The sequence below is a fragment of the Microtus pennsylvanicus genome, chromosome 8, assembly GCF_037038515.1.
Source record: "Microtus pennsylvanicus isolate mMicPen1 chromosome 8, mMicPen1.hap1, whole genome shotgun sequence".
In the NCBI taxonomy this organism is placed as follows: Eukaryota; Metazoa; Chordata; class Mammalia; order Rodentia; family Cricetidae; genus Microtus; species Microtus pennsylvanicus.
The window spans coordinates 49,442,751-49,686,543 of record NC_134586.1 but is presented as its reverse complement, the minus strand read 5'-3'; the positions used below and the strand labels follow the sequence as shown (position 1 = coordinate 49,686,543).

General features: G+C 42.9%; 1 protein-coding gene across 1 annotated transcript; it reads right to left on the bottom strand.

The window, feature by feature from the left end:
* Nucleotides 1-6,069: 6,069 nt before the first annotated feature.
* Nucleotides 6,070-218,250, bottom strand: Tafa4 (TAFA chemokine like family member 4). The gene is made up of 6 exons (XM_075982001.1): nt 217,888-218,250; nt 169,900-170,032; nt 164,291-164,409; nt 37,756-37,911; nt 18,254-18,378; nt 6,070-7,418 (listed from the first exon to the last, which is right to left on the bottom strand). The coding sequence occupies exons 3-6, from the start codon at nt 164,406-164,408 to the stop codon at nt 7,407-7,409; spliced, it is 411 nt and encodes a 136-aa protein (XP_075838116.1). The 5' UTR covers nt 164,409; nt 169,900-170,032; nt 217,888-218,250; the 3' UTR covers nt 6,070-7,406.
* Between the last annotated feature and the right edge of the window lie 25,543 nt (nt 218,251-243,793).

Here is a 243,793-nt window from a genome sequence, read left to right as displayed (position 1 = left end):
TGCTATATGTGAGGAGCATATGTGCTCCAGAAAACAGTCTTGGCTGTCTGTTTAGGAACCACCCAGTTTTGGGTTGTATGTCTGTGTGCACGTATCTGTGTGTGGTCCACGTGGCCCTGTATATGTGTGAAGAAGCCAGAGACTGACATCAGATGTCATTTTCTCTGCCTTGTTTTTTGAGGCAGGATCTATCACTGAACCTAGATCTCACAATTAGGCTAGACAGGTTAGCTAGTGAGATTCAGGATCCACTGTCTCCAAACACCTCCCCAGCTCAGTGGTTATAAGTACCTGTCTTAGGGCCTGGTTTTCATGTAGGTGCTGAGGTCCAAACTCATATTCTTATGCTTATCAGGACAGCAATTTACCACTGAGCAATCTCTCCTGTCCGCGTTTTGTTTGTTTGTTTGGTTAGTTTTGGTTTTATTTAATTTCTTTGAGGCAGATGTGTCTATTTTTAGCTGAGGCTCACTGAATAGGCTATACTGACTGGCCAGTGAGACCCAGGGATCTGTCTGTCTGTTTCCACCTCCCTGGTACTGGGATTACAAGTGCACACCGTTGCATCCTGCTTTTTAAATGTGGGTCCTGGGGATCAAACTCAAGTCTTTATGCCTTTAGGTACTTTACAGGATGAGCTAGATCCCTATCCCACTCCATATGAAATTTATGGAACGTGTGTGTGTGTGTGTGTGTGTGTGTGTGTGTGTGTTCTAAGTGGTCATATCAATTTTATACATACTTTTTCCTTGGAAATCTCTGTCTTCTAAGTCCCACTCTGGGTTTGAACAGTCCTCTTCTACACTGGTTGCCTGTATACATCTGCTGTATCAGAGATGAGCAGAGGAACCATCATGGTCACTGTCTCTCTGAGCCAAAGAAAGATGAATGGAGTTACAGATGGGGGAAGGGGTTCTCTGACGAGTCTGTACCTAAGGAGGAAGGAACGCCCTCCCCAAACCTATGCAATCCCTGTCTTCTTCAGTCTGTCTGACCACAGCCAAGATGCCACCACCACTGACTTCAGCAAAGCCACCTGCACACTTGAACTGGCTTTCTGTGGGGAAACTTACTTCCCTTGGGAAATCTGGGCACAGCAGTTTAGCACCCTCACTGCTGGTTTCCCTCGTCTGTGCTTCAGCACTCAATCAGGAGAGACAGTGATAGAAACAGTACATGCCAGTATCAGATGCTGACTTTCCTAACTTTGACAGTTTTGATCGCTGTCGGTACGTTTTTCACAAGCTGAGACTTGGTGACTTGGTGGCTTTGTCCCAGTTTACTTTACTGTGACATAAAGATGAGTTTCTGTCTTCTGTCAGACACATGACATTCATAAATATTTAATACAGCAAATCATGGTCCTGATTCTTGTTTCAATCCTGGGACCACTAAGGCAACCTGGCCACTGCCCTTTATTGTGTGAGAAACAAGAAGTGATCTCTGTGTCCATATGTGTGCACATTCGTGTGTATATGTACGCACACACATGTGCATATGCACAGTGCTGCTTTTCACATGTGTTCTGGGGATTCAAACTCAGTTCCTCAGGCTTAGAAGAAAAGCTAACCTAGCCGACCAACTGACCTAACTCTATAGGTCAGTTTTTTTATTTTAAAATTATCTCTTTTCTTTATTTTACATACCAATCACAGTTTCCCCTTCCTCCTCTCTTCCTGTTCCCTCCATATACCTGCCTTCTACTCACCTACCCACCCCACATCCCCTTCTCTGTCTCCATTCAGATGGGATAAGGTCTCCCAGGGGGATCAACGAAGCTTGACATTTTAAGTTGAAACAGACCTCCCCATTGCATCAAGGCTGAACAAGGCATCCCACCACAGGGACTAGGTTCCAAATAGCCAGCTCAAGCATCAGGGACAGGTCTTGGTCTTACTGATAGTGACCCCAAGATGAAGTAACACAGCTGTCATCTATGGGCAATCTTTTTAAATAATTTCTTTTCAGTTATTAGTGTGTGGTGTGGCATGTGTGGTGTGTGTGTGGATATATACATATATATATATATATATATATATCTCATAAAATTTGAAGAAGGCGGATTTTAAAAATCAAAACTGTATGATTGAAAGTATTTCAGACCATTGAAGTTCATTTGCTCACTTCCATTTGCTGGTGACTAATTACAGTTATTAAATCAATAATTTAGTGTCTTGAACTATTTTGATAACTCCTCATTAAGAGAATCATGGGTGATCATTAGAGGATGGGTCAGAGGCCTGATCTGCAGAGCGCAAAGGCCCCTACGCACCAGGCAAAGACTGCCTTGTTTATTCCTAACACGTGAGTGGGCTGTGAATATTGATGGGCCAGAGCACACAAGGAAGAGACTGTAGGAAGAGCTTGAGGAGCCTGTTTTGTTCACAGCCTGGAATCGATACTGTGAGGACTGCCCAACACACTTCAGTAAGTGCTCATCCATTATTTACAGGACTCTTTGTTCAAAGTTTCTGTTTACAAGATTACTTGGTAACTTGAAATGACTGTTTCTTTTCCCAGGGAAGCAGGACCCAAGTGGAGGTTTTAGAGGGTGAATTTGAAAGAAGGAGTGGGTCCTTATTTTATTCCTCACATCCCCAGTCCAGACTCAAGTCAGGATAATTTGTGTCTCTCCTACCTTCCTGCTGGATTGGTAGCCAAGATCACAGGAAGCTTTACTACCTGAGCTCAGTCCCTCTAACTCAGTGGTTCTCAGCCTTCCCAGTGCTGCAACTCTTTAATACAGTTCTTCAGGTTGTGGTGACCCCCAACTATAAAATTATTTTCAGTGCTACTTCATAACTGTAATTTTCTACTATTATGAATAATAATACAAGTGTCTGTGTTTTCCTGTGGTCTTAGGGGACCTCTATGGAAAGGCCTTTCAAGCCACCAAGGGGTTGCAAACCACAGGTTGAGAACTACTGCTCTAGCTTGCCCTTCTTCACTGTCTCAAAGTTTGGACTGTCTTTGGCAGAAGGAGAAAATGCTGAAGTGTCTCATCTTGTCCATGCCCAGGCTTCTGTGAGCTGTAAGCCTTTAGATTGGTGGCCTCAGTTTAAAGGAAGGGCTGTTTGGTTTGGTGTTTGTAGGAAGTATCTTGGACAAGTTAATAGTGTAAGGGTAAGTTTTTTAAACTACCGTGTTGGGTTATGGTACCATTTTTTAAAAATAACTATAAGTTGCTATGGTTTAAATATGGTTTGTCCCCTTCTAACCCATGTTGATTGATCCTCAACCTTTTGGCTAAAAATCAAGTAGAAATGCATCTTGAGATTCGTTTGCCATTTTGTTGTCAGATGGGGGGGGGGGGGGTCTTTGGGAGGCAACTAGGTTGTTAGCAGGAATAGTGGATTGCTTTCCTGACACATGAGGGCTTTAGACATAAGACCTAATACCTCCGCACAAATCAGGGATCCAGGCCTTTTCTGTGAGAACCAGGCCTTGCTCTCACAGGCTAAAGTAGTTATTTTAAGAGTATGTTATCTAAAAGTAGGAGCTGTCGCATCTTAGGGGCCTGGTTTTCAAGCACCTGAGCTTCTTACACCCTACACTGTGTTGAAGCTCTTGCAGATACCACCACCGTGGCCTCGGACCCCCCCCCCCCTCCGATATTTCTTTCCCATCTCAACCATTCACTAAGACAGAGAGGTGATAAGTAGATGATAAGTAGTTCCTGTTTGAAAAAATTGAAACTTAGGAAGTATAAAGCCTTAGGAATAAAGAGTAGAAACATTGTTCAAGACATCTTGTTTGCCCACAGCCTTTGCTATTCTCCTGCACTGTTTCAGGGAACTTGATTTGAAGGGTCATGCCTTCCTATTACATAAAACAAGGATTGGAAAACTCCTTCTGCAATGAGCCGGAGAGTGAATATTTTAGGCCTTGCATGTCATAAAATATTTGCCACAGCCAGTTAATTCTCATTTTGTAGGGCAGCAGTAGCCAGGGATAATATATAAAAGATTGATATGATTGGTTCTGATAATTTTGTATTTACACAAATAAGCCAGCCAGACTTAGCTTGCTGGGTTTTAGTGTCTAACAGTCCAAATCCTTGACCTATAGCTCTGAAAAGTGCTTTGCTAATTTCAGCGAGGTGCTACATCTTAGAAGTAGTCATGAACATGGCATTGACTTTGTCCTTGTTCACAAGCCCCCCATAGCTCACATTTACATGCAGAATTAGCTCCCAGTCCTGGAGAGGCCATGTGGGAATTAGTCACTGGTGCTAAGCTTTTTCCTACTGCCATTTCCAGGGCTGGGGCCTCAGTCTTACATAGCAGCAGTTTCTTCTGGAAACAAATGCAAGAGGGTTAGCAAAAACTGCAACTGGGGAGCACTAGCTATGTGATGGCAAAGCTGTGCGATGACGGAGCTGTGTGATGATGGAGCCGTGTGATGCTGAAGCTATGTGATGCTGAAGCTGTGTGATGACAGAGCTGTGTGATAACGGAACTGTGTGATGATGAAGTTGTGGGATGTTGAAAGCAGGTGGGGGAGGACATGTAACGTTTATGCCACCACTATATGCGAGCTTCTCTCCAAAGCTCCTTGCGACCAGACAGCGGTCACAGCAGGCTGTGTAATCTTATAGGCAGCTTATCGGCCAAGCCCAACCACATGATAGTTCAGTATGTAACACTCTCCCAAACTAACACTCTCCTTTAAATAACAAGGAACAGTGACTTCAACTCACGCGGGAAACCAGCTATGCATACTCGTCCCACTTGTTAAATCTTAGCAGTTTGCTCTCCGTCAGCTTATTGGCGCTTATTAATGGTAGCAATGCATGTAGGCATCGATTGTAAGCATATCTAACCCAGGTACAAACATGACAGCCAGAGGCTAAGGCTAGCCCATTCCTGTGACAGTTGCAGTGAGAAACACCACACCATGTGATAATTTAAAAGAGCTCAAAGAAAACTAAGTCTACAATTTGCTGTATTTTTATCACGGCCACTCACTTTTGATACGAGCTAGCTGTGTGACTTTGAACAAGTTCAATATTGCCAATTCCAAAATCCTCCTCAATGGAATGGAGATATTCTTAAAGATCTCCCAGGAATAATTTCTATGTGGATAAAAATAATGTCACAGTAAGTCAGGGCAATCACAGAAAGGTTAGGTTTCTCGAACTTAATGTTCTTTCTTTTCCAAGTGCTGGACTATTCTCATGAAACAGCACATCTGCCCATGAGGGCAAGCTGTGAATTCACCTGGTCGCTGGTTTTGTTAGGCTGAGGCTACAGCTGTATCACTAGATGGGCAGCAGGGTGTTTTAAGATTCTAAAAAAAGAAAAACAAAGAAAAAAAGAAAGGAAGAAGGAAGGAAGGAAGGAAGAAAGGAAGGAAGAAAGAAAGAAAGAAAGAAAGAAAGAAAGAAAGAAAGAAAGAAAGAAAGAAAGAAAACACTTAAGATCTACCTGAAGGGTACTTGATTGAAAGCTGCATTACTCCCTAGGAACCTGATTTTCACTTCTGTGAAAATACAGAAATGTCCCCTACCTACTTTCCTACAGAGAGGGAATGATAACATAGGATGAGCCTCAGAGCCCCAGCCCAGGGCTTACTTTAGAACTACATAAAAAGCACATATTGAAGTAATAATGGATAGTATAGCACTTTCTGGTCCTTCCATTTCCCCTAATAGAACATTTACTCCCTGGAAATAGTTTAGTTCCTAAAAGAATTCCCCAAGGTAAAGTAGTATCCACCTCAACTGTTCTGCTTTCTGATTCAAGATCAAATGTGAGGGTTACAAACTAACATGGTACTTCATCCACTGCAAATATATCCTTACATTTTTAAAACCCTTTAACAATAGAAGAGCCAAGAGAGGACACACAGGATGTCATGAATGTGTCCAAGCCTTACTGATATTCACTGGATTCTCCAAGCTCCTTTTCTAAGCTGTACACACTAGAGACAAAATAGTCACCTAAATTAGTCATATCCCCAAAGTTAAATTTAAAGTAACCCAATTTCATGTTTATGTGAAAAGGAACACTTGTAAGCATCTGTCATGAACACAAAATCTTAAGGCACCAAATAATCACAACATCTTATATGCCATCAACAGAGTGATAGTTTACTTATTCATATGAGATTTACTATTCTGGTAGGCACCCAGGCAGTCAAATTCAAACTGAAGTTTAACCAATAAATAGGTAGCACCCATTTCTTCTGCGAGAACAAAATCAAATAATTGATAGTACTATAGACAACATAATAAAATCGATTTCTCCTTGTAATTATGAAAGGACAGGGACAGCACAGCAAGTATCTTTTTGACATTTCATAATATATACAATCAGTCCCACATTACAGAAGCACATACACAAATAACATCGCTGTCCAAACTTGGACCAATTTCTCTTTGTTTCTTACATTTCTGAATGATAGCATCTACAAAATCATTGAAACCAGAGGAAAGATGGCTGAGATTTTATTTACATTTAAAGAAGTAAGAAAGCTGGCAAATGGGTATAGAAAGACTCGTGTTAGGCTAGCATCACCTGTAATGTAAATATTTAGCCTTTAAAGACGCCTAGGAGATAACAAAAATATTTCCATAGAATTGGCATATAGTGGATCTAAGAAATCACCCTTACCCTAAACAGAAATTGTCCTATATTTTAAATGGTTTTCCTATTTGATTATACCCAAGTCATAAAAACCCCATGTTTATGTTCCTTTATGAATATCATGATAAAGCTTTGGTTATAAAACTCTGGTGTTAGTTTGTTTCCCTCCGAACTCAGCCAATGGTGCACCAAGGTTAAGATGCTTCTGCTGTGTCTCTGCTACTAAGAATGGAACTAAAAGGGTAAACATGTTAAATTATCAAAAGTAAAAAATACAAATGCTCACACAGTAACCCAACGAGTCCTTCCATTCTCCAAGGTTCATAAAATAAATTTTCTGCACCAGATAATTTGAGTTCTTTAATCTAGAACACATATACGTTAGCCAAATCTTCTGTCATTTAGACTTTCTTCACACCTTCCCCATAATGGCTAAAGGACACATTTGAAAGAAGGGCAGACAGGGTCCCGTTGTAGTTCCTGTTCCTTGGGAAAGTCAGAAAGCTAAGAGGCAGGTTCCCCAGTGCTGCTCGGCGCTGACACTTCCGATCACCTCCGATGTTCCCCTCCGGCATTTCTCCTGTTGTATTCCTTTTGGGATCGGAACATGTCAGTTGAGTGGCTGTCTGTAGATATGGTTCCATGTGATAAGATCGCAGAGCAGAGAAGCAGGGGCAGCCAGGGAAATGCCACTTTTCATGATGCATGAATTGTAATTGTGGAGGTCTGAGATCAGAGGTGAGTTCTCACTAGACTGGCAATCCACACAGCACAGCTCTGTGTCCTGATGCCCCTCAGGGTCAAAACACTCTGTGTCTGCTACCGCGTCACCTAAAACAAATGAAACTAGGTGAGCCTTTGACCTTACACCACCAAAGAGAATCCTTGCTGCCAGAGAACCAGAGAGACTGGTTTATCAGTTGGAACCTGTGTCTGTAACCGACCTGAACCCAACAGACTCTTTACATCCAGCTCGGCTTCCCTGCTCTCGCTTTCAGTATGCAAAGAAAGCATGGAAGAAGGCTTCTATGATGGAGAAGTATGTGCGCTTGCTTTTTTATTTTCCGAGGTTATAAAATGCCATGAGATTAGGTACACCCACTGCCCACGAATTCCTGCATGTTAATTAAGCATGCTTTGTTAATGGCACTGAATAGCTTTTCAAATGAATGCTGATTAAAATCACTGCTTGTCAAAATCAAAATTTAACCTCTGTTACATTTTTAAATGCAGTTAACCTGTTTTTAAAAAATTGTTTGACAGTAATGATCGGTTTAATGGAAACATATAACCATTAAGAAACATTATTGTGTTCTTCATTTTTAAACACATGGACTCATTATTTAAGACCCTTCAAAAAGTTTGTAAGTTACACAGTCAACACACCAGCTCGGGGGAAAGTCGCATAACCCTTTAATACATTTATACTGTGCAAATATTTTCAGAAGAGGCTGGGTTATTTGGTAACACAGTCATCATGCCTGGACCTAACAGACCTTATATTCTTAAACTGGAACTGGAAAGCTTTCTCTGCAAAGAATTAAGTCTGGGTCATACTTTGAGCTCTGTGTGCTGGACATTGGCTACATTCAAATGTAACTCACAGCTACAGTCAGAGACTACAGGTAAACTCACAGGCATTGATTAGTTCCAACAAAGTATCGATGGGGATTTCACGTAATTCCCAATTCTCCTGTTATAAAATAGTTTTTTGATGCACAAAAAAAAAAACAGGGTTTCACTATGTAACCCTGGCTGACTTCAAACTCCCTATATGAAGACAGGTTGGCCTTACCATCCTCCTGCCTCTGCATATTGAGTGCTGCGATTAAAGTCATGCACCAATACACGTAGGCTACTGAAGCCCATTCTTAATTCATAATTAAAGTAATATAAAAAGCAAGCAAAGGACTGGATTTGGGTCACAAGTGACTGAATCAAGGGGAGGAACCTGGGGAAGAGGCCCAACAACCCCAGGAACACATGTGAAGGGCGGTGTGCAAAAAGGAAAGAGAAAGTGGGGTACTCGAGAAAAGAGGTGCAGGGATAGGAGTGTGAAGGATTTTCAGCAAAGGGGAAACATAGACAGCACTTGATGAAAGTGGGGGCCCATTAGAAGGAAGAACTTTCCAGAAAGAGGGAAACACAGAACAGCACAAGTCATTCAAGCACCCTAGCCTTTCTTTGATGAGGTAAAGAAAAGCGTGGCCAGACTATGAACTTACAGGGGTCACTTTGAACCAAGCAGTGAAAAGGAAAACACAAGAATTTAGGATAAGGATGAGAGTGTGATAAGGAAAATCAAGATAATCCCAAGGTCGTTGGTGGAGCACATGGGTGCCAACTTCAGACCTGGTTGTAGGTGAGGTTAAAGGTGCCTGAAGGAAATTTGTGAACTGCATTGTTCAATGGTTATCACGTAGCACTTGAGAAGTAATGGGATTAAAGCCACCGGACACCACTACACCCAGCCTAATAAAATCCACTCTTAATGCACGTGTAATAGAAAAACAATCAAAGGGCTGGATTTGGGTCACAGTTGTTGACACTTCTATATGTACCCTGCCTTCTCTTTGCAAGCTAAAGGCATGCACAGGCAAATATCAACCTGACCTAGAAAGTAATCTTCTAAAGTTTCTTACTTGAGGTGACTCAATTAAATCAGGAATATTCTGATTTATTTTCATCTTAAATCGCTATTATACTTACTACATATAGAATTTTTATTACTGATTTTAAATTTCAATGGATGTGAAGTTACTAACATGCTAATACTGGCTTCACTTCCATGTATCAGCCCCCAAAACCCACACATCTGAAGCCTTCACTATAGAGGTAAAGGGATATCAGACTTCAAGGCGAGAGAGACAACTCCTCAGTTCAGGTAGCTAGCCCCTTAGGAGGTGCTTTATGGTTTCTATTGCTGTGATAAAACACCATGACCAAAAGCAACTTGGAGAGGAAAGGGTTTCATTTATCTTACACTCCCAGGTATCAGTCCATCACTGAGGGAAGCCAGGACAAGAACTCAAGCAGGGGAGAAGCTGAAACAGAAATCTTGTAGGAATGTTGCTTACTGGCCTGTTTCTCATGGCTTCGTCAACCTATTTTCCTACAGCACCCAGGACCACCAGGTCAGAGGTGGCACCAGTGGTCTAGGCCCATCACCATTAATAAAGTAAATGCACTACAGACTTGCCTACATAAAAATCTGTTATGGATATTTTCTCAGTTGAGGTTCCCTCTTCCAAATGACTCTAGCTTATGCCTAGTGTTTGTGTATATACTGTGTGACTCCTTGGTGTGCCCAGAGGCCAGGAGAGGGCACTAGATTCACTGAAACTGAAGTTAATAGATGTTTGTGAGCCTTTATGTATGGGAGATGGGAACCAAACCAGAGCTTCTGCACAAGCAACAAGTGTTCTTAACTGCTGAGCCATCTCTGCAGCCCTAGGACAATGGTTTTATTTTTGCTGTTGTTCTATAATTGAGACCTTTCTACATGACCACTCTGTCTGCATTATCTCCTTAAAACCCCTTCCAATCCCATAATTCATGGTCTCTTTAGTATTGTTACATGTATATAAATGTGTATAAACACACACACACACACACACACACATCTACAGCCCAAGTCCATTGATCTTAAGTACATATGTCCAGGATTGGAGAGTATATGTGAGCACTTATCTCTACAAGAAACTAAATCTCCTCTCTCAGCAGCCATTGACCATCTCTGGAATTCCTCTGGAAGTCAGATCATATGGAATTCCCCTGTCCACAATGGCATGTCAACTGGGATTGTCATTACGTTATTCTTGTTCAAGCAATCACATTGTTGAGATTTCATGGATGCATTATTCCTTGAATGTTAGGCGTCATTATTTAGCAAGAGACATTCAAATAGTCTAGCTTTTACCACCTTCCATGATTTTCTCTGAACATTAGGTTATAGGGATTGCATTGCTGATGTAAAAATTTGGGATGGGCAACCCACATCCCATTTCCCATTATCTCTTGCATTTTGACCAACTGTGAATCTTTATAGTGGTCACTATCTGTTGAAAAAAAAAGAAGAAGAAAAAGTTTATTTGATGAGGGGTGAGAGCCACACTTATCTGTGGGTATCAAGATAAGATTTTGAATATAGTTATAAATTCTATTAGTTTAGAAAAATGCAAGTAGTAGATTCTCTTCTCAGGTCTATACTACCAGCGATAGGTACTTGGCTAGGTTTATAGTACAAGGCATGGATTTCTTCCTAATGAGTGGATCTGAAGTCAAATTAGACAGCTGTTGGTCATTCCGAGATAAATGTGTGACTATCACACTATGCCAGATATTTTACTAGGCTGATCATTGTTGGGGTTTGTAGGCTTTCCAGCTGGGTTAGAGTACTACAGATTGCTCCCCGGCACCTTTGGATACTATAGAGCCAGCCCTCTGGGAGGAGGCATCCAGGTCAATTCCAGGTCAAGTATTACATGTGCTCTGACTGAGTGTGTGGTACCTTCAGTAACAGGGTCTTACATTCAAGTTCTGGAAGGCAACCAAGAGTAATGGCAATTGCCAATAGCCAATGTGATTTTGAAAGACTTGATTAAGAAGCTTCCCATTTTTGGAACTAGCTTTTGTTAGATAGTACATGATTCTTTGGGCATAGCACTACCCCAAAACTCCATTTAAAACTCACATATGGGGGCTGGAGAGATGGCTCAGTGGTTAAGAGCACTGACTGCTCTTCCAGAGGTCCTGAGTTCAATTCCCAGCAACCACAATTCTCACAACCATCTGTAATGAGATCTGGCACCCTCTTCTGATGTGTGCGCATACATGGAGGCAGAATGTTGTATACTTAATAAATAAATCTTTAAAAAAACTCACATATACACTTTAAGTACGAAAATAATATGCTGCTGTATGGTCTTATCCAACATCCTAATGCTCTCTCCTCCCCGCTCCTCCTCTATTGCTCTCCCTCCCCTTCTCCAGTTGAAGTCTGACCCAGCCCCCATTTTCCCACCACCCCCACCCATAGCACCTGTTTCCTACTGTTCCACTCCCCGGAGCTCCATCTCTCACTTTTCCACCATGGTCCCTTGTTGAAAGGAGGCTGCATGTTGGCTCCCAGCTGCTCAGCCCCAAAATAATCATACAGAAACTGTATCAATTAAAATACTGTGTGGCCCATTAGCTCTAGCTTCTTATTGGGTAACTCTTATGTCTTAATTTATCCCATCTCCATTAATCTGTGTATCAGCATGAGGTCATGGCCTACCTGTAACATGAGGGCCTACTTGTTGCGGTTTCTGTCCTACCAAGTTCTACAGCTGTTTAGCCCCCAAAGAATGACACAGAAATCTACATTAGATATAAACTGATTGGCTCACTAGCTCAGGCTTCATATTAGCTCTTATAAGTTAAGTTAATAACAGGAGTATTCTAGGAAGAAGGAAGCTTCCTCCACAGTCCTGCTCAGATTACGGAAGAAGCAAGATATGACCTGCCCTGCTGAGAAAGGTACCAAGCCATGTGGTTAACATAGACTAGAATAATGGGTTAATATAAGTCATAAGAGCTAATAAAAAGCCTGAACTAATGGGCCAATCAATTTATAACTAACGGAGACCTCTGTGTGACTTTCTTTGGGACTTGCCAGTGTGGGAACTGGGGAGGACAGAGACCCCCAATGAGCAGGCCTTCATGTTACACCCACCAGCTAAAGTTCTGGCATCTGTCTCCAGCGGGGCTACATGGCTTCTCCATGAATCTGCTTTTTTTCTCCCAGCATTCGGTTCTGTCTTCCCCACCTATATAAGTTCTGCCCTGCTATAGGTCCCTCCCTATTTTCCTGGCTTCTTCTGAAACAATGGGCTAGCTACTCAAACCTAAAGAAACAGAGCTAGAGACCACAAATAAGAAGGATGATAACAACATTTATGTATCTGGATCTGGGTTACTTTACTCAGCACAATTTCCAGCTCCACTTACCTGCAAGTTTCATGCTTTTATTTTTTTTTACCAGCTGAATAGAATTTCAATATGTATATATACCACATTTTCATTGTCCACTCATCAGCTGAAAGACATTTATGTTGATTCTGTTTCCTAGCTACTGTGATTAGAGCAGGAATGAACATGGCTGAGCACATATCTTTAGGGTAGGATACTGAGTCCTTTGAGTATATATCAAAGAATGGCATAGCTGGGTCATTTGGTAGATTCAGTTCCTACTTTTTAAACAATCTCCACACTAATTTCCAGAGTGACTAGACCATTTTGTAAGCCCAAAGTGAATGTGGGATCCTTTTCCCCCATAATCTTGTCAATATTTGCTGTCAAAGGTTTTCATGATCTTAGCCATCCTGATTGGGAAGAGAAAATCTGAGTGCAGTTTTAATTTGCATTTCTCTTACTGCTGAAAATTTTGAATACTTGGGTAGTAGCCACTTTTATTTCTTCTTTTGAAAACTTTGTTCAGATTCATAGCCCATATTGTTAATGGAGTCATTTATTGACTCTGGTTTTTACATTCCTTGTATATTCTGGATATTTAATCCTCTTATTATATGTATATCTATCAAAAATTCTTTCTCACTCTCTTCTCAATTATTTCCTTTGCAGGAGAAGCAATTTAGTTTTATGAGGCCCCATTTGTCAATTGTTGCCCTCAATTTCTGAGCAAATGGAGTTCTGTTTAGAAACGTCTTGTATCTTGTTCTGATTTTTACTACTTCTTACCATCTACTGGATTTCAGTTTGTTCTTGTTTCTGCAAATTATTGGGTTGCATCTTTAAGTTGTTAATTTATGTAATTTCTGGTTTTTAAATATAGATACTTAGAGCTATACATTTTCTTTTTGAGACTATTGTTAATGTGTCCTATAGGTTTTGTTGCATTGTCTTGTCATATTTCATTCTAAGATTTTTTTATGTATGTCTTGATTTTTGACCCATTCATCATTCAGTAAAGTGTTAATACCTATTAGTTATTATGGTTTTTATAGATTATTTTATGACTATAAGTTTTACTGAACAACAGTTAGGTAGCATACTTGGAGTTACTTGTGTCAATTCTTTTGTGTTTGTAGGAATTTGTTTCATGCCTCAGTATGTGGTCTGTTTTGGAGAAACTTCTATGGGTGGCTAAGTAGAATGTATATTCTTTGGTGTTTGGTTGGAATATTCTATAGATATCTCCTAAGTCTATTTGACATATAATTACTTAATTCTAATGTATCTCTGTTTATTTTTGTCCAAATGACATATCTCCTGGGGAGAGGAGATATTGAAATCACCAACTATTATTGAATTGTGCTTAGATTATATCTTGAAGTCTAGTAATATGCTCTTTATGAAATGGGGTATGCTAGAGTTTAATACATTTATGTTTGGGATTGTAAAGTCTTCTGGGTTAATTTTTGCCTTGATTAAAATGAAGTATCCTTCCTTATCTCTTTGGATAAATTTTAGTTTCAACTCTGGTTTTCTGATATTAGAGTGGAAACTCCTGCTTGCTTTCTGGTCCCATTTGCTGGGAATATTTTGTTCCTGTCATTTCACCCTAAGATGGTTCCTATCCTCAAAGCAAACCAACATCGAAGTCTGTGTTCTAAGTCCAGCCCTAGGCTTAATATGCGAAGTAGGCTAGAGGTGAGGTCTAAGACTGCATTTTTAACAAGCCCCTTGGTGAATAATTCTACAGTCATGAAACGATGAAATAATTATGGAGGTGACCCAAGAGACAGAGAAAGGCCACAACTAAGGTGTCACTTGAGGAAGGTACTGGGCAAGGACTAGAGCATGGGAAACACTAATATGAAGGAAGCTTCTGAAGCCAACACTGCCATTTCTGTTATCTTATAAATTTCTGCATATTTCAGATGATTAAAATTTAATTTTTATTCCTGATCCTACAAATGTCAGTTTCATAGGCATGATCATCCTAAAGACTGAAGTCTCTTGGGGTTTAAACAAATATCCATGAGACACTTTTCTTCTTGACTCGTTCCTCTTTGCATTTCCAATGAAACCCTGGAAACTTTTAGACACTTAATAGAAAATTTGAAAAAAAAATTGAATAACGTCCACACCTACTAGATTGGACATTCAAGACATGAAAGTTTATCTCAAAATTTTAAAAGTAGAGGTAAGGCTAGGGATGTAACTCAGCTGAAGTTGCCAAGAATGTGTAGGTCCCTTAATTCAAAATCAAGTTCTTTGGGGTAGAGAAATAACCAAGTGAATTTCAAGAATTGAGTAGGGAGGTTACAAAAAGCTCCTGAGAAAATGTATCATTCTCTAGAACAGTGCCTGGGCCTAAGCACCATTGACTGTGGGGACTACACCATCCTTTGTAGGATGCCTACCATTGTCCATGGTGTTGACTCACAGATGCCTGTAGCATCTCCACCTCAACATCTGGCAACCCAAACATATCCTCACATATTGTCCAGTGTCCCAAAGGGGAAGAAAGCACCCAGTAAAGCTCTTCCTTATTCACAGTTTCAAAATAAGAAGCTTAAATACCACAGACTTTCACAAGACCAAAGTTGTCTTCATCTACTGACAAATTATTCAAATGCCCTGACACACCCTTACTGTTGATGCTACAAAGTCACTGGGTCCTTGGAAGAAACTTTAGCACTGACAGTTTGAAAGAGGGAAGTGCCAATCAAAAACTCTGAAGAGAGGAAAAGGAGCCTTGAGGCATGAGAACAGCATGACTTCTTTTCCCACAGGAAGTAGTTCCTGAGCCTTCTCAGGAGAATGAAGAGGATGTCAGTCTTTCCTATGTGGGGCTGATGGCTAAGTAAGAACAAGGACATGTCTGCCTCTCTTATTTTCATCTCTGAGACAGAGCCCATTAGTATCTCAAACCAATGGCTAACTCTTTCTGTATTTGCATTTAAATGAGAAGTAGAATCCTAGCATAGGTGGCTTACTACTCAAGACCTGACACTCTGAGCTGTGTGTTCCCATGCTGCTGTGCACAGATTCTTTAAGGAAAATGGAAACTGTTCTGATGTTTACTTAATACCCCTTCCAGGGAGGCAACTGCTTTGCCATCACAGGATGGCTGTCCCTCCAGAGATATAAGGTCAGTACCATTGCAAGCAAGAGCTACAGTTTCTATAATGTCAAGTTCAGCATGGGAGGCAGTCAGAGCTCCCCAAATGAACTTCTGTGTGCATGCAAGCCATAACAGACATAAAGTGTTTTAAGAAGTTCAAGGCATGCTGACTTGGATTAATAAAGGAAACAAAGTTTTATACCTTCCAGATTATTCTCAAATGGCATATCACTGGGAAAACAGGCAGCCCAAGTATTACAGTGGCTTTGGGAACTGTATTATGTCTCTACATCCTTCCAGGAGATAAATGAAATGTCACTACCATTGAGAATTGAGCTAGAGCAAACTCATATTCCCCACACACAGAGGCAAAATGCCCCTAAAGGTTTACTTCCTGCTAATGCTCTCACTAACTGCACATAAAGAGAGAGAGCCACTCTACCAAGTGAACTACTTACACACATTCTTTTTCCAGAATTCACTTGGCTTCCATTCAATCTTGTTTTACATTTATATCTAAAAATCAATACAAATTTAATCTTCTAAAGTGTTATTTCTTAGTCTACAAGAAATGCAATGAAAGTTTATTTTAATCACTGATAGATAGAAGATTATTTTTTTAACCTCATAGGAGACTTCAATACTTTTTATTTAGAGAGTACTTATGGGAACAGCTGAAAGGAGTCGGGAGCAGGAAATAGAAGTTGCTTAGCAAGTGCAATGGCCTTAGGTGGCTGGGAGTTTACTGGGCGTGGCCTAGAGGGATTAGTTGGGCAGTGGGACAGTTAACCTCCTTGGTGCTTCAACAAATACCTCCATGGATTTCCTCTAACATGGATGTAAAAATAGAGTTGTGACTTGAGGTCTATGGAGGATTGCCTCAAAGAGCACCCAGAGATACCAAAATCTGTACATGCGGAAAACCTACCTAGAATGGTATGCCACTTACGTGTAGTGTATACAGACTTTTTGATATTTTTAATAATTTCTAGATTGCTTATAACAACTACAACACAAATGCAAATATATATATATATATATATATATATATATATATATCTTTTTTTACTTGTCTGCATGTATATCTAAGCATCACATGGGTGAAGTGTCTATAAAGGCCTGAAGAAGCACTTGATCCCCTGGAAAAGGAGTTACAAATGGTTGTGAGCTTCCATGTAGGTGCTGGGAACTGGACCCAAGTCCTCTTCAAAACCAGAAGGTGCTCTTAACTGTCAAGACATCTCTTCAGCCAGAAATGGTTTTTATACTCTATTATTTAGGGAATAATGACAAAAAAGAAAACTGTACTGGTTTAGTTGAGATGCGATTACCTTTTAATGTTTTAGTCTGTGACTGGTGGAATCTACACAGGTCCTGTCAACACAAATGTTGCTGAAATCACACATTACCAGTAAGCACAAGTTATGTTCTAATGGGAAACAACTTTAAATGGACATCATTGCAACCTGTCTAACTCCGGTAACCTCAGAAAGACTTGTCGTTAACTGGTATTCAAGAAACAGCTATGGTGACATCAGCTGGATCTGGGCCTACCATGATAGGCAAACATAGACAAGGACCTGACTTCACAGTTCCCACACTAGATAGGAAGTAATGTAGGGAACAAAGGAATACAGCTATCCATGGAAAATGTAACCTAGTGGACACTTAGTCACCAAACTCATATGCAACCTAGGATAGATTCACTGAAGAAGAAGAATAGTTGACTAGAAAGGAAGGGAAGACATCCCATCATATGAGAAGGAAGGACCACCTCAAAGGCATCATGGCAGAGACCAACAGAAGGCCAGGAGGTTTGGGGCAGAAAGAAGGGAACCTGTCTTGCATGATTGTCTCTGAAGGACCAATAGGATGACTGAAGCTGCTCAGAGGTTTTAGGATGGCCTGGTTGAGAGCTGACATCTCACAAACACTGTTTGCTGTAGTCAATAAATGGAGTTTCTGCCGGAAGGAAGTCATTAGTCACTGGACATGATGGTGGATTAGGTGGGAGCCAGGAAAGCAGTCATGAAAGGATTTGGCAGTAAAAATTTCTAAAATCCAAGTAATTGAGAGGACACAAAAAGACAAAGAAGTTTGCTTTCTCGCTGAAGAACTGAAGCACTTGTGTTTTCCTTCAGGAGCAAGAAATTCAGAATGGGGAACCACTAGGGAGAAGCTATAGAAGACTTGAGTGAGAATCTCACCTGGCCTGTCTCCAATCTCAGTGGCAGCATATTTTCCCATCTGCGTAAATCATCTCGAAGTGGATTCTTGCCATGTCGCTTTGATACACTGCTCTGTCAACTGGAAAACCTTTACTTTAAATTGAGCTCCTGAAGGAGCAGAAGGGAATTTAGGGGCCCTGCTGAAAGTAAGAGTTCACCCACCAAATCACTGCCCCAACACGCAGCAGCAACACTGGCAAATGGACTTCCTGAAAGGCAAAAGCCACAGTGTAGCACAGCCCTGGCAGGTTTATCAACACAAAACAATGTTGTTCTCTTGCTGGCGAGATCCAGGCACAGCAGGAACCCCCTGAGTTAGCAGCTCCCACAGCTATAAATTACAGTTACCTTTTGTTCGTACTTGCCTTAGTGGTTTTGACTTTATTGCCACTGCTACAGGACCAACCCGAGGAGTCCGGAAGGACTCGGCAGTCCTCTCCTTCCAAGCAGGGATCCATGTGGCACCACCACTTCTCAATCACAATGGAAGCTGGAAAACAAAAGATGCATTGTATTTGTGACATGCTTTCTTCCTCCACGTGTGGGTGGCAAAGCGGAACACAGGTTAGCACACTCACGCAAACGCTGCTCTGGGACCATTGCATAAGTGTGTTTAAAGAGTTCAGTTGGACCTCCATGTACTCTGGAAAATGCAGTTTTGGAGTTGGCTACCAAACGTAATAGAATTGGTAAGAGCCGATGCCTTGTGGGCACCTGTCTTGATTTGAATCTCAATGTGTTCTTTTCTCCTTTGCTTTATGGCCTTACATTTGTCATATAATTTCTCTTAGCCTCGGTTTTTCCAAAAAGGCAGGCATAAAAATTTGGCCAAAGATGCAAAAGGTTATAGTAACTTCAGGGGAAACTTTGAGCCAGTCCTTTGGTCCAGGAAAGGCTAGATACTGTAACAGACAATCTCTTTGGTTGCAGGCTCCAGTGGCAGGCAGGTGTTGTTCAATGTTATTCATGGCTATGAACACTAAAACTTAAACACTTCATTCTGCATGGATACCATCCCTGTAGTCCACTGTAGCAACTAGCTGAATGGTGAGTCACAATTTGTCATGTAGTGAAAATCAGCTACAGTGTCAGGACCCAGCCTTGCCTCACAGTCCATGTGAGATTATTCCAGGATGTTCATTTCACCTGTGAATTCATTATTCCCCAACTCCTGCCATCTGCACACACACAGAAGTTTGCCCATAATACTGTGTTTTATGTTAATAAAACAGAAAATAAGTAGTTTTAAAAATGCTGCAAGATCCCCCGGCGGTCCTTCAGAGCAGCTTGTCCCAGGCAGAAACAGATGCCGGACCCCCAGAGCAGTTGCTGGTCCCAGCGAGGCAAGCGGCTGGGTAGGCAACAGTAAGAAGGGACATGGGCAGACACATCGTACAGAATAGAATTGAATATTTATTACTTAAAGGAGGGAGGAGAAAAAAGAGAAAGAGAGAGAGAAAGGGAAGAGAGAAAAGAGGAGGAGAGAAACAAAGAAGGGCATGAGAGAGAGACACGCACACGCACCTAGAGGGGACAGAGAGAATCTAAGATGGTGGGAGGAGGGCAGGGGTCACCGGGAGTGAGTGTAGCTTATCTCTTAAAGAGTCGAAAACCATAACAAGTAGCATACTAGATTCTGGAATTGAACACCAACAGAAGTAGGGGAATCTCCGTTCTATAGGATGGTTCACAGGGTGGCTGAATTGCAGAGGTTAATTCAGCCAATTAGCTGTTACAGAACTGAGCTGGAGTTTTGAGGCATTGGTGAGTCAAGAAAGCCTGACCTGTTTTCTTGTTGAAACAGCAATATTTACATAGAAAACACCTCCAAGTAGATGTTACAATTCTCCCCCTTGGGATGATCATTGTTTCCCACAGTTTCTGAGCTGCAGAGATGTGGGACCCATAGATTACTTTTGTGTTTTTAAATAAAGACTTTAATAAATGGAAACAGGGTAAACATGTCAGTTTGCTATGTGTGAACAGTGTGTTGTTGTAAGAGGTGCGGGCCCTTTGTTGCGTTCTGCCATCCAGCTAGCTTAAGCCCTGAAATAACCACATAGAAATTGTATTAATTAAATTACTGCCTGGCCATTAGCTCTAGCCTCTTATTGGCTAACTCTCACATCTTGATTCAACCCATTTCTAATAATCTGTATGTCGCCACAAGGTCATGGCTTGCCAGGAGAGATTCTAACCTATGTCGGTCTCAGGCTGGAGATTCATGGCATCTGCCACACTTCCCTTCTTCCCAGCATTCTGTTCTATCTACTTCGCCCATCTAAGTTTCTGCCCTATCAAAAGGCCAAGGCAGTCCCTTAATTCAACCAGTGAATGCAACACATCCTACACCAGTGTGTGATGATTACCAGAATCAAATAAATTAACTCATCCATAGTTACTCATCATTGATCATTAATCCCCAAATCCTGTGCACCTTATAATGGAAGATCCGCACCCTTTGATCAACCCGTTTCATCTCCCATCCTACCAAACCCTCCAGCTCTGGAAATGACAATTTTTCTCTGTACTAACAGGAATTCTACTTTCTGAAAAATTATATATACAACAGACCATGGGAACTTTAACCCTTTGGTTCCTAGCTTATTCCTTTAGCATAAAGCCCTCCTGGTTCATGCATGTTTTCACAGATATCAGGATCTCTTTGTGTGAACAAATACTGGTCTACTGTGAACATAGCCTGGGTGTGGCATTGTTTGTGACTTACGCCTTCATTTGGCGCCCAACGTGGGGCTCGAACCCACGACCCTGAGATTAAGAGTCTCATGCTCTACCGACTGAGCTAGTCGGGCAGGTGGCTTGGGTTTGGGGGACGCAATCCTGCCGCTCCCCTTATTACTACAATAGCCCACATTTTTCTTCTCTCCCCAGCAGTGAAGTTACTGGGTTGTTCTCACCCAGCTATGTCAGTGAAAATGGTGGTACAGATGCCTTATAGGTAGTGAGTTCGAGGATGGGAATGTGGCTTGAAGCATCTGCTTACCTGTGTAACACTCTGGGTTGGAGCTCCAGCACCACACACAAAGGAAGGGCCGATTTTATGTCCTGTGTATTATGTCTAACAGGAAGTTTACTGCATATGTAATCTTATTTTCTGAGGAACTTCTATATTGCTTTCCATGGTTGTCTGTACCAATTCACTTTCCTGTCAACAATACATGAGTGTTCCCATTTCTCTGTGTCCTCACATCCCCCTGTGGTTTAGATAACAGTCATTCTAATGAGAGCAAGATAATACAGTGATGTAAAACACTGCCTTGGATGCCTGTTTGATATTTCTGTTCTCTCTGAGAAAATAGATATCAGGTCCTTCGCTCGCTGGTTTTGGTTTGGGGATTTCAAGTTCTTCAAGCCCTTTATGGGTTGGATGTGAACCCCTTACAGAAATGTGATTCATGGGACTGGTGAGATTCCTCGGTTAAAGCACACGTACTGTTCTTTCAGAGGACTGCTGCTCAGTTCCCATCACCCACGTAGGGCAGCTCGCAACTACAGGGAACTCCAGTTCCGGGAGATTGATGGCTGCTTCTAGCCTCCAGGGGCACCTGTGCTAAAGTGCACACATACCCATGGGGGCCGGGGTGGTGGAGATCTTAGAAAAAGAGAAATAAGTTCTGAAACAAGTTCTCACATTCTCTGGGCTGTCCTTTCCTTCTGTTCTTTGTTGCCTTTAAGGGATTTTGGTTTGACGGGTGTTCACTTGTTTGAATTGCTTTTGTTGCCTGTGTTTTTAGTATCTATACCTAAAAGTCCATTGCTAGTGTCAAGGGTTTCCTGCATTGACTTCTCAGCTTCATAGTTTCTGGTGTCATGGTAGTCTGTGGTGCACTGTGAGTTATTCTTGTCTATGGAATAAAGCCATCTTTTACTTGCAGGCAGCCACTTTTGACATAATCTATAGTGAGTATATCCAGAGCCTTAATCACATGTATGTAAGTTTATCACTGGCTTTCTACCTTGTTCCATTGTTCTGTTTGTCTGCTTTTATAGCACACCTATGCTGTCATGAGATTACTGTAGCTCTGAGTACATGAATTAGGATGTATGATGTTTCTAGACTTCCCTTCTTCTTACAAACTCTTGATCTATTTGTGCTCTTTGTGACTTCACGTAACTTTTAGGGCTATTTTCTGTTTCTGTGAAAATGCTACTTAGTTTTTGATAGGAATCTGCAGGTCATTTGGGACACTTGGCAACAATATTCACTTTTATGTTGTGTGATTTCCTTCTGCAGCATAAGAGAGCTTTCAGTACATGGATCTTTTGCCTCCCTGGTTAAATTATTTTTTTCTAAGCATTTTGTTTTATCACATGATCATAAACAGGATCTTTTCAAAATTCTTTATCACTCTATGAAAATGCAAGTCATTTTTTTTTACAATTCATTCTTTTAAAAATTTTCTAGCTGCCGACTTTACTGAATTCAATGTCAATGGTTTTTTAGCCTCTTAAAAGAAGTGAAGCAGAAACAACATTACAAACACATTTTGTAAAGCCAGCATTAGCCTCTTACCAATGTCAGGTCAGACATCTACAAGAAAAGAAAATTACAGGCCAACATATTTCATAAAGATGAATACAAAAAACCCTCAAAAACACTAAAAAGCCAAATTTAGCAGGATGTTGAATAAATTACTCAACATGACCAGGAGGGAGTTGCCTCTCAAGTGCAAAGAGGATTAAGTATTAATCAATGTGATCCACTACATTCTGAGAATAAATGATAAAAATCATATCATCACTTTGATAGATGTATAAAAGCATTTTGAAAATTCCACACCCTTTCATGATAATAACCATCGACAAATTAGGTAAAGAAGGAATGTATCTCGACAGAAAGAGGGCCAGAAATGCCAAACCGCAGCGGGTGTCACGCCAGAGTGCAAGGCTGCATGTCTCTTAAAGGTCCAGAAGAAGGATGTTTCACTCTCTCCATTTCTTAGCACAGCAAAGGAGAGCAGTTAGGTATAAAAAGGAAGAAAAAGCATGCAAGATGACAGGGGGCAGTCAACTGTCCATCTAGATTACATGACATTTTATAGAGAAAACAGGACAGACTCAGTGTTATAAGAAAGACCATCAATGGCAAGTAAATAAAAATATAAAGTTCCGGCTCCATAAATGTTAATGGTAACTTCCCTCATTGAGTTTCAGGTTCCTTGCTAATTGCTTATCCTGTACTATCTCATTTAAATTTTCCTCCAAAGCTGAGGTTGCTGTTTTGTTTTGTTTTTTTCCTCCTAGCTTGAAAACTCTAGTGTTTAGAAGCAGAAAGGACCTGGGGCAACAGTCTAACATCAGAGCCCACATGCTGACCTTTAAATAAATATATACCTCTTCCTTGATGCAAGAGATGTCCACCAGAAACAAAACCTTATTTTAAAAAAAAGTAGCAATATACAGAACATCAGTGTATTAAAACACTGTCCAGTTGGGCTAAGGCAATACAATGGGATGAGAACATGGAATTATTCCACAACTTTCTAAAAGAGTCAGATTTTCTCCTTTCCTTATGTAGCCACTGCTTCTGGGCTACCAGCTGATAGCCCCAATTAATAGCAATTATACCTGAGTCATATAGATTTGTCATCTAGATTAATCATTCCATGTTTAAATTAGTGTGTGCCAAGACAGAAAGTAGTATGTTGTCGTACAGGTTGTTTATCGTAGGCGGAGACTGCTCGTTTGTTTCCCAGCTGTCCAGACCCTAAATAAACACACAGAAAGTATATTAATTGCAATACTGTTTGGCCAATAGTTTAAGCGTATTTTTAGCTAGCTTTTACAACTTAAATTAACCCATTTTTTATCAATCTGTGTATTGCCATGTGGTTGTGGCCTACCACCAAGGTTTCATGCAATGTCCGGCATCTGTCTCCTGCGGTAGCTATATGACTTTTTCCTGACTCCACATTTTTTTCTCTTTTATCTGTTTGGAATTTTTGTCTTGCTTATTTGGTTAAGCTACTGGCCAAAACAGCTTTAATTATTAACCAGTAAAAGCAAAACATATACAGAAGGACTTCCCACACCATTTCCTCTTCTCTGTCTAAATAAAAAGGAAGGTTTTAACTTGAACAAAGTAAAACTGCATAAAACAAAGCAGGTATTAAGTAAGATTATAGTTACAGTATTATATTATTATACTAATAATACTATACTAATATAGTATACTATAGTATACTATAGTATATTATACTAATAATATAATAATACAGTATTATTATAACTAAGGAAAATTATAATTATAACTATTTAATTTTAATTTCATTAAAGACTCCAGAACAATATAATATTACATAAGTAAACAGGAAGTGCATTGTAAGCAACTTTTAAAACTTTACAATTGACAGAGATGTCTCCCTGCCTGGACACTTTCCTGAAGCTCTTTTGTATTGTTAGAGCATCCATCTTTAGCCTACAGGCCCATAGTATCTGGCAGATTTTTCCATGAAGCAAGAAATTTTAAAGACAGTTCCACATATATTGGCAGTTTGTTAGTCACCTTTTTTGTGTGTCCTGTAGAATGTTTTGCAGACTCTTTTATGAAGCAGGAACCCTGGAGGATTGTCTCACCTTTAGGCAAGTTTAGCAGTCATTTTTCTGTGGATCCTGCATGTCTAGTTTATATAGCATAATATCAAGCAGTCCAGACAAGAGCAGTTTTTTGCCCAAATGGCTAGCAAACTCCATAAGGAACCTCTTCAATGCCCATCATTCTCCTGAAGTAGATTGGTGCTGCCAGAGGCAGATGAGTCTCATTGTCATGAAAAGTTCTAAGTTCTTAAACATTTTAAATGCTATATTTTGTTAGTCTTTGAAAGGTTTGAAGAATATATATCCCTCTGAAATATATCTTTATATATCTAGAAAACCTAACTAACATGACCGTAAACTTGACTATTATAGATGACTATCTATTAACCTATATTTTAAAATTATACATTACATTTTAAATGAGATGCACAAACAAAATACCTTAATCAAGATTGATCTTAAATTTGTATCAATAAAACAAGATCCATACCAATGAAAATCTCTATAGCATATATAGATTTTACATGGATGTAGTTAACCACATTGGATGCCAATTTGTAGGTAGAGACCACTAGTTTGTTTCCTGACTGCCCAAACCCAAAATAAACACTCAAAAACTATATTAACTGCAATACTGTTTGGCCAATAGCATAAGTGTATTTTTAGCTAGTGTTTACAACTTAAATTAACCAATTTTTATTAATCTGTGCATTGCCATGTGGTTGTGGTCTACTGACAAGGTTTCATCCGGTGTCCCGGTATCCACCATCTGTCTCCTGCAGTGGCTATATGGTTTTTTTCCTGACTCTGCCTTTTTTCTTTTCTATCTGTTTAAAATTTTTGCCTTGCTCTCTTTTGCTAAGCCACTGGCCAAAACAGCATTATTTATTAACCAATAAAAATAACACAGTACTATAGACCTTCCCACATGAGTTCATGATGTCAGAGAGACTGCTACTAAACTAGGTGGATGGACATGAAGCTCAAAAAAATATTTTCTAGCTCCAAATATCATAATGATCTCACCCTGCAGATGCAGGGAGCTTCTTCACCTTTACCCACTTATTCTCTTTTGATTGTCTGGGGCACTGTCAGAAGCAGCAAAGGGTAGATGGAACCAGAAACAAAAACCAGGTTCTTTTCTAAGTCGGTAAATTAATGGTGAGGGTACCAAACTTGAAGATGTGTGGCAAAATCTGTACCTAGCAGTCTCCCAGAATGTACAGTAATATGTTTATAATTTTAATTGTAGCCATGGGGGGGTGTTGACTTGATACATGCATACAATATTCAAGCAAAGAGGGTGACATTTGCATCTCCTTATATATTTTAAAGGTTTTATGTCGGTGTCTGGTTCCAAGCTCCAACATAAACTATCTCTCTGGACTAGCATGGAGGCATGGGAATAAAAACACAACTCACATGGTTTTATCGGGAGGGAGAGTCTCAGTGATCCCTCATGAAATCCCAAGTTCATATCCTGAAAAATTCCTCTCGTTTATTCTCCAAACAGCCTTTATACCATAATATAAGCTGAGGGAAAAATACATTAGCATTCTGTTTCCTAGGTAACCAGGTGAGTGTCTCTAGTCACACCCACATCTACCTATGCCTGTTCTGTCACGTCTTCCTAGTCTGTATGCTAGCTCTGTCACGTAGGCTTGAATTAGCATCTCTATTCAGGCATCCTCCAAATTACAGAGAAGAAGCAAAACAACATCCTGACCCTATGTTAGGGTAACAACAGCCTGTCTGGAAGGTTATGTGACTCTTTCAGGTACAAACTATAGCTTAAGAGTCTGGCTGTCATATCATGTAGAAATATGGGTCTACAGTTTTCATGGGTCTATGTCAGAGCCTCTGCATATGTATTCTAGCTATTAGTGTAGTATTTTTATGGGACTCCTGATGGAGGAGGGTCATCTTTCTATCTGTTGATTTCATTGGTTAAGCAATAAAGAAACTGCTTGGCTGGCCCTCATAGGTAGGCGGAGTAAACAGAACAGAATGCTGGGAGAAAGAAACTGAGTCAAGGAGTTGCCATGATTCCAGGCAGACGCAGGTTAAGATCATTCCTGGTAAGCCAGCTCGTGGGCTACAGCAGATTATTAGAAATGGGCTAGTCCAGGTGCGAGAGCTACCCTAGAAGAGGCTAGATAGAAATGGGCCAAACGGTGTTTAAAAGAATACAGTTTCCATGTAATTATTTCGGGTAAAGCTAGCCGTGAGGGCAGCCAGGTGCCAGGGACGCAGCCCGCCGCTCCAATTTCAACAGACTCCTGACTGTTAGAAAAAGTGGGTGTCTGACTCTTATGCCTGCTCTTAGAACTCTTGTCTTCCTGTTGGATTGTCATTCCAACCTCGATATGATAGTTTTTGCTTTATCTTATTTTATTTTGTCATCTTTGGTTGTTGTCTCTTAGAAACCTGTTCTTTTCTAATGAGAGACAGGAAAGTAGTGGGTTCAGAGAAGAGGGGAAGGAACAGGGAGGAGTAGAAGAAGAGAAAACTATAATCAGGATATATCATGTGCAAAAAGAATCTTTTCAGTAAAAAGAAAAAAGTGGGGAAAGATAAATGTTTCAACATAGAGAGTAGTTCAGTGAATGTGTACTACAGTGACCAAATCCAAGTCCTTCTTATTCTCTGCCTTTTTCATTCCTTGGGCCTAGAAGCCTTCAAACTCTTCTGTTGTGGTAAAATAGTATGGTAGATTAGTAAGAACTGAGTTGGCATGACATATCATCAGGTAAAAGTGCTTTCTACATGAGACAGGCAACTTGAGTTCAATCCCCGGATGATTTGTTGGTCATCTGTTTTCTTCACTGAGTACTGTATAATCAAACCATTTAACATGTTTTAATTAGCCTGCTGCTTCTTGAGGACTTTCTTTTTCAGTTCTTCACAGTTTCTGTATATTGGCCCAATCAGACATACAGCTGGCAATGGCTCCCTGATGTTCTGTATGCTGTCTCTACTCTGTTGACAGTTCCCTTTGCCACTGTTAGTTTTTGTCTCTACTTCCTGTGCTTTGAGAATATTATCCAGAAAGCCATGGCCTGAGCAAATGTCCTCAAGTGTTGCCTCTGTGTTTCTTCCAGTAGTTTCTAAAATTTGTGTGTTACGATAAATTATTTGATCCATTAGAGTTGACCTTTTAAAATATTGATTTATTATTATGTGTATGATGGAGGGTGTGCTTTGGCATGTGTGTAGATTTCAGAGGCCAATTCTGTGGCCTTGGCTCTCTCCTTTCCCCTTTATATAGGATTGAATTGAGTGTTGGGTTTGTGTGACAAATCTCCTTACACAGAGACATCTCATTGAACTGAGCTGTTTGTTTCTTCTAATAGAAAAAAATTAATAAAAGTGATGCATTTGAATATTCTGTATGTATATATCTATTACATTATTCTAATTTTTAAAAATATGTGCTTTAAAGCTTTAGATAAAAAAATACAATATCAAGTTTTAGAAATTTTTTAAACCAGTTTTCTTTGTTTGCTTAAAAAGTGTTGCTCGTTAAAATAACAAGCTACTCTTGAGTTTTAAATTGCCACATTCGCAAAAACAAAATCCTGTTTATATCTAACACACAGTAAGGGGTCGTAGTGACAGATTATCTCGATGGAGATTCTCGATGAAAGGGCTAACAGCAAATGTTCCTGAAGACAGGAAAGAGAAAGGGGCAAGTACAGAAAAGGAAGCGGCAGTTTTGGAAGCCCATCCACACTGAGGATTGCCTATGATTCCTGCAGCAAAGATGAGAACTGGCCGGGTGGTGGTGGTGCACATCTTTAATTCCAGCACTAGAGAGGCAAAGGCAGGCGAATCTCTGTGAGTTCAAGGCCAGTCTGGTCTACAGAGCTGGTTCCAGAACAGGCTCCAAAACTACAGAGAAACCCTGTCTCGAAAAACAAACAAAACAAAACAAACACAAGTTGAGAACTGACTGGGGCCAGGCCTCAGAAGGAGCATGGAGAAAGAAAAGCCGCTCAAACAGTTGGAGCCTTGCTCTGAACTGAAGAAAGACCAGGAGTTGGATTCTATTAAAACAACTGTCAATGACATCTGCCCATTTTCCTGGGCCATTTCTCCACAGGAGAATGCCTTGTGGGAGGTATGCATGCCACTCCTGCTAGAGAACATCAAAATCTACTCTAAACAAGAAAATGCCCCATTATGTCTATTTTCTATTTTCAAAGTAAAATTCCTTCAAAAGTCTCATTCATGCCTTCCTGGCTAAGGAAAACACATAATAAATGTCCCTTATCTTTAAGTTGTAAGGGACTTCCGGTTTTAACAGAAAGGAAAAATCATAATAGTGGCACCCCCTGGTTTTTTTATGACGTTTTCTAGATCTAAGTGTCAAATAACTAGAGATTTTGCATGACACAAAGAAGAAACTGCCTTCTCAAGAGTTGGTCTCTCATTTGTTGACTTAGTTTAGTTGTATTTACAGAGTTAAGGCCATTAGGTTTGTTTGGCCGTTGAAATAATGTTTTATGTATTCTTTAAGAATTTTATACCAGATACATTAAGTTCATCACCTCTACCCAGATCTTCTCTCTCTCTCTCTCTCTCTCTCTCTCTCTCTCTCTCTCTCTCTCTCTCTCTCTCCTATCATGTTCAGTTTATGTTGTCAAAATACTCTGGGCACAAGACCTGCCCTGGAGTGTGGTAAAGACACCAGGTGTCAAACCATTAATGAAAACTGACTTTCTCTCAACAGCCACCAAGTACCAATGGCCCCTCAGCTAGACTCAGGCATCATACCTGCCTCCATTCCTCCATGTTGGAATTTTGTTTGCCTTCAGTTTGTGTAACTCTTGGTATTTTTGTTTTTAATGATATGAGTGATTCCTCCTTGCCAAACACAGACTCACCAATACATGTGAAACAATGGAACTTCAAAGTCAGGGTTTCTCAACCTTGCCATTTGAGACCTGGTAATTCGTTCCTGTACAGTCTCCTACCCTATGCACTGTGAACTGTTTGGCTACAGCTGTACCTCTGTAGCCTCTACATAACAGGTACCATAACAGGTACCAATAAACGCTTTCCCAGTTTGCCTAATTCCCTGCAGGGGGCACAAAATCCATGTTTCTCAGTCATAGATATTTAATACTTTGTAGACAAACTCAAAAAAAAAAGGGAGACTTTTGGTTGGTGGAAGAAATCCTAATCCACAGTAAAGGGCACAGCAACTCTATCCCATGTCTCCCTACCTGCCTCAACCATGGACAATGCAGCCCTTCTGAAATGTGTATGTACTCACTTGCTCTCACTCATAGACACACAAATTCAGGGCTCTCCATGTAGCCTGAGCTGAGGAGGGGGCCTATCGAATGTGGGGTCCACACCTTCCCTTTCAGCAGTCCCAGGGAGCTCTATAGGAACTTGGTCCACAGCAATTCCCGTTTTTCTACTGGCACACAATCTGCTTCCTCTACTCTCCTGAAATGTGAACTCCCACCCCAATTTCCAGGGCTCTGTGTTCCTCCAGTCTTTGGAGGAACGTGCTTGCCCAGTCACTCACTTACTCTTTGTGCTGCCTCTTTCCCTTCTCCTCCTTTGTCAACTCCCCCCCTAGGCAGTTAAGACCCACTGTTTCTCATGGGGTCCTCGGGTGGCCTTCTCTGTTTGCCATACAATTCTGCATTTATGAGAGCTTATCTGTCCCTCTTTCCTTGTATACTGTGGGCTTCTTGGAAGTGGTATTAGAGTTCACTATTACCCTATCCCCAGCATATAGGGTAAGGCCAACATCAAGGAGCTCAATTAAAAGTTGATAAATGATCCAAGAGACTCAAGATGTAGATCCTGCCAACCCCCAAGATACTCGTGTGAAGTAAGCTTCACTGCCATTGTCCTGACTGCCCCTGACAGCAACTCAATGGCAAGGAGAATAAATCCAACCAAAACACTAAACCCAGCGAGAACACATCATAAAGAGAGATCCTGTCTCATCATACAGCCTCCATTGCCATGGAACTGTTGATCCAAAGAGTACACTCTTCCATAACTAAACCAGTCCTCACAAGTGAGAAAGGCAGAAAAATTTTATCAAAATACTTTAAAATACCTTTAAAAGTAACTATCTTTCATCCCAAGGCTTTTGTCTTATTAATCTGTTTTAATTCCGATATTTACAAAGCATTCGTTTTGACAAAATAAATTAAGGTTTCTTGTAGTGCGTATTTATCTCATGTTATTATAAGGCCAGTCAGCATTACCGCCATAGGGCTGCGTTTTGATAAATGTATGAGCATTGCTCCCATCAGAGAATGGCCTTGTATATGCCAGTACAGGGTTTTAAATTAAGAGTTCTTACCCACAGAACAACTGTCTGCTTCAGGACACAAAGAACCATGGCTCAAAATTAGCCCCCTTTCTCCTTCAATATCCCCAATGTGTGTTGAAGATGAATTTAAGTAATCCAGAGCTAATTGTAATTTTAAAACCAGGGTGATTGGATAAAAATATCAGAGTTTTGTATTTAAGTAACGAAGTCTAAGCTTTTACAGAAAAGCAATGAAAGCGCCAGATAAGTATCTGTGGTGTGGATTAACAATAATGCAAAAGGATATTCCAATTTCTATGTCAACATTAATTAGTACCCTGCTCCAACATCTCCGTGCCTTTGTTTTAATTTAAATGTAAATTCTAGTGAATTTTATGTTTTATATCCTCTCTATTCTTATTTACAAATAAGATAAGAAGGACGTATCAGCAGAGAATGGGTCTAACCACACGCCAATTAACATGATACTGCATAATTAATATGGGATAAAGATCAAGCAGGTAAAGCTAAAAAAGCCCTAATGAAAACATTCAGATAAGGAATAGATGGCAGGGTAGAAAGGAAACAGATGTACATCCTAACTAAAGCTTAAAATATCTGTGCTCCCTCAGTGACTTCGAGACAATAAACATTCCTTGATCACGGCTGCTTACCAAAGAAAGCTAGGTATGAGAGAAGAAAACAAGAAGACTCAGACTCTTTGGGATACTGCTTGGTAGTCTCTGGCCATAAATGTTATATGGAAGTTACATATTACATAAACAAAATGGTGTCCTACCCAATATGAAGCTTTATGGCAGACATACCCATTTCAATTCATACTAGTCACATGCGGATCACCGTTTCTCTTGAGAGAGAGAACATTTGTATCAAAAAAGAAAGTCCTGAGAAAGCGCCACACTGATTACCAAAGTAGTTGCACAAGTTTGCATTCCCACCAGCAATGGATGAGGTACCCCTTCCTCCACAACCTCTCCAGCAAAGGCTATCATTGGTGTTTTTGATTTTAGCCATTCTGACAGGTGTAAGATGGTATCTCAAAGTTGTTTTAATTTGCATTTCCCTCATCGCTAAGGAGGTTGAGCATGACCTTAAGTGGCTTTTGGCCATTTGAATTTTTTCTGCTGAGAATTCTCTGTTCAGTTCAGTGCCCCATTTTTTAATTGGGTTAATTAGCATTTTAGTGTCTAGTTTCTTGAGTTCTTTATATATTTTGGAGATCAGACCTTTGTCTGTTGCAGGGTTGGTGAAGATCTTCTCCCAGTCACTGGGTTGCCTTTTTGTCTTAGTGACAGTGTCCTTTGCTTTATAGAAGCTTCTCAGTTTCATGAGGTTTCATTTATTCAATGTTGTCCTTAATGTCTGTGCTGCTGGGGATATGCATAGGAAGTGATCTCCTGTGCCCATATGTTGTAGAGTACTTCCCAGGAAATTCGGGATCAACCTACCCCAAGATCCAGTAATACCACTCTTGGGAATATACCCAAGAGATGCCCTATCATATGACAAAAGCATTTGTTCAACTATGTTCATAGCAGCATTATTTGTAATATCCAGAACCTGGAAACAACCTAGATGTCCTTCAATGGAAGAATGGATGAAGAAAGTGTGGAATATATACATATTAGAGTACTACTCAGCGGTAAAAAAACAATGACTTTGAGAATTTTGCATGCACATGGAGGGAAATAGAAAACACTATCCTGAGTGAGGTATCCCAGACCCAAAACGATGAACATGGGATGTGCTCACTCATAATTGGTTTCTAGCCATAAATAAAGGACATTGAGCATATAATTTGTGATCCTAGAGAAGCTAAATAAGAAAAACATATAGTCATCCGCCTGGATATGGGAAGTAGACAAGATTGCAGGGCAAAACCTGGGAACTTGGGGGTGAGGTGGCATGGGGCTAAGGGGAAATGGGGTGAGAAATGTGAGAAGGGAAGAATGGGGGAAGCTCGGGGGAATGGGGTGGTTGGGATAATGGAAGGGTGGACACGGGAGCAGAGAAATATATATCTTAATTAATGGAGCCATCTTAGGATTGGCAAAAGACTTGACTCTAGAGGGGCTCGCAGGTGTCCAGGGAGATGTCCCCAGCTAGTACCTTGAGCAACTGAGGAGAGGGAACCTGAAATGACCCTATCCTATAGCCATACTGATGAATATCTTGCATATCACCTTAGAACCTTCATCTGGCGATGGATCGAGATAGAGACAGAGACCCACACTGGAGCACCAGACTGAGCTCTTAAGATCCAAATGAGGAGAAGGAGAAGGGAGAGCATGAGCAAGGAAGTCAGGACCACGAGGGGTGCACCCACCCACTGTGACAGTGGAACTGATCTATTGGGAGCTCACCAAGGCCAGCGGGACTGGGACTGAATAAGCATGGGATGAAACCGGACTTTCTGAACGTGGCGGACAATGAAGGCTGATGAGAAGCCAAGGACAATGGCACCAGGTTTCGATCCTAATACATGAACTGGCTTTGTGGGAGCCTAGCCTGTTTGGATGCTCACCTTCCTGGTCCTGGATAGAAGTGAGAGGACCTTGGACTTCCCACAGGGCAGGGAATCTGGACTGCTCTTCATTCTTGAGAGGGAGGGGGAATGGAGTGGGGGGAGGGGGGAGGGGTAGGGGAGTGGGGGAGGTGACGATGTGTGCGAGGAGGGGGAGGGAAATGGGAAATGGGAAGGAGGCAGAAATATTTTTGCAACAACAAAAAAAATAAAAGAAAAGGAAGAAAGAAAGAAAGAAAGGAAGGAAGGAAGGAAGGAAGGAAGGAAGGAAGGAAGTCCTGCCCAACAGAACTGCATAGAGGGCCATCAAGTACCAAATAAATGATTGTCAGTCATCACTTACTGATCCTAAATGCTTGAAAGATCAGTCGTAGCTAGTCCGTGAATGTGTTGGATTTACCATAGACACAGCCAAAATACCCATCAACAGAGGAATAGCTTAGTTACAGTCAATCCCTTCAATAGAATTCTGTGGGATTGATTTAAAAAAAAAAACAAGTCAGATCAACACATATACCTATGATCCAATACTGATAGAAGAAATTGGGTGGACATAAGAAACCATACAAAACATACATTGATAATTGCAATCTAGACCCTATCTCTAAAATGTATAGATACACCAAAAATATACTAAATATTATAGCTATTCCCAGGGTGAAAGACAAAGATGGGGTTTGGGTATTTTTATTATTTTTTACAGATGGGGAGAGATCTAGAGTATTCACATTTTCTCTTTGTGGGGGAGACTTGGGTGTTCATATATTTCCTTCACTAAGATGAAGGTGGCAACAGAAATCACCATCATGTCAGTAGTTTGCGAGTTCCAATACAAGTGCTGACTACTGCAAAATACTACATGTAAAACTTTCTCTCCGAAGATGCTAGGCTAGACGGATATAAAAATAGTCCACATTATGATTCATCACTTCCTTAGAAGAGGTTTCAAGCCCACAGAGAAAAAGGTAGCTGTTACCATCAACGATTAGTTAGGATGAGTCAGTTCTCTGTCAGGCTAAAACTAGTCCACGGCCAGCCTGTGCTGGAAGGGGAAAAGACTGCTTGCAGACTATCAGGAGGGTGTGCACACAGCAGGGAGTGCACACAGCAGGGAGTGCACACAGCAGGGTATCCACACAGCAGGGTTTTGCTGAAAAATGGTATGGAAAGAAACAAAACAATACAGGAGATTTGAAAGTACAGAGGCATTCAGTAAACCACATGTATGTCCTGGAGCAGAGGTGGTGGAAAGCAACATGCTCTGGGGTGGCCGAGGCAGAGGAATTGAGAGTGGAAATGGAGATGCAGTAAGAGCTTGGAAATGTTCTCGAGTGTGGAACAGAATCTGAAGCTCATCTTACAGACTGGTTGCCTACGTGTGTTTTAGCGCAAGAGTAACAGGCCCAGTCTGTTTTTACAGATCATTCTAGATGTGGGATGGAAACCAGAAGGCGAGGACTCATGAGAGCAAAATGTACGTTGGCCTTTGGAGTAAGGAGTTAGCAGGTGTGGGGATAGGGAAAGTGAGCTGATGTGAGAGACAGAGGAGACAGAACACAGGACTTGGAATAGCAGATGGAAAAAATTAATAGTCCCTGTGGTCCTACCTGAGGATAGAGTAACTTGGGGAGTTTAAGTATCATTTTTAATATTTTTTGTTCATGCTTTGAAAATGTCATATTGATTTTATTCACCAATACTCCTCGCCCTCACTCATTCTGGGTCCATGCCCAACCTTCTTACCTCTCCCAACTGTTTATACTCTTGTTGCTGTTTTTTAAACTTCACTGGTTTCTGATTGTATTACCCATACAGTCATCATTTTGAGGTCATCCACTGGAACATGGTAGACCAGGGACACTCTACTTACAAACACTGATGCTTCCACCCCCAGAAACCATCAAATGTAACTGGAGGTTTTTCTCCCATCCACCAGTTCACGAAGAACCACTCAGAGGCTTAGTATTAATTAATTACAAACTGTTTAACCAATGTCTCGGGCTTTTTACTAGCTAGCTCTACGTATAAATTAACCCATTTCTAATAATCTGCATATTGTCACATGCCCTGTGGCTTACCAGTAATGCTCTGTCATCTTATGCCTTCAGTGACTGCTGGCATCTCTCCTGACTCCTCCTTCTTTCTCTCTCTATTTCTCCTTGGATTTCCTACCTAGCTATATTTTGCCCTACCATAGGCCAATGGAGCTTCCATATTAACCAATGGTAATAAAACACATTCACAGCACACAGGGGGACATTCCACATCAATCAACTGTTAAATGTTCCTTCTCAGGTAGAGGTGGGGGTACCTGAGTCCATGCCAGAATGCCGACTGACTTGATCTTATGGGTTTGAGTGCAGTGGTCCTGTCATATCCAGAGGACACTCTTTGGCTCCTGTCCTCCCTGACCTCCGACTCTTACAATCTTCCCATCCCCTCTTTTGTGATGTCACTGAGTCTTGGGGTTTGAGGAGGGTTGATATAAATGTTCCGCTGGTGGCGCACTCCCCAGACAGACAAAGGGCAGTGACTGAGTGTCCGTGTTAAATGTCTACTCTGAAGTGTCAGGTTGTTCTGTTTTTTAAATGTTAAAGCTCCTTAGCCCTTTCACAGGTCTGTAATCCTTTGTCAATAGTCTACAGAGTTCTGAAGAGGCAAAGGTTTCTGTAGATGATAGTGAAAGCTCCTTGCCTTAACATAAGGTTATTCCCCTTGGCATATGTCATATTACATGAAGATTCACAATTTTCACTGCAGAAATTGTGCTGTCTATGGTTTTCACATGTAGATTAAAGTGTGTCTGTTAGGTTATAGATGGTATGGTAGTTTGAATGTTATTGGACCCCATAAACTAATAGGGAGTGGCGTTAGCAGGAGGTTTGGCTTTGTTGGCTTAGATATGGTCTTGTAGGAAGAAGTGTACCACTGATGTTTTCCTTTATAAGAGCACCATGGTCATGGTGTCTCCTAACTAAGACGGATGGAGTATGCTCCATGCTATCCTTATAAGGTCTGAATGCAGCAAGACAATCAAGCCCAAGGCTTCTGATAGGAAGTGCAAAGTTTCCCTTTGCACTTTCCCCTTGAAAGGAAGTTGAGAGGTTCATTGTAAAACTGTAACCACCCAGTGCACAAATGTGGGCGTGGCTCTGTGTTTGGGGGAGTGGAGTCAGTTATTATCACTGACTGTGCAATAAGATGCAGCATTAAGAATCTGGTTGTTTGTGTCTTTGCTACTGACCTTCCAACAGGTATCTCAAAGACTCCTGAGATCGTGATGCCAGATTCAAGAAGCCTCCAGACAACTGCAGATCAAGTTGTCTTCTCGTGAGGACAGAAATGTGTTTCCAACAAGGTGTCTGCTATAAGAGCCATGGGACTCAGAATCAATCCCAGGCCTGGTCATTTATTTTATATGTATTCTTTCTCACACACAAGCTATTGGTATAATACTCTGCTAGGGGACTTGGAGACTATCAATGAATAATGCATAATCCCAAACTTTTATCAGGAAAATTGCTCCAGTGATGTTTTATAAATGTGTGTTAACACAATAAAGTAGGTCCTGCAAAGGTGGCTCCATGGTTAAAAGCACTTGCTGATCTTGCAGAGGACCCAGGTTCAGTTCCCATCACCCACATAAAGCTCCAATTGTGGGGACTCTGACGCCCTCTTCTGGCCTCCACTGCCACTGCATGCACACGGTGCACATGCATACATGCCAGCAAAACATTCACACACATAAAATTTTTAAAAAATAAATTTTAAAACATGAAAAACTAGACGTGATAAAAGGATATTAGTAACAAGGTGGACATTGCTGTGCACCACTAAGCAGGAAGTAAAAGGCCACACTACCAGTTCTAAGTATAGTCACCTCTCCATGTACATTGATCAAACACCTTCAGGCTTAAGTGATCACAGATAGAAATTACTTTGTTTTTAGTATATGTGTACTGAAAACATACAGAATTTTGTCTCCATAAAATATAAAATAATCACATAGCATTTACATCGTTTTAGACATTATAGGTTAGATGACTGCAAGTATACAAGAGGATGCACACAGCTGGTAAACACCATCCATCGCTTTCAAATGATGCTCTTGAGCCTCCATGGATATTTGGGTATTTATAGAGAATCCCAGAACCAGTTCCATGAAAACAGTAGGGGACATATATACAAAGGGAGACGGAAGAAAGAAGTGCTTGGTCTAAGTGGCATTTGGAGATAGGTGAGCAAAGTAGCTTTAAACTACTACCCAACTATCCCATAATGAAACACACACACACACACACACACACACACACACAGAGAGAGAGAGAGAGAGAATAAGGCTTGCCTTATTCATCAAGAGATTCTTGAAGCTCAGATTTCTGTTAACTTTTGGACAGATGCTTCCCTCAAAGCACCATGGATTTCAAAAGGATTTTCAGTCCTTTTGAAGTCCTAGAGAGACTGACCAGAAAGGCCCTTACCTTCAACACAAGAAGGCTGTGCTCGAGTTGTGCCGGCCACCTGGCCTGGGAAGCAGGAACATTTGACGGTTTGAGAGCGTTCCTCTATGCGGTTCTTATTGCAGCAGCGATGCACAGCAACTACCTCACAGGTACCCTGCTTGATGACGTGGTGGCCTGGGAAGTAATGAGAGAATAGAGACCAGCTCTTAGAATGGGACAAGATCAGTAAAAACTTAGAGATGCTTTGACTACCTGTTCCCCCCCGCAACTATGCTATTATCTTGGTAGTATTTCCATTTGATGACATCTCAAATTAACATAAAATTAATAAGAAAGATGCAGAATACTTCAGAACTCTTGTGGTTATTTTACATTCATAATATGGCCTGAGAGATGTTGTTGAAGTAATTAAGACTGCTGATTGGTTGATTTTAAAGAAGCAGATCCCGGATTATCCAGATAGACACAATATAATCCCTTCAGCCCTTAAAAGTGGAAAGACTGAAAGCATGCATGGGCTTAACAACTGTTGTGAGCTTGCAGATGGAGGAAGCCATGTGTGGATGAACTTGAGACTTCTGTCTCATTAGACACAAATTCCTCAAATAGCCTGAATGAGGCTGAAGTTGATTCATCGCTACAGCATCCGTAACGGACAGCTGCTCTATTGATATCACGACTGTTGACATCTCAGACACAAGAGTCTAGGGGACAATCAGCCAAACCCAGACTTCTCCTCTTCTGGGATGAGGTGCTGCCTTGATGACAACTTGTTAGAACAGCAATAGGAAATAACCGTTCACCCAGATTTACCAGTGTGCTTGCGACCACACCTGATGTATCATTCATGATCTGTCTCACCTGCTAGAATAGACATGCACAGTTACAGGCTTCAGGACATCAGTGAATGTCTTCTAAAAATGACTCCTCATACAATTAGTTAGAACATTTTCTGGTGTGTGCTGTTGTGCAATATCTATACATGCAGGTTGTCCCAACAATGTCCTCGTCTCCCCTGCCCAGACGCTACTGAAGTAGCACACCTCACATCCAGCTGTTACATGCCATTCGCTTCCTTTAATCAGAATCTATTCCTCAAACTGACAAATCTTCCTTGACCTTGGCATTCTTAAGGAACACATGGCAGTCACTTTACATTTTTTCCTCTTTGATTTTTTTTAATAAGCTTTCTTCTTAGTCTCAAATCATTCGCTTTTAACCAAGTACCCTGACAGCGGCTCCATGTTCTCCTCACACCAGGGGACACATGATGCCCTATTATCCCATTCTTACAATGTTAGCTTTAATCACCAGGTAACTGTCAGGCTTCTTTGTTGTGAAATTCTATTTTCTCTCATTTCTATATCATTATTCCATATATTATTATTTGTATATTAATTTATGAATTCTGAGAAGCGAAACATTGAAACTATATACATTTATTTGCCAGTCTCCAATCCTCTGATTTTAGAACCCATTGATAATTTATACCTGAATCAATCATTAATTTGATGGTTATAAGAATGATTCTCTATTAGTATTCAAATTGTCCCAGATCCGCACAGGAGGACAACCTTTACACGACTGCTGTATTATTTTGACATGGATCTTATTTTAAACAATTTACTAAGCTTCTGGCCCACAAGAACATTCTAGGCATATCCCATATTTTCCCAGCTCTCCTCATTCCTCTATCCTTGATGACTTTTAGGAAATAGTCAGATGTAGAAACTATGTCCTTCATATATAGGCTTAGTCACTACTCCGATTGAGTGATTTGGACTCTGTTGGTGTACATATATACACATCCATGGACTGCATTTACACAGACATCATCAAGTACTAGTCACGTGTCACAAGTTCATACTACCCCCTCCTATACTGTTCCATTACGAACAGTTAACAAACATGACTTTCACAGTCCATAGATACTGGAGTAGAATGGATACCATGCTTGTCTTCATCACCAAGAATATGCAGCAGAAACAATGGCCTGGCAGGTCAAAGTTCAGGAAACTTCCATCCCTGATGGTCACATCCCTTACTTGGGGATGACTGTGGTATGAGCTCCTAAATTCCATTGCCAAGATCCATACATGAGCTTGCAAGCAAAGCCGTTCTAATGACCCCTCCCAAGAAGACTCCAGAGCTGATTTGTGTGACAACGGTATACCACACTGAACTAAAGATAGCCATTTTCTCTGCAACATAAAAATGCAAATGAGATTGGAGATATTATAGCCCTACCTCCAAATGCAACCACACTCAAGGTTAGGGATTCAACACATACACTGGACAAGGGCATCAGCATTCCAGCCGCAACAAGCAGAAAGTCCTACTAGATTATTAAATGATCCTAGAGAGGCTATAATGAAGGCAGCTCTATGCTTCATTTAGAAAATGGAAGAAATATGCTTTAATAACTTCTTAGAAAAGTTAACAAGTAATTTGGACCTCCACTAATAATATGGTTGGCTTGGTGCTCTGTTGCTGTTTGGATTACTATGCACAAACACAAGTGGATTATCTTCTGTTCAAACTTAGAATTGTTTCAGGCCTCCCTGAATGATCATTTTGCATGACTCTAGATTGCCTTTACTTATATGAACCAATCCATTGTACTTCCTTGGTTTAAAGACTTAATTTTTTCTTCTTCTAACCTAAGAGAAAATAGTACAACATTGATATTGCTTAAAATCCTTAGGAGTACCTACACTGTGGTATGTCAGAGAAGTGATAACATCTCAGACTTGATTAAATATGGCAGGCACTGTTGGGAGCATTTTACAAATATCCTGTGTGAACTAATAAAAATGCTGTGAGATAGGAATTATTTTTAGCCCAGTTTTACTTCTTAACAAACTATAAAAAAATTGTTTCACCTAAAGGTCACATAAATACACGACTTGCATTTGAATCTCATCAATCTGTGTAGGATGGGAGAAAATGGTGTTTCTACCACAACCATCCGCACAGCACATGTCAGCATCCTGCTGAAACTTACTCTCACTCTCAATGACAGTGTTTTTATGGCTCTAGATACACATGGTTTTTGGGAATGTGTGTACTGGTGAGACTAGACCTTAATCTGTGGTAAAAACTGTTCCATTCCTCTGCGGTCTCCCAGTATAGAAGATAAACACTCCAGAGCAAGGGTCAACATGAGAACTGCACACAACATGCATTGCACGCAAAATCACTAATTACAGTTGTTTGCCCTCCTCATGTTAGCACACTACATTGGGCAAGGTCTCTGGAGAAGACAGAAAGTTTTATGGTAAAAATAAAATGCCACAGGTCCCCGTGTGGTGGCAGTGGGCAGCAGGCAAGAGCACATGGAGGGCCACAAAGGCAGCTGAGTCCCAGGCAGGAATGCACATGGCAGATGAGAGAGAGAGAGAGAGACAAACCTATTAAGCCCACCATGCAGAGAAAGTGAGTATTTATTTAGTGGGTTATGGAGGGGAAAGGGAAAGCAGAAAAGGGGAGAAGGGAGAGAAGCAGAGAGAGAGAGAGAGAGAGAGAGAGAGAGAGAGAGAGAGAGAGAGAGAGAGGAGGGAGAAGTGGGGAAAAGTGGGGAGAAGGGAGAGAGACAGAGGCTGCGTTTTCTGGATAGAGAAATGAAAAGGAAAGACTTGCAGTCTGGAAGCAGAAGAAAGACCTGGTTGCCTCAGCAGATGGGGGAGGGAGTGGGGGGGGCTTGTTTCTTAAAGGGACAGGACAGACCATTATATTCCCATCTCTTTTTTATAATAAAAACGCGGGAGGTTAGGCACAACAGGTTAAAGGAATTGGGGCAGTTGATTCTCAAGACTGCTTCCTGCTTATTTGTGGGCATTATCTTGGGGGAGAGCCTGAGAAAGCTGGGTGCTGGTCATATCCTAAAGTAGCTGGTCTCTATGCTCCTGTCTGGTGTTTGTGGTATGAAAATGCCTGGTGTCTCTTACACCTGTTTAAGTATTGCCAAAATAGAGGACAAAGTTAAGTTTAGGGGGAAAAATTTTTAGAACCAAGGAATTGAGAAGGGTATATCTGACCTGTTTAAAGTGGATCCTTGAATTCAGCTCCCTGGAACTCATAAGAATTCTTTGGGTTTGTGAAAACATAAGTTTTAGAAATATACATTGTATAAACAGTAGCATATTTATATCAGAATGACTGTGACAGATATTTTTGCATAATGAAAAGTATCTTTAAGACTATGAAAGGCAGCATGAGAGAGATATTTGATAGTGTGCACTTGTCCTCACACCTTTATAACTTGTATTTGTATTTTACAAATATTTGATTGGTGAGGTTGTCCTTTTAAACCAGCAAAACCTCTCAGCTGTCAAACTGCATAAGAAATCTTTGAGAAAGATAAAATTTTATTTGAGTTATTGATTAAAAAAACAAAAGAGAATTCACTTGGTTGGCACCTAGAGCCAACCTCAAGATTCTCCATGGTCGCTGAGGGTCATGTTTTTCTTTTGATCTTTAGCCCAGGGCCTGCCAGGCTCCAAAAGATCCTGTGGGCTCAGAAATCTGTAGGAAGAGAAGCCTACCTTGACCTGAGCAGCTAGGCTGTCGATTCCAATGAATCTGTTCACTGCCGGGAGATCTTCAGTTTAGATGAAAGGCAGTTTTGCCCAGTGGTCAGCACTTGGCAGTTGAAATGAACTGTGGAAGGACACTGTTCTGTGCCCATTTGTCTTCTGTCTTCTTTAGAGGAAGTAGAGTGCTACTGCTAGGAGCCAACCAGTCTCTTTTTGTTATGAAAAGTCTTTTAATAATCAAATATTTAAATGCCATATTCCCTAGATCTCTGAGCAGTTGAGGACTGTTTACTTGATATAGATAAGTTATAAAATCTGCCTGGAGAGTCCAAGCTTGACTGTACTGGCTCTCAACAGATGATATTTACACTCATAAAAAGACAAAAAGAATTCAAAAGCTGCTTGCAACAGAAGGTTAATGGCAGAACTGACAATAGTAGAGAACAGCTGAATATGATTTAAATCAGAGATGGATTAAATATACTGTAGTTTTGTAAAAGACTTAAAAGTACATAGCAAATTAAAACATGAGACTTATTATTTTGTAGTCTGGAATGAGATACAATGAACAGAAAATTATAACATTTAACAGTAAACATAGTTGTATTTAAGTTACATGTATGTACACACACACACAGTGAACAGGAATTGGGTGAAGTAGATGCTTTGGTGGGCCCTACCAAAGGTATGCCACTGCACAAAACACACATGCAACAAAGTCAGTAAGAGGAAATCAGAGACAAAAACATAAGTAAACCCGGGGACCAGGCAGGTTATACCTTTGTAAAGATGTCGGGACTTGGTCACCTGACCTGACTTTCAGTTAAGATGGTGATAAAGTCATCTGACCTCAGTTAAGATGGTGGTAAGGTCACCTGACCTCAGTCAAAGTGGCAGCAGTCACATGTTGTATAGAGAAACTACTTTTATTTTTAGCCGGCGGAAATTTAAACATAATAACAAGAGAGACCTAGAGTCATGATCCCCTCTGTTGCCAAGCCACCATGCCTCAAGCTGCAGCAGGGAGCAAAGGCTGAAACTGAAAACAGCTGCCTCATGGATCTGACCAATCTTGTCGGGAACTGAAGCAGGAACAGTTTGAGGAAAAGCAGAGCTGGTGGGACACAAGCAGAGCATAGTTTAAGGTTTATACCATAGCTAAAAATGTGAAAACCTGCACAAAAATCCCCACAGGGCCTAGAGAAGAGCATCCTCTCTCTATAGGTGGAGTGTTAAAGTCTGACCAGCTCTAGTCTGGGCAACTCGGAAGCCAGAGAGGCATGAGGCTGCTCTGAGTGGTCTCTGCATATGATGAATGTGACTTTCGAGAGGCCCAGTTACTACTTCTGGAGCTGGCCTGTGTAGCTGAGCTTTTCCGATTCTGTAACCACCCAGGGTTGTCCAGTCATGTTTTTCACTACAGAAAGCAACCAGAGATGGATGTTAGCAAAGGGCTCAACCGTAGCCATGAAGGCTGTGGTTGGGGGCTGGAAGGGGAAAACTCACCACCGAAGCTGTTGGTGTGCACGGAGTTTGACGTTCAGACAGATAGAATTCAGAGCTATTGTAAAGAAACCTGGTTTTTAAGCCCAGGGTTCCATGTGTCATCAGCCAGCTCACCAGCAGGTAGGAGGGAACATGAAGAGCCTGGCCGAGTCACAAGCACCAATGTAATGATAAAAATAAAATGCCTCAGGTCCCCGAGTGATGGCAGTGGGCAGAGGGCACAAGACCACAGTGGGCCACAAAAGCAGCCGGGTCCTAGGCAGGCAGCCACACGGCAGGTGAGAGACAGAGACCGGTTAGGCACACCATGCAAAGAAAGTAGGTATTTATTTAGTGGGTTATAGATGGGAAAGGGAAATGGGAGAAGGGGAGAAGAGGGATAAAGGAGAGAGGCAGAAGCTGCCTCTTCGAGAAAGAAAGACAAAATTGAAAGACTCGCAGGATGGAAGCAGATAGAAGATCTGCTTGCCTCAGTGAACAGGGGAGGGAATAGGCAGGGCTTGTCTCTTAAAGGGACAGGACAGACCATTACAGAAAGGACATACACAAAGGAAAACTGTGAGAAGTTGACCATCTAGATACTCAGCCAGAGCAATTCTTCAGTTCAAGACAAAGGGCAGAAAAAGACTTCTAGGCTCAAAAGTAAATCAGTAAGGAAATGGTTATTTTTCCCATAGGAGAGTACCAGCCATTTTATTCCATCTGGGACTTTACTGGGGCCTGCACACACCGGGAAAGAAAAACTAGTTAGACTACAAACTCAAATGCTAACCTCATCCAGGAACATGCTCATCACCTGGAACAATCCTGAGCCAAGTATCTAAACAGCCCCTGGGGAAGTCAAGCTACCACAGAAAACTCATCGCCATGGACGTAAGACAACTATGTGTGATATATGGTATTGTAAGATGAAGAAAAGCATGAAGGTTGATACAAACTAGTGTCTTTTGTAGTAAATTACCTCTAAAAATGCACAGGACCAATGCCTGATATGTAACCCCACTAGGAAGACTCTATCAAGCAAGCTCTCTTCCCACAGAGTGAAGTTTCCTCTTCCAATAAAAGGGGAATATTCTCATGAGTGGAGCCCACCTGAAAACTGCAGCCAGTGTTAATAATGTAATAATGAGGGACAGGCTGCCTCTTCAAGAAAGAAAGACAAAATTTCTCTTAGGGGACTGAAGGGTTTGAGCATGGGTTAGGGAAAGAGAAAACTAATTCAGAAGTGGGGATTTTTCTAGAGGGACACTGGACAAAAAGAAAGTAAAGCCCACACCCTTGGCATAAAACCATGTCAATTGCTAGATAGTTTCCCTTCATGCTTTGTCTGCATGGGCAGAGGAATGGGTAGATATAGGGATTTCTAGTGCTTTTCATTTCACCCACACCTATGCACTATATACAGTGATCTGCAAGACTGTAGAATAGGTGGCTCTTTTTATGTATTTATTTAAGATTTCTGTCTCTTCCCCGCCACCGCCTCCCATTTCCCTCCCCCTCCCCCAATCAAGTCCCCCTCCCTCATCAGCCCAAAGAGCAATCAGGGTTCCCTGCCCTGTGGGAAGTCCAAGGACCACCCACCTCCATCCGGGTCTAGTAAGGTGAGCATCCAAACTGCCTAGGCTCCCACAAAGCCAGTACGTGCAGTGGGATCAAAAACCCATTGCTATTGATCTTGAGTTATCAGTAGTCCTCATTGTCTGCTATGTTCAGCAAATCCGGTTTTATCCCAGGCTTTTTCAGACCCAGGCCAGCTGGCCTTGGTGAGTTCCCGATAGAACATCCCCATTGTCTCAGTGTGTGGGTGCACCCCTCGCGGTCCTGAGTTCCTTGCTCATGCTCTCTCTCCTTCTGCTCCTGATTTGTACCATGAGATTTATGTCCGGTGCTCCAATGTGGATCTCTGTCTCTGTCTCCTTTCATCGCCTGATGAAGGTTAATATTCAGGAGGATGCCTATATGTTTTTCTTTGCATTCTCTTTATTTAGCTTCTCTAGTATCATTAATTATAGGCTCAATGTCCTTGGTTTATGGCTAGAAACCAAATATGAGTGAGTACATCCCATGTTCCTCTTTCTGGGTCTGGCTTACCTCACTCAGGATAGTGTTTTCTATTTCCATCCATTTGCATGCAAAATTCAAGAAGTCCTTGTTTTTTACTGCTGAGTAGTACTCTAATATGTATATATTCCATACTTTCTTCATCCATTCTTCCATTGAAGGGCATCTAGGTTGTTTCCAGGTTCTGCCTATTACAAACAATGCTGCTATGAACATAGTTGAACATATACTTTTGTTGTATGATAGGGCCTCTCTTGGGTATATTCCCAAGAGTGGTATTGCTGGGTCCAGGGGTAGGTTGATTCCGAATTTCCTGAGAAACCACCACACTGCTTTCCAGAGTGGTTGCACAAGTTTGCTTTCTCACCAGCAATGGATGAGTGTACCCCTTTCTCCACAACCTCTCCAGCAAAGGCTATCATTGGTGTTTTTTATTTTAGCCATTCTGACAGGTGTAAGATGGTATCTTAAAGTTGTCTTGATTTGCATTTCCCTGATCGCTAAGGAAGTTGAGCATGACCTTAAGTGTCTTTTGGCCATTTGAAGTTCTTCTGTTGAGAATTCTCTGTTCATCTCAGTGCCCCATTTTATAATTGGGTTGATTAGCCTTTTACGGTCTAGTTTCCTGAGTTCTTTATATATTTTGGAGATCAGACCTTTGTCAGTTGTGGGGTTGGTGAAGATCTTCTCCCAGTCAGTGGGTTGCCTTTCTGTCTTAGTGACAGTGTCCTTTGCTTTACAGAAGCTTCTCAGTCTCAGGAGGTCCCATTTATTCCATGAGGCCCTTAATGTCTGTGCTGCCTAAGTTATACGTAGGAAGTGGTCTCCTGTGCCCATGTGTCGTAGAGTTCTTCCCACTTTCTCTTCTATCAGGTTCAGTGTGTTCGGACTGATGTTGAGGTCTTTAATCCATTTGGACTTGAGTTTTGTGCATGGTGATAGGTATGGATCTATTTTTATTCTTCTACAGGTTGACATCCAGTTTTGCCAGCACAATTTGTTGAAGATGCTCTCTTCTTTCCATTGTATACTTTTAGCTCCTTTATCGAAAATCAGGTGTTCATAGGTTTGTGGGTTAATGTCAGGATCTTCTATTCGATTCCATTGGTCAACTTCTCTGTTTTTATGGAAGAGGTGACTCTTGATGCTCTGTAAGACATCTTATTAAAATGAGGATGCTTAAAACTGTTTAAGTCATTCTTCTCCACACCTCTGAACGTTCATTCAAGGGTTGCATATTTTCTTTTCAAACAGGAAGACTTAAAATATTGACAAGGCTGTAAACTGCAAGAAGCCTTTTCTCACACTTTCCAGAATAGTTAATGTGTACAGCATTATTAAAGGGGTTTTGGTAATCCTTGCAATAAAAATTGATTGCTTCAGGATTGCTAGAGAGGGTGGATTAACTTTATCTGAAGAATAAATAGCTTAAATACATATCAGGATTTTTTATTATTAATATGCCTTTTAGAAAAATTTCAAACAGGGGAAATATTCATTTGTGCCAGTCAAAAAAGGCTCTTCTGTTGTGAAATGGCTAGACTACAAAGCCATGTGCACAACAGAAGAACTTCTTGGGGAGCATACTAGAAAGTCAGGACAGAGAGAGACCATGGACTGAAAAGGCTTCCTCATGCTAGTGTTTCCCCAGGATATTTTCCTGTTGAATCCCTTCTCCTCTTCCTCCTGCCCACCACTAGAAAATATACCCTCAAAGAGAAGTCTCATGCCCAGGCCATTTCCTCAGAAGATACTGATTTGATGCAGTCCTGGTCGCTGGGATTTCTCTCCATGGAAGCAGAACAGAGGAGAGAGACAGTGAATACAAGATTCAGGACATGAAAGCAGAAGCAAGCAGTGCTTCACCAGGGCTCACCGCAAAACCATGGCCAGCATTCCAATGTAGCTTCCTTAGTCTTAAATTGTTTACCCTAAGCCTATCCCAAAGTGAAGTGTTTATTCAAGAAAGGAAAGAAAGATCACAGCACAGAAGCAAAGACTCCAGTAGTCATTAGCTGGGTCTGGTCAATACTTAGGGAGACAAGTATCTCCCCCAGTCCCTCCAGATTCTCTGCTAGCCCTCCAGGGCAGAGAAATAAAGAAGGAAGTGACTTCATGTGGTAGTAGCAAATGGAAATACCTTACAAATGGTGGGGGTAGGCATAACATCTCACATACAAAAAGAAACAGAGGAGGACTTACAGAATCGGAAAAGCTCAGCTACACAGGCCAGCTCCAGAAGTAGTAACTGGGCCTCTCGAAAGTCACGTTCATCATATGCAGTTACTTATGTAGTAAGTGATACATAAGTAACTTAAACTATTTGATGAATATCATGAGATACTTCAGTCACCGTCATTTATCTTTTTAGCTATATTTACCTAATAAATAATTTTTAGAATTTCCTGTGTGCTAGCACATGAAAATACAGTGTCAAAGCAGACCACAAAAGAAAAGGTTAACTTCCTGTGGACCTTTTATATTTTAATGATGAAAGAAACAAAAACCAGAAGAGAGACAATTTAAACTAGGAAGGGCATAACAAGTTAACACCAGAGTGTTATGTGAGAATTCAAGGCAGTGAGAAAAGCTTCTCCCTTGTGACGTAAGCTGCATGAGAAGGGGAAGTGAGTGGGCAGTAATGAAGGCAGAATAGGAAGATTACATGGGGCTTCGTGGCTCATTTTTCTTTAAGAGGGATAGGCCACCACTTGAAATACTGAGCTGAGAATCACCTAAGATCACATACATGTGTAAGCACATGTGAGCTTATACACACACACATGCACACTCACACAGATACACACTACTGAGGAATATCAAATATACCTTTGGATGTTCGTGTGTGGAGCAGGGGAGAGGGAAGGTTTGACATTAAGACAAACATGTACTCCTATGGGGTGTTGAAAACATGAAACGAGGTATAATTTCCAAAGGGAAAATTACAGTTAGTAAATAAAGAAAAGAATCATTTCTATGTTAAGAGGCTCAATGAAAGCATTGCCTAGAAAAAGAAGCAAGATCGAGTGCTTGACGTGCAGGAAGGAAGCCCCAAGAACAGGGCTATAAGGATGAGAGGGTAATCATGTCAAAGTTTTTGGGAATCCAAAAGAGACAAAGATTACCAGGTAAAGGTCATTGATGACCTTGAGAGAAGTGGCAAGAAAGCAGAGATAGGTCTTGATTAGAATGGGTTTGAGAGCAAGCAGGAAGTGGAAAATTGCGTGCAGTCATGGCAATTTGAGAAATGGTATAATAAAAGAAAGGAGAATGGAATTCATCTGATAGTGTATAGAGATACTACCAACTGGGAGTGGCAGCTGTGTGTCTGCAGAAGGAGGGGGCCCTCACAGAGATGCTCGAGTAGCTAGAATGAACAGGCCGTCAAAGCAGAAGCACACCTGTGATATGAAGATAGGCAGCTCCCCCTCCCCAATTTTCTAGATATTGTCCTTCTGGAGAATAATCTATATGGGATGGGTCACTCTTGCTGTGTATTTACTAAAGATCATTAAAAGAGAAATATGCATACCAAGAAAAAAACCCCAACCAACAACAGAGACTATCCAGATAAAACTGTCAGTACCACACTATCTATGACATTCTATGATGCAAAGATTACATAAGGTGAGGAATGTATAAAGGCAATGAAAGTTATATTGAAGAATTATTTGAATACCATGCAGAACTATGGATTGTGTGGAAGATATAAGTCAAGAATTGGAAAGAACATCAACTAAATAGTTGATAGAGATTTGTTTAGGTGGAAAGGGGCTGCCCTGGGGAAAATAAAGGGTGTTGAGCATTACAGACATCTATGATCATAACAAAATTAATGTAAAAGGAAGGGCATATTGGTTTTATTACATGTCTCTCCCTGAGAAGCCATGCAGCAAAATTTAGTTAATGAATTAGACACCTGTGTTCCATTTCCACTGAGAACCTCCATCCTCTGTTCAAAAAGTACACTCTACTTCCCAACCTTTCTCAAAGAAAATGATGCCATTTACCTGGAGCACTCTGCAAGAATAACTATTACTGTTCTCTCATAGATTGGCAAGTAAATGTTTTTCATAACTTTCAAGAAAACTGTAGTAAGTATTTTCTATCATACATCTGTTTATTGCCTTAGTTTTATAAGTTAACTAAGCATTTCCCAAAGTTTACTATTTTTAATAAGTTATTTTTTCTTCTTCCATAATTCAAAATACTACCTAATTTTAAAGGCTTTCCTCCCATCATTTTTCTTAAGCCTATTGTTTCTACTATATTTTGCCCAGAATGCCATCACTTAAAAGACTGATTACTAGCCAGGTAGTGGTGGCACACACCTTTAATCCCAGCACTTGGAAGGCAGAGACAGATGGGTCTCTGTGAGTTCAAGGCCAACCTGGTCTCCAAAGTAGTTCCAGGGCAGGCTCCAAAGCTACAGAGAAACCAAAAAACGTGGATTATTTTTAAGATAATAAAGCTAATGAGATGACTAGATGCTCAGTGCCTATCAAGGAACACTAGACCTTAGGATGCATGGCAGGGATGGTTGTATACACATAAGCGGACTTTGTACTGAGTCTCCCTGCATTTGACAAGTACCCTACACTACCCACATGCAGTGAACTGTGTCACCCTAAAATCTATGTGTCAAAAACTCCCATGTGGCCATGCTTAAAGGACTTTGTAAAATGAATGCAGTTAATGTTGAGGCCCTAAGGGTAAGGTCCCAACTCAGCATCCTTGTGTTCTTGTCATATGACCCACTGAAGAACTCACACTATGTTCACAGAAACTTAAGGTCATATGAGCTTTCAGAAAAAAAAATGATGATTGCCAACAAGTGAGAACAGAGCCCTCGCTAGAAATCAAACTGTTACAAGTCCAAGATCCAAGGTCAAAAGTTGTCAATAAAAGTGACAAGACAACTCTAGTTCTGCAGAACTGTGATGAAGTAAGTTCCTATTCTTTGTGCCAAGCAGTTGAGGACATTTTGTTAAGGCAATTTCAGATACCTGTCACTTAGCAATTATCACTTCACAGGCTGAAAAGAGACAAAATGCTTCCTGTTAAAAGGTATCACGCTAGACACACAATTGAGCAAATCAAATCTCTTGGGATCACTAAGGTTCCTGAGAAATCTTTCACACTTGTTCCTATGCATGGTAAATTGGCTTTTTAGATGCTATGCAGTACACTGGGAAATACTGATTCTGAGTTAACATCTTTGTCCTAAACTGTTGGTAGTTCAGCCACTGTCTGCCATTGACCTTATATCAATATAGATTACTACAATACCGAACTGTATTAGAGAATGGCTTATACTTGAGAAACACATGTGCTCTGTCCCTCACTTTCAACCTCAGAAAAAAAGAATAGATGATTAGGGAAATACTCAGTAAACTCATACTTCTAATATGGTAGCCGGCCAAAGGGTTATAAATCTAGTACATGATATAAAGATATCTGTTTTTGATTTATTGAAATCTGAAAGCCTTCCCAATACAAATGTGTATGGCAGAGGGTGTTAACCATACAGAATTAACTAGAACCCACTATGAGGGTAAAGTCCCCAGTACTCCCATGCCCTCACGCTCCTGTTTTCACTGCTTGGCCACCTCCTAGCTCCTGTGAGGCTTTCAGCAAATGATTTCAATTTTTTTCACCTTGCCTTTCTTGTCTGAAAAATACTAAGCCAGGGAGTTGATGTGAGAATCCATGGTGACATGGATTAAAGGCTGACAGTGGTACCTGACATGAAGGAGGGACAGAGCTTAATAACAGAATGCTCATAAGTAGTGTTATTACTACACCCATAAGCCGGCTGAAGTCATCACGGACTTGGGCAGATTTTGAGATGAATAAAATAATAGGATTCGCCTTGTTCATTTTAAAATCCAAAATGGTTGAGTAGAAGTGTGGAGTGCTTGCTTCATCTACCACAAAGACATACAACAACAGGTTCGTAGCTCATCTTGAGGTAGACAGCCATAGAAGATGCTGGCAATCAGCAAGGGAGAGACTAGATCTTTGTAAGACTCAGGGTGTCAGGGAGCGGGCTCGAGAAAGGAATTTAAATTCCCCCAAAACTGTTACTTCACATCCACAGCTGAACACCAAAGGAAAGTGAGCATGAGAAAATCCCAACCCACTCTGTTAGTACAGACTCTGGCCTCTGAGCTTTGGGAAGTTTTCCCAGTCATCACCGTCTTGTAGCCCAGTTGATGGAACAACCTAGGACCTGCAGAGTAGTTTTGCTTTGAAGAATCTCACAGGGTCTTCCTGTGAACTCCAGTCTAGGTGTCATATATGATGAAAACTACAGCCCAAATTCATATCCTCTAGAGGCCAGATTCCCGCATATTCCCTCACAGATACCCTCTGTTGTATGGCCATTTCCTTCAAATTAAATCACCCCCCCCCCTGCATGGAGGAACACAAATAAAGCAAGAGTTGCAAACCCCATCCCCAAAGTTACAAAAGCAGTAAGTGACCCCTGGGGAGGGTACACCCCAAGTGGTCATGCTGTTTGACATCTGTTCAGGAGACTCCAGGGACTTGAGTTGTCTCCCTTCCTGGGCTACAGTTTTCAAGGATGCAGGCAGTCTTTGAGCCAGCCACTCTGGAAGTAACCCAAATACAATAAGGAGCTCCAATAAAATCACAGGATCGTGGAACTGGAGTTGATGAGAACTGTCATTTAGTCTGTCAGTGTCCAGTCTGGGATGAGTAGACATGGGTTTGTGCCTTCACAGGAAAAGTCACATGGTAAGACTGGTACCCAACCAGAGACCAAGAGAACCAAAGATGAGAAAAGGAGGGTGATGACAACTGTGGCTAAGCTTTCTAAGAATAGAACATCTGCAGGGCAAACTTTCCCAGTGTGGTATGGAATGGTGTGGCTTTCTTGGGCAGGGTTGGACTCCCTGAGGTGGGTGACAGGACACAACAAAAACTGTGCTGTCTGACCATGGAACACACCTGCGAGGAATCCAAAGAAGATAATCTTCTGTTTGGTGATGTAGAAGTGTCATATATCAATCTGTTGATTTCATTGGTTAAGTAATAAAGAAACTGCTTGGCCCTGATAGGTTAAAACATAGGTGGGAGGAATAAACAGAACAGAATGCTGGGAGGAAGAGGAAGTGAGCTTAGAGGCTATGCTTCCCACTCCAGGGCAGATACGATGAACTAAGCCGCCAGGTCAGACGTGCTGAATCTTTCCCGGTAAGACAGGTGCTACACAGCTTATTAGAGATGGGTTGATCTGGATATCAGACTTAGCCAGTAAGGGCTACAGCTAGTGGGCCAAGCAGTGTTTAAATGAATACAGTTTGTATGTTGTTATTTCTGGTGTAAAGCTAGCCATGCGGGAGCCAGGCGGGATGAAAAGCAGGCCCTCAGCTCCCACTACAGTTTGGTATGAAGGATGACAAGCATTCTTCATAAATGGAGCCGCCATTTGAGTATGGGGCTGTTCCTACAACCCCTGGTGTTCTAGAGAATGCGGTGTGACTCCTGAAAGGACTGTATTTGAGATAGAATCAGAAGCCTACTCTGGTGCCAACTGTGTGGCCTTTGTTATAAGAGGCAGCTAAGGCTCTCTGTCTTCTCAAAGGGAACATGCCTGCATAAAAGAGAAAGCACAATGGTAACATGGTATGTGGATATCACCGACTGCATTTGCCTCTGATTTACCAGATGTTGGAAAGAAGGGTATTAAATGGAGCTGTTGGCTTGCAGTTCTTCATAGCTTGGCAGGATGGAAAGGAAAATTAGATCTGAGCTAAGAATCCCTTCTTAGAATCTAAAAAATTCTCTTTGGAACTCATGGAAAAAATCAGAGTGGAGAGGAAGAGAATATAGTGGAAGGGATGGAATATGCCTCTCAGATCCAACCTGTAGTAGAAATGAATGGGGAAAGCCATGATTCTTCCTGCAGACAGGGGTCTTAATAAGGGCCTAATGCAAGAACCTAGGGCAATCAGCATCAGCTTTGGGAATGGAGAAACTTTTAAGCAACTACAAGAACTGAGAAAGATTTTTAGGCAAACAGTGAAACAGTCCCTCAGAGTCTGGCCCTTGAGGCTGTGGAGCATGGTGATGAATGAGACATTCTGAGTGCTGTGGAAGCAGGCAAACTGAGGGATTTAATTACCCATAGTCCTTGAGCAAAGGGGCTTATGAGCCATTAGGGACATCTGGCTATGGCCAGAATGATAACCCTGAATACCAAGGGTTAAAAGGTAACAAAGAAAGGACAGGGATTACCTAGACAAGCAGGCATGAGAGAGATGGTTTTTGACGACCAGTTCATCAGGCCCAATAGGACAGTGGTCACAGATGGATTAAGACACTGACTTAGCAGACACCTTGAGACTTGTTTGAAACTTTAGAAAGTTTGCTGAGCTCCATGGTAGGATATGATCTTGATGAGGTAGAGAGAGACTCTGGAAAATCTGAATGAATTAGGCTGGCATAAAAGTCTGGTTTGAAAAGTGCAAAAGAAAGAAAAAGAAACGAAGGAAGGAAGAAAGAAAGTGAAGAGTCTGTCCAAGTATAGAGTTTGAATGAAAATGTACCCCAAAGGCTCATATATTTGAATGCTTAGTCACCAGGGAGGAGCACTATTTGAAAGGATTAGGAGTGTGGTCTTGTTGGAGGAAGTGTATGACTTGGGATGGGCTTTGAGGTTTCAAAAGCCCATGCCAGGCCTAGTATCTCCCTCTCCATCTGCAGATCAGGATGTAGCTCTCAACTACTTCTTCAGCACCAACCTGCTGTGCTTCGGCCATGCTCCTGCCATGCTCCCACCGTCCTCTCCTCCATAATAGCAATGAACTAAACCTCTGAAACTGTAACGAATCCCCCAATGAAATGATTTCTTTTCTAAGAGTTGCCTTGGTCCTGGTTTCTCTTCACAGCAATAGAATAGTGGCTAAGACACCAAACTACTCAAAAGCAAAATGTCAAGATTTGTATTGAGTCACAGTTTTAAGGAAAACACAGAAACCAATTGCTGTGGGTTTCTAGAAGGTCTTAAAGCCTGGGTAACAGTTTTAAAAATTAAAATAATGATAAAATAGTATAAGTGAGAAAGACTAAGCATGTCTGAAGTATGAGCAACAATCTCCCAAAATGTGTTGTGTACATTTCTCACAGGAAAGGGATCATTTCAACAAGGTAAAGCAATTTAAATATATAGTCAACTGACATCAGAGAATTTTTAAAAACCAAATACAATTAGCCTTAAAGACAGAGGTCAGAGATAATCAAGTAATAGTTGGTCACTGGGATATCTGACTCTCACCAGTGTATATATCCTCCATAGCAAAAAGTAAGTTTAAAAAACCAAAAAGGTCAACCAAAGAGCATCAGACTCAAGTTACACTATAGATCACATGTGTTCAATTTACATTCCCTCATATCTGAACACATACACACCTACACGTTGGTAAAACGAAACCATGGAGATATAGAAACCCAAAAAGACTGATAAGTAGTGGCAAAATAGAATTAGTAATTTTAAAAAAGGAAACCTTGTAACAAAGAAAAGGTAGGTATCATTCACTGATGAGTTCTACCAAGATTTTAAAAGAGAAACTAACACTGATTTTTTTCAAATTATTCTGAAGAATTTGAAAAGAAAGAATTCTTCCAACTACATTCTATAAGGTCAGAATTGAACACACAAAAAATAAAAACACAATAAAAATTATAAAATATAAATTATTATTACTGATGAATATATGTACAAAAATACTCAACAAATGGCTGTCAATCAAATTCAACAATGGTATATCAAAAATATAATTCACTATAATCAAGTGGAACTTTATTTCAGGAATACAAGGATGGTTCAACATATGACCTCACGAATGTATCACATCAACATCTGACTGTCTCAGAAGATGAAGGAAAATTATTTGATCAAAGCCACTACACAATAAGAAAAAATATTTAAGCAAATTAAAGATGTAAATATCATGTTCTAACCTATTTTAGGCTATATCTGAAAAAACCATAACCAACATAACAGTGTGTAGGAAAAGCTGAAAATGATTCCTCTAGTATCTGAAACAAGAATAGGTTGTAAATGGGCTCACTGCTGTTACTGAATCTAATAATAGAAGGTTTAGCCTGGACAATAAGGCAAGAAAAAAAAAACAAGCCAATGTATACATACAAGAAAGAAAAAAATCAAAATCAAAATACCCTCTTTTGCACAAGTTATGATTCTCCACATAGAAAAATCTTAAGAATCCACTAGAAGATACTTAAACTGATAAATTAATTCATTAAACTTTGAGAATATAAAATCAACAAAACAAAAACAGCAGCATATGAACAAGTTATAGACTAATAAGAAAGAAATCATTAAATGAATTACATCCCAAATAGTGACAAAATAAGTAGGAATTGGTTTAACCAAAAGGGCAAAAATCATTACAATAAATATTTGTAGTGGGGAGGCAGAGGCAGGCAGATCTCTGGGAGTTTGAGGCCAGCCTGGTCTAAAAGAGCTAGTTATGGGATGGGCACCAAAGCTACAGAGAAACCCTGTCTCGAAAAACCATATATATATATATATATATATATATATATATATATATATATATATATATATTTGTAGTAGCATTGCAACTATATTTTAATAAATAAAGCTTGTCTGAAGATCTGAGAGTAAAACTGCTCCACTGGTCAGTCTTACAGACCAGGTGATGGTAACACACACATTAATCCCAGTAGCCACAATGGCATACACCTTTAATCCCAGTAGCCACACTAGTTGCTATAGAAACCAGGCAGTGCATGTATTTAATCCAGTAGTGCACACCTTTAATCCCAACCCTAGAAAGGAATATAAGATGGGAGGAGACAGCTGTCAGACACAGTCTCATTATGAGATTCCTGGAGGCAGGATCACCATTTCTGACTAAGGTAAAGGCAAGAAGTCAGTGGTTAGCTGTTTGGCTGTTTAAATCTTCAGGTTGAACCCCAGTTTCTGAGTTTATATTAATTTTCTTCAAATATTAGGAAGCACTAATAGAATTAACTGAAGAGCACATTAAAAATGGGAGGCTTTCTGTTTATAAACTAGAACACTTTTCAAATCCCAACACGATTTATAGATCCAGTGCAACATCTATCATAATACCAACAACATTCTTCCTAGAACTAGGCAGGAAACCTAAATTCAACCCAGATACTGAGCAGAAAGAACAAAGCTAAAGGCATCACAATACCTCACTCCAAGACACATGACAGAGTCACAGTAGCCAAGACAGCATGAACCTGGCGTGGAAACAGACCAGTCGAACTGAATGCAGATCTCAAAAATAAACTACAGCCTGGTAATTTAAAGGTTTTAGGCTTAGCAGTACCATATAGGAAAAGGAAATCAAGTGAAATGAGTCCCTGGGCTCTGCCAGGGACCTTCTGTACCATGCTTCTAAGGACATCATCACTGAGACATGGAAGAAACATGCACATGGTAGGAGGACCAACCAGTGAAGCAGACAAGTGACTCCTCCTGCACAGTGGATGGATGGACACTCCTTGTCCCAGCCCCCATGACCTCTCCTTTCCCCAACTGCAAGGTTTGTCAGTGATGAAGGAGATGGATGCAGAAGCAAAATTGCTTGGTCTAGTTATAAAACTCTCTATATTAAATTCATAATAAACTCAAACACAGCTAAAAGATACCACTTAGGCAAAAAGAGCTGCTGAAGGCCTCTCCGGATTCTCACAGTATATACGCTTGTGATCCTGGCATCTTGTGCACAGTTGGGTGGATTTCTTATTTGGTTTTCTATTTCATTTGTATGCAGAACCCTCTCAGTGGACAAAATATCTAAATCTCTGTGCGTGTATCTTAGAAACCAATGGTGAGCTTGCACTTGTATGTTTAAAATATACAAAGCTTGTTTATACTTTTAACATTTCCCCTTAAGAAATTTTATTCTATTTTATTTCTAAGTTAAAAAAAAGAGACTCCCACAATGAACTACATAATGTGCTAGATAACCTAAACAGTATTTTAGATGTGATTTAAACTCTTTTTTTGTAAATGTTATTTTTTTGACACATTTATATATATCCTTGAGGCTCTAAGCTTAGAATTAAAATACTAGGGCATTATACCCTGCTGTGGCACCATAGGTCTCTCCTTAACAACAGCAAGCAGATACCAGTTTCTACACAGGTTTTACTCAATCTTGGGGAAAGATTACAGTGCCATATTTAACAAACAGCTATGCTGACTTTTTTCCCCTTTCTTTTAAAAGATCCTACTAAAACCAAAGTACAGGAGGATAAAAGATCCACTCCTGTTCAGAATAGGAAAGAAGTGAGGAAGAATGATTGTAGGCAGAGCACATTTAGTGGACATTTGGAAGATGGGAAGCAGGGGTGTGACAGTAAAGGCAGGCGCAATACACTCTAAAGAGCAAGTCACCTCTAAGGAACTTAACCCAAGCTTCAAGGAAAGGGCTATCAGCTAGAAGCCCGGCCACTGATCAAGTCCTCTTCATACCATGAGATGTCATGCTTTCATTAAGAACTGCCATCTTTGGACAAATCTCCTCTTTAAAAAAAAAGTAGAAGTGGGCATGGGGAGGCTAGAGACCAAAGGAAACAACAAATAAAGGAAGAGGGCATCCTAGAGTGTGAAAGTCTAAGGACCTAATATTACCAATGTTAATGGGAACATTTCTGATCCCAAAACCCAAAATAATTTCAGATTCAAAGCATTGTAGGAAATGAGTTAGGGGTATTTCATTTCTTCTGTTTGTTTGTTTTATCTTGTTATTAAAAGTGGTCAAACTCTTATAAAATCCATAAACTTCTAAATTTCGCACACTTCTGGTCGCCAGCATTCTCCTAAGTCATCTTCAGGCTATAACAGTACTCACTCTTCATGATGAAGAGGAAGAAGAGGTTAGGACTGTCACCAAAGGGCCAGGGATTCTAGGTCTATTGCTTCTCCTCATTAGAAAGATTATGTGCCAACAGTGTGGTGTCACACACCTTTAATCCCAGCACTCAGGAGACAGAGGCAGGTGATCTCTATGAGTTCAAGGCCAGGTTGGTCTACAAGAGCTAGTTCCAGGACAGCTAGGGTTATTACACAGAGAAACCCTGTCTTGGAAAACCCAAAATAAATAAATAAATAAATAAATAAAATGTAAAAAGTTTAAAAAAAGAAAGAAAGAAAATAGAAAGATTATGTGCAACAAGGAAAGTGTTGGCGCACAAGCATGGGAACTGCATTAGGTCTTTCATTGTGTTAGGTCCCTTAAAGTAAGGGAACAAAAAACAATTTACAGGCAGATACACCAGATTACTCAACAAAAGCTAAACAAAACTGGACAGAACAAACCCCAGTTAAAGAACTAACACAATGCCGGTAACTTTCCCACCAAGCTACTTCCCGGAGAAAGGTGTGTGTAGAAGCTGAAAACTGATGCAAACCAGGCAGTGTAACAGCATGCCTGGGGACTATTTCACAGTCGAAATACATTCCAAGAAAAGAAAAGAGAGGAGAGGGGAGGGAAGGGGAGGGGAGGTGAAAAGAAGGGAGGGGTGGGGAAGGGAAGGGAAGGGGAGGGGGAGGGGAGAAGAGAAGAGAAGAGAAGAGAAGAGAAGAGAAGAGAAGAGAAGAGAAGAGAAGAGAAGAGAAGAGAAGAGAAGAGAAGAGAAGAGAAGAGAAGAGAAAATAATAAAGATAAGAATATGGAAATTAGAATTAGGAATGTTGACTGAAAAGACTAAGAGACACAATCCAGCTGGTTCACTCTATTTTCAGCATAGACAATAACAACTACAAATAGCACAGTAAAAATCAAAGAAATAATACATGTTCCTGCTTAGAAGAATGTAAACTCTAACTCCCCAGTCTGCAGAATGAAGGGTGGAATCACACCCATGCTGACATCCTGAGCTTTAAAATCCTCACTTACTGGTGCAGCAGCAGTTATGACAGCAAAGCCAAATGACAGGAATTGTGGAAGGCAGGGGAACACTAACGTGAATGAACAGGAAGGAAGCAATGTGATTAGACTCACACAAAAGCAATACTCTATAAAAGCCAGTAGCGTCTGACTTCAAAAAAGATTGAAGTCAGACATTCCCAGCCCAACGGTCCAAGTCTAAGACAAACTGTTCATATTCCATACTGAAACCGTTACTTTCATAAGCACAGCAGTTTAGACATTATCTGGGGGGGGGGTACTCTAAAAAATAACTGTAAAGCATGGCGTTCGGGTCCGTTTCTCAACCAGAGACACCAAAAGAGGAGGCCAGAGTGTGAAGATCTTTGAAAGCAAAGGGACATCTGACAGGGAATGAGCTAAAGCATTTTCATGTGCAAATAAACAAGGCAATTATAATGGGAAAGTTAAGAAAGAAGACATGTTTTAAAAGTGCTAACACAGAAGACTTAAGACTGACATTTATCTAAATTATAGGACAGGTACATATTTTAATTACACGTTTTGCATATTCTGCCTGTGTGTTGGTGTGGGGTCATGCATGTGGAGGTCAAAGGGCAACTTGAGGGAGTTAGTTCTCTCCTTCTACTATATGAGTACAAGGAACTGAATTCCGCTTGCTGGCTTGGTGGCAAGTGCCTTTACATGCCAAAACATCTCTCCAGCTCATTCGTGTATATTTTCAAAAATAGGCTGTTAATACACAATACAAAGATTTAAAGAAAATGGTTGGAACTGGAGGATGCACGATAAAGAAAGTTAATGCAACGACTTTTCAGCTCTATGATCTTGAGAAATTTCAGTGTATATGTTAATATCTTGAACACACAAGTGTTTCCAAACCCACAAAACTTTACTTCACAACCCTCGCAGCTTCATATATAAACATGCGCATATGAATCCACAAACAACACATGAAAGCATATATCACAATTTCTCTTGTCTTTTTCGCATAGGCAGTGGCTTGCATCATGCTGCTACTGACCAATACTATAGGATGCTAAAAGCCACCAGCCCAGAAAAAGATCAAAATTAAGGTATAGTCTTTACTGAATGAGTATTACCTTTACACCATTGCCCACTATTTCAAAATCATAAATGATCATCATTATCTCAGCTCTGAATAGATATACATAAGAATTGTGCATTAATAATTATGTGAAAGTTTCTACACATTTCTGACTTTTCCCCTATAAATCTAACGTTATTTTCAAGTTAACGGAAGCATCTAGAAATACCCTTTGTCAGATCTACTAAAGAACCCACACAGCACACAGAGACTCAACTCCTGCCAAAAACAAACAACTGAAAATCGCCAAGACAAAATGGAAATTGCATAGAACTGCCATCTTGGTATCTAATTGCTATTAGGAATCCTACCTGTGCACTGTCTACGGCAGTATACACCAGTATAGGGAACATAACCCCCTATGCATACATGTATCCCTATAGAAAACAGTCTCTAAGTTCTTGGATGAGGGACTAAACTCCTCTGCACCTATTTTTCATATATGGCTTACACTAAGGCAAGAAAGCGACTGTTAGCTAAAAACTGCCCTGGAGGCTGACCAACCTGTCAAATAAACCTTTCTCTCACGAAAACCCAGGGAAGATAGCCCGCAAAGGTTCCTATCCTATAGGATAGATGCAGAACCACACTTTTTCAAAGCTGGGGGTAGCCAGATGGCTCAGCAGGCAAAGGTTCTTGCTGCCAACTCTGGGGTCCAGAATTTGATTCCCAGGACCTGCATTTTAATACATGACAGCTTTAGCAACAATTTCCAACAGCAGTTACAATTAGAACTTGACAGCCACCTGAGACCATGTTGGTATCCAAAGGCTATGGTGATCTCAGTACCCTGTGCTGGCACTGGGGCCATGATGACATCCAGCCTGAATTGCTGCCTAGGGCCATATCTGGCTCTGCAGCAGCAAGGATCTGAATTGAATCTGTGGTTCTTGTTACAACTGAGGGCTGTGCAGATGCCTGGTGTCTGATCATCCACCTGAGAACATGTTGGTATCCAAGGATCATGCTGCTGCCAGGATCACACTGCTCTTCTGGGTGACCTGCATTATCAACAGGGCCACAGTGATATCAAGGCCCAAGCTACTCCAAGGGCCATGTCTGGGTCCATGGTCCTGCTGCAGCTGGGGTCTTGTTGATGTCCATGGCCGGTGTTACCACAAGGCGCCATAGAAACCATGCATGTTGAAATCCGAGAGCTGTGCTGAGCCAATCCTTCCCTTCACCAGCCCTGAGATAGTTAGCTTTACCCCACACTAGTTACTACAGCAGGAGAGTTGTCCCAACCCTCCATGGGAGAGCTGGCCCACATACTAGGGGGAGGAAAACCCACCCCCATCTGAATGGGGTGGTCCCTGTATCCCAGCCTGACCAGCTCAGCTACTAACCAGGCCCACCTCCTGGACCTTGGCTTGGCCCACCCTAACATCTAGCCCATCTTTGACCTGCTAGAGAGTGGAAAAGAATTGGTCCTGTGGAACCATGCATAGCCACAGGATCTCCATGACTCAGGGCAACAGCAGGATATCTGAGAGGAGTTTTGATGAGGGTCCAGTGATGATGGTGTGCCAAAGAACTTGACCCAAACTAACAACTCATTGCAATGAGCATTTGCAGGAGGGGCTGGTTGGACAAAAGGGTAGACTGCGTGACATTCCATAGTTCTCAGCACAACTGGGATAAAGGAAGAGAGGTGCCGGAGTGGTGAGAAGGATCTAGGAGCAAGGTGGGTTTTTGTTTGTTTTGTTCTGTTTTTAATTAATTTCGGGGGTGGGAAGATGCTGCAAGAATGAGAGGCGGATACATAGGGACTGGAAGGTGAGCAGGATTGGGGTGCATGGTGTGAAGTTCCCAAAGAATTGATAAAGAATTATGTTATAAAAAAAATTAAGACCAGAAGGGTCCTACTTAATGTGGTAAAAGTAGGAAAAAAAATTGACAGCATCTTCTAAGATGGCCAGAGTCAAGTAGACTGTAGAGGGGGTGACACTCCTGGCAAAAGTTCCTTTGAGGAATGGGACAAAAAAAGACAATGTTTCATCAAGTACTGTATAAGCAAAGGGAACTGAGTGAGGCCTTGGTGGTCTCATGGTCCCTGAATGATTCAACCCAGGAGGACTCTGCCTTGGTTAGCTCGTGATAAAGAATCATATGGGGCAAGGGTTGAGTCTTTCTCACCCTCTCTCTTGGATGTGGTGTTCAATGTTCTCCTTTAGCACCTAAGGAACTCAGGTAACTTCAGTGCCCACCATTTTGTTGAAATCTCCTGAAACATGGGTCACTGGTGGAGAGGTGGAATTGTCTCTCTGGCTCTCTCCAGCCTACCTGAGTGTAGGAATTCCAACCCTCTCACCCTCTGTTTATTCATTGCTACCTAGCTCCAGACTGAGATCAGAAAGTGACCCAACTTCAGTCTATGTAGTTACATGGGGGGGGGCTGCATTCTAGAACTTTCAGGATTTTTATTTGGGTTTTTTAAAATTGTTCTGTTTTGTTTATCTTTGGACGAGGAAGCAGGGACAAAGACCAGATGCACTCTTTGTTGAATCACACCAAATAAACTAAAATGGCAGAATGGGGGCAATTTAACTTTAATTCAAAGCTTAGTGAACTGTTGAGAGTTCCTACTAGAGGAGCTTGTGGAGAGGAACCTGGGACAGAAAAACATGAGCAAGTAAGAAGCTGACAAAAGAAGGGCCTGAGAGCACAACTAGGTTGTCACCATGATGTCACCAAAAAGCCTCTAAGTAAGGAAAGACTTCACTGGCTCGTTCCATAACATGGATTGTAACAGTCATCCTATCCCTGTGACAGGGATAAAAGAGGTCTGAAATAAACACTAGAGCCCACACCCTGTCTTCAATCATAGAGCAGGTGAAAATGCTGAAAGCCCCTGATTATAATGGTTCAACTTCTTACAACTTCGGGATAGCACACACTGTGAAGGTGATTTTTCAGTCAGTGGAAAGTCTGTTTGGAATTTTCCGTGATGATCTTTCCCTGAACTAAAAAGATATCTAGTACAATTCTCCTTCCTGATGCTGGCTGGGTATCATTAACTCCCAGTCATCCACAGGAGCATGAGAGGAAACAACCAAACAACCAGGACTCAGTCAGACATGGTGCTCAGCGGGGATGGTCAGCAGCTGTGCTATCTGATTTGTGAGCTGTAGCTTCTCGGGGTTGTTTGGGAGGATACTGAGGAGTGAACCCAAGAATCTCCACCCTGCCAAGTATGTGTTCAGCTGACAATACTGTTATCTGACAATGAGTAGATAAGACATAACCCTAGCATGGACAGAGCAATCCCTGGCAAGTGTGAAACGTTGGGTTTGAACCCTAGTATCAGACAGAAAAGACAATGCCAGATGTAACTTAAAGAACATTTGTACTAAAAAGGAGGCCTCTTAGAAGACATACAGAACACTGGAAGGCACAGACTGGGGGAAACCATTTCCACATGTTGCCCACTTGAGCAGTAAATAACTGGAAAAGGCACACTCCCACAGCTCAAGACTGTGCATGGGACTTGCTCTGCCTTTTACCCAGGACTGTCCACATTTGAGAAGTCATACAGCAAAGGTGACTTATCCAACAAATGGGTCGACTAGATAGTTTCCTGGAGGGAAATCCATGTGAATTAACATATCATGTTGCACGGGTGGATTAAATTTTTGAATTGTAAAATAACAAAGTGTAAACGTGATATGAAGGAACATGGTTCTTTTCTGTTTGTTTATACTAGAGAAGCCCTAATCAAAACATCAAATCAAAGCATAAAGAGAGAAAATTATATATGTGTGTGAAAAAATTACATAGCTTTAACTAGCAAAAAGAAAAATCAAAATGCAGACAGGAACTCCACACTGGTGCTTAAAAATATAGAAAGCTGCAAAAAGAAAAGCTCCCACCAAAGCAACAATGAACAAAGCTAGAAAAACTGGCAAAACTGTAACTCCTGTGAGCCCATCAGAGGATCACAAGGAAGTTGAGGGAAGTCCATTCCAAAGGATGCTGAAGGCCTCTGAGGGCATGAGTTGCTTTTTGTGGAAGTGAGACTGCAGTAAAAGTCAGTCATAAGAAAGCAGCGAAATTTTTAACTACTTCCTAAAGACAAAAGGTAGACTGAGAAAGTCCTCCCCTCCACTGCCCTACTCACATGGGACTGGGGAGGCAGGATGTGCACTTATTCTTTAACAAGGTCCTAGATGTGGTACACCGGGGAACAGGCATAAAGCATGGTCGTTCTGGAATCTTCTCACACACTCTGCAAGAGTCACAGCAAAGACAGGGGCCAGAAAGTGCCTATGGGGGGGGGGGTGACCGTCCTTCCCACCACACACCCTGAGAAGAAAGACCCCTCATTTGCAGGACCTCACAGTGATGAAAACAGAAGTCAGCTACCATGGTGTGGAGCAACTGGTTCCCACTCCAAACCTAACTCTCTCTGCATACAAGGGAAAGTCCAGCTAGCAATGAAGCAAGAGCAGAAGCATTAAAAAAAAAAGCACAATTTTGGGCCTGCCTGCAATGAGGCTAGAGAAAAGCCAAGAAATAGCACTGTTTCTAAGGCTGGGGTTGTGCACAGTAACAAGTAGCTCCCATTGATGAATGGGGAAGGACAGGCACAAGAAGGAAGGACATCTTTGTGATACAGGTGGCAGATGGACCTTTCAAGCTGGGAATATCGTAGAAGCTCTGAAGAGAGTGCTCGCAGGTAAAGCACTGACCAAGGCAGCAACCCAGCAACCTTCGGCTAAAGACATGGGAAGTTGTGGGAGACAGAGGTGATGAGGGCCACAGCAAACCACAAACACAGCTCACCTTCAGGTGAGACTAGCTGAAGTCAACAGCTAAAAGGAAAATGTGGCCTGTTTCTGAGCATCAATGTTCAGCTCAGTCTTCTATTGTGCACACACACCTGGATATCCATGCAAAGTGATGAAATTCACATGAGAAAATGCTCTGGGCATGGCAATGCATGTGCTTAGTCCCAGCACTTAGCACTTGGAAGACAGAGACAGGAAGATGTCTGTGACTTCAAGGCCAGTCTGGTCTCCATTGCAAGTTCTAGTCTAAGAAGGGAAGAGGGGAGAGGAGAAGGGAGGGAGAATGGACTGACCCAGAGATGCTGGAGCAACAGTAAAAGCAAACCTAGAATCTATTTTGTGTGTGTGCAGGTATGTGAGTGTGTGTTGGGGGGGGGGTGCACATGTTTGGCCATGATACTAGTGTGGAAGTCAGAGGACAACTTCCGGCATCACTCCTTGCCTTCTACTTTGTCTAAGATGTGATCTCTTGCTGTTCTCTAAGACTGTGTGTTGACAGAGGTTTCTGTCCTGCCTGGTCCAGCACCCATTCAGGCCCAAAGAAATACACTGAGGTCTAGATTAATTACAAACTTGTTGGCGTATTACATCAGGCTTCATATTTACTCTTACATCTTAAATTAACCCATAATTCTTGTCTGTGTTAGGCACGTAGCTTGGTACCTTTTATCAGTGAATCATTCTCCTCTTAGTCCTGTGTGGCTGGGTGACTTCAGACTCAGCCTTTCCTCTTTCCAGAATTCTCTTGTTCTGGTTGCCCTGCCTATCCCTCCTGCCTGGTTACTGGCCAATCAGCATTTTATTAAAGCAAGACAAGTGACAAATCTTTACAGGGTACAAGGCCACTGTCCCATAGCACTCTCCCCCTTTTTTCAAAACAAGAACTCTGAATCTAAGATCCTTTGTTATTATCCTTTTTTCCAGACCATTATCCATAACAACTTGTAACCAAAACTCTAAACAAAGATAAACATCCATAATCTATTTTTTAGGAATGTGGACATAGTTTTCTAGACTACTTCCTGCTGATTGGGGGCACTGACAATCTTATGGGAAAATAGAAAATTTAGGATTGTGGCCAACTCCTGACTGGAATATTCTCTGAGGCTTGATCATCTCAGCCAGCAGTCTTGAGGCTGTTCTGGATGTAGAACTCAGAGGAAACTCCAACAGAGGTCCTCTGAAATGTTGGATCATCCAGGCCATCCATTTCTATCAGAGATTTCTCAGGGCGTCTTCCTTGACCAAACTTGATTTTTTGTAATCCAGAATCAATCCACAACCTCTCATTTTCAGTGGAAATAAAAGCAAAACCTCTTCTCCAAAGTATATCTTTTGACATAAATTTTTAAATCAAGGCATTTTCAAAATATATATGTTGGATTAATCCAACAACATCTATAATTAAATATCTTTGGAGCAGCTGTTTATCCTTCCTCAGCCATCAAACAGTTCAAAGACAACACAATCACATACAGAATCAGATTCTGTGTATTTTTCATCTTTACATGGCTTTATTTTAAACTCTATTTCTTTTATTTTTATTTTTAATTTTTGACTTTGTGAGATAGGGTTTCACTGTATATCTTTGGCTGTCCTGGAACTCACTCTGTAGATCAGGCTGTCCTTGAAACCACAGAGATCCACCTGCTTCTGCCTCCCACATGCTGGGGTTAAAGGTGTGTGCCACCATATCCAACTATTCTCTTTCTTTTGTATTTTAAGGACTTTATCATTTTTCTTTTCTCTCCCAAGCCTTCATATATTTTTAAACACACTGCAAAACATTTAGAAGTTGTTTTTTTATCTGAATCTATCTTTACTGTATTATCTCTCTTTTTCTGATCACATGAGTCTTTAATTTGCTAAGTGATATGGCTGCAATTAAAGCCGTGGCTTTGACGGCTGGATCCACCCCATTCCTTAGCCTTCTGAGAGTCTAGCTTCATGGTAGAGGTACTGGCAGGAGCTATGTTTATTACCACAACTCTATGGAGTCCCAAGGTCCCTGCCACCACCAAGAAGCATACCATCGGCTATTCATAAACACCATTTAAGTGTTTGGTGGTGGGGCCTCTCAAAAGAGCTGCAAGGTTTTTGCAGCTAAAGCTAAGTCAGGAACCTCTCTTAAATGTGATGCGCTTGTCTTAAGCAAACAGACCCCACCAGAGAAAAGTGCTGCTACCAAGAAGCCATGCTTAACTCTGTTCTTTTGTGTCTACAATTACTTCCCAAAGGTTTTATGTGGATGTAGTTGTTCAGGTTGGCACCATTTTGTAGCTGAAGATTGTTTTAAGAACCTAAATTTTAGCTGGGTGGTAGTGGCGCACACCTTTAATCCCACCACTCGGGTGGCAGAGACAAGTGGATCTCTGTGAGTTCAAGGTCAGTCTGGTCTACAAGAGCTAGTTCCAGGACAGGCTCCAAAGCTACTGAGAAACCCTGTCTCGAAAATAAGAGAGAGAGAGAGAGAGAGAGAGAGAGAGAGAGAGAGAGAAGAAAAACTTAGACTTTTCATGACAATGAGACACATCTGCTCCTGGCTGCACCAAGTACTTCAACAGGAAGATGGGCATTGAAGAGGCTCCTTATGAGTTTGTTAACCATTTGGGTAAGAAACTGCTCTTGCCTGGACTGCTTGATGTTATGCTGTATGGACTGGACTTCCAGGACCCTCAGAAAAATGACTGCTGAAGCTGCCTAAAGAAGATGAGACAGTCCTTCAGGGTTCCTGCTTCATGAAAGAGTCTGCAAGACATTCTACAGGATAGAGAAGAAAGTGACTGACAAACTGCCAATATAGATGGAACTGTCTTTGAAATTTCCTACTTCATGGAAAAGTCTGCCAGAGACCATGGGCCAGTAGGCTGAAAATGGGTACTGAAATGTTACAGAACTCTGGGTGACTGTCCAGGCAAGGAGATGTCTCTGTCAATTCTAGAATTTTGAAAGTTGCTTACAATGTACTTCCTGTTTACTTAAGTAACATTATATCCTTTTGGAGTCATTGATGGAGTTGAAGAATAGAGAGTTATAATTATAGTTAATTTTAGTTACGATAAAAGATAAAGTAGATATAAATATTATAACTGTAATTCTTGGTTCTTAATTACATTTAACTATTTTGTTAAATGTAATTTTACTATGTTAAACTTAAAATTTCCTTTTTATTCAAACAGAAAAGGGGAATGGTATGGGAAGCCCTCATGTCTATGTGTTGCTTTTATTGGTTAATAAATAAGGGTGTTTCAGCCAGTGGCCTAACAGAACATAGCCAGGCTGGAAAATACATAGAGAGAGAGTAGGTAGAGTCAAAGAGAAGCCATGTAGCTGCCCACAGGAGACAGACACCTCTGCTGGAGCCTACCCAAACCTTTCCGGTAAGCCACAGCCACATAGCAATACACAGATTAATAAAAATGAGTTAATTTAAGACATAAGAGTTAGCCAGAAATACGCTTAAGCTATTGTCCAAACAGTATTGCAATTAATACAGATTTCTGTGTGATTATTTCAGGAGTCTGGGTGGCTGGGAAATGAACAAGCAGCCTCCCCCAACAGCTATGTGTGCCAGGCTGGCTAGCCCATACCTCCCGGGATTCTCCTTTCTCTGCCCCCAATCTTGTCATAGGAATGCTGTGTTTGCAGATGTGCACTACTCCATCTTGATTTACACAGGTTGTGGGGATGCAAATTCACATCCTCATGCCTGTACAGCAAGCACTTGACCCACATATCCATCTCCCAAACCCACAATTCAGAATCTTATTCTCAAAAGTGCAGATGAAATACAGAAGCAAAATAAAACAGAACTCCAAAAATTCTACCAAAAAAATTGGGCAAGAACCAGGGAATAAAAGAACAGAAAAGGAATAGCAGCAAACAGTAAAACAAACCTAGACTCAAAGCAAAGCATATTAGAAGTTACAGTCTGCAGTAAAGGTCTACAGGGTGAATTAAAGGTAGCCATTAAATAGCAGATATGTTATCTACTGTAGCTGTACTTCTCGTTGGGATCATCAGCCCACAAACAATGGCGCAGAGACTTATTATTAATTATAAAAGCTTAGCCTTAGCTTAGGCTTGTCCTCAACTTGGTCTTATAACTTAAATTAACCCATTTATATTAATCTACATTCTGCCATGTGGCGTTACCTTTCTTCCATATCGTATCTGTTGCTTCCTCTTCATCTCTCTCTGGTTAATCCTGCTTTTCTCTCTCCCCAGAAATACCGCCTATTCTCTTCCTGCCTAGCTATTGGCCATTTAGTTCTTTATTAAGCCAATCAGAAGGCTCCTTGGCAAAGACACAGCTTCACAGTGTAAACAAATATTCTGCAACAATCTACAAGTTAATACAAGAAAGTTAAGAATAAATTGATTTTTTTTAAAAAAAAAAAGATCTCTCATGCATACAAGATTGTAGAACATTTAAAAGTAAATGAAGCAAGCCAGGCAGTTGTGGCACATGTTTTTAATCCCAACACTCAGGAGGCAGAGTCAGGAAGGTTTCTGCAAATTTAAGGCCAGCCTGGTCTACAGAGCAAAGGCTACACAGAGAAACCCTGACCCCAAAAAATTCAAAACAAAACAAAATAAAACAAAAGGTAAATGAAGAGAAAGAGAAAATTTTACAACTACCGCTGGAGATTTTAACTCTGCTGTCTTAGCAACTAGTAGAGCCATGATACAAAATCAACAAAGGTAATGTATAAGGCAGCAGTATTGACCAGTTGAACTGCGGATGGTTGGAGCACGGCCCAGGAATGTCCAAGCACACATCACTGTAAGCTATCTGAATATAGCATATTGTAGCCATAAATTGTCTTAATAAATTCAAAGGCATTAAGATTATGAAGAATATGATACCAAAATAACAATTTAATTAATTTAGAAGCCAATAATACTGAGAAAACCAGTGGGGAAACTATAAATTAAACAACATACTGCTAAATAATCATTGAATCAAAGAAGTTACAATATACATGACCTGTGTGATAATCCTTTGAGAGGAAAATGAAAAGTTTTTTAGACAAACAGAAGTCAAGGAAAATTATTATGAGCTTGACAGGAAATAACAAAGGATCTTCAGACAGAACACAAGAAAAATGACACTACATGGAAACTCGCGTTTATACAAGGAAATAAAAGAAAATGTTGAGAACTTGGGCTGAAGCGATAGGTCAGCAATTAGAAATGCTCACTGCTCTTCAGAGAACCTGGGTTCAGCACCCAGCACCAATGCCATCTCACAGTTGCCTGTCACTCCAGTTCCAGAAGTGATGGAGAGCTGATACTTTATTGCTTCTATGGGCTTCTATAGGCGTGATGAATACAAACTCAGGGTGACACACGTGCGCACACACACACACACACACAAATAAATAAATAAATAAATAAATAAATAAATAAATAAAACAAATCTTTCTTTAATTTTTTTACCAAAAAGTACAGCCTCTTTCTGGAGAGGTAGAAAAATGGACAAATATGAGTTTACTCTTATTCTTAATCTCTGCATAGTACACCAGTCTAAAGTCAACATGGCAATTCACTTGTGGGTTAAAGAATGACTCAGGAAGCAGAAGCCTAAAGAAAGGCACACTACAGTGAGACACTCACACTGTGTGTAAGAGGGCATACTGTTTGAAAGGACACCAGGCATGACTGTTACATATGTTAATCTTTCACCCATGACTCCATAAAAAAATTCCCTCTTGAAAATGTGGAATTTATTTTTTATGAGACAGACTCTTTCTCATTTCCCCAAACCCAGACTTGAAACAAACTTTCTCTTTCACTAATCTCTGTTGTGGTAGAGATGGAGGTAGTAGGTCCACCAGGACCCAATAACACTAGACCAATCAAAAAAATCAAATTCGAAGTTTAAAGCCATTTCATGAGGAAAAGCAGAAGCAGAGCTTACTGCTAAAATGTTCCAAAGAAATACGAATTCATACCAATTTAGCATGAATCATTCTAATGCAAAAATGATAGAATATTTGCAATCTAATAGTACATGAATGTTGCTACTGTGGTACCAAATCCAAAGGCATCAAAATACACAGAATTACAAATCAGTAACTTACAAATAAATGCAAACACTCACTTATATATAAGGGCATCAATAAGAACTAAAACTACAAAATTATGGGAGAATGACTCATGAGAGGAAAATCATTTTTGAGGCAGGACAGGAAGGGGAACTTTGGGGGACATGAGGAGGTACTCCTCATAATGGAATCTGGTCGTAGCCTTTGTTGGCAGAGAAGAAAAAATTCCAGCCCAATTACCAACTGCTGATGGCTTCCTCCATCTAGCTATGAAGCTGCAGTTTCCTAGGAATCTCATGTGACACCCCATATTTACCAGGAAAGGATGTGTACCAAACACCTGTGGGGCCCTGGGTGGCTCCTGGTTTTACCTCGTCAGATTATAATCACACCCAAATTGGTTCCCCATAAGAAATATGGACAAGGGCCCATGGTGAATTCTGAGCTGGTCACGTAGCCTAGGACTAATGGGTTTGATTCAAAGTAAACCACAATGAGAAAGAAAGTGGACAAAAGGTGCCCATCATGTAAGACCACCCTCCTGATTAGATGAGCAGCACTTGATGAACTCTGCTGTTGGGCCAAGAGCAATGGGTAACACATGTCCTTTTAGTGTGATGAGAATATTCCAGAACTTAGTCATGATAGTTTTACAATCCTATGAATGTGCCAAATACCAATGAGTTATATGCTTGAAATTATCCATTTTATAATGATAATTTTAAAATTAGTCAAAATCAGGTCCCACAGTACATGAAAATAATGTACCATGACCAAGTGTGATTTAACCAAGAAATGAAAAGTCTGTACAACATGAGGAACTAGATCACCAGGAGCTGGAAAAATGACTCACCAGCCAAAAGCATTTGTTGTGCAATCATGAGAACCCAAGTTCAGATCCCAGCACCCACATAACGAGCTGAGTGTCCTGCAAATGCTCATAACTCCAGCTCCAAGGGATCCAGCACCCTATTGTGGCCAACACACACAGGCACCTGTATGCACACGCACATGCACCTAAATTGGAACAAATATAAATGATTAATTTTTTTTAAAAAAAAATAGGTCAAAGTAATTCATAAAGAGGAACACAGAGAGAGAGAAAGCCACAGAAGTACCTCACTGAATGCATAAAAAAGTGTTAACAGGAGCCAGACCTGTTAAAGTACACCTTTAGTCCCAGCACTTGGGAAGCAGGGGCAGGCTCTGTGAGTTTGAGGCCAGCCTTGTCTATAAAGTGAGTCCCATGGCAATATAGAGAGTCCTTGTCAGAGAGAGAGAGAAAGAGAGAGAGAGAGAGAGAGAGAGAGAGAGAGAGAGAGAGAGAGAGAGAGAGAGAGCAAGATAATAATAATAGTTAACAAAACTCAAAATCCATTCAGTAAATAAAAAGCCTGTTAGTGCAGGTGTGGGTAAGATATCCCTGAAGACGTGAGCACAGGAGGGTTGTCCCCATTTCTCATCTGTCTTGTGAAAGCATGGGAAGGGGAAAGAAGCCACCCCACCATAGAAGAGCTATCCTGATCCCCTCCAGCTACAACACTTGGCAGAGCAGGCCCTGCACCCCGCCAGAGCAACCCAACAGAGCCAACCCTGCTAGCAGAGGTGTGGGAGGGCCAGGCTTAAAATCATGAGCATGGAACAGCTGTTCATTTCCCATCTGGCAGGCCACCCTATAGCTGCCCAGACCCAGAGCTGCTGTGAGCTTTGCTCCAACCTGGGATGGATGTATGACGTCGGCACAATGCAGAAACTGCCACCACCTGTATCAAACATGTAGCCCCCCACATAGCTTGGGCTGTTTTTATTTATACAATTTCAATGGTTTGCACAAACAGTTTTACTATCAAATTTGTTTCCTTGAGTTTCTAAACATGGTTACAATAACTGCCAGTTTGTTCCTTTATTTCTTTCCTCTTCTGTCTCCCAGCTTTCCCACCAAGAGGCAACCATTACCTATTGGATCTATTGCTCTAATGTTAGAAGAATAAGCACTATTCCAAGAGACAAAGGAAGTTGCTTACTAGACATACCTACGGGTAGGACAGTGTGCCCGGTTGGCAGCATTTGTGTTCAGTGTCATGCAGGATGAGGGACAGCTTTGTCGCTGGTGGTTAATATTTACATCTGGTATGGTTAATATTTACATCTGGGTTCTCACAATCAACTCACCAGCTGAAGCTGGATCAATTCATTCTATATTCTGTATACATTATGTCCTATGGGGATATGCCAGGTTTTTTTCTATCATTCTATAAGCATAACTTAGAAACTTGCTCTTAATAGTTGGCACTGTTTATCCCTTGTTCTCATGTCCTTCTCCTCTGAACTTCCTACAGTTTTGGCATAGCTCTTAGAAATGGGAGCATTAAGGGTTTCTGTGATTCTGCTTCATTCCCTCTTCCTAAACTGTCCCCATTAACTCTTGATATCATTTATTTATTAGCATTTCTCCAAGACTCTTGTGGTTAAAATTCATTCTCTCCAGAATAGTTATGCAAATATGTAATATTAAACTTCATGAGCTATTGTGATTCTTCCAGTATAGTCATGGAGTGTGACATCCTGTCTTGAGAGGTCTGAACTTGTGGTCAAACCTGAATATCAGGTCCACTGTATATTTTTAACAACTCTCCCTCTAGCTCACTCAGAAGATGGTCATCAGGGGAACATTTTCCTTTTGTAATAGCTATTTTATCTCTGATTGAGAAAATGAGAGGAAAGGCAGCCAGCAATATGGTTTGTATAGCAAAAGTAAGGAGACCACATGAAAAATATGTTCTTGGGTGATGCCCAGAATTATGAAGCGAATTGTCCACAGGCTTTGCCAATGGATTGGGGTCTCTCTAGGGCCTTGTCACAAGGAGAGCGTGTTCATGCTATTGTCACGCCTCATCCCCTAAAGAATCCACATGGCTCCGGCCATAGACCCAGGTTAATGACTTGGCCTGCCCCAGCATCCATCCCATCTATGATCCACTGAAGCATGTGAAGGTACCTGACCTGCAGACCCAAAGCTGCAGAATCTCTGCAACACAAAGTACAAGCACAATGGCCAGGAAGAGTACTAGTGGGGGCCTAGCATCAAACATGTTGTGGAGACAAGTGCAGACTAGGGGTGTCAAACCAGGCCAATGACTCTTTGCAACAAACACTTGCAAGTAGAAATGTATGGACCAAGGGACTTGTTGGGTCACACTGCAGCTTCCATGATGATATTTTTACTTCCTTTCCTTTTTTCTCATTTTATTGTCTGCATAACTCTGTTCTTTTGTGTCTAAAATTACTTCCCAAGCTCTCTCAGGTTTTAAGTGGATTTAGTTGTCCACATTGGTGCCATTTGTTGACAGAGGTTTCTGTCCTGCCTGGTCCTGCAGACATTCATCCCAAAGACAAACACAAAGGCTTATATTAACTATAAAATTATTGACCTATTAACTAAGGCTTCTTATTAACTCTGATATATTACCTTAACCCATAATTATTGTCTGTGTTAGCCACATGGCTTGGTACCTTTTATCAGTGAGGCAGTCTCATCTTGCTTTCTCTGCATCTGGGTGAGGACTGCAGACTGAGCTTTTCTTCTTCCCAGAATTCTCTTGTTCTGGTGGCCCAAACTAATACTTCCTGCCTGGTCACCCCACCTTTACTTCCTGCCTGGCTACTAGTCAATCAACATTTTATTAAACCAATACAAGTGGCAAATCTTTACAGGGTACAAGACCATTGTCCCACAGCACTTTACCCTGTAAAGACAGCACAGAGAAGGACACAGCCCACGGCAGCTTCCCAAGAAGGAATTTAGCAAGAAAAAGACATTCAAAAACACTGGGTTTTTTAATCCATGAAAATGGAAAGAGGCAGTGATATGTCAACAAATGGATATGTTCCAGGGATTTCCACACTTGTTTCTGACAACTAAGATGACCTAGAATTTGCAGAAGATAAAGACAGTAATAGGAGGATATTACATAGACATACAACGTACATGAGTAGATAGTCCACATAACAAAATAACAATTGTGGTCCTCATTAATAAATAGCAGTGTTAGGGCTTAAAGTTGCTTCTTTTTGGCTTTTCAAATTTATCATGTATAATTTTGTGGTAACTGTTTACTTTTGTGGAAAATTTTATTTTTAAATGGGAGAAAGACCAAAATATATACATGACTAATTGGAAATAAATATTTGTAGCAGAGCATATAGAGATGTGTTCTTCAACATATAAGGACTTTAGAAATCAATTAAGGAATGCATATGTATACACATATATGTATGCAACAAAAATTAATGAAAACAAAAAGGCTATATAATAGAAAAAGAGCCAGGGGAAGTATATTGAACACTTTGAAGGAAGAAAGGAAAGGGAGAAATTATATAATTATATTATAATCTCAAATTTTAAAAGTTTTTAAATCAATTAAGAAAAAAAATATTGTTGAGAACCCAAGAAAAGCATAAACAAACAAAAACAAGATATGAAATGTAAACCCCTTATAACCATTTGCAAAGCTGCTCCATCTCACTAAGAACCAAAGAAAAGCAAATGAAACGCCCAGATTGGCAGTCAGGAGAGCTTCAAGATGCAAGCGGTAGGAGAAGCCATGAGGGGAAGGTGCAATCATTCACATTACTTTTGTTTTCTACAAATACTATGATAAAATGCTACGGTGATTTTAAAATATGCGTTAGAATTTTAAATAACCCTTAACTCAGAAATTCTACTCCCAGAAATTTGTTCTTTAGGCATATGTATAAAATGTTACACAGAGATCATAGGCATGGCTATTCGGAATTATTCAGAACATTCTCCAAAACACAAAACCAACTAAATAAAGAAGAGGTGACCTCATTGGTTAAATAAATTACAAAAAAATCCCCCCAAGTCAAAAGGGGGACCTCCATGGTTCTTGCCACATCTATTCTACTTCAGCCCCACAGAAATAGCTTAAATAAGTTGTAGGCTTCTGTGCAGAATAGTCTCTATGTTTAAAAATAAAAACTACATAGGTCTGAATGTGTGTTAAGGAAACTGCTGTCCTTGGGAACTTGGGACTTCATCACCCTTGACACTGTCTCAGGTCTAACCATGCCTATATGTCGGCACCGACTGCCACTTAACCTGGACTAATAACGTAGGGCTCCTTGGCTGTCCACTTTGTAAACTGGCAGGAGCATTTGTGCAGCTGCTCTCAGAAGGTAGCTCCGAATTGCAGATGAGAAAATACGGATGCGTGAGCTGCAAGCTTTACATGGTGATCCACAAACTGCAGTAAAGATGTTGTTGCTAATCGTGGTAATTTTTCTTTTCAGCAAAAGAACTTGTGTGCTGCTCAGGATTTAAAATGAATAGGTCTGAGGAAATTTAAATTCGGGCGAGGAAGATAAATAGGAACTGGAAGCTAAGACCGCTGCCAGAACCTGGATTAGTGGCGGGTGAAGGCCGCTGTCTTGTTTTGCCCTTAAGGCTGTAGCAGAAACCTGAAACAGGTCAAAAAATATATACGGACGCTCAGGCTAGAAGCCGTTTCTGTGGCATGGAACGTTTCTGACGTCCTTTACAAAGGGAGACATAAAACCTCCCGCGAAGTTGCATGGCAGCAACTCATAATTAAAGGGGAGTCAGCTGAGGCCAAGGTGATCCAATGAGAAATATGTCTGCTCCATGCTGGGTGAATCTCAAGCAGGTGTTTGCAGGTATCAATAAAGCTAACGTTCAAGGGAAATAGGGAAACAACGAGACCTCGGAGTGTTCAGCGGAGACAGCAACTGCAACCAACTAGCCCCCCACACTCACTATTAAAACCTCATTAACTCCCAGCTGTTCATCCATTAGGCAGCAAAGAAGAAAAAGCACGTGCCCTCGTTGTCACATAATTCTACCAGGGGTTTTCATCTCCTAAACGGGAGAGTGCGGGAAGATAAGGAGAGGATAACCATCATAATTATATCACCAGGCTGTGGAGAATGCTGGGCTAAGTATAATAAACCTCTCAGGCAATAAAGCCCAGATGGATGTCCAAAGGCTGCCATGTCAAGAGGAAGGGGAAGGGAGGGCCACTACCCACTGGCACCACGGGACGCGTCCTTGAGCCACTTGCACACGGTAGCCCCGTGATTCACCTCGCCAGGTCACATCTAATCACTCCAGTGACGCTTGCAGATGAAATGTGTTCACCTGACTGTCCACGGAGGTGCAGCAGTCCCGACTTTGGCTTTAAATGGTAGAAGGCATAAAGAACGCAATCCTGATCTGAAGCAGCCTATGCCCAAACAACTGTTCTCCCTGAGAATGGGTGGGTCTTTTGCTGTGTGATTTAAAAAGGCGAGGGGGCGGGGGGCTCAAATGCAGGCTGACTGCAGTCTAATATTAGCCTGCCGTTGTTTCACTGCCCTCCAGGCTCCTGAGGCAGTGTCGGGAAGATGGAGCAGACAGTAAAGCCCTTGCCTTTTGAATGTGAGGACCTAGGTTCAAGGCCCCAGGACCCGTGTTTAAGAAATTAAACATTGAAGTTAGGCTTTATGGTACATTTGTAGAGAAGTTCTGGGGAAGCAGAGACAGGCTTGTTGCCTGGGATTTGCAGGCCAGCCAACTTAATCTGTGTCACTGGGACCGAGGAGGGAAAGCAAAAAGTGGGTGAGGATGGCCCCTGAGGATGATAGCCAAGGCCTTACATATGTGCACATACACCAACACACAAGCACACATCCATGTGCACACACACACACACACACAAAATATAATTCAATGATCCATTCAGCCAATCTTGCAAAATTAGAAAAGTGGCTAGCACATGTTTCTGTAAGACAGGACTCATGCTGTTCAGGTTGCTTTCTTTCCTATCTGTTATAACCTTGGAAGAGAGGACATGCAAGCAAAGCATTCCGACATTAGTCTCAATGGCACACAACAGTAGCCATTTTTTACAGTGCCTTCTCTAGTACTCAGGCTCCCGTGGTGGCTGCATTCCTCCCCACCACACCCTCACTAGCCACAATGGACTTTGCACTGGCCCTCATACACACCACTGTCTCAGCAGATCAACACTACCTCTTCCCTTCCCTAGAACATGCTCTCCAAATAGCATGATCTGACACCCCACATCCTTTGAGTCTTCACACCAGCATTCCCTTCTTGGGGGAGGAGGAATCTTGTTTGGATACCCTATTTAAAGAACGAGCCTTTGTTTTGAACCAACTTTTTAATTTGGTGTCATATTGCTTTCCATTTTAAAAAAGACATATATGACCATGAAAGCAAGAATTCCAACATCTTCTAGTGGGATTTCTTCAACACATAAAAAAGCAATATATATGGAAATTATTGCATAAAAGGAAGAAAAAATAAAAGGGTCTATATGCTTGTATTTATATTGCTGGAAGATCAAAATATTAACTTCTTAGTAGACTTGAATAACAAGATATGTACAGTCAAATAGTAACCACTAAAAATCCAATCGTACTAAGGTCAATTCCTAAAAAATACTCAGAGATACATCAAAATAACCATTAAAATAAAATGTTATAAATTATTCAAATAAGTCAGATGAAGGATTGGAACAGGAACAAAGAAGCAAGGAGCAGAAGTGACAACCAGAGAATTAGTACAATCAGAAACATAAACCTAAGTTCATTACAATAAATGTAAATGGTCAAAATATATTAAGTAAAAGGTGTACAACCAGAGGAGATAAAAATAAAATACTTAAGTTTAACAAATAAGAGCCTTTTTACAACATTTATTTATTTACTGTGCATGTGTATGCTGTGTGCATACATGTTATGGTTTACATAAAAAAGTCAGAGGACAACTTTCAGAAGTAATTTCTTTCCATGTCAAACCAAGTTGTCAAGCTTGATTGCAGGTGCCTTAAGCGTTGAGTCATCTCTCTAATCCCAAGAACACTTCTTTTCTTTTTTTAGTTGAAGAACCGTGTTTTATACATTAAGTGACTTTAGTTATACAGTAAATTCTCAGAAAGGTCAGTTCTCATACAGAGGTAGGACTCACTTGAATTAGCAATACAAATGCTTAAAATCTGATGTGTTCAGACATGGTCAAGCCATGAGATAGTTTTGTGTAGCACGGTGATGATCACAAAGTGGCTAACATAGGAGGAGCATGGTCCACATCACTGCCCAGTGATGATAACAAAGTGGCTAATGTGGAAGGCACACGGCACAGCATCACCGAGGAACTGAAAGAACCCCTTCTCTCCTAGCAGCATGGTAGCGCTAATGTAAATCAGAAAGTATACTTTGGCAATTCTGGTATCTATACTCATTTCCTAAACACACTGATTTTCTTTAGAAGTTTCTATGACAAGCTCCAAGGTATGTAAAAGCTTTCAGGGAGAACAAGGTAGAAATATATAAACAGATATTCATAGAGATATGATAATATGGGGAATGTGCATAATAAAAAAGTAAAACAAGACCACTGTGGGTGGATATCAGTCCATCTGTCCACCACCCTACCTTCATCCCACATAGAATTCTAGGACACAGGTCACACCAGTCAGACTGCACGTGAGTGTGGAATTATAACCAAATAGATGTGTGTGTACATAGATATGATTATATAATTGTAACCAAATTACATATATATGCTGCTGTGCTTGTCTCCCATTTGGAAATAAGATCATGGTAGACTTAAGTGAGATGTGGTCTACTAAACCCAGTCTTCTTATAAGAAGATATGCTACATAAGGCAGAGGTACAGAACATATGAAAGAGGAGGCACGGACAGAAGTGCTGTGGTTGTGAGCCATGGAATGCATGAGGCTACTAGAAGTTGAATGATCCAAGAAGAATTCTCCCCTAGAAGTTTCAGAGAACCCAGGCATTGTTCTATTACCATAAGCTTCTTATTCTTTAAGGAAATTCTAGGAAACCAACATAGTAAAGGATCTTATTTCTTTGTTAAATATACTGCAATTTGAAAAGAACAACAACAATAATTTCCTTTGTTTCTATCAGAAGGACTAAGAGGCACATCTAGCCTTGCAGCATTGTGAAGTACCAATAGCATCTACAGAGTTCGCATTGTGAATCAGGCAGTTAAGTCACCAAAAGAAAAAAACTGTAAAATATCTGATGTTTAAATTTACAATCTTGTTTTAAGTTGCATTCATAGCTATTCTGGGCTGTATGTGGTCAAAGGTGAAATACCTTGTCTTCATTTGTTGTCATGAAGAAATAAGTTCAGCTCTCAAAGACAACAAAGTAAATGATAAGGGAAGCTATATATCCTGGGGGATGTGGAAGCAAAGGGCTCCCCAAGAGGAGTCACAGCCTTTCAGCTCTAGAGATTCAAAACTGCATATTATAACACAGATGTAATAAACCCAGATATAGAAATACAGGTCTTGGCCAAGATTGGGCAACCTTAATTACATTCACCAGTTTATAGTCTCTGCTATGGGAGCTGGCAAAAAGACTCAATAGTTAAGAGCATGCTTTGGAACTCAGAGGACCAGGGTTCCAAACAGCCACACTGGGTGACTTACAACTGTCTGTGATTTAGTTCCAGAAGATTAGACACCCTCTGGCCTCATCGAGCATCAGGAACACACATAGTGCACATAAATTCACACAGTCACACACATATACATATAAAGGAAGAGGAAAAGAAAGAGAGGGAGAGAAAGAGAGAGAGGAAGGGGGAGAGAGAGAGGGGGGGAGGAAGGAAGGAAGGAAGGAAGGAAGGAAGGAAGGAAGGAAGGAAGGAAGGAAGGAAAAGAAAAGAAAAGAAAGAGCAAGAGAAGGGAGGGAAGGAAGGAAGGAAAGAAGAAAGGAAGGAAGGAAGGAAGAAAGGAAGGAAGGAAGGAAGGAAGGAAGGAAGGAAGGAAGGAAGGAAAAGAAAAGAAAGAGCAAGAGAAAGGAGGGAAGGAAGGAAGGAAAGAAGGAAGGAAGGAAGGAAGGGAGGAAGGGAGGGAGGGAGGGAGGGAGGGAGGGAGGGAGGGAGGGAGGGAGGAAGGAAGGAAGGAAGGAAGGAATGACCATTACAGTCTCTGTCATGAGGCACACCTCTGTTCTCAGGGCAGATGTTCCATTTTTAATGAAACCTGGGAGCTGTCAGAAACATCCCCCAGACTTTGCATATTTAGTGGCTTATCAGTCTTACTAGTCTCAAAACTTTCTGGGGGTAATAAGCAATCTGATGGTTCTCCCCTAGAGACACTCATTCACAGTCATCCTTGCCAGCTCATTCCACTCATCTACAGAATAAAATTCCAGTTAACATGCTATTCAATAGGTCTTATCAGGGACAAGAAGTTGGCAGACCAAAATAGCAGCATGTCATTAGTGGAGGGAAACTATAAACTGCTGCTCTCAGCCTTATATCCTGGTCGAGAACATTGATTACGATTACATGTGTGGGCTCACACGCTGACAACAATCGTTCTCTACTTCAAAAGCCAATGAAAGTTTTGGGGAGAGACAGAGTTGAACTGTCAAACCTGGTGGTGCATCTCCCAATCTTCTGCCCTGGAACACAGCCAGGCATCCAAGTTTGGAAAAGCTTTCTCGGTACCTTGGTACACAGCCAAGCTTGGAATCTCTACCACAGACAGTATAAAAACGAACTCTTGCCAGCACTATGAAAACATTCTTTGTCTATCTCAAATTCAAAATACAGCATGCTCATCCCACACAGATTTCAGAGTTGTGGAACAGCCCGATGTCTGCTGTCTCCTGCCCTGATTTGAGCTGGTATAAACCTTCCAGGATCCTAAACCAACCTAAAGTTACCCGGGCCATTTGGTAATCACTGTTCTTCATGTGGCAATAATTTTCATCTGAGCTGTTTCAAATTAACTAGATTAAAAGAATGCTACTCAGGATGAACAGAATCTGAATCCAAAAATAGCAACAGTTGAGCTCCCATTCGTAATGAATCTCTAAGCTTTCATCTTCAATTGAAGTAGAATCTCAAGCACTCAAATGGAATGAGCTTGACGCTCTCGTATTTCTATTAAGCAGACGGCCATCTACACACAGGTGAAAAGCCTCCCTGTTCCCTTCATTATCTTTGTACAGCTGCACACTGCTTCCATGACATCAAGGGCTGAGATTGTCAGTAATGGCAGGATTACATTTCCCCTGTATTCCTGCTTTCATTATTCTTGTCTTTGCAAAGCATCTCAGATTTATGTCAGACAAATACAGAAAGTTAATCCTGCTCTGATTTCAGGAACAAAGGAAGATACCCAAATCTTACCCTGGAGATAGATCATCAGCTGTGACTACCTGGTCAAATTCAGGAAGATGTGTGTGTGTGTGTGTGTGTGTGTGTGTGTGTGTGTGTGTGTGTGTGTGTGTATGTGTGTGTGTGTGTATGTTCCTGAAAAAATATATATACATATATACATATATATATTTCACACACACACACACGAGGGTCTACTGGCTTGCCCCAGCATTCACCAAGGAGAACAGGAGAACAGACTCTTGTCTGTAAGTTTCACCAAGCAGACTGTGTAATTAAGAGAATATACAGTCAGTAAGAAGGCTGAAAACACCCAATTTCAATTGCTTGTTTGCAATTCGTCTCAGGGCTTGGTTTTGCAGTAAACTTTCAGATAAGCAATCCTATTTTGTGGTTCACAGTGAAACCGCCCAACGAAGAAATCCAATTGCCACTTAGGCAATAATTAGTCATAAAGCTAAATGGCAAAAATGGCATTTTAATTTCCAGCTTATATCTGAGCAAGAGAACATTGAAAACACTTAGTATGAGCCACTGCGCTCTCCTGTAACGTTAGCTGAACTTCATGGAGAGTAACAATCACAATCTTCGTGAAGGGAATGAATGAGATGCTGAGCCTTTTTTTTTTTAAGGGCTGCTGTTTTTATTACTGTGCTTGGAATTTAGATCTTAAGAACCATGTCACCCACGAAGGTTTAATTTTCTCTGTAACAATGAATCAAACGTAGGTGTAGGAAGAAGGAATCCAAACCAGGTATAGTGAAATTCTGAGAATGCTCCCCCTTTGCCGGCCAATCTACACAATAACTCAAAGACACACCCTTACTGTGTTTGAAAGTGTCATTGAAACATGTGTCATCTAAGACACTAGAATTGCACCCCGCCCTGATGGCTCATTTAAAAATGGGCCAGTTGTCAGAATTAATGGATATAAACACCTTTCATTCCCGGAGAAGCTTCAAGGATCCTGACATACATAACCCCTTATTTTTTTTTAAACTTTTCTTTCCATAATAAAAGGCAGTCATAAAAATCCTAGCATCTCAGGGTAAACCTTGGTAGGCACAGAGGATTTGTTTGCTACTGATAGAAGCATGGATCTCTCGCCTTAAGTAGCCACTTTCATGAACACGAACTAAGAGAAGAGAATACCAAACAATCTGGGTTATCCTTCCTCTGTGTACCCATCCTGGAGAATTATGGAGTGCATATGAGGTTTGCTTTCATTTCTTTCCTTGTAGTTTGAGAAGCCGTAGGGAGCGTCAAGACCAAAGAACCATAACCATGCTAGCTACACGCAGCCCTTTACAAAGTAACCCAACCTCCGCCTTCAAGACATTCACTTCCATGGATAAAAAGTACCTTAGAAACAAACACTCAGGTTTAGAGGCTTAGTTGCCAGCTAATGGACTTGTGGTTGGATGAAAAAGATTTTATTTGCCAATTACTTGGGTACAAAGGAAAACCACATACATGTACTTGAACACACACATATTCACACACACAGTCTTAGTTGGCTTTCTATTTCTGTGATAAACATCATGACCAAAAGCAACTTAGAGATGAAATGATTATTTTTTTGGCTTAGATATCAAGGCTTATATTCCATTGAGGAAAACTAAGGCAGGCCCTTGAGTCAGGAACTGGAAAAAAGGCTATGGAGGAATGCTGCTTACTGGCTTGCTCTGAGTTTGCTTTTTTAAACACCCCAGTACCACCTAACCAAGAATAATACCACACACAGAAGTCTGGACCTTTCATATCAATCATTAATAAATAAAATGCCCCACACACTTCCCTAGAAGCCAGTGGTTCTCAGCCTTCTTAATGCTGAAACCCTTTAATACAGTCCTCATGTTGTGGTGACCTCCAACCACAAATTACTTCGCTGTAATTTTGCTACTGTTATGAATCGTCATGTAAATATCTGATATGCAGGATATCTGATATGCAACCCCCATGAAAGGATCATTTGACCCCCATGGGGTTGCAACCCACAGGTCAAGAGCCTGTTCCTATAGACCAATCTGAGAAAGGCATTTTCTCAAGTGAAGCTCCCTCTTGGATCATGCTGACAAAATACTAACCATCACATGTATGTGTATCTGTAAGTCCACATTTTAGAAAGAAAGCATGATACAAACCCATAAATTAACATGGCCCAATAATTCTACTTCACTCTCACACACATGAATCCCTTGACAGATTCATAACTTAGTGGCATTACTAGGAAATGGTAGAAACTAGGGGCCTTGCTGGAGGAAGTTAGTTGTGCACCAGGGTGGTGCCCTGGAAAGATCTTTCTTGTCCTCAGAAATTTTGCTGTTTCTTTTGCCTCCTGGATGCTGTGAGGTAAGCAGCCTCCTTTGTAACATGCTGGACCAACATGGTGCTCCACCTAACCAGAGCTCCAGAACAGAAAGAATAACCCTAAAGCACATGTTTCAGGCAAATGTAGAGTGTATTTTAAAATTAGGTCAATGTGGTTAAACACAAAATGGAGTGTAGATGTCTGGTGTACTTCTGGATATCTTGTTGGCTTGTTTTCTGCAAAGTTTTTAGACAAAGTCTCACTACATAGCCTAGGCTGTCCTTGAACTTGTGACAATCTTCTTTCCTCCATCTCCCAGGTGCTAGGATTACAGGATTGCACCTCCATGCCTTGTTTGGATAGTTTCTTAGAGAAAAAAAAGTCAAAAATCCAAAGAACTACCAAATAAATTCTAAATCCTTCCACTTTCAAGAAAATATGTAATTAAAGCTGCTTCCTGTGACATCTGTGCTGAGGGCAAGCCATGGAGTCCTGGTCCCCAGCCTCATTCGTGGAGGATGCTGTCCTCCTCTAGCTGTGTAATCCGCTATTCTTTGTGTCAACAACTCATAAAAAACGACATGGAAACTTATACTAATTATGAAAGTGTGGCCTTAGCTTAGGCTTCTTTCTAACTAAATTAACCCATTTCTACTAATTTACTTTCTGCATCGTGGTTTTATTACCACATCTCTGTACTGCCCATCCCACTTGCTCTGCATCTCCTGGTATCTCTGCCTTCTGCTTCACAGGGGCCTCTCTACCCAGATATCTTGCCTAGCTATTGGCTGGTCAGCTTTTTATTGTCAATTACAGTGACACATACTCACAGTGTACAAAAAGATTATTCCACACAATGCTGCCTACTGGGTGAACCTGAGATTGTCAGAAGACTCCATCTTCTGAGAGCTACAAACCATTTTGGTCTATTTATGAGTAAACAAAGGTCTCAAATGAAAATGTAAGTTTCAAAATATAAATGCATCAAATGTATCCTGACAGGAAGAGCATTGGTTTACAGATTTTCATCTTTTAGGTGGACTTCCTGGAATGGAAATAACTGAAACAAGGTTCAGTTGGAAGGAGATGAAGAACGTGAGCTAGCAAGGCCGTTCCTACTCCAAGGGCGGACAAACAGGGCCCAACTGCATCATACCCAGGCAGTAGCAAAAGCTACATGCCATGACTTATTTACAGAGTAAAGATGTGCTTCAGAGGTATGAATCTTTCTGCTGGGTGTTGGGCAACAATTCTTGTATTTCATCATAATGCTATCTTATGTTTGTTTGTATTCGGGCTGAAAACAAATACACATTGCATAACCCCAGCCCAAGCTTTCTGCATTTTCATCTCCAGCATTCTGCCAAACATCAAAGTCTTGACATGAGTGTCTCAAAAATTCATCATAGTGGATTATAAGATCCAAGACTTTCCTCCCTCTTTGTTTGTACAATGTGATATATAGTTCCTATCAAGAGGTGGTCTTTGTTCTATTTCCTTGAAACAGCGCTGGCCTGCTGACTACCTCTGGCCACAGAGACAGTAGCAGACATACGGAAAGTTCTCACATACTGTGGCTTGCCTTCTGGCTAGATGGAGAAACTCGTGACCACATCAACCAGCTCAGGCTACATGAGAAGGGCATGTTAAGGTCACCCTATCACCCAGCCAACAGCCAACTGACCTTAGACATGTAAGTGAAACAATCCCAAATAACCAGGCCTAGGATGACTGCTACCTACATATAAGCAAGCAGACTCAGATGAACAACTGAACTGGTTACAGATCAGGAAACTACCTGAGTGTGCATCCACTCCCTCAGCCCCTTCTGACACCGCCATGTGACGTCATGCATGCATCTGTCAAACACGGGCACACATTATGAGTCACTTCGGGGGAATGTTCAACCTGTTCTCAGTACACAGGACTCTGAATGTTTGTCATATAATTATTCAGATGCACTAGAGACTAGTTTGAGCAGAGAATACAATAGGAATAAACTCAAAAAGACAAAGAGAGAGATGGTTCAGATGCTAAAGCTTGCCTCAGTTCAAACCTCTAGAACCCACATTAAAAATATCTGGACACAGTAGCACATATGTCCCTGTTCTCATCAGGACTCTGAGAGGTGGAAAGACAGGTAGGCCAGCGAGCCTAGCATTCAAAATAGTAGTGAAGGGCAAGACTGTGTCAAAGGCAGATGGAAAGTGAGGACTGACACTTGAAGTTGTCTCAGACCTCCACACATAAATCATTCACACACACGCAGGCACACATGCACACACACACACACATGTGCACACACATGTACACACACGTGCACACACACATTACATAAATTACTTAATAAGAATAAAAGATAAAGACTTTAGCTAGACTCTTAAAAACAAATTCTAGATTATAGTCTAGATGAGAAAAGTTTTGAAAACTGATTTGGGGGCACCAGCATCCATTACCATCAATGCCAGTAACAAACCAAATCTCCACTTTACACAGTGCCCTTTCCCCCAGTCTCAGTCTTGGAGACCTACATGGGCTGAAACTGAAATAGTCACTCCAAACAGGGTTGATCTCAGGACTCAACCCTACCTCAGAGTCCTGGCTAGAGTTAAGTTGAAGTCTGAGACCCAGACTAGGTTTGGTGTTCGACCCCACTGAACAGACACTCAAGGCATCCAAGAAAACTGGAACTGTTGTCAACTATCTTGTCACCACATGGAATCTAAGTATAAAAATACAAACCAGAGAAAAGAGAAGACAAAAAAATAGGGAGAGAGAAATGCATCCTAGAGCTATTCTTTGATGCTCAAGCTGTAACCAGAGTGGGTTCTGCAATCACAAGGCTCATTACTTCTTCCCCTTGCTTAAGACAAACTAAATGTGTCTCTGCTAATTGGAAAGAGACATAAGTAAAATAAGGGGCTATGGAAACAAGTTTATAAAAATCCAGGCAATGTCCCATGAGCCTTAAATATACCCCATGCTGCCTGAATTTGGGTGTATATGTCAGTGGCAAGGAGATGAAACTGGAGGAGGAAAATTGGTAACAAACTACAGAGAACAAATGCCTTGCTGCAGGGTTCTGAGGTAAAGGAACTATACATTGATTTACTGTGTATGTTTATGAGTAGTATGTGCCTGAAAGAATATGGCAAGGTTTTTAAATTTATATATACTGTAACTCAAAAGGGACCTAAACATAGCATCTAAAACTATATAGATTTCTTAGATTGAAATAACATAAGAAACTTGGATGAAATTGGATTGTACAATGAAGTTTTGGCTGATATGACACCAAAGGAGAGGCAATAAAAGAAAAACAATAAATTAAACTCCATCAGAATTTAAGCATTTGTGCTATTGTGGCTTGAATGAGAAACGTACCACATAGGCTCATGTATTTGAATACTTGATTCCCATATGATAATGTTATTTGGAAAAGTAATGAAGTTTTTAGGAAGTAGCACCTTGCTGGAAGAAATGCAGCCCTGGAAGTAAGCACTGAGCTCAACTCTACTTCCTGTTCACTCTCAGCTTCCTGAGTAGGAGACAGTTATGGCAACCCAGCCTCCTGATCTTCCAATCATGCCCTATCTGTCTGCTGCCATATCTTCATCACCATGATAGACTGTAGTTCCCTGGACCTGTAAGCCAAAAAATGTCCTTTCTCCCTCATCTTGCTTTTATCAGAGAATTTTATTATAGCAACAAGAAAACAAGCAGACACGCACATTTTAAAAAGACTCAATTTTAAAAAGACAGAGTGAAAAGACAACTTATATAGATTGGGAGAAAATATTTGACAATCATCTATGAAGCAAGGATAATATCCAAACATATGACACTCATTACTCAACAACAAAAACAATTTTTAAACATGCAAAGGACTTGAACATGTGTTTTTTTCTGTAAATACCCAAATAGCCAAGACACACATGCAGATCTGGTCAACATCAATCACAAGGAAAATTAATCTAAAGGCAGAATAAGATACACCTCACATTCATTAGGATACTGTGATGGTTTGAATGAAAACAGAGCCCACAGGCTCATAGAGTGACACTATTAGAAGGTGTGGCCTTATTACAGTGGATGTGACCTTGTTGGAGAAAGTGTCTCACTGTGGGGGTGGGCTTTGAGGTTTCAGAGGCTCAGCCTAAACCCAGTGTCTCACTCTTCTTTCTTGCCGCCTGCTGATTCAGGTATAGAACACCAAGCTCCTTCTCCAGCACCATGACTGCCTTACACCACCATGTTTCCCACCATGATACTAATGGGCTAAACCTCTGAAACTGTAAGTGCCAATTAAATGTTTCCTTACTAAGAGGTTCCATGGATGTGGGGTCTCTTCACAGCAATAGAAACTCTAACGAAGACAAATACTGAGCACCCAAAAGAGAAAGACAGAAGAAAACAACATTGACTGAGGAGATGAAAAAGGCAGAACCTTGTTCACTGTAAATAGGAATGTAAAATTTCCAACCACTATGGCACTTCCTCAAATAGTTTTAAATGAGGTAGCAATTAAAACCAAAGTCTTATAAACATACATGTAATCTACAAGTACTATTCCAAAAGTTAAACATTAGATGCATACCATGGTTTTTGGAGATGGGAGACCGCTTGTTTATTCCCAGCCTCCCAAAACCGAAATAATCACACAGAAACTGTATTAATTAAATCACTGCTTGGCCCAATAGCTCTAGCTTCTTATTGGCTAACTTTTATATTAGTTTAACCCATTTCTATTCATCTGTATATTGCTACATGGCTGTAGCTTACTGGGTAAAGTTCCCAGCATCTATCTCCTGAGGCTCCATGGCTTCTCTCTAACTCTACCCTCTACCTTCCTCCTCCCATGCTATAGACCAAGCCAGTGTCTTTATTCATTAATCAATAAAAGCAACACATACACAGAAGGACCTCCCACGCCACATGGCTCAGCGGCAGGTGAGAAGATACATAACGCATACATACATACAATGGAATGTATTGGGATGCACGCTTCAAAGTGAATAAACCTTGAGGTCATTATCTAATGAAACAAACCGCTCCCACAAAAGACAGCCACTGTATAATTCTACCAGGAAGAAGTGCCTAGAACAGGCACATCTAGAGTGATGGAGAGCAAAGGATGAGTGAACCTGACTCCCGGGAACAAAATGCACTTGATCCCACTAATGAGTGGAGCTGCGCTTGACAGCAATTACACATACAAAAGGGAGAGGATGGGAACTGATAGATGCAAAAGTAAAAGAGTCACTGGATTGGTCATCCTAATAGGTGCTTATCAATCTAAACGGGAAGTGTTTTGTAATTACAGAGCAAATTGCTTTTTCTCTTCAACAGAATTATGAACCACCACATTTTTCTCAACCACAGCGTTTTTGACAATGCAAATGTGAAAGAGACAAAACCCACCAGGACTGATGGCTGGAAGCTATTAGACAGGCATGAGAAATCTGTGATTAGTTGTGGCGAGAGAGACGGCATCAGCTGTGCCACTCAGGTGATGAGCACTGAGTAACCATCATGGGAAAATGCTCATCCGGGGTATTGGGGAGTAGAAAGTATGAGCAAGAGGATCATGAAAGTAAAAATAATCAGACGATAGACATGTATGATTAATATATACTAATAAGAAGGAAAGAAAGAAAGGGAGAGAGAACAAGGGAGAGAGGGATGGAAAGAGAGGGGAGGACAGAGGGAGGGGCTGGAAAGTGTGCCCAAGGTTTAAGAATTCTTCTTGCCCTTCCTGGGGACCTGAGTTCAGTTCCCAGCACCCATATCAGGTAGCTCACCACAGCTTGTAAATACAGCACCAGACAATCTGACTCCCTCTTCTGGCCTCCTTGATCACCTGCACTTACATGCACAACCTAAATTCATTCATACACACACACACACACTCATACACAAATTAAAAAATAATTTTTTAAGAACAGAATGAAACAACTGTGTGTATGTGTGCGTATGTGCACATATACACACATAGGTATATGTTGTTTCAAGAGCATGGCATAGAACTCATATACCATAAAACCCAACCATTTCAAGTACAATTTAGTGGCTGAAGATATATTCACTTTTGAGCAATAGTTGAATTGTTGCTAGAACTCAAGATTTTGGCTGCACATATTGCACAGTGTTAGAGCACTCAGCGAGCATGGATGGAATCTTGGCACTGATTGTTAGCACTGAACAAAGTAAATGAGCAAATAAAGCCAGGCATGGTGTACATGCTTGTAATCGATCCTAGTACTCCAGAAGCAGAGGCTAAAGGATGACAACTCAAGATCACTCTCAGCCACATAATCAATTCAGAGCCATCCTAGGCTACATAGGACTCTATATTACAAACAAAAAATATATTAACCAACAATAAAACAAAAATAAAATAAAATGATAAAATATAAAATTACTTTCATACATACACATACACACACAAACTATATACCAAATAAAATCTTTGACTGAGTTCCTCAGGGAAGCAAAACTAGTAAAATCAAATCTTACAATGTCTTAAAACGATTCAAGAAAAGAATAACACTTTCAATCTTAAATTTCAGCACAATCGCTATAATTAAAGCTTCACTCTATCACACAGCTTCCTGGTAACCAAGGTGAAAATGAAATTGTGATTTGTTTTATTATAGACCCTGTTTGAATTTGGAAGAAAAATGGTTTGCACTCTACACAACAAGAAAGCATCAAACACTCTGTTTATGTGAGTACACATGTTGATGGTACACCCATGGGTGTATGTGAGTACGTGTATTGAAGTGGTACGTCTATGTGGGTGTGGGAGTACATGTGTTGATGGTACACCCGTGTGTGTATGTGAGTACGCGTATTGAAGTGGTACATCTATGTGGGTGTGAGAGTGCACAAAACCATGCCTTTTGTGTCTTCTGGCCAGAGTAAGATGGTGTTTTCAGACAAGGTCTCTGAATTGGAAGTTCACTTTTCAGACTGGCCAGGTAGATAGCAAAATCCTCCTGTCCCTGCCCACAAATGCTGAAGTGACAGGCATATACAGTCACAGGTATTAGGGGTTCAAACTCAGGCCCTCAGGCCCTCATGCTTGTATGGCGAGCCCACTCACCCACTGAGCCATCTCCCCAGGACTGCAATCAAAAATGATATAAAATAAAAGTGATGGGCATATGTGGTAAGCAGAATAAGGTACCCTTCTTCTTCGACTCGAGATAATTCCCGAACCTGTGAGCTTGTTGGCTCACATGCCAACAAAATTCAAGTCACTATAATAAAACACCCTACACTGGGTATCTTGTAAATGACATTCTTTCTTTTTGCAGTACTAGAAGGCACCAAGTCAAAGATCAAGGCACTAAGTATCTGGTGGGAGCTGGATTCCAAGATGAAAATGTGCCTTCTCGGTGTCCCCACTAAGTGGAAAAGGTGAGTAGTTCTCCATGGCTCCTTCCTTAAGTGCATTCCCCTCAGAGACCCACCTCCCAATGCCATCACCTTGGCACCTCCATGTACCCATGTGGGTTCCAGGAGACACAATGATCAACACACAGCCCCTGGTAAAAACAGTAGGTGGGGGAAGTTCAGGATCTTTGAAAGACAGTCCTGGATTCCAGGGTCCTTACAAGAAGGTTGCAAGAAAGAGTCAGAGAGAAGGCAACATCACACCAAGAACAGAAGGAAAAATGCCAAGAGAGGGACAAGGAGTTGGCTGGTCCTGTTGTTGGGTAGCCAGTTAAGGAAAAGGAGCATTCTGGGCTACTTAAGCTAGAGCCCCAAGGTCGTGCCCCACCCCCACATGTCCTAAGATGGCTAAGATAGTGCCCAACTTCTTGGTTCTTCCCTGAGAACAAAAGGTAGAAGTTCTTTTTCTAGGGTCCTACCTCCCACTCCACCATGGTTCCAGACATGTATAGTCTGCTGGCTTGCCCTAGACATGTGCTGTCCTGTAGCTGCCATCCCATCAACCCTTCCATCTTTGAGTAAAACCAAGCAGGAAGAGGCATAAGAAAAGTTCACCCATCTGATTAGGCCCTCATGCAAATAGATGATGAAGATCTAGGAAAAAGAAAAAAAATGGATCCCCAGTTTCTGGATTTGGATTTGCTTTCTTGTTTTTTGTTTGTTTGTTTGTTGTGTTTTGTTTTAAGACAGGATCTCACTATGTAACCCCAGACTGGCCTGAAATTTAAATTTGCACTGGAGACCAACCTGCCTTCAAGCTCACTGAGATCCTGCTGCCTGTCTCCCAAGTGTTGAGATTAAAGCTATGTGCCACACCACACGGGGCTTTTCTCATTTACTTTTGCTTTAAAGTTTGACTTAGCAAACCTTGTGTTTCACCTCGGAGTTTAGTCCTTGGGGGGAAAAAAAAACTCTTCCTGTGATCCTAGAAGGCATCCTAAGGAAGGAAAAAGCCTGGCAAGCACTAGAAAAGGCGGGAAGAAGGGCTGTGCCCCACAGCAGCCTGGTATATCAACTCCCGGACTCAAGGACTTAAAGAAACACAGAACTAGAATATGGCAACTGGTGATGTTTTAAGCTACTGAGCTCTTGCTCACTTGTTAGAGCTGCAGTGGGACAGGAACCCGGAATCACTGCTCATGGGGAGCAGAACACCCTGAGCAGCAAACAGATGCTCTTAGTGCCCACCATCCCACTACCCCAGAATCAGACTTGCAAAATGACGGAGGCATGGCGCCGATCTTGACTAGCCCCTTAAGTTTACTTATGTGGGTAAAAAATAAACAAATAAACCTTAGTCCCAGGGTGTGGAGGAAAATGTCCCACGTTAGAAAGCCAGCCTCTCTGCCTCCCTGGTCCACAGTCACAGCTCTACTAGACCTGCTTTGAGCCTGCTTCTCAGCCCAAAAAGCCTCGCACTAGAATGGGGAAGCTGCTCTTGCCAATGTTCATCAGGGTACATTTGAAGGTTTGACAGACTTAACGGAAGACGGAGAAGCAAGTCTGCCAGGTGAATATTTGACAAATTAAAATGAGAAGCCAAGCACTGAGGACAAGAATTATTATTAAGGCAACTTGTGAATGAGAATGAGGCTAAGGAAAAGGCAGGTTGACAACACAACCTAAACACTGGGATATCTGATTTGTTACTGCAGTCATGACAAGAGGCAAGCATCTACGAGGAAGAGAGGAGATGCCTTCCCTTCAGCAACAGCAAGGCTAGTTGGGTTTTCAAGGGTCAAATAGACGACCACTGCCTGGTAGCTCAGAGGTCCCTATTAACTATTAACTCACATGACCATCTATCTCATCAAGATCACAGACACAGGCAAACTCCAGCATTCAGCCCCGAAATCAGTAGCCCTCCTGTATACAAATAACAAACAAACTGGAAAAGGAATCAGGGAAACAATACCTTTCACAAGGGTCTCAAATGATATAAAATATTTTCAGACAGCTCTAGCCAAGCAGGTGAAACCCTTGTATGATAAAAACTTTAAGATATTGAAGAAAGAAATTGAAGATATCATTAGCTGGAAGGAACTCCCGTGTTCGTGAATCAATAGGATTAACAGTAAAAAAAAAAAAAATGGCCATCCCACCAAATGCAATCTAGAGATTCAATGCAATCCTCATCAAAATTTCCGAACAATTTTTCACAGATCTTGAAAGAACAATTTGCAACTTAATATGGAAACATAAACACCCAGGACAGCTTTTTTAAAAAAAATCCTAAATAATAAAAGAACTGCTGGAGATATCATCATCCCTGAGCTCCATTGTACTACAGAGATGTAGTAATAAAAACAGCATGGTATTGGCACAAAAACAGACATGCAGATCAGTGGAATTTGATTGAAGACCAGCTATAAATCCACACCCCTATGGACACCTGATTTTTGATGAAGTCAGGAAAAGACCACACTGGAAAAAGTACAGCGTCTTCAACAAATGGTGCTGTCAAATTGGATGCTGCATGCAGAAGAATTGAAATAGATTCACCCTTGTCACGCTGTACAAAACTCAGCTCCAAATGAACCCAAAACCTCAGCATAAAACCAGGTGTCCTGAACCTGGTAGAAGAGAAAAGTAGGGACCAGCCTTGAACTCATTGGCACAGGAAAAGATTTTCTGAACAGAGCATCTATAATACAGGCACTAAGATCAACAATTGATAAGAGGCGCCTCATGAAATTGAAAAGCTTCGTAAGACAAAGCACACCATCATTCAGCTAAAGCAGCAGCCTACAGAATGAGAAAAGGTGTTTTTTTTTTACCAACTACGCATCTAAAAGAGGGATAATATACAAAATAGGTAAAGAACTAGAGATCAAAAAAACAAACGATCCGAATAAAAATGAGGTACAGATCCAAACAGAGAATTCTCAAAAGAGGAAGCTCAAATGGCTGAGAAACACTTAAAGAAACGTTTAACATACTCAGACATCATGGAAATGCACATCAAAACTATGAAATTTCTTCTTATACCTGTCAGAATACCTAGGATCAATAAAACAAGTGGCAGCTCTTGCTGGCAAGGATGTAGAACAAGGGGACATATGTCCATTGCTGGATGAGGCCATGGCTAGTAGGAGTACAAACTGTACAGCCACTATGGAAATCAGTGTATCAGTTCCTCAGAAAGCCGGGAACCAAACCACCTCAGGATCCAACTATATAGCTCTTGGGCATAAAACCCAAAGGATGCTTCATCCTACCACAGAGACACTTGCTCGACCATGTTCATTGCTGCTCTATTCATAATAGCCAGAAATTGAAAACAACCTAGATGTCTCTCAACAGGAAAAAAAATGGATAAAGAAAATGTGGAACATTTATAAAATGGAGTACTACTTAGCTGTTACCAAAAAAAAAAAAAAAAGGAAATCATAAAGTTCGCAGGCAAATGAATAGAACAAGAAAAGATTATCCTGAGTGAGGTACCCCAGATCCAGAAAGACAAATATGATATGCATTTGCTTACAGTTGAAATTAGCTGTTAAACCAATGATATCCAAGGCACAATCTATAGAACCACAGAGGTTAGGAATCGACAAAGGGTCTGGGGGCAAGAAGCAGTGAGTACTCATTAGGAAAGGGAAATAGAATAGATAGTAATGGGGGCTGTAGGGGCTAGAGTGGGAGAATAAAGTAGAGAGAAAGGGACAAGGAGAGAATACAGGGAGAGAGCTAAAATTAAAGGTCATTAGAGTGTTAGAATGGAAACCTAATATAGTAGAAGCTTCCTAAAATATACACATATCTGAAGGTGATCTAAACGAAATCACCAAATAATGAGGATACAGAGTCCTCATTAGCTGTCTCTTGTCACCAAATGAAGCTTCTAGCATTTGGATTAGATCATATCTAATTGAATTGTTGACCAAAGGGTCCCATGGGAGTACCTAACAACCCGGTATGTTGCCAAGACTATAGGTTGTTTTCTACAAGCTGACAGCAAGACCCCATTACTGAAGATAACACCTACACAAGTCGTTGAACAAGAAAAAGCCAAACTGGTGCCTACATACAACCTTCACCCCTGCTTTCCAGCATCTTTAGTATAGAATGGTACTTTGTATGCTTCCGAAAGAGAAACATAAACACCAACCCAACTACAAAACCCTTTAGTCTACAATGGTGTCCTGCCTGCAAGATTCGCTCGTGCCGTGGTGGGACAAAGCTTGTTGGAGTAACCAACCAAATCTGCATTGACATAAGATGGAACCCATACTTGATACTGGTTGGGTGACCAAGAATCAAAGATTAGATATCTCAAGTGCCTAGGGTAAACCAAATATTACTGTTCTATGAAAAACATGTAACAACAAACTACTATTTGTAGTATAGTATCCTGTTGTGACTCATAGGTCAGTACCTTGCCCATTATCAGAGAAGGTTCCTCCTTGAGCAGATGGGAACAAATACAGAGATGCACGGGCATTAAAAAGAGAGTGAGAGACTCAGCCCTAACAGAGATGTCTCCATCAAATCTCTCCCCTTGAGGGCTCAGGGAACCCTGCATAAGAGGAGACATAGAGTGCAAAAGCCAGAGAGGGTGGAGGACACCAAGTAAACAAGGCCTCTAAATCAACACAGTCAATGCACATATGCACTCACAAAGACTGGGGCAGCATGCACAGGACCTGCAGAAGTCTGCACCAGGTTCTTCGCATACATGTAACGGCTTCCAGTATAGGGTTTTCATAGGATTCCTGAGTGCATGAAGGAGTGGGTTTCTGTTTCTCCTGTCTCCTCTGGGGCTCTTTTCCTTCTGTTGGTTTTGTCCAACTCCATGTGTTGGTTTTTCTTTTATCTTATTAAATTATGTTTTATTATTACCCCCTAGAAACCTGTTTGTTTTCAAATAAGAGACAGAAAGGGAGTAGACTTGGATGGGTTGGGAGGTGGGGAGGAAGCCGGAGGAGTACAGAGAAGGGAATCTGTAATAAAGATATATTATGTGAGAAAAAAACTATTTTCAATAAAAGGAAGGAGACAAAAGCCTACTCAGGGCTGGAAGTCAGCTCACCGAGGAAAGGGTTCCCTTGCAAGCAAAAGGACATGGATTTGAGCCTTTAGAACCCAATTTTTATTTATTTATTTGTTTTTTCAAGACAGGGTTCCTCCATGTAGCTTTGGTGTCTGTCCTGAAACTAGCTCTTGTAAACCAGGTTGGCCTCGAACTCACAGAGATCCCTCTGCCTCTGCCTCTGCCTCTGCCTCTGCCTCTGCCTCTGCCTCCCGAGTGCTGGGATTAAAGGTGTGTGCCACCACCGCCCAGCTCCCTTGAACCCATATTTTAACTAGCAGGTATGGTGGCATGCACGTGTAATCTCAGCCCTGGGGAGGCAAACAGGTAGATCTTTGGGGATTGCTGGCAGTCGGTGAGTTTTGTTCAGTTTAGTGAGAAAAAAAATTACTCTACTTTAAGAATGGAACTTGAGCTTGTCCTCTTGCCTACACACACAGGTAAAACACACAGAAACACACAGTCTACTCACAGATCGGATGAAATAGCCACAGTTTTAGTTTTAAAGTAGTTCTGTAATTATTCAAATCCATCACAAAAAAAATCATGTAGTTTTCCCCTCCCTTTCATGATTCAAAAATCTATGGTTTGGTACAAGATAGAAATTGGCCACTAGCATCAGCAGTTTTTCCCCACCCAGGGGAAATGAAATGCATGTATGTTCATGAACTTTTCAGAATAACAGACCAGAATGTAGTGAAAGACTATTCCTAGAGAGATGAAGAACAAGCGTTTCCTCATCCCAGACAGGGAACTGACAACACATCAAAGTCCAGTTTAGTGAGCCAGTGAATTTTCTGGAGGCTACTTCTGGAAATATGGGTGAACAGGAATAACTCAAAGATGGCTGCATCACCAAAGCCCACCCAAGCATGAGTGACAGCTTACAAAATCTGAGAACCTAAGCACACTGCACAGCCTGCAGAAAGTTCTAAAGGTTGGAGAGTGTCCTTTCCAGGTGGCTCAGTTTGTCTGAGGCTCTTCCAGACAGCTCAGCTAGCCTTTGTTTCTTATAGGCAGTGTGTGGGTGGTGGATGTCTGTGCTTAGTCAAGGCCATTGGACTTGTCTGGGTCTTCTTTGCAGCGTTGCTCATCTGAGAGTGACCCTTGGCAGTCTTTACTCTTGAGAAGGGAGGGCCCTAGTGAATCTGCTCAGTTTCCTGGAGTTCTGACGTTATCTTGAGTTGTTTTCTTCCTGTGTTAATGCCATGCTTCGTAGTATGAAGTTTTCACCACCCCTAGAACACCCTTCTGTTTTGCCTCCCTGCAAACGTCCTTTTCTAAGCATCCTGTTTTTACTTTCCCTTTGTAGCCTATGGCTTAAGAAGTTTCCCTCCAACATGGAAGGTTTTAACACCAGAGGAAATTGCTACACAACACAGGGGAGGCATTGTGTTTTCCTTGAGTGATAATGGTGGGTCTCAAGAAAGTCTTCTAAAAGATACAACCACTTTAACCAACTTAGACATGTAGCTTTGCCTTCTCTAATTGACATTTTATAAATGGTATCTGTGTCTAAGTGTTCCATTTTGATTCATACCAATCTGTTGGCATTCCACACAAACTGGAAGAAAATATGGAGCCTTCTGCTTCATATATCCTAACTTTCACGCTAAATCTGAAGGTCAAAATGAGTCGCTGTCATGTTTAGAACCCGGAGCAGTGACCTAAAAATAAAAGGCAGCCTGGTTGGTTTTGCTAATTATTTGTGGGTGGCAAGAAAGATTATTCTAAAAGGAGGTGGTCCTGATTGACACCGCAATGTGAGTTTAGAACTACAAATTTGAATACAACGAAAATAAATCCTTCAGGAAGTGTATTGGTGGGCTGAGTCTGACTTGGTTTAAGTTGACAATTGTTCTCCATTCTCCAACTGCAGCAAGCAGCAGACAGCCTGACGGTGTCATAAACATGTAAGCCTTATAAACACACTACACTGGAGGACATCACAGCATATGAGTGTTGAACAACACACAGCACATGCAGAGAAATGATGGTCCTCCACTAGACAGCAGGAGTTCGCACCCTAGAGCAACAGCTGAGCCTTGACCTAGATTTTCTGCACAGCACTGATACATGTGGCAACCCCACTTTTTAAAGGTTACAGGATGAAGCCAGCTTTTAAATTAAATTACACTTGCACAATACCGAGCTTAAGATGGAGCACTACACACCTTCACCTTTCAAAATGGCTGCCAAAGCCCCAGCTTGCTATTGGGACGAGGAGCTGAACAATTCAGTGGAGCACACTGGTGGGGAAGCTGGCTTTAGTGTGTCTGTCCCCATTTACTAGGCACTGTGCTGCGTCTCCTTTCCCCCTTCATCTTCACTATCCCAAGTGCTATCCGAAATGATCTTTACTAAACATGTCTTGCACAGGCAGGAGAGTTGTCTCAGTGGAGCATGGCTGATCTTCTAGAAGATCTGGACTCAATTTCCAGTGCCTAGATGATGGCTCATGACCATCTGTAACTCCAGTACCATGGGATAAGAAGCCATCTTCTGGCCTGTGCAGGTACTGGTACAGATAGCGTACACAGACAGACAAACAATCAAAACACCCATACCTAATACAATGTTTAAAATAATAAGAAATGAAAAGAAAACATCCTTCACTATCTACTGAAGTACCCAATCTCCTCTAATTTGGAAGCTAAGCAGATTGTCGTCTGGTTAATAATTAGATGGGGAAATTACCTTCACTGAAAAATTACAAGCAGCACATTTTATGCCTTTTGAAGATGTAGTAACTTTTTTAGTTACTAGGTTTCAATAAATAAATGCATGTGAGATTCACCCACCTATCTTAATGTCAATGCTATTCTAGTTAAGTCACTATAAATAAAAAGATGAGTAAATTAAAAGGCCACTCCTGCACTCTCAGTGATACTATACAATTGCCGTGATACTCTTTCCTGCTTGCACTGACTCTTCTACATTGGAATAGAACTTGATTTGAGTGGCACAGTAACAAGCGTGCCATATATTTGTCCATAACTCTGCCCTGTACAAGACTGACTTTTACATTGTTCTAGCTTTCCCTTCTGTTGCTGTGATAAATAGCATGACCAAAATCAGCTTGAGGGAAGAAAGGGTTTAGCAGGCTTGTGAGTAACAGTCCTTCATCAGTGGAGCCGGGGCGGGAACTCAAAGCCGGAGCCTGAAGCATCAACAAACAGTGGACCACAGTTTCCTGGTTTGCTCCCCTAGGCCTACTTAGCTACCTTTCTTACACCGCCCAGGCCTACCTGCCTAGGGATAGCTTCAGTTTTTGGTCCAGTTTTACCCTGTGCAAAATTGACGTCTTGGTTTCTCTGTGACTCCCGTGTTAACTCTCTATCAGGTTCAGTAGTGAAAATGAAGGTTATGGCTCATGGATCCTCAAGTCCCATTTTCAAAAATAGTATCTATCCCCCACAAAGGGGTCTTGGAATCTTCCAAGATATGGAATTCTCTAATTTTGTTCTGAAATGTTACTTGCATAATTAAACCATTAATAGAAAACAATGTCTAGCCCATTACTTTACGGAGCATCAGGAACTAAATTGAACCCCTTGGGGGACTCTTAAAGTGAACTGATTCTCTATGCACCATCCAAGACCATTGCCTTTGAGTCAGTTGTTACATGAAAGGAATTAATTATATAGAAAATGCCATACCGTGATGTGGGGGGTTCCTTCTGTATATGTGTTGCTTTTATTGGTTAATGAATAAAGCTGCTTTGACCTATGCCAGGGCAAAATATAGCCAGGCTGGAAGAGATATAGAGAAAGAGTAGGCAGAGTCAAAGAGATGCCATGTAACTGCTAAAGGTGACAGACGCTGGCTTGCCAGTAAGCCACAGTCTCACAGCGATATACAGATTAATAGAAATAGATTAATTTAAGATGTAAGGGCTAGCTAGAAATACGCTTAAACTATTGGTCAAATAGTGTTGTAATTAATATAGTTTCTGTGTGATTATTCCAGTCTGGGTGGCCTGGAAATGAACAAGCAGTCTCTGTTTACAATACCACATCACAATAAGTAATTCCAAAGCAATACTTGAAATACCAAAGTCCTTGATGTGGGTGATTTGAACTCTGTAGAAAAGCAATATGCCAGTGACTTAAGCAGTATTTCATCTTATAGTTCATGCCCTGGTAATCAGAAAGGAAAAAAATTCAAAGTTTCTCACTTCAGTCTGTGACATGTATATATGTTATTTTTGCATAAGGAAAATGGCTTTCTCAAATTCACTAACAAGTAGAAGATTGCTCTTGTATCGGTTTCCAGACATCATAACTGTCTGCTTTAAAAACAGCAAATAAGAAATACAAACTATCCCTTAGTTCCCAGTACTCAGAAGTCTGAGCCTGGTGGAATTCTGTGAGTCTGAGATAAGCTTAGTCTACATAGTAATTTCAGGCCAGCCAGAACTGTGTAGTGAGACCCTGTCTCAAAAAGGAAAAAGAAAAGAAAGAAAGGAAGGAAGGGAGGGAGGGAGGGAGGGAGGGAGGGAGGGAGGGAGGGAGGGAGGGAGGGAGGGAGGGAGGAAGGGAGGAAGGAAGGAAGGAAATACAATGCCTTTATGTCCTAAGGAAGAGCAAGAAATGTCTAGCCTTTCAGCTCACCAACCTTTCAGACATCTACACTGTACATTACACACTCTCTTGATTGTCTAGTTATAAGTGAACTTTTCACTACAATTGTTTCACACAGAGGCCTCAACCAAGAGCACAGAAGACACTAGAAATAATTTTGTTTGTCAGTGGTACCTTCTAGGTTTTTCCTATTTGTTTCTTTATTTACTGTGTGTATGTGTGTGGATTTGCAGGGTGTGGTGTATGTGTGGAGATCAGAGGACAACTTTCCCAGAATCCAAATCTCTCCTTCCACCATGTGTGTCCTGGGGATTGAACTCAGGTTGTCAGGCTTAGCACCAAGCACCTTACCTGACGAGCTGTAGGGGCAGAATTATACAGGCCCATATTCCTACACTGTCTGCCCCTCGACCGAAGAATGGATAAGGAAAATGTAGTGCATTTACACAATGGAGTACTACACAGCAGAAAAAATAATGACATCTTGAATTTTGCAGGAAAATGGATGGAGCTAAAAAACATTATTTTGAGTGAGGTAACCCAGACACAGAAAGACAATTATCACATGTACTCACTCATAGGCGGTTTTTAAACATAAAGCAAAGAAACCCAGCCTACAAACCACAATCCCAGAGAACTTAGACAACAATGAAGACACTAAGAGTAACTTACATAGATCTAATCTACATGGGAAGTAGAAACAGACAAAATCTCCTGAGTAAATTGGGAGCATGGGGGCCTTGGGGGAGGGATGAAGGGGAAGGAGAGAGGCATGAAGGGGAGCAGAGAAAAATGTAGAGCTCAATAAAAATCAATTTTAAAAAAGATTTCTGAGCTACCTATATTACAGGATTACAGGAAGAGGGCCAACTTGTTCATCCCAGCCACCCTGATAGCTTAGCCCTGAAATAACCATGCAGAAACAGTATTAATTAAATTACTGCTTGGTCCATTAGCTCTAGGTTCTTATTGGCTACTTCTTACATCTTAATTTAACATTTTACATTTCTATTAATCTGTGTATTGCCACATGGCGGTGGCTTACTGGGTAAAATTCCTAGCTCCATGGCAGCTCCCTTTCTGCTTTCTTCCTCCCATCATTCAGTTCTGTTTTCCCCACCTACCTAAGTTCTGCTTTATCAAAAGGCCAAGGCAGTTTCTTTATTCATTAACCAATGAAAGCAACACATAAACAGAAGGACCTCCTACACACCAGACCTACAAGGCACAATCTGCACCTGCCACACAGAAGGTGGTTGCCTAGCCTTTGATAGTGAGACAAACTGATGCCATCCTAAACAAGTGGTCAGCATATACTAATGTCATTCCGCTCCTATTGTAATTTAGGAGGTTACCTGGGGAAGAGGTGTTTTTCAGTCTATGTGACAAAATGGGCATGGGCAGATAGTACAGACTTACAGAATGCTAATGAATTTCCTCCTCGGTTTATGTTTTGAGAGCTTGTTTCCCCTCAAGGTTTTGGCATGTAAAGATACAGAGGAAAGTTGTCTGGAGGTAACCTGGATGAAGGCCTTCACCTGAACCCAACCACAGTAACACCCTTGTCTCAGAACCTCCAACCTCCCAGATTAGGGCAGACAAATTTCTATTGTTCAACTACCACTGTCTATAGTGTTTCTTTGGTTCTTAAATTGTGTGTATTTCTTTATATCAGTGTGTTTGTGCCTGTGCACATGTGTGTGTATGTTTGTGTGTGTGCATACGTGCATATATGTGTATATGCTTGTGTGTATATGTGTGTATGTGTGCATACGTGTGTATGTGTGTATATGCTTGTGTGTATATGTGTGTATGTGTGTGTATGTGTGCATACGTGTGTATGTGTGTATATGCTTGTGTGTATATGTGTGTATGTGTGTGTATGTGTGCATACGTGTGTATGTGTGTATATGCTTGTGTGTATATGTGTGTATGTGTGTGTGTGTGTATGTGTGTGTGTACACGCACATGCAACGTGGCACACATGGTGGTTAGAAGACAACTTTCAGGATAAAATTTCTTCTTCCACCGCCTGGGTTCTGGAAATCAACCTCAAGCAGCCATTTTACCCATTGAGCCATCTCATAAGCCCTTTGTTTTTGCTTTTGTTTTCTTTCACTTTGCTTTTGAAACAGGGTCTTACTAGGAAGCCCATCCTCACCTCAAACTCAAATCCTTTGCTTCAGCTACCAGAATACTAGAATTACAAGTCATGGTCACAAAATGAAAAAAAAATGATATCCTATTACAAACAACCCAAATAAAGAACATTTACTAAATAATGAAAGGGATCAAAAACTGTTCTGGAAGCTATAAATAGGCGAGGGAGCCAAATTAATGTCTGCATTTAGTGTTCTTCCTCAGCTGACACAGATCAAGTGCCGAGCCTATCACACCTGTCCACAGTGAAGCAACTCATGCTATCTCTGTATGTTTCCTTGCTACAGTTGATGGTTTTAGGGCAGCTAATCCACAGGCAAGCCTGTGCAGATCATCCACAGGAATAGGAACTAACATTTTGAACACACACACATCACCACCACCATCAATTATCACCTCCACCTGCACCAAGCAGGTTTATCTTCTTCTTTTCCTTAAAATTCGAATAAGATGCAAGCAAAAGACAAAAGCATCAGAAAGTCAAGCTGCAGCTGGGTGTCCACAACATCTGTTCTAAGGAGGGTAGCGAGGCTTTGTGACATCATAGACATGTTGATGGTACCTGACACTAGCAGAATAATCATTTCAAAATGTTGGTTAGAGTCACCACAACGTACAATTGGAAATCTGGAAACACACAGGTCAGCAAGTGGTATGGACAGTGAAGATCACATCTTGCAATTTGGAGTTCCAAAGTGAAGGTTTACCTAAAGGTCCACATGATTCTTAATGCCCTGTAGGACAGTCCATGAAAGACAACTGTAATTACCAGAGCTTTGAGCCTGCATCCACTTTGAACACAAGCAAAAGGTGTGTTTATAATCACTTTCTATTGAAGATAGGAGTACAGTTACCATGTAAATGAGCATCAAGCTCTTACGTTCACTAGTGTTGTCTCAGCTGAAAATTTACATATCGAACCACAGATTATTCTATTTTGCTGTTTCTCCTTAACATTACAGTAGGACATTATGCTAGAGGGGTTTTTAATTGTGTGTCTGTGTTGATTATAATATGTATGAGTCAGAGGCTAGACTGGCAAAGGGATTGCAATATTAGAAAGAATAGGACTGTGTTTGGTTTGGTTTGCTTGAAAATGACTGACACAGAAAAGACAGGGACTAAAGAGCTCAAATGCAGAAGGGATGGGTAGGGAAGCCCAGCATCCAACAAAGACTCTCAATGTACAAGAGCAAGTCTCTAAAAGTAGCCTTCCTTGACAGCTTCCAGCTGTTGGAGATCTTCAGTCCTTTCTGCCGGCTCAGAATATTGAAAAAAAGCCTCTTGTCTCCTCTCTCATTTCTAATCTGTCTTTCTGATATTCCGTTGTTCATACCACCCTAAGCACATCCACATTTGGCTGATCTAGGAAGCTAAGCAGGAATATGTGTAGTTAGTACTTGAATGGGAGACACTGTCCTAAGAAATATGACTAGTGTCTTCATCTTATTCAAAACCTTTCCAATTTGTTATCTGAGTAGTCATTAGACCCAACCTACCTCCTCCAAATAATTTACTGCCTTCCCAAGCCTGCTGAGTCACTCATTATAGCTTACTTTGTGTGTTAAGTATGTCATGGATCGTCCCAAATCCCACCTTTACTCCCCTACCTCCTCTGACTTTTCTATAACAAAGCCCATTGTCACTACCAATAGAAATTTCTCTGTTCCCTTATGATTCAAATCAACTTCTGCAAGTCTGTTCTCCTCAACAACTATCTCTCCCTTTAAAAACCTAGGGACAGTAATAAAGGGTGGCACAATCATTACTTTGGGGTAACTTACTAGGTGGTAACGAACAGCTTCCAAAGCTCAGAGGGTGGAAGCAGCACTTTCCTTCTCACTTAGACCAAGTGTCCACCACAGGTGAACAACACCCCCTGGCTCTAGGCCATACTCGTTTTAGGGCACACATGACAAGAAGGGGACTTGGTTTGTACATTGCCATTCAACATGATAAAAGAAAGGGAACAAGCAGCAACATCCACCAGCCTCCAAACAGGAAGTACAGGTGCCACTTACACTCAACAGTGTCCGGGTAATGCAAGTCATATGACCGTGCACACGTGACGTCAACAAGCAAACGCAACTCGTGACATTAATATCTATGGTGATCGACTCGCCTTAGTCAGTGATTATTTCCTATGAATTCAATCACACTCTACAGTTTGGTGCAAGGTTCACTTGCAGGTGAACCCTTACAAGCGCTCTCTAATGCCTGTAACAGTGCATGTGCCATGTGTCTGGTGGTACGGCAGTCATTGACAGAAAGTATAATAAGTCAAAGTGCTACATGCCCAGGATGGCTCAGAACAAATGATGGGATTGTTCTGGCAAGTTTGGAAACTTCTTCCCAAGGCAACAAAATTCCAGAATAAGAGAGGAATTCGGCCTGAATCTTAAGTTTCATTCTAACAGTATGTGGCTTTGAAGCTATGTGTCCCCAAATACAACTTTTACCAATGGGATTGGATTGCATTCTGCTTCTGCACATTGCAAATGGCGAGATGAGATGTTGCTGTACCGAGGCTTGTGTTCTATCTAATCCCATTTGTCTGGTTTTGATTTTGTTGCCTAAGCTTTTAGGGTCATTGCCAAAAAAGAAAAAAGAAAAACTACTGCCCATACCAGTATCACAGAGATTTCCCCCTCTGTTTTCCCTTCTGGTTTATAATTTGAGAGTCTTAAATATTTAAGACTTAATCCATTTCTAGTGGTGGGAGATGAGGGTTTTATTTCAATCTTTTCCACATAGATATTTAACTTTGCACTACTTTTACTGAAAAACTACCAGCCTTTCTCCATTACATGCTGTAAGCATCTTTGTCAAAACTCAGTTGACCACGAATAGCTAGTTTATTTCCAAACTCTGTTTCACTGCTGTGCTTGTTTGACAGTATCCACCCACTGGTTTTTACATGTCGATTTTCATTCTACAAACTTACAAAATTCATTCATCATTTTCAACTGGTTTTGGATGACATCTTTAAGGTCCTCTATGCATAATACCATGTGACCGGAAAATGAAGAAAAAAACACTTATGACTTAGCTGCCCTTCCATGCTTCTTCTTTTCTAATCCCTTCTGGCTAGAACTTCCAGTGTTACATTGATAAAGGGAGGAAGTGGGCATCTTTATCTTGCCCAACAATCTCAGGGAGAAAGTTCTCAGTTTTCACCACTAAATATATACTTCCTACTGAAAACCTCTAGTTTTTTGAGTGAGTATACCTTCATGATGGTATTTCCAAGCCAAATGTATTGTTGTAATATCCAGACTATACAAGGAACAACTCAATAGCAAAAAAAAACAAACAATCTGATTTTAGAATGAACAAAGGAAATGAATAGACATTCCCCAGAAGAAATACCAGTGACAAATATACAAATGAATACAAACAAAATCTCAGCATTAGTAGTCACCAGAGAAATGAAAAGTAAAATCCCAAATGAGATGACGCTGGAAACCTATTAGACTAGCACTATGGGGAAGATGAGGGATACTATGTCCTGGCAATGCGGCAGGGGAGAGGGACCGCTTGCAAAGGCATGGTGAGATGTGAATTAATATAGCTGCTATGGAAAACTACAGACGCTCATTAGAGAAATTAAAAATAGGACCGTCAGATTCAGAAATCCTACCCCTGCATACATAACCCAAGAAAGTGAAATCTCTCTCAAAGACACATTCCTGAGGCTGGAGTGATCAGTGGTTAAGAACACTGGCTGCTCTTCCAGAGGACTTGAGTTCAATTCCCAACAACCACATGATGGTTCACAACTGTAACTCCAGTCTGGCAGGATCTGATGCCCCCACACACACTTAAGGCCACCATGGGGAATGCACACATGTGGTGCACATAGGCATACATGAAATCAGAACACCTATACTTACAAAATAAAAATAAAGGAGGAAAAAGAGATATCTCTTTGTTCCTTGCAACATCATTCATAATTTTCAACACAAAGAACCAACCTAAGGATGAAAAGAGGCTAGTCCCAAAAATATGCAATAGAATGTGATTTGGCCTTCAAAAGGGAATTTCTGTCATTATGTAATTGCATGGATAAATCTAAGAGTTATCATGCTAAGTCAGTGATTCTCAACCTGTGGGTAATGGCAACTTGGAAGTGGGGGACAAATGACCCTTTCACAGGAGTTGCCTAAGACCATCTGTATGTCAGATATGTACACTATGATTCATAACAGTAGCAAAATTACAGCTATTAAGTAACAACAGAAATAATTTTATGCGTAGGGGTCACCCCAACATAAGGAACTGTATTAGGGGATCACAGCATTAAGAAGGTTGACAGTCACTGTGCTAAGTGACATATGCCAGGTACATAAGTCAAATACTGAGTGACCTCATTAATACGTTGAATCAAAAACAGTTGAGGTCATAGAGACAGCAACCATAGAGTTTACCAGAGGCTGGGAGGGACTGAGGAGAAACTGGTCAAGAACATACAATTTCAGCTCAACTGTAACACATTCAGGCAATCTACCGCAGCCAGCAATGACTACAGCTAATCACATAATTATCCTTGAAATTCCTCAGAGAGATGTTAAATGCTCTCTGCAATAATAAAATAATGGTAATTATGTAAAATAATGTGTATGTTAAATAGCTCAGTGTAGTCATTCCATGATGGATGTACATAGCAAAATACCCACTGTACACTATAATTATACACAATTTTTCTCTAATAAGTAAATAATATATTATTAGTCTTTCTATACATATAAAATTCTAAACAATGTAAAAACTTCACCTCATGGTAGGGGTGGGGTGATGGATTCCATTTCAAAGCTGGTGAGCCCTGGGAATAACAAATTCTTCTATGCTACCCCATTTAACGGCGCCAATTTAGAGTCGTGCACTTTGTTAGACTGTGGAAATGGATTCTGTAAATAATTTTCCTCACTACTGTTGTTTTAAAGGTCAATACCCACAATTTAAAATCGTTTTAAAATTCCATAATAATGTCATCCATACATTCAGTGATGCTGAAAAACATGGCCCAAAATCAATACCTTTTGAGCTACGACCAAAACACACTGTGTTGTTAATGTGAGCAGGGACATGGAGCTAGCAAAGCAAATGCTAGGAACAGACAGACACAGCCCCAAAGCAAGAGGTGATGGTTGAAGATGGGGGAGCCAGGAGACACCCAAACACCCTTCCCCCTCTTTTATCTTCTTTCTTTGAAGAAAACAGGACCAGAATGATGTGCACCATGGATTTGGGGAGCCCCTCAAAACAGCAAGCGCCACTGTCACCTTAAATTTCCACCTTGATACAAAGACTGCAGCCAAGAAGAAGCATTCTCCAGTGACCAAACTTCCTTCGAGTGTTTTACCCATAACTTTCTAGTCAAGAGAAAAATGGGAAAATATCGACACATTTAAGCCAGAGTACAAACTTAACAGTTCTCTGTCTTCCATTAAAAGACAATGCTGTCAAATCCATCACTTAAAAAGATATTTGTGAAAACTTTGTCAATAATTCTAGGGTGGGACATACCTGCAGAAAACCTCAGCCTAATTTTGCAATCCTAGAGAGCCCATGGTAACAATACAAAGATGTATCAGGCTTCTGGTCTCCACGTAGTGGGAGGGGGCAGATTGCATAGCAACCAGTGCTCTAACTTGCTTTCTGAATCACCTAAAGAAAACCAAGACTGGTGTTATTTCAAACAATTCAAACAATCAACATAATATAAAATGTTGCTGAGTCTAAATAAAAAGTATTTGAAGGCCTGCTGTGTACAAAACAATAAGCCACATTTAAGCCTGAAATGTGTGCCAAAGGAACCTTATGATACCCAATTCAACAAACTGTCATAAACTCTGATTGAAGCACACTGCTGATAATAGTCACTTCCTTCAACCATTTACACATTGTTATTCAGTACGAGTTTCCAAACCATTGTTAGTTATTAAAAATGGCCTACAAGGACAGGCAGGATGACACAGGCCTCTAGCCCCAGAACTTGGGAGATGGGTTATGACAAGTTCAAAACCAGCCTTGGCTACAAAATAAGCTTGAGAACAGATTGGACTACATGAGACTCTATCTAAAATAATAAATAATATTAATAAAAACCTCCAAGAGGCAACTTTGATAAAATTCTTATATCACTTTCCTCTTTATTTTGGAACTTTGCTATGGTAGAATTAATTTTACATTTATCTTCATAGCCTACTCCACAGTTGCTTTTTGTTTTGATTTTTATCACTTTTCTTCATTGTTAGCTGTTCTCTACGGGTAAGTGATTTTACAAATAACTGTGAGACCCAAATAAACTCAGTAAATTCCTAAGAAAGGTTTGGGTTTCCCAAATGAATCACAATAATCCTTTCCTATTCTCAACTAATACATCATGGCCTATGCAAGCCTTAAGAATTATACATTACAAACACCACCTCTTTCTATTTTATTTTTGAGACAAGATCTCACTGTGCACCTCGCCTGGCCTATAACTTGCTAAATAGGACAATCTGGTATTCAACTCACAAATCCATATCCTACTGCTTTTGCCTTCTGAGTGCTGGGATTAAGGCACAATGCCTCCACAGCAAGCATTTTTTTTTTTTGAGAAGGTATCTCGTGGTGATTTAAATGAGAATGCGCTCCCCACCCTGGCTCATAGATTTAAATGCTTGGTCACCAGGGAGTAGCACTATTTGAAAGAATTAGGAGGTGTGGCCTCATCAGAGGAGTCTGAGGTTTCAAAAGCACATGCCAAGCCAGGAGTCTCTCACTTAGTCAGGGGACCCAGATGTAAAACTGGTCTATTTCTCCAGCACCAGGTCTGCCTATGTGCCACCATGCTTCCTGCCATGATAGTGGACTAAACCTCTGAACCTGCAATCAAGTCCTCAATTAAATGCTTTCTTTTATAAGAGTTCCCATGGTCATGGTGTCCCTTCACAGCAGAACACTAACCCAGACAGGTCTCTAACCCAGTTTGTCTTCTGTAGGAGGCGAGGCTAAGAGCTAGCTTGTGGTTAGTAGAGCATGAGCATTAATAACTTCCCTATGAGCCAACCGAAATCTGCTGTGAAGCCTGGAAACAGATGACATCATGAGACCTGGGCCAATGAGAGAGATACAACACAGCATTGCAGATTAGCACCACCCCTGAGTCCCAGGAGAGGGTATAAGAGGCCTGCCCATACCCTCAATAAAGGAGTTGGCTTTTGCGTTTTACCTGGCTCCCTGAGTCTGGGCCATTCTTGCCCCATCCCACAGGAGACTACCCACTTGGACTCGTCCTTTGTAACACCTGGCCGTCCAATGTGGGGCTCCCATGATGGCATGGGCTTCAATTCCCCTTAGATCAGGGCATATTTTTGTCTTGTTTTTGTTTTGTTTTGAGACAGGGTTTCTCGAGTTCCAGGCTGTCCTAGAACTTGCTCTGTAGATCAGGCTGGCCTTGAACTTACAGAGGCCGGCCTATCTCTGCCTTCTGAGTGCTGGGATTAAAGGTGTATGCCACCATTGCCTGACTTCAGGGTGTATTTTTAAATTTTGCTTTAGTTTCACTGCTGACACCCTAGCAATTGGTCCAGAACTCCCTTCCTATAGATTATTTGGTAAATTGGCTCCTACACGTTTCATGGCCTTCACCCCCTCCTTTAGGTAAGCAAGGGGAGGCCCTCTTCTCTTTCTTCATCTGTCTGTACATCAGTTAGGGAGGCATACATCTTGTTTTTTATTTGCCCATGCCACCTCCCAGAAGGTAGAACATAGAACAGTTCCTGATAGTTGCTCTTAGTCCAGAGACACCATATAGGCGTACAGCCATGGCTAACAAACTGCAGAATTAATCCCCGACTAAGCACAAGACTCTTAGGTCTGAACACTTTTGTCCTTTTTGTCCATCTGTATTTATCTTTGTCTAAACCTAAAGGAAGCCTAGCATCCCAGCATAAGGAGCCCCAGATAAGAGCCCTTAAGTCACTCCTTGTAACCAGCAACCTGAAAGTTAGGTCTACTGAACTGAGGGACTTCTGGAGTTAGTCAGCAATTCTGGCAGCATTGATCTCCTCAGAGAGCATGTGGGAACCAAACTTATGAGTGAGGATTCTTTTCCTTGCTAGGAAGTGCAAGGTGAACTTGGGGGTTATTACCCACCCTGCCAACCCCTCTTTAATGCCTACTCTATTCACTGACTCCCCTACTCCTTTAAACTCCTGTTGGGGGCGCTCTAGCCTTGCCAGTTAGAAGGAGACCTTCCAATTCAAAAATTTTCTGGACCCTGCTCTTATTTCCTCATTCCCCTCATGATGACTGTTTACCTAAATGAAAAACCAGTTAAAGGACTGATAAACATGGATGTGGATGTCACCATCCTCACGGATCGAGGCCATTCCCTTCCTCCATTGGAAGTTTTGGCCTGGCCCCTACATAAGTGGAGTGGGCAGCCAGAAAGACTTATAGAATACTGCTCAGTTTGTCCACTGGAAGAACCTAGATGATAATCGGGGTCCTTCTCTCCCATAGGACCCAAGGCACCTCATAATCTTTGGGGTAGAGATATTCTAGAAGACATGAGCGTGGCTTTGACCACAGACCATGGGGCATTCTTTGATGAAATCATGATCCACAATAAACTGGGCTTTTCAGGGTTCCCCTCCCCCACTGATCACCCAGAGGCACACCCCCAACTTTAAAGGTTTATGCCCACCACAAGCCCTCAGAGATTGAGTCCCTAACCCTAATGCCCTGTCTCAACTCTCCGATAATGACATCTGAATAGAGCAGTGGCCTATAATAAAACCCAAATTAACAGCCTTAAAAGAACTAGTCAATGAACAACTCGGACTAGGACACCTAGAACCTTCCACCAACAGATACAATACCCCCATATTTGTCATCTACAAGAGATGCATCCATTACTCTAGGACCTGCAAGCTGTTAATGAACAAATGAAAAAACAGGTACCATACAACCTGGCCTGCCCCATCCCAATGCCATCCCCCTTCTCACCATATCTTTATCTTACACATCAAGGACTGTTTTTTTTTTTCAGATCCCATTGGCACCAGCAGATAAATGCCACTTTGCCTTCACTTCACAGTCTGGGAGCCTACCATGCAGCAACCTAGCCAAAGATACCAATGGATGATCTTGCCCCAAGGATGAAAACTAGTCCTACTATCTGCCAGCTCTGTTTCCCAGGCATTTCACAATGTTCTTAAGGATATCCTTCTGGACCATTACATGGATGGCATCCTCCTGGTACATCTTCACACTCAATATCTAAAAAGGGTATCCTTGACACTGCTAGAAGATTTTATGGCCCTCAATCTCCAGGCAGCCCCTGAAAAGCTACAGTCTTTTTCTCCCTAGGCTTTTCTAGAATTCTCCACAGCTCAATAATTAGGTCCTTTGTCTTTCATCCTGATGTCCAAGGACCAATATACCTTGGCAGAACTCCAACAATTCTGCAGCTCTACTAATTGGTTTAAGCCATTTTTGCCGATTCTGGAGAAAGAGATGCATTCCTTGTTTTCTCTTCTTGAGGGCCCTACCTGCCCCGTAGCAAAGATCAGACTCACACAAAAAGACAAAGACCTCCTTTGTAGGGTGGCCTCCCCCTAACTGTCACCTCCTTAGGCCACTCCTGGCAATCATGCTTTGGATTACCACAGGTATTTTGAGAGTCTTTTGGTAATCAGGCCCATTAATGTGGATACACAAAGCATTCTCAGACCTACGAAAAATTACCTCAAAATGTGAAATGTCCTTCTGCCTCACCCTTAAAGCATGGGTGCTGGCCCAAAGGACTTATGGTTGGGAGCCAGACAAAACTTCCCATTTCCCTGTGGCATTCTCAGCCCCTATTGACAGACTATCAGCTTCCAAGCAAGAATCATGGGCTTCCCTGGGATGCTGGATAACCACCTACCCCAAGATAAAACACTTGCCTCACTGTCTCTACTCCCCTTGGAAGTCAGGCCCCACAGTGCTCTTCCATCTTCTCCTATTCTGAAAATACCCTGTCAGTCTTAGATGCCAACAAAAATAGGTTCAGGGACTTAATTCAGTATCTGGGAGTGAAATACCTGACCCACATATTGTCCAACCCTTGCTCTGTACAACTGGAAGAACTGCTAGGTACCCTGAAGGTCCTCATGGAATGTTAGTCTGAGTATGTCAATGTTTTCTCTGACAGACAGTATGTGGTCCGGGCCATTCGTGCTCTGTCCTTTTCCCAAGGGCAAGCCTTTAATCTCAGCACTCAGGGAGGCAGAGGCAGGTGGATCGCTATGAGCTCAAAGCCAGCCTTGTCTATAAAGCAATTTCCAGGACAGGCTCCAAAGCTACAGAGAAACCCTGTCTCAAAAAATAGGAAAAAAAAAGATAAAAGAATGAATAAACACATTATGTGACCATGCTGTCCATAAAAGATACACAGAGCCTACCCTGGTATATTTCTCACATCCAGTCACACACTAGACTCCCAGGCATTCTGACCAAAGGCAATGCTTAAATTGACACCATGATTATAACGCTAACTTTAACCTCCTTGAACAAGCAAGAGCACTTTACCAACAATTCCTGTTCTCCCACCCCCAGAGCCTACACAAGCTCCTTTCAGAACTTGCCAGTTCTCAATATAAACAGTTATATCCTGAGCTCCCCATGCTCCTCTTGTGCCTCTGGGCCCCCTCTTTTAGGGGGCATGAACTCCCAAGGGCTCCGGACCAATGCAATCTGGCAAATGAATGTCACTCGCCACCCTCCCCCATTTGGTAGTCTCCACTATGTTCATGTCATGATAGATACCTGCTCCTCCATGTATGCTGTGGCCCTCTCAGGGGAAAAAGTCTCCCATGTTATTAAGGTCCTTGAATCGGCCATGCTGGTCATGGGGGTGCCATGGGCCATAAAGACTGATAATGGCCCTGATTATGGTTCCCAGCAACTCAACAAGTTCCTCTGATCCTGGAGGATAAGCCATACCTTTGGCATACCCTACAAGCCAGGCCGTTGTGGGGAGAACCCATAGAACTCTCAAGGATATCCTAGCAAAACTGCTTTGCCTGAGACCACATTCCCCACCATTTGTCCCTGCTGACTCCTGAGGTTTTAATATATGAAAGTTCACACATGAAGGAGAATTTGTAGGCTCTAACCTCAGGTTTCATGGCCACACAGCCAGCATGGGCAGAAGCAGAATCATTCCTCTCGCCAACTGGACTCTATCAGCACCTACCTCACATGCCCACTGCAGCTGTGACTTTTCACATGTATCACCTTTCCCTGTCCTTTGGCCTCTGAACTTGTTTTCCTTAGCAATCAACAGACTGAAGCATTACTTCCGCCTCTGTTTCAGTATTACCATTGGAATAACCAGACATGAGACCAAACGAGTCCTACATACTTTCTAAAGATTTCCGTTTCTGAAAAAAGTCTATTCATCCATAGACCAAAAATAGCTCTACTCAAGCCCATGGAACCAAACCACCGTAAGATGAATTTGTGAACCAAAATACATCTTTTTTTCCTATTTTGCAGGGATATGGAGGAAAGGCCATAGGCTAATATCCAATAAAATAAATACAGCTTTTTTATTTAAATAGTAGAAAATTATTAATTTAAAAAGAGAAACTATTTTCTTTAATCCTATTGTTTCCTTTAGCTGGTAATCACCATTTAAAAAACTACACACACACACACACACACACACACACATACACACATACACACACCTGTTTATGGTGACAAATAAATAAATAGATAGATAAAAAGCACCCTTTGGCAGTTCATAGCTTATAAAACAACAGGAAAACATGAAACAAGTTTCAAGTGTAGACTGTGATATATGATCTTGAAAAAATTGGCCTTGTAAATGTCACTGCCATGACCATGAAGTGGTAATAAAATACGAAAGTTAAATGAAAGAATTAATGTAAAGCATTGAACACTCAGAAGAGGACTGGGGGGGGGCTCCTAAGCCTTCATACTCTTGTTAGCCAGAGTTAATGCTCACCCTGGTTTCTCCCCATGGGCCTCAATGGCCCCCTCCCTAACTGGGAGAATGATATATAGATGACTGGGAGGTATATTTAGAAAGGAGAAACTAAACCCTGGACACTTAGCCTCTGGAAAGCTCTCAAGATCTACCTGCCTAAGATCCATCCAATTCCACCACTGTTTAGGACACCTGAGGAATATCCTCCCAGCTGCACCTGATAGGATGCCCAACTAAATCAAGTCCCCCTTGCCAAAGATGCAAAGCCACATTATCTAATGGCTGTTAACAACATGGACAGTAACTTCAGTTTTCTGCCTGAATGGCTGTGAGGTTGTCCACTGGCTTTAAATTCAGTCACCAGTAAAAGGAGGTTTTATTTATTGTGCTCGCACAACCCCAACAGAAAGTGTACAGCACTGATGGATAGTGCTGTTATCATTATTCTCAGCCTGGTCTTTGTCCACACATCCTTCCTGACATGTCCATTTGGGTTAGCTAATAGGCATCCAGATGCATTACATCCCAAAATCAAAGCCCGAGTTTCCACTTCTATTCTCAAAACACACATATAAAGAGGAGAGAAAGGGGGAGGGGTGTTGTAGGAAGGCCACTTGTTGGTTCCTGGCTGCTCAGTAGCTCAGACCCGAGATAATCACACAGAAACCATATTATTTAAATCACTGCTTGGCCCATTAGCTCTAGCCTCTTATTTGCTAACTCTTACATGTTAATTTAACCTATCTCCATTAATCAGTGTATCACCACGAGGTCGTGGCCTACCAATAAAGTTTCAGCATGTCTGTCTCCAGTGGCACCTCTATGGCTTCTCCTTAACTACTCCTTCTTTCTCCCAGCATTCAGTTTATTTTTCCCTGCTTACCTCTAGTCCCTGCACAGGCCCAAGTTAGTTTTATTATTAACCAATGGTAGTCACAGCATACAGAGGGGAATCCCACATCAGAGGGGGGAAAAGAAAAGGGGAAGAAAGGAGGGGAGTGGAGATGGGAAGAGAGCAGAGGAAAGGAAAGGAGAGGAGAGGAGGGGAGGGAAGGAGAGGGATGAGGAGAGGAGAAGAGAAGAGAGGAGAGGAGATTTTCTCCCATATACCTCCCTATTTCAGACACAACAGTCCTTTCTTTTATGGATGCTCAAACAAGATTACTTATATCCCTTCTTTCTCTTACAGTCTACTTCCATCTGTCAAACAAAACTACTACCAACTCAATCCCCACAACACTGTTTAGCTCTTACTTCATCTATTGCTACTTCCATGTCCAAGCCATCCTGTTGCTCTCCCTGCTAATTCTCCCCAAGCCAGTCTCTTGCCACCCACTGGAGAAGGCAAAACACCTCGGGGTGGGATGTAGCGTCGGCACCCTTAACCTTCACATTCCCCCTTACCACCTCTTTTCTTCCCTTCTCCCTAGAGTCTGAAGAGGCTACTATCTGGAATTCATCTTCTGGCATCCTCAGAACTTCATACAAATGACCTCTGCTTGGCAAGGCCTTCCTTGGTGAGCTTATTTGAAAAGACTGCTTCTCCAAACCCATCCTAGACCACCAAGCCTTGGTTTGGTTGTTTTTCTTCTTACTCTACCTGAAGTTCCTTTTTGTGTCTATTCACTCTCTCTCCACTGAGAACAGTGCCAGATATACAGCCAGTATTTGACTCTTTGTTGAATGGGTAGATTGATGAGGTACAAGTAAACCATAGAAATAAATGCTTTTCTTCCCTTCTGGCAGGCTTCTAAGAAGCATGATGACTAATAATGAAAATATAAACCTCAGAACTGTGTAGTTACATTATCTCCACTTGACATAGACTGGGCAAGTTAGCTGCTCCACTAGAACAGAAAAACAGCGTGATGTGAAGTCACTACAAAGCACAGACGCCATGTAACAGTCTCACCTGGGTACCAAGATAAGCAGCTTATGACATAATTATGTCACTAGGGGGCAAGAGTGCTTAGAAATGCTAAAGAAATCTACCTGACTGCTCAGGTTACCTGTTGCTGCAGGTGCTGCCTCTGAGCATCATCTCGGTCAAAGCCAGCTTCCACCATCCTGCAACATCAGCACCTCAGGAAATTTCACTACAGGCCTGCCATCCCGACCTCTATTCAGAATTGGTTGTGATGCTTTCAACACAGCCACTGAATTGACCTTTCACTTGGTATCAGAAGATGTCCATCCAAATCACAGCTCACTTTCTCTCATCGTGAGGGAGTTTTACCAAGAATTCTGAGGATTGCCTTTTATAATCTGCATCAAATGTTCTAAATAAGAAGCTACAGAGAAAAAAGAAGGGCACACATGCATACATACACACACACATAACTAACCACTCATTTCCTGTGGTTAATAGAATGCAAATTGACTGATAATTGTGTTTAGGAATATTTCTCCATTACACCACAGGGGTTGTGTCATGGGTGCTCGCTATAGGCATTGTCCCTATTCCACAGACCACCAGGATGGCACTGTCCCTATTCCACAGACCACCAGTGATGTGGGAATGTCATATATCAATCTGTTGATTTCATTGGTTAAGCAATAAAGAAACTGCTAGGCCCATTTGATAGGCCCACCCTTAGGTGGGTGGAGTAAACAGAACAGAAGGCTGGGAGAAAGAAGCTGAGTTGAGGAGTCGCCATGATTCTTCCACTCCAGGCAGATGCAGGTTAAGATCATTCCTGGTAAGCCAGCTCGTGGGCTATATAGATTATAAGAAATGGGCTAGTCCAGGTGCGAGAGTTAGCCAAGAAAAGGCTAGATATAATGGGCCAAGCGGTATTTAAAAGAATACAGTTTCCGTGTAATTATTTCGGGTAATGCTAGCCGTGCGGGCAGCGGGGTGCTGGGGACACAGCCCCGCCGCACCTATTTCAACAGGGTGCTGGGGACGCAGCCCCGCCGCACCTATTTCAACACACCAGGATGTCACTGTCCTTATTCCACAAACCACCAGGATGGTTTGGCAAACTATGACTATTTTCAATTCTGGGAAGGCTCAAAGTAACTAGGAAGGAATCCTTTGAGTCAAACATTTGGATCCCTGCAAATGGGCTTCTCAAACATGTCAATAAACTGCTGAGTGTGGAGAAGCTTGTGTGTAGAGAAGCCTGGGTTCAAGACTTTGTATAACTGGATGTCTTTGTTGAAGGAGCAGCGGGTTGTGTTCCACCGCCCGGCTCCCAGCCACCTGGCTAGCTTATGCCCCAAATAACAACACACAAACTGTATTCTTTTAAACACTGCTTGGCCCATTAGCTCTAGCCTCTTACTGGCTAACTCTCACATCTTGATTAACCCATATCTAATAATCTGTGTAGCACCACAAAGTGGTGGCTTACCAGGAAGATTCTAGTGTATGTCCATCTTGGGCTGGAGCTTCATCACATCTGACTCAGAGAGGAGAAGCATGGCGATTGCCTCACTTCCTCCCAGCATTCTGTTCTGTTTACTCCATCTACCTAATTTTTCTGACCTATCAGACCAAGCAGTTTTTTTTATTGATTAACCCATGAAACAACAGATTGACAAATGACTTTCCCATATCATGTCTTGTTGATTGTATGCTTTGCTTCTCGAATCTTGTCATATAAAATCACTGGCATCAAAAATGAAATACCTCCTTGGACTTCTCACAGGTCAGGGAACCCTGATTGTTCTTTGAGCTGATGAGGGAGGGCGACTTGATCGGGGGAGGGAAATGGGAGGCGGTGGCGGGGAGGAGGCAGAAATCCTTAATAAATAAATAAATTTAATAAAAAAAAGAAAGAAAAAACAAAAATAAAATACCATGAAATGCCCATTGTACATAAGTAACCATGAACTAACCATTTGTTCAATAATTATTTATTCATATATTACCTAAGCAAATAATTATTTATTCATGCATGACACCTATGCTCAAGCTTCCACCACCAAATTTTTTTTTAATTTTACTAAGCACCTACATTCCAGGAATTCTCCAGGCAGTGTAGAGAGGACTAAGCAAAATTCTCTGGAGGCTCTAGCCTATTGACCATTCCAAAGCAAGGCTATGCCCAAAGAAAGATCTATACTGTAACAAAATACCTGATGAAAGCAACTTAAGGAAGCGAACATTTATTCTAGCTCACAGTTCAAGGGGATACAGTCCATCATGGTGGGGAGGAAATGGCAGCAGGCAATGACATCAGGGAAATATGAGCAGAAGCTCTGCTGGTCAAACGCACCAACAGTAAGCAGAGAGAAATGAATGCTCACGTTCAGCTGACTTTCTGTTTCTTAAGCACTCCAGGACCCCTGGTCATGGAATGGACCCACACAGAGTTGGTATTCCACCTTAATTCATCTAAATTAGAAATATCCCTCACAGGTATTCCCAGAGATATGTCTCCAGGATAATTCTGGATCCTGTCAAGTTAACAGTCAACTCTGTTACCATATAGTCTGCCTTGTGTGAAAAAGAAAACACTCCAATTGCAGCTCTGAGGTCAACGTTCCTGACTCTGCCACCAGAGTGTGTGTCTCTTAGAAGGTCTTCAGCCATCTAAATCTTCAGTCTTGGGTATTACACAAGAACGCAAACAAACACAGAAATAAAGCAAGCCACCTGTCACATGGAAAGTGCTGAGTACCTGAAGAACAGTGATGACATTCACCGTGGTCACATAACCTCCAGGAATCAGCAAATTATAATCAACAACAACAACAAAAAAAAGATGTCTGGCTAAATCTAGCTGGATGTCTGTTTTTATAAAGTTTTATTGGAACACCTATTTATCCATTCATGTACGTATTAGGTATGGCTGCTTTCTCACCACTATGGCAGAGTTAAAGCATAACTTCAGAGGCTGAGCGGCCCACAAAGCCAAAAATTCTACTATTTGATCCTTTGAGCAACAGGTAAATTCCTGTTTCAATCCCTTCTGTGCTAAGGGAGGTCTCAAAAAAGCACCTATCGGATTCACCCAGCAGCCTGTTAGGAATGGGCAGTCTGAGAACTACTCCTGATTGGATATTTTAGGGTGTGGTTGAAGTGACATGGGTGCTAGAGAAACACTAGACTAGAATGTGTCCACGGTGGCATCACACACAGTGTCCCACAATGCACAGATATGGTCAGTTTTCCCCTTACTTCCTTTTTCTCGGTCAGTAAGTGAATTCAGAGCAGTGATTTCTCCATCTCAGGAGATATTGCAATATCAGGTGGAACTTCAAAAAACATGAACTCCTGGGGTCTCCCTGTGGCAACTCTGACCAAATGAGTATGAGCTCGAAAGTCAGAAAGTCTGCACTTTTCACACAAATACCTCAAAGAGGTTTAAACTTCAAGGGCACTAAGACACCATCTTAAAAACAAAATTTTGCAAGGTACACTATATATTCTGTAGAGTTGAGGCAAAAATCAATAAACACTATTCATGTCCACACTACTAATTATGTTCGTTGTTTGTAAGATGAGGTCTCGTGTATCTCAGGCTGGCCCTCACAACACAATCAAGAAGAATCTTGAACTTTTGAGCCTCCTGCTTCCACCGCATAAGTGCTGGGATAGTGGGCATTCACCACCAAATCCAGTTTTAGTTGGTGCTAGAGGTCAAACCCAAGGCTTCGTGCATGTGGCAGCTGAACACCCTACCAACTGTGCTGTATCCAAGGCCCAGTTATTTTCTTCTGAACTTTTGAATTGCCACCAAAAGATGAATCAGCAATGCTTAAAATGATTAATTTTGATTGAGAAACCCCTGGGAAATTAGTAACACAGACCTCTGAACATGTATTTCCAGAAACGATCAGCTCATGGGGGCTGTAACCTAATGAAATGCTTAAACCCTGAACAATTCATAATATGATGGCATTATTGAGTGGTGGAGAAATTCAGGAGGAGGGACCGTGTGGCAGGAAGTAGGTCACTGGGGATGTCTCTGTGGGGCTGTATCTTACCCTGGCTCCTTCGTGTTTTGCTCTACTTTCTGGCCACCACGCATGAGCTGTTCTGTCACACTTTCCCCTCTATAATGGACTGATGACTCAGAACCTGTGAGGCTGGATAAGGAATTTCTCCCTTGCTTAAACTGATTAATGTCAGACGTTTTGGTCTCAGACATAGTAAGTAACAAGTACAGTGATCTTTTATAGAGTAACCGTCTCTTACTTTATTTGTGGTGGATCCAGATTCCATTTGGGGTTTTATCATTGAGGGGGAGCACATATGTATGTATGCATTCATGCATGCATGTGTGAATGGATGTACACACCTATATATGGATCCAAGATGTTAAGATCAGGTGTTTTTCTCAATCACTCACCATGCTGTCTGACACAGGGTCTATTACTAAATTGGAGGTCACTAATTCATGTAGGTTGGCTGGCCCGTCAGACCCAGGCATCCTCCTGCCTCTAAGTCCCTAGGGCTGCAATTACAGATTCCTGCTGCTGTAGCTACTGGCTTTTTTATGTGTGCGCTGGGGATGAAGGGCTGTGATTACAGATGCCCGCCGCTATAACTGGCTTTTTTACATGGGTGCTGGGGATGAAACTCAGATCCCTTACTGAACCGTCTCTCTGCCTCCTTTGAATTGTTTTCTAATTTGCAGAAAGAAATTGTATATACTTACGGTCTGTCACCTGATGCTTTCCCATAATTACACATTGTGGAATGACTAAGAAACTTAATGTCTATTACTACACACAATTACCATATTTCTGTGGTAGAGAAACAGATATTCATCCTCTTAGGAAATTTTAGAGAGGCAATAAAGCTCTCTTATCCAGAGCCACCACGTTGCTCTCTAGATCTCCCGCACTTCCTCCTCCTGCCTCGTTTTGTGAAGTGATGGCCCTAGGTGCCTCCGTGGGCATGGACAGGTTAAGTGCTTCTCATCTTGACGATGAGAAGATACTTTACCACTACTGTGTTCAGTGTTGAGAATGGATTTTTATGGTTTGGGGGCCTTACTCAAGAAAGTTTATTGAACACCAAATGTTTACAGGACATTATTCTAGGTTAGAGCAAGGACCTAAGAAATGAAAAATAACCCTTATAGAATCTAAAACGGAGTGGCCCAAGGAGCATTAACTCATGGAAAGGCCCTGACTGATGGCCAGCCACTGTTCCAGGTCGAGTACGGGCAGATGGTTAACTTAAGGAGCCAAGAGGTGAAATATTTGGCATTTCATGGCTCATGTAGTTTTTATCACGTTTTTACTTTGGGAATTTTTTTAAAACAGGATTTCTAGTGCAAGCAGGCCTCACACTCCCCATATGCCCGAGAAGGGTTTGAACATCTGATCTTTTAGCCTCCACCTCGACCTCCCATGTGCGTGTGACTCCATGGCTTACATGGTATTGGGGACCAAACCCAGGACCTTAATGCGTACGAGGCAAGCACTCTACCAGCTCAGTTGTGTCCCAGATGGATTTCAGAGGAGTTTTTTCAACCTCTTTATTTTAATATTTTAATATGTGTTTTCTTTGTGAATTACCAAAACATAATTCAAGTATGAATTTTTGATTTTTTTAAAAAAAAAACTATGTATTGACTTTCTTCATCCATTTGTAGATTTTTAAGGTTCTTATGTGTATTTAGGGGGTGGGGTGATGAATTATGAATTATATTCAAGCCTGAGTGGAGACCTATCTGATTGGATTTTTGGTGAAGCACAAAATGCCTGTATATAATAAAATTGTATCCCCCTGCTCCCCCCCCCCAAAAAAAGAGGCGGAAATTCTCATACTTCATTCTCGGGTAAGATGAGAAAAACATCACCCATCAGATCTTGTCTTTGGGCCGTAGTCTGCCAACCTCTATTTTAGATGACATGGTTCCAGCAGTATAAACAAACAAACAAAGCCTTGGCCACAGCCTGGCACAAGTGGCACAGGCCTGGAATCCCAGCATTTCTAAGGCCTGAGGCCAAAGTATCATAGTGCCTGAGAGTTCAAAGCCAGCCGGGGAAATGCAGCTATACTCCATCTTACAGTAGACTGTGTTCTTACAGAGCACAGCTGCTAGCAGAGGGAAACATGGAGTAAACAAATAGATGTAGAAGATACAGGCCGCAATTAAGCCCTGCGGAAAAAATAATGCCATAAGAAAGACAAGAGGGGTTGGGGATATATCAGTGGGCAGAGTAGACAAGGCCCTGACTTCAATCCCTGGCACCACATCAACTAGGCACTGTAGCAAATCTTTGTCATCACAATACTCAGAGGTACAGAAAGGACGAATGGAAGTCCAAGAGCATCCTAAGCACCGCAGTACAAATTCAAACCTGAGATACAGGAATCCCTGCTTCAAAAACACAACAAAACTGTTTTAAGTGACAGGAGAGAAGGATGGGGCAGGCACCGAGCTCAAGTTCAAGGAGAGGCCTGAGTGGAGGCTAAACACGTATTCTCTCTGGAGATGGCAAGACTCTCAGGAACACAGGGAGCCATCCTTAACATACAAAAGGAATTAGTGAGGAAGTGGGAGCAAAGGCTCCAATTTTGTAGTGGGGAAACAGGTACCTAAGAATGTACAACACAGCTCAATGCAAATGCTTCCTTCCCAAGTGCAGGTCCTGGAAATGCCGGCAGCTCTGCAAGTTCATTAACCCCCCGGGGCAGGCTTGGCAACTTTTTCACATGGAGAATATTCCCTTGCCTCTTGTCTGACCCATGAGTCCATGATGTGTAACCAGTAGTTCTGCTCCCCCACCTCCATTTATCCTGCAGCTGAGCTGGCTTTGAAATCCACCGATTCTCACTACAGAAGTCTGTTGCAAAGGTGGTTCGGGTCTTTGAAGAACCGTCAGAGGGGGAAGTCTCAAGAGAGAGACTACAGGAGGTGAGAAAAAGCCCCAAAGTTCACCGACCATCAGCTACAGTAAATACAAGACATTGGGTTGGGGGCGTGGGGTGACAGATCCTCCTCAGAGCCACCATGGAAGTGGAGAACAGCCACAGAGAGATTTCCTATCTAAGCGGATAGCTGCACGGAGGAGCAGAATCACCTGAGGCGTTCTTCAAAAGCCTCTATGGCTTTCAGGGAACTATTATGAGTCAAGCTTTTTCCACTTAAGGCTTCCCTTTGTTCCTGCTAACTAAGAGTCTCAAGGAAAGATAGGGATGGTGAGGAAGAAGGAAGCTCTTGAGGCTGAGATGCTAAGCTTCAAAAGCGTGAGGATCAGAGTTTGATCTCTCCTATAAAAAGGCAGGCATAGTGAAACATGCTCGCAGGCTGAGCTATGCTGAAACGGGAAGCCAGGCAGGCCCATCACTGGAGCTGGCTGGCCAGCTAGTTGAGCCTTCTTGGTGAAGTTGTGGGCCAATGAAAGACCCTGTCTCAAATTTCAAGAACTGGAAGGCAACTGAAGATCATCTAGGGTTGGCCTTGTACCTTCACACACATATGCATTCACATCAAGAGGAGGACAACTATGACAACCATGACAAGGAGGACACACCTCTTAAAAGCATGCTGAATAAGTGAGAATTCCTCAGCCACCTAATAAGGGTCTTGACACTCACTGGGTTTAGAATACATATTTACAAGTCTAAATTAGCAGTTAATACAAAATGCATGCTACATCTATGCCTTTACAAAACAAATTATGACTTCCCCCTCACTGTATCCATCAAAATCTAGACACAGATGACAATCATATGTATGTGATATGGGGACAGAAAGGAGGAAATCAGGCCCTGGGAATTATTCATATAGAAAAGTTCCGGTAAGTGGCCAAGTTGGTTTTGGTTTACTCCCAGGGGATGTGCCTGTATATAGCCAATGAGGACCCTTTGTGATTTACCCTTGGGGGTCACTGGGCCTGCCAAGTACCACACTGAGCCTTTTATCTCATCATGACTAAACAGACCAACAACCTAAACTTTTGCAGCCTGGAACTTGCTGTGCCTCATGCATTCTGCCTCTGCTGCCAACCTAATAGAATAGTAATCTGCATTAAGATCCAAGCACTGCATGGTCTCCATCTCTCAACACAGACGATGGTCCTAAAGGAGACACACATTAAGGCCCGGGACTTTGGGGGCTCTCTTTTGTGTGTCCTATCTCTGTTGTGTGTGTGTGTGTTGTCTTTGTTCTCTCCGTCTCTCTGATTCTGCTTCTATCTCTGACTCTGACTGTCTTTCTTCCCCCCTCCGTGTGTGTGTGTGCGTGTGCGTGTGTGTGTGTGTGTGTGTGTGTGTGTGTGTGTGTGTGTGTACATCCCATTGGCCCGCAGGACTTAAGAATGTGTATGAGGACGCTGCAGTTTCGCTGCTGTCTGTCAATGTTCTTACCCTCTTCTTCCCTGACAACACAAGGCCACCTGCCCCAGAGCTAAATTACAAACACCTAACTATCCCCTTCCACAACGCACGCCATGTCACCTCCAGATGATTTACTAGGAGAGTCTGAATACAACTGGGCACCTCAAAGGCCACCAGCTCCAAAATGGGAGCTCTGAACACACCACAGAGAAAAGTCTCCTGCTCACGAATGCCTCGTTCATTCCCCGGGTGTCCTGTAGGTTTTGGAAACACTCGCTACCTGTGTGAGCAGCGGCCTGCTTTCGAATGGGCCTCCAAAGGTTAAGGGAAATCCATGCAGAAGCCATTTACCCAACTCTCTTCCTGCTTCCTGTGAAGAGGGAATGGCCCCAAGGACATAAACTCGGAGGCTGCCAACTGCTGTCAGCCTGCAGCACTTGCTGAATCTCACCACACACAATATGCACTTCACGCTCGTGACACTACGCTGTGAGAGCTTGCTCTTCCTACCTCCGTGGCACAGTCGAGATGTCTCCACAGCTAGCAAGCAGCAGAGCCAAGATTTCCACACACAGATTTTGACTCCATTGCCTGTGCCATTAGCTGCCACACTGCCGCTGGCTGCAGCTGTTGAAATCCATCCTTTCCCTATTGAACTAGCTCTTGCCTGCTCTGAAGGCCTGATCCACACACTGGTCTAATGCTAACCATGGGTTAGGAGGAAACACCAGGCAGTGCCTTCTCTCTGCTCCCAGACAAGACCATCTCAGCCACTACAAGACAATGGTCTCACTCCTACTTTCTCAGGCCTTTAGAAGCAAGTGGCTGGAGTCCTCCGTGGCCTACATGCCTGTCTCCAGCAGGTATCTTGAATGGGTAACGCAGACACATGCAGGGGTCTTTTTGCTCTGGACCTTGGCAGGTCAACACGCCTTCCTATCAGTGATACAGCACATGGGTTAGAAGTCAAAATAGACGAGCATATTTAATATTTACTTGACATCCTCCTCTTTTTCTTCCTACACACACACACACACACACACACACACAGAGAGAGAGAGAGAGAGAGAGAGAGAGAGCGAGAGAGAGAGAGAGAGAGAGAGAGAGAGAGAGAGAGAGAGAGAGAGATCAGGCCACATTCCCTGTGCCCTCTAACATTTCCTAAATCTAGCATCAGTGGCTGGGACAATAACTGTGTTACCATCCCTAAAGGAAGTGAAGGTCACGCTGTGTCACACCCTGGCCATAAAGCAGGTCCCAGTCCCTCTACCTTGTCCTGAGTCATGACAGATTTGGGATAGGAACCTTCATAGCTCATGAAGCAGGGAGGGAGGCAGACTGCCCCCTTTCCACCTCATTAACTCGCCCAACAAAAATCAACATGATTCATGGGAAAGGTTCACCAAGGAGAATATCAATTTAAAAAAAAAATACCCAGGAAGAAAATAAAAACAAACTTTCTCCCTTAAATAAGCAGGCTCCCCAGCCCTAGTGTAAGCTCTCCTTCCATGGAAATAGGATCGTGGGTATTTCTGCTGGTAAGTGGAGCTCACATATAGTTTCTGCTGCATGTCTTTCTTCAGTCTTTATGGGAAGGGAGTTTTTGCTTAAAACCCATGTTTCCTTCTCAGATCTCACAAATTCTTTTTGATCCATACATTGATCTGAAGGATGTTAATTCCCTGTGGCAGACCAAAGATGGTCACACAAGCTTTGACACTTCTCTGGTGGCACAGGGGGGGTCTAATGTCCCCTCCCTTTGGATCTGGACTGGCGCTGTGACAGCTTTAAATAATTTAATATGGCCATGTGACACTGTGCTGATTCCCAGGCCTCGAAGGTCTGATGGCTCCCATGCCTCCTTTTCTTTCTTACTAGAACTGACCTTTTTAAAAGTAATTAGTTCAGAGAGAAGCAGAAATGAACCTGCCTGGTTGCAGAGCCAACGGACCTTTTCCTAGGACCCAAGCTGATCCACACCTTTCCTCTCAAGGGTCCCTGGGGCTGCTCCCTTCACAGCTGGAATAAGGACTATAACTTACCAAGCCCCCAGGACCTCAGTTTAAGGTTTGGAATTGGCCTGATAACTTTGGATTGCCATTAAAATCAGTATATATCCATGATCTGTAGTGATGGGGCGAGCAGGCCTGCTTTTCATCCCACCTAGCTCCCGCATGGTTAGCTTAGCCCCGGAAATAATTACATGGAAACTGTATTCATTCAAACACTGCTTGGCCCATTAGCTCTAGCCTCTTATTGGCTAATTCTCACATCTTGCTTTAACCCATATTTAATAATCTGTGTAGCACCACGAGGTAGTGGCTTACCGGGAAAGATTCAGCATGTCTGACCTGGCAGCTGGCTCCATGGCATCTGCCTCACTTCCCTCCTTCCCAGCATTCTGTTCTGACTACTCCACCCACCTATGTTCTGACCTATCAGGCCAAGCAGTTTTCTTTATTAATTAACCAATGAAATAACAGATAGATAAAAGACCCACCTACATCAATGATCAATTTTTCAGGTTTCCTAACCTTGACTCCTTAGTCATTTAAGTTCATTCACTAGCTTATGAGCATTATTTTGCATTCTGACCTTCACATCAACATGTATTAAAAGGGGAAACAGAGCTAAGGGGACAGATCAGTGAAGTACTTGCCTTACAAGGTGAAGACTTGAGTTCAATCCCCAGAGCATACTTAAACAAGCCAGGAGTCATAGTATCCATTTTTAACCCCAGCACTGGGGAGGCAGAGACAGGTAGATCACTGGAACTCTGCTGGCCAACTTAGCCTAATCAGTGAGTACCACGCCAGTGAGAGGCCCTGGGATGATGGAGGGGTAGGCTTGGATAATTTCTGAGGAGCGAAAGTAAGGTTGTCCAGTGTCCCCACACACACACACATATAGATATATATGTATGTACCTACATGTGAGTGGCTTCATACACACAAACACCAACACAAAGACAGAAAGAGAGAAAGAGAAGAGAGAGAGAGAGAGAGAGAGAGAGAGAGAGAGAGAGAGAGAGAGAGAACAAACCAGTGATCCTGAGACTTTAGGTTCCTGTGAACACTAGGAAGAGGGAAAAGAGAATAAAAGAAAAAACAAAAAGCACCCGACTTCAGCTCATATTCAAGATGAGCCTAGTTAAGCCTTTTGGATCTAAGACTCCCCTTGCTTCCCAGTAGTATTCTGAAATAATTCCTCCTTAATGAACTCTGCTCCCTTCTCAGGAAAACCAAGGGTTCTTCAAGGGAAATGCAAAGGTTCAATTGTGATTCATGTGAGACCTTTGTGAGAACGTGGTAATAATAGACACGGTAAGGCAATTTTCGAGTGAGTAATACTCTAATTTACAATGTCAAACAGATATGAAGCTGGAGTGTCACAATGTTTTTATCTCCATTAGTTTTAATTATTATTATTATCTACTACAGAATTAAGCAAAAAGAAGAAGAAGAAAGCTCTCAGCCTGTTAGCATCCTAAAAATAAATCTTCGGAAGTCAACAGACATGAGCCTCTACTGTTTTGACTCAAGAAGGTGCAGCCATGATGTTGTTCCTCCTCCCTTCACCTACAGGTCTATCTAAAGAGGTCCTTGAAACACACGACTTATCATGTTTTGTTCAATCCACGGATGCCCCCCTTTTCCCTCCTCCCTGCCTACTGGAAGGAACTATTCTAAAACTATAGATAAATTCCAACTCTCTTTTTACATGGGACTTTGAGGATGGGAAAACCTCACCTTTCCCTCCCCTGAGGTCATTCAGACTTCTAATTCTTATCCTACTTCAAATTAATGGAACATGATGAGCACCCTCCATTCTTTTGCTATTTTTCTCAATACAGATACATGTGCACAGGTTTGTGTTTGCAGGCATACATGCATACAGAGCCCAGGGATCAGTACTGGGCATCGTCCCTAATCACTCGCCATATTATTTTTTCAGACAAATTCTCTCATTAAACCTGAGGCTTTCTTCCTCTACTGGCCTGGCTGTCCAGCCTTAGGAATCCTCTCTTCTCTGCCTCCCCAGTACTGGGATTGCAGGTGCATGTCTTCTTATCTAGTTTTCTCTTGTTTTTTGTTGGTTTGTGTGTTTGGGTGATTGGTTGGGTAGGTGGGTGCTGGGTGGGTCCTCATACTTCTATAGCAAATACATAATAAACTCAGAACCTCCCCAGCCCGACTCTATGGTCTTTTATGAATTATTCACGTTATTGGGAAAGTGTTTACTGACTTCCCAACTGGAGGCAAAGAGGAGCTGTGATAGAGTGGTTAAGGACACAGCCAGGCAGTGGTGGCGCACACCTTTAATCCCAGCATTCGGGAGGCAGAGGCAAGTGGATTTCTGTGAGTTTGAGGTCAGCCTGGTTTACAGAACAAGTTCCAGGACAGTCAGGGCTACAAATCGAAACCCCATCTCACAAAAAGAAAATAAAAAGTGTAAAGAAATACAGCTGAGGCATTCTGGTTCTTCAACTCTCTACTTACAAGTCATTGAGCTAGCCACCCAATCATGTGACTCCATTTTCTTGCTTCTGAACAGAGAATATAACAGCACCTATACCTCAACAACTCCCTAAATAATAAATTAATCCTGGAAAGGCACTTGGAATAAGGCCTGGTGTGTAACATGTATCAGTTGATATCAGGTTTGCCTGTCATTATCACTGCACACTGAAGTCCTGCCTGGCAATACAAAACTAATAGGCACTGATCCTCATCTCATATGTAGATTCTATTCACTGGTTAAACAAATATTCTCTAAATATGTACTGTGCATGAGCATCATTATCACTCAAGGGCTATAACTGTGAGAGTGCTCAGTATGAAACAATATAAAAACATAACCAAAACGCAGATAATTTTGAGGTAGAATGGTAAGAGCAGGTGGGAAGGGCAAAGCAGTCTGTGGGAGAGAGTGGAATGCAGCAGGAGAGAGCTGGAAAAAGAGACACTGCAGCAACAGGAAAGTTACACAAAGAAAGAGTGTCCCAGAGAGAGGGGACAAAGACTGGGGTGGGAATGTTCCTTGAGGATCAGCAAGGATGCTAATGTGGCCAAACATAGCGAGAAGGGAGTATGTTAGGAGATGATGCCATGTACCAGGGAGGATACAGCCCTGGAGTCCTGGAGATGGCTGGTAACTTTATTATATGGACCACGGGAAGCCACCAGAAGGAGGTGAGCAGGGTGTGCCCTGACCTGTGACACTGAGTAGGCACTATGTGGAAGGACGTTGTTCACGGGTGTCAAACTGGGTGCCGCCTAGTTGCTCTTGTGAACTTTCTGAGTCCTTGTGTGCAAGTGCTGGGTTCTATGACTCTTAGAGTCTCACAGGTACATGAGGGATGAAGAGCAAACACATGACGAAAGCCTCACCAACCAGACAAATGACCTTGGGCTCTGTGGTGATTCCCTCTCTTTTAAAGCAGTCAGTACCTATTGCCTAATAACTACTCTGCTTTTGTTTGAATGCTACGGTTATGTTGGTTTCTCTAATTCTCAAAAAAAGATGGCCAACGAGTCCATTTTTTGCCAACATCCATTTCCAACAACCTGAAGCCTCTGTTCTTGAAAAAGGAGCAAAACACACTCAGCTGAGCACTCCAAGGATGAGTCATGGCTTCCCAACGTAAAGCCGCCACATTCTCCTTGTAACTGTCTGGCTGCACATCAGTTCACTCTTAGTTAAGATACAGTTCTAAGACCCTTGGGTCCCAAATGGACAGTGCAGTTCAAATCATTACAGGGCATAGCTGAGTGCTTGGCAGCCAGAACTCTGATGGTGACAGATAACAAAGGTTTGAGTGAGAGCCACATGAGAAACAGAAGGATCTAAGTCACAACAGGAATAAGTCGCTACAACGCTCAAAGGCAGCCACGCCAGACAATTCAATTAGGTTCTCCATCTTCTGCTTTATTAACAAAAGAAACAGTGTAACATGGATTGTTTTCCGTGCAAAACAGTTAAAAATCAGCAAAGTTTTGGTATTATAACAGGAACATGTTATCTTATTATGCTCCAGAAGGGGGAAGAAATGGGTTTCCACAATGAAACTCCATCAACTGCTCACATAGAACATGACCTCTGTTCTGAAAACCAACTTTTCACTTCATTACATAAGCATTGCAATAGTGTGCATTTGAATATCTGACGTCAGAGTGAAAATACATTACCTAAATGCCTAATGTGCCAAGAAAAGAGGGTTTAATGTTGCAGGACCCACAAGCCATAGGAAAACAGACAGGAACTAAGCTGAGTAAATCCACAAACATATAGCTGACAGGAAACATAATTACCAGGTCAAACTGATGAAAAGAAACTGCTAACCAATATCTAGAGTTCTGATGGCTGATATTAATTGTCAGCATGGCTGAACTGAGAGCATGCTGCCAAGGAGAAGAGGAAATGGCCTATCCAAGTGCATCTGTGAGGGGTCTCCAGAGACGATCGGATCCTGGAGGGCTCTGAACTAACAAATGGATTAGTCCCTTAATGGATTAATAATATGATGGCATTGTTGGGAGGTGGGAAAAGGTAGAGTTAGAACCTGGTAGGAGAAAGTATAAAACAGGGAGCATCTTGACTAACCCCTTCCTACATTGCCCTCTCCTCTTCTTGTCCACCAAGCCTCTACCACACACTCCTGTCACCATCATGCTCTGCCCCGCATGGCATGAACCCTCTAGAACAGTGATACAAAAGAAGTCTTTCTTTTCTAAGTTGTTTCTGTCAAGTATGTTACCACGGTGACACAAAGTAACTAACATAAATATATGCTTCATTTCTGTTGAAAAATATTGAAATCCCCTTATGTGCTGATAAATGTATGGAAATTTATTTGGTTGGTTGGTTGGTTGATTGGTTTTTCAAGACAGGGTTTCTCTGTGTAACAGCCCTAGCTGTCCTGGAACTAGCTCTTGTAGATCAGGCTGGCCTCAAACTCACAGAGATCCACTTACGTCTGCCTTCTCCCAAGTCCTGGGATTAAAGGCGTGTTCCATACATATGTTTCCACACATCTGTATGGAAATTTAAGGAGAAATACTGAGTTGATAGCCACACACTGGAAAATGCCTACTCAAAATCCCTTCTCCCCATCTGTCTTACTGTCAGAAATAAGACTTTTGTGACCCCATTTAAAACCAAACAATATAAATTGTTGTTAGTGAGCACAGCTTCCAGAACACTGTTGTTTTCTTGACACAAAGGGCCAGGCTCACCTAATATGCCCTCCTTTCCCTCTGCCTGTGTCCAACCTTCTGGCCTAGAGAGCAGATAAAATATCTAGAGCTAGAACAGCCACTCTGCCACCAGGAGAACACAGGTCTTCAACGAAGATGGTAAGGTAGAAAGAAACCAAGATGTGGATCTTGGACAGTTGTGCCTCTTCTGGAATACACTCCTCCCAACTTCTTGTTCTGAGAGAAAAATAGGCTACCCTGTTAAACAAATTAACATATATCAGAAAATGAAACAAATCATAACTAATTAATGTACCAGACTAGGAGCTCTGGGGATGCCTGGGGAGAAAGTCAAGTGAGTGTAGATTTAAGATCTATCTGTCCTTAAAATGTGTTTTAACTACGAATGTTTTATAATAATTTGTCATACTTTAATTCATAAAAGGGGGGCCAATGTCTAACATAGCATTGGATCAGCTACTGTTCTTATCACTTTGACAAAATACCTCCCAGAAGTAACATAAAGGCTGACGGATTCGTTTTGCCTCACGGTTTCAGAGAACTTCAGTCCATCACGGTGGTGAAGGCATGCTGGTAAGACACAGCTAAATGAGAGAAAGCGCTGCGGTGGGCCTTCACAATGCCATTCTCCAAATGTTAAGCTGTTTCTAAACACCATATGTACCTAACTAACTGCTTCCTCTTAAAAAATAAAATAAAATTCCTGGTGTCTTCCAGAATCTTCTCTTGGCCTATATGTGGACTACTGCCTCAAGCTGTGTTTTCAACCCATTAGGCAGCCTCTTCAAACAGTGGTACTTAGGGGAGACACGCTGGCCTGGAAGACACATTTTGTAGTTGCCACATTCACTGCTAGGCAGCAGTCACTATAGCGGAGGCCACTGGACCCAGCTCATAATTTCCACAGTCTTATGGGCCACGTAAGAACAATAATTACTCCTCAATCATGTATGGGGGGATTCAGGAAGGAAACACAACACAGAAATAAGTTCATTGCTGGAAAAGCATTTTGGTACACAAAGCAGAAGTCCATGGGCACTGGGAGGAGGCAGTTGACCATGGGAGCCAACTGGGACGTGTTGCTGAGTAAGCTTGGGTGTACCACAGGATCAGTCATCTGAATCTCAGGACAAATAAAAGGTAACAATAGTTATTCAGGCCTAGAGGACCACAGCTCCTCTTGCTAAGGATGGATGCGCTGAGCACAGTAAGCACACAGGCAGCTTTTCAGACACAGAAAAACAATGCCTAAGACGTGGAGCTAATTTAAAAGGAGAAACAGGAAATGAGGTTAGATGCCAGCTAATGAGAACCCATGGCTGGCAACCTTGAGTCACTCTGATAATGCTCTTAATTGCCATCGGAATCATTTCGAATCACTGGAATTAAAAATGGCTTTACAAACCATAGCTGTTTTGCTAACTTATCATCATAGACATGTATATGAACTGAAGATGCATCATGGAAAGCAAGTAGTCATTCTGTAGTTAGTGTTAGTGTTCGCTGACTGCACAGCTCCGGAGATGAAGAGCCCTCAGGAATCCCATCTGTGTCAGCACTAAACAGCTTCTCAAGCTAACGTCCTTTAAAGGAAGAAAATAGGAGGTGAGGGAGAGTCTCCTCAGCTAAAGAAGAGCAATAAATACATTATGCCCTGACTCCAGTTAGGGGAGGATGCAAAGACTAAAGACCTATCCATCTCCATCTCGTCGCCCCTTCATTTCATTCTGATTCCTGATTCTCCATCTGCTTATCAAACACTGAACAGCACTTGTAGTGAGGTACTGTTCCCAGTCAGAGAGAGCCCGTTTTTCTTTACTCTGCAGAAGAGAGGAGTCTTCACTCCGTGTGCTCTGTTTCATATTAAAGAAATAAGGGGTGCTCAGGTGAGCAGGGTGTTCACGGAAACACGTGGCACACTTGATGCACACACTGGCCCTGCACATCAAGGGTATCAAGAGTATCCAGGCAGAATGGTATCTATTGGTTTTCAAATTCTCCCTTCTGTCATTATTAATGCTAAAATAAGGATTAATCACACTATCAAGCCAATGCATGTGCTACTTCAATGACTGTCTATATGAGGCAAAAATAATGTTATTTCTTACCTTCCTCAGCTGAGGGAGAACAAAGGAAGAGAAAGCATCCCTTTTATTTTCTGTGCTTGCTGCTCTTCCTAATGCCCTGACCATATGTCTTACAAAAGCAGCAGTTCATCATGGCTGCACAAGCAAGAGGTAGCTGTCATATTGTACCCATGGTCAGGAAGCGGAGTGAGATGGATGCGGACCCTCAGCTGCCTTTATTATTTTTGTTTGTTTATTCATTCTTCAATATTATTTTTGTTTTTTGAGATGGCTCTGGCTGTCCTAGAACTCACTCTGTAGACCAAGCTGGCCTCAAACTCACTTTGTAGACCAGGCTGGCCTTGAACTCACGGAGATCATCCTCCTGCCTCTGCCTCTGGAGTGCTGGAAAGAAAGGCATGTGCCACCACCACCTAGCTTACCTTCTTCAATTCTAACTCATGGAGTGACCCTGCCCACATTCAGGATGGGTCTTCTCTCCTCGGTTAACCCTCTCTGGAAAGAGCCTCACAGATATATCAAGAGTTGTGTCTCCTAGATGACCCTAAATCCTCTTGCATTGCCATTCAAAACTGACTGTCCAACATATTTACCAACAGAAGCTTTGTTTCCAAGCAATGGAAATTCATGTGTGACCTAAGGTAGGGTTGTCATCTACTCTGCATGGTATGTGTTCATGTGTGCCAGTCCCTAGCAGACATTACCATTTAGATTCCTAGGAATCCCTATAATAAGAAAACCAAGGGAGCTCCAGTGTTGGGAACCAGCATTCAGAGAGGTGAAGTCAGGTCCGTCACCACACAGCCAGCCAGGGTAGAACCAGGGCTCGAATGCCAAGCTTCATCCCAGAGCCCGGATTTGTAACCGCCGTGATAGAAGATAATAAAGACACCTGAACCTCAGAATGAAATCCTCTAGTTATTTTTACCTTCTCTCAAAGCCCTCCACTGTTAGGTCAAGGAGGTCAACAAAATGAGGGAAACCAGCCCGGCGGTGATACAGAGAATGAAAACGGCCCCTTGTGAGGAGGGCAGCCAGCACTCAGCTGCAGCAGAGGTGTAAAAAAAGAGCCTGGAGTTGCCCCAGATCTAGATTTTTTATGTGAAAATGTATGATTTTTCAAGCAATGCAACCATTTAAAAAAAAAGTTCCTAACAAGTCTATTATATGCACGTGTGGAAAAGTCATATTGAAGCCCGTTATTTTAAACAATGTTCTCTAATAAAAATGTATTTTACAAATCATGAACCTGGGGTCTGGGGAAGTGGCTCAGTAGGTATCAGCACTGCTGCACAAGCATGAAGACCTGAGTTCAAAGCCTCAGCAGCTCACAGGTCAGGGAACCCTGACTGCTCTTCGAGCAGATGAGGGAGGGTGACTTGATTGGGGGAGGGGGAGGGAAATGGGAGGCGGTTGCGGGGAGGAGGCAGAAATCCTTAATAAATAAATAAATTTTAAAAAAATGTAAAAAAAAAATTAAAAAAATAAACATAAAAAAAAGTTTAAAGGGAAATTTGTACCAATACAAAGTATTCCTCTTACTTTCTTTATAATTAGATAATTAAAAACTTCTCCTGTCATCTAAAAAAAAAAAAAAAAAAAAAAAACAAAGCCTCAGCAGCCACACAGAAGCCAGGCATGGCGGCACATGAGCCTGTAAGGCCAGTGCTGTGTGAGGAGAAACGGCAGAGTCTGATTCTCTGTAGCTTGCTGCCTGATAGTCCAGTTCCAGGTTCAGTGAGAGACTCGGTCTCCAGGGTATAAAATAGAGTCCTTTTGCCTCTGCATACCTACGCGTGTGTATATACCACACACACACACACACACAAAGAGAGAGAAAAAATACCATGAACATAATCCAAATCTGACAAAACACACATATAGGCCTAAAGTACCCATGAGCGCCCATTCTGAGACCTCTGCTTCAAGTTATGCTTTAAGTTTTTCAGGAAATGCAATCCCTGGAATAAACAGTAATGCCACATCTCCCTGCAAATGCCATCTCAAGCGCCTATGGAAATCTAATTCCAAGACCTCCCCACTCCCTAGAGACACTTCACCTACTCCTGAATCTATCTATGCCTTGGGCTGCAAAGCATTTCTTTGGTCATGTAGAGAATGACCTTGCTGGTTCTATTTATTATTTAGCAGAACTCCTTCTTGAAATCCCTGTCATAATCCATAATAAAACACAGAGAGCAAAGCTTAATCGGCCGTAAATGTACAATAGTTAGCATTCTCCGTAAAATGCTAATAATACTTCCAGAATGCCATTTCTCTTCCTGGCCTTTTGACCACGTTGGTTAATGGACTGAGACTTGGGAAATAATGAAAATAATTTAGGCTGAAAAGTACCAACCACACGTCCACCCTGGAGGGGCTCCTGTTACTGCAGTGGCAGTGGTCCCAAGTCTGGGGCCCATACAACAAGTCAGTCAAGAGAGTGACCAACCAAAGTGGACACCCAAGATGCTCCTAAAAGCAGTCTGTAATATTTTAAACACAAGTGGCAAATAGCACTTAGCTGGGGAGATAATTTAATCAGCAAAATGTTTGCCTTGCAAGCATGAGGGCCTGAGTTTGAACCCCCAAATCCCATTTAAAAATAAGAAGACGTGGCAGTGCTTGGTTATAACTCCCGTGTTGGGGAGGTGGGCTCAGATGAATTTTGTGGGCTCGGTGGTTAGCCAGGCTAGCCTGTTTGTTCAGTACCCAGTCAATGAGATATCCCAAATGAAAAAAATAAGGTGAACCACAATCAAGATTGTCCTCTGCATGTGTACCTGTACACATGAACACACACACACACACCAACTCTACTGCTTTCAGAGCCTGCCATCAGCATTTCAAGGAGAACATGATGAACCTAAAACTTGGTACCTGATACATATGTAGGATACTCGCATCTCGTGGTGGTAAAGGACTTTCTGAAAGACCGCGAAAGTCCACAAGATTTGCCCATTACCCAGGTCTTTCAATTATCATGCTAATTGCATGTGATATGCACTGCACAGTGACCCTGAAACTACGTGAAACCCTGAAATTATTTTTTAAAATATTTATGTCTTAAGTCCTTTCTTTCAAATAATAAATCTTAAATAGACATGCTAGACCAATGGTTCTCAATCTGTGGGTCATGACCTCTTTAGGGGTCATATACCCAATATTTTACATATCAGATATTTACACTATGATTCATTACAGTAGCAAAATTACAGTTATGAAGTAGCAACAAAAACAATATCATGGTTGGAGATCCCTACAACACAAGGAGCTGTATTAAAAGGCCACAGCCTTAGGAAGGCTGAGAACCACTGCTCTAGACTATAAAGCACAAGTGTCATATGTCAGCATTTTGTGAGATTAAATATGTACCCTCCCTCGCTCTCAGCAACCCTTCCCATCTGTACATCCCAGAGGAATTCCTGGACGGGCCCACAAAGTGGTATGCATATGAGGTCACCCAGGTCTTGGTTGTCTGGTTTGCTGTTGGTTTCAGGATAATGGGGAGTTGAGGCTACCCAAGTCTCCAGTACTAAGGGAATAAATAAAGAAGTCATCTGTGTGGAATATTCACTATGGAATAATATAAACTAGTCAAGATATTACTCTATTATTCACTACCAAGAACTAATTTGGACAGCGTGGACACTGGTGTGTTGGAAAGTTGAGATGACAGGCTACAGGAAGTTTACTCTGAGAAAGGAAATATTCTGTTGACTCAGTGTTTGCGTTCTCTGTTAGTTTGAAAGGTAGCCTATATATTGGCGTTTTTCTTTTTTCTTATTTTTTTTTTGTGACAAGGTCTCATTGTGTAGCCTCGACTGCTCTAGAACTTGCTATGTAAGCCAGGCTGTACTCAGACTTACAGAAATCCCCCTGACTCTGTCTCCCAAGTGCTGGGATTCAAAGCACACAGCACGGCTCACCTGTCCAAAGGAGATGTTCTAAAGAGAGCCGCCTATGCGCTTCTCTTCGGCTGCCAAACTGAAACAATGGCTCCTCCTAGCCCTGCCCTGGGAGGACAGGCTTAGACACTTCCCACACATGGTGATAAAGGCTGCTGAAGACACACATGGCCTGCTAGGCGGGCTGCCCAAGGTTCCAACAGCTCTGCCCGAGGACATGGGAAATGAAAGACAGTCTGTGTGAACCCTCTTGGAGGGTAGGGAGCAGACAGTCCCCTGGACCAAGGCTATGTACACCCTCAGAGAAAGTACACAGCCCTGGAAGCTTGCAAGTCCTCACTCCCTTTCCTCGCCTGTATTCGGGGAAAGGGCGTGGGGAGTAGGCAGCAAGCCAAGCCGCCTGCAACCTGGGTTGGAAGTCCACCTGTTGAAAATGCAGCCTGAGATGATAAAGGTAGCCCTAAAGGCCCAATTTCCTCGGCACATGTATGAAGCAAGAAGAAATTTCCTCCGAAACAGCAGTTCTCATCCTGTGGGTCACAACCCTTTCACAGGGGTCGCCCAAGACCATCAGAAAGCACAGATTTACATTATGATTCATAACAACAGCAAAATTATAGTTAGGAAGTAGCAGCAAAAACAGTTTTATGGTTGGGGTCACCAAGACACGGGGAACTGTCTTAAATGGTCACAGCATTAGGAAGGCTGAGAACCACTGCTTCAAGGCTTCACTAATGGAGCCAAAACGCTCATGAGCAAGCACCGAGTCCCATCACTGCAAAGTCCGACACCTGGCTCCCCATATGCCTGTGGATGATTGACTCTTCTCCTTCCTCTGGGCCGCTGTCCTGGGGTAAGCTCAGAAAGGCTGATATTTGGAGTCAGAGCAGAGCAGTGTCTTTAGTGACCATTACTTTCCTGTAAGGAACTCATTACAGAGAAGCCACTTCCTCCTGTCAGGACACCAGAATTACCTACTGCATTAGGGGACTTGCTAAGGGCAGGTACCAAGAACTTATCTATAAACCAGTTCTTCACCAGTTCTAAAGTCTACCACACTCTCAGGACACACCTTGTAGGTGTATAATATAAAACTTTGTAGAATTAAAAAAGGAAATGGACTACATTAAAGTACTCTGAGAACCCAGATAATTGGTGAATGCCATTAACACATGTGGCTGCTGGCTCAAGACACATTTTTGCAACACAAGGGCCACGTGCACAAGGGCTGCAGAATATTTATTTTTATACTAATCCACCAGCTTGTTAAGATGCTCCAAGGGGATTCTGGGATACCATATAAGGCAGAAGGTCCTGTAAAAAGAGTCAAGCTCCACCATTCCAGGTTAGCCTGAGGTACAAAAATACTTCTAATTTTGAAACACAATACTCTACTACAGCCCAAGTCCTTTTATGAACCCTTGGTAATCTGACCAAACAGAATAAGGTCTATTGTCAGTGGCCTAGGAACAAAATTGAGCCATTGAACCTCTCCTAGTAGAACCAATGGACTCAACAGGCTTCTCAGTGTGCCGATACCATCACTGGCCTTCATTCAAACAGTTCCGTCCTGGAGAACCTCAGTGATTCATGAAACCTTAACAGAAGATCATTTTGCTAGCAGTTTTTTCTGCTCAAAGGAACAATACGCTTGAGTAGTAAGAATAAAATCCCCAGTAGAGTACCAATCAGATACATCGCATGATAAGGCCTAAATGGCCACAGCATCAACAGGAAGTCAACAGTTCTTTTACGTCATTTAATATATTTCCATCAAAATATCATAATAGGTGATCGAAAATCATATTATATAAATAAGAGTCATTTTATTCCATCTTGTCAGTGAGTCATACTAGCACAGATGTGTGGACCTTTGAGCACAGGCAATGGCCCTAGTGCTCTAACAGTGCCGAGGCTGTGAATTCTCCCACACACAAACTTCTGTGCTGGGCTATGGTGGAAAGTGCAGCTGAGAGACTGCCAGTCTGTCAGGGTCATCGCTACACAATCGTCTATTCCCAAACTACGGAAGAGAAAGCAGCTTCGAGGCTGACATCCTTCTTGTGCAGAACTGCCCAGAGATATTAAAATACTTTTATCTGCAAGTGTTCATTGCAAAGAGTCATCGGTCTGGTTTGAGGCCTCTGTTTTCTCCTACACTGTTGATGCTGGGCCCTCAATGGGACTCTTCTTGGATATGGAGTTGCCCTGTGTCGCGGAGGTCCTGCAGTTTTGAGTGTGCGGGACTTCAAGTGCTCCAGTAGATGGGGTGGGTGTTGGGGATGGGTCAACTCATAACCCTGGTTTTGGCCTGGGTAGTTCCAAGATGGGTCAGTCTGCCAGCTCTCCCTCATCTTCACCACCAGGGTGAGCTCTCCTGCACTGCCAGGGCTAGTTCACATACACATAAAGAGATATGGATAAAGGGTTTACTGCGTGACTCACTATGTCACACTCCAGCTTCTATGATGGTATTTTTCCTTTTGGGGTTGTTTTCTTAATTTTTTTCTTTTGTTTCTTTTTTCTCTTAATTTTTAAATTTTATTTGGAGGGGATTGCAAAGGCAGAGGGCAGATATGAAGGGATGGAAAATGAATGAGATCAAGATATATGATGGGAAAGACACAAAGAAAAAAGCTAAAAATAAGTAAGTATTTGATAAATACTTTTATCAAATTACCAATGTACTCTTCAGTCCACTTACTTAGACTATTCAGTGTGGGACTACCTTAAGACCTCATAGATGGCCTCATTCCTTTAGGAGAGGTCTAGGGGCTAGAGAGGCTGCATGGGTATTCTAAGCACTTGCTGTTCTTCCAGAGGACCTGAGTTCAATTCCCAGCACTTACATGCTAACTCTCAACTGTCTATAATTACAATTCTAGGGGATCCAATGACTTTCCCTTGCATCTTTAGGCACCAGGTACATAGTTAGTACACAGAAATACATGCAGACAAAACACCCACACATAGGATAAAAAATTAAAGAATATCATATCTATTGTACTTTTCTCAAATGCTGTCAATAACTTCAATAAGATAAGAGGAGAATTTACAGTGAACAATTTTGCTGCTGCTGCTACTGTTGAAAACAAGTTTGGGGCTAGTAAAGACACTTGCCACCAGGACTGACAAGCTGAGTCTAATTCACAGGCTGCATGAGGTGGGAGGAGAGAACAGACTCCCACAAGTGTCCAAAAGTGCACCACAGTACATGTGTACACACACACACACACACACACACACACACACACACACACACACACATATACACATAGACACATAAAAATGAATAGTTTTAATTTAGAAAAAATATTGTTTCACGGGTGTGACTTCTAAAAATCAAGTTCTGAAAAGGGCTGAGAACTCTGCCCAGTGGCTTGGTTCTAGCTCCACGTGATGGTCAGAAACCCTTGCTGTTCCTACAATAAGCAAAATTTCATGTATCAGAAATGTTCTAAGTGTATCATGTACTAAAGTAACTCAAAACTCATCACAGACCTAGATGTAAAGCCTCCATGGAAATCCAATACAAAGAAGATGGAAAGCAATCTTGGAGATGGTCAGCTGAGGGCAAATATCTCTCAGATACATAAGGCATCAAAAGTAGCAAAACAAGTTTATTCATCCGATCCCATTAAAGCAAAATCCTTCTCCTCCCAAAAAGAGGCAGTTGGGAAAATGCTAAGACAATCCACGGGCTGGGATTGAATATTTCTAAGCCTAGTATCTGATAAATAAACACAGAGAATAAATACAGCAAGATAACACAGCTGTCAGAAAACAACACAATCGAGCAAAAGTAGAAGAACAGTTTGAACAGACACTTCACAGAAGAACCTATGCAGGGCTGAGAGATGGCTCAGCAGCTAAGGACACTTGCTGCCCTATCATGAGGACCAGAGTAGAGATTCCAGCACCCACGCTCAGTGCCTCACAAACACTTGTCACCTCTGAGGGATCTGATGCCCTCTTCTGAAACCCATGATCAGCTGCACATCCATGCGTACATACACTCACATAAATGCAAACGCACACATGAATAATAAAATCAAAGCCACTCTACAAACTGGAAATGAGAATAGGTGGATGGAAAAGAAGCAAATGAAAAGACACACAGACTCCTCAGCCACTGAGATACAAATCAAACCCTGAAGAATAGTATCTTACACTTCTATTAAAATTTGCTAACCTAGAGAAATGGACCTGTTGTGTAATAATCTCTTTGTACACTGTGAAGAAGCGCCTTTACCAAGGATCCTTCTGATTGGTTTAGTAAAAGAGCTGACTGGTCAGTAGCTAGGCAGGAGGGACAGGTGGGACAGCCAGACACAGAGGATACTGGGAGGAAAGGGCGGAGTCTCAGGAGCCATGAGCAGAGGCAGAGAGAAGCAAGATAAACATGCCATGTTGAAAGAAGATACCGCCACGTGGAAAAGGGTAGATAAGAAAAATGGGTTATTTAAAATGTAAGAGTTAGCTAGTAATAAGCCCAAGCTATTGGACAAGTATTTATAACTAATAATATTTCTGGGTGGTTATCTGGGAGCGTCTGCAGGGCCACAGAGAAACTCTGCCTTTATGGACCTCATAGTGGCTGACAAGAACATGGAGGACATGGATTCTCACACTAGTGGTAGTGGGTTGCTACACTACTTTGGAAAACAGTTTCTTGCTTTTTTTTTTTAAGGCAACCACACACTTATTGTGTGGACCAACCATTTGGCCCCCTTGGTCATTAGCTACTCAAAGAAGCTAGAGCCAAATCCCATAAATGCTTAGAAAGTTCACAACTACTCTATTTATAATAGCCCAACCTGAGTAAACCCAAAATACCCATCAAGTGACTAGATAATCAATGTGTGGCATATAATGAAATACTACTCGGCAAAAAAATACATATAGGTCTATTAAAATTTTTAATTAGAAAGTTGTTAAATGAGCTATTAATATTTGAAATGGCATGGATGAATTATAAAATAATTATGCAGAAAGAAGTCAGATTTAAAAAGAATACAATCTATCTGATTCCACTTAAGCACAGTTCGAGAAAATGAGCAGTCATCCACAGGGACGTAACTGGGGAAGGGTCGAAAGTGACACATTTTAAAAGACTGCCAGACGGTCGAAGAAGAGGGCTTAGGGGCAAAGTCCTTGTCATCCAAGTGCAAAGACACGGGTTCAAATTCCCAGAATCTACTTCAACCTGGCATACAGTATGTACCTGCAAGCCCTCACTCCTAGAGCAGGATGTGGGGGTGGCGGGGGGAGTCTGAGGGCAGAAGAATACATGGTACAGAGAACGCACGTACCATGGCACACATATATGCTTTCTCTTTCTGTGTTTCTCTCTGTCTCTGCTACTGCCCACCCTGATTTAAAAAAGAAAAAAAGAAAAGCAAACTTTTTAAAATACAATAAACTTTTGTGAGGGATGAACACTTACCATGTTGATCGTGGACATGGTTTCAGGATATCTGCATGTATTAAAATTTATAAACTCTGAAAGAATACTGTTTATTATGTCCGTTAAAACGTAAGGGGTTTTTATAAAAAAATTAAACAAATAAAGCTAAAATAAATACATTAAATTCCAAGCACTTCCAATCTTTTGTTTTTCTGGGTTTGCAAACTCATTGCCATGTATCCCAGTATTTTGAAGAAATTATGAAACATAAATTCACAAAGGAAGGTGAATTTCTTTTCAGTTTGGCCAAACCAGGCAGCCACAGTTTCACTTACGCCTTTTCACCCAAGATTGTTTGCTGTCTAGAAAAGAAGAAACCCCTATACCTAGGCTGAACAAGGTATCCTTCCGTAGGGAATGGGCTCCAAAAAGCCAGTTCATGCACTGGGAAAAACCGATTGTTTAAAAAAAAAAAAAAGAAAAAAAAAAGAAAGAAATTTTTTTAAAAAAAGAACCAATATTTAAAAAGAAGGAAAAGAAGAAACCATGGTAGGAGCACACACATAGGTGCGGCTGTCTCCAGGTGAACTTCAGGGCTGTTTGAAAGGTAAATCCTTGGGGCTGCAGCAAATCTCCTAAGGCGGGAGGCTGTCCTTCCTTCTTTCTGGGTCCTGGCCCAGCACTTTTCAGTCTTCCCTCTCCCAGCATAGGGTTCTTTGGGTTTCATTGTTTTGAGGTCCATGTTTCAGAAGTCTGATAGCCAAAAAGAATAGTAGCACAAGCGTGCTACTCTCTTCCACATAGGATGTGACAATTTCACCTCGCCAAAACACTCTGCGACAGACGGGACATCCGGTAATAATGTCTGTGGCTCAGAATTGGACGACATTACCCACCGTCACAAAGCCAGGTCTCTGCATAGCAAAGGCACAAGCATTTTAATGTTGGATCAGCCCTGGGTAGTCCTCTACAATCAATGGCAGCTGCTAGGTAAACATATTTATTCTGTATATTTGCTCAGTCCATCTGTTTCTCATAACAATACATAGGTAAATGTCAGCCTTATCATTTCAGGATCATCTCCAATTCTGAAATTAATAGAGTTCAAACTCAGGTTTCAGTGACATATTGGAGCCACTCGGTTCTGCTGTGTTATACACTGAGTCTGGAGACATGCTGACTCGAGAGCCTATTCAAGATCAGGATACCATAAAACAGAAAAGAGAGGTAGGTAATCTTGCTTCCGCCTGGAGAAATCCAGAAGACAGAAAAACAGACACACAGACAGACACGGAATGCTACACAGACACTAGTAAGAGAAAGAGAAAGAAAAACAAAACGCTGCTCATTCATCCTGATGTCAGAAGACACCACAGGTCAGGAGGGCTTTTGGGTTAAGTCCCTAAACAAGGAATGAGTAGAGGCAGTTGGTTAAGAGATGGTGCACCGGGCTGCAGACCAAGCTCAGAAGTTGTGAAGACTTTCTTCTCTTCCAGAGGCCCCAGAGATGGTTCCATTCCCAAAGCCCACAAGGCAACTCACCACCACAGGGAACTCCTGTTCCACTGATCCAATGCCCTCTTCTGCCCCCTGCAGGCATGTGCTGCACAGACAGATATTCAGGCAAAATATCCATACACATCAAATTTCAAAACAGTAAGTTTTTAAGAGAAAAGAGAGTACACTTCCAAAGAGGAAGAGGCAGGATACAGCAAAGGGATTATTCAGCAGATCAATAAGGCACCGCTGTGCAAAGAATTGAGGGTTTGTTGTTTTGGATTTTGATTGGGTGTTTTTGGTTTTTGCTTTTTTAGCACGCATAGTTCTGGCTTTTGAATCATTTACTAGGCAGGGGCTTTCTCACAAGCACTGTCCATTCCGTGTATTTCCACACACGATCTCACCCCTCACGTTTCTCCTTAACATCTACTCTCGGCCTTGGCTCATCTGCACACATTGTGGAGTGTGCTGCACCTAGGCCAGAGGTCAGACCTAGTGGCCTCAGGTTGGAAAAGGGGCGGGCGTTCCAGCCTCCTCTTTGCCAGCTGATCTCTCTCGTACACCGATTTTACTACCTTTGCATAAGACTATTCTAGCCCTCCCTCTCTGCCCTCCATCTCTGCCACAACCTGCAGATGCTTCCAACTTTGAGACGGAATCTCAAAGCTATAAACCTCTCTTCCCCTTTAAACAGGATTGCTGTTTCCCATGAGATATGTTGGATAGCAATAACTCGATCACCAAGACTGTCCCTTCTTAGCAATTACTGCCCCCGACTGACACTCACTTTTCTTGAAAGCCTGTGAATTGACAAGAAAACTATAGAGTTGGGGGACAGAAAAGAGCAGCGCAGGTCCCTGTGTTCCCTTCCTGAGCTAAAATCTAACTAGACTTACAAAGCTTTTCTTGGAGGAAAAAAAAAAGGTCTGCCACCATCCTTGCAAATACTTGCCAAAGGACAAATCCATCCGAAGAAGATTAGACATTCCAGAGCCTAAAGCTTTACTCAGTGGAAGGAAAGCAGAAACACTGGCCAAGTGCCTCAGCCTTGCACTTCTTTCTTTTTGAGTAACAACTTAAGTTTCTCAAATCCTAACCCCACCCCTACCCCGTGAGCCAGTAGTATGCAGAGTTTCTTACTGGGAAGTGCTGGGAACAGCATTTGGTTCATTTCACACTTATCTTCTAACCCCATGTTTCCTAAAATAAACTTCTCTATCTTTCCCAGGCTCTCAGACCTCAGGGCTCCCCCCTACAGGTGAGAAACCAGCAAGCCTCCCTGCTGAAGAAGCCCAGCTTGGTCAAGGATGTCCAGCCCTTTTAACTTGCCCGCGGCTGCTGCAAGCTTTCAGACATTCCCTAACCACAAAGATGTCATGTGGCCCTCGGAGTTGTTTTTAACTACTGCAAACACTATCTTCCCACAGCCAATTAATCATTTCAAATGTGTTATTAGATGCCTCTTCAATGACACTATTTCTAGCATCCTATTCTGAGACCACCAGATGGGCCAAAATATTTAAAACACCCAAGCAACGCCTAGGAAAACACAAAGCCTCCTTCTTTTTCCTTCTTGCCCCCTCCCCACTCTCCTCCCTTCCTTCTTTTTTACCAGTAGTTTTACTTCCCTTACAGGGAACAAAGGATTCTGGTTTTCTTGTGGAGTTGTGACAGACAGATGAGCCAGTAACCTATGGCTTTTCAAACCCCAAATTGTAGGCTTTGCTGCGATGAGCGCACATGTGTGGCCTGAAAGAAGAAAGAGAGGTCTCTTCCCCAGGAAGGAGAATCCTCTAACTCCCCAGAGAACTGCTCAAAGGCTGAGATCTGTTTCTCCTCCAAGACCAAAAGGGAGGGAGAAGAGCAGGCCCTGCCAGTGGGCTGTTCAAAAGCTTGTTCTTCCTATGAGAAGCCTGACACAGCCTCTCTCCCTTCCCATGGGAGAAAGGACACAAATAGCCCATGTTCAGTTGCCAGGACCTTCCTTTGGCCAACCTTGCCAAGGGCACTGGACATGAACTTCCCGAGGACACAAGAGAATACCAATACCCTCTAACTCAGCAGGTCTCAACCTGTGGGTTTTAAACCCTTTGGGAGTAAAGTGACCCTTCCACAGGGGTTACATGATAAATATCCTGCATATCAGATTTTATGGTACAATTCATCATCATAGCAGGATTACAGGTATGAGGGAGCAATGAAATAATGCTATGGTTCGGGTCAGCACAACATGAGGATTAAAGGGTCACAGCATTAGGAAGGGTGAGAACCCCTGAGACCTGTTTTCTCCCCTCTCTTAGCAAGTGCTGAGTTCATAATAAATGCATCCGGATGCCATCAGTGAAGAATCACGCAGAGCCAGGGGCAGGTGACTGACTCTCTCGTACCAGAGACCTTAGCACTCAGGAGGACTCAGACTGGGGCAAAATGAAGAAGGATTTTCGCAGTCCTTCTGGAGCTGTGGAGGCGAGTAATCCAGAGTTGGGAATTGCTGCAATGGAGACTCATCACGCTATGAACCATAACGGTAACTTGACAAGAGCCAGAATTCCCACTTCCCCTTTCTTCTAAATCAGTAGTTCTCCATCGCTTACTAAGGGTCTGAAAAGTGACCGATACAGCTGCTAAATGCCATGTCTCCAGACTCCACCTTGTAAGACTTATACACAATACAGCCATGGAATGACCTCAGCATTTTCTGGTATGATGGTTCCATCCCCTTTAGACCAAAAAATAAACAAAAAAACACTCAGGAGTTTATGGGTGCTTTCCTATCACTAAGCCACAGATTTCCTAAACCATCCCTCCATGCTTCCTTTGTCCTGCTCATGTTTTTACCAGTTTCCCGGTTCAGAGTTGAACTCCTTGTTTCAACCCTGGAGAAGAACCTAGAGGAAGGAAACAAGGGCAAGCAGGTTCCATTGGGAAGTAGACTGGCAGCTCCCTGCAGCAGGAAAAATCCTGAGAGCCAGTTCCCAAGTAGCATTTTTTTGTATCTTGGGAATGAGTCAACTTAGTACCACAAGTATATAAATTAAATCCAGATGTACCTCTTTGGTTAACTTGAAATGCATATGGAAAAATCTGATTAGTAACAGGTCAGGGAAGAAAAATGCTAACTCAGAAAAGTCCTGCCCAAAAGCCCACCAAAGGCCCAAGGAGAGAATGCAACCAGGACACGAAAGAACAAAGGCTGATGACCCGACACATCTTGAGGAGTCGGGGTCTCTTTGGGTTTTAGACTCTGAACTCTTCCTTTGTCCCTTGAGTTTAACTTTGATTACACAGTGTTTACTAAAAAAAACAAAAAAAACAAAAAAACAAAAAAAAAAAAAACAAAAAACGCTGTGTTCTTGGAGTTGACATCCAGTTTGGCTAGGCCATGTAGATACTTCAGTTTGTTTGGGCCTGTGACCCTGACTAGCTACCTACAGAATGGAGCTGTCTTGCTTTTAATCCCTATCAATGCAATAGAATATGTTGCTGTGGAGACTCTTTAGCCAAGCAGTCATCTATGGTCAGGGAGAAGAAAGACAGGGAAAGGGTGAAACTGGGGGACAGGAGGGCAAGTTACTCTCTGCGGGTTCAAGGTCGAGCTGATCTATACAAGAAGTTCCACACCAGCCAGAGCTATATAGTGAGACCCTGGCTCAAATAAATAAATTAAATAGATAAAATTGCATCATTTGGGCTTCCTTCCAGGGGGCAAATGTCCAGCGGAGTCAAAGTAAGCTTACTGCCGCCAACTTTTAGAGCTGTAACCTGACTTAGAGTCACAATCTCAAGCAATTCAAATAGCCAAATTGATAATGAAAGCCAGGAAAAAGAGATCTATTCCATGTGACCACGTGGAGCAGAAGGATGAAGAGCTCCAGCAGCACGCCCACCCCCAGTAGCTGTATCCTCAGGGTCCTGACTGGAAGCTAAGGTTTAAATAAAGGGCCAAGTTCACACTTAGATAAGCGGTCCCAATCAAGGTGTATCCTGCCTACCGCTGACTCATCGTGGATCTCCTGTAAGGTAGGCTGGTAAATTATAAATCTCTTTTCAAGGGAAAGGTTTTTCTTTAGACTCTCTGTTGTCCCAGCATGAGATTCTTGGAAGAATTTCAATTTCACAGGATCATTATCTCATTATTCTGACGGCAAAGTGAGGAACACTAATTTCTCTTTAAAATACCTTCATCATCGCCAGGCCAGTTAACATTCTCTCTCTTTCTCTCTCTCTCTCTCTCTCTCTCTCTCTCTCTCTCTCTCTCTCTCTCTCTCTCTCTCTCCTCTCTCTCTCTCTCTCTCTCTCTCTCTCTCTCTCTCTCTCTCTCTCTCACACACACACACACACACACAGTTCTGCATATTCTATTTCAAATTATTTTACCAGGACTCTTTCCTTAAAAGCATGCTGTTACATGGGTCAGTAGGGACCTTAGTTGCCACCAAGCATTTTAGTTTACATGTGTGGGTAAAGGTACGTGCCACTGAGCCTGATGGCCTGACTGAAGTCCCTGAGACACACGGAGTGGAAGGAGAGAACCAATCCCACAAGTTGTCCTCTGACCCCCACACAAATGTTGCTGTACACACACACACACACACACACACACAGAGAGAGAGAGAGAGAGAGAGAGAGAGAGAGAGAGAGAGAGAGAGAGAGAGAGAGAGAGAAATGAGAAAAAAATAACTGCTTTTGCAGAAAACGCACACATAACTCTCTAAAAACAGAACCTCTCCCTGCCCTTTACAACGTGAGGTGGAAGCCCTGCTTATCTGGCACTAAAATCCAGCAGATACTTTAGAGAAAGAGAAAAGAAGAAAAAAGAGAAAGGAAGAGGAAATCATACATATAACATATAAGAAGAATTAATGAGATGAAGAGACACAAATAATACACTCCAGAGGCCAGGAATATATTAATACTTGTAGTTCTGATACCTAAAAATAGAATGCTAAGAATCAGTTCCTTAGCCAGACATGGTGGTGGCACTTCTAGTCCGAATAATCAGGAAGGAGGGGACATGGATCTCTGAGAGTTCAAGACCAGCGTGGTCTACACAGCAAGCTCCAGCCCAGCCAAGGCTACTTAGTAAGACACTGTCTCAAAAAACAAACAACAAACAAAAAACAACAATAACAAAAGAACCCAATTCATCAACTTGAATTATTTTCTATAGTCAGTTCTAGACACACCTGTCATTGATTACTCAAGAGACAAGGGTCACAGGTTTACATGATAATTATTTGAATGTATGGGATTTAAAAGTGCATTAGTAAAATTAATTACAGTGGTTTCTTTGTATTTTTTTTTAAGTGGCCAGAAAACGTCGTAGGGAGGGGGTGCGGAGGTGCTATCAGCTATTCTAAGCCTCGCCTGCCCTCTAGTGTCAAAACTTCAGCAGTGCAGGGAAATCACTAAAACTGAAATAATAACAACCATAATGTGCAGCTTTTATCATTGGCAAAACAAACACGGTAGAGTAGAAACTCATCAAAGAACTCTCGTGTAATAGAAACACTATTCCCCGCACAATTGGCATCTTAGAAGAAACGGGCTTTCCGTAAGAATGCGTAAGGGTAAATGAGCCAGTTAACCCGAGAGTGTCCTCAGAGTGACTGAAGCACAGGGCACTACCGTAATACAACCAGCACTCTTCAAAGAATTTAAACGAAGTTAAAATAATGGTAAACAACACCACACTGTGTGTTGTATTGGCATTTATAACAGAGAGAACAACAGGAAACTGAAATTTCTCCGTCCACATAAAGAACCCAGAGCCACCAAGAAGGAAACCCTGTTGAAATAGAGAAGGTAGTGTTTAAAAAAGTCGGCCTGTGTGCTCTGTGGGCTTCCTACATAATCTAACTGACCCCTCTCCCCACCCTGTGAAGATCAGTTTTGGCCTCTTTCTCTATCCTCATCTTCCAGAAGACAGGTCTGCTGCCCAAAGAGGTTGGGGTTCCCCAAAGATTGAAACAACTGAAACGAGAGGTGCCTGCCGTCGGCGTGCCCTCAGTCAACAGACACGAGTAGTCCTTGCTCGCTCCCGGGTGGGAACGCATTGCAGACTTTCCCTGGCCCTCAACATCTTCCTGGCCCCTAGCTCAGAGAGGCATCCCGGTCTGCAACTAGCAACCAGTCACTCAAGGCTAGCCTGGGCCACTCTGCACCCCAACATAGCAAGGCCTTTAATCCCCTCTTTCTACAATTTGAGCAGCAACTTGGTGTTCTACAAACAAAAAACTACTTTCTTCATTCTCATAAACTTTCCCAAAGCACTGATAAGCAAGATGTTTTCCTTATAGAACATAAAGTTTTGAACTCCGAAGACACCGATCACATCTCCCTAGAGAGCCCACAGCTTCCGCTCATTTCTCGGGTGTACGACCTTTCAGAGTCTGTCGTCTGTGCATCTCTCACAGCGTCCACTTCCGATGTGTTTGATATCCTCTAGCCCTTCTGCTTGCTTGTTCTCCGTCAGTCATCCCGGCAACCTGACATAAGGTAGGCGTGACAGCTAGCTGTCTCATGGTCTAGCTCATAAAACATGCTCAGAGGGGTTAAATGGCCTGGACATAGTCGCACAACCAAGATGGGACAGAACTCAAGCTATGTTGGACCCCAGCCCCCCAGTACTTAACTTCCTGTACTGCCTGATTGCTAGGACTGCTCCAGATTTTCTGGGTCTTTCTGTGAGGAGTATACTGAGTAGACGCCAGGCAGGCACCACAGCGTTCAGTCAGAAGGCCCAACTCAGACACACTATCTTCTGGGGAAATGGAACAATGAAAATGAGCAAAGAAACCCCTAGCGCCCAAATCTCCAGCATCAGATCCACCTGCACCAGAAATTTAAAGACATGTCTGTCGTTAAAGGGAAAATCTACATTAGAATATTCGGATATCCCCAGAGACAAGTCCCACGGATTTAGAAAGCTTTGTGTCTCCATGTCACCATGGTTACAAAGGACAAAACTTTCAAAAGGTCTTTAAAGAGTTAATTCCGCCAATCTCTTGGCTTTCACCACCTCCCAGCCTGCAGCCTTCCTGGGACGCTGTTTGCTGCCCTCTTGTGGAGAAAAGATGCTATTGGCTGAGAAAAAGCACCAATATTGGATTAGAAAGTCACAAGTCTGCCAAGCAAAAGCCCCCCTCCTCCCCCCCCCCCACACACACACGCAGACACATCCCCAAGGTGAACAAACCCAGCATGCACCACCAGCACAGTCACGCAGGCAGCCCTGTGTCAGAAGTAACCTTCTTGTGATTCTACAACACACTCCCCTCAGTGGAGACTTAGGATGCTAATGAGACAAGAGATACACGGTGGTGTGTGTAGAATTACGTGGAACAAAATATACATGAAAAGGCTTGCACTACACAAATCAGTCAAGAAGTACCCCCCCCCATATAAAAGCCCAAGTTCTTTGTACAACTGAGAGGGGGGAAAAACTTTTTTTAATGCCACCCAATTACCTACCCTCAGGAGTGTAATATCTCATCATAAACTGCCTCTTCTTGTGCAGTTAAGTCGTTGAGCAATTCCTGATACCCCGTTACCAGCTAATATCCCTGGCATACAGTCAGGAGGCTTTCTGGACCATCCTAGCCAGGTGCCTGTAGGTTACTCTGCAACTAGATCCCACTGTCAGATGTCCTGTGACACACTCCCAGATGTGAGGATAGACGAGGTTCACAGCATCACAGCACACTACACTCACCTCTCCTGGACCCTCAGTTCCCCATCATCTGAGGGCTGAACAGTAAGAAAATGCCACAGGGCCTGGAGAGATTGCTCAGTGGTTAAGAGCACTGGCTGCTCTTCCAGAGGATCCAGGTTTGAGTTCCAGAACCTACATGGCACCTCACAACCATCTGTAACTCCAGTCCCAGAAGATTCTGGCTTCTGAGGGCAGTGCATGCATACATATGGTATGTTACAGACATGCAGGCAAAACACTCGAACACATAAAAATAGAAATTTTAATAGCACAGGCCATGTAAGGGGTGCTTTCTTCTCCTGGTGGTCATTGGGGGGGGGGGACTGTACAAGATAGAACAGGAGTTGCAGAAGAAGGATCAAGGACGAGGATAATCCCAATGCTCTGGGACTGGGTCCTGATTTTAATAAGAGCTTCCATGAGTCAAAAAGAGTAAACAAGGGATGAAGCCAATAGAAAAATAGATGCAGGATAAAAAAGACCTTTAACATCTTACATCTTGGTGTGTGTGAGAAAAAGAGCAAAAGAGACAGAGACATAGAGATATGCAAGCCCACAGATGTTGTAATAGGAGCAGTGGGCTGCGTCTTGCCACCTGGCTAGCTTTACCCGAAATAATTACTCAGAAACTGTATTCTTTTAAACACTGCTTGGCCCATTAGCTCTAGCCTCTTATTGGCTAGCTCTTACATATTGATCTAACCCATTTCTAATAATCTGTGTAGCCCACGAGTTGGCTTACCAGGGAAGATTTTAACCTGCGTCTGTCTGGAGTGGGAGAATCATGGTGACTGACTGATTCGGCTTCTTTCTCCCAGCATTCTGTTCTGTCTACTCCGCCCACCTAAGGGTTGGCCTATCAAATGGGCCAAAGCAGTTTCTTTATTAAATGAAAGTAACTCCTCCATCATTTCCCCTTTTTCTGTTTAAACAAAAAAGAAAGGCTTTAACTTTAACATAGTAAAATTACATATAACAAAAGTTATCAAGCAAGAATTACAGTTACAATATTCATATCTATTTTATCCTTTATCATAACAATGGAAAACTATAATTATCTATCCATTCTTCAACTCCATCAAAGACTCCAGAAGGATATAATATTACCTAAGTAAACAAGAACTAAGAAACTTCAAACTCTAGAAATGGCAGAGACATCTCGCTGCCTGGACAGTCACCCAAAGTTCCTCTGTACCATTGGGGCATCCATCTTCAGCCTACAGGCCCATTGTATCCAGAAGACATTTCCATGAAGCACGAATTTTCAAAGACAGTTCAGTCACTATCTGCTGTGTCCTGCAGAATGTCTCGCGAATTCTTTTATGAAGCAGGAACCCCGAAAGACCATCTCACCTTTAGGCAAGTTCAGCAGTCCTCTCTCTGCGGGTTCTCTGTGTCCAGTTTATGCATCAGTCCAGGCAAGAGCAGTTTCTTGCCCAAATGGCTATAAGGAGCCTCTTCAATGCCCATCTTCCTCTCGAAGTAAATTGGTGCTGCCAGGAGCAGACGTGTCTCATTGTCATGAAAAGCCCTAAGTTATTAAAACATTTAAAGGCCATATTCTGTAGTCTTTGAAAGATATGAAGAATGCCTATCTAACTGAAATATAACTAGAAAATCTAACTAACATGACTATAAGCTTGACTATTATTGATGATTATCCATTAACAACCTATGTTTCCTAATTATACATTACATTTTTAAAATGAACCACACAATTACAATACCTTAATCAAGAGCAGAAATATATATACATATAACAAAATTGACCTTAATACCAATAAAGCAAAATTTATACCAATGTAAATTATTCATATCTATATCATATCCCCCTTTAAATGTAAAAGAACATTTAAAAACAATATTTGGGAATATGGGCGCAGCTTTTTCTCTCCAAACTGCTTCCTACTGAATGGGGGTGCTGTTATTCAGGTCTTTTATGGGGTAACCTGTCTGCTAGGTTCATCTCAGTTGGCAGTTGAGCAAAGTAATTTTTTGAGGGTGTTCACAGCAACCTTTCAGGAGGGCGTGGTCTATCATACCATATTGGGATAGAAGAAATCCACAGGGTCTCATCCTCTGTGGAAACAAAAGAAGGACTTTTCCAAAGCATCATAACCTTAGATCCAAATTCTGAAGTCAAGATACCTTTAGAACATACGTGCAGGTTCAGCTTAGCAGCCCATATAATGAAATGTCTCTCTGTATTTAGCTCCTTCACAGTCAAAAATTTTAAAGAAAACACAATAATACAAAGAATCCAGACTCTCTGTAAATTTTCCATTTTTACATGGCTTATTTTTACTCTATCACTTTACTTTATTCTGTTTCTTTAAAGACTTTACCTTTTTGTTAAAACCATTAACTTTATTCTCTATATTTTTTTCCAAGTACTGCAGAAGCTAACTGAAGCCAGTCAAAGGGCATGGCCCTGTTTGTTGTGGCCCAAGATTTTAGCATCTCTTTAACAAAGGAGGCGTGCATCCCAAAAGTCATAACAGCCTGTTTAATTTCTTTGAGATCATTCATACGGACAGGCTCCCATGTATCTTTCTTGATGACCCTAGGGTTTCTGGAACCAATCACTTTCTCTGTTGTTATTACTGGAAAGGCAGGTAGAGCTGTAGGTAGAGCTTTGTGGGAATTGTCCCAGAGAGATTACCCACAGATTGACTTAAAATTTGCCTTTCTACCCTTTGCTCCTCTTCATCAGAATTTAGAAATTCCTCAATCTTTTCAATTCTATTCACCATTGCCTTCTGCAGTGTCTGAATCTCCTGTCCAGAATTATGTTCCAAAGCCTTCATTGAGGAATCTAAAGTATGAAGTTTGTCCATTAGAGATAACATCTAATCTTTGGACATAATTTGTATGGCATAAACCGTGCCTTCTTATGTTGACAATCTTTCCGCCAATCTGTCATAAGCTTTAGACAAAATCTGATTGTCATATTCAGCAGTTTTGAGTCTCTCAGTTAATGTTTCAGTTCCTACAGAAAGGGACTAAAGCTTATGATCCAAATCAGCTGTTCCCTCTTCCATAGTAATGAATTTCTCCTTAACATCAGCCTGTACTTTTTCTAAATTTTGCTCAGTTGATCGAGTCATGTTAAACAAAGATTTGTTCTCTTCCTGGAGAACTTTAAACTGATTCTTGAGAGGATTGTTGTCATTCTCAATTGTTTTTAAGCATTCAACCCCTGCCTTAAGAATCCTGGATTCATCTCTTAAAGACTTTATCATATTTCTATTATCAAACCATATACTACCAAGGAAAACTACGAATCCCAGAAAGATCCATAGATGTGGGGTGACAGACACCTCTTGTAAAATCTCCCACATGGTACAATCAAAAAGGCTGTTAAAGTCTTGAATAGTAACGTTTTCATACATTTCAATCAAATCTGTATTTATTTTTATTTATAAAGGAAAATTTTTACCTGTAATGACTGTTTCCTGCCAGCAGATGGTTGTGGTGGCAAAGTACATGTGAATCCATGTGGCGGGAGTCAGAGCCGGTCTGAAAAGTCTACTCAAAACCCAAAACTGAAAGTTAACTGTAAACAGCAGGGGGAGGGCCAGGAAATGGGGCAGAGCCAAGGCCGGACTCGGCCACCTGCGGGGAGGGGATGCAGAGCAGTCACATGCACGGAGTGGCATTGTGTACAGATCACGCTATTTACTGCTAGGTGCTGGGGGGGGGGCTGAATACAGAGGCGCTTGCACCACTGTCGGGCAGGGTGGGGCGCACAGACTCGTGCGGGGCTGATTCAGCTATCCAGTGAACCACCGGGGCTGAGTCGCCCTTCAGGAGTCCCGTTTGTCTACTTTCTAGCAAGTGCCAGGAAAAATCGAGTCGTTGCAGATGTTCAGTGACTCAGAAGCTCAGCTGCTTCTGCCACTGTAGTTGGGCAGAGCAGACCAGCAAGGAGCTTTGCTGAGAGGGTACAATCTGCGTGGAGGGAGAGGCCTCCAGAGGGGGGGTGCTGGTTCCCAGCGGTTGCCACCCAGGAGGCTCTGATTCGGGACAGGTATCCGAAAAGCCCCACGTTGGGTGCCAAACTGTAAGTGGCATAATAACCAGGCTAGCTTAATATGAAACAGCAAATTTTAATGAAGGGATAGCTTACAACACCAGGGATCCAGCGATGAGCAGGAGATACGAAAAAGAGACCAGCGGGGCTCACGCCAGCCAGATTTATACATAAACATTAGCCCGAGATGAACATGCCCCCAATGGGCTGGGCTATCCCTACACACAGACACCAAGTCCCATTATAGTACTTGAAAATTCAGGACAACAGTGCCCAGAGACATAGAGAGGACTGGGGGGAGCATCAACTCTCACTCCTGGCACTGCCCCTGGAAGTGTGAATACATTGGAAGGTTCTGGAAGGCACTCTGGGACTCAGCAAAACTTATGTTCACCTCCTCTTCCTGGGCCTGCAGCTACAGTACACTCCAATCCTCCCCCCTTAAAGGCAGGTATGGTCAGGTTTCTAAGCCCCAGCCAATGGCATGAAAGTGAAGCCATGATATCTACACCTCAGCCTGCCCCATTGCCACTTCCCAAGCCAGCCCTTCCTGGCCTCCCTTGTCTCCTCAGAAGCCATCTGTACCTGAGAGCTGAAGAGTTCCCACATACCATGGGCCCCCAAAAACACTGTTAATGGGGGCAACTGGAATATTCATCTGTGACTCATAAGCCAAAAGAATGTCATTTTTGTTTGAAAAACATTTGTTTTGTATATTTGTCCCAATGAACTGAATCTCATTAACACCTTCACATCGCTAACTTAGTCAATTCACTAGCACAATTTCTTCTCAGTCAGGAGGCGTGTCCTTGTGCAAATCTGATAGCAAACTCACCCACACTGGGGCGACCCAATAACTGAAGCTGTGCCCAAATGCTGGATGAACTTACAGTGCCCCACAGAGGAGTAAATGCCAACAAACACCCTTATCAGAAGAATTCCAGACTCTACTGTGAAATGGATGAGAGTAGGTTACAAAATCCAAGTGTGCACACATGTTCTTATATGTGTACACATATACAGCCAACAAAAAAAAAACCTCTTTCATATTTTCCTAAATGATTTGGGATTTTTACCATCAGCATAAAACTATACAGCAAGCCACTTGGTGACGAATGAAAACAGGCAGCCTATTCATAAACAGTTTAACGTTCACTATGTTACAGGAAAGGGACACAGCTTCTGAGACCTTCAAAAGAGTAAGACTTCAGATGGGACTCAGGAGCCCTCACCCTGGGCAGATGCATGGCAGTGTGGAGGTCAAAGTGGAAATGAGGAAGTCTCCATGGCTTGTCTACAAAAGATGACTCTCCAGGTAGAACAAACCTCGCCTGCAAATCAGAGTCCCTGTGAGGCAGAGATAAGCCCTGATTCCCTTGTGGTCATTTATATATATGATCATAGGTGTAGTAATAGGTGCAGCGGGGCTGCATGCCCAGCACCCTGGCCACCTGGCTAGCTTATACCCCGAAATAATTACACAGACACTGTATTCATTTAAACACTGCTTGACCCTTTAGCTCTAGCCCTTACTGGCTAATTCTGATATCCCGATCAACCCATCTCTAATAATCTGTGAGCACCGGTCTTACCGGGAAAGATTCTAGCCTATGTCCATCCTGGGTCGGAGCTTCATTGTGTGTGCCTCAGAGAGCAGAGCTATCACGTCTACCCAGGAGAGAGGAGCATGGCGTCTCTGCTCCAGAGTGCAGAGCTGTCAAGTCTGAGCTCACTTCCTCTTCCTCCCAGCATTCTGTTCTGTTCACTCCTCCCACCTATGTTTTAACCTATGAGGGCCAGCCAAGCAGTTTCTTTATTGCTTAACCAATAAAATCAACAGATTGATATGACACTCCCACATCACATAGGCATTAAATTCCAGAGATTAACCACAGGGGGCTTCCAACAGTCAGAGAACACAAGTGGGCATCTGTGCCGAGAAGCCAAAGGAACCCATCCATATAGAAATCCCAGGTTATGGCTGCTATTTCTCCAGCAGGCTTAACCGAGGTTTTGTACAGCTCCCTTACCATGGCTTCTAATAGTCCAACTTCTGCTATAATGGAAGATGCTATCTGCCCTTCTTGGGAATAATTCTGCTCTTAATTTAGAGTTAACTATAGAGTTGTCTATTTCTTGACTTTAAAGTTATACATAAAATAAGGATTGTTACAGATGAAATGGGAAGTTTGACTTCAGCCTATTGTCTTAGGGTTTCTGTTGCTGTAAACAGACACTGTGACCACGGCAACTCTTCTAAAGGAAAATGTTTAATTGAGAAGGCAGTTTACAGTTTCAAAGGATCAGTCTATTATCATCATGGCGGGGAGCATGGCAGTGTACAGGCAGACCAGGCAGACGTGGTCCTGGAGAAGAAGCTGCTACATATTGATCCACAGGCAACAGGAAGTAGACTGAGATACCAGACATGTCTTGAGCATGTATGAGACCTCAAAGTCCACCTCCACAGTGACACATTTCCTTCAACAAGATCATACCTAGTCCAACAAAGCCACACCTCCCAGTAATGCCATTCCCTATGAGATTATGGGGGCCAATGACAGTCAAACTACCACACCTATTTTCTTCAAGTGTGTTTGCATGCATGTGTGAGTGTGTGCATGCATGCATGCATGCATGAATGTGTGGTGCATATACTTGTTTGTGTGGGTGTGTATACATGCCTGCTGTAGGCCAGAGGTCAACATCAAGTGTTTTCCTCAATTATTTTCCACCTTATTGTTTGAAACAGGACCTCTCTCTCATTGAACCTGGAGCTTCCTGGTTCAAGAAGGCTGCCTGGCCAGCAAGCCCCCAGAATCTGCCCGTCTCTGCCACTCTAGCACTGGGCTTCTAGGGACGAACACTGTCTAATGGGAGGTCCAATCTCAGGTCCTCTTGCTTGCATGACAAACAATCAACTGAGCCAGCCGCTTACCCAATCACCTTCCTTAAAGTTTTTATCTCTCCTCAACATCCCCCACCCCAGCCTGGTACCTGGATATCTGTTGATAATGCACCCACTGCCATATTTTACCAAGCTCTATTCTAGAAAACAGATGTGCATTAAACAGATAAGATCAATGACTTCAAACTCTCTGGCCCCCTAAATGAACTCATCAAAAGACACACAGTACAATACCAACTACCTGTAGACACTCCACAACAGTCTAGTGGTATTGATTTTATGCTGATTCCTCAAAACTTCAATCATTATTTTTCTCATCATCAAACTGTCACTTGAGGGGAGAAAATTGAGTTGTGAGAGATTTAAGAAATTATCTTGAGCCTAAAACTGTAGCCACCCTTAACATGTCAGAGTAAGGGAGAGGGGAAAAAGCATGGTGTGGTCTCTGTCTGGGCGTGGGCTATAGCATCATTCCAATTTCCCAGACATAGCAGTCTGTAGACAGGGGCATTAGCACTTCCGATGTGTATATAATTTAAGGCTCACACTTTATAGTTTCTCAGGGGCAGGGGAGACACAAGGTCTGTCTGTATAGTGCCGGCTGACTTTGAACTCACAATCTTCCTGCCCAGAGTCAAGTACAATAGGAGTCCTAGCTACTCTGAAGACTGAATCAAGAAGACTACTTAGCCTCAAATGTTTGGGGTAATATGGGCAATAGTGTGGCTTGGAAGGTTCCTCACAAGCTTTGTGTTTAGTTATATGTTTGCAACACTTGATTCCCACCTTGGTGGTGATCTTCGGGAAATTTGTGGGACCACTAGAAGATGGGACCCAGCTAGGAGAAGTGGTTCACTTTAGGTAAGGTCACTTTACAGCCCTTTCTTGGTTCCAGCCCTTTCTCTGTCTGCTTCCTGAGCCACTGAGATGCGAGCAGTTGTCTCGTGTTCCCACTGCCATAGAGATGCCCGCTGCCAGCTTCCCCCACCTGATAGACTATATCTCCTCTATCCTCCAGCATCCCTTAAGCTGTGTTTGTCCAATATTCTGTCACATCAATAGGAAAAAAGAGCTTATATAGCAATAGAACACATTGTAAGATCACTGCTCAAAACAACATGTACTCTCTCACATGCAGAACCCATGCTTAAATATAAATCCTCATATATCAATATAGATGCATGATACAAAAGGAGAAGTATTTTTCTGGAGGCCGTTTTTATCATCACTTGTGTTCCTAGGCTAAGTATATTCTACTCCTGAGCCAGAGTGGCTTGGAAATCCCCAAAGAAAGTGAGAAATAAACATCCCCCTGTATCACAAGGGCTAAGTTGTGAGTCAGCTGGAGTCTTGGTGATTTTATCCTTATCAGACATGTGCTGTTTTATTTGTTCAGCCTGCAATTTCCAGAGTGTGATCTGGAAGCCAGGAGAGGCATTTGGATGATAAGTCATAGCCCGTGGTTTGTAAACAAAGATGAAAGGTGCTGGGGATATAGCTCAGTGGTAGAGTGCTTGGGGGTGATAGGTCCAGCCCCCAATACTAAAGAAGAAAAAAAGCAATATTGCATATTTGACAATATTGCATATTTGACAATATTGCAGTTAGTCATACCCACTGCCTGATCTCAAGTCTCACGTTACATATGACTCCAGTGACCACTTTCATCCACGTATGCTGTGGCCTCCAGTAACCTCACTATGGACTTTCCCAACATGCCTTCAGTCAGGAACCAAAATCTCTCGGCATCTTGGAACTCCAGATGGCACCTGAGGGGTTAAGCCGTAGTGATTTGGGTCGTTTCCTGGGCCTATTGTGGCACACAGCATCGCATCATGGAAGGAGGAGATCAAGGGTTCTTCGTGATGGACAGGAGGCAGACAAAAGGCCAGAATAGGAAATACTGCCAGGGAACTCAGGAAAATCAAGGGACAGTACTGGAGGAGGAAAGACAAAGGTCACATTGTCTCTCTTATACAGAATTGGACTTCTTAAGTACACCTGGACTTCTGCAGAGATGCCCATGTGGCGTGGAAGCAGGAGGGGCTGTTTGCAGAGAAGGGAGAGGGTAACGAGAGAAGCTGAAAGGGTCACAAGAGGGTCGCCGAGGGGAACTCTACACAAAGCACAGCGCTATATAACCATGACGGTTACACCATGATGCCTGTTAGTTCACACAACGCTATAAAATTAACTTTAGACGGCAATACACAGACATGAATTTCACTAGAAATTACCAGAACAGCTGTCTCTCCAGGTTTAGACACACTTCCCTTTACGGGCCATGAAAATGCAAAGGTTACCCTGGCTGTTTTCTTTATTTTTGTCGTTTCTTTTCTTCTCTCCTTCATTATGTCCCTCATTCAACTTATTTTCTCCAGGTGTCTCAGGAGGGTCTCGAGTTAGCTGACAGGTCCTCTTAGGACAGCCCTGTGTCACCTGACCCTGAGTTTTGGGCAGCTACAAGAGCGCCTATGTGTGCGCACACACGCTCAGTCACACCCAGAGTGCTACAGACTTCCTGACATTCAGAGAAAAAGCAGTACTAACACAAAAGCACGCCCATGAAAATCAAAGTTAAAACTCAAAGGAGAGCCTGGGCAAGACCTAGCGAAGATATCCAGAACAGCCCTGCTCCAGCATAAGCCACTGGGCCCTACCTGTCCGTGGCTCTACCGTTATTTACAAGCCAGCCAAACTCTTGTCAAGCACCTGTGTCTGAAGCGTGGACTCCGGCATGTGAAAGCATTGTATTAATTGATCTCAGCAGTACAGAACGAGCTTAAAGGGCTTACCTGCCTGTCCCCGGAGGTGCTGGCTCGTGGCGGACGACAGCTTACAGCAGACCATTAGCACACAGGCCATGAGCAGCCAGGGTGACAGCGGCAGCCTCCATTTAGCACAGACTCTCATCCTGGGGAGAAACAAGGCCCCAGTCGTGAGGGTGAGATAGGCCAAGCTCTTTGGCCCACCCCGCGCAGGGAAACAGAGAGGAGCCAGTGAAGGACCTCAACGGTCAAGGACCTCGAGGTGTGACTCCATCCTCGCTCCCCCAAGGAAACTATAAACCTGGCAAGCTTCAATTTGCACCAACCACAGACTCTGCTTTCAACAAATGCATTTCATAACTAAGAGTCCTCTGAGTTAACACCATGCCTGGGTGAGAGTCTGCTTAGGAATCTCCAAGTAACAGTGAAAGTTGCCCTGATAAAACATGGGGTCATATTCTCTCGTATCTCAAAACAGAGAACAAAGAACCATTTTCAAAGTGAGTACACAGGCTCTCTGGGTCTGAATAAACCCAAAAGAATGTGCATATGTGACCCAAAAACTTGGGGTTCTTAGTCTGTATAGTAAGACCCTCTGGGCCAGATGTGATACACAGTTCATTATACAAATCATGGACTCAGGTGGGAAAACAGGCCAGTATAAAAAATGCATCAGGTTTGGTAACTCACACCTTAATTTCAGGACCCAAGAGCATCACTGAGTTCAAAGTCATCATTGACTATTTAATGAGTTCAAGCTAGGCTTAACTATGGAACAAATAGAAATAAAAATAAATTACTCTCGTATGCATGGAGAGTATCGAGAGTTCCCTAAGATAATTCCTCTCACATTGGTTATATCCTCTATTCTAAAACAAAAATAAGCAAACAAAAGGACCAGCCGGGGCTAAAAAGATGGCTCAGTAGCGATGCCACTAGCTGTGCAAGATGAGGACCTGAACTGGTCCCTCAGCACCCAAGAAAAAAGGCAAATGTGCTACACATACACCTGCAACCCCAATGTTGAGAAGGGGGCAGATCTTGTAGGCTCCCTGGGGCTCGCTGGCTGCCAGCCTATAATAGAGAACATCCAGTGTCTTCCCTCTGCTTGTATGTACACAGACACACATACTTGCACATTCGTGAGCACATGTACCACAACAGCACACCTATACATACACACCACACACACATATACTCTCTCTCTTTTTCTCTCTCACTCACAAGGATAAAGGACTATCAAAATGCTCTATTCGGACTTCCTACTTTATATCTTCCTAACTATTGTAAGGAAATTAAATTTGATTTACTTTTTCTACTTTGACTTTTAAAATGACCTTTTAAAAAGGTGTGTATATGTGTGTGTGCATGTCATGCATATGTGTGGGAGGGGTGGGTAGGAGAGAGAGAGAGAGAGAGAGAGAGAGAGAGAGAGAGAGAGAGAGAGAGAGATGTGTGAGTACAGATCCCCTCGAACTGGAACTGCAGGCAGTTGTGAGCTCCTATGCATGTACTAGAAACTAAACTCAGGTCCCATGCAAGATTAGATGATGTGGGATTCCCCTCTGTATGCTGTGAATATGTTTTACTACCATTGGTTAATAAAGAAGCTACTTTGGCCTATGGCAAGGCAGAATATAGCGAGGTGGGAAATCCAAGCAGAGATAGAGGAGGAAGAATGCGGAGTCAGAGAGACTTCACATAGCAGCCGAAAGAGAAAGATGCCAAAATATTACTAGTGAGCCACAGCCTTGTGGCAATACTTAAGTCAATAAAAATGGGTTAATTTAAGGTGTAAGAGCAAACTAGAAACATGCCTGAGCCATTGGTCAAACACTGTCGTAATTTATATAGTTTCTGTGTGGTTATCCGGGTCTGGGAAGCAGGGAAATGAAAGCATGGTCTCTGTTTACAAGGCTTCTCTCTCCAGCCTCTCAGCTGACTTATACAGCAAAAGTCAAAACACCTGATATGTGCTCACTAATTTAGGCCTGGCACATGTCTCATAGTATCTGCTATCACAGTGGACCAAGGAAGCCTTCTTTATGCACCATCCTGCCTTAGAACTCTGCCAATTGATTCCCAGATACCTGAAACATTATTGTTCCGGTCCCTCCCAAGAATCAGGGCAGCATTTGCCTACAACCTGCACACCTGCTACATAATGTCACCCATCCTGTACAAGGGCATACCCCCTATACAAGCATGCACCTCCTATATAAACTCACACCTCCTAACCACACACTTTTGTACACGTGCACCCGTCCTCTGTAACAAGCAGCGCACCTCGTCTATAACCGCGCTCCCCCATACAGGCACACACCTCCTATAGACACACATATCTTCTGTATAACCTCTCTGCGGTACCTCCCCTATAGCCTCACATCTCCTCTGTATCCTCACCTCCATATACACCAGCACGCCTCCCCTACACGCTCGCCACTCTTGTATAATCTCACACTGCCTCCAGTACTGCATACCTCCTGTGTAGCCACAGACCCCCTCTTCAGCACAAACCCGTACACCTCCTACATTATCCCACTCCTGTATAACTGCAACCTTCTACATGGACTCATACTTCCTGTCCACTTTAAAAATCATCTCTAGATTACTTGTGATTCCCCAAATGACATCAAAGCTACAGCCATCGCTGCCTTTCTGCGATGTCTGAGAAATACTGAAAAGAAAAATGTCTGTATACATTGACACAGATAGAGTTCTTTACAGATATCTGTGATCGGCAGGTGATCAGTCTGAGAAGGCAGAGTTCATGGTAATAGTGGGACCTGTGAAGATCATAGCCACTCTTGGGCAGAGGCAAAACCTGGCAGGTGGGATTGGATTACCATTTGGGTAACACTCAGAGGGAGTCAAAGGAAAATCCCTCAAGGATGCCAGCTGGCAGCTGACCCAGAGATGTCTGCCAAGAGCCACATATCAGTCCCAGGAGCCCCAGCAAGCACTTCCAGGCACAGGTTCTAGCCCAGCACTCTCCCTCAGTCTTTCATATTTCGGTCGGATGCATCATTTAAAAAAGATGTCGCATTGCTCATGGATCTGCGACCAAGTCTGCCTTTGAAGCAGCCAGGCCAAGATGAGACTCTCAGATCATCTCTGAAGACGTCCAAGTTAAAGGTGACACATAGCATTGACTTCTCGCCCTTTCAAACTGTTGCCAAGCCCCTAGGAGCTGCTAAGTGAGCTCATTTGTTCTGTGGTCATAGGGAACTAAACTCCACTCTGCAGATATGTTCAAGTGTTTTCTGTTTGAATCACTAATTACTACAAATTAAAAAAAAACAACAAGGAACTTGATCCTGCCTGCAATTGTTTTGTTTGTTTATATAATTTCTTTTTTATTATTATTATTGAGACTCTCACACGTAGCCTGGGCTGGCCTTGAATCCAAAGAGATCCACCTGTCTTTGCCTCTGCCCCATCTGTACTATTCTTAAGACAAACTGGTTGTCCACATATAAAATGTGCAGACTGAAGACCAGAATCCACTTCCTTGAAAAATTCCTGCTGGAACTCTGAGGAACAGCTTTTCCAGGAAATGGCAGCTGCCTAGAGATGGGTCTCCATGCCCCCCACCCCCCACCTACACTGGCTAGTTCCTGAGGTCCTGCTAACCCAGCTTACAGTCCTCTGGATCTCACCCTAGAATAAGAGGAAAATGCCTTTGAAACAATTAGATCGGTGGCAGCTGTGCAGTTAACAGTTGGAACTTAAACTGCTCTGTACGAGAGAGAATATTCCACCGAAAGTTGATCAAGGTGTTGCAGTTGGTAGAGTTCCTGCCTAGCATACACAAAGCCCAGGGTTTGGTTTCCAGCATCATGTAAAACTAGGCTTGATGGTGCAACCCTGTTAGCCTAGCACTGGGGAAGTGAAGGCGCAAGGGTCTGAAGTCTTCTATCATCCTTAGCTAAATAGTAAGTCCAAGGCCATCCTGAGTTACAAAAGACACCGTCTCGACAACAACGAGAAGATCAAATGTGAAATTTTCATTCTCTTTGCTTCTCCTAAGGTTTACATAATTGATAAACCACAGCATCTCAAATCGGCATGAGGCCCACATAGTGGTTTCTTTGAAACCTTTCAAGCTGCTCCAGGGCTTAGCCCCCCTTTAGGCATGTGCTCTGAGGCAGAGGACAGGGACCTTGTGTTCTCATGCAGACCCTCTAAGGCAGTGAGGGGCCAAGCTTCTCTCCATGAAAAGAGTGCCGAGGACTTCTGAAGCAAATGACTAAACTTACCAGCTGACATTAAGTCAAAACTAGGAGCTCGGTTCCTGGAAGTTAGGAGTCTGGCATGGGTCTTTTGGTCATTGCTGGAGGCCTGAGAACCTCATAGTCCCGGGTTCAATTCCCCACCACTCTTGGACCAGGAAAGGAAGGTCCTCAGCTAGAGGCCCAACCAGAAAATCAGTCCCTGGGATACTGGAAAGCGTGTCCTTGGCCTTTGTTTTTGAGATCGCCATGTTATAATGCTGACCAGGAGCTTTCTTAGGCCCTAAAGGTTTGATGGGTGGAGTCTCCCAGCCCTGTCTCGGTCATAACTATTCTTCCAAAGAAATCACAGTCCCATTTTAGGGTTCACCTGAATAACTCAGTTGGGTGGAGGACAAGCACATGCTATCAAACTCCAGGTCAATTATCTAAGATCTTAATTACATCTGCAAAACCCTTTACCTTTGCCCTGTGCTTAGAACCTATTCAAAGAGGTGACCCCCGTTAACCATGGTACCTCCCACATTCAAGAGGGGGCTGTATCAACCTGGCTTCCCAAAGTCTGGATGCCGGGCTGCTCTGATCATCTGCCCAGCGTCTCTGATCTAGCACATGTGTAACTAGTCCCCTGGGTTCACTGCCCTCTGCCTCACACTATCCTGAATGATTTCTATTTTCCTGTTGAATCCAAAAAAGTCCCCCAAATGAGAAGACCCAGAAGAGACATTCCAAATCCTACGCCGGGGTCCCTCGGCCAGGTCCTTGCAGGAACCCGTTCTAGATACCAGGTTCCTCTGCTCCTAAACAAGTGTTTGCTAAACAATAGCTGGGAGTGCCAGGTATGGCCCCACAGGCCTCTCATCAGCACTGGGGAAGCAGAGGCAGGCAGTTCGTTCTCTGTGAGCTCAGGGCCAGCCTGGTCTACAGAGTGAGACACTCTTCCCATATCACCCCCACCCCCCGCCCAAAGATGCTGTGGTTCCATACAGAAATGCCAGGGCTGGACAGCGAGGTAGGCAGGAGAGATACTCAGACATAATTCTGTGCCTCCTCTTCTCCCCCTGGAATGTGCCAGAGGATTTTGCACATTAAAATGACTTCATTTCAAAGACAGTGCTAAAATGAAAAGAATGACAGCTCTCCTGTTTTTTCCTTCAAGATACGATTTCTCTGTGTAATAGTCCTGACTGTCTGGGAACTTGTTCTGTAGACCAGGCTGGCCTCAAACTCAGAGACTGATCTTCCTGCCTCCACTTCCTGAGTGCTAGTATTAAATGTGAGCACCACCACCACCTCCCAGCTTGACCATTATCCAAATTTCTAAATGTATTTTTAAAGGCTTCCAGAAAACTTCATCAACTCTCGACTACTTGGTAGCTACTAAAACCAATTTAACTATTTCACCTTAGAGAGTTCACAAGGTATGGTTCCAGTCAAACACAGTTATTCCAGAATGTTCTGCAGAGTGGCTGCAAATCCTTCGTAGCTGAGACCAACCATATCGGCAGCTCCCAAAAACTGCGTCAGCTTAGAAAACCTGTTTTTAAAAGACACAGAAAGAAGAGGGATCAATTAGCATTCAATGTGTCTGGGAGTAAAATAGCACTTTCTACCATGACGTCTGCAGCAGACACATGAATGAACAAACTCTTCCTCGTTGGTAATGTTAGCCAAGGGGCACTGAGGACTCAATGCTAGTTCACACTATAGACAATTTTATGTTTGTTTTTGTAAGTAAGTAAGTGTATTGGTATTTCTGTAGATATATAAGCAGTTATGTGTTTCATGCATTGTGTGCACACATGTAAGCTGGTATATGTGCATGTGTAAATGCATATAAGTAGGCATGAATGCATGTAAGCACTCATGCATACATTTGCATGCACATGTGTGGTAGGTGTGTTGGAATGTATGTATATCTGTAGGGGAAGCCCAGGCCAAGGGGGCGTGTTCGCCTCGGACGTATAAATCTGGCGGGTGTGAGTCCCCTGGGTCCCCTTTGTACTTCCGGTTTCGTCACTGGATCCCTGGTGTTGTAATCTATTTCTTCATTAAAGTTTACCATTTCATATTAAGCTAGCCTGGTTATTACGCTGCATCATATATCCACATGGATGTGTAGACAGAAGTTTCTGTCCCTCCTGTTCCCGAAGCCACTTACGAAATAACCACTCTGAGGCTTAATATTAATTACATACTGTTTGGCCTATTAGCTCAAGCTTATTATTAACTAGCTCTTACAACTGAAATTAACCCATAATTCTTATCTATGCTCAGCTACATGGCTTGGTACTTTTCTCAGTGCAGCATTCTCATCTTGCTTTCTCTGTATCTGGGTGGCGACTGCAGACAGAGCCTTTCCTCTTTCTAGAATTCTCCTAGTCTGGTTGCCATGCCTATAGTTCTGCCTGGCTACTGGAAAATCAGCATTTTATTAAACCAATGTAAGTAGCAAATCTTTACAGGGCACAAGAGCATTGTCCCACAGAACTTCCCCCTTTCTTCTCTTCTCAAAACAAGAACTCTGAATCTCATCTCCTTTGTTTAGCTTTTTTCCTGACCATTGTCCATAACGACTAGTAACCAACGCTCTAAACAAAGACAAACATCCAAAATCCATTTTTTTAAATGTGGGAGCAGTTTTCTAGGTACCAAGCTTTGTGGGAGCTGCATGCAAGTGGGGCTGGGGGTAAGATGCAGGACCTCCAGAAGCACAGGAAGCTACGTGGCACCGTGGGAAGACTTGTAGGTGCTTCATGGGGTGGCAGCAAGGATGGGCGCAGCAGGAGAGGAAGCTAAACCAGACCGGATAGCTGCTAGGGCGCTAGCACTTCTCCCAAACCGAGGTGGCTAGGTTTGGGTTCCAATTACCAATCCCAGCTCTGGCTTGGGCTGGTGTCTAAAATGCCTCAGGAAAACAGCTTTTTTGTAAATTCATGCCCTATGTTGGGTGCAAAGGAGGCATGATTAATACAATTTCAGGGACAGAAATTGGGGTTCAACCTGAAGATTGAAAAAAGCAAAACAACCAGCCACTGGCTCTTACCTATACCTCAGTCTGAAATGGTGAACCTGCCTCTAGGAATCTCAGAATAAGACTAAGACTGAGAGCTGCCTCCTCCCATTTTATAATCCTCTCTAGTTCTGGTATTGAAGGTACGCACCACTGGGATTAAAGGCCTCCACCACCTGCTTTCTAAGGTAACTATTATGACTATGGGGATTAAAGGTGTGTGTTACCACTGCCTGGTCTGTAAGGCTGACTAGTGGGGCTGTTTTGCTTTCTGATCTTCAGGCAAGCTTTATTTATTAAAATACAAATGAAATACCACTACACGGATACACAGGACAACCTCAGGTGTTGTTCCTTGGGTGTCATCTTTTTTTGTTTTTTAGACAAGGTCTCTCACTGGCCTGGAAGCCCCTGAGTAGGTAAGACTGGCTGGCCAGCAAAACCCCAAGAATACATCTCTCTCCACCTCCCCAAAGCTAGGATTACAAGCACCATGTTACCACATTTATTCATGAAGTGGGAGGAATGAGACAGGGTTTCTCTGTGTAGCTTTGTCTGTACTGGAATTTGCTCTCTAGACCAGGCTGACCTCGAACTTACAGAGATGCTCCTGCCTCTGCCTCCTGAGTGCAGGGATTAAAAGTGTGTGCCACCATCACCCAGAAAATCTTTTTTATTTTTGTAGAATGGGTTCCAGGGATCCATTTCAAGTCCTTCTAAGTCAATTGAGCAATCCCCCTAGCCCTACACAATACAGATTTAAAACAGAAATTGTTTTCAGCAAGACAGCAATTTAATGTTTGACAGAGGGACCCAAATCATTTAAGATACACGGTTTCACAGTCCTCATCTCACTGACCATGGAATGAAAAGGAAGTTTGAGACAATCAGTCCTGAAGAGTATACAGTCTACTAAAGCTCACAGAACAGGTCAGTCTTTCTAAAGATCTGAATCCCTAGATCTGGATGACTGACACCTGGGATAACACTAGACTATCTTCAAGGCTCCTTTTTGAAAAAATGTTTATGGGAGACATGCAGGAAAGATCTTTTCAACATAACTCGTTGTACCAAATTATAAAGAATTCAAGTAAGTCCGTAGTTGGCACTCAAATACACCAGAGCTTTTCCAAGTAATGGAACCAAGGAGAGAGAGAGAGAGAGAGAGAGAGAGAGAGAGAGAGAGAGAGAGAGAGAGAGAGCTGAATGATCTAAGCACCAGAAAAAGCCCAGTGGTCAGTGCTTTGCGAGCATGCACGAAGCCCTGGGTTCAGTCTCCAGCACTACATAAAATAAAAAGGACAACCCTAACCCAAAGCATCTGAAAAACAAAATAGACCCTAGAATGTGCATTCAGCCTTGTACATAGCTGCGGGAAATATACCCCTCCCCAAGGAACAGAGAAAAACAGTCACCTGCACTAAAATACTGGCAAACCGAATCCAAGAACACATTAGAAAAATTATCCATTATGATCAAGTAGGCTTCATCCCAGAGATGCAGGGCTGGTTCAACATACGAAAATCTATCAATGTAATCCATCATATAAATAAACTGAAAGAAAAAAACCATACGATCATTTCATTAGATGCTGAAAAAGCATTTGACAAAATTCAACATCCCTTTATGATAAAAGTCTTGGAGAGATTAGGGATACAAGGGTCATACCTAAATATAATAAAAGCTATATACAGCAAGCCGACAGCTAACATCAAATTAAACAAAGAGAAACTCAAAGCCATCCCACTAAACTCAGGAACACGACAAGGCTGTCCACTCTCGCCATACCTCTTCAATATAGTGCTTGAAGTTCTAGCAATAGCAATAAGACAACATAATGGGATCAAGGGGATTCGAATTGGAAAGGAAGAAGTTAAACTTTCATTATTTGCAGATGATATGATAGTGTACATAAGCAACCCCCAAAACTCCACCAAAGAACTTTTACAGCTGATAAACATCTTTAATAATGTGGCAGGATACAAGATCAACTACAAAAAATCAGTCGCCCTCTTTTACACAAAGGATATGGAAGCAGAGAGGGAAATCAGAGAAGCTTCACCTTTCACCATAGCCACAAACAGCATAAAATATCTTGGGGTAACTCTAACTAAGGAAGTGAAAGATCTATTTGACAAAAACTTTAAGGCATTGAAGAAAGAAATTGAAGAGGATACCAGAAAATGGAAGGACCTCCCTTGCTCTTGGATTGGGAGGATCAACATAGTAAAAATGGCAATTCTACCAAAGGCAATTTATAGATTCAATGCAATCCCCATCAAGGTCCCATCAAAATTCTTCACAGATCTTGAGAGGACAATAATCAACTTTATATGGAAAAACAAAAAACCCAGGATAGCCAAAACAATCTTATACAATAAAGGATTGTCTGGAGGCATTACCATCCCTGACTTCAAACTCTATTACAGAGCTACAGTAATGAAAACAGTGTGGTACTGGCATAAAAACAGAGAAGTCGACCAATGGAATAGTATAGAAGATCCGAATTTTAACCCACAAACCTATGATCACCTCATTTTCGATAAAGGAGCTAAAAGTATACAATGGAAGAAAGAAAGCATCTTCAACAAATGGTGCTGGCACAACTGGATGTCAACCTGTAGAAGAATGAAAATAGACCCATATCTATCACCATGCACAAAACTCAAGTCCAAATGGATTAAAGACCTCAATATCAGTCCGAACACACTGAACCTGATAGAAGAGAAAGTGGGAAGTACCCTACAACAGATGGGCACAGGAGATCACTTCCTATGTATAACCCCAGCAGCACAGACATTAAGGGCAACATTGAATAAATGGGACCTACTAAAACTGAGAAGCTTCTGTAAAGCAAAGGACACTGTCACTAAGACAAAAAGGCAACCTACTGACTGGGAGAAAATCTTCACCAACCCCGCAACAGACAAAGGTCTGATCTCCAAAATATATAGAGAACTCAAGAAACTAGACTTTAAAATGCTAATTAACCCAAATAAAAAATGGGGCACTGAACTGAACAGAGAATTCTCAACAGAAGAAGTTCAAATGGCCAAAAGACACTTAAGGTCATGCTCAACCTCCTTAGCAATCAGGGAAATGCAAATCAAAACAACTTTGAGATATCATCTTACACCTGTCAGAATGGCTAAAGTCAAAAACTCCAATGATAGCCTTTGCTGGAGAGGCTGTGGAGGAAGGGGTACCCTCATCCATTGCTGGTGGGAACGCAATCTTGTGCAACCACTTTGGAAATCAGTGTTTCGGTTTCTCAGGAAATTCGGGATCAACCTACCCCTGGACCCAGCAATACCACTTTTGGGAATATACCCAAGAGATGCCCTATCATATGACAAAAGCATTTGTTCAACTATGTTCATAGCAGTATTATTTGTAATAGCCAGAACCTGGAAACAACCTAGATGCCCTTCAATGGAAGAATGGATGAAGAAAGTGTGGAATATCTACACATTAGAGTACTATGCAGCTGTAAAAAACGATGACTTCTTGAATTTTGCATGCAAATGGATGGAAATAGAAAACACAATCCTGAGTGAGGTAACCCAGACCCAAAAAGATGAACATGGGATGTACTCACTCATAATTGGTTTCTAGCCATAAATAAGGGACACAGAGTCTACAATTGGTGAACCTAAAGAAGCTAAATAAGAAGGTGAACCCAAGGAAAAACATATAGTTATCCTCTTGGCTATGGGAAGTAGACAAAATTGCCGGGGAGTAAATTGGGATCTTGGGGGTGGGGTGGGATGGGGGTAAGGGGAGATGGGAAGAGAAAAGGAAGAAGGGGAGGATGGGGGGAACTTGGGGAAACAGGATGATTGGGATAAAGGAAGGTTGGATAGGGGAGTACGGAAGCACAATTCTTAGTTAAGGGAGCCACCTTAGGGTTGGCAAGAGACTTGAACCTAGAGTGGCTCCCAGGAGTTCAAGGCGATGTCCCCAGTTAGTCCCTTGGGCAGCTGAGGATAGGGAACCTGAAATGACCCTATCCTACACCAATACTGATGAATATCTTGCATATCACCATAGAACCTTCATCTGGTGATGGATGGAGATAGAGACAGAGACCCACACTGGAGCACTGGACTGAGCTCCCAAGGTCCCAATGAGGAGCAGAAGGAGGGAGAAGATGAGCAAGGAAGTCAGGACCACGAGGAGTGTACCCACCCACTGAGACAGTGGGGCTGATCTATTGGGAGCTCACCAAGGCCAGCTGGACTGTGACTGAAAAAGCATGGGATAAAACCGGACTCTCTGAACATGGCAAACAATGAGGGCTGATGAGAAGCCAAGGACAATGGCACGGGGTTTTGATCCTACTTCATGTTCTGGCTTTGTGGGAGCCTAGCCAGTTTGGATGTTCACCTTCCTAGATATGGACGGAGGGGGGAGGACCTTGGACTTTCCACAAGGCAGGGAACCCTGACTGCTCTTTGGAATGGAGAGGGAGGGGGAGAGGAGTGGGGGGAGGGGGAGAAGGGTGGGAGGAAGGGGAGGGAAATGGGAGGCTGGGAGGAGGCAGAAACTTTTTTTTCCTTTTCTCAAAAAAAAAAACTAATGGTTAGGGTCCATAATAAATATAGTATTGCAAATATCAAAATGGTTTTTGAAATGCTGCCTCACTATTTTGTGATCCTCATGAATCTTTTACAAATGCACTGGTAGGCCTAAGGGAGATTGTTTTTCTTCTTTAGATAATTCAAAAGTAATTCCCCAGTTTGATGAGAAAGACTTTCAGGTGATGAACTTCAAGGCCAACCCCTTTGAGGGTCATGGGAAACAAAGACTGTGCCAGGAACAGCCACTCCACAAAAGGAAAATGTCTTTGAGCGCTGCGTCGATATGAGTTCCTCGGGAAACTCATGTCCCAGGTCCTGCAACTTTATGAAGCATCTTTGCTGTCGTGTCCACCCAAGGGCATGACATGACCTTCTGCTATTGGGAAATAATGCATCACATAAGCCATCAGAGCCAACCCTTCACATACTGGAAACAAAGGTGACCTTTTCTGGCTAATATTTATCTTGTTTTCTTCACACAGAATGAACCACTGAGTAATCTGTTTTCAAAATTCAAAAAAAAAATAAAAATGTACAGTCGGTGAAGAGACTCACATTAGCATAGTTCACATGCCAGACAAGGTACCTGGAGTTCAATTTTACACAAGGCGACTCATCCATCAGGTCAGATTGCATGGCACAGCCCCCAAGCATCCACTAGGGGGCATGCCAACTGTGACACCCTTGTTTTTGTAATGCAGGCTGGGCTCAGACTCAGGATTGAGCCAAGGATCACCTTTAACTTCTGATCCTCCTGCCTCCACACCCCCAGCAGATACAAACAAGTCAGTTTTATGTGGTCCTAGAGACCAAATCCAGAGTTTCAGCTCTTGCTAAATAAACACTCCACCAAATGAGCTACCCCACCCTGCAGTAGGCACCACCATTGCCATCAGTCAGCTTCAAAACTCACTTATTTTTAAAGAGTTTTCAGAATTCTCAGTGATGAAAAACACTGCCCACATTGAGGTTATGATGTTTTAAAATGTTTTACGGTGCCTGGTCACTCTCAGAGCACTGAAAAGACAGAGACAGCATTTGGATGCTGGGCTGTGCTTCTCATCTCTCACCTGACATGGTGGCATTCGACAGAGACAGGCGTTTCTTTTCTTTTTTTTCCATAAGAGAATGTCTATTCATGTTTCCCAATACTGGGAAACTTTGAGGTTTCCAGGCCAAGGAGACTATTCTTCAGATGTTTAATTTATTTCCGTGTTACACAGCAAAGAATGCTGCCTGCCCTTGATTTCTTATCAAGGAAATAGAGAGGCTGAGCCTCTCTGTTCTCTTGATCTACCTGCCTTCCCTGTTAGTGGGGTGAGCTCCCAGGGGAATGAGTCTCTTGTGCAGCACCGCCTCCAGCACACACACCAATCTCTACCCCAGCCTGAGGTTTTTTTCATTCTGAAAAACCTATGCTGCTGACACGTAGCCGTTCCTGTTTCAGATGGGCAAGCAGAGCGGCCTGACACCTGGATCCGCTCTGAAAAACACCCAGACACTCAGGGGTTGGGGCATTTGGCTTTTCCTAAGAAAATTATCTAGACCGTAAGGACCAGCACTCGCCCACCCAAAGAAAGAGTAAGAATTATTCTGAGTAAAGAGGAAGATGTGTTATACACTGGATATCGAGCGAGGAAAATGGAGTCCTCATCATTCCCAGGATGAGCTATGAGCAACCAAACAGACACAAGGGCACTACTTGGAAAATTATAAAATCTGAACAGAGGATGTAATGTTGAATAGACATTCTAGCTCCTTATTTTGATCATATTGCAGTTTTTAAAATGTCTTTCCTATTGAAAAATATACTCAGAAATATTAAAGAATAAAGGGATAAATATCTCCAACTCATTCATTCAAATGGATCCATGGAAAAGAAAGAAAAAAAGACAAAGAGGTGGATACATGCAGGAGGGGGGAGGGAGGATCTGAGAGAAGATGAAAAGGGAGGAATGAATGAATGGGTGAATGAATGGGTGAATGAATGGGTGAATGAATGAATGAATGAATGAATGAATGGCAAGTACAAAGCAATGGGAAAAGGTGGCGGTGGGTTGGGGGAGCGTACATGGGAATGCTTTGAACTATTTGTTCAATCACCTATTGTCAGAAACATCAAAATAAGTTTCACGGTGGAAAGGCGGCCACTTCTCAGATATGTTAAAGAGGCTTGACACCATCGTCTTCCCAAGCCAGAAGAGTTCATAGCTTGAACACTGCGCTTGATCCTCCAAATCCCAAAGGAGACCTGCCTGTTTTATTATTTAAAACTCTTTCTGGGCCAAGGCAAAGGCCCAGGGCAAAGGCACTTGCTGCCAAGCCTGATAACCTGAGTTTGAAACATGGAACACACACAGAGGAAGAAGAGAACTGGATTTTCCTCTGTGGTACATGAATACATGCATACATACATACATACATACCCCACACATACACAATATGTAGATATATATGTAAATATATATAGAGAGATATGAACTCCAGGCCAGCCTGGGTTATGTAGATATGGATAGAGATAGAGATAGAGATGATAGAGATAGAGATAGAGATGATAGAGAATGTGTGGGCATCAATCAATCAATCAATAGAACAACAGAATAGCACTTGATGAAATAAATAGCTTATACAGATAGGAATAGTAAAATATCTATGTCCATAGTACCAGTACTGAAGCAATGGAGACAGGAGGATCGTGAGCTCAAGGACAGCCTCACCACACAGTGAACTCTAGGGTCAGCCTGGGCTACATGGCAGTTTATCTCTCCCATTCATGACTCCTGCCCCAGCCAAAGAGAAAAGAAAGAGTCTTACACAGAAACTACTATAGACCAAATACCCAAATGTTGCATTAAGCATTTTAAAATATTAACCCCCACTGGATATAATGGTGTGCATCTTATTCCAGCCACTTGGCAGGATAAGACTGGAGGATCCAAGATTCCGGGCAAGCTTGGACTATATAAGACTCTATTAAAACAGAATTAGAATGGACTTGGGGCCAATTTAGTGGTAGATTCTTTTCTTAGCATGAATAAGGCCCTTCATTCAATCCTCTGTACCGTGAAACAAGCTAATGAATGGATAAGCATTCATTTAAAATTTGGGCTTTTTTCTAACCCCTTATGGCCTGGACAGGACCAGAAACTTGTCCAATGTCACTCAGCTAGGAAGCATGTGATCTAAGATTCCCTCTTAGCCATCAGGCACCACAATACCAAATGTCCGAAATCTACTAGATTTCTCATTACTAGATTACTAATACATTCCCAAAACATGTACAGCTCTTCCCATGTATTTAAAGTACACTGAAAATCAAGACGATTTTCCTTGGCATCTGAAGACACCGACCTACAACCTCTGGGACACGGCGGTCTGCTGAGACAGAATGACTTCATCAGCAGACCCTGGATTGGCTCTACATGTTCGTTCTGTCTTTTCTTAAAAAGTTATTGGAAGACAGTGGGTCAGGTGAAACAACAAATTCACTAAGAGGTAGCTAGTCCCACATTCCAAGTGAAGGTGAAATCTGTAAGAAGGTTGTGAGGGTCTGAGCCACAGTTTTATCAAAGGTGTGAAAGCAGCTGCATCTCTGATCAGAACTCTGGGACATTTCATGGGAAACACACCAGAGCTGAGTGGCATGTATGAAGACCATATTACTTCTGCTGGCTTCTGTGAAGGAATCCAACACCCAAACAAAGCATAAATAAATAAAGGAACAGAAAGATTATTTTTTTCCTATGCACACATTTATAATTATTACCTGACACAGTCCCATTGAGACGCACTTTTGCAAGCATCTAGCAAGGCAGAATCTGGCTTAGTTACAAGTAAACAGTCCGAGTTGCCTCTCCTGCTGGCCACTGGTGGGGAAGGTCTCCAAGGGCCTCTTGCATCAGCACCAGAGTGGTGAGGACACAGTCGTTAGCTGTTTACAGATTCACCACCAGATCCGCTCCGACCTCCAGGGCTAGTATCTACTGGGATAGCTGGGCGGCTTCTATTCACAGCCCTTGGGTACCAGGTGCCAGGCAGAACAGTGCTAGCTGCCATGGTTAAGATGTTGCAGAGTCTCCAAGCGTGCTAAATCATTTTTCCGCACTTGTTCCCACTCAAGACAGAGGGTGATGGAGGTGGAAAAGTAGTTCACAAATACACAACCTCATTTTGGGAAGCCCAAAGGGGTCTTACGAGTGGAAGTGGAGAGGAAAAGGCAGTCCTGTGGTGCCCGCCTCACCAACAACTACCAGAGACTTTGGAAGAGAACCTACCTACACAGAAGGACACGCCAGGTCTCCAATCAAAAATAGGAAGGATGTTTCCAGTTCCACTTGTGTAAAAAAGAAAAGAACTGCATTGAGCGTCATTGCTCATTTGCAGCCAGCTTTTCCATGTTAGAATACACGGCCAATGGTACCTTTCTCTGGCAAATTAATTCTGAAAAAAGACGAGGAATAATAAAGTCCTTAGGCTAAAGCAAGTGCTGAGGAAGGATACAGGCGACTGGTGTGTTTTTACCGGTGTATCGCGAGCGGTATCGCATGGCTGACTCCTCCACCAAGCTCTCATTTATGACCACCGCATGCTGCAGGGAATGACTTCCCCATTAGGGTGCGGGCATCAGCTACACTAAAGTAGCCTACTCGTCTGCCAATGTGTGGTAGATGCATGCCACAAATTGTCTTTTTATGGCTTCCTTCAGAACATCAATGAAGAATTTACTACTGATCATTTTACAACATGCTAAAGTACATTGTAAATGAGCCATTAAAGACAGTAACTGTGTCTATTAAAAATTAAAGAATTTTATAAATGGCATTTTAATTTCACATCTTATCGATACCTTCTGTTCTGAATGATGGGGTAGAGTTCTCGAAGAAGGCTCTAATTGGCGCTGAATTAACTAATTAAATATACATGTCCTGCCCCTGGATGGCTTGCACTCTAATTTTATTAAGACCTGAGAAATTCCTTCTAGCTACAGCGTCCTCATCTCCACCAAGTGGCATCCCTTTCTAAGGCAGACAGCACCAAACCCTTCATTTTCTTCATTGAGAAAACACCATTCGGGCTTCAGGTGACCACGATGTGCACACAGCAGTCACTGCAAGCAACGGCACTGCGGTGGGGCCAAAACACATGGAATGGGTAAATCAACAGGGTTACATGAAAGAAAAGGCACTCACGAAATCCAGTGTCACCCGGCATAGCTGCCCGGCTCATCATCCAAGGGAAATAGCCAGGTCTGGGGCTGAGCAAATATGACCGGTAATGGCCATTTAGCCATAAATCTCTCAAGGCCCAATTATCCTCGCTGCAGAGGCTTGATTCCTTTTAATTAGACTAGTCTGTAATTGGACATGTTCCTCTCCTCTCTCGTTTTTCAAATAATCAAAATAGAGTGACAAGGGTTTTAGACACCATCATCAAAGATCAGCACGGCATATTTAGGGGTCGGGTGTGGGCCACCAAGCTCTGAACTTAATCCAAACACTGCTTGATATGGTAGGACCTAACATTGGTGTCAGGAAGATGCTCAACACAGAAGGGAGCCTCGCGCGACACCTTTGACAGAACTCGTGCCGCTTTCTGAGGGTGGGGGGCAGACTGTTAGCAAAACTAACAAGTGACCCTCTGGGACAGAATGATGTGTTTGTGCCCTCCCACACCACAGTCTCCCGGAAAGCGGTCACGCATATCACAGGACTCAAGTGTGTGTTGTTCATAAGGTAACCCTTGCAAATAATAAATAAATAAATAAATAAACGGCCATTTGACTATGAGACTTCTCCAAACTCCTGTCAATTGATAGAACTTGTCTAAGAGTCCGGTCAAGTGCTTTCCAGGCTTATCAGCTGATACACAGAGAATTACTTAGGGCTAGCACAGTGTGATTCAGCTTGAAAGACACGGCCGTCTTGGACAGACCCTCACACTGAATCCCGCCACAGTGGGATGGCACAGGAAGACAAAGCCCATTGCAGACAATATTGGCTGCTTTAATCCACTAGTGGAATAAATGCTTCTTAAAGGCTTAATCTAAACCTCGATTAAATTTTCAACTTTAAAATGATCTTTTGTTAGACAAGAGCGCCCTCTTGTGGACAAAGAAAGTCTAATTGCCTGCTATTGTTAACCGTCAATCCATATGTTTTTTATAATGCACTTTAATGTTTAATAAATCCACATTTGCAAAACAGAATACAAATCATCCTTAAATATAGGATGTAAGTGAAATAACACTATCACAGTAAATAGACTCGCCATTTTGAATTCCAATCAATAAATAACAGTTTATAAATGAAGTGGCAATTAGTTCTGCGGATTCCTACCCATGCTAAACGTGGTGTCTCGTGATGCCGTATTTTCTGCTTCTCCATGGTCCCTTTAAAACACAATCCCAGAGACAGTCTGTCGAGGCTGCTAAGCGATTTAAAGATACTCAAAATACCAATATGTACTGACAGTGGACTTGATTCACATACTGTGCAAGGACATGCTTGGGAGATTAGGAACAAAACTGATCCTGTCTCCGCAGAAACGACCATTAACTGGAGACCACACACTTGCATGGAGCAACTGAAGGAATAGCGGTGACAATGGTGGTGTCTTCGGGGTTAAGGAAAAGTAAGAGTTGAACCCTAGAAAGATCCACCAGGCCCTCAGAGATTCAGGAAAGAGGACAAAAAAGAAAAATGGGGAAGAGCCAAAGAGGCTTGGGGCTTGTTTTTACTGGCTGGTCACTTTGAAGGGGAATGATGTCTTGATTCTGGTTTGAACTGGAGTAGAGAGAGGGTACAAGGTGGCAAAACGTGTGGGGCAGGCTGCATTGAAGTCACACGGTCCTCTGCATCTTGTTCATGCAGTCAACAGGCCACTTCTCCACGAGTCCCTCAGCAAGTGTGTTTGAGTGGTTCTTCTTACGAGAGCCCATGCCCTGTGCAGAGGAGAGACTTGGTCCTGGGAGTATTGCAGCTTGTGTCCCATTCCCAGAAGACAGGCACCCTGGGAAATAAGCTGAGTAAGGTCACTGTGAGCTGGGAGGAAAATTATAGAGAAAGGGGGAAAATTATAGAGAATGGTGGGACTGGGCCAGGACTTGGCACTTCAGGATGGTCTGGCTTCTCTAAGAAGGTACCTCAGCATCACGATGGACATGTGACCAAAGGAGAAAGACAAAACATGAGGCAGCCAGAGAAGAATGGGGGAAAGGCACAGAAGAAGACACATCAGAGTGTCCACGGGAAGGATACACAGGCGCTCAGGTAGCCCAGGCTAGTCTCAAAACCACTATGTAGCCAAAGATGACCCTGGACTTGCGATCCTCCTGTCTCCACCTCTTGAGTGCGTGGATTACAGACATGCCACCACGTCCAGTCTGTGTGATGTTGAGGGTCGAACCCAGGGCTTTGTGGATTGGAGACAACCACTCCTATCAACTAAGCCACAGTTTCATTCTAAGTCTGACTTGGGAGTATGAAGTGGGAGAGAAACAGAAAGTGGCTAGCTTCTCACCAGAGCGTTATGACTGGTGGATAGAGACAGAAATCCCACACGTGGAGAACAGAGTCAGAAGCTGAGAGTTATTGCAGCAGTCCAGGGGAGGAATAGTGACAGCAAGGAGCAGGGTGGTGACAGCAACGCTAAAGAAAAGCTGAAGCTCTCAGTGGTACAGACCGTGGCCCATGGATGGCTTACCAAACATGTCTGAGGGAAAGCACACTCACGGGTGCCTGGGTCAGAGAACCTCTGAGTGAGACCGCGCTGCTTGGTATGTTTGTGGGCCAGCAAGGGAGTACATGCTTGGGTGGATGGAGAGGCAGGACCTCACCATTGGTTTGACCAACCCCCCGCCTTCTTTGTCCCCCAACCCTTATGTACTCCCGCTAGGGCCATAGTCTGTCTCACGCTATACCAGCAGACCTACCTATGACCTCAAGACGTGAACCCCACTATCCAGCTGATTTTTAAGTGCATATTAAGATAACAACAGAAGAAAAAGGGGGTGAGTTTGACTTAAAGAGGGTACCAGTAAAGCCAGGTCTCCATTCTGGGGGGGGAGGGGGCAGGAGTCTGCTTACATGCCTGCTAGATACTTTTCTCCCTCAAAGTGGGGCAAACTAGTAAGCTACCCATAGGGCTGCAGCCCTGGCTCAGGGGGGCAGAAATACTGGCTCTTATCTTATGCATAGTGGAATATTTTTCTCCCTTCTCTTTTGCCACAAGGAAGCTCAGAGCCAGTTTTACAGTCCGTTTTCAGTGAGCAAATGGGGCCTTTAGTAGTGCGCCTTCTGATTGGCTCTCCTTTATCTCCCTTTCTCCTTTCACCTGAACATTTTCTTGCAACTGCTTTGATGGAGACAGATCTGTAACTTCATCAGCAAGACACTACATGCATTCATTGATTCAAGTTCAGCTTGCAGTGATCGTATTCCTCCACTGACACCGCTTGTTTCCACCCACCCCACAAGACCAAAATGTCTACTATGGCATGGCTATGAGGAGAGAAAGAACTATTTCCAAATAACAAAGTAGAACCTGTTGCAGAAGCTATGCTGCACTGGCCATGCAAGGCACCGGTTCCCCTAGGATACAAAGATAACATCCTGGAAGACACCAAGACTGTAAGGGCTGTGATAAAGGACCAGGAGGCTTTGGAGGAAGGTAAACAACGACCTGAGGGAGAAAGCCTGGTGCTTGTGGTCTAGAGAGCAAAGGGAGGACACAATGAGCAGGGGACAGGGTGGACAGGGACCCCAAGGACACATGTTTTGACAGCCTCTACGGAAATCAATCTTGGCAAGCAGTAATCAATAACCAATCACTTTCCGCAAGACTAAGATCAGCATGCTATGTATGATGCAGAAACAGGTTCACGGGCCCTAGGAAACACTGGGAAGTCCTAGTGGATGTATCACATGTTATTTGAGAAGAGAAGGGAATCGAAGAATCCGGCATTGTGATAATGGAGTCGCGGGTATAAGGGTCACACGCTTGTACCTTGTGGCATTGCCTCAGAACAACACTAAAAAGTGTTGGATTTTTGCTGTTGTGTTTGTTTTCTTGACATCCCTATTCAACAGAGGAGAAGAAAATGAAATCCACCTATTCAGGCAAAGACCCCAAACAAGAAGCAATAGACAGGGATTTTAATCTAGGCTGGGGTTCTCCATATGGAAAGTGGAAAAGAGGGAAGGAGAAAGAACAGGAAGTACTGAGCCAAGACTTTGGGAGTCAGATGTGTGGACCACATCAGATGCCCACTTTGAACCCCTGGCTTCTACTGGAACCTCTGAAAAAGATGGAATTCTTGCAACATCTGGCCACAATGATGGAGGAAGACACTCAGGCTCCTCTAGGTTTACATATGTTGCCTTTATAAACAGGTGAAGAACCCACTGAACACTCCTGAGACAGTGAGGCCCCCTGGAGCTCTCAGTGGAAAAGGCCCGTGGCATTCTCAGGGACCCTCTTAAGCCCTGCCAAGGTCTGGCACCTAAGATCAAAATCCTGGGGCCCATTCCTCTTATTCTCCATCTCAAAATAAAACAGCTCACATTCTCACAACCAGAACCATAGTCTTAAGCAACATCTGTGGTGATTCCACACAGTCACATAGAGATCTGTCAATCAGAGCAGCATTTAGGTCCCAGAGCAGTGGCTCCCACAACCCCTTTGGGATCAAATAAACCTTTCACAGGGATCATCTAAAACCATCGGAAAACACAGGAATTTACATTACAATTCATAGCAGTAGCAAAATTACAGCTAAGGCATCTTACTGGGGCCCTCAACAAATATTTATGGAAGCAGCAACTAAATTAATGAATTTAATGACATACTTAACCATGATTTACATGTTCCTTTCCTAAAAATTCTGCTTTACCAATCACAGGTTCTGCCAATCACAGGCTCTGCCATGTGGCCAAGTTTTTAATTGGAGATACTTTCTTTGGTCCCAACCTAGTTTACAACTAAAATTTTACTCTAAACATCTGGGGGCCCAGCAGGCTTACCAGAACACGGGGCGGCAGGGTTTCTGAGAGGTTCAGCCACCCATGGCAAATTCAATACAAGCCAGGTGACGCCTCCTGTTCCTGGAATGCAGAGTTGGGACTGCACAACAGCCTGTCATTTGGGACTAAGTCGCAAAGGAGACAAATACATTTAGGAAGTGTGGGGTGGCTGTCTTTCCCTCCCCATGTGCAAGACAACAAAGAAACCAACTTTACGGAGACCGGACTGACTCAGATGCACAAAAGCCTGGGATAGGACAGAAGAGTGGGGTCCAGATCCCCAAAGGTCATTCTCTTTACAGTTCCCAGACTTCCCTTACGCTACCTGCACACTTCCCTTCCACTCTGTGAGAACTTCATTGGCTACTTAAAAACAAACAAACAACAGTAATAATTCTCACCTAGGTAGGCCTTGCTAGAGTGGGGTTTTCTAAGTGAATGTATCCTATTCCATCGACAGGGAAAGTGAGTCTGCCACAGTGACCTTCTCCAGGGTACGAAGCTGCGGGGCAGCAGAGGTGGGGATTGTATATATGACACTCGAAGGCCTCCGTCTATTCTCTGCACCTGAACTTTAAGTGGAACTTAGAATTGAAGTTAATCATAAGCCACAGGTCACGCGCTCAACAACAGAAGGTGGTGAACACTGTCTGTCGTACAAGAGTGAAGTTCAAACGAGAGAAATCAGGAAAACCTCCTATACAATGCACCTGAACCACTGTGAGCTAAAGACAGCAACAAGGGCAGCCACTACTGCTTCTGCAACCAAACAACGCCGGGCTCTGCTCCGAGAGCCCATTACGTGTCGCTTCATTCTTCATCCCCACACTTTGAGAAGGGTGGCGCTGTTATCCACGGATAACAGAGGAGAGTTGGGCACAGCAGTGACATGACTTGGGTCAGGCACCGAGAGGAGCAGCTGGGCTTTAAACCCACACTCCAGCCTCTGCCTGCTTAGCCTTCAGAACATGACCTTCTGCATACCCCAGACTGTAGGTTCTGTAATAGCTACAGTGACTCCTCCCTCTAAGGGCAACCAGGACTGGTTTCCAGTCGTAGTGCAGTGGTTCTCAACCTCCCAAATGCTGTGACCCTTTAATACAGTTCCTCATGTTGTGGTGACCGCCCTCCAACCAAATAAATTATTCCATTACTACTTCATAACTTTAATCTTGCCACTACTATGAATTGTAATGTAAATATCTGATATTCAGAATATCTGATACGCAACCCCTGTGAAAGGGTTTCTTGACCCCTCAAAGGGGTTGAGACCCACAGATTGAGAAATGCTGCTTTGGTAGCATGCTGTTTCCTGTCTTTCTGCCTCTGGTATTTTCCATTTCTGCTCATTCGTCTTGGTACAGACACCTGGGAAGCATCAGGAACCTGGTGGGACATTTACACACGACATGCCCGAACAAGAGGACAGCTTGTTCATCCCAAATGCCATGCAAAGGATGATGATCAACAAACCTGAAAAAACCTGACAAACCAAGTTAGGAAAATCGCTTTCCAAAGTATTTTCAGTCTAATAAGTAATTTCAGACATCGTTGGTTCTTCCAATCAATGGTCATTTCTATAATAGATGAAGGGGGGGGCAGACACAAAAAGGCCAAGGGCAGAAATCTTGAGAGAGCATCCCTGCTTCCTTACTCGTATCTGGCCTGAAACAGCAACAGCTCCGATGTGTTCATTCAGTCCACAAGCCCCAAGCCTCTCTGGGGAGCCAGAGGCTTCAGGTTGCCCACCCTCCACCAAACAGGAGCTCAGCACAGACTTTGAAGGACATGGGGTAGGGGACAAGTGTGCATCCCCAGCAAGGATGGAGAAAACAACTATAGGACTCAGTATGACCTGGATCTGAGGCCTTTGAGTAGAAGTCTGAAGTCCGTGAACCAGGGTGAGAAAGAAGAAAAGTAACATTGTATCCTCTCAAATATCTCTTGAAGTTCATTATTTTCTCCTATTGTAAATATCGACAATAAATACAAGTGAGTATTGAGCAGTCCCTACCACTTGCCGCAAACAGGGACCCATAGGTATTGTCAATCTTCTTACAGTCTATTGCAGACACCTCCAAATGCGTGTCTGTTAACAACCTGATACTTCCGTAGCAATGGGACTGGTGTCAGTCGCGTGCCTCAGGCCTGGACAAGTGAGTCTCGTGCTCCATACCACGCAGTCCTTCATTGTTTCCATAGCTGAATTCCTACACGATCGGCTTTCTTTGGAATCTGATGCATTTGGCTTTATATATTTTATGGCATAATTGTGGGAGCCAGGGAAGATTGCTCAATGGTTAAAACACTTGCTAAACACACTTGAGGACCTGGATTTGGATCCCCAGCACTCAGGTAACACTAGCAGGAACACACACCTGTGACCCCCAGAGCTGGAAGATGGTGGGGTCAGAGACAGGTAAAGCCCTCGATAGCCGTTGCAGCCAAACTGGTGGTGAGTTTAGTTTCTGCGAGATCTGACTCAAAAATAAATAAGTAAATAAAGGAATACGTAAATAAATAGGCAGAGAGCAATAAAGACATCTGACAGCACCTTCTGACCTCTATACATACACACATGAGCAAATGTATTCCCCCCCACACACGGACGCGTACACACATACACACAAAGACATGCACACATATACATGCACTAAATAGATGTGATAAAAAAACTTTTAAAGAACAACAACAAAAAATAGCTATAATTCAGCTTTACCGAATCTCCAAAGGGAGCCACAGTAAATCACACTCTTTAGGGAGGGTCAAAAAGCGTCCACTTCAGGAACTGCAAACCTTTTATGTGCAGTATCTAGGCTGCCCCTTCCCTTTGCCCGCTCCTATCCACGTAAACTAGCCCTGCCACCCATCCATTCTGTATTCTATACTAAGCCTCAAAGTGAACAGCAGATGATGTAATGGCTTCTATGTAAGACATCAACATGTCACAAAAGCACTAGGAAACTGTTGCAGAATGCTTTTTGGATGGAAACATAAAAAAAAATAAAAACCACCATTTGTCCTGCACAGAGTCCCATCGTTTCAAGTGCCTCTTGCAGCCACTCTCCTGTAATGTATTCCAAGTTGCAAGTGTAGAAATGGCCTCATTATCCCCCACAGAAGTCCTTCAGAAACTCTATTTCAAAGCAAGCACCTCAGAAAGTTAGCCCACAGTTGGAAAACTGGCTCTATAAATACGCATGGCCCAGGAAAGCGACCCGAGCTTGACTCCATGCCTGTTTTCTTCAAGGAGGAAATCAGGAGAGTCTGAGGCCAGCAGGCTGCTGAGTGAACAGCTATTGGAATGGGGAGGCGAAGTCTCTAAGAAGTTCAGGATGACAAGGGTCAGAGGTCTGGGAACAAAGGGACCCTTGTCATCCTGAAAGAGGCAAAGAAAATAAGCAGGCAAATGTTAACAAAGAGATTCATAAAAAGCTCGGAAGTGACCGTGGTGCGGGCTGGGATAAAAAGGCCGGTGACAATGAAGTGGAATCATTAGTATCAATGGGGCCTTGGTATAGTTCTCCCCGAAGCAGAGCCTCAGAAGGATGTGGGACAAGAACGCATGGCAAGGTCCATGAGCAAGATAGCTGGATTCCACCAAGCTTCCCCACAAGGGCAGAGATGCACAGGGAACAGCTGGCAGGATGCATGTTCTGCCACAGGTCGCTACTCATCAGCTGTGCCCCACCAAACACGGAGGGCTTCCCCCAGGAGCATTCTCTTCCGGGTTAAAGGATGTAAACCTCCAGACAGCCTGTGCTAGCATGCCAGTGCCTGAGAGAAGTCCCCAGGAAGAAGGTAGGAGGACACCTGGTGAATGCTAGGGCCGGAATGCTGACCTTTGTAGCTCAGGTGCCATGAGGTACCAGAAGCCTCTACTATTGCAAATGCGGAACCTACGCTTTTTCTCTCTAAAGGGCCTTCCTCAACATTAAATTTAAGATTCATTTATTTGGCAAATCATTCTTAACCCCAGTGTGTGCTAGATTCTGGGAAGCTGTGTGAATAAGTCAGGGGATTCCTCTGTGCCTGTAGACCCTATAGATTAAAAAAGGCAGCACTTTAGGTATTGATTGTTAAAACAGAAGATAACAATGGGCATGAAGAAGGGGAGCAGAAAGCAAGAAGGACTGGGTAAGTTGAAGGATGTCACTGGAATGAGAATCTACAGATTGAGACAGCCCTTATTCACATGGAAAAGGAAGGCTGAGATGGAGGAGGCAAACCCTGAGGTTCAGTGCAAGGATCACACATCAGGGCAGCCTCCTATGAGGTGGAGAAATAGAGCTTATAACCAGGAGGTACCAAACCTCTGTGGCAATTCCTATTTAGACCCTAATGAACTCTGTATCAGTCACAGGAGCCTCTCTTCCAACAGGCTTCTAGACAAACCAAAGATGTGTGTGAGAGTGTGTGTGTGTGTGTGTGTGTGTGTGTGTGTGTGTGTGTGTGTGTGTGTGTTGTTTGTAGTGTGTATGTATTTGGTTGTATGTGTGTTTTCCTGCTAAGTTATTATCCACATATTGGTGAATGCATAATTTCAGTTGGCCTTACCCAAAGTGAAAAGCCCAATTGAGATTTCTCTGTAATGAATCTGTGATGTCCCAGGGACAGCAGGAGGTACTCTATTCCATCCAGATTCGTTTATGGTACATCAAATTATGACTACAGATACCACAGAATAGAGTGGAGGAACAACCAAGGGGAAGTGTCTATAATACCAAGGAAGAAAAGGCCAGGATTCTGGGAATCTCTCTAGCCCAACCCAGTCCCTTTTCTCTATATTTTTCTGTGATGAAGGTTCTGCCCTTAGACGCGAATGCTTAGAAAGGTCAAACTTAAATAAGTAAGTAAATAACCTGAGGTTGAGAAGGAACAGGAAATGTAACATATATGTGTGATATCACATGAGGTTTTAGGTACATAGAAGGTCAGACATGGAAGCCAATATGGTTAAGATGCTCCTCAAAGCAGCCAGTGTCCTTCTTCAGATCCGTAGCCATGGTGCGATCTCTGTTTTGCCATACACACTGATTCCTGGACCAGAAAAGCAAGTGCTGATGTCACAGGTCCCTCCCTGGGCCTTGCACCTGAAGGTCTCTTTAATTTCCATTATTTGGAGCCTTCTAGCCTTGGGGGACTAGACATGCAAGCAAGAGTTGCTATCAAAAAAAAACTTTTAATTTAGCATTATCTAACAAAATCATGCCAAAAACTTGTTACATGTATTAACTTAAGTGAAACTTACAAGGCCTTCTGAGAGACGTCCTTAAAGCACTGGCAAACATGGAAAGATCCTAACAGACTTTATAGGGAAGTTGGGGTTTAAACATGTGGGGGTCCAGTGCCAGCATCCCTCATGGACCCCAAGCTGTAGGGCTCTATGAAGTTAGCGGTAGGCAGAAAGAACTCTCCTTGGTGGCATAGCTTAGGAAATGTCAGCAACCTGAGTGTAGAGAAGATTCTGGATAGTGTACAGAACTTATTGCCAACTAAAAACCAGTTTCCAGACTTCATTACATCCAACGTGAAGGGTTTCACATTGATTCCATTCTAGTGGGGGATAAAAATATGAAAGTTTGAAGAAACTGATCTTCCTCTAATTCCGAACATAGGAAAAGCAATTAATGCACTTTGTCCAAAGAGAAGGTGGAGGCTAAGATAGGTACCCACTGTCACTCCCAATATAATAGCTTTCTTTGCAGCCGGTTCCCTTTAAGTCATCCATTGGGGACAATGCCTCAGTCTTCAAAGGAAAAATCGCCTGCCTTCTGATACACATGTCAAAAAGGAAAAAGGGCTGGGATGAGCTGAGCCCAGCAGAAAAGGGTGACAAAGGGGCTATTTTTGTTATGCTCCAAGCAAGGAGAACAACAGAAATGCATGGGTCTCAAGGTTGGAGAACACGGTGTGAAGCTACCCGGTGACAGCAAGTAGGATTGCTCAGTATACACTGTTCATTTGTGTTCGTCAGGAACAATGGGACACCTTCCGCAGAGGGCACAAGGGACACAAGTTAGAGGGAATTGAAGTCCAAACGATATGCCCCAGTAGTCAGAGAGTATGCCCTCTCTAAATAAGTCCAGGGCTCCTGGACTTGATGAGTTAAAGTCCAGATATCTCAGGGCAGGCAGGAGTCTGCAGCAGCAGCAAGAGCCTCCGTGAAACTCTAAAGAGTTCTGAAGAGCTGGGATCTTCCAGCAATTGAAAAGAAATGAAAACTCAAGTTCTGCCAAAACCCAGGCAGAGCCCTCAGATGCATTGTTCAGAAGCAAGGCTAGGGATGTGAGAGTATATGCCACTAGGGAATTGCTGAAGAGGATGAGCCTAGAAGATCATGCATTCAAGACCAGCTTGAACTGTACCCTGGGATGGGAATACAGCCCGGTCGATAGACAGCTTGTCTGCCATGCATGAAGTCCTGGGGTAGATCCCTAACTCTGCATAAACAAAGAACAGTGGCACTTGTCTGTAATCCCAGCTCTGGGGAGGGGAAGACAAGTGGATCAATTGATCAAGGTCATCCTTGGCTACATAGTGAGTTCAAAGATGGCCTTGGCTACAGGAAATATTGCCTTTCAGACACACACACACAAACACAGTAATGGAAGGGAAAGGGAGTGAAAGAGAGGGTGAAAGGAGAGAAGCTGTTTCAGGAATGTCTGAAGCTGCAACCCAGCCACCTGCCAGTGCTGGAGGGACAGCAGTGACTGTTCAGCTCCCTTGCCTATTTGGTGGCATTTGGTGTTTCATCCTTGTGGCCACAGGACTGAGGGATTTTAGTTGGTTCTGGTGAAAAGGATGACTTAGTGCCTATGGATCACAGTTTCCCCTTCAGACACCAGTTCACGTCAGCTGGCTAAGCACAGGCTTAGACGTCCCAGTCATACAAGTCACAGTAGAAACAAGTCGGGTTTCACTCAAACGCAAAAGGAGAGGACCACACAAGGGCATGGGTGCTGGGATGTGAGGGTCACACGGGCTACCCTAGTATCTGTCTGTGACAGTAACCTCTGCAAGTCACGTAAACTCTTCATCCTTATCTATAAAGGGGAGCTGCTAAGGGCACAGTGCAATCTCATGCACAGGTAACTTACAAACCCGGTTTAGGATGGAACCAGAGCTGGGCTTGTCTCCAGAACAGCATTGAAACCTCACAGCAACAAACCTAGTACGATCCGGCTAAGGAGGCTTAGGATTAAAAGAGAAGACAGCCTACCCTTTAAACTAGAAGATGTCAAAGAACCCTCAAGCCACTGGCCACACCATAGAACTTTCAAACTCAGAAGCACAATGCATTCGGTAGCCACTTATTTCAGCAGTGTGACTTCTCAACTTCTGTGAGAGACACAAGCAGGGACCAGATCATTAGCTTTCACTCAAACTTCAGCTCTAAGAATTCTTCTGTAGAGAGTGTCAGAAATTTCTTTACTGGGTTGTCAGTGACTACTCCGTGTGTGTGTGTGTGTGTGTGTGTGTGTGTGTTTACTAACATAAACAGTGTTGGGGTTCTAGGCATTTGTGAAGCCATTAGCAGAGTTTTATACTGATGCCGAGCATTCCAAGTTGGGGCTTTATATTTGCCCAGAAAACACTGTGCCCCCCTGAGCCATCTCCAAGTCTCTCATTTTTCTTTAACACACTAAATTCAGCAGCAAATCCCATGCACACTGAGATTCCACTGTACCACCATAGGTTTCCAAAGCAGAACATCATTCTAAAGTCGGGTTCAATGCTTAGGACTTCCCTGTTTAAGAAACACAATTGCTACCTTCTAGAGAACACGTGAAAACACAGGATGGCAAGAGTTGGTCTGAAAAATTAGTTCATTTTTCACTCCTCAAAAGGGAATTCAAACCCACCTTTCTTTCCTGAACTGACATTTCAGTAACTACAGCCCCCCAAACGTTAAGGGTGCTGCTCACATTCTGAGCAGCGTGTAGCTGGGAGCGCCACCGGTGCTTGAGAAGAAAGCAATTATGCCGAGGCAATCAATAAAATGAACTGTAACGATTAATCCTCCATAATCCATTTTCTTCCCATAGGAGACTGCACTGGACCTTCTTAGCAGCATTTCCACAGAGCGCTATCGTCTCCGTCTAAGACAGCAGCCGCGAACAGAAAACGGTGATGCTAATTTAGAATCAAACGGTCTGATCTGAGGCATGTCCATCACCTGTGAAAGGGGACTCTAACAAAGGCATTGTGCTCAGCAAGGTCCCTGGGCTGGTTCACTGACACCTCCCAAACACCCTCCCAGGTGACAGGCATGATAAACAATGTCACAGAGAAACAGAAATGTAAAAGAGGCTGAAGGCTTTGGTTTGCCGATGGCCACACCCATCCATCCACCCAAGCTGAAACTACTGACCCTCAAAGGGTCCACAGAGCACGTCACTGCATTGTAGAATCCCCACGTCAATCATTTGCTCAACAGATGCTTAAAAGTTTTCTCTGTGCAGAACCCCACCATCTGTTGCCTGGCCTTTAAAATTAACCAGAGCACTAATAAAGAGGAGGGACCCACGACTTCAAGTTTGCCTGCAATCTTGCATGAGAAGGGCAGAAAGCGGCTTCATGACATCAGTGCCTCCGAAAAGATAAAGCAGAAAGATGGCATGAATGGAGCGCTCCAGGGCCAGCGCTCGGGTGGGTTGTGCGTGTCTGCAGGTTGCAGCTGCCTGGGCTCAAAGCCCTTATTAGTAGTAACACACTTCTACCCGTGCGATGGGCTCTGGTGGCCAGATCGTCAGCCCAAACGCCATGAAATCATTTTAATTCTGCACACCGCTCCTCTGGGGCATTGCACCCCACCCGTCCAGCACCCTCGGATCAATGATTCATCTGCCACGTTTGAGAGAATCACTGATCCTTCTCATTCCTTCTTTGGATCCAGGCTCACAGAATGTTTCCCGCACCCTTTATCCCATTTTTTTCACCCAAAATCATCAGCACACCATAGGAGGAACCGGCCCATCCTCCCCCCACCTGTCTGCCACTTTCTAGAACATTAAAGAGAAGCTCACTCCTAAGGGGTAGAAGAGCCAATTTTGCTTCCCTACACCTGTGTTGGTCCCTTTAATCATAAAACAACAGGAAAAGAAAAAAAAAACCAAAATACTCTTTTTCTTTTTTGACCAGTCCTATTGAATCGGTGGCTTTTATTTGCTTACAGAACAGTAGTACATCAAAAGCAAAAGGGTTGGGGCAAAAAGAGGAAAAGCCATGATTAAAAGCCTGCTGTAGCTCAAGGACACAAGCAAAGTGTTAGCTGCTTGACTTCACTACTGCCCACTAATTAAATGCAAAACAGCAAACAACATGAATGTAAAACAGTGTGAGCAATACTATGTGCTCCCCCCAGTAAAATACCGTGGTCTCCCCCAACCCCCAGCCTGCTGGATTTCCCTATTCAAACCCTTGGATCAGATAAGTGTGCTTGCAGCACGCTGTTAATCAACACTTCCCAGTCCGCAAGTGCCTCCGCATTCAAAGAGAATTAATAACGGGTACGGCTGCAGACCGCCAGGCCCAAGGTGCAGCTGGCTCCTACTCAAGTGCCCCGGGATCCACGGATGGCCTTTTAAGCTCCAAGAGATCAAATTCAATTTTCCTTCTGGGATAGCCTGAGCATTGGAAATCCCGAAGACGAGTCTCTGCGGGGTTTCAGAAAAGCGCCGGAGAATAACAGAGTGGAGGGAAGAAAACATCTCCGTGGCTGTTAAACCATTTATGCCTCCTCCTAGGGGGTGTAAGGTGTTTCCCTGGGCTCGAGGGCTGGGAGACGTGTTACTGGAGATGCCCTGGGTGGGAATGCTTTCCTCCAAAGTACTCCCCCAGCCAGCAGACACTGCAGGAGCTCATATCTGAGGGTAGGATTTGTCACTCCCACACGGACAAATAAGAGAAAACTTCCAGCTGATCTTACACTTCCCAGCACTAACCCCACTTGTTCCAGCAACAGGCAAAATTGATAGTCTACACAGAGACTACTTACATATAATAATAGCTTTCTGCACCCAACAATGTGCTACAGGACACACCCTCTCCCCCCTCATTCCCACCTGATAGTATTTCTGCCTTAATGGCTGAGGGCTGGCAAAAGAGGTCCCTTGTCTGCCAAAGGCTGCAGGGATGAAGCCAGCATGGAAAGCCAGGCAAGCATCTCTCAACAGCCAGATTTCTGAAGGCCACCTACTCTGCCCCCTTTCACACCTGGTGGTAAGGCAGGGCAGCCAAATGAAGCTAGCCACTAGAATCAGGAAGGGGGACAGAGAAGGCGGCACTGCCAGCCTGGGAAGCAAAGGGTGGCGGCTCTCAGAATTGCAATCCCAGCACTGGAGAGGCAGTGGCAGGCTGGCTAGACAAGCCTCACCTCTGTTCATTAACCCCAAACACCAAGTCACTACTCCGCAGACAGTACTGTCTTACATTTGAGACCAAATAAAAGTCTATTTCAATATGTGTGTGTGTGTCTGTGTGTCTGTGTGTGTGTGTGTGATAAATAAAATGGGGGCTTTGTTTGCTTTGCTTTGTTTTGTTTTGTTAACTACAGAGACTGGGGAGATGGCTCTATCAGTAAAGTACTCCCCTGGTAAGCCCAGGGACCTGAGTCCAGTCCCCAGCACTCCTAGGACCCGTGTAAGCTATGGGCGGTCGCTAACAATTGCAGTCCCAGTGTGAAGAGGCAGAGACTGGCTTGCTGGCCAGGTTGTCGCCCCTAGTGAGTTTCAGAGCACTGAGAGACCCTATCTCAAAAACGAGGTGGACAGCGCCTAGGGACAATGCACAGAGCTGTCCTCCAGTCTCCGTCTGCACACACGCTCACATGAACTGTAGTGCTCACACACACAGAGGCAGGGGGCGTGAGCCGGTGTGAAAACCAGCACAATCACGAGTCCAAGGAGACAAACAGGTCTTTGTTCTTGTCTAGGAGAGGACAGGCTATGCTCAGAGGCCAAGCCCCGCCCTTTGCCTGCCTTTGAACAATCTGCAGAGAATAGTTTTTTCCATTTTCAAATGCTTGAGAGAGAGCTGATATAGCTCATTGCACAAGGCCCTGAGTTCTATTCCCAACACCACCAAAAAATAAAATAATCAAATAGTTTGGGGATAGCAAAAGAATATTTATCGGCATGTAAAAATTATATGAAATCCAATTTTCCTAACATAAAATGTTATTAAAAATATTAATTGCATATTAATTTACATACTTTTTTCAGCCCTTTCTCTAAGACAAGGAATGAATGTGTCTGCAAAACTGGAAATGTTTTCGCTATAGCCATTTTCTGAAAAGATTTGCCAATCCTTGCACTGATGTAAACTTCCATCATTGCTGGTGTAGCTCCTCCACAGAGCCACCTCCCGGTTCCCATCTCTGCTCTCAGAAGTGGTTCTCAAAGGCCTCTATGATTCACCCCTGGTCAATATCTGACACTGTAAAGCCTAACGTGTTCATCAGGGCTCTGAGAACTTGGGACAAGCTCTGGTTCATTGGCAACCAGAACATGAAACATTGCCCTCTTCTGGTCCCCATAGGTATTGCATGAAGGTGGTACACAGGCTTGCAGGCAAAAACACTCATTAGTAGAAAATAAAATAAATAAGCCTTTAAAATAATTTAAGAAAAGAGTGTTTGAGCTCCAAGTTGGATGGAGGTCAGTGTTTCCATACAGCTGATGGGATTCCTTCCTCCATATGAAATACCCTTCATTCTGTCTCCATTGGAGTCAATTCTCCCTTAGCAGATGGAAGCTCGCTCACCAGATACAAAATCCATACTAGAATTAAGAATCATATTCAACCTTCTGTCTCATAGAAAAAGCACTTGAGGAACATATGAGGGAAGAGAAAAAATATGTGTAAGAGAAATTTCTATCGTCTTTTAATAAATATTGAATTGAACAAAATATGCTGAATTTACCCGCTCATCGTTTCCGAGTGTGGCTATTTCTCTATCTGCAGTGGCAATAACTGTTTTTGACAGACAAGATCAAAATCTCCAAGGGCAAATGTGTACTTTAGGAAATAGAGTAAACACCTCGCCGCGGTGAGCTCCTTCCTGTGGAATGCTGCTGAAGAAGCGGGGTGAGGAGCCCTCCATTCAATGTTAATCATTTATGAAACACTGTGGCTCACAGCACAGCAATTGGAGTCATTTCAGGCAGTAAATATACATTTCCTGTCAAAACACATCAAACGGAGAAGGCTTCAATTTATTTGAGAATGAGTTGTAACTAACTTCCAGATTGGCAATTTGGAGAAATCTCTGGTGGTGTTTAATACCCTTGACGCTCCTCTTTTCTTCTTTTTTTTCTTTTTTTTTATTCATTTTTATTTTAAATCTTTTTCTTTTTTTCAGCGTCAGGGATCCAACCCAATCCTCTGCATGCAGGGCTACTGATCTACCACTGACCTACATCCCAAGACCCAGTTTTCCTTCACTTCTTGCCTCCCCAGAAATGGCTCCAGTTCACTTCTGTACGGCACCTCCCCTCCAATTTCAAACCCACCATACCCTTTTCTTTTCCCAGAACTTGGGTCTTACAGAAGTGGACATAACACTCCAAAGAGTAGCCAGGGTTTCCGGGTGGTGGTCGTCCTATCTTTTTAGGGCTAAGGAGCTAACCTCCCTGACCATTCTGCTGTACCATTTCAGCCCACTGAAAGGAACAAGGATCTAAGAAATGAAGGCCTCTACATAAACGGCTTTTTGCAAAATTGAAGCCCCACCATTGCCAGCCATTTATGCCAGAGCTCTGGCAGTCTCAATAGACTAAGGTTGGCCACCCACCCAATACAACAATTAAGTCGACAGTAATGGTGAAAAACAAGGGGAGGAGATGTATTCAATAAAGCCACACTGGAAACGTTGGAATAAATAAAGGCATCTAGTGACATCAAGCTCTTCTTCGGGTACCGCATGATGTTTAGGCTTACATAGCTTAGCAAGTATGTGGTACGCATAACTAAACAGTCCTGGTCAAAGAGTGGTCCCACAGATCCTTGACCCATCATTGCCTCTACTCAGGACCCGCAAGTGGTCCTGGAGATTGTTAACCTATTCTGTACTGTCATCTCTGAGGGCACCAATCTGGTTCCCACAAGCTAACTATTTTTACTCCAGGATAGAGTCTTGCCACCTTTGCTCTTTCAGGTGACCTTCAGCCGAAGGATGGACATGAAATGAAGGCAGACACCAGGCTTTCGTGCGGCATTAGTTTCCTGTGAGTCCAAATGAGAAGCTGAAGCTTTTGAGCAAGAGCATTTTCTCAATGCCTTATTTTAGTGCCACAAGCACATCAGAAGCACTGGGCCCCAACCTGCTTCTTGCTCCCCACCCTGTCATTTTCCCAGGTGTCTTTCCTCCTCAAGGCCACTCCCCAGTACAAAATGGTTGTTGCAGCACCAACTAGTGCATCAGATCCCAGGACATGGCAAGATCAAGAAAGGATCCAACCACTAATTTCAAAAAATTTCTCAAATATTCCACTCTCCATATGTCACATTTCCAGTGTACAATAGAAGCTGTGAGACACCGTCTTGACTCTATGTAGTACATGCCTTACTAGAAATCAGGGTTCTAATACCAAGGAAAGGCTATGATTCAGACAAAACACCACGTTCTACTGTATAAATCCATTTTGTATGCACAGCCCTCCACAGAAAGAAAGTCCACAGAGGACACTAGAGAGAAAACAAGAGTCTTGGCAACCGTCAATTTTTGGTGTTACTTCTTGATAGTTTCTATTTTTCCTCCAACCAAGTGGATAGAAATATTTCCTAGCCTCTTTCTCTGATCCCCATTCCTCTTACTTCTGAAAGTATTTCTCAAGAAAATAAAGATTCTGTTGCTGAAGACACTTCACACGTTGGTCACAGAACAAGAAGAGTTCAAGCTAGCACTGAACTGCAAGTTTCCCCCATGATGGTTACCTTTCGTAGTGCTAGAAAGTATAATAAAAGCTGCTGGAGGAGAAAAGAAAGTATCAGTAGTCTTATTCAGATGTGAACCTTTTGTGCTACACTAATGAGAAGCTTGGCAAGATACTCCCACTGGGTGCAATAGTGGTATAATGTTATTGGGGTAACCAACTACTTGTTTGTTTACTGGGTTTCAGGCTGACTTCACAGGAGGAATTTATACCTAGGACTAGAATCCTAGCAAAGAGCCTGTGACTGGTAGATCAAAAGCCCTAGAGGAGAGCCTACTGTTATCATTTTTGCTAACTAGATATAGTATCAAGCTGTATTCTAAATATCATCTTTATTCCCATTGATTATTACAGCTCACAGCCTTCATGGGAGAAGCTTCTTTTTGATCGGGAAGCAGTTAGTAAAGAAACTCACACCTGGTCATAGTGCACAAGTGACTGGAGCGAATGCTCAGCCCTAAGTGGACATTTATGTGTACACACATGCCCATACACATGTGTGCACGAGTGCAAGCACTCATGCACACGCATACGCGTTCACACACACACACACACATACGTGAGCGAAAGCGTTTCAAAGAATATCAGTGGAGAAATGGAAAAAAATATCAAAGGTTGGGAAGACTGCTAAGGATCAGTGTCTTCTGGACATAAGAGCTCACAGCCACTGAGGCTGCCTGCACAGGTCAAGCCCATCAACATTCCAGCCCTTCAAAACTCTCCTAGATTAGGAGCTATCTCTCCAGCACTGGGTTACAGGCACACTCCGCAAGGCTTTTCATATTGGCGCCAGGGATCCAGGCTCGGGTCCTCAAGCTTGTAGAGCAGTCACCTTACGGACTAGGCCATCTCCCCAGCCCCATATGCCTAACTTTAAAGGATATGCCAAACTCTGTTAAAAACCAGGTTTCCCACAGACTTCCTTTAATCAGAGATTCCACATTACAAATCAATGTACGTACTTCCAAACCTAAGTGTGCAGAGGCGGGTATGGCGATGAATGACTATCGCCCAGTACTGGGAAGGTAGGTACCAGAGGATCAGTAGTTCAAGGCCATTCTAGGCTACACAGGGAGTTCAGGCCAGCTTGTACTACATGAGACCCTTTCTCAAATTAAGTTAAATAATCTGTAATATGACCTTTGTGTGCCCTCAACTCCATGGGCTTCCTTATTCTGTAACAGAAAGAAGCCTGCTGCCTCAGCCTGTTAAAGAGGTATGGGGTTGGGGGGGTGGGCACGGTGTACTATCTTAGCATCCATCAAGCGATTTTTTTCAAGGGCAAGAAAACTGCACCGCCCAAGGAGCTGTCTGAGGTGCTTAAGGTTAATGGCAGTATTTACATAGCCATCAATTCGCTTTACAAAGAGCTGCCCCATAGGACTGTACAGCAATTGACAGAGGCCCCAGCCAGAGCAAGGCAGACAGGCGCCTCAAACAAGGAGGGGCAGTGCCTAATAAATTCAAATGACGCCACTTAGTTTTTCCCGGTTTATCTCCCCATTTACAGTTTAAAATCCCTGGGCCTCTTGAACAACACATCAGACTGCACTTCCAGCTCTCCATAATCTTTAGAAAAAAATTCAAAAATAGGTTGGTCCTAGTAAAATACAACAGTGGTACTTTGCAGGGCAGTGCAGACCCTTCTGCCTACGCTGTCTGATATGGAGCTGCCACATGCACACAACTGGTTAAAGCTACATTAATTAAACTTAGATAAAACTAAAACTACAGGTTTCCTTTAGGTCTCAGAAACAGAGGACAAAAAGACTAACTGAGGTGCCTACTGCCATATCAAAGCGGATGCTGGCCAGCGCTGGGCTTCTGATTCCCTTTCCCCAACCTGAACGCTAATAATCCAGCCATTTGTCTACACCAGTGGCCTCTTGGCCTCTGGCTGCCTCTTGGTCTCCCCGCAGTCCCTCTCTTGCTCCCCACTCCCTCTCTCCTCTCACGGTATGGTTTAGCCTATGGGCCGTGTTCAGCCTGGACTCTTGTCTCTGCCTGCTTTCTCCTTTACAGCTGCAATAAAAATCTTCTCCAGACTTCAGGAGTGGTCGTGTCCTTCTTTTATTTCATTTCTTCATTCAGCCCTTGTCCATGATAGGCACATTTACAGAGCCCACGAAAGGAATGTGGCTTAATAGCTATAACAGCAGACAGTGAAGATTTTGGTTTTTGCATGTGTTAGGCATGAGTGTGTACATACGTTTGTGCATGTAAGCATGTGTGTGCATGTGGCGACAAGAAAACAACCTCAGGTGTCATTGCTCAGGCACACCATCTTCTTTCTTCCTCCCTTCCCTTTTGCTTTTTAGAACAGTTCTCTCACTGAGCTGGAGCTCACCAATCTAGGCCAGCTGGCCAGTGATTTCTGGGGTCTGCCTGGCAGTAGGGATTTTAGCACATTCTCATCATTGCAGAAAGTTCTACTGGAGCACTCAAGAATATGTAAGGCTGGGAGCTGAGGAGGTGGCTCAGTTGGTAAAATGCCTACTGAGCAAGAATGAGTGTGGGTTCCTTGGTACCCATGTAAAACCTACATCTACAATGCTCCGAGCAGAGACAGGCGTATTCCTGGAGCACACTGGACAGCAATCAGTGCACTCTGGGCTCTGTGAGAGACCCTGTCTGGGAATATGAGGAAAAAGAACAATAGCAGAAGCTTCCTAGCATCGACTTGTCAGCTCCATATATTCCCAAGTACATGAACACACACACACACAGGATTGTAGTTGACAGATTTAACCTCTGAGAACAAGAACCTGACCTCTTCTGGAGTTTCCATAACTTATTCAAGAAGATACAACAACAAAAAGGCTTTGTGGGTCTTCTCGTTGTCCAGACATCTAAAGCACATCCTCACGTGTGACAATTTCACTTCTGCCCCCAGAAAACCCCTAACCCATGAGTAGAAAGAGACCTATAATCCTGAGTGGCTTCAGCTAACACATGCCACATCTCGGGGTGCATAAACTTGTTCACTAGCGGTCTCTTTCCCCCTCCCTCCCTAACAGGAAGAAATTGGAGGGATCTCAGGGTGCATATAAAGAAGAACACATGGATGAAATGTTCATCCAGAGTAGAACATTGATAACCATTGAAAAGACTAAGTCCATGCCCTGCGTAGCTTGGTGTAAATAGATCTCAAAACCAGTAAGTGAAACACACTTGTGAAACCAAATCTCTTGTGAGATACGGTTTAAAAGAAAAAGTTCACCTACAAGGTTGTATTTAATGAGAATACTTAATTTAAATAACAAATGGGAAGGTTTGATGCATTTTAATGTTAAGGTATAATGATGAATATGCTTCCTGATTCTTTCGATTTATTGACAATGACAAATCAACCTCACATGGTCAGAGAGACCCAGGTTTCCAATCCACCCTTCCTCGCGGGGCTCAGAGCCGCTTGAGATATACTGTGTAATAAATATTTCTTGGGGCCAGAGAGAATGTTCAGTTGGTGAAGTACTTGCTCTCTGAACACAAGGGTCTCAGTTCAATCCCCAGAACACAGATAAAAGTAGCCCAGCATAGTGACACTGTGTTAATGACACTGTGTTGTCACTGCTGGGCAACAAAGACAAGGGACCCCTTGGGTTCACCGGTGGGCCAGCCTAGCCTACCTGGACAGCTCTAGGCCAGCAAGAGACCCTGTCTCAAAATCAGAAATTGGCAAAAAAAAATCAGAGAGTAGCTGGGGTCTGAGGAACAACACCAAGGGTTGTCATCTGGTCATCTAGCTTACACACACACACACACAAACACACACCTGCACACATTCACTACAGAGACACAAACATGCACAGAGGTTAGAGGTTAACCCCTCCAGTGTCTGAAGGTGGAGAGAGACGCGCTGTGGAGATGGTGAAAGGCAGCCTCTACATTTGTCTATTACTTCCACTCTTTTTATTTTTAACTTTCATGTGGCCAGTGGGGCTCTTCGTGTCACTGAGGTCCTGCATTGTGGCAGGTGGCTTCACTGGTGCCGCGATGCTGCCTGAACAGCTGTAGCTGTGTTGAGCGTGCCTTTAATCCCAGCACTCATGAGGTAGAGTCAGGGGGATCTCTATGAGTTCAAGGCCAGCCTGGTCTATAAGAGCTAATTCCACGACACTCTCCAAAGTTACAGAGAAACCCTCTCTTAAAAAACCAAAAGAGAGAGAGAGAAGATATTTTTCCAAAAAAGAAAAAGCAAAACAACTGCTTTGATGCTTTTATTTCTCAGTGTCCCGTGGCACTGTGTCCAGTTCAGTCCTCTCTGCCACTAAACTGGGAGTCAGGAGCCTCAACTCCTCTCTGTCTAGGTCTTAGTGCTGGCAGGTGACATAGGCCCATAGGGCAGGAAGTCAGAAAGGAAGGCAAACAGTGGAGAGTGGGCAGAGATGGCCAAAGGACACCTTGCCAAGGGGACAACCATGACTAATGGATCCTAAGGAAATGTTAATACTGGCCTATTCTCACAGAACACAACTGTGAGGGACCACCAGGGTTCCGCACACCACCATACCAGGGTTCCACACACCACCACACCAGGGTTCCACACACCACCATACCAGGGTTCCACACACCACCATACCAGGGTTCCACACACCACCATACCAGGGTTCCACACACCACCATACCAGGACTCCACACACCACCATACCAGGGTTCTACACACCACCATACCAGGGTTCCACACACCACCATACCGGGGTTCCACACACCACCACACCAGGGTTCCACACACCACCACACCAGGGTTCCACACACCACCACACCAGGGTTCCACACATCACCATACCAGGGTTCCACACATCATCATACCAGGGTTCCACACACCACCACACCAGGGTTCCACACACCACCATACCAGGGTTCCACACATCACCACACCAGGATTCCACACACCACCATACCAGGGTTCCACACATCACCATACCAGGGTTCCACACACCACCACACCAGGGTTCCACACACCACCATACCAGGGTTCCACACAGGGTCGTACCAGGGTTCCACACACCACCATACCAGGACTCCACACACCACCACACCAGGGTTCCACACACCACCATACCAGGGTTCCACACACCACCACACCAGGGTTCCACACACCACCACACCAGGACTCCACACATCACCATACCAGGGTTCCACACACCACCACACCAGGACTCCACACACCACCATACCAGGACTCCACACATCACCATACCAGGACTCCACACACCACCATACCGGGGTTCCACACACCACCATACCGGGGTTCCACACACCACCATACCGGGGTTCCACACACCACCATACCGGGGTTCCACACATCACCATACCGGGGTTCCACACACCACCATACCAGGGTTCCACACACCACCATACCAGGGTTCCACACACAACCATACCAGGGTTCCACACACCACCATACCAGGACTCCACACACCACCATACCAGGGTTCCACACACCACCACACCAGGGTTCCACACACCACCATACCAGGGTTCCACACACCACCATACCAGGGTTCCACACACAACCATACCAGGACTCCACACACCACCATACCAGGACTCCACACACCACCATACCAGGGTTCCACACACCACCACACCAGGGTTCCACACACCACCATACCAGGGTTCCACACACCACCATACCAGGGTTCCACACACAACCATACCAGGGTTCCACACACCACCATACCAGGACTCTACACACCACCATACCAGGACTCCACACACCACCATACCAGGACTCCACACACCACCGCACCAGGGTTCCACACACCACCATGGAACTAAAACCCAGCTCTATAAAACAGGGAGATTAGATGATGGCCCTGGCCCAAACACTGGAGGGTCACAAACTCTAAACTTCCTGACACCATGCTTCAATGCCTGGGACTCTGTCTGTATAGATAGATTGCAGAAGAGAACTCACCGATCCCCATTTTTAGGTGGGTAAATATAATTGTGTGTGTTGGCACACACTGGTAATCCCAGCATTCTGAAGGTGCAGGCAGGAAGACAGGAGTTCAACGTCACCCTCGATTACATAGAAAACTCAAAACTAGCTTGAGCTATATGAGACATAGTCTGGGGGGGGGGGGCAAAATGTTGAAAAAAATTACACTTATTTTCTTATTTAAGGGAGGCTTTAGTTTGCTAACTTCTAAGTTCTTTAAATAATGCAGACAAGGTAAAACCCCATTCAAAGGTTTTCACTTAAGCAACCCAAAAGGCAATTGCTTGCTCCAAGTGGCAGGAGAAAGCAACAGAACCTGTGCAAAAATATTTGAGAGTCCCTCACGTCCCCTAACTCTATCGGCTGGTCCATTCCTGGTCCTGCACAGCAACTCCATCATTCTCATTACGGATGAAACCTTAAATCCTCCTCAGATCTTAACCCCTAGGAATCTTTATGACATAGAACAAAGCAACATTCCCATACACCCCCTGCTGGTATAATCTAAATCAGACTCAACCGCCTAACAGAAGTGTTTCCCCTGCCAATGTAGACATCAATAAAATGACAGAAGACTGGGTACCGTGCACAGCCAAACCACATCCATAGTCACTTAAACAACTGTATGGTTGTTTTCAAAACCTTCAATTACAGCAAGTGCATCTTGAACTCAAAGAGAAACTAAGGACGTCACCGAAACCAGTTTCTTACATAGGAAGGACACTGATTCCACTCACATTAATTTATGCTTTGGGTTCTGTATTTGAATCAATCTTCAGAGTCATACTGTTCAGACAAGCTTCTCGGCGGATTACCACATTGACTAACTTCCATGATAATCAAAATGACCATTTTATGAACATCTCTGAACTCCAATTTTTCACCTCTGAAAAATACACCATCCTGAAAAGGTGTTGCTCAGAGTATGGCCCCACCACAGATTTGCTCATGGAAGTCTGTGAGACAAGCGCACTTACAGGCCCCACCACAGAGTCGCTAGATTCCAAACTCTGGGCATGAGGATAGCGAACCTGGTTCAGCAAGCCCCCTAGGTGAGTCTTATTTACTGGCACCTAGGCATGATGGCACTTGCCTATAGTTCAAGAGCTCCAAAATGAACGTGAAGCAAAAGTGTCTTGAATGGGAGACCAGACTTGGCTACACGGTAAGATCAAGGCCATTTGGGGTTACGTTAAGAGACCCTGGCTCCTGAACTGGGGAGACAGATGGCTGTCGGAAAAATGCTTGTCATCAATATGAGTTTAATTCTAGCATCCAAGTAGAACCCAGACAATCTCAGCAGAAACCCATTGGTTGGAAAGGTAGAAGTAGGAGGAATCTTGGGACTTGCTGGCCAGTCGGTCTAGGCAAATCTGCACACTCCGGGTGCAGTGCATCTACTGTCTCAGAAAATGAGGTGGGCAGCAGTCAAGAAAGATAGTAATGTCAACCTCTGGTTCTACACACACACGTGGGTATGTGCACACACACACACACAGACAGAGAGAGAGAGAGAGAGAGAGAGAGAGAGAGAGAGAGAGAGAGAGAGATGGGGGGAGGAGAAACAGACCGACAGAGACAAAGACAGAGAATGAGACAGAGACAGGAGCAGAGGCAGAGACAGACAGACTGACCCTGGCTCAAAATAAAAAAAACGTGAGGCAATAATACTGCAGTTGGAAGCAAGTGCAACGGAAGACTGATAGCATTAATATAAAATAGATTTGAAAACTCCAGACCTCGCGTTTTGTAAAATGCCATTAGCCTTAACTTATTTCATCCCTACTCCTTCTGAGTAAATGAAGACTGTGAAACTCATGCGGTCAACGGCTTGTACGTTCATGTCTCTTTATGCTGTGGCTCAGAAATATTTGCACATCAAACCGGAATCTGAGTTCACACTGGGGATCCTGGGTCTTTTGTAAATGTAGAGAGAGTAAATGCAGAATCAAAATGTCTTGAAGAAACAGTTTTCTAGGAATGCTGCCTGTCCCTTGTATCAGGGTGACCTTAGCTTTCAGATTGAAGAATCTCCTGCTCTCCTGATTGATACTTGGAGGGATGGTTGCTGAGCTTTGTTCATGGAGACACTGGGACACACAGACGCATGACCTCCCTTATCGAGAGTTCTCGGGGTTGCTACTTTAACATAGGGATCCTGTGTGGACAGCGAAGCGAAAGGGTCCCCCCTGCTCCCGACTCCCCCAAAAGAAATGTAGAACCTGTGTATTCCAACCCTTGCCATTTTCCTTTCAATGACACTGAAGCCTCACATCAATGAACTTCACACACCTGAAGCAGCAATTCATGGGACCACCCCCAACCCCCCGCTCAGATAAAGGTTTATTTCTGAATCTTTAGAATCAAATTAGGACATTGTCAGACCCCTATTTGTGCAGACGCTAATTTCAAGTGTATTTAAATAACTTTGCCTCTTGCCTCATCTCATCAAGCAGAGATGCTTCCACTGTGTAATCACGATAATGAATAAACATGGGGAGCTTACAAAGGACTCCGGCACCACCAAACTGATCAATTGTTAATTCTACCAACTGACAAAACGTGCCTTCCTTGGCAGCGACTCCATCAAGCCATGATTATGGTGGGAAAGGTGCCCGCATCCTCTGCCCAGTGCCTCTGGAAAGCAAGCCCACACCCATCACCCATCCCTGGGACCCCACTGCAGGCTCATCTGAATCATTTCCTCTCCCAACCCACCTCTCCCTGCCATCCCCGAGAGAGGCAGAGGTTGTTGTGCGTTTACAGAGACATGGGCTACATGATTATTAATTGGCAGAGGACTGGAAGCAGCTATTACCAGGCTAAATAGTCACGGAATGTATCCAGTGGGCCCTTATTATCTGGATAAAATGACAATTTCATAATAAGTATTTGGCTTGGAGGATCCACATCACCATGCAATGCTTTTGTGTGTCTGGATGAGGATGATCAATGCTCATCCTGGAGACAACACATTCATTAGTTGTCCTGTCCCCACCCAGGCCTAGGCCAGGCACCAGAGGAATCAGGTCCACCTTTTGTGCAGGGAAAGAATGAATGACCTCCTAAAGGCTTTGCCTCTGCTCCACCACAGGCTGCTGGAGTGTCTTCATCCCTGTGCGCCTTTCTTTCCTCTTGCATAGAGGATACTGATACTGGCACCTGCTTTACAGGACTCTGAAGACAATATGGCTAGCCTGGGAAAGTACTGCAGCCACTATGAGCAGTAGCATGTTAGCACTGGAGAAGATTCAGTGCAGAATTCCATCAGGTTCAGAAGCCCTAGCTGTGGATACAAAGCAGGGCCTAGAATAGCAATTGTGTTTATAATACTTATAACAGCATTTTGGTAATACAAAATTTGGGGTTTTTTGGTTGGTTTGTTTTTTTGTTTTTATTTGGCTGGAGAGAAATTTGAAGTTGGGTAGGTAAAGAAATGGAGAGGTTTGGGAGGAGCTGAGGAAGGGAAAAAATGTGATCAAAATAGCTTTAATAAAAAAGAGAAAAATTAAAGAATATATATACCAATCAGTGCACATAATGACATACTGTTTAAGTGCTTGATCCATCTTATATCTGTAATTTTTATCCCACTAAAGAAATATAATATATAAATAAATACTAAAAAGGAATAAAAATAGACATACTATACAGAGGGGGAAAAAGATAAAGCCAACTTAAATGTCTATTGATAACCCAAGAGAATGTGAGAGACAACCCCTTAAGGGGAAGAAAATCCTGGTGCCTGCTGCAAAATGAATCAACCATAAAGGCATAGTGCTAAGTGAAATAAGTCAGTCAGAGAAGGACAAATACTGGATAGCCCCACCATTGGCGGAATGGTGAATCTGAGCGGTTATGAAAGAGGGAAGGAGTAGGGACTTAATGCGTACGCTTCAGTTTTATACAAAGAAAAAAACACCATGAATGGAAAGGGATGATGACACCCCAACAATGTGAATGTACTATTGGAATGTAGCCTTGAGAATGGCTAAAATAGCCAAATTTATGTCATTTCTTTTTTTTTCAATTCCCCTTAAAATTTAGCATATTACAAGACAGCAACTCCAATACTAGCAATTGTGGCCATTACTATGTTTTTTAAAGTTTAGTGGACAAATACTTACTAACCTATAGATAGGAAACCATAAGCTGGACTTGATGACCCATTACTGTAATCTCAGTACTCAGGAATCTGAGACAAAAAGATTGCATGAGCTGACTATGAGCCAACCTGGGCTACAGAGTGAGTTCCAGGCCAGCCTAGGCTACACTGTGAGAGCCAATTTCCAAAACTCTCATGAAAAAAAAAATGTATGGCTTGCTCCATACAGTCCGATACCAAGAGGTTTCCTTAAGAGTCAATGCTGTTGAAAGTAAATCCCTCTGAATAGAGATTCCACGCTCTTCAAACATAGGGCCTAGAAGGTCCTGTGCTAGTGTTACCTGAGTGGCTCCTCCCTGAAGATGGCTTTCATGCTACAAACAGCATTGTGCAAACTTCCAAAGGAGGGAAGCAACCAAAAATCCTACCAGCTATGATAGCTATGAACCACAGCAATGCCCAGCATGGGTGGCATGGGAACCCTAAGGGTGCAGGAGCAGCTTATACACCTTGGTGGTGACCAGCAGCCCTGTAGTTGCACTGAAGACCTGCTGAACAAGATAGAAATCATGCTTGGTACTGAAAATCTAGCCAACCACCCGACACTAGTGAAGTCAGGAATCTTGGAAGGAAACCTCTGCCAACTTTACTAAACCATCATAATCCCTAACTGCACTCTAAATACTTGCCTTCATATCCACAGGTAAGTGTAGTCTTCACCCTTCTGGTGGGGGAGAATTGTCTGTATTCTGTCCATCATGTTTTAAATAAACACTGATTGGCCAGGCAGGAAGTATAGGTGGGAAAACCAGACAGGAAGTAGAAATGATTCAATGAGAACAGGAAAATTCCAGGAAGGAGGAAGTTGATTCCTCCCAGTCCTGTGCAGATCTCCGAAACAGCAGGATGTGACCAGCCAGCTGAAAAAGGTACTGAGCCACATGGCTAACATAGATAAGAATAATGGGTTAATATAGGCTACAAGAGTGGACAGAAAGCCTGAGCTAGTGGGCCAATCAGCTTTATAACTTATAGAGATCTCTGTGTGATTTTCTTTGGGGCTTGCCGGCTGTAGGGTACTGGGCTGGACAGAAACCCCAACAAGCAGGACCCTTCATGTTATACCTTTCAGTAAGGAAACTTCTCTTTACAGCAGAGACCATGACAGAAAACCACAACCAAACAAACTGCAGAGTTGTGGAGCCCAGTTCGAAAAGATAAATCTATAAAACATCTACAGTTTCCAATGCTCAAGGATCATTGCAGAAAAAAGAGGCAGAAAGATCACAAGATCCAGAGGACCAGTGTCCCAGGCTGCAGTAGATCAGCAAGATTGAAGTGGGACTGTGTCTCCTAGCAATGTCAAAAGCTAAGCTACACTCATAAGAATCACCAACATGACAACCTAACCATGAGCTAAAGACAGATAACAACAGACATACAAATGGTTAGGGGAAATACCATGAGGCCTCGGCCTCCTAAAAGCACTATAGGTGACCAAGGACACCTGAGACAGGGAGAAATGATCTTCCCCAAGGAAGAGCACACCAATTTGTTATCCAATACCAAATGATCAGCCCTGAAAATATACATACAAGTAACACTACACAGACTAAATAGATTATGTTTAGAAATAAGTATGCATACACACATGCATGTGACAGAAAAGGTCATGAATTTAATGGAGAATCAGGAGGGTTATATGGGGGGATTTGAAGGGAGGAAGTGGAAAAAGGAACAGATGTGAAAAGGGGGAAAAGTCTCCACCCACCCTTCCCACTCTTGCTGGCAGTGATTCCTAAGCCTTGCTGGAGAATGCTGCACTGTCAGCCAGTGAGTTTCCTAAATGGCCTCAGATGCACATCAGTGCCTAAGTTTTGAGGTGGGGAGAATTCAGCACAAAAGAAAGATGAGATTGGTACCAAGGGACACACGCAGAACCATCTTCCAGCTTGCTTAATGCAGCTCCGTGCTCCTGACAGGCACTATGGTCCGCAAAGAGCAGGACAGAATTTGAAAAAGGTGTGAGTTTGGTATCTTGGGAGGACCTGGCCCACAGTAACCAATTTTATGGCCCTTTTTGATTTGTGTGGGCATGAATATTTGTGGGGGGAGGAGAAGAATTTGTGTGTGCTGAGAAAGAATTAGTTCAAAAATACAGATGAAGAAAGCCTTCTCTGTGATGCGAGGTGCATTGCATAATCAGCTCTGAAAGCAGAGAGAAGGCAGCAGATGCTTGCATTACAATCTATGGCCACAGAAAGGGCTGCCAAATGTTTTAAACAGCCAGTGAGGATTATGCACACACACTACCCTACCCACCCCCTGCCCCTGTCCATGATTCCTTGCTCCCATGGATGCGTGCAGAAACAAATGCACCCCCGTCACTTTTTCATCAGATTCCCTTAAACATCCCAAAGCTGAACACCAGTTAAACTAACTCACAAAACCTGATTTCTTCAGCAAACATGGATGTACCACAAGCCGAGTGTAGTGGCACACACTTGAAATCTCAGCATTCAGGAGACTGAGGCAGGAAGAAGACTGGGAGCTCAAAGCCAGCCTGAGTTATACCATGAGTTCATTATTACCTGGGCTATACTGTGAGACTCTTTTTTGAATAGCCAAAAAAGTGGGTGGGCAATGATAGAGTGCTTGCCTAGCCTCGTATGCATGAAGTCCTGGGTTTGGATCCTTCGTGGTACTTCATTTAAAAAAAAATCCAAAATTAAAAAAATAGTAATACATTAGAATAAAACCTTCAAAATTCCTTTCAACTTTTGGGTATCGGATAACTAACTGTAGAAGAATAGCATATGGTCATAAAAAAGAATGGCAATGCTCCCTGGGCCAGTACTCCCTGAAGGATTTGCCATCCTTAGGCAGATCCAGAGCATCTCCGAGCCTCGTGGGAAGCCATGGCATGAAGAGGCCCCATGGTCAAGGGCAGGTGTGCAGAACACATGGTGTGGCCCTCCTTCTCTAGCCAAGGCATAGCAGGGTTCCTTCAATGGGCACTGCTTAATAAACAATGTGGGAGAGAGGATGAGGACCCCTCTTCTCGAAATGATGGAGTCTCGACGCCTGCATGCAGATCCAAGTGGTAAATGGAAAGAGACTGATGCAAATATGAAAAGGTGCTATGTCTAGGCGTAGCGGGCTTTTGAACCTTCCTTTCTGTAGTCATCTACAGCATTTGAGTTTTCTACTCCAAGCATATATCGTCTTTGTACTTTATGAAAAGAATAAAAGAAGTCTTCAAAATAAAAGCCACGAGTAACCAAAACCAAAATCTTGTCTAGGCAATAAGAGTCCCAGGATCCCTGTTATAAACACCGGGACTCTCTTCCCCTGGCTAAAGAGTTATTGGCAATTGATGGCTTCTATTGGAGGGAACATCGGTTTTCTTCAGAAATGTGGCACCCGCACACATACAGGCGGCACCAATTGACTTCAGTGGGCTAAAATAAAAGACATAAAGTCAAGAGGGAAATAGGGCAGCAGTAGAGGATGAGGGGTGGAAGCAGGAAACGGGTGTAGGATAAGATCAGAATACACAGAGTACATGGATGACATGTTCACATCTGGAAACTCAGCACGCAGGATGCCGACACCGGTAGATGTCTGTGGCTTTGAGGTCAGACTGTTCTATATAATGAGTCCTAGGCTGTCCAGGGCTACAGACGGAGATCCTTTCTCAGACAGATAGGTAGGTAGGTAGGTAGATAGAGAGATTAAAAAAAAGTTTGTGATTTGAAGCCCAGTTAGACACAGGCAAGTAACTATACTACACAAAAGAAACTTAGATCTTCATGATTTTTCAGACAAAGGAGAGCATAAAAATAAAGGAGTAAGACTGAAAATTCAAAGAACACTTAAGAACGTACAGCACAAGAATCCACACAAGCACAATGGCCATTAAAATAATAACTCTGTAGCTCTGACAGCTCTGCCTTGATATATTTTTTAATAATTTTGACTGTACTTAATGTATGTGTATATGTATATGCATACACATGTGTGTGCATGTGTGTGTAGACAGCTTGCAGGAGTCTCTCCTTCTATCCATGTGTGTCCAGAGACATCAAATGCTAGTTGTCAGGCTTGGCACCCGGTACCTTTACCAAACATGCCATCTTGTCAGCTGTCTGCCTTCCGATCACTAAAGCCCTTGCAGAAATGGGTAGGGGCTTTGTAGTTTAGCCATATTTTGTCCAGTGCCTTTTTTATTTAACAAAATAATCCATGTTTTCTTTTTACTTCATCCTTTGAAAAATCATCCTGTTTTTCTAAGCCGGACACTTTATTCATGTGCGCTAGCAGTACTCAGTCTCAAACAAGGGGGCAGCTTACCTGTGACTCCATTGCCTACGGAGCCACAGCCTCTTCCCCCACTCACCATGTTGTCATGTTAAACAAGCACGCCCCAGTAGCCGAAGCCTCCAGACTTCTGGACTAAAATTGTTTGTGTTCACACAAATGACCTGCTACTGTAAAATCTTGACATCTGGCACATAGCTGTCACTTCCCAGCGCCTGGTTTTTACCAAAGCAATGTTCCAACAACTGGAGGCAAGCCAGTGAAAGAAATACACAAGGCCCTCCTTTACAGAGACAGCCAAGAGATGGACCCCACACCATAACACAGAAGCTACTTCATGTAAGTTGTTCTTGGAGCAGACACCAGGCTGAGAATCGAGACTCCAGAATTCCAACCCCGTGCCCCATATACCAGAGTGGGACCAAGTCACAATACCTCCTCCCTCTGAACGTGGAGCTCAGAGGCACCTTCCAGATGTGCAGTTGGGGCCTCTGCATAATTCCTTAAACCAGAATGCATAATTAAGTTCATATTTGACTAAAAAGAGGGGGGAAAGTACCCCTTGGACTGGCTTCATAGGCGAGAGTGGCCTGAACTTAAATGTCAACCACAAAGCTGCAAGTTATTTTTGTTTTTTGCACAAATATAAAATAGATGGGAAGACAGAGTGAGTGGTCTCTTGGGGGAAGTGGTTATGCTGGAGGGTGAGAATTGAGAAGGGTTTTAGCAATGCAATTCCATGGGATAGTTCTTCAAGTCCGAGTCACCCAAGGTTCTGACACTAGCTTTGTGAGATGACATTTCCACATCAAATAGTTATGAAGTGATGAAGGTGGCTAAGATACTTCCCCAAACCCATGGTGCACAGCTGTGGCCAACCCAACTTCAGTCCTGAGTCATCTTCAGTGAGGATAAATGACACCGAGTGATCACCTGCACGACATAAGTCATCTTGTGATCCTGACTGACCTAGCACCAGCAATCCACAAGGCAGACACCTGTACAGAATTTAGCATACACACCCCGACTCAGTTGCTGCAGTATCTAGGACAAAACACACACAAAGCCAGTCTGCTCGCTATGATGTTTCCTCATCCTTGCAAGGAAACAGAGCCACAGATGGGCTGAAAACTCCCAAAGAGAAAGGAAAGATAAAGAGGAGACTACTTAGGCAACTTCTAATGAGATCATAAAACCACAATCTGAGAATTTTATTATTAGGCTAATCCTCTTAACATAGAAATGCCCCCAAACTCTACAACCAAGCAACTAATTGAGAGTTAGAAAGTGTCAAGAGAGACTCCATCCCCTTAGTACAGGCAATGTAGGATTCCCTTACTCGGTATACTCAGTATGATAAGGTGATTTTTGTCAATGCGAGCCCTAATCAGGCAGAGGATTGGCTGGTGATGACATCATACCCATGGACTAATTCCCAGTGAATACACTGTTAATATCATATGCATCAACACATCATTTACATAACAAAGTATTATAATAAGTGTAACAGTAAAGAGAGGTGCAGATAAGAAGAGCTCTTAAGAAAGGCTCTGTGACACAAAAAGGAGGTAGGGGGTCAAGGCAGAGATCTGTCCTTTTCTACTAACTGGAACTAAACAATACACACCTCCAGAAGGATCACAAAATTAATATTGAAATTCAAGTGACCTAGAACAGTCTAGTACAAGTACTATCAGAGGCTGCCTCCAATAAAGAATATTCAGTAACAAAGAGATACTCATAGGTGCACTTTGCAATGGGGTGAACTGATAAAGCCATTCATTCACACAGCAGGCAAACAGCTATTCTGGGGAACTTTGTTGCAGATCTCAGGGGAAAGCAGCCCATCACTTAATGACTTAAGTCCCCCAACACAAAATAACAAGTCAAAGGGTAGTTAGTACTGAGGAAAGAGAAAGAAGTCTAGAAAGACAAGAATAATGAGAGAGGAACTTACGGAGGAAACCTTGAAAAACAGTTACTGGTCAAGCAATTGAAACAAACTACTGATTAAGAAACATCCACACCTAGAAAGCTCTGTGCATGAATGAGTGATACCAACTCACTGGGTCATTTGGGGAAGACATAGGTCATCATTAGTTGGAGAGATTCTGGAAAGTGCCTATGTGTCCAGCCCAAAGGACGAGGACTTGAACCCTGATTTGTGACTCTCAAGTTAACAGAAAAGCTCATTCAAGAATCGGTTGAAGAATTCTTCGCATCAGATCAAACATCTGTTCCTAAACCACCAAGCGGTAAACACTAACTACATTGCGCTAACTACATTGTCACATTGCCATCCCTAAATTATATTGGGTTTCTGTTGCTGTTTGTTTGCTTGCTTGCTTGTTTGCTTGCTTGCCGATGTACACAGGTTTGGGTGTCTGAGTCTGCAGATGGACTATGCCTATATGAAGGATATTACAGAAAATACCAGACTGAGGCTTCAACAGAAATACCCCCTTTCCCACCGCTGCTGCTGCCAAGCAGGGACTTTGCCTGTCATGTCATATTAACTTTGCTCCTCTCGAATGGAAGGCCATTAAAAAGTTAAAAGCAAAGATTTCGGGGATCAGTACTCTTCACCAAAAGGGATCCTTCAATCCCCGTGAAGGTGGACACGTGGCTGGTCTCAACGAGTCCGTGAACTTGTGCATATCCGTATTGCCGGCTGACTCATAACTCAGCTAAGCATTCTCACCAGGGCGTGTGGAGTCCTCAGCATTCAAGAGAAAAGCACACTAGCACGCTGGAGAGATGCTTGTTTCTTGGGGCGCCTCCCCGGGTGCAGGCTATCAAGCTTTCTATTTGCAGCTACACCAAGAACAAACCTGGGTTAAAGACACCCTACTGTGCTAGACAACGGGCCCTGCAACTGAAGCAAGAGGGAAAGAAAGGTCCAAGGGCTGCTTTTGGGGGACAAAGCCAAGATGCCTCAACTCCCAGACCCTCCCCAGTTAACCTTTTATGCTCCCAGGCCCAGCTTCTCTATTAAGGATCCCGGAACCAACCCACGTGCTGACTCCTGTAAGGACCCCTGTTCAGATGCAAAAGGATGAAACCCCCGAGGCCAGCATAGTCACCAGTTCCTGGAGTGTTCGCCTTGCCACTGATCACTCCAATACATCAAGTGACTTACGTCAGTACCAGCGCGACTCCAGAGTTTCTGAACCGCAAATATGAACCCCCCAAGTTGGAAGTGACTGCTGCCCGCCATCCCCACCCGTACCCATTGCGGCACGTATCCCTACTTTTCAGTGTCTCTTCCAACTTCAGGACACACGCGGCAGATTCAAATACTTCCCCCTGCCTGCTCTCCCAAAATGCTAAAGTGATCAGGGCTGTTCTGAACCCAGTTAACTGATACTAGCCCAAAAGGCCACTGCTGCCCTAGAGACAATGCTTGAGCACACATTTCAAGGCAGCTCCAACCCCATCTCCCGCCAGCTCTTCTCCAGAGACCATTCTTACTAGAAAGGGCAGCGGAGTCAGATCCGGTAGTCCGGGGCAAAGCACGGGTCGAAGCGCTGGAGTCAAAGGATGCTCAGCTGGCCACTCGCACGCAGGAGCCTCTGGCAACAGCCCATCACCATCTCAGCCCGGCCAAGAAGGGGGAAAGTTCCGGTGCTGCTGCAAAGTGAAGCCAAAGCTACCAAGGGAAGCGCGGTGTTTTAACGGAGAAACATTGCCCGGGCCCCCTTGCGCGGCTGCAGACAGCCGTGCGCCCAGTAGGTGCGCCCCGTCCAGGGTGACTCCAGGCTAGCTAGCTATGCAGAAACCAGCCCAGAGCTAGCTGACCAGGAGGAGCCGGGCTGGTCGCGGACAACGCTGATTGGCCAGACCTCCCGATTGCCCGCGCCCCTGTCAAACTCCGCAGTCCACGTGGGCCGGTCCTCTGCGCCCCGCACCTCCCCATTCTATTGCTGGATGAGCCTCTCCCGAGCGCCTCGCTGTGGCCACCACTCTGCAGGTGCTGGGGGAAAAAAGGCGCTGAATTCTTCTGAACACCTGAGAGCCACTTTGAACCCTGCATAAGAAAGGAGCACTTGGGGTTCAGCTCCAGTTGAAACCATCTGGCTTCATGTGTAATGTTATTACATGGGAAAAGAGAAAATTTGACATACATGTCAATAACTGAATGATAAAAAATACATTTTTAATGGGGCTAAGGATATAATACAGTTGGTAGGATGACTGCGTAAGCATCCAAGAGACCATCACTACATAAAACCAGATGTGGTGGCACAAACTTGGGACCTTAACTCTTAAGAAGTAAAAGCAGGAAGAAGAGAAGTTCAAGGTCATCCTTGACTACTCAGTGAGTTCGAGGTCAGCCTGGGCTACATGATATCCTATCTTAAAATAAGTTTTTAAAAATGCAACTAGTTCTTTTCTGATGCCCTTCTCTACCTCGTCCCCAGCCATGCCAAATCTTTCCCCTCTTCCTTCACAGAAGTAATTAGCAATCAGCAGCCTTTAAATAATACATGTAGTGACATTCCATTTGTATTTTAGTAAATAAAGCTTGCCTGAAGATCAAAGAGTGAAAAAGCCACTCCAGTCAGCCTTACAGACCAAATAGTGGTGACACACACTTTTAATCCCAGCAACCACTCTAGTTTGCCTTACAAACTGGGTAGTAGTGGTGTATGCCTTTAATCACAGCCCTAGAGAGGAATATAAAACGGGAGGAGACACCCCCAGTCAGTTTCATTCTGAGGATTCCTGGAGACAGGATCGCCATTTCAGACTGACCTTCAGGGTGAGCCCCGATATCTGTCTCTGGGTTTCTATTTGTCATGCTACAATAATCCCTTTGCAGAGTTCTTTTGTTTGATCTCCATTGTACAAGGGGGAAAACTGAGGCACAGAAAGTCTAAATAGCTTCCTGCAGATTTCAGGGTTAATTAGTGGTGCAGCTTACATTTGGTTTGCAAGCACAGGCCTTGTCTAAGACCAGGTTGGAATTTTGGACTTTCTGGCTCCACCCCAGAACCAGAATTTTCATTTAAACCAGATCCCCCATGTGGTTGCTATATGCATGCAGTCTGAAAAGTCACTGTGTTCTCTGCTACTGTGCTGTCCTCTGTCACTGGTTAATAGCCCTCTTGCCCTTGTCGTTCTAGCACAGATGCATCCAAATCTATTCACTGTTCTCGGCCCCTCCTGCTTGAACTCATCCAGGGCAGGCTCCTGCCTCTGCTCCCCATGCCTTCTTGCCATACATACACATAAGCCATATCGTAGTATTTTACTGATTGCTAAACACTGACAGTCCTTGGCTCTTTTGTTATCAAAATTGGGACTTTGCAAAGACAGTCGTGCTATTCAATTGTCACCAGTCTAAAAGGGCTTTCAAACATAAGCCACCCTTGCAATCTTGCAGGATCCTATGACAGCTCAGCTAAAGGGCTTCCTGGGAAATGTCCAATGACGGGACGTGTCTCGTGCAGCTCTTAAGAGGCAGAATGGCCCTATGATCGGAGATATGTGGCCGAAACACCGCCATAGGAAGGTAAGGTACCGGGCGAGGTAGCTAAATGAATCCCAATTATTTCTTCCCCAGCTGCTTATCAAATGTCTACATGCCGGGCTTAGGGATTCTGTGACAAACAGCAGGTGTGACTTCTGTCTATAGTTACAGGGAAAGTTGGGCACTAAACAACTCAACCAATATATAAAAGAGGCCATTGGAGAGTATCTGTGTGTTAAAGGAATGTAGAATAAGCATGAGAGCCACGGTGGAGGATGTAAATTAGATCGTCTGCCCTGGGAAAGGGACATGGTGACAAAAGGCCAACAAAGCAAGCACCTAAGCAAAAACTGTCCCCAGTGGTAGCTCAGTTGTCGTCTGTAAGAAACAGTCCTCCCGTTTCATAGACACCTCCCTCTATCCTGCCACCCCTTTGCACCTTATGAAGTTACGCAAAATCAATCCATGTCTGTGTTATTAAAATGAGTCGGACTATTTTTCATGTAAGAGCAGCTGAAGGTCATGCCAAGAGGGTGGGTTTTTTTTTTTTTTTGGTTTTCATTCATACACAGCAGTTCACAACACCCCTTCTGCCTGTAGGAACTCCTGTGGTTTGAACTTTATGTTTCTCTTTCCTCTTGTATACTACTGGGCGTAAGCACTACTGAGCATGTCTTGGTGTATGGTGTACAATACACAGGCATGTGGCTGAATCTGTGAAGAGGCATTCTGATTCCCTTAGACCTTGTTTATAAAAATCTCCCCATTATCTGGGCTGGGAGGATGACTTGGTGAGTAAAGCACTTGTTGCTCAAGCCGGATGACCTGAGCTCAGATCACTGGGTCCTGTACAAAAGCTGGACTCAATAGTGCCTGGATCTATAATGCCAGGGCTCCTACAGCCGGATGGGAAGGAAATACAGGAGACTCACTCTCTCAAGCTTGTAGGCCAACATTTGCAGTAACAGCTTGTCTCAGGCAAGGAGGAAGGTGAAGACTGACACCCAAGGTTGTCTTCTGACCTCTACATAGGCACTGAGATAAACACACACACACACACACACACACACACACCCTTTTTTTTTATTAAGTAAAGCTCCAATTTAAATTTTTTTGCAATGCTCATGTACTTTGATTATGATTTTTCCTTGGGAGACTAATAATGATAACAATAAATATTAATCATAGCCCCGTGTGTCTGAGTATGCTAAATGCTTCATGTGGCTAACATGCTCATCATCTGAAAAGGTAAATTTCTCTTATTAGAGCTTCTGTTCCACAGATGAAAAAGTTCCAGCTCCAAAAGAGCCAAATAATACGCCATGTTCCTGGGCCAGTCTGTCACGGCAGCCTGTGCAGGGTGGCTAAGCAGAAACACATGAAGCTTCATGAATGCAAAGAGCATGTGTCTATTCCGTGGCACTGGTCTTTGAAATGTTCAAAGTGCCATTCTCTCACTTTTTGTTTTTACCCCAGCCCTTTAACTTTCAAGTTCACTTTTCTCACTAGATGCTCGCTTTGCTTTGCCTTGCTTCAACCTGGGAGCTCTGAGGACTTTGATAAATGAAACAACTGGTGTATTTTTTTGTTTGTCTTAGCCGATCTGCTCTTCAGCATCCTCTGAGGAAATGCGTCAGGCTTCTTAGAGCTCAAACACTGACAAACTCTTCAAGACAAAGGAGACCCACCCCTTACCCAAGTAACAGAGAAGGCTTCCCACCCCTTGCCATAACGGATGCTGGCTACAGTGTAAAGCGGTAGTTCTGGCCCTCCTTGCGCAAACATGAATAGTCCTCCCTCCGGCCTGAGAAGGAACTCTGGAAAATGAATCAGTATCTGTCCTCACGGCTTCTCCACAGTCCCAATCCGAGAGAAAGCACAGTGAACTTACAGTGAGAAGAAGATGTAAGGCCACTCTGGCTGGGGCTGGAATCCCTCACCTCTCTCCGGAAGTATGGGGTCTGCTGCAGTTGCTAATGACTTCCTGCTTTGGATGTCTTGGCCAGGTTTGTTTCAGATCTGGAACTCAGACAAGGAGTCTGGCTATTTGCTTTGGAAGGCTCAGGTGGGTTTCTCTACCCTTCCCTTTGCTGACCACAAGGGTTTCAATAATTTATATCTCAGAGAGGAACAGCACTTCAGGGCAAATTAGTGTAAGAGGGATTTATGAACCCACAGCAGAGCACTTTTTGAGAGATAGCACCAGAGCCGTTGCACAGAGAGACACAAACTAGATTCTGACCAGGTCCAGCCTTGCGTAGAATCATCAAAGAAATGACGCCCTCTCTTTCCCACCTCTTCTTCCCCAACATCTCCCAGTCTGGTTGTCGACCTCTGAGCTCCCTGAATATTGGGGTTGTCATTCATTCATTGATCCTTTTACTAGCTCATTTAGAATTCTTGCTTATCAAAGGGACGTGTGTATGTATGCCTGTGTTTATTGAAGCATGATTCGTGGTGGCTGAAAAGTGAGAAACAGCCAATCTGTTCAGCAGACATACGGTAATCAGTATGTGTGCTTGTACAATAGAGTATATTCAGCCTTAATAAGGAGGAGAATTCTGACATACATAACAGTGAATGAAACTTAAAGACAGAAAGGGGAAGGGAAATAAGCCAGCTCCAAAATGATAAACGCTGTGTGCTTTCTTTCCATATATGATGTACCTAGAGATTTATAGAAATAAAAAAGAAAGATGGTGGTTGCCCAGGACTCGGTGAGCAGAACAGGGCACTGCTGTGTATCACATGCAAACTTTCAACGTACAAGAAGAAAGATTCCAGGAGGGTGATGACTGTCCCAAAATAGAAGAGTACTTGATACCATCTAGTTGTTCACTTACACGCATTTCATGGTAAATTTTTTTGATATGTGTGCTTCTCCACAGCTAAGAGTGGCTTCACAATTATTCTCATCTTCTCTGAAGCTCTTTAGAGCTGAAGTTTCAAGATGTGATTTCACGTATACCGTAGATTACCCATGCAACTGCAATTTGATTATAAGACGGTACTTAATTCTGTTTGTGTGTATTTGATGTCACATCCAACATTTGAGATACAACTGTGAAAGGTATTCATAATGCCTGACCTCAAAGAACACACAAGAGCAACTATATTGATACAGGTGAAATCTCTAGTTACATCCTGCTTTCCTCCTCCACGTATTTGTTTTAGCTCCTATGTGCCAGACTCGCTGCTGCAAGCCCCTGTGCAGGTGAGTAACAGATAGAGGTGGGATGCCCCTCTGTATGCGGTGAATGTGTTTTATTACCATGGCTTAATAAAGAAGCTGCTTTGGCATGGCAGGGCAGAATATAGGTAGGCAGGAAAACTGAACTGAATGCAGAGAGAAAGAAGGCGGAGTGAGGCAGACACCATGTAGCTGCCAAAGGAGAAAGATGCAGGAAACTTACCGGTAGGCCACAGCCTCATGGTGATGCATAGATTAATAAAAATGGGTTAATTTAAGATGTACGAGCCAGCTAGGAATAGGCCTAAACCATTGGCCAGTGTTGTAATTAATATATTTTTGTGTGATTATTCAGGTCTGGGAGGCTAGTAAACTAAAGTGCAGGCTCCTTTTACATAGAGGTAAACCAAAGCCCCAAAGTCCAGCAAGGGAAAACAGTAAGTGGGAGATTGTCTAATCCCTCTCCACCAACATCCATAGGTTCTTCAGATTTTCACATTCTAGGCTCTGTCAAGATATCCTTATCCAGTCTGCCTGTGATACCCAGATATAAAAAACTGTCTGTGGTGCCTCCCACATTCGTTGCATATCAGTAACATATCTTGTCTTGAAATCAGCTACTAACCCAGCATTTTCTAAAATGCAATTTTTATTCCTCAGATGGGAGGTAAGATGATTTTACCCAAAACGCAGGGGAAAAGTTAATAGTTGTAATTCATTTTTACTGTCCATCGAGAATGAAGCTAAATGATAACATCAACCTTGTGGTTTCATAGATTCTGTTCTTTTAGCCGAGGTTGCATTCAGAGGAATTTCTGATTAAAGAGAAATCCAGAGGTAATAATTTAAGATTATGGCAAAATTAGGAATGAGGCTGATTTTTGTAAATATGTGTGTGTGTATGGATGTGTCTTCCCCTATATCTCTTGGCACTGTTTACTGCTCAGATTAGACTCATTCTCTCTTACAAAAAGGCTTCTTCCCAATGGCAAGGAAGATGTCTATTGCTGACCCAAGTGTCCCTGCACCCATGAATCCATTGGCAGAAATGACTTATGGGAAGAAAAATCTGAGGACGCCCAAGGCTTCTAGAATCCTTACACCCCACCATTGGCAGTCTGGCCACACCTGTTATATCTCTTCTTTTTCAGCTTCCCAAGCCAGGACCGCACATAGACTAAAACAGAATCATTTCTATGTCAGTTCAACAACTCAATTTTCTCTAACAGAACCTCCATCTATTAGAGATGGTGATACACACAGACTAAAAGTTAAACATCTTTAGAACCTGGGTTCTCAGAATGCTGAGTCTTTATCTTGCAAGCTGATGTTGTCTCAGAGGAAAGATAAAAAGAGAAAACTTTACTTCCAGCCCCGACCTGTCCTATTTATTCTCTGACATGTCTAGTGCAAAGGGCTGGACAAAGCAGAAGAATAAATGTTGAGTTTTATTCCAGTTTTTCCATCTATGCTATTTTAATACATGCAACAAAACCCACATGCTATTTGAGTTTTATTTTTGGACTCGAGTTTTTTTGCCTCTACCTTAGAAAAACATCATTTAGTAAAAGGTCATAAATGTTAAAGTAGGATTTAAGAGACTCCACTCGGACATCTGACATTTGGAAGACTCCTGGCTGGGGACTTGCCCACCAGGAACCCTAAACCCGTCAGTGGACCTCAAATCCTATGATTTCAAGCTGGATGCAAAATTAGCATTTTGCGCACATGCCAGCATCCCTTAGGAGTGAGCGTATGAACCAAACCCTTGATTGCAAGAGAGAGAAATAACAGACTATAAGAGGGAAGAGGGGACAGCTGTCCACCCATGAAACTGAGAGGCTTCACCTGTGCAAGTGATGCTGGCACTCAGACTAGCAAGGTGGCTCAGTGGAGAAAGGAGATTGTTACTGAGCCTGCTGATCTGGCCCTGGAACACATGTAATAGGAGGAGAGAATCAACTTGCACAAATTGCTCTGACATCCACATGGGTACTATGGCTCATCAGTACCTGCACATGCACACACACACACACACACACACACACACACACACACACACACACACACACTGTTTTTGTTTTTACTATTTTAAAGATACTGTACCCATGGAAAGGCATGAATGTGTCTTCCCCCATCTCTAGGTACTGTTTATTGTTGTTGTTTGGATTAGACTCATTCTCTCTTATAAAAAGGCTTCTTCCCAATGGCAAGGAAGGTGTCCCTTGCTGACCCAAGTGTTCCTGCACCCATTTGAGCTTCATGCAATAAAAATTACCCTCTGGCTTCAATTGTTTAAATTTTGTTTTTCAAACTTATCCCATAGCCAGGACATGAAGATGGTGCAGATGGCTTATAACCATCCTTATAAACTTACATGCTTATAAACTCCTGGAAAAGTAATGTTGACACCAGAAGTGATAGCCATTGAGGGACTTAGCCTTACCCACAGCCCTGACTGTCCTACCAGCCAGATATTGTGTTACCTAACCCTCATGACAGTATCCTAGTAGACTAGCTTTGGGCTCCTAAAGCAAGTACTGGCCAACCAAATAATATCTCTAGCTGATAAAGTAGCCATTGAGAATCAGACTTTTAAAAATGGAAGCTGAAAAATATGAACCATGTCACTGAGCCAATTGAACTTATCACCATAAGATAGAAAACACTTCATGGGCAATGTGTGATGAAGGATATGAAGAAGCCAGTCTCCAGAGATTAGGGGCTGGAGCAAGAGGAACTCTGCTCCTGAGGTATGTCACCTCTGGCAAGGAGACTTGGGAAGTGGCCAAGTAGGTTTCCCAGTCGGAATAAATCCTCAGCGCCTGGAAATTTATGATGTGCGTAGCAAATCGAGGCAACGTATAGCTAAGCCATGTGCTGCTTTCACCCAGGTTGTTATGTGTCCGTGTTGGAGCAATTCACTTGAAGAACTTCCTTTTCCATTTTCTTTATTATAGACTAAAGCCCACAGGACCTATTTGATGACTCTTAATGTGAATTATGTTAGACTGTAAAGTCTCCAAGTTATGAGTATTTTGCCTTCTCTCTCTCTCTCTCTCTCTTTCTGTGTGTGTGTGCGCGCCCACACACGCACACACACATGCACACACGTGAAGCCTCATTAGTGCAAATACGAGTGCATGAGTATTGCTTTACATAGGCAGAAGCCAAAGGACAAGCTATCTCACAAACAGTACAGTGACCTCAGAAGAGACACCGATCTGAAGAGCACCCTCTGAACACCTGAGGGTCACTCACAGAAGCCACAAGAGGGAAGGAGGCCGTTGAGAGGCAGAGTCTACACCACCAAGCATCTTGTGTTCCATGAGAAACCTGAGCCATCAGCTGTCTGCTTCTCAGTTCTCTGATCAGTATTGGCTTCTTTGCTGTGTCTTCAGCTTGCAGAGAGCTGTCTGGGAAACTCGCATGCCTTCTGCCCCCTCCTGAGCTGGTACTTTATAAAGAATAACATAAAATCAGTCCATACCTGAGCATGTGCCCTGTTGGTTCTGTTTCTGAGAGAACTCTAAAGGAGCATTCCATCAGCAAAGGGAGACCGAGGTGGAGTTTGGAACTTACAGTGACTGTGTGCCCAAGTGTATTGAGCTAGAAGGGACTTTGGTAGTTATTTGTTTGATTACTTTAGGGGGCTTGTCCTCTCCTCCAGGTCATTTCTTTTAACTTGTACAAATTACATATCACCAGCCAAAAATTTCAAGAAGATTTCCCCTGTGTTCTTACGTTTCCAAACCATCTTGCAACTTAGCTTAGACCCAGAGGACTAGGCTGAAGAGGGTGACCTAGGACCTGGAGAACACAAAGGAGCAGGGGTCAGAACAGAGATGATGACCCCCAAGGCACCCCGTCCTGGCAGCAGAAGTGTTTTAGTTTAGGTGAACTTGCTCTGGTGAGTTTAGAACATGCCAATATTTTGCAGACTTGAGATTTTATTTTGTTTGTTTCGTTAAGGCAGGTCTTAGGGTATAGCCCAGACAAGACTCGGACTCATTCAGTAGACAAGGCTGGCCTCTAACTCATGGTTCTCCTCTGCTGGCATAAAGGCTGTATCCCAGCACATGGAAAAATACTGAAGATCAGAAGTGCGATCCTTCATGTCAGCACTTTGTTTTGCAAACCTCTCAGTGCGCACTCACACACACTCTAAATAATAAATACTGTAAATGTGCCAAGGTTATTTTTTAAATATCCCTGTCCATTCTCTTTCCCTCCACGACCCTTCCTTCCTGTTCAACCCTCAACCAGTTCCAGCAGTTAAACAGTATGCTTACAGCCCTAGGGAAAACGAGACCAAAGCAAAAGCCGGAGAACAAAGACACAAAGCCACGGCTTATGAGTTTCTAAATAGGCTGCTGAAACTCAGGCCAGAGATAATAGTTTTGAAAGGATTTCTGAGCCCCTGAAGCCGGGCTTCTGAATATCAAAAAGCCACAGCATACCCTCCATCCTAGGCTGAGAAAAAAACACCCCCCCCCCCCCCGCCAATGCATGCCTTTCCTTCTCAACAGCGTATGGATGGAAGAGGTTGAGTGAACAAGACACTTAGAGGAAAGCTACAGAGTTGGGGGCAGGGCAGAGATGCCACTGTTAGGACTACGGAACTGACAGCACACGTCTGGCCTGGGAGGAATGCTCAGGCCCGACACTGTTGACATTTCAGCTGGATATTTCTCCATGGTGTAAGGCTACCCCGAGTTCTGCAGGGTGCTTAGCAACATCCTTTTAGACCTTATCCTTAAAATGCCAAGAATAACTCCCAAGTGTGACAATCACATATTCACCGGGAATGAAGGGGCAAAAGTCACCCATAATAGAGAGTTAATGAGACAGAAATATAGAGAGATGATGGGTAGATAGATAGATAGATAGATAGATAGATAGATAGATAGATAGATGACAGATAGATAGCAGACACATTTTCACAATAATACAAATGGTTTAGCAAAAAAATTGCAAGTGATAAAATAAGTTCTGTAATCTTTTTTTGCTTAGCAGCTTGTCATGATTTTCATAGAGATAAAATACCCCTCATTATGGCTACAACGTCTAATGAACTAAACTCCTATTTTTGGACCTAGGGGTTTTTTGTTTATTTGTTTGTCTGTTTTGTTTTGCTTGTCAAGACAGGGTTTCTCTGTGTGGCCCTGGTTGTCCTAGAACTCGCTTTGTAGACCAGGCTGGCCTCGAACTCACAGAGATCCACCTGCCTCTGCCTACCAAGTGCTGGGATTAAAGGCGTGCACCACCATGCCTGGCTCTGGATTTAGTTATTTACAATACTTCCCCCATCATTTTTAGTGGTTTTATGACCATCTTCCCACATTGCTTTGTGGGTTTTCCTGGGATAAATTCCCAAGGAACTTCGTTAACAGAGAAAGAATAAATGTTGAGGTTTGAATTTATTTATTTATTTATTCTCTCGGGGCTTTAAGGCACACTTAGCTGGCTGTTTCTCTAGTGCCTCTAACTTTCCTCAGCACTCCTAACCTGGCTGAGCTTGCAGGGCAGCTTCCAACATGCTCATTTTACTGAGGCAAACACTGTCAATTAATAGGACTTAAGTGACTTTCTGATGGAAACACGGTTGTTTAGCAAGACTAGGGGCCATCTGATGCCATTGATACCGACTATCAACTTTACAGGATCTATAGATAACCCAAGAGACAAACCTCATGTGCAATCCTCTAAGGAAGATTCTAGGTTGGGTTAATTAAAGTAGGGCAAACCATTTTATCTGTGAGCAACACAATTCCATGAGATGGGGTCTCCTGAATAAAAAGGAGAAAGCAAACAGAACATCAGTGTTCCATGTCTTTCTGCTTCCTGAATGCAGATGTAAGGTGACCAGTCACCTCACTCCTGTTGCCATGCTGTCCCTACCAAGGAGGACTGTACTCTTAAACTGTGAGCCAAAATAAAGCTTCCCTTCCTTCCAAAGGCTGCTTTTGTCAGTCATGGTATCATGGCAATGAGCAAAGTAGCTGTCGTTCCCTCTCCCTTGAGTCCAGGCTTCTTGTTATCAGCGCTCATGTTGGCAATATGCACGTTACCCAAACTGAAACTAAACCATAGAAATGTAGTATATTCCACATTCACATATGGAATGCAAATTTATGAGGATTGGGTGCTCGGAGCATTCCTGCCCATGAATCTTGTCTCTAAGTACATCTCTGTGTGGGCTGCAGTTTTCCAAAGCACAGTTCAGTTATGAACCTTAAATGGTACATCTCTCTCCTCCTCCTCCAGACTGCACAGCCAACGGAGTCTCCAGATGCCACCTTGGAGGGTAAATATTTAAAGACACTAACTCCAACATCTGCATCTTTCTTGTGCCTGAAGCCAAATTAAGTTGGCACAGTCTGTTTTTACTTCCCCTTCCACTTTAACACAGATTTATTACCAATCAATGGCTTATTGAGGAAAAACAAGCCCATTATAAGTCTTAGATAATGTCATCTAAGTATTTGGTATGACTTCAAGTCTGAGCAGCCAGAGTGCAGAGTGCCTCCAGTGTTCATTACCCCATGATGCTGCATTCCTCTCCATGTTTTGATTCACAAAAAAACGGGGAAAATGCTACCCACTGCCTAGACACTATTTAGATTTAATGAGATTAAATAAATTCCGAAAATGGGAGATAGAAGAGAGTTTTAAAATGTTTTAGGTGATTTGTACAAATATTCTTTCTTCCCTGAGCACAATTTTAAGCCAAAGCAAACTTCTACACTGCTATTGAAGACTAATGAATGCCTTAATAACATGCAGAGGAAAAAAATGCAATGAGTTGATTAGATACAGAAACATGATAGATCTCTGAAATACAGTTGAGAAAACAACTCAGTTGTACTCAGAGAGAGAAGCCATGACAAAGATGTGCCCTAACATCCGAGAGACTCATTGGGCTACAAGCTAATAATTTCTTGGCAGCCTGGGGGGTGGGGTTGAGAGTTGACTTGTGTTGTACTCTTTATCTTACCTTACCTTATCTTATTTTATTAATCTATTCCCTGTTTTTCTATTTATGTGTACATTTTATTTCCAACAAATTAAAACCTGAGGTCACATAGGTAAATACTGCTACACATGCTGGCCAAGGTGGTACACACCTTTAATCCCAAAACTTAGAGGAGAGAGGCAGGTAGATCTCTGTTAGTTCGTGGCCAGCCTGGTCGACATAGTGAAGTCCCAGAGTTAAAGATAGAGCCCCCTGTGGCTAGCCTTGAACTTGTTCTACGCCAAGAGCGCTCTTGAACTCCTGATCTTCCTAGCTCCACCTTCCAAGTGCTGGATTTACAGGACTGTCCTGCTATGTCTGGTAAAGGAGTTTAGATTTTAAGGCTCTGTATAAACTTTGAACCGATTTCTTTCTATTCTAATAAAACCTAGAAAGTGACCCAGCAGAGCATCATGTGACTTTCTATTTCCTAGACTCCAGCTGAGGTCAGTCCTTCATTCCAGTTAAATAGATTTCTTTTGTAGGCTTATTCTTTTCTTCTTATTTCTTTTCTTTTTCTTCTTCTTAGACAAAAGCTCTTTATGCAACTCAGAAATGACCTCAAACTCATGCTGTAGTCCGGGCTATCCTTGGACTCACTGTGTAGTTCAGCTTGTTCTTGTATCCCAGGTGAGCCTTGAGCTCACACTCTTCTAGCTCAGCCTTCCAAATTTGAGCCTTAGCAGTATAAGTCCATGCCCCAAGACTATACTTTTCTTAATCAAACAATTTAATAAAGTCTATAAATGTTACCCTTCCTCTCCTGTTTGCATGTCTAGACATCAGAGTCATCTGTGCATCTCTCTCCGAGGGACTGCTGCTTCCGGATGACTTCCTTTCCAGTGGACATCTAGTCACAACAGTGCTTGCTACACAGAGAAATGAATAAGCAGGTGTCAGAGTCCAGCAACGGCCAAGTTTGTTGTTAGTTGGTCCTTGGGACACTGAGCAATGAGATGCATTAGAGGTGACATGTCTTGGTAAAGAAACTAAACATCAAACCACAGGGCCATCTGAACACAGGCACCAGAACTATCAAAGCAAATGAAGCAATCAGAGCGCCCCAAAAGAAGGAATAATGATCTAATGGATGCCACAACATGGATGAACCCTGAGAACCTCTTGTTAGGTGAAATCAACCAATCCCAAGAACAGACACATTGTATAATGTCATTTATGTGAAATGTCCCAAGAAGGCAAATCCTCAGAGAGAAACAAAACTAGTGGGAGGAATTGGGAGAAGGAGAACTGAAAAGTTACTGATAATCAATGACTCTAGGATTTCTTTAGGGGGCTGAGGAAACATTCTGCAGTAAGATAGCAACAATTGTAATGGTCTGTCCTGTCCCCACCAGGCAGCTGTTTTCAATTCCAGCTTTTGCTCCCTGCCACAGCTTGTGGCAAGGTGGCTCGAGAATAGGTCACACCTCTAGGTCTCTCTTCCACACAACATGGGACTGTTGCCATTTTGACTGAGGTCAGATGACCTTATCACCATCTTAACTGAGGTCAGGTGACTTGGCTGCCATCTTAACTGAGAGCCAGTTCAGGTGACCAAGTTCCTCTATCTTTACTGAGCTATTCCCTGCTTGGTTTCCTGGTGTTAACTCTATTACATAGGTGACCTTACCTTCATTTTGACTGAGGTCAGGTGACCTTACCGCCATCTTAACTGAGGTCAAATGACTTCACTGCCATCTTAACTGAGAGCCAGGTCAGGTGACCAAGTCCCGCCATCTTTACTGAGGTATTCTCTGCCTGGTCCCAGTTTACTTATGTTTTTGTCTTTAATTTTCTCTTGCTGACTCTGTTACATATATGTTTTGTGCAGTGGCATGCCTTTGGTAGGGCCCACTAAGGATATCCACTTTGCCAAGTCCTGTTTATTGTGTGTATATGTGCATACATGTAACATAAATGCACCTATGTTTACTGTTAAATGTTATAATTGTCTGTTCATTGTTTCTCATTCCAGACTACAAAGCAATAAGTCTCATGTTTTAAACTGGAATGTACTTTTAAGTCTCTTACAAAAATGTGGTATATTTAATCCAACCTTGCTTTACCTGCTAAGTTGAGAGCCAGTACTGTCAAGCTTGGACCCAGCTCTCCAGGCAGATTCTATACTATAGTTGTACCTGATAAACAGCTCTCAGCTGCTCAGAGATCTGGGAAATATGGCATTTAAATATTTAATTATTAAAAGACTTTTCATAACAAAAAGAGACAGGTTGGCTCCTAGCAGCAGCACTCTATTTCCTCCAAAGAAGACAGAAGACAAATGGTCACAAAACAATGTCCATCTGCACTTTGTTTCAACTGCCAAGCACTGACCACTAGGAAAAACTGCCTTCCACCTAAACTAAAGATCTCTAGACAGTAGACAGAATCACTGGAATTGACAGCCTAGCTGCTCAGGTCAAGGTAGGCTTGTCTTCCTACAGATTTCTTAGCCCACAGGATCTTCTGGAGCCTGGCAGGCCCTGTGCTAAACAGCAAAAGGCAAATATGACCCTCAGCTACCATGGAGGACCCTGAGGAGTAGTTCTAGGGGCCAACCAAGTAAGTTCTCTGTAGTTGTTTAATCAATGACTCAAGTAAAATTTTGTCCTTCTCAAAGATTTCTGATGCAGTTTGACAGCTGAGAGGTTTTGTCAGTTTAAAATGACAGCCTCACCAAACAAATTTCAGCAAAATATAAATACAAGTTATTAAGGTGTATACCTGCAAGTTATAAAGGTATGAGGACAAATATACACTATAAAATTTCTCTCTCACGCTGCCTTCCACAGTCTTAAAAATACTTTTCATTGTGCAAAAACGTCTGTCACAATCATTCTGCTGCTGTCTGAAACTTCTGTTTTCACAAACCCAAAGAATTCTTGTGAGTTCCAGGGAGTTGAATTGAAAGATCTACCTTAAATAGGTCAGATACACCCCTCTCAACTCCCTGGTCCTAAATTTTTTTTCCTAAACTTAACTTTTTCCTCTGTTCTGCCAATACCTTAAACAGGAATAAGAGACACCAGATATTTCCATACCACAAACATGGGACAGGAGCAAAGAGACCAGCTACCCCAGGATGTGACTAGCACCCAGCTTTCTCAGGTTTCCCCCCAAGATGATGCCCACAAATAAGCAGAAAACAGTCTTGAGAATCCACCACCCCAATTCCTTTAACCTGTTGTGCCTAACCTCCCCCATTTTATTATAAAATAGATGGAATGTAATGGTCTGTCCTGTCCCTTTAAGAGACAAGCCATGCTCACCCCCTACCCCATCCACTGAGGCAAGCTGATCTTCAGCTTCCAGCCTGAGTTCCTTCCTTTCAGTGGCTCTCTCGAAGAGGCAGCTTCTGTCTCTCCCTTCTCCCCCTTCCATTCCTCTGTTTCACTCTCTTTCTCTCTGCCTCTCTCTCTGCTTCCCCCCTCCCCTTCCCCTCCATAGCCCACTAAATAAATAACCAACTGCACTCTGCATGATGTGCCTATCCGTCTCCATCTCTCACCCGCCTTGCGGCTTCCTGCCTGGGACCTAGCTGCCTTCATGGCCTGCTGTGTTCTCAGGACCCACTGCCTGCTGCCTGCCACCACTCTGGGACCTGCAGCATTTCTGCCACTGCACCTTTCAGGGGGAACCGCAACATTTCATTTAAACCATTACAATAATGGCTTCACAACTTTGTTTTAAAACCTACAAAGCTTCCTCCTAAAGGGGTGAATGTAGTGGTATATGAGCTGTATGTACCTCCTCAAAGCTGTTCCAAGAAAGAAATGAGCAGAAATGAAAATAAAGAATCTGAAGGGGGGGGGAACAAAAGAGTGACTTAGATAGCAAATTAGATACTGAGAGAAACTGCCCCTTGCTGGTCCAAGGTGAATGGTTAAAGGTACCATTGATATGATTGATTGGAAATGTCTTAAAGGAAGATATAATCAACACTGGACTTTCCCCGTGATCAGCCAGCTGGACCCAGCATGCATTACCCATGTGCCACCGTATAATAGCCAAAACAACACAGTGGTTCAAGTTTTGAACTGGAAAGTGATGTTTTCCTTTGGGGGCAAGAGACATGTAACACAGGCTGGCCTCAACCTTGCTATGTAGCATAAGGGGCATAGGCAGTAGGCCTGAGACAGGGATGTCAAAGGAAATCTGACCAGTGCCATTTGTTGTTGGGGATAAGAGAGAGAAATCATAGAGAAATGGCTGGAAGATGTCCTTCCCTCCTTCAGGCCCACATCTGCCTACAGGCCCACCCTGAGAGGCCCAAGAAAGTGTGTGCTCAAACATAGAGAAATGCCATCTGCCTTCTCTGCAACTTCCACCTACCTTTTGGACCTGCTTCTGGATGCAGGTCTCTTAACAAAGAGTCTTTATCAAGGAATTAACTTCTGGATTTGAGCCAGTAGGGAAAAGTGTCTATTGTTGCCAAAGCATATTAGATAGACAATTGTTCCACAGCTCTGAAGCAGACATTTGTTCTCAATGCCAAGGTGAATAACAGATGTGTGTGTACAAATAGAGAGAGAAGTGTGTGTGTGTGTGTGTGTGTGTGTGTGTGAGAGAGAGAGAGAGAGAGAGAGAGAGAGAGAGAGAGAGAGAGAGAGAGAGAGAAATACAACTCTTTCAGAGGACTGAAGTTTGGTTCCCAACCCTGGTGCCTGGTTTTAACTACAGTGCCAGTGGGAGGTAATGCCCTCTTCTGGCTGCCATGGGGAAGTGCACTCATAAGCACATATCCCCAATCCAGACATGCTTGCATATATATAATTAAAAATAAATAAAGGGCTGGAGAGATGGCTCAGTGGTTAAGAGCACTGCTTGCTCTTCCAAAGGTCCTGAGTTCGGTTCCCGGCAACCACATGGTGGCTCACGACCATCTGTAGTGAGATTTGGTGCCCTCTTCTAGCCTGCAGGCATACATGCAGAATACTAAGAATACTGTATACATAATAAATAAATAAATAAATAAATAAACATAGTTTTGTTTTTAAAAAAAAGAGAAAAAAGAAAAGCTTTCAGAACTGGGGAATGGGCTCAATGGGTAAAGTGCTTGTTAAATAAGAATGAGGACCTGAGTTCAAATTACCAGTACCCACACATAAAAATAAGGGCACAGCAGCATGTACCTGTAAACTTGGCATGGGAAGCAGAGACAAGGGAATACCTGGAGCTTGCTGGCCAACCAGCATAGCTGAATCAGTGGCAGCTCTACATTCAACAAGAGATTCTGACTAAAGTAATTAGATAGAAAGATAGATAGATAGATAGATAGATAGATAGATAGATAGATAGATAGATAGATAGAAGATAGATGGTAGATAATATTACTGGGAAAGATATCTATACATCTATATAACTGAGGAAGATGCCCAGTGTTGATCTCCTCTACAAAGGGGGTGGGAGCGAGAATGAAACTCTATTACATCAGTTATTCTGTAGGAGGGATGGTAACCTTTCCAAGGGAGATGCAGAGAGCTCATTTATTTTTGTGAGCTCTGTTCATCACCATAGCTCTGACACCAGCATCCTTTGCTGCTTTCTGATGGAATGAAAGAAATGGCAGAAACCACATTGCCTTAAACCCATGGTTTATGACACCTGCACGCCATGTGTGACATGGGAGCACGGCTGCTGGGGAAAGATGCACCGACTTAGAACCAGACCCTGGGACTTGACTGCTGGCTGGAGCGACACACAGGCTTGGGGAGCATCACCCTAGCTCTCGGGGGAGTCCTAGCCACCTGTATCCATTGGGAGACAAGCTATTCCTTTCTCACAATGGCTGTGGTCACTATTTGAAATAAGATAGATGTGTGCAACCATCTGGCACCTTAGCTTTGTAACAAATCCGAAGTCATGTTTATTCATTATCAGAATAAAGGAACCTCTGGCTAGAGAGATGACATCACAGTTAAGTGCACTGGCTGCTGTTCCAGGAGGACCGGGGTTCAATTCCCAGTACCCATGTAGCAGCTTACAGCTATCGGCAACTCCAGGTACAGGGCATGAGGCACCCTCTTCTGCATCTGCATGTGGCACCACCGTTCTACAGTCACCGGTTACTCACGTGTTGCACAGACATATATGCAGGCGAAACACTCCTACACATGCAGTTAAATAATAAATAAAAATTTAAAAGTAAGAACAAAAGACTCAGTGGCAGCATGCTCCAAAGCTGAGAAAGACACAGCCAGTAAACACTGTCATTTTCTCCTGGCTTGATTATATAGGGTTCACTCTGCACACATGCCTAAACCATCTTTCTAGCATTGCTTCAATGGCACTTCCTTGATTACAGCCTATGAAAATACTATTGAAGTGGCTTTGAAAATTTTTCCCAACAAAACAACACAGGCTATTGCCCTTGCTTTTGGTGCCCTACCGTTAACTACATGGTAAGATGCTATTGCTGAAGACGCAATACACATGGGGAGAATTCTAGCTGGAAATGAATACCCAGAAAACATCCTTGCTGGGGGCTCACTTTCAAAGTACCGGAGGGTACTGTGCAGGCTGCTGGGGGAGAAAACTCATCAATGGTATCACCTAAAATTGAACCTTGAATGACTAAGGAAGGCACCAAGTATCGGCCTCTTCTCTCCACATACATGTTCACAGAGAGAAAGAAATAAAGGTGGCGTTCCGCGGAATTGAGGACCTATTTATGGATTCATATGTATAAAAGATAATCCAATAGCACCTGAAAATGAGGTTATATCCTCTTACACAACAAATGGTATCACAAGCACCTCTCTTTTTATTTTGATCTTTGCTTTTCTCTATGTGGGTAAATGAATCAGCATACACACGAAGCATTTGGAGTGCTCAGGGCATGGTAAATATCATACACATATGTGCCACTGCTCTCTCGCTTGCTCCTCCTCACCACCCTATGTATCATAACTATCTTTGCAGACAAAGAATCTGAGGTGCAGGGCAGTCATATAGCTATCTGATACCAGAGCCATGGAAGCAGTTCCTTCACAGGTCCTTTCTTGCCACCTCTCTAAACTGTCCCCTCAATGGCCAGAAAGTTGGGCTTTGGTGGCAACGGGACAAAAAAAAAATATGAACCTTAAAGGACACATGGCTTTGGAAATGAAGCTAATGACAAAAAAAGGTTGGGCCATTTGCCGCGTAGAGGGGAACCATCTCTCAAGTTTGTTTTTTTTGTTTTGAGGCAGACTGAATCACTCCTGCTGTAACTTACACGTGGATTCTATGGATGCTACCAACAGGAGCTGTATCTAATGAGACATTGCAGGGGTGGGGACAGGTGGAATCTCAGTCTCTGTACCGGTCACATGTTCATAACCCATATCCCAGCCCCGGTCTATGTCTCCATCCTTGCCTGCCACACTGCATGCCCTGAGAGGCTCAGCTAAATGGCCTGAACCGCTAGATGCCCCACCCCAGCCTCTGTCTTGCTTTGGTCGTGGAGACACCATCTTATATTAGAGGCTGCAGACAAACAAGCTGTAAGAGCTCCCTGCAATTGCCCCCAAGACTTCTCCATCCCTTCCTGGTTCTCTTCTCCTTCACTTCATTCACTGACGTTGAAACCTGTGAGCTTGCCGTGAGTTTCCGTATCCACACTGGGACTTTCATGGGTGTGTTTCTTAGCGCATGCCTCCATGAGGGTATATACATGCATGTATATTTAAAACTATATTCTATGAATGACATCCATTTTTCCTGGTTTTATTTTATTTATTTATTTGTAAAGCGTATGTTTAATGTATACAGGGGCACAGCATGTTAGGATTTGACTTTTTTTTCCATGTAGCATCCCTCCATGGAAAAATAATTCTTTTTTTTTTATTGAAAGAAAAAAAAATTCCCGCCTCCTCCCAGCCTCCCATTTCCATCCCCCTCCTTCCACCCTTCTTCCCCTCCCTCCACTCCTCTCCCCCTCCCTCTCCAGTCCAAAGAGCAGTCAGGGTTCCCTGCCCTGTGGAAAGTCCAAGGTCCTCCCCCATCCATCCAGGTCTAAGAAGGTGAACATCCAAACTGGCTAGGCTCCCACAAAGCCAGCACATTACGTAGGATCAAAACCCAGTGCCATTGTCTTTGGCTTCTCATCAGCCCTCATTGTCCGCCATGTTCAAAGAGTCTGGTTTTATCCCATGCTTTTTCAGTCACAGTCCAGCTGGCCTTGGTGAGCTCCCAATAGATCAGCCCCACTGTCTCAGTGGGTGGGTGCACCCCAAACATTTTCATAGTTTCCTGAAAGCAGACTGGGTTGTAGTCACTGAGACCCCTAGGGGCTGGGGAGGTTATTTAGCATTGCTCTTTCCACCCTAACGAGTGTTGTCTGTCTTCCCCTTGTCCCTAACAGGCAGGCAATGAGCAGACAGGCCTGGGAAGGCGGGCTACTGTCAAGTGAAAATCACAGTCCCTGGATCAAATTCCCGTGTAGCATGTTCCATTACAGTGAGCCCATCCCACTGTCGTTTCTAAGACACAGCAACCATAACAAGATAAAAACAGAAAAAAGGTACTGCCACTACACCTGATCTGTTGACCAATCACCTCACTCCAGTGACTAAAGACAGGCAGAGTTCACTAATAACTCCCATTGCCTCTATGGGCATCCCTCCCTACCTGACAAGATCATTTTCTATTCATCTCTTCTCAGAAAGATTTAAGTTTTGGTTCCAGCATTGAAAACAAAGTTGTTTCGTCTCCTTTAATGTGTGTGTGTGTGTGTGTGTGTGTGTGTGTGTGTGTGTGTGTGTGTGTGTGTGTGTGTGTGAGAGAGAGAGAGAGAGAGAGAGAGAGAGAGAGAGAGAGAGAGAGAGAGAGAGGACACATGTGGAAGTCAGAGGACAATTTCCTGGCCATCCTTGCCTCCCTCCTTGTGTGTGAGAGGGTCCCCTGCTCCCTGAAGTGTATGTCAGGTTAGCTGGCTTGCTAGTTTTCTAGGTTATAAGGAGTCTCCCGAGCTCAGGGATTACAGATGAACACCAACCATATCTGGCTCAATATGGGTTCTAGGGATCTGAACTCAGATCCTGACATTTGCACAATGTCTTAGTTAGGGTTGTTATTGCTGTAATGAAACACCATGGCCAAAAGAAACTTGGGGAGGAAAGGATTTACTTGGCTCACACTTCCGTGTCACAGTCCATTGTCGAAGGAAGCCAGGACAGGAACTCAAACAGGGCGGGGTCCTGAAGGCAAGATCTAATGCAGAGGCTGTGGAGGGCTGCTGCTTACTGACTTGTTCCTCCTGACTTGTTCAGCCTGCTTTCTTATAGAACCCAGGACCACCAGCCCAGGGATGGCACCACCCACAACGGGCTGGGCCCTCTGTCATCAATCACTAATTAAGAGAATGCCCTCCAGGCTTGCCCACAGCTACAGTTTGATTTTAGGGAGACATTTTCTCAGTTGAGGCTCCTTTCTCTCTGAGGACTCCTGCTTGTGTCAAGTTGACATAAAACCAGCCAGTGCACACAAGAGCTTTCCCCCTGAGCCAGGCTTTGTCTCCTTTTTTAAAGGAGAACTGAGAACTTTTGGATGCTGAATATTGCCTACAATTGGCAATTTGTTAGGTATGAATGATATTGAAGGTTATATTTAGGATTCTATTTACTCTCAATTTGTGGCCCATCTCACAGACCAGACCAAGAGAAATGGAAGACGTGAGATTATGATGGGAAGGAGAAGCAGCAGAAGTATTTTTAAATCTAAAACAAGCAGTTATTGATTTTCTGTTGCAGGCAACCACCTCATACCCTGTGCAAATGCGGGGCCCACACCACGTCACACCGTCTTGCCTCTCTCGTCACCTTCAAGTCTAACTGCAAGTTGGTGTCAGATTTAAATCCTTGCTCATCTGGGTCAGTCTGTGCCCCTTTCCAGTCAATTCTCTGCCATACTGGAGGAGTGAGAAGCCTTCAAAGGGTGGTGGAGTCTGAGAATTTACCCCTTCAGCACCCAAAATATCAATATCGCCCATAAAACTGCTGAACTGTGGCAACTGAACTGTCTAAGTCCCTGCAAATCAATGTCTTGGAAAAGTTCATCTCTGCTTTCAATTATCATGCTAGGACCATAAACATAGATTCCGGGGATGGCTCCCCAGCTCTCTGCATCAAAGCATATGCAGCTGACAAGTGATGGTATTCTATGTTGGATACCTGGGACAATGGGAAGATGTTTAAAAAAAAAAAAAGTCAAACAAGAAGCCTTGTTGTTAAAGGACTTAATTCAGAAATCTCTGGAAAACTAAACCTGAATCCACAAAGAGATAAGTGCCGCACATTGTCACTCATGTGACAATAAGCCTTAGAATCTGCTTGTGGTCAAAGGCATTGGTGCTTTACTTTATTCCAGAATAACCAAAGCAGGATGCGAGCTTGCTGTCTCTGCGTCTGTTTTACATCTGTCCCTTTACTTTGGGTCAGAAAATGCTCACATCTGCACACAGACAAGTTTAAGGAGGGTCTGTCTGAAACCTGGCTGTACTGAACCCATATCCTCTTCTCTTCAAGGCTGAAGATTTGAAGACAAACGCCGCTGTTTAGAAGAGGGTATTCCATACCACCCAAAGACTTCTAAAGGTCTCCAGTCATTACCCTAAGCCTATCATTATGTTGAATTCCAGGAACTTCAGAGTTTTACAAGGTAGACCATTCTTCACCCCACACCCTACCCCGAGATGAGGCCACTTATCCATGGTATGAAAGTGTATCCTGGAACAGAAGTAACCATCTCCTAATAGCTAGCTCTGTCCCTCAAACAAGGACGTCATCAGACCACCTTGGAGAACCAGTACTCGTGACCACGCAGGCCACACTTAGACCCTGACTGCCTAATTACATAATACATCTTAGCCCCTCTGCCCAAATCTTCCTCTAATTGAGCCTAAAAGTTTTTGTCAGTACTCAAAATACAAACTTGGGGTCCCTGGACCCCTTGATCTGTTTCTCATCCCAGTGGGCACTGGTTAACTCTCATTTCTTTGCTTTCTACCATCGATCATCTCTGTCACAGGTTTATTGGGTTTGTAGCCAACCTAAACATTTGGGACTCTTGAACTAAGGTTTTTGCTCTAGAGCTCTGGTTATATAAAATACGTGGAAACTTGAATACTCAGTTTCATACAAGAGGAGGGTCAAATGGCAGTCAATAGAGTATGGGAATCAGAAAGGAGGAGAGGGGAAGGGAGAAGGGTCTGGAGCGGTACAGCATACTGGGTGATTATAATTTACAACAATCAATCACATGTTTGCAAAGAGTCAGAAGAGAGGAGTTCAGAGTTTCTCAACACAAAGAAATGATAGATTTTTAAGGGGCTGGAACTGCTAATCACCCTAACTTGATCATCGTCTAATACAAACCTGTCAAATTATCACACCACAGTTATAAATATGTTCAACTACTAAGTGGCCACTAAAAAATGCTTCTGTTTGCCCTGATTCAAAGAATGTGCCCTTCTGTCAAGTCACTGGGGGTCACATTTTTTAAAGTACATTTCTCTTAAGTATTCATAACCCAGTTCTAAATTCATGTTTATTTTATAGCATTTCTCCCTCATCCACTTATGACTGTTAACATTCACCCTGACGAGCTGATAAAGAATATTGAGTCTGATACTTGCTAGTCTTAGTAGAAATTAATCAAAATCCATCTGCTCCCTTCTCAGCCTGGACAATTTCATTACAACTAAACCTGAGATTACAGGATTCTTACATCTCCCCCCTCCCCCCTCCCCGCCTGCCACCACCCCTACTCCCAGTTCAGTTGATTTAGAAACAATGATAAAAGCTTCTTATTTTAAGGAAGATTGTTTCCAATCTTCTTCTCTTGCAAAGCACAGAAAGATGAAAGGCTCTTGATCCTGAAATATTTATATCGAAGGAAGACTGGAAATCTGTATCTTCAGCAGGTTGACCGGGCTGCGGCTGAAGACCTTAACATCGCGTTTCTTATCTTCATGCGGGTACCTTTCCTTAATTGTCAGTCTAGCGGGTCATAATAAAGAGACTTGCAGGGAAAGATTACCTTCCTGACACAGACTATTTACAGGGATAAATACCAGTTATCCTTATGTAGCCTTAGAATGGCTGCTTTCAAAGGAATGCAGAACAGCAAACAGGGGGAGTGAGTTGAAGCCTCCCTCGAGGGAATACCTTGATCTTGATTCCAGAAAGCTAAAGAATTAGAAGTGATTACAAGAGAGTAATACTGGGCTCACCCAGCTTCACACAAGTGCTGTAATTAACTGCTCTCTCTCTTCTTTTTTTTTTCTTTAATATATGCTTTCCCGGCGTTTTTTTCCCCTTTTAATGCCCTTCTAATTGAGGCAAAGTGCTGATATCTTAAGTGCACAGTTGGATAGGCTTTGACAAACGCATAGACCGTAGATCCAGCCGTCCCCACTCTCAATTTTCTTTTCGCCATTTTCAAAACTAAGCATCATTATACCCTCTGCTACTAAAAGTCAACACCCCTCTTAATTCCAGAAGGAGTGTAGTCACACAGGCAAGTTGGTTCCTAAAGGAGTTAAACGCAATTCGAGACCAGCCCATGTCAGCCCATGTCTTTTTAACAATGCAAGAACAAGAAATGGGAGCGAGGGTGGGGGATGGGGGTGGCTCTTGACCAGCAGCCCTGGGGATGGGCATCATGACCCATACATTAGGTTAGACACATAGCAATTCCCTAGGACCTGACTCCAAATCCCGGCAGACCAGGGCAGCCTTTGAGCTTCTGAAATGGATAAATTGAATGAAGCAAGGCCAATTCTGGGCCAGGCTGCTGGCTGAGGTTTTGTGGGAGATTTTTTTTTATTCCTAACTGTTCTACATAGACATTAAAACATCAGTTACGGCAGACCCAGAAACTGTCCTTGTGCCCTTGACATTTTCTCCCTCCCCACCAGCTTCTTTGTGTGTGAGGCTGCTCTCTGCCCACGACTCCCCACCCTTGGTTCACCGCACCCCGGGGGTGCTTCCTTCTGTGCCAGGATCCCCCTGGACAAAGGCGGAATTATAAACACCCCTCTTTAGAAGTGTTCAAGGATATATATACACAGCCCAAGGAGGACAAAGTGTTCTCCACCTCCTTCAGCATTCACTGTTCAAGATGCTAAGTACAAAACTAAACGATGAACAAATACAAGGAATAGAGCAAAGGAGCTAGGTCTCAAGAAGTTCTTTCCACTGGGTTGTTTTTAAAGCAGGGAATTTTGTACCGGCAAATTCTCTTATCACCATAATAGGACATCACAGTGGAGCTGTGGACCAAGGCAGCCTGGCTGCTGGGGTTCAAATAACTCTGCCACCGATCTAGTAAGAGACTCATTAAATCGATTGCTTCTCTGCAAAATGGGAACAAGGAGAGTACTCAGCTCAGCACCCTTTTCGATAAAGAGCCAGATACTAAGCACTTTTCACTTGGTGGGCAAGTGGACCTCTGTCCCAAGCTTCCAGTTCCTTTGCTGCAGTGTAAACACTGACCTAGGCAACAGAATAAAAAGGTGTTGCTGTGTCCCAATAAATCCTGATGACAAAACACTACATCTGCAATCCTGGCTCTTGGGAGGCTGAGGCAGGAGGATGGAGAGTTGAGGCCAGTCTGAGATATGTAATGAGATCTTGGCTCTAAAAGCAAAAACAAGGAGCTGGAGAGATGGCTCAGCAGGTAAGGGCCTGCTGTGCAAGCCCAAGGACCTCAGTTCAAA

Excerpts from the sequence above, each read along its gene's own strand:
- Tafa4 (XM_075982001.1), bottom strand. The coding sequence starts at position 164,408 with ATGAGAGTCTGTGCTAAATGGAGGCTGCCGCTGTCACCCTGGCTGCTC. Across the intron at positions 37,912-164,290 it reads GCACCTCCGGGGACAGGCAG|GCCACCACGTCATCAAGCAG; the intron begins GTAAGCCCTTTA and ends ATTACTTCCCAG. Across the intron at positions 18,379-37,755 it reads ACAGCCTTCTTGTGTTGAAG|CTTCCATTGTGATTGAGAAG; the intron begins GTAAGGGCCTTT and ends TTTGTTTTCCAG.